Here is a 288,358-nt window from a genome sequence, read left to right on the forward strand (position 1 = left end):
TTTTTATATAGCTGATTCTTTATAGCTGATTCTTTAAAATTGTTTAAACTTTGGCCCCTGGACGATTATTGGGCCTCTCAAGGGGTTTATGGGTTGATGTAGGTTTATATCCTGTATACAAACAACTGTTAAGGGTCTTTTTTTAGAACTGCATTGCTAAATTTGATATGACTATAAAATCATCCTGTTAGAAAAGGGGCTTGATAAAAAATATAAGAAACAGTGGGCATGTTCACGAAAGTATCTAAGATTCGTCTTAAGACATGTCCTAAGACATATCTTAAGACAAATCTTATGACCAATCTGAGACATATCTTAGGATGTTTCTCGAATCTATCTCAGACGTGTCCTATTTAAGACATCTTAATTTCAGTTTGTATGTATCCTTACAAGAAAAACACTTTAAAACGATGATACAAAATACTGAATCTTATGACCAATCTGTGACATATCTTAGGATGTTTCTCGAATCTATCTCAGACGTGTCCTATTTAAGACATCTTAATTTCAGTTTGTATGTATCCTTACAAGAAAAACACTTTAAAACGATGATACAAAATACTGTTCTATACTTTGGAATGTATTTTGTCAATCAGAAAACATAATTTGGGTATCATAAATAGAGTAAATAAAATCGTCTTAATAAAGTATTTATATTTTCATATAAGTATTATATAAACTGTGCAGTGTGTTGAGCATTTGGTCGTTATTGATTTACGGTATAAGCATTGTAACGCAGCGGGGGAGGGGGTGTTAAAAGAATTATATATATATATATATATATATATATATATATATATATATATATATATATATATATATATATATATATATATATATATATATATATATATAATTTTCCCGTGTGTCTAATTCAACTTTACGAAAATCCTCGATCTTCATATTCTTCCCTTTCCCTTTCCCACCCGATCTTGTTAGAGAGAGAGAGAGAGAGAGAGAGAGAGAGAGAGAGAGAGAGAGAGAGAGAGAGAGCGAGTTCTTGTGAAATATTCACTACTTTATTGTTCTTTTGGATTTTTTATCTGCCTTAATCCAACAAATGTAAGTGATTGACTTCAATATTATGGAATTTTAACATGTAAATAAATACTTTTAGAAAAAGCTAATGTATGTAAATGAATGGTTCACACAGCAGTCAACATACACTTGTAAAAGCACGTGTACCTTGTTTATGTGTTTATATGATTAGCCAATGATATTGGTAATTGGTATTAAGTCGCGCCAGTCTTAAATCATCCGTTCGTCCAGTTCTGTCCAGTGCCTATTCATTACATTATACATGTTAAGCGAGTGAACCATAGCCATGTCATCAAGAAAAAGAAATCCTAACTTTTCCGAGGCTGAAATTCAAATCATTCTCAAAGAAGTGGAGAAATGCAAAGGGGTCTTGTTTTCGAAACTTTCGACGGTATCTCGAAATTTGCGCTCGCGATGTAGGTTTGGGTTTCTTCTTCTTATGCAGTTGTAATAGGCGACGACATTTTTGGGAGTTGATTTTAATCAACTTTCCTATGCAGTTACTCAGACAAACCGAAAGTGAAACAGTGTTTGGACCTCAGCACAAATCATTACTGCTGACAAGACTTAGTTCTTAAAAATAATTGATAAATTCGATGTAATGTATGCTAAAGCATTGTTTTTCAAGGAAACGTATTTATAAATACCTTGGAAATAGTCAGATTTTAAATGGTACGAACTATTTAAATATTTTTTGTAGTCGTATGTATTCCTACGCCAGAGTTCAATATAGTCTCGTTCAACTCGACGCTCGGCTTTCTCCGTAAATCCTCGTCGGAGATTTACGGTGTCAGCCGAGCGTTTGGTTGAACGAGACTAGAGTTCAATATTGCTTGGATCCATACAATTTTCGAGAAATATTTCTATTACTGATACATAATTTGATTAAATTAATTTTATCTTTAAATATTATTTAACATGATTCATAGGGGGGTTTCTCGACATTCTTGTCGAAAAAGTCCAAAAATTTATATTATAAAAATGTGCATAATTCAAATTAGAAACTTCATGTACTTGTCATGTCATGCAAAATAACATATAATTGATTTTAAAATAAATAAACATCGACAACATTAACTCCCATCAGTTCTTCAGTACTTTGATTACTAGTTATGACACCTGTTAGGATGTCTTAAAGTTAAGATATTTTTTAAGACATGTCCTAATATAGGACGGCTTCAAGAAATTCACTTAGGACTAAGACGGGTCCTAAGTGATGTCTGAGGCATATCTTAGTCTTAAGATAGCTTCGTGAACATGCCCACAGATTTTTTTGTATAGGATCTGCATGTAATATACCACATTGTCCAGATGTTTTGTATTATGCCTCCATGAAGCTGATTTTATCATGCCTATTGTTGCTCAGGTGAATGATGTGACCCATGGGCCTCTTGTTATCAGTGAACATCTAGCTACTTTTATTATTCTACAACCATTTAGTAAATATAGTTGTCTGATTTTGAGTCTGATTTTATGTAGTGAAATACTGTTTATGATGAAATGACAGAGGATAATTTTGCAATTTTTAAAAGTTCATGAAAATTGTTATACTTTTCAGATAACAACTGTTATAAGAGGAGAGTTTATTGGAGATGGATTTACATCTGCAAGGGATACTTGCATCAACTTTATAACCATAATTATAGATCAATCATTTATCTTACCTGTCTCATCTATTACGTGTTCAGGCAATCAGCAAGCCACTTTTACAGTAGAGAGTATTGGTAGCAGAGAAGTAGGAAATATGTGTAGTGACAACATGGTACTTTTGAACAATCAATACTGTGGTAAGTAAACTAGGAGTAGGTGCAGAAGAAACTTATATAAATTAATAATGAAGAGTACTTTATAAGTCCTGTCCATTATTTATAATTTTATAACAATGGGTTACCTTTTACCTCCTAACAAAAATTCAATATTAATTTAATACATTAGAAAAATTGTAGATTGAGTTTAAAAGTATTGTTATTACAGTAGTGTTTTATAAGATAAATTGTGTGAAAGAAAAATGGGTTTTTCCTACATAAATTGTGCTTCCCAAAACGGCAAAATTTCAGTTTCATTTTTTTAATTACCCGATTAAGATGTGTTTATTATGATTCCAAGCACTAGTATTCGATTATGTAGGTACATCAAATGTGTATCATCGTAACAACACATGTAATGTCTTGATTGATAAAAAAAAAATTATTTCATACATGTTAAATTAATAGTCATAATACCAAGTATCATTTAAGAAATGAACTCAATGTCTACCCAGGTTATACGAGTGTAACCTGGCTTGAGGCATTTAACGCTTTATAATTATAATCAGCGAAGCGGATTATAATAAGGTGTAAATTGCTCCAACCCAGGTTATACGAATAGAACTTTAGGTAGATATTGAGTTCATTCCTTATGATTTAAATTTTTGTAATTTACTGTACAAACTGAGGGTGCTTTACCTTTCAAAACGATATAAATCTCTTCAAAATTCAATTAAAACGTCAGGCAGATTAGTACTTTTTTGACGTTGGTGCATTGTGACGTGTCTTGTGACATGCTAACCAGGTAATACAAATTTAACTAAATGTTTCCATCCGCTGATGCCTAGGCTTAAAAACTAGCAATTTAATCTAGAAGACAAAATACAAATACTAACTGATGTTTTTTCATAATCATTGGTAAGTCGTACCTTGTACGATTGATTTTAAGCAACAAACCTTTGATGATCTACATGTCGAGACATGTGTACACTCTTCTCAGGATTGTTTTCTTGTCATTAACAGCAAGACAACATCTGCAGGTAGTTATCAGGTCCCGTAGTGTTTCCATGAAAGAGAATTAACAAACGAAATATTTGTTGTAAAACACAGGGAATGATTTTTAATTATGCTACTGTTAACCAAATTTTTATTTGCGTGCAAGAACCAGCAAGAAAATTATTTTGGATTCAAATCTTGAAGTCACAAATATCCCATTATTAGGAACTCAGGGAAATAAAATGGTAGCATGTTTTGTGCTGGTTTATAGTTTTCAGCGAATGAGTATTTTTTAAAATTAGTAAATTAATTGGATTACATATAAAATATCAGTTACTAGTAACCAATTTAGTATTCAATTTAGTAATCAATAATAAAGGCCTTTTCATCATATTTTTACTTTTAGTTATCAGATTTTATTTTTGATAGTGAAATGTCCACCAGGAAGATATTTCAATGGATCTAATTGTGTAATGTGTGCAGAAGGACAGTACCAGAATTTGACTGGGCAGTCATCTTGTAAATTTTGTGATGAAAATACTGTATCAAGTGCTGATAGAACAACATGTGTTGGTATGTCTATTTTGTGAACAAGTTTATTTAGAATTCGAATCATTATTCAAATGTACATGACTAATTTCCTGATTTGTTTCAAATTTCATGATTTACCATGCTTTTGTTTTATCATTAAATTTTGATTATTTAGGATCCGATGACAGTATCTGTACACCTGGCTACACAGGAGGGGATTGTTCAGTCATGGTGAGTATAAACACTTATAACCTTTTCAATTTAATGTTGAAAATCACTTTTGAGCAAATACAAAATTGTAACGTGTTATTAAAAGTGAATTTTTTTTAGGATCCATAAATAAATATTTGTTTAGGATCATAATGAATGAGGTCACGCCATACGGCAAAATTTTGTGTTATGTAACAATAACAATGTTATTTAACAATAAACCATATAATGTCGAATATTTTTTATAAATCTGGCCTAAACCCAAATAATATTGAGAACTCAAATTGAGTATTTTTATGATATTCTTTGTACCAAATAATGATGGGATATATCGTTTTGTTAAGCAGAAAGTAGTTTATTAAGGCAGATAGTCCTCGTTTAAATTTACTAAAAAAATATGACGTCGCCGGACGACACGAAGCACGGAGAACTGAAAACACTATGGATTAAACTAGGAAAACACAAAAGCAAGCTGAAATGCACGATGATGCAAATTGTCAGAGTGCTCAAATGTGATACGTTTTTTTTTTATTGAAGAATTTACATAAGATTCTTAAACAATAGTGGGTAAATTAGATGTCATTTGGTATAGAGCTTTTTTAAAATGCAAGATGATAGGCAAAAGAGACTATTATATAAGAATTGAGATACATGTAGATCATACGATGCTGTGTTAGGGTTCCTTGACACACAACAATTTTATTTGATGGATCAATAAAGAATATCTTTTTTAAATATGATTTTACAAAATAGAGACCAATATCGGCTTTCAATTATTTTATATAATTTTTTTTGTATTTTTTCAGTGAAATAAGAAAAATTGTTTTGACTGCAAATAGAGTAATTAGAGCTTAAAACTTGGTCGGTCTCAGTTGATGAGTAATTTATAGTAATGAATAAACACATGCTAAACATTATTTGGTCAAGCTTTTAATGCTTTAATTTTTTTTTAAAAATGTATAAAATTTAAAATTGTTATTCTTTTGAACGAAACAAGTGCATGAGGAGTAAGTAATTTTGTTTACATTTATATAAAGTTTACAGACTATATGACACACAGACGGTTGTGGTTTAACGCTAAAATAACGTAAATTACCTTGTTAACTTTCATTTAGGGCATTTTTGTCCGGCGATAAAAGCAGTTTGTTAGTGAAAATTTACATTTTAACTTTCTAGCTGTCATCATCTTTTAGTGTAGACTTCGTCAATTCCGGTTATCGATGTTTGCTAATTATATGTTTTGATTAATTAATTCACTATTGGGCATGTTTTTTTTATCATCATGTGATGTCTAAGGATTGGAAATTAATGTTCATTTGTTGATTATTTGCTAATATTCAGTCTTACTTGTGGAACTATATTTGTTTACCCTATCGTCGGTAGTTACGATATTCATGCGCAGATTTTATATAGAGAAACTAGAATAAACCAATGATTTTATGAAAAGTTCTGTTTATTAAATTACTTAATTCATTGCATATTTGTTGCCTAACAACTGATTTTTACATGGTTGCTATAATTATTTATCATTTGCTTTTGTACGGTAGCCATGTGTGGTAGAAATAATTTGTGTGGGAACTTCCCGTACAGGTCGCTGATTGGTTCATCGCTTGTATGGCCTTATTTCATGTTATGTAGCAGATAATATGAGGTTATATAAGCGCGCGAGTACTACGATACGACAGATTTCTGCTAGTTGTACGGCGGCAACATTTAGAAATGTACAAAAAGGTGAGATAGCTCTACCATGTAATTTATAGCCCAGTTAGAAATCTCCTACCACACTGGAAAACGTAAACTTGTGATTCTGAATTGTCAGCCGTATTTATATCAAATTATATTAGAAGAATCTGTTGATATTTGTGTGCCCTACACTGTTTACATCATTATGCCAGATTAATGTGTGACAATAAATGAGTATGACTGATCATTCATCTTGAGTATTATTGGACAAGGAGAAAAAGTGTAGTGGAGCCTGGTCAACTTTAATTTAGAAGTTATTAATCTATTAATCCATCCTGACAAGACGAGTTGTTGAGACAAACAATAGACGATTTATATACATGCTGAGGTTTCAGAAATACTAGCCAACCCACAGATGGCTTACAATATCAACAATCTTTTTAAAATTAAAGATATATGAAAAATAGTGACACTGTCAACGTATTTTTTTTACTGACCCTAGTATATTATTTGTATTTAATTATTTGATTTTGAATACAATTATATTATTGTTATTGAAATGAATTATGATACATTATATTCTATATAGATATAATGTTAATTCTTTATTGATTATTTGATTTTTAAAAAATAGTGATATCAAATATAGTATTCATCAATACTACTGTATTAAAATAATAGACTCGAATTTTTGGGCTTTAATACCAAGAAATCGGAAGAGCACTGTCTTTTATTTAATATATTTCAACATTATTGGTACTTAAAAATAACCAATTTGTTTTTATTTTTTCTCAATCAAGCTTTGGTAATAATAATCAAAGAAAATCCCTTTAAATATCTGGAAGTCATCTGGGCTTTTTGGATTTTACAATCTTCGGCATGCGCAATACATGTACATTCACGTTAAATCACAGGAGGCGCTTTAGTTTATATTTCCACAATATCACATTTGCATGGATAAACTCAGAAAGATATTACAAAAACATGTAAATTTTTATTGAAAATTTGTCGTAATTATATTCTGTTTATCAAAAGAAATACGGGAGATAACTCTCAGGGCATTTAATATGAAAAATTCCGAGAGTTCCGAATGTCAGCATGGTGTATAAATTCGAAGGTACATGTAGTAATCAAAGTACCGAAGTACTGACGGGAGTTGATTTAACGATTGTTATTATACCCGCACTTTCTAAAGGAAGTTCGGGTATATTGTTGTTACCCTGTTCCGTCCGTCCGTCCGTCTGTCTGTCCGTCCGTCCGTCCGTCTGTCACGTTTTACTTTCTCAAACTGCTCTAACATCTTATAAACCAGCAAACTGAACTCTTGGAGTTTGATTTGGGATATCATGTTGTTTTGTAAAAAGGTTTCAAAAATTCTATGTTAGTCCTGGGGGTCAAATAATTGGTAAAAATTGACTTTTTTCACAAAAAACCTTCTTCCTCGAACTCCTCCTACATTTTCAACAGTAGACAAATCATCTTTTGGAATATATTTGAGGGTATCCTATAGATGCGCAATAAGGTTTCGGAATTTTCAATTTTGTCCTGGGGGTCATTCAATGGCTAAAAAATGACGTTTTTTTTAAACAAAAAAACTGATTTCAAAAACGTCATTTTTTTTGGCAGTAGCCAAATGATCTTCTAGAATATGATTGGGGGTGTCATATTGAGGCGTGATCAGGTTCCAGAAATTTTTTTTTATTAAGGGGATCAGTGGGCAACAAAAAATGACGTTTTTTGGCAAAAAAAATATGGTTCCCAGAACTCCTCTTACAACTTTTGGAGTAGCTACGTCATCTCTTGGGATATAATTGGGGCTGTCCTATAGATGTGCAATAAGGTTTTAAAAATTTAAATTTCATCCAGGGAGTCAAATAGTAGCAGAAAATTGACGTTTATCACTTCAAAAAAACATAGATCCTTGGACTCCTTTTATAATTTAATGGATAGACACATCATATCTTGGGATATGATAGGAACTGTTCCATAGATGTGCATTACGGTTTTGAAAAATTAAATTTAACCCTGAGGCCCATTACCTACCAGTACATACCTTTTGATACCCTTTAAGGATCAAGAATATATATGGTTAAGGGGTGGGGATCTCAACCGTTTTCGAGATATTTGTGCACTTCCTGTTCAAGGGGGGTCATGACCACCCCCGGGACCCATGACCTATATACCGTTTGATGCCCCTTGACATAAGGAACAAGAATATATATGGTTTAAGGGTGGGGATCTCAACTGTTTTGAAGATATTAAGGGACTTGCTGTTTGAGGGGGTCAGGACCACCCACAGGGCCCATGACCTACATAACATTTGATGCCCCTTGACATCAGAAACATGAATATACATTGTATATGGTTTAGGGGTCATGATTATAACAGTTTCTGAGATATATGGTAATTTCAAATTCCTGGGGGGGGGGGGGTGGGGATGACCCCAGGGGTCAGATCTAATAAACCCTATATATTGCCAGTAACAGCCAATATATGATTATGAAAACCCTATATTATTATCTTTGTCCGTTTTCAAGTTACCATTTACAATAGAGTCTACGATTCTTCCTACAATGTTCAATGTTAGACCCCACACCCTTTTGACACCCCCGAAAAGTGGTTGTCTAACCCAAAATGAGAAAAATCAAACCAGGGTGCACAACTAGATATGCAGGCCTATCATATCCTAGAGTTTTGTACAATTCTTTTCAGCCATCTCTGAGAAAGAAGTTCAGAGCAGGAAAGAAGAAAAAGATGAAGAATAATAATACATGTATTAAGAACCGTACAAAAACAATAAGTCTCCAAATTTCATTCGGGAGACTTAATAATAAAGATTAAATAGAGATAGGATCATCAAACATCAATAATTTAAAGATAATTGACAATTTCTGATTCTAAGGGGGTCAGGATGACCCCTTAGGGTCATGACTTACATGCCATAATGATCTGATGCGCCTGCATGACCTAAGGAGGAATATTATCTTTGGATTAAGGTGGGGATCTCAATGGTTTTTATGATATTTAATAATTTCGGGAAGACCACTTGGGATCATGACCTACATACAATCTTAAATGCCTTGAACAAAGAAACAATAATATAATATGTACATGATATATGATTCAATTTAAGAACCCAGATATAGATCAATCATCTGTTTTGTAATACTTCCTATGTATATACAATGTATACATGTACATGTATTAGTTTGTGTTTTGTTCTATACTATACATGTTCATGACTGTAGTATGGCTTAGTCTTATTTTAAATTACATTAAAAAATTGTCAAATATATGACTTGAAACCCCCACTCTAAAACAAACTCAAATATAAACTGTTCCCCCCCCCCCCCTCCCCCCTTGTCGAATGATCTATTAAAATCAAAATATAATTTGGGTGTCTAAAAACTTTTATAAACTGGTAAAAATGTTATTCTTAAAAAAAATTATTTTACACCTTGCATAATTGACAAATGATCTATTGAGATATGATCAGAGGTCATATTTCTACCTTGTGATCAATAAGTAGTATTCATTGACAAGTTAAAATTAATAACAATAAATGATTCAAATTAATATTATAAATGTTTATACTCCACATTCACCCCCCCCCCCCCAATCTAACCTGGTTATAAAGATTCAGTCTTCTGAATACATTCTTACATGTGTACAGTAGCAAATTTTAAATCATTTCTTGATTGCTTTTTCTCTCGTGATTCACATTAACATTTTGGAAATTGCTTAATTCAATTTTTAAGATTTATAAACAAAATGTTATATGCATCATTTCCATGTGTATTCGCCTATTTGGGGCAATTGTAAAGTCTCCTAAACAAAGCAGTGACATCATTAGGCTAGGAATTACCCACATGGATCAAACACTACTGTATAACATATGAATAAGATAAAATACATTATTATCTCTAGTTCTAAAGATGTCAGGGTGTCTCCAAGGGGGCATAATCTATATACAATTTTACGTGCAATGACACAAAGAGCAAAAATAAATTATATGGTTTAGGGATGAGGATCTCAGATCTCAGAAGTTAACAAAATATACATTATATATCATTTCCTATTTCATAAAGGCAGGGGGGGGGGGGGGTTAAAGACAACACCTGGGGGTCATTAATGTACTTTACACCATTTGATGCATCATAATGACATTAGAAGATATTTTGTATTTTCCTGTTCCGTAGGGTCAGAACAGTCCCATAAGGTCATGACCTACATTGTATTTGATGCATTATAATACATTCAGAAAGAAATACTCCATCCTTCCTATTATAACTCATATAAAAATGATAAGTGTCTACACCTACTTACATGTAATACACACATTTAATAAGAAATTGTTTATACAGGGTCAATATGGGGTCAACTCAATAGTGCATGCAGTCTGACAAATGAAAAAATTAACTTTTGCAACTAAAATGACAGAAACTTTACAAATGCGATAGGATAGGTAACGATGATAAGCTTATTTTTAAAAATATTAAAAGATGATGATACAGTATGCTGTCAAAGGGAGATCACATTTAGAAAGTGAAAGTAGAACTTATATATGTATGCATAAACATATAACGTTATGCTGGCATCTCATTATATTCTGCTACTGCTACTACATGTATTATGCTTACCTAAATTGGTCAACATCCTAATGATAATCCAATTTAAACACAATAAGGAATTCCTTTAGCTGATCTTAACTAATCCTTTTCTGCATACGGAAAACACAGACATGTATGTATGGGTGTTGCTAAAACGCGGAACGGAAAACGGAACGGAATGGGAAATATCATCACGTTTAACGCTTAAAAAGGGTATAGACTGGCCAGAAACGATTTACTTTGTATCTTTTATTTATATCTAATGAATGATTATCAACATGTTGTTATCTTATTAATATTCATATGAATGTCTATCAATTATAGCATTGTATTCATTCGGCTTTAGTTGAGTACGAAACGGAAAAATCAAATGTATACGAATTGTGAAACATTAACATGATTAAACGAGCAAATTAGCTATAACTTTTTACTTATTTTTCTTATATGGTATTGCTGGCATATCAGCGTAACGTACGCAGTTAGTGAAAGCGTTTTATGCGTGTTTTGAGTATTTTTATATTTCAAATATGATGTACATGTATATACTTACATCAAAATTGAATTTTCGGTGTTCTAGACGATCTTTTATCATACAGATGGAAGGAAAAAAAACGTAAGACTGACGACATTAAAAATTAAAATACAGTAAACATTAAAATACCAGGCTCCGATTTCACAAAAAAAACTTAAGTCAAATCTCAGAGTTTTTTCTCAAATATTTGAGTTTTTTCTCAAATTTGAGAAATCTCAAATATCTGCGTTTCACAAACAAATCTAAGTCGTGTTTTTTACTCAATTTGAGAAAAAACTTAAGTTACCTCCATAGCAGACTTAAGTCAAATCTCAAATATGAATATGTCATTAACATCATTAATTCAGTATTTTATTGTCTGTAATGTTCATTTCTTAGATCTATTCCACTCAATAATCAGCGAATATGCAATGTTTCATGCAGGTTTGATAAAAAAAATTTCATTAAAAAATTATAATTTTGGCGGAGTTATCTCCCTTGACAAAAATGTAAACAAAGGGAACTAATTCATTTGTTTGTGTTAAATGGAATAACTGTGCAGTGATTCTATTTTCTAATGATTTTAAGGTAACCATAATGTATTCAATGTGGTCTTTTGTTTGTTATATAATATATAAGATCATGTAGATATGTCATCTATACTTAGCATAACAAAGTGTACATTTCATGACTTACGAACATTTTATGACTCTTGTTAATTTAATCCGATTTTCCTCTGTTGAAAACATAAGCAGACGATTGTTTTTAATGAGAATAACTTAAAAAAACAAGAAAAGTTATAAGGGGCCACTTGTGACAATGACAATTCTTGACTCAGATAAGTAAAAAATTTGACTCAGCTGAGAATTGACTAAGTTTGTTTTGTGAAACGCAATTTGAGAAAAATCTCAGCTGAGTAAATTCTCAGGATTTGAGATTAAACTTAGGTAAAAACTTAAGTTTGTTTTGTGAAATCGGAGCCAGTAAAATATACCCGGTAATTTGTGAAACTAGTAATTTGTGAAACTAGTATTTTTAGAAATGCAATTTTGTTTACGTTTGCATAACTATACAGTTGGTTATTTCAGCAGCTATATACGTATGAACCGAATAGAGAGCTCTAGACGTTGCCTGGTTTGATTTTCCGATTATATATTGGGACTATAGTCTGTCGATCCCAAAATATTCATGCAGCACATTTGGCACATTTGGAAGTCACTCAGAAGACCTTGCACAATTTTTCAACACTATCATCCGGGTCTGTTGAAATGCAAAACACCGTAGACTTCTTTATTTTTAGCCGTGTATTTATACCAGCTGATAAGCTAGAGAGGACGTTTTAAAGAAAGAATAATGAGAATGTTTAATGCTTCTAAAAGAGAATCGCTTGAACCCTAAGATATTAATAAATATATAGCAAAAAGTGAATCGAGGATATGTTGGGACAGAATATAGTGGTCAATGCATGTACTGTTAATTTTGAGGAAATAAATATTCTTGAATAAATAATCTAATATTGCTAATCTTTCAAAAAAAATTAAAAAGGTACATAAAGTATATCGTTTTAGCATGATTAACAAATCTATGAGGTAAATAACATTAGATCAGATTTTCCGTTTTCCCTTCCGTTCCGCTTTCCATTCCGTTTTCCGTTCCGCGTTTTAGCAACACACGTGAACCCATCTAATCGAAGAGCTGGGTAAAACTAGTACCCGCTAATGAGACATGCAGACCTGTGTTGTGTACGTAACTTCAGACAAAGATCATTCATTTGTAACATGCATGTATTTTTATGACCTATTCTTCAAATCCACTTGCACTATTTTATTAAGTAAATAACAGCTTTAAGGTGGTGCAGGATACCTGCATATTGTGATGTACATGTATACTTTCTATTGAGATAAACAATAAAGTATATTAAATATTGATTAAATATTTACCCCCCAAATAATGTTACCTAACATTGAAGCACAATGGGTTAGAGCGTTTACATGTCTGTAAGAGCACTGGGGTCCAAGGTGTATTTTTGGTAATTTTACAATTGATATAAATGAACTTTTCATGGGGAGGGGGGTGGTCTGGACCCCTCACTCCCACCCCTTCTCTAAATCTGTGCACACGATGATGTTCATGTAGGCACACAGAAGCAAATCTAAAACCGGCAACCGCCACGGGGAGGGGGTATAATTTAATTTTTAATTTTGTTTGTAATAATTATATAGACCATTATACTTTCTATAACATAAAATGTTAAGATTATTGATTAACTGAAAATTCACTGCAAACAGTTCTACCCCAAATTGCACATAAAGTGCTGCTCATGTCACGATGTGTATTATCATATGGGAAGGGATCTCATCTTTCAGTTATGAAAATTATAAATTTTAATTGTATTACCGGAGCTTGCATGTAACCTTCTTTTTTAATTAAACTGGTACAAAACAGTGTTATTTAGGGGCAAACACATGGTGCGGGTATTACTGTCTAATGACAGCATCTAGTTTATTTTAAAATCAACGATATGTCATTTTGCATGGCAAGTAAGTTCCTATAAGTATTAGAATTACGCACATTTTTATAATATGAATCCTACAGGAATATCGTGAAAATCAAATATCAATATATTAATCATGTTGTGTAATATTCAAGGAATTATTCCATCGAACTACGTATTTAGTAATCGAAATAGTTATGAGAAATTGTATAGATCCAAGCAAAATTGAACTATACTCTCGTTCAACCAGACTCTCAGCTGTATCCGTAAATCCCCGGCAAGCAAGAGAAACTCTATGCTTGTCGGAGATTTACGTAGACAGCCGAGCGTCTGGTTGAACGAGACTATGGGCGCGCTTGATTTTACCAAAAGGTGTACACTTTTGTAAATCAAGTGCAAAGGTGTAGCGTTTAGGTGTACACCGGGTGTACACTTTTCTACACCGAGTCAGGGACATGTGTTGTTGGACCAATATGGCGGACGAGTGTTATGATGGAAACTTGGAAAATGATTTTAAGTAATGTAACGGATTAGAAGTCGCATAAAAGTTGTCGTTTGTATGAAAGCCATAGACCAATCCATACTTTATAAAAGTTATGTCCATTGACCGCCATCTTTGGGGAAAAGCGCATATATTTCTCACAGTAGCCTTTGTGGATTATAGGGTTATAACTTCGTCATTTGACATTAAAAATCCGATGGGGCAACCCACACACCGAAAGAATAAATCGAATTCCAAGAGATTTCTTCAAAGGACGCCCAAATATTTGGTTGCTTAAAGAAGGGAAAAGTTGCTTTTCCCCTCTTGACCTTTGGTTTGACCCCGCAAAGGGGAACAATTTTTGCAAAGTGTGGATTGGACTATTAAATTTGAAATGTGTGTTTATTTTATTGCATTTATATCACAAAAAACCAATTAATTGTCGCAGAACAGCAGATTCTTTGTTAAAACTGCACCCTTTTCCGTCATATTCATTCTTAACTTCCCTACACCATGTACACTACACCATTGAAGTGGACTTGATAAACAATACAAACTTTTTACACCGGTGTACACCAAGTTAGGCTTAATCAAGCGCGCCCTATATTAAACTCTGGCGTAGAAATACATAAAATGTACGACTTCAAAATTTATCTAAATTGTTCGCACCATTTAAAATCTGACTATCTACAAGGTATCTATAAATGAGTTTCCTTGAAAAACAATGCTTTAAAAGAACTCATTACATCGAATTCATTGATTAGGACTAAATGTTGTCAGCGGTGTTGATTTGTGCTTAGGTCCAAACACTGTTTCACTTTCGGTTTGTCTGAGTGACTGCATAGGAGAGTTGATTAAAATCAACTCCCAAAAAACGTTAGTGAAAAAGTGTTGAATTCTTGGTTATGTAAATGCCAACAATGCGGTGTGTTGATGTATCTATTTCGTTAATGTCCGTTATCATATGCAATGTCAACCCGTGCACGCACGGGTCAAAGTCTAGTTTTGAATAAAATAATGACACATAATTTTTTTCTGTATTATATCATGATATAGGTCATTTACTATGATTTTGATATCAATGAAATAGAATAATGTTGTGCTGGGCATGTACTTTGCATAATTATTATGCTTCCTCTCAGTTTGTCAGTATATATTCAGTTCTTATCTTTTATAGGTTGCTGTTGTGTGTTCGGTAGCGCACTGGGCTTTTGTTATCAAGGCTAATGATTTAAGGGTCGAGAGTTCGATACCCTTGTTGGCACTCATACGATTATCTTATAAACAGTTGCCTTGCTCTATTCCTGCAAAGTATGCTAGCTGTAAATCAAATCTTAGTTTACTATGATAAGGTAAATGAATATTAAACATAAGATGAAAACTGACAAGAAGCATAATAATTGATAATAGTAGCCTCATTTGGTTGATGTTCTATATCGGTGAGCTTTGTTATCTTTGATAACTTATGTTTTATAAAAACAGTTATTTGTAAAATTGATATAGGAGCATAAACAGTACTTGATCAGTGAACTTCATATATTTCGTAAACTTGCCTTTGTAATTCAAATTCTAGTAATCTCTTACGCTTGACCAATTTTGAATTGTTTATAAACTGTAGGATGTAGTAATACTAAAGCTTATTGTGTTATTTTCAGACTGAAATAAATGAATGTGATGCTGAGCCGTGTATGCATGGAGGTAATTGTACAGATCGAGTCAATGACTTCCAGTGTACGTGTCCTGAAGGTTGGACAGGCAAGCGCTGTGAGATGATTTATGACGAGTGTACGGTCAACAACAAGTGTCCCAGCTCTTCACAGTGTCTCAACATCTTCCAAAAATCCTACTGCAAGTAAGGAGATCAAAAACTGCTAAACCATTTTTATATCCCCTTGAAATTAAGGCTCAATTAAGTGGGCTTTTATGAACACATTGTTTTATGCATTTGTCTGTCAGTCTGTCTGCCTATCAGTCCACTTGTATGTCAGTAAACTGGTACTTAGACTAAGGCTCAAAATGATTTTTTTTATCAAAAGTAGGTGTCTGTCGTTGTTGTTGCCGGTGTAATGAAGAATAATGACCCCCGTAGAATAATGACCGGGGTTCATTTTTCGACGTAGAATAATGACCCCCTTGCTGAAGAATAATTGGATTTTTCTGAAGAAAAATGACCCCCGTAGAAAAATGACCCCTGCTGTAAACTAGAATAGAAATTGGTTACTCCGTATATAACATACTACTTTGAAATTAATTGAATTTTCACTTAGTTCAACTGATTTTGAAGTTATAAACACCGAACTTTAAAATAAATCGCTGTATATAGTTTTTCATATCCGTAGCAAGCACACCCAACACACTCTTACATTGCCACAAATTGATTTTTAACAGTAACGTCACTTCTCTCGTCGACATATGGCGGGAAATGACGCAAATGGGGAAAAACAAATTCGTACACAATGAGGATATTATGTGATAATTAACGAACAATAATCATGAAAGAATAATTGTTGTAATAATATAAGCAATATTTATTGGTGGATGAATTGTCAATCGAAGAATGATACATGTATTTATTTTTATGGAAAAAGACTATTAGGAGGCAGGTAACGTAGGAATATAAATACTTCTTATTTACATTTCTTGGGGAAAGTGATTTTTAAAAAATCATTTTACGTTAGTTTTGTTTTCTTTTACGTAATGCATGAACATTGATATTCTTAACATTTGTTGTAATGTTGTACTTTTGATCATGAATAGACTTTATTCTTTTAGAGCAAATGTGTGAAGAGTACCTGACTATAGTAAATCTTTTTAAGAGACAATAAACACTGATCAATTATACAAGATAAGAAGAGATTGTTTCTAAAAGCGTCAAAAGGGGTTCGGGCTCATTTTGGGGTTCATATCCCCCTTGATTTTGATCACACGATCTTTACTGAATTCAAAGTTGTCAATGCTCATACAAACTATTGTTGCATTAATCATCTTGATATTAATCAAAGTATGCCGATGAAAATATATGTTCTGTTCGGGTACTCTCAGTACTTTGACGATTTTCCTTACTGGCCGTTAACTGCTACTGGCGTAATGGCTGCTGTCAGTGCCTGCTAACTTCAGCTTGGTTATACTGCCAAACAGTGGCGTAAACTTTTCATAATTTTGGTTTCATCATTAGATCTGGGTGATACTCTTGCATACCCAGAAGTTTGTAGTAGGGGAAAATCGTCAATGCAAGTATAATTCATGAACAATATCGAGTCTACTATTTCATCGCCAATGAACAGAATTTTGTTCTATAGTGTCTTGTATCTCAAAATAATTTTAATGTGTTGTCACTCGTAATAATGAGATACATATGGTGTTCCGACGGGGACAAATCGACCTTCGCACTTTTGCCATAGGGCGAAGATGAGAGATTGCGAAGTTGTAAGGCGAAAGTGCGAAGGGGAAGGAGCTAAAATGTGATGATGCGACGGTGAAGCGCAAATTAAAGATGCGAAGGCGAAAGTGCGAAGTTGCGAAGGCGAAGAAGCGATACTACTATGGCTCCTTCGCCTTTGCACTCTCGCCTTCGCACTCTCGCCTTCGCATCTTTTCGCTTTCGCCTTTTTTCTTAATTGTGGAGCTTTCTATCGTTTAAATGGTTCCGAGGAATATTTTGGAAATTTTATTTTATATATACAAACCATTTTATATCGTATAAAACTAATAAATATTGAATTCATTGCTTATAATTTAATTTTTCTACTCTTCATTGTAGATAAAAATGGTCATTTGACCTTTAAAATGACGTAGATGTACAAAATTCAAAGGTAACGTCAGGCGTATTGATACGTTTTTGACGTTAGTCTTACTATGACGTAGGTAACATTCTTTATACGATATAAAATAATTTTTTAGCCAACCAGAATTAAATTATTAGAAAATCACTAGGCCAGTTTCATGCAAACTTGTCACTAAGAATTGTTTAAAGAATAAATTCAATATATATTTGTTTTATACGATATAAAATGGTTTGGGGCAGTTTACGCTTTATAAACCGCGAAGCGGTTTTTAAAAAAGCGTAAACTTTCAAACTTTCGAATGAAAGTTCACGAAGCTGCACCGAGATTTGTTCAGTTCCAGTGAAATTTCGAGCGGAAGTAAATGTGTTCGGATAATATTCTCAAAATAATTAAGAACTGATCGTTTTTCATATCATATCCTACTTTGATTTTTGTTAAAACATGAAAAATTGTATGTTTTATTTCACCATCTAGCGGTTATTTAAATTAAACGATTATACTCAGAACAGAGTTTTCGTTTGTGTTCAACCACGTGTAGAGTAATTGAAAATATAAATATTAGGTTGTTTAATAAAATCGAAGCAATGCTTGATGCTTGTGGTGTGCAATACCGGTTTTTAAAAAAAAAATAATGGGTTTCTGTTTTGCATAAAACTTAGTATTTCGAGCCATTTTCAAGGAACATTCTGCATAAGATAGTTCCGTTTCACTATTGATGCTATTGCTAGGTCAGGCGCGGATCGATAAAAAACCTTAGGGGGGATCTCTATTAAACATGTAATTATGCATTGAATCATTATTTTTTGAAAGATGTGGTCTCATAACTGCAACGGTGCGTGCATACAAATTGAATAACGCGCGCTAGCGCGTTATGAAAATTTGTTTGCACACACCGTTGCAGTTATGAGACCACATCTTTCAAAAAATAATGATTCAATGCTTATATTTACATTTTTTAACATTTGTTCTCTTTCCACAAATATGATTTATTTTTAAAAATCTCGGGCTTATTCAACGTGTAATGCGCAATTAACGGAAGAGCCTTTGGAACAGCCGAATTATGGTGTCAAAAATAGTGCACAGCGTTTTAAATTCTAATAACACAATTTTATTTTTCATTCTGCAATTTGATGAATCTATTTTTGGTATACTAAGAAATTAATCAATTAAATTCATATAAATCTTTAACAAATATTTACATCCATGAAATATTAATCAGCCCAAGTATAATATCAGGTCGTGATCCGGTTTGAAGTCGGGAGGAGAGTCAGTCATGTTCTGAAGGAAGACTGAATGTATTCATACGCACCAAATTTGGTGATTGGGTCTTCTGTGTTATGCGTAAATATCACTCAAATCGATCACTGCAATTTAAAAGGGGGAAAGGAATTCGAAGTGAATGTAAATATATTGTTGCAACAGCAGAAAAAAACTATTTTTTTGTATTGTTATATTTATTTCTAGAACACATTTTATCCACCAATTAATGAAGATAAAGTTGAAAATCAACAAGCATTCTGAGAGATATTATTCCTAGCCGGTCAATATTAAAACAAATATTGATTGGTCAATATTTTTCGGACGAGCTAATATTACAATTATTGACTATTCGACTAAATAGAGTTTGAAGTGAGGAAATATTACTGAATAAAACAATGTAAAATATCATTTCAATTGTACGTACACATGAAAAAATGATAAGAATAAAAGAAATAAGGAATTATTTTTTTACTCAATGGGGTTGATCTTTACAGTCGGTGCGTGATGAAATCTATCTATTTATTGGGTTTGATCACGTGCCTGACTGTAATAATCAACCCATAAAAATCAAACAATGATTTTTCATTAATTAAGTTGAAGTTTTGCTGCTACCGTAAAACGCAGTTATTACGAATTTCACGAATTTTTAGGGAACAGCGTTTACTTCGCTATATTCGTGATTTTGTTATAACCATGTTCGTGTTCGTACTACGAGTTTAACTGTAATATGAAATTTAAATTGCATAGTTTTGATATTTAATCCATACATATGCAGTGTACTTAAAAATTATATAAGGCTTTTCATTTAGCAATGCTTTTTTAAACTTATTTGCCATTATCTACTGTATATCAAAGTATTAGGTTTAAAGAAATGTCTGTAAATGTGATAATTAAATGAAATACAAAAGGCAAAATTTTTACTAGATGTCCGAAAGGCACTTATGGAAAAGTTTGTGAGAACAGTCCGGACATTTGCCGTAATCTGAGACCCTGTTTGAATTCAGCAATTTGTGCAGCGGGTGTCAATGAAATGTCCAAATGTACCTGTCCAAATGGTGGTAAAATTTTCCTGCTTCTATTGTCATTGTATTATCAAATCAATGTAAAAAAAATATTGAATGAATTTTACTGTTGATTATATAATTTGGTTATTGATAAAAGAAAATTACCAGAGGTATAATTGTCAAACAAGAACAATTTTATTAACCCTCAATTTAATTCCAAAGAAATGATCATAAATCATTTATTTTTGTTCAATTCAACATCAAATTTAGTTATTCAAGACAAATGATCATTTAATTGGGACTACAAACCACTGTATGGTATAACATTTCTGTTATAATGAAAATACATGTATATCATTTCCTCATTCTTATATCTAAGACTTTCTTAAATGGATAGTAATACCCCATAGAATTAAATTGCTGAGCTTATAATGATTTTGTCTCATCAATAGTCTATCAGCCAACCAACCTGACAGTCCTCACTTTTGTCAGCATAGTTTGTTTTAAACAATTGTCACTGAACATAGATCCATAAATTAATTGAAAAATCGTGGTATCACTAATAAATGACCTCCTTATGAGCAATTTTGTAGATTTTATATATATGCCATACAAGCACGTGATTATGTTAAATACTTACAAATGGAATATTGAAGCTAAAAATTCTGTATATGTGTAAGTACAGATTGAATTTTTGAAAATAAACTTTTTTGAAAAAAAGTATTGTTGATTTAGTTTTCTTTCATGTTTGCAGACTATCGTGGTGTTGGATGTGAAACCATGGTTAATCATTGTGGTGACCCAAAGAAGTGTATGAATGGAGGAATATGCGTCAACTTGGCACCAGGATTTAGATGTGATTGTCCAACAGGTGAGGAAATTGTTAACCATTTACATACTTTACTTCTTATCCAACACTACAAAGTTGATTTTAACAAATCTTAGCAAAATGCAATCATATGTAATGGGAGTCTATATTTATTTAAATAAAGGACCATTAGCCTAGATGCACTTCAGTGGGAGATACTCAAAAGAATGAAAACATATAGGGTGTTATGAAAATCTTATTTTTAAGAACGAAATAGCATATAAAATCAAAATTTTAACTGAAGATTCCTGATATATAGTACTAGATTCTTCAAATCATGACTACCACTTTGGAGCCACCCCCAACCTCTCCCAGTGATTTTATGTTTGATAGGTTACTGTGGTAACAACTCCAGGTTTGCTGAACACGATTTTATGTTTAATAGGTTACTCTGGTGCTAACTGCAGCATAAATGTTAATGACTGTTCCAACAACTGTCCTAGTACCAGCACCTGCATTGATATGGTCAGCGCCCACTACTGCAGGTGTCCTCTTGGGAAGACAGGGGAGTCATGTGTAAAAGGTAAGGCAAGGCCTTTCATACTAAAAAAAACAAACTACTTATAAGTTGTTAGTGTGACAATGGATTGGCAACAAACTTTAATGTTTGTTTAAAATTCAGTGCTGTTGTAGATTCCTTATTGAACGCAAGGAATTAGTACTAGTATTCGCGTAAAATAGCCAGAAGCACTCCTCGCGGATTTTAAAATCTTGCTTTTATTTCAGAGAGTTTGAACTTGTCTATATAAAATAATATTAAAATACTGGTCCTCGCTTTTTTTCATTCTCTCGATTTGATTCAAAACAGCAGGACCGCGGAATTAAGTACTCGCGTAATATAAGGAATTTACAGTAGTTATTGATTTTTATTAAAGCTGAACACCGCTCGTAAATAGGCACCGTCCGCCATATTTCTCTTTCATCAACCCCTATATAAGGGGCATACCTCTAAACAGTTCAAAGTGCTTCGCTGTAGAGGTTTCACCTGTGTGGACGAACAGCTTGCCTCGCCGTGTTACTCGGTCGCGATGAAATTATCAAATTTTACGCATTTTTGTCAAGCCAGGAGAAAAGCAACATCAAATAAATTGGTCAGTGCATTATTTACAAACAAAATATGCACATACAATAAGAAAGAAATGCATAAAATCCAAAGACTACTCGTCGGCCACGAGTTTCAGGTGTGCAATCGGGTGTAACAAAATCGAAGGGTTTATATACAAGGTATCTGTGTGACGGTGCCTATTTACGAGCGGTGTTCAGCTTTAATAAACAAAGTTTAGTTTTGCCTTCCCTTCCAAGTATTTGAATAAAAAGAAGGACCAATAATGGCAGCCTGAAATAAACATCACCTTACGAACGTACAACGTGTATGTTTACTTTGTACAGATAATCATGTGAAACTTAGAATAAGGTTCAGTTTGATCCAAATGAAAGTAAAAACCCCTCAACTTCATGTCCTTTTGGCATCTTTTTTGGCATGAATCAAAACTATTACTTATTTTCAAGTACTAGGTTCTCTCAGTAAACATGAGCACAATGTTAAAGATACAAAATATTCCTATAAAAAACCTTACCTTTCAAAGACTAACAAAGACAGTAAAATATAATTAATAAGTAACCTCATACAAATATACAAATGACCGTTCTTCTATAAAAACAGCATAGCCAGCTAGGAATAAAACAGAAACAAAAACGATGCGAATCGTAAACAAAACTCTGGGAAACCTGTATCCGTCGCCAATGCTACATGATGCAAGAGGGATCTGACGGACCTCACATATTACGTATAACTTTATATATACATGTATCCCCTAGATAATAACAAAAGAAATTAAAAAAATTCTCCAACAAAGAAATATTTCAACGAAAAGTATTTTTTGGTCTTTGAGCAGAAGCGGCGGCTAGAAAATGATTTGCTCTACTTAATCGTAATGCATTCCTTACAATACATTGCCGCTCATTAGTCAATACCGGATCATAACAATTTGTAAACCATGACTACCTTGAATATAAGATGTTCCAGCTATACTGACGAAACGCGGGAAAATACAATTCTCAACATAGAACAGACATTCTTGTACATGATGCATTTGTACTTTAAGATTTGGATACCAATTACGACCTGTACTTTTACCTGACTAGTCAGGACGGCTATACGGCCCTGCCCTACCCCATCTACCTGAGTGGGAGCTCCTTCTCCCTCAGTGTCTGGGTCCGCTTCTACAAGTCCTCTCTCACAGGAACCTTCCTGACCATTTTCATTGCAAAGTAAGAATAACTACATATTCATTAGCGGTGTTCATCAGGATAAGCATGGACAAAGAATGGTGTTATATATGCAATTTTGCAATTGAGTTTAGATAGAAAACTATCAAATATATATTTCCCAATTTTTTTAAGTATCTGAAATTTTTCTAAGCTGTTTAGACTTGTTCATAGTTGAAACTTAATTTGTATGAGAATCACTATTCAACACAAGTACTTTCATTGGACTACTACAAGTCATTCGTTCTTAAACTAGGTGCACAGGGTGGTTATAATTATCGTGTGTTCCAAAAGATAGAGAGCATGACATTAGAAATATGATTTGAACATTTAACATTATTATTTTTTTTCTATAGGTCTGCCAACAGTCTGGCCGGTGTGACAAAGTTCCTGTCCCTGGACCACCAAGGCTTGGTCGTCTACGACAAGAACGGTCAGAATCCACAGAGGGCCGCCTACCAACAGCAGACGGTCACTGACGGACAGTGGAACTATGTGGTGGTGTCCTGGAACAAAGACGATGGGTTTGACTTGGTGGTCAATAGTCTGAGACAGAGTCAGATTTCCACCACCCCCTACACATCAATGATGGCCGAAAAGTAAGCGACTGTCGGCTCGATGTCTTCAAAATGCATTAAGAACAATTTGGGTGTAAATTTGTGTGCTAAATAATGTACATTTTGTACCATACTTTTCGTTGAATGCAAATTAAAATAAAACTGAAAATGTGCAGTTGGTACTAGCATGTTTTTTTTCTTTCAGTGTATGGGTCACTCTTGGTGCAGACTTCGACAGTACAATTTTGCCAAAGGCAAATAATGGTTTTCAAGGTCATATTAGCCAGCTTAATATTTACAACCGAGTACTGAGCTTTGATGATGAGATGCCTCAGCTAATCACTGATCCACAAAAGATATTCAATGGGTCCATTTTACGCTGGAATGAGTTTGTCTACTATCGCGGTGTGCAGCCTGTATATCCATCAAGTGTCCAGAAACCCTGCACGGGAGCAAACTGTCTAGCCTACAGTAAGTGGTCTGTATTTGTGGGTTGAGAGGGAAGTAAAACGTTGAGAAAAGGGCACTCAACTTATTTATGTTTAAATAAAGTACAATTCTTGTTACTTAGAAAATATGTTATTGTAAATTGATGAAGAATTTAGCTCATCGCGACAAAATGAATAGAAGCTAATGATGTATCCTTTGTATTTGCTTGGCAGTGGTGTCAGTGTCAGCGTCCGATTGAAGTTTTTTGAGCAGGTTTTATATCCAAGATATTATTGGTCCTTACTTAACCATCCTTGCATGGACGCAGCGTCCATACTCTGTTAATACTCAAATGCCAAACACTAAAGTGTAGAATATGAGCTTTGAATTTTAGATGCTTGAGAGGGTTAAGGTTTTTGGAGCAGATACCCTATGATGGTCATATCCAAGTTAATACTGGTCCTGTCTTCACCAACTTGCATGGATGGTGCACTTGGACATTTTCAAGTACTAAACAAACAATAATTCTGAGTCTTAGCCATAAGTTTTAAATGGTCAAATTTAAATTTTTACTGGTCCTTTCTTCACCAAAGTTCCAGGAATACTGCATTCTGTGAAACTTATGCACGTGACAATCTTGAATGCTTAATCTTAAGGTCAAGATCTAGTAAATGAAAGATGCCTACAGGTTTATGAAATTCAGAATATGATGCTTCGTAGCAATAACTTTGTTTGATAGGCCTACAATTTTTTGGTAAACACATTTTAAAAAATCATATTTTTAACCGCCAAGTTCTGTGTAATATGAAGGAAATAAGTAACAAATTTTGGGCTTTTGTCAATTTTTGACTAATAAAATATGTAAAATGAATGTAAAAAGCCTACAGTTTTCCCTCCCATTTAAAATGATGTAAAACGAATATAGATATCAGGATTACTTTTTCCATGATTTTAAATAAAAACTCCATTTTTACATAATTTCTTAAAAGCCGTAAAGTACGGGGGATAAGTTTAAGAAATCAATTATGACGTCATATTGGTTCTACCAAAAGGACACTTTGGGAATTATTTTCAAGATTTTGACCTTTACCAAAAGTATTGAATGCTGAAGGAGGTTTACAGGTTTGGGTAGCAGGTTTAAATGTTTGGAGCATGTGCACCTTGGTGCATTCAAGCTTGTACTTTACAAGCATGAATGCTTAATCTGAGCTATAACTTTCAGGTGTTAGAGAGGGGTAAGATTTAATTTTCTAAACAGGTACCTTTGATGACCATATCAAAGTTATTCCTGGTTCTGTCTTCCTCCAAATTGCATGGATGGTGCATTTTGTATTGCTCATGCGCTTGGCAGGTTTAAATGTGTGTTTTTGATGCTGAAGGAAGATAAAGATTTTGAGAATGTTGTGTAGATTCAAGTTTGTTCAAATCACGATCCCACGATGTAGGATGGTGCCACAATGGGAGGGGGGTGTCAAAATTTAACATGGGCAAATATTGAGAAAAATCTTTTAAAATTTTCAAAAGCTGTAAAAATTTAGTAAAAGCAACCTCATATAGTGTTGATTCAAGTTTGTCAATCACGATCTTCGTGGGTAGGGTGGGGCCACTATGCTTGGGGGAGGTGTCAAGTTTTTACATATGTATATAAAGAAAAAACAATCTTAAAATCAAGGTTGTCAAAATCATAATCTTTAGATTCTAAAGTATGGTTGAGCCACAATAAGGGGTCCAATTTTACATAGCAAAAATTTTGAATTATCTTCAAAACTCAAATGGTATGATAAGTGGTATTACTCTATGCAAGCATGTTGACATAAGTTTGCAGTGGGTCTATATGTTTACGATCTTCTTGAGAACTGGAGTGTTCAATTTGTGATATGATATCATTCTGTTACAAAAGGGGATAATATATGTATCTCGCAAGCTCGGTCAATATGTGTGTCTTTGGTCAACATCATTTAACATGGGTCCATATTACCACATACCGACCTACAATGAAGTCCATAGTTGTATAATAACAATAAACTAGATACGATCTCGTTACGAGTAACGAGTAGGTCTTCCGTTAGTTTTTTTAACGATATGGTTAAAATATCAATGAAATTTCAGAATTCCCCTCAACCACTCCCTTTCAGAAAATGTATACGATTGTCATTATCCTTTAAATGCTGAACAAAGAGTTTTGCTTTTTTCTCATACAGCACATCAAAGATGTAAGATTTTAGTCCATTAAATTCCTAATTACGTGTAATCAATCGATTTGGAAACGAGTTTTACAACCTAATATTGTTACGATCAATAACTTTGTTTCTATAATGCATTACAAAATCTGTATTGTTTTAAAGTTATCTGTAATAGAGTTTACGAGAGTCTTGGTCCCTAAATAAAGGGACCAGCCCCTATTTCTTGAGATCATTCGAAAGGTCTCACGAATAATAACATTTTTTGTTCTTACACTTATCTAGAATTGTTGTTCATTTTTCAGAAACAAATGATTGAATATTTTAGGGGCCAGCCCTCTAGATCCTTAATGGGGACAGACATTGGTGTTTTGATTAATGGAATCGATTAGACTCATCAATACAGATATTTTCTCTTCTACAATGCTTAACAAAATATGTCTCCTTCTCTAGATATATTGCGTCAAAGTTTAAGCCAGCCCCTTTTTCTTGATTTTGTTGGAAAGAACATTTGATTATCTACCACTTTTGTTATATATGTCTTAACAAAATATCAACTGAAAAAAGATAGAGATCAAAACGCTTAAAGAATTTGATTCAAAATTCGGACCCAATTTTCGAGCCTAGGCGAGCTCCAAGAAATGGCGCCACTGGTGTAAAGCAATATAATAGTGCACAACTTCAAACTATAGACTACTATCCTGAAAGTTTCATAGTCATATCTCTGATGGTTTCTGAGATCAACTCTGCACAAAATAGGTCGTAAAAATGTACAAAGAGGCCGATAAATCGGTACCGGAAGTGACGACAGCAAAAATTTCAAAAACATATAAAATTCAGATTACATCTCATCATCTGTGAATAAATGTTAGAATAGAATAGAAAAACAGGGTCTACATGCTAATGGCCAGATTCTATTTTGTTTCAGGGATAAGAGCTTTGTTCAACAAGTGTTTAGAAATTCGTCACCGTTCTTAAGATACATGGAAAAAAAGTTTTAGGGGCCAGTCCCTTATCTCCTTATTGAAGCCGCTGAACCAAATTTTGAAGGTTGCATTTTGTAAAGTACATCATTTTGAGCATCTTTTCCTTTCTGAGATATAGATGGTCATAGTTTATGGATTCTTGACCCCTAAATAAGCCTTATTACATAACACATGAATAAATCATTACATTACTTGGATACAAAACTTCAAGATTAACATATTTGCTTCTATAACGTATCACAAAATATCCCTAAGTAAAGGGCTATAGATGAAATCATAGAGCCCTTTGCATCCCTAATTTTAGGGGTCAGCCCTTTTTCTTGACATCAAATAAAAGGTCATTTAAATCTCAACACATTTTGTTCAACAACTGTTTAGATGTTCGTTAGCGTTCTTGAGATATATGGGAAAGAACGTTTTAGGGGCTGATCCCTTAACTCCTTATAGAGGCCGTTTAACGAAATTTTGAAAAATGCATATTATTTAGTACATCATTCTGAGTATCTTTTATTCTATACTGCATATCAAAATATTTTTCCTTTCTGAGATATTGGTGATCAAATTTCTGGAATTTTGGCCCCTAAAAACCCCCTTATTATGTAACTCATGAATTACTCATTACATTACTTGGATACATAACTGTAAGATAAACATATTTGCTTCTATAACCGTTCACAAAATATCCCTCAGTAAAGGGCTACAGCTGAAAGACTTTAGAGCCCTTTGGTCTCCTAATTTGAGGGGCCATCCCCTTTTTCTTGATATCAAATGAAAGGTCTTGTAAATATAAACTTTTATTGCTCTACATGTGTAAACAAAATATTTTTCAGAAAAGAAATAAACTAAGAAAACCATGAAAAAATGCGACGTTTGTTTAGTCTCAATTTTCGGGACCAGGCGAGCATTAACGCCTTTTGAGCATGGCAAATATGAATGCCAAATTGCACATCTACAATCTCTTGTCTACAATCCCTGAAAGTTTGAACTCAATATCTTTTACCGTTTAGGAGGAGATCCTTGGACAAGCCGACCCTCTGAAAATTGCTAAAACGTCATTTTCTCAAAAACGGAAATGACGTCATCAAAATAAAAAAATGTCTATTAAGTTCGGAGTAATATCTATTAGATCTGAAAGTTTCATGAAAATCAGGTCATCAATTTCCGAGAAATCGCCTGCACAAATTTTGTAAGAAAAAAAAATAGGGAAAAAGAAACCGAACGAAAACAATAAGGTCTTCCGTTGGAAAACGGATTACCTTAAGGTATCCCACTCCTCAATGTTGTTGTATCAAGATTTTCATGAGAAGTATATCATTGAAATCTATAGACAAAACAAACTTAAAAAATACAAAGATAATGGGGGATCAGTATCCATCCCTCTGAGTTATGGCCCATTTAATGTGACCTTTTTGCACCTAAAATGCAATTTTATCCTGATTAGGATTTGTTGTCAGTATTTTTGATTAAGCAAACTTATTTCTTCAAATATTGTTTTTAATTATGCAGAATGGTCACACTGAATAGAGGGATTACGAAAAAAAATTGTACAAAGCTGCATGAATTTTTGTGTGACCTTTTTGCACTTAAGATAGACAATTTCTATAATAGTTACAATTTGATTTGAAATAAAAACTTTTTGAATATCAAGAATTTTATAAGATTAATCCACTTTGCCTAAATATGTATTCAGTATCATTTTGACATAATATAACATGGGGGTCAGTGATGTCAAATTTTAGATATAGGGCTTCAAAGGTAAAATTCTCGCAAAATTTGGCTTAAAAAAATTCAGACATGTTCTATATATATGCATGATTTTATGCTTAACGGCTATCATATTCTCAAGATTTGATTTTGTACATGTCACACAGAACCTATAAAATATGTTACAAACCTATCAAATGTTAAAAATGTGAATAATGAATAAAGTATAATAAAAAGAAAAGTATAATAATTCATAAAATTGCTTGTTTCTGTCATTTTCGTCTAAAAAGCCTTCCGCACGAAAAAATAGTTCCCCAAAAAACTTGTTTGTTTCTGAAATTCAAATGGATTTTCTTTATGAATGTTGTGTAATTATGAAATAATAATCTATCTGTGATGATTAAATAAATAAAATCATATTCATTTTAAATATAATGATCATCTGCGCAATGAAATCAAAACATGAGGAGTGAGATACCTTAATAAGAAACAGTACGAAAACTATAAATATGAATATCTGCCTGTCCATTCAATGCCTTAATAATACTAACAATAAAATATCATATTGTATCAAACAATACAACAACGTGTCATTGTGATTTGTATTATATGAATAATTAACCAAATTATGTTAAAAGTATTTAATTACATTGATCAAATATTTTCTCGATTTGAAAAATGGTCATCAAATATTCATATTGTAGAAAAGAGCATGCCATTTTTATCATGATATAGATTATAAACAAAAAATTTCATGTTCTATGATAGTGGTGATCTCATAAAGGTGATGCCTCGTTTTGGTGAGCTCTGAAATCTTATGTTGTCTATGTTAATTGCTGCAATCTGATGGTTTTTGTCTTACCGTGTTTGATGATATTGGTTACTAATTAATTCAACAGAAAATGTTTTCATAGTTAAAACCATACATAGGATGAACTTTTTGCCATTCAGTCAAATGGGTGTTAACTGTAAGTTCTGGAAAGTTATTTGAATTGCATTTCAGTAACCTTTCAGTAACCTATCAATCACGTTTTAGTTGACTAAATGGCAGAGATGGTTGCTCTGTTAAATCATAATTGGAAATATTATGAAATATATTCTGTTACTTATCAGACAAGACATTTCCTACATTCAAGAAGTCATGTCCATATAACGTGTACATGGTGTCAGCAGACAGATTAACCACAGTGACCTGGACTGAACCCATCCCACAGGACGGTGCAGTTCAGCAGAGTACCTACAAATCAGGTACGCAGGAACTTTGAATACAATGAACATTCTGAGTAATAATGATATAGAAAGTTGGCTGGAGTACAGTGTTGATAAAGACCAAATCATGTCTTAAGATAATTATATAAACCAGCATTTTATCCATTATTGCGTTTGTTCAACACAAATTATAACCCTTAAGTTATTCATTATACATGGTATCCGTCTGCTTGTGTTCTATAGTTATCAGTACTAGTCCGCTTGTCTATCTGCCTGTCCATTCAATGACTTTGGTCTGAAGAATCCCCCTTTGGCCATAACTTTGCTATTTCTTCTCCAAAGGGGGGAGGGGGTATATATATGTTATCCTCTTGTGGTAAAATAGAGGAAGATTAATCTTGAAAAAGATATGATTTTTTTGCAGCTTTTTTAATGTAGTTTTCAAACCCATACACGTTAAAATACTGCCTCTAATGACAACCAAAAAATAATACCCTAAAAAGGTACCTGGAATATAAATTTCTAAGCAAAAGGTTAGAGTCAAAGCAAAGTCCTAAAAGGCCTTTTGAGATATTCACTATCTTGATTATTACATGATTAAGGGGCTAAAATAAGCAAATTGTAAGATTAAATCAACATATGCAATAACTTATATGTATGAAAAAAAGAAGATGAAAAAGACGATATAAGCATCACAGCTATAACTTGGAAACCAGTCGTTGGAAATCCAGTACTTGCATTTGTACATGTACGTTGATATAATTTGATGCAAAATTTAATGAGGTAGTGTGTGAAAAGGGGATCTACAGTATTTTATCAAAAGGGTTCATATTTTGTGGTATCAGCATTTTTATGAAACCAGTACTTTGAACGATTTAAATTGATATGAATAATATTTTTCTTGCAGAATGAACGGACAATTTTGTTTATGTATTACAGGAGACAAATTCTCTTGGGGAAAATATACCAACATGTATGCTATTCGTGATGCAGCCAATAGCTCAACATTTTGCTCCTTTAACATATATGTGATGCGTAAGTAAACAGTTTTAGTATGTTAAAGTAAAGTAAAAATTTTGATAAAGAATCTATGAAGGCGGCGTTCCAACTCAAGTGTTGAAAATTTGAAACAATTGTTGTTGATACAAGTTGTTGATGTGCACAATAGTTCCCGTTGAACAGACTGTTTATTGGTCTATCAATTAATTTTTAATGATTTTTTTTACAAACTGAAGGATACGTGTTCATTTCAATAATAATTTACTTAAAATTTGATGGGAAACCTTCTTGCAAATTACTACGTATGCATAAGTTTATTGGGTCTCTACTCAGCAATGTTTTGGTTAACGATTTACGCTGAAATTGATGTATAAAAATATTTGGTCGTCATATTATTTTCGATTGCTTATTAACTGCTAAATGTGTATTTATACCGGTCGAGAAAGTCACGGTCTCTTGCGGCATACAAGTTGCACTGACTTCTAAATGCATGAAGTAGTAATATGTTTGTTAAAAGGGAATAATATAAACTACAACCAATAAGAAAAAAACTGGTATACTTTTATTCGTTGGATAAATTACCAAGGTATCCGCATTGTTTTGCATAGCTAGAGCTGCCTAAGTCTCCTTCGTATGCACATCGAACACGTTTCGTTCATACAGATTGAAATTTTATAACGTCTGCTTCATAGTGTAGACCCCGGTCGCACGATACCAAACATAGTAAATGAGCGATAATAAATCGAAGCAAGTAACAACGTGTTGTCTTTGCTTTATTTCAGTTTCTTAAAAAACAATCCACTAGCACTCGATTAAAAACGTTCTACACTGACCGAAGATTTTTTTATATCTATGTGTGACGGGTTTTTAGTCTATTTTGTTTTAGTTTTAATTGGATATTTTTTACCAGTGCAGTTGCTATCATTTTTATTTTCATTTTTATGTCCGATGTTCAAGTGAATGAACTCCCTCAACGCGGTGATGCATGAATAGTATTTATGGCCTTATATAGCGGTGGGTAGCGATGATCGTAACAACAGATATCAAAAACTAATATGCCGATAGTCAGAGATAAATACATATTTATAAATTCATATTTGACTATCACTTAATCATATATATACCGATTAAGACTAAAATATTGTTAGTCGATTACTGAAATGTCATTAAGTAAATAAGATTGTAAACATCTTATTAATTGCAAGAAGAACAAGTTATAAATCTACATTTTGAAATCAAGTATTATACTGGAAATACATGACAGATTTCATTTTATTTATAAATTGCGAAAAAAGACATTTTGTAGATCAAGAACACAATATTAAGATTACTTCTAAATCGATATATATTTGAAATTCCATGGTTAACCGACATATTTTTCTCATAAAATGTTTAGATAAAGCTGTATCTGATGCACTTTAAAAACTAAAGAAATTTATAGTTGTTAACTCTTTTATTTTCATTTTGTAATTTACAGGACACATAAACATGTACCCCCATTTTGTTTAATCAATTTTTCCCACATATAATGATTTTTCAATTCCAATAATTTTTAAATGTTTATATGTTTTAAAATATAGTAGAAATCTTTGTTTTAAGAGATATTCCGTTGATTAAATTGATATTTAACAGTACATGCATGTGAGTACAATGCATGTACAAATACAATATTTTGAAGCCTAGAAAAGTTACATGTAAATATCGAAGTTTTAAGCTTCTATATATGCCGATAACTATATTGCCCTTTACTAATGCAATAGTAAAAACATATGGTCTATACAATAATTCTATAATTCTCCAATAAAGATAATTACGTCAATGCTCTCGAGTAAGGACCCACCTTAAAGTGCATATGTTGTGATATCTTAATTGGTCTTCATCGTAAAGTAATCGTAGAAATCGTATCAAATATCGTCAGATCTTGGGGTCAGCATGGCAATTGTGTTAATCGTAGACTAATTTTGAAGATCAAAAATTTTTGTAATCGTTATCATTGTGTCAGATTGTATTGCGCCGTTACCGAACGTGACAAATCCCATTTAATTGTGCTCCCTCATCGGGATCAATTTTGGACAAGACAATCATCACACTGTGTTAGGTTTCGTTGTATTTTCATTATTGGTCACGACGAGTAAGGCTTGTTGTGTCCAACTGCACATGATATGACACGCAGTTCATACGACCAGAAACAATTTTAAAAATACAGATGGCTAAAAGAGAGTGACTGCCATCAGATACAAGACTTTACACTTTAACTGAGATATGTTTGCGATCTCTTAAAATTCTTAAACGTACATGTGCTTTCGTCTGCTTCATATTTGGTGAGCTTTATTAGCCTGTCCACATCCAGCGATTCTACTGTATGCCACAGCCTCAAAACCACTGTCGCCTCCAAAATATCATTCACTGTATTAGTTTTCTGATGTTGAGCCCTAAGACACTTGAATCTATTTGCTATGAACCGAAGGGCATTTCCGCTAACTTTCGAATTTTCCTCTTGAGATTTAAAATCTCTCTTTTCTGCAGCTCCGTCTTCTAATGTATAGATTCTAAGGTAGTTTCTGAGTGCATTGTTGTCAGTTCCGAGCGGATGGGTTGTAGGTAGTCCTGAAGCTTTCACTTTCAGGCTATTAAACAAGTCAGATTCCCTAAATATATGAGCATCTGACGGATATGACACGCCACATTTACAAAAATGAGCTTAACATAGTTTACAGCTCATAAACTAGATTTATCGACTGTTATCTTTATCTTACAACCCATAAAGTTATTAACTATAGTTAATGGTTAATTAACTTAAGCTTTATTATGTAGAACCATATTAAACGGTTGTTAACTATAGTTAACGAATATTTTAACGTATACTTTAGGTTTATTTGTCTCTAAACAAACATTTACAATAGGTTTTGCTGAAAAATATCGATTCAAATCAGTAAAATATAATTCACATTCGTTAACTATAGTCTAAACTATGTTTTGCAATCGCAAAATGATTGTTTACCGTGTTGATTATAGTTTACACAACTGAAACATAGATTATTACATTAAGTATGGTTTACAGATGGTGTTTATTATAGTTTACTGTCCTTGAACTATTTACAACCAACTGGCCTAGTTTGTCGGCTGTAAAACTATGTTGGGCTCATTAGACGATGTATGTGTAATTTTTATGTATAATCAAAACTATTGACCGCACTAGCAGTATTCAATGTCCCAAGTCTCTTTCTCTTGTTTTTGAGTCGCTATATTGAATTCTGATAACTCGAACTTGTTTAAAAGTATTGGACTTTACAATCCAAAATGGCAGACATACAGCATCGACAATTAGTCATTTAGAACAAATTGTGACTGCTCAAATTTAATTTATTTAATTCTATATTTCAAATACTTTTAAAGTTTATACTTGCATAAACATTCAAGATACGTACCAGTGTATAGTTTTTATGAACGCTAATTCATTCAATCGTAAATTCTGAATGTAATGAATGTAACTATGTCCAATGAACATGCACAATGTTTGTTTGTGGATTTATTTTAATTGAAAGAGAGCTTGATTCAAAGATCATGTGTCTGAAATCCTTTTAACAGTAATCATCACTATGGTGGCCTGTTGAAAACAGTTTTGAATGTTTCAATGTTATTTTTTGTAGCTGAGCAGTGTGTGTATCCTGACCCCCCACATCTCGGTACAAGGACGTATGAGAGGGGCTACTACCCTTACTTTGGGTGCACCATTGGTTGCACTGATGCCAATCGGAGGATTGATCGGGACACTCCCAAAGTTTACACCTGTGGACCTTCAGGAGCTTGGAGCCCATCCAATAGAAATATTCCACTTCGTTTTCCATCTTGTGGATGTGAGTCATCTGATGAATAGCTTAAATACAAAATTAAAGTACAGAATGTACTTCTGGCAGTTCTTCCAAAATGATTAAAGTACGGTACCTAATTGTTTTAGCTGTTTTATTGGTTATTATATTGCATATGCTATCAACAGTAATTGTCCCTGGCGAGCTGTTTATTTGAATTGTTACTTCTACATTTTTCAAATACTTGCTATCAGCTTAAGAATAAAACTTCATACATGTATAACATAAATATACGTTAATAAATGTTCAGTGGTTCAGAGCCATGCGAGAAGGCGACTAATGATGGAAATTGCTTATCCCAACATTTCGGCTACCTTCTGTGACACCCTGGCTTTAAAACTGAGAGAAGCCTTAACCTCAGTTAATACTAGATGGTCCAATCAGATTTGTAGTCATCCCAACTGTAGTGACATGACTGTTGCTGTTAACTGTCTGACAACACCAACATCAGTAAAAATGATTATTCCTACATCCAAGTAAGTTGATATTGACCTAAGTTAAGTACCAGTTGTTCAAAAACCTAATTACAGTATCTTTATTAAAGATTCAATTTTTTAAAAGTGGTGTTATTTATAGACCGGTATTTTTAATATTTGTATGGCTTTCTTCAACTAACTTTACATTTATTTATCAGGTACAATGGTTACAGTGTTACTTTTGACATGCTTTTATCAGCCCCTATTTGTGTATCTTTGAAATTTTCATAAAACTGGGATTTAACTATTAGCCAAAATTGCAGCATAGTAATCATTGATCAGGTTTTGGATGAAAAATATATAAAATCAAAGGACATGTTAATAAAAACAGCAAGAAAACAACATTTAGGTAAAACAATAATGAATATTTTATTGTTTTTCTGTGTATTATTCTGTGTATTGTTTTCAGAATTGTATCAACCTTAATGACCGTTAAGTAGGGCCAGCTAGCTTGCAACTTTTGTTAAAAATATTGTCAAATTTGCAATCATATATATATATATATATATATATATATATATATATATATATATATATATATATATATATATATATGCTAAATCCTTATCACTGTAATCTATACAAATATAATTTGCATACTACTTAGTTTTAACACTATCATTACAGGGCCACACTAACTCGGTCAAGTCCTGCAGAGACTTTAAGTGTGGAGGAAATTCTGATAAGAAGTGTCTTGGAATCACGGCTTTTAGATATCTCAGTAAGAAGTCATGAAATTAGTGCATATTTTGTAAAAAAGCTCTTAATTGCAATAAGTGACGTCAAAAGTTTCAAGTCTTTCAGTTGTTGCTAAACACTCCACATCGTTTATGGTAACACTCATGTTTTATTTCCGACGTCTTCATTTTATTACGACTTTTAAAGGTTTCACAAAACGCGCTATAAAATCTTGAAAAGTTTTGTTATATCCAAAGTCATTAATAGCCTAATGAGGTCATTATAATTTAGATATGACGTCATTTATATCATCTGATATTTAACAAAATATGAATGATTTAAAGCAAAAACTTGGTACGTTTATGTTTTGTTTGCTTTACTCAAGTTCTATTTTAGCTTACTTGAGCTGAAGACTCAAATGAGCTTTTCTGATCACTATTTGTCTGGTGTCAGTTAGTCTGTCTGTCACTTTTCTCAAATACTATTTGGCTGGAAAAAAACTTGTGCGGGGGCATCATCAGGGAGTGTAAATTGAATTTAATTGCTATCAAAGAGTTTGCGTATAAATAAGGTTTATCAGTCAAAAACTAGCGCACGTTTTTGTGCGCAATAAATACACTTTTTTGCAATGGGTGGCACTGCAGTTCCAAGGTCGTCAATCCCGGTAGCTAATTTTTTTCCTGACTGGGAGTTACAGACCTGCATCTTTAATGGAGGGTCAAATTTTACATAGGAACACATAGAAACAATCAATTCGCCAAAAAAATTATCACTTGTCTGCTAGAAGCATCCTCAGGAAGAGTAATTTGTTTAAATTATGATCCCCAGGGGTACCGGTTGGGCGAGGAGGGTCGCGTTAAATTTTAACCTAGGAATATATCAAGAATAGTCTATTGAAATCTCTTCTAAAAATCAATCGCCTATAAAAGCTGTAACTTTGCTGAAAATATTCACAGAGGGGAGGATAAGTTTTACAGTTGTAATAAATTGGAATTTTTCGTAAAAACTCAAGTCATATATATTACCTGGTATTTCATAAATGCAAGCATCTTGACATTTTGTTGATCCTCAATTGCTTAGACTGTGGACCCTGGAAAACTTTGGGGCCAACACCAAAGGCTCAAAGTTTGATGAACATAAAGGTCTACAGATAATATATGGACAATTGCTTAACATCTTTTTGAGAACTGCAATGTTCAATATCTTTTTATACAAGATCTATTCTGCATTGGGAGAATTTTAGCAAATTCCATGTATTTTGACCTCCACCAGTGAGTCTGATGATTATAAAAACGAGTGATGATAAAATACATTTTACTTGTAGACAGAAATTCCCAATGGATCACCTAACCTGAACTTATTCAATATTGACTCAACAGAAAGTTGTCCTACCAGACAATCAGTGGTGGATGGCTATTGTGGTATGGTCTAACTTGTAACAACTTCTTTTAATTTTTTCTTCGTATTTAGCTCACCTGAACCGAAGGTTCAAGTGAGCCTTTCTGATCACCTGTTGTCCGTTCGTCTGTCTGTCCTTTTGTACACTTTTCACATTTTTTGACTTCTCTTAAACCACTGGGCCAAATTTAACCAACAATGGTACAAAGCATCCTTATGGGGGGTGGGGTGGTTTGGGGGGGGGGTGGTTCAAAATTTTTAAGATAAAGGGCGTTACCCTTTTTAAAAGGAGATAATTGCGAAACAGTGAGTATAGGATGTGTGTCTTTAAAAATATTCATGTCAAGAACCACTGCACCAGAAATGCCAATATTTTACAGTGAATATTCTAAATTTTTAAAATCGGGACCCCCGGACCAAAACTGTGGCCTCAAATGGGGTATGAAGTTTAACTTAGAAATACTAAGGAAAATGTTTAAAAATCTTCTTCTCAAGAACCACTGCACCGGAATTGCAAATATTTACACCAAAGGTTGTTTTATAGTAAAGATTCTACATTATAAAAATCGTGATCTTCGGACCAAAAGTGGGGCCCCAGGTGGGGTTCAAAGTTTAACTTAGAAATACGTTGGAAAAATGTTTAAAAATATTCTTCTCAAGAATCACTGCACCGGAAATGCCAATATTTAAACTAAAGTTTGTATATATAATGAATATTCTAAATTATAAAAACCATGATCTTCGGACCAAAATTGGGGCCCCAGGTGGGATACAAAGTTTAACATAGAAATACGTCCGAAAAATGTTTAAAAATCTTCTTCTCAAGAACCACTGCACCAGAAATGCCAATATTTAAACCAAAGTTGGTTTATATAGTGAATCAGACGAGGTTCAAAGTTTAACATAGAAATACGTCCGAAAAATGTTTAAAAATCTTCTTCTCAAGAACCACTGCACCAGAAATGCCAATATTTACCTAAAAGCTAGTATACATAATGAAAATACGGTGGCCCCGGACAAAAATGGGGTCCGAGGTGGGGTTCAAAGTTTAAAAAATATCGAAAAAATGTTTAAATATCTCTTCAGAACTACAATGCTTCAATTATGCAAGCATCCTTAAATAGTGTAGATTCTAAGTCAATAAAGCTGTGACCACTGGACTAACTACTGGGGCCAAGAGGGGTTCAAAGTTTAACAGAAAAATATATCATGGAAAATGTTTTAAATATTTCTTTTCGAGAACTACAAAGCTACAGTTGTGAGATTACTATGCAAGCATATACAACGAAATAGAATGTTACAAGGAACTGTTGTTAAGGTGAGCGATGTGGCCCATGGGTCTCTTGTTTCTTGATCATGTATCTTGTTTCTCTCTCTCTCTCTCTCTCTCTCTCTCTCTCATTTTTTCTCTTTTGTATGTTTCTGTAAATAAACTGTTTGTGACAGCTATTCAATGATTTTCTTCAGTCACCTGAGTCATTAAGATAACTGAATTTAATAACTGTGGCTCACATTTTAAACATTTTGATGTGAAGCATGCTGTATCTGTGTGAGAAAAATGAATATAGCCTAATTCAGAGAATACTAGGATAGTCATATGTTAAGCTAGATTTCTCCAGTCAAAATAGTAGTGTTCATGGTCCAAGTGTTAAGGGTTCTCGTGCTAGCTATATCTGGCATTTACAAGCACACAGTAAATCTGATGGTTAGACTACTTGTCAATCTAAGTTCCTTCATAGAGCTACAATTCTGCATTAATTTTAATTACAACGGATAATCCCCTTCACTACTACTTTGCAGACTTCAATATAGAAAAACCAATTTGGATATTATATTTCTTTGCTACTTTAATCAAGATGAACAATTTGGTATGTTTGGTAAGATTTTTCAAATCCATTAACAAATTTTTCAGATATCTCGGGTATTTTCAAGGACAAATGCAGACACTCAAGTGGCCATTAAAGCCTATTGGCCTCTTCTTTTTTATTTTCTTCATTTTTTTGTACAGTCAAGTGTGGTCCAGGAAATTTCTTCAATAGCAGTACCCTTGTTTGTGAGGATTGTCCAGTGGGAACTTACCAGGATCAGGATGACCAGACTTCCTGTACTCCATGTCCCCAGGGATCCACAACACAGACTGTAGCCAGTCCTAGCAGCTCAGACTGCAAACGTAAACCTAAGTCATTAAACAGTTAGCTAAGACATGAATATGGGGGCTTTTTTTGATAACACCAGATGTCATACAAATAACTTTCAAAGAAAAATAACAATGTTTCACCTTAAGGGTGTTATTTACTCAGGGTTTGAGTTCTCAAATTCCGATTGTTAAAAAGTTCAATGTAATGAGTAAAATTTGTTCTAAACACAAAAAGTATTTATGAAATTAATTATTATTGACAAAACATTCAATAGTTTTACTTTATTATGGAATTATGCTCAAGCAAAAATTGACTTTTAGCCAAACAGAGGAAATTCGGACTAAATTTTGCAGATTTTGTTTTCTGCTAAAAGTTTTTTGGCAGTAGTGTAATATTAAAAGTTAGGATTTTATATTTAAGTCTACGTAATTTTGCATATTTTCCGTTGGTTTTACCTCACTTATTCATTAAAATAATCTTATGGCACGAATAATAATAATATTGAAAAATGCTTAAAAACGATAAAAGACATCATATCTCAAAATTTTGATCATTGACCTCATATAAATTTTATTCCAACAGAATAAGGTCAATATAAGTAGTTCAATATCATAAATGTTTTTGTATTATCATCATTCAATTTTTTGTAATATTGAAACAAAAATGGATAGGGATTTGAAAACTAATAGAGGAAATTCGGACTGAATTATTTTTAAAAATTGATGCTGAAATCTTAATGTTGTGTACCTATTTGGTGCCACTACCATTCGTAAACTGTATCTTATTTTTTAAAGTGTTTAATTATTTGTAATATTTTCATAATTAAGAAAATTTCAATCGTAGTGTAAAATTTTATGGGATTTTTCTTGATTTTTCAATAAATATTCAATGGCCATTAACTCAAAAAGTAGGTCATTGACCTACTTTTCTGAAAGTGAAAAATAACAATACAAGGAAAGGTCTATAACACACAATAGATGGTTTATCATTATCATCAGTGGAATTTTTTTTCATTCTGAGTAAACGTCATCCTTAAATATTGATGAGTAGGGCCTAACTTTAAATAACAATATTGTTATATGCACATGAATGAACTAATTTTAAAAATTGCAATGAAACTACCAGAGGAAATGCAAAATGTAAACTGTCCTACAAGAGCAATGTTTTTCTTGGTACATAACAGGATAACAGGAGTAAAATATGAATTGTTTTTAAGTTCTTAAATGTGTTAAGTTTGAACTATTTATCTTATTTTAATTGAGTCTAACTTTTATGTAGCCATTTGTAGCCCTGGACACTATCAAACAGGATCTAGGTGTGATCCCTGTGGGGTGGGCTTCTACCAGAGCCAGTATGGAAAGTTCTACTGTGACCCATGTCCTGTGAATAGCACCACACAAGGCGACTCTTCGACTTCTGCGTCTCTGTGCGATGGTCAGTATACTCAAGATATACCAAGTCTACTGAGACAAAGTGAGATGTCAAGCATATTTAGCTCACCTAATAAGTTTCAATAAAGTGAGTTAAAGAAAAGAAAAAGTGATAAATGCTAAAGCAATCTTGATTCCATTTACTCCAGAGTCCATCCATTTATCTGATACGCCGGAGGAAGGGGGGGGGGGGCTGTATATTCAGGTTGTTAATTTCATAACCTAAAGGCAAAAGAACTTTTTATAAGGGTGGAATTTGTTGGTCAAATGGGGAAAGTGTCCAATATTCATTTCAAAATTGTTATTATGATTCCTAATATAAAAATAATAGATGAATAGATGATTTTTCTTATATTAACATTTTCCAATGTCTTTGCCTTTGATAAAACTACAAATCAAATTGTTTTATGCAAATGTAAAAAAAAATATTTGACACATGGCTTGAAATTGGCATATTCGAAACCATGATTTGTTTTTTTTAATGCATAATCTGCACAGTCACTACATGATGAAAAAAATGAGTAAATTGACATATTTTTTAAAAAAATAAATGAATCTTATTTAAAGTTTAATGAAAAAACAAGGAAATAGAAATCATTTTTTACATCTATAGGGTAATAAATATGAGTCTGTATATGATCATATCTATGATAAAGCCCTTTGGTAGACGTGATTACGTCACAAAGTGTATTTTTATACCCATAAAAGCCAAAAGAATTGAACCTGGTCTCCGTTTTTGTTTCGATTTCTACTGATATATTTCGATTATAGATCAACCTAAAATTAAAGCATACAATTTTTTATTCTTGTAGTTAGTAGTTCAGTGACGAATGAGCAGAGTGACCGTAGAGAAAATGAAACAATTACGGTTTATTATATCATTGGGTTTTCATGCACGGGAATAATCGTCATTCTTTTAGTCACCGTTGTCTGTATTTTAGTGAGGTAAGATTAGCTAGGGGTTTTTTACCCTCTTTGTCATTTATTTTATTTTAATTTATAACATTATTGTTACTATTAAAAAAATCATTTTTTAGAATTCTATTTGTAAATAAGTTCCACTTAACATATACATGTATAAGTTTGTTGTTATGTTTATTTATGACTTGTTAATCAAAGAAATTGATTCCTTTTTAGTTTTATGTTAAATTCATCATTTTTATGCTGTTAATTTTTAGGAGACATCTAAAACTGGTAAAGGAAATGCATTCTTCACATTATGTCAAAACCATTGACTCATCGACACTGCAACAAATTGATGCAAACTATGACACTCAATATCAAGAACTAGAAGAGAGTCATTACCACTACCTAACGCCTTGTAATGCAAATTCACAATTATAACCAAGATGTGTAAACCAGCTCCATGTACTTGACAGTGCAATGAGAATTTCAAAAGAGATTATTGTTAATGTTATAATTTGTATCAAAGTAAATCGTTCAAAAATAAGTACAAACTAGCTGAAGTTAAAAAATATTATAAATAACTGTGAATGAAAAAAATCATTAATAATTCATATTTGATGTACTTATAATTCTTGCATTATGTAAAGTCAACTATTTCACTAAGGAGCATGCCTGTATATCAAACAATTAATTAATAAACATGTTACGTGTGTCCGATCATAAGATATACCGGTACATACCCTAAACCAACTTTTATTGGAGTGAAATGAAAATTTGCAAGATTGTCAATCATAGTAGAATATTCCTCATAGCCAAACAGTCCTTTACTGTCTCTCATATCTACAACAAACAAACAAACTTGGATCTACACTAACTAAGATGCTTTCACACAAGTAACATATTTTCTGGCCAGTTAAATTTTGAGAAGAGGATTTTTATACATTTTTCTCTGTATGTTCCTTAGTAAATATTTGACCCTCAGTTGTGGCCCCCACTCAACCCCACGTGATCATGCTCTGAACAAACTTCAAATCTTCACTACCTGAGGTTGCTAATCCACAAGTTACATCTTTTTCTTGCAAAATGTTTTTAGAATATTTTTAAAATATAACAACTTGTTTGGAAGCATCCTCAAAAACTGTGGACTCAAGTTTGTTCAAATCAGTATCTCTGGCGTTAGAATGGGGCCACAAAGGTTGGGGTTGAATTTTTTCAAAGAAATAATTAGATGAAATATTTAAAAATCTTCTCAAAAACCATTTGGCTAAAAACATTTGTTACTTTAGTGAAAGTAACTTCATATAGTGTAGATTAAAGTTTGTCAAATCATGATCTTCAGGGATAGAGTGGGACCACAAGGGAGGGGTGGTCAAATTTTAACATAGGGAATATATAGAAAAAATCTTTTAAAATCTTCTTCTCAAAACCAATTAACCAGAAAAGCGTGACGTGTGTAAGCCATCTCAGAAAGTGAAGAAATTAGTTTTTCAAAAATCTGATCTTCGAGGATAGGGTGTGGCCACATTGGGGCGGAATTCCAATTTTACATAGAATTTTTTTTAAAATAATTGTTATAAACACACCATGTTATGATATATAGTATAACTTGTTTGCATGTATTTCGACATATTTTTTTATTCTTAATCGTTCAAATTGTGGTCCCAGGACAATCCTTGTGCCCCACAAGGGGTTCAAAGTTTGATGTAGGTTTACATGGTAAAGATTTTCTTGAGAACTGCAATGCTAAATATATGAGATGGCTATGAAAACACCGTGTTACAAAAGGGGTTCAATATTTGACACTAAAATATTTAGGGAAAAAATGAAAATCGTGTAGGATCTATTCTATTACATTGTCCAGATATTTTCTGATTTCGTTCTGGCTGTTGTTACTCAAATGAGTGTATGGTCTATGGGCCCCTTGTTGAGAAGATGATTTTTTAAAAGTACCAACACATTTTCATCAAGAGAAAGCGTCAATTTAACAGAAAACCTGGTTTTCTTTTGTGTGGACAGTATTTATAAACCATTTGTCAATTAAGAAATCGAAGTATGATGCGTTGATCTATTGTTCATATTTGTATAATTCAAACGTACATAACTTCCTATCTTAAAAAATGTAGGAGGAATTACTAGTGTTTGTCAAATGATGCACCCTGTGTACAATATTACGGAAACGAGATGTTTGTAAAATACTTATGCCCCCTTCCCTTGGAAACAAAGCAATATGCCCTCCCTTCTTCGAAGGGTGGCATAAAAAGTATCAAGTTCAATAGCTGGCATTTTTATAACAAAATAAGTAATATATATACAAATCGTGCATATACATATATGTACAATTTAACTACAAAATAAAAAAGGTCTTGTCTTGAAAACTGTAGGAAAAGTTATCCGAACATGGGGTACCCTTTATGCAACATTTTGTTATTAAATTACTAGTTCAACAGCTAATATTTTTCTCATGTTTTATCAATTATAATTAATATCCAAATAAAATGCACATTTCTAAAATATGAGCAATCGATTTGGAAAAGAAAAGTTTTCCATCTTGAAAAATGTAGGAGGAGTTGTCCGAACAATAAAAGTGTCCTATATGAATGTTATGCCAAAAAAATGACTAAAGTCAACAGCTGGGAGTTTTTGCATAAATTATCAAAAGTCAAAGTCCAAGTAATATGCACATCTCTGATATATTCATAATTGATCTGCAAAACAAAAAATTCTTATCTTGAAAACTAAAGGAGGATCATTTATCCGTACATAAGGGGTACCCTTTTGGCTATCGCCCACTCACCCATCCACCATTTTCACCATTTCGATAACCACATTTTCCTTCAAAAAACCCGGTTAATAATTCAAATTTGTCTCCCCTTTAAAGAGGATATGGCCCTTCGATTGAACAAATTTGAATCCCCTTCACTCAATAATTCTTTGTGCTAATTAAAATTGGTCCAGTGATTTGATGATGAAAATGTAAAGAGCTTACGGTAACAATGACGCCGACCATACAGACAAGGAACACATGTTGATCAGAAAGTTCACTTGACCTTGTTTGATTTCTTCAAATTATCAATTTCTATGTCAAATTTTAGCAAAAATTTCAGGAAAACTAGCATTTATGTTCTGGGCCCTATATTTCCAAAAATGGCATGTGACATAGGTCAAAAATAAATATATAAAACTTATATAGGTCCCCATCTTTATATCCAAAAAGTTTTCGGATGATTTACATTATTATTATTTCAGGTACAGTCGTTTAACCGGTAACGAACCAGTATGCGGTTTCGTCGTGCATGCGACTATTATTATCGGAATTCCAAATGTTTTTATTTTTTGTTTAAATCACGTTTCTTTGTCCTTCTAAATTGTAGTATCAAACTTCCGAAAATATAAAGGATGAATTACGGAGATAGTAATTTCAACACCCCCTCCATTTTCCTAGTTTCGAATACGTTTTCCAGTATCGAATCAATCGCCCTTAATCACTTCTGACCGAATATTTTGGGGCGGATTAATTTAAAAAATGCACTAGAGGTACATGTCAATAGACTTATTAACGAAGAAGGAAAAATAATTGTGGAAATATGTTATTTAAACAAATAATATGGTCGTTATTTTTATCGTACCGTTTTCCCGTCAAATTGAAACTGGGCTTGAATAGTTTTCATTTGCATTACTTTATGAAATTGAATATTCATGAAAACACTTTATAATAGTAATTAATGATAAGTAGTTGCCATTTGCCTTTGTTTTGCCCGTATATCTATCAATATATCCAGCCAAATAATACTTTTGTCGCAATGAACCGACACTAGGAAAACTACACGTGGTTCTATCTGAAGTCGTAATTTCATTCAGAGTTCAATTATTATTTGATATGATGCATAATCTCATTAAATGGATAACAATTACTAATTATCCACTAAAAAGGGTTCAATATTAAACTTATTTTCATAGTAAGGTTTAATTGTTTGCACACTTTCGTTTTCTCTGCCTTGCACTTCCGGCAGTTCATATCAAGGTCACCTTTTTAATTTGTAAATAATACGGTAAAAATCGTGCAAATGTCAAACAACTCCACACACTGATAGAATATTTATTTCTGTATTATAATTACCTAGCTTGGATTTTTTAAAACCTTAACTTCGTTTTTCACCCAATAATTTTTCTAAAAAATATTCGATACTGGCAAATATTCGTTACCGGTAAACCGACTGTACCAACCTCCTTAAACTTCATGGAACTTTTTTTCCATGCGTAAAGTTGTTGACGTCTTGTATAGAGAATGTGTTGTGTGCTGCACAATAACAATTTTTACAGAAAAAGTTGAGATTAACAAAAAACTTGGTAAAACATGTGATAAAAAGAAACCCTCATGCTTTGCGATGGTATATGATTTTTATCCAACTCGTTGTGTGTTTTCTATCCCCTCGCCAAGGCTCGGGGATAGAAAACGCACAACTCATTGGATAAAAATCATAAACCATCGCAAATCATGAGATCCTATATATAGTGTGTTTACTTAAAATAAACATTTACTGCATGGTATATTATATAAATAGTGCCTGTTTGGGAGGGTAACAGTTGAAATTGACACCCCGAGAAAACCATTGTCAACCGACGCGAAGCGGAGGTTGACAATGGTTTTCGAGGGGTGTCAATTTTAACTGTTATCCTCCCAAACAGGCACTATTTATTTTGTTATACTGAATGTCTTTTTTAAAATTTTTAAGAAAATTTTACTGCTTTTATATAGGAATAACGTGAATTCTACAGCGAACCGTACGCGCATAATTTTCGCGCATGTAATATTTTTTAATGTTACCCGTTGCCAAGTGCGTTGCTAACGCTGAGGGTAATAGTAAATATTATTAACTGCGTCTTAACCAATCAGATTTCAGTATTTAACATGAAAGTATAACAATCCTCTTTAAACAGTGATTAAATGCAACGTAGTTATCAAAGACGTAGTTTAAAAATCCAAAATATTTATACTTTAATGGGGTCATAGTTCTGCTGAAAGTGGATAAATAAATGTGTAACTCAAACCCGATCAATAAAATTTTTTGGGTGAATCCAGAGACCAAAATTCATATCAATATCAAAACTATTAAAGCTTAATTTATTGTCCATAATGGGATAAGGGTGGCTGAAATCAGTGTGATGAAGAATCAAATCAAAGCAACATGTTTCTAAATCCAAACTTGTTTATTTGTACATGCTCTTCAATAAGTATATAAAGCATACATGGCACTTGCATGGTAAAATATGTTCAGCAAATGTAAAGTAAACAATATGTGCAAAAAATAAATAAACCATCTTCCATTATCATTTGTTTAAAGCATGGCATAGTTAAGTCAATACTGCAACCGTTAGTTTGCTTATTCTACATCCAGTACAGTACATTACATGTTCATGTCAAGGTACATTATATGTATTTCAAAATTTTCTACATCAATAAAAACTAAAAGAAGAATACACATAATGATAATGGTATCCTATGATAAACATTAATATTTAGGATGTTCCCTTACAAAGGAACTTGCTATCAACCTTATTGAGTGATTGTTTCTGTATGTTAGTACCAGGTAATTCAAAGGTTGTCATCATAGGGAAATTGATAATTCAGTATCACTTCTGTGTGCTAAGGATTTTTTAATCAGCATTTCATATCTTTTAATTTGAGACCCTGGTTTCTCGTTTGTCACAAATAGTAATTTTTTGGAATCATTTATGAAATGTGGGGGCTCAATTTTCATGGACTTTGTGGGTACCCCTAATCCATGAATTAAGATTCTCATAAATTATATAACTCAAAGTATTCATTCTTATAATTACAGGCAAATCCCTGAAATAACAACCAAACAAACTTTTTGAAAAACTAATAACCCATGAAAATTGTCCCCCACAATTCAAATGACTCTACAGTGTGGATAGAAGCAAAGGGAGACAATGCACTCCTCTCCTATTTTATAAAAGAAAGGCTGTTCCTCACTATTTCATTAAGATGTATAAATGTAATTCTCAATTACATCTACAATATTCAAATGCAAATTTAGCACTACCTTTACAAAAATTACTTGCATTATATTCAATAAACACTTATTTAATATCACCTTTCTCTTTTTTTTAAATAAAAAGCAGGTTTATGGCTAGAAAATTATCACATACATGTATGAGGACTGATTTTATGTTCAGGTTAGCAAACATATACTGGTAAGTAATATCAAACTGTAATAAATGTAAATCTAGCTAGGTTTCACATCAGTGATTTTCCTCTAGCTATGATAATATTGTCTAAAGTGAAAATATTTTGTAAATTTGTAAAACTGAAATAAACAATATAGCAATATGAGCTGTAATTTAAAAAAAAATAATTTTGCAGCAAAATATGGTACATGTACATGTATACATTTAATGACTATATTTTTAACTTGCCAGTAATTCCTTCAGAAGTGATAAATCAAATTTTTTAACCAGAAAGGGGAAATTTCTGACCCATGGAATAAATAGCAAACCAAGTTTTGTAGATTTAGATCTAATGACAAATTTGGCTACAGTAGTATGGTAAATTATATTTCTTATATTTGGAATCTTCAATATGAAAATTGCAGCTCATATTGCCCTAAATCAAACCAAAATATACATACATCAAAACATTTACAATGATATTATTACAAGTAATATAGAATTTTAACCTCTGTTAAAATAAATTGATTCAAAAGATTAACATGATTGTATATTCCCCATTTTAAAAAAAGCATGTATACGAAAACAAGGAGCACAAATCCCTGAGCTCAATTTGTTTTAGGCTTAAGAGGCGTAGCATACCCAAATGAGTTCTTAATGCCCTCAATCATTCTTGGCACTGGCCATTCAAACTCATTTGGGACCACCCCATCACATTTAGATTCAAAGAAAGAGAACATGGGGAACCAGAAGCGCCTGCGCCCTTTGTCACGATCCATCAACGATCGATTGTTGGCCAGCGTGTGATAATACAAGAACAGTCGTGAGGTGAGGTAAAAAGCAACGAAAACATCGATGGAGTAATGTTCGTGTGCGGCTAGGATTAGAAACACCCCAAACATGTTAGCCATCCAGCTACAGGTGTGAAGGTAGTACAGTTTGCGTGGAGTGTCTGTCAAACAAAACGAATTTGGCAATTTAATATCAAAAATTATCTTTTTAACTAATTTCACTCTCTCTCTTTTTTCATAATTTTTTTAAAATGCAATTTTTTGTACTGGTAATACCATACAAAGTACAATGTATCAATATTCATTACTTTTCTCATATCCCTAAAACAGAAGACTGTAACATTTTTAAGAGAATGCATATATTAAAGATATTAACAAGATTGAAGAATGGAGAATTTTACTAGTAAGACATGGTAACCATGTTATGATTAACCAAGGCAACAAACATTTAAAAACTTTTTAAAATGCTGCTAGCACTGGTTTTAAAAGATCAACAATAAGATATCATTGCTGTAAAACAATATTCTAAACTTACCAATAATCCAAAAGGTGACCAAATATGTAATACTGCTACTGTTGTAAATTGGCATTTATCACAGCGATGCCTAGCCACAGGCAAAACAGTTTATAATACAGACTATTGCCTGGTACGTGTACTTATAAACATATCATGTGTCATGTTTGACTTACACTCAGTAATAAAGAAGTTGAGCATGGTGAGGATGACGGTGTGCCCACTAAACATGTAGTCCCCACAGGTCCTCACCCCAGTCGTGGTCATTCCCAGACCCGACCAGATCTCAAAGGCTCGCTTTAGCTTGGCCCAAATGTCTCCATATGACTGGAACAAATTTAGTAATATACAGTAACTATAGAAACAGATATTATAATGGGAATATATTTTCCTTGATTTGTAAAACCAACAAATCTGTGGGGATTTCTAATTTCATTGTTTCAAAAATGCACAATAAACATAAAAATAAACAGCAATCTTTTTGATAGATTAAGAAAATGAAGTACTTTAATTTAATTAACCAACGAAAAATATTTCTACTTTTACAGTGTTCAACTAATTTCAAAGTTGACCATCATTGTTACAATCCATTTCAATTGTGTTTTTCATTGTTGTTGATATAACTATGAGGGTGCGTCTTTTAACCCCAAGGAACCCCAAGGAACCCCAAGGAAACCCCAAGGAACCCCAAGGAACCTCAAGGATACCCCAAGGAACCCCAATGACAAAAATTAATAAATTTTAATACCCAAGGGGTCTTATTGGACTTCAAAGGTCACCTTTTAGAACCCCAAGGGTACCCCAAGGAACCCCAAGGAAACCCGTAAGAACCCCATGGAACCCAAATGATAAAGTTATTAACCAGTGATACCCCAGGGGTCTCATTCGAATCAAAGGCTCACCCCAAGGTACCCCAGTGATAGAAATTAATAACTATTTATACCCAAGGGGTCTCATTTGAATCCAAGGGTCACCTCGTAGTACCCCAAGGATACCCCAAGGAACCCCAAGTATACTCATTAGAACCCCAAGTAACCCCAATAATAGAAATTAGTAACTAGTGATACCCCAGGAGTTTCATTATACCCCTATACCCCCACAAATGAAGTTTAAGGGGGTATATTGGTTTCACCCTGTCCGTCCGTCTGTCCGTCTCTCTGTAGATGCAACTTCGTCCCCCCTATAGAATTTTTTACTACTGCATGGAACAGTCTGAAAATTTGTACATATGTTGATCACCATCTGAAGATGTGCACCTGTAATTTTTTTAGGATCAGACAAGATTTAATGATTTTATGACAGTTTTAATTTTCCTCATTCTATATATTGTTCACTGATGTTGAAAAGTAAGGGAGGTAATCCTTACAGATTTTATTAATTTATAGCATTAAAACACCCTAAAATATATTTATATAAAATACATTCAAATGGAGGTTTTTTGTCTTTATGCGTTAACTAGATTTATCTTTTATAAGTATTCTATCAACTGACAATGCAGAATTTTTGTTCGTCAATGATAAATTCTTAAGAGCTGGCTGAATTCATTTGTCCCAAGGGGGCCATTATCTGAGCCATGGTTAAGATGGAGCATGTGTGTATGGAAAATTGATAATCTGTAAAATGGGCAGTGGCTTTGGGGCTAATTTAAAAGGAAATAAATAATATCATTATTAAAATAAAGAAGTGAACTATTTTTAGAAGTTGTTTAAATTTATTAGTCATGCAAGTAAATTGATGAAAAGACCCTATAGGGAATCTAATTTAAATTAGATTTATTAGAATTACTGATATGATTGTAGTGTTTCTGCAATTTTAAAATTGTTTGTAATATTAAATTTTCTTTCTTACATATTTTTACATAGTATGGTAATTATGGTAATGTTTTGGGAGTTTATAAAATTTAAAAAGCCTGTCAAAGAAAATCATATATAAAGTCCTATGGGATCAATTTTCTGATATGGAGTTCCATTGTACCATAGGCCATAGCAGAAAGTGAGGAAAATTTGAAACAACTAACTGCATCTGTTAAGACTCTTATGAGAAAGATATTCAAAGTTTTATCAACAGAAGAGCATTGCTTGGCTACCGGTATTTCCATTTACTGCAAAGGGTGGCATTATTGTCATTTTGTTGGTTTTTCATTAAGGCTGTTTAAAATTAATTCTACGTTTAACGTAACCCGCGCGCGTAGGTTTCGGCGAAATCGTCGTTTTGAAAAAACAAACAAATCCGGATTTGAAAAAGTCGTTCCGGTTTGAGTTTTCATTTAGCGACTGAATTCTACATCCTGTATGAGAGAAAAACATGCTCAAAGACAGCATTGAGGTATTTAGTTTTCACAATACGAAGAACATGAGAGTCTATGCCACTAGCAAAGTAAAACAAGAGGCCCATGGGCCATATCGCTCACCTGAGGAACAATAGGTATGATAAAGTCAGCTTAATGGAGTCATAATACAAACAATCTGGACAATGTACAATAGTACATGTAGATCCTGTATAAATAAAATCCATTTTCCCCCCTTGGAACTCGGATAGCCCTGATTGCTGCCAATATTTACAAGAGCAGACTTTAATCACCGCTCCTGCACATATATAGGGACTCAACGTTACGCAGGCAGGGATGACCGCACACTTGCGCCAACAGCTCAACCTAACGCAAGCAGGGAGTGCCGTACACTTGCGCTAGAAAGACCTGAACACCAGCATGGATGACCATACATTAGTGCTCCGCCGCAACCACCACCAATACAAGCAGATATGACTGCACACTTGTATTAATGCGATACAGGGCAGGAATGGCGGAACACTTTGTATCAAAGGATAGAAAACACGTAGATTAGATAGAGCAAGGATGTTCTAACACTCAATCTATCCATACCTGTTCAAGTTTAACCCCAAACAGTCACTCATCGAATTGTAATAGACACTGTCCCTATATATCTGCCAACCTAAAATAATTCATAGTATCTAAAAATTGGAAATCAAAAATAAACAAACTAATCCGGCCTTACCCAAAACTTCTTATGCAGAACAACTTATATACATTGAATATTTATTATTGTATAAAAATAATCATCACAATAATTGGTTAACAGTGGATGCATTAATTAAAATAATCAAGAATCAATAAATCAAGGGCAATAACTCAATACAGTAATACAAAAAGATTCTAATGAATAAATAGCTGCCTGCTTCAATTTTATAGTCATATCACGTGTTGAGTATTGCAGTTCTCAAAAAGATCCTTTACAATTGTTTATATATGGGATATTTAGCTACATCAAACTCTGAACCTTCTTGTGAGGCCGAAGAATTGTCCTGGAGCCAAAGTTTTAACAATTATAAAGAATCATCTTGCTGATTAGTTTCTGAGAAGATTTTTAAAGATTTACTTTATATATTCCTATGTAAAACTTTAACACCCCCCCCCCATGTGGCCTCACACTACCCCCAGGGATCATGATTTTCACAACTTTGAATCTACACTACCTGAGGATGCTTCCACACAAGTTTCAGCTTTCCTGGCTGTTTAGTTTCTGAGCAGATGATTTTTAAAGATTTACTCTATATATTCCTATGTAAAACTTCGACCCCCCATTGTGGCCCCACTCTACCCCCGGGGGTCATGAATTTCACAACTTTGAATCTACACTACCTGAGGATGCTTCCACAACAGTTTCAGCTTTCCTGGCTGTTTAGTTTCTGAGAAGAAGATTTTTAAAGATTTACTCTATATATTCCTATGTAAAACTTCGACCCCCCATTGTGGCCCCACCCTACCCCCGGGGGTCATGAATTTCACAACGTTGAATCTACACTACCTGAGGATGCTTCCACACAAGTTTCAGCTTTCCTGGCTGTTTAGTTTCTGAGAAGAAGATTTTTAAAGATTTACTCTATATATTCCTATGTAAAACTTCGACCCCCCATTGTGGCCCCACCCTACCCCCGGGGGTCATGAATTTCACAACTTTGAATCTACACTACCTGAGGATGCTTCCACACAAGTTTCAGCTTTCCTGGCTTTCTGGTTCTTGAGAAGAAGATTTTTGAAAATTTCTCGAAATTTTTCATTAATTTCTAATTATCTCCCCTTGAAAACGGGTGTGGCCCTTAATTTTCACAACTTTGAATCCCCTTTGCCTAAGGATGATTTGTGCCAAGTTTGGTTGAAATTGGCCTAGTAGTTCTTGAGAAGATGTTGAAAATGTGAAAAGTTTACGGACGGACGGACGGACAGACGGACAGACAGACGACAGACAAAATGTGATCAGAATAGCTCACTTGAGCTTTCAGCTCAGGTGAGCTAAAAACCAACAATAATGGATCAGACAAACACATGATCGAAGTTGGCAGTAAAAATCTTATTCGAGATTGTTTAATGTCGGTTGTCAAGTCACAGAGCCTGAACCATGCTGAACCAACTTCCGCCCAAAAAGGCAAAAACGAGGTTTGTTGTATATATTTATTTATAAGTGATCCATCAACAGGTGAAATGACTACCCATCTCATTTAACAAAAACTCAGAAGGTGTACGGTTAAGTTATTTTTGCATTTTTTTTAAGATTTCTTACCACCGCTTTACTGAAAAGATATAAAAAGAGTTTTAAAAATTATACCTTTCTCCATAGACTTCAATATTAGCTCCAGATGTGATAAATTTTTTCCTTTTTAATTTTTGTTCAATTTCAAAGGTGAATGATCCAATAAAATCATACAAAGATTTCAGTGTTCGAACTACCAATATTTGGTTTTAAATATATAATAATTGTGGTTGTATATACCTTGAAGTGAAGCAATGCATTAAGTCAGCATAATATACTGATTTAGATAAGAGTTTTCACACGATAATGACTGCAAATCCCTTTCATTTGAAATGTATCTACATTTTTAATAACATGTTCAGGAATAATAATTCATTCTTTCACAATTTATAATAGGAAGAAACAAACAGGAGGCCCAACTAAAGTGGAAGAACGGAGAGAAGTGGAATACACTTGTAGGGTGGCAGTTATTTCAAGAACCCTGTCTTGAGTTCTTAGAAGTAGGTACAGTGAATCTTACAACACAACTCTGATAAGTTAAATTTTAAAATGTGTCATCGTGAAAATGTATGAAATAATATCATTATTTTGATTGTAGATAATCTGTGAATCACATGTGTTGTGCAACATTTTCCCTGAAAAGAAAAAGTTTTCCCTTTGGTTACTATGTTGATGTAAATCCACTGGATGTACCACTTGATGTGCTTGCAAGTCACTCCACTTCTCGTCCAGTATACATGATGTACCCACGGAAAGGATATAAACATAAATTACACAAAAGTATATGCTTTGAAAATGCAAAAATTAACATGGACTGAATCTTACCATATGTATTATATGACAGTGATGATGTATTGATAACTGAATGGGTGACTTTCAATAAATACACACCTGTTTGAAATTGTTGTTTGTTTATTTTTTTCCTCCCTCCCTCGTAGGTTTTAAATTTTCATGTTACGTTAAACGTAGAATTAATTTTAAACAGCCTAAAACAATTAAATAAAAAAAAATATCATCAGATACATTAATTTGTAAATATATTACTGTTATACATATGTATTTAAAGTGATAAGTACCCCAAAGAACCCAAATGAATCCCAAGTATACCAATGAGAACCCATTAAGGATACCCTTGAGAACCCCATAGATACCTCAAATAAAGTCAATGGTGGAAAGTAAATTTGATGACCAAGGCCGGTCTCATTAGAAATCAAAGGGTCACTCCTGATACCCCAAGGATACCCCAAGGATACCCCAATTATAAAAATTGATAACTATTGATACCCCAGGATACTCATTGGAGTCTCACTCAATTCTTTATTCGCTCAAGACCAGTTCACTGGTATTTGAGGTTCAAAATCATTATATACAAATGTACACGAATACAGTCAAGGATCACATGTACAGTAGAAGTAATAATGACAAAAAAAAGAAGTTAAAATCACAATACAATAGGTTGTTAAAGTTGGTTTCTGGAAGAACAGACTTTGAAAATTTTCTTAATAAATATTGACAAGTTTTTTAGTTTTTCTACATTAAAAGTATTCATGAGCTCGTTAAATTTTATAATATTTGGGTTTTCATAATATCTCTTGGGTAAAAACATTTTTCTGTCGTTTACAAAATATGTACATTCTAAAATATAATGAAATTCATCCCCAATACTATTAGAATCACACATTGTACATTTTCTTAAATGTTTTTCAATATTATGCCATCTACCTGTTTCAATGGGAAATCGATGATTACATGTTCGTAATTTTGTAAACGTGATCCGTAGATCTGTAGATAAAATCAACAAGTACTTTTCTAAATTGAGATTTGTTTTAAAAATTCTATAATTAATACATTTTGGTGAGTTATCTACAATACTTCTCCAATCTTGTACAAATTGATTTTGTAATATTTCTTTAACTGTTGACTTAAGCCAGTTATAACTACATATTGTTTGATTTTCCCATATATATGACAACCCGCACGAGTTGAGTATATCATGTATACATTTTATCCATGGATGTATAAAAGATCCATTTTTGTAACATCTATAAAAATAACAATAGATTACATTAGTGAGTTTACAATCGTGGGCTGTCAAAACTTTTGCCCAGTACATTATCATTTTAATTTTAACAAAGAGTGACAATGGATACCTTCCAGTTTCTCCATACACCATACAATTTGGAGTACTAGATTTAAGATTAAGAATAAATTTCAAAAATTTTAAATGTACCTTTTCAATAATATCTAAATTTTCGTAACCCCACACTTCGCACGAGTAAAGTAAAATTGGGTTAATGACCTTGTCAAATAGGTCTAACTGACAATTAATTGGTAGGCTAAAATAACGTATTTTACGTAAAACACCATACAATGCCTTTGACGCTTGTTCTACTAAATGTTTTTTAGCATTATTAAATTTTCCACTTCTTGATAAAACAATACCCAAATAGCAAAATGATTTTACGTTTTCAATAGTTACTCCTTTATACAAAAATTTACGCTTTGACATTGCACCTTTTGAAAAAATGAGGATTTTTGTTTTGGCTATATTGACATTAAGTTTCCATATATCACAATAATTTGCAAACACATCTAAAGCCTTTTGTAAATCAGGCGCAGATTCAGATATTAAGACAGTGTCATCGGCATAAAAAAGTAGACAGAGTTTCAACATAGCAAATAAATCATCCTGTATTTGAAGAGAAGGACAAGTAAAACCCTCTATCTGGTTTCTTAATAAATAATCTTCCAAATCGTTAATAAAAAGAGAAAATAAAAATGGTGACAAATTTTCTCCTTGTCTTAGGCCTAACAAAAAAATATGTTTGTTTACGGTTTCCCGACCGACCCTATATTTAATCGCCGACCCTAATTGTTTTTATCCATCGTTAGAAATCCGGAAGTCACGCGTGGGTACGTTTAACTTTTATATTCATCTTAATCGGTCAAGCGTTTGAAATTGAAATCGAAAGTGAAAAAAAAAACAAGGTGATTATATCTACGTCCACATGTTCTCTGCAGTTTGAAGAATGCGCACACATAAAGCAAATGCAGTTAATAACGGCATTGCCAAATAACATGACATTTACCCAGGTGTTCGATCTATAACATGGGGGAAATGAAAAGGTTCCCGATTTTGAAGTACGAGGCAAACAACATGGAGGCAGGATAGTTTTGACCACAGGAGTCGGCGATTTTATCAATTTCTTGAAAATAAATGAGAAACTGGCAAAATCCTACCAGTGAGCGTAGCGAGCGAAGCGACAGGATGGCAACGAGTTTTCTAGATTTTCTTTATTTCGCTAACCAACCGATATTAAACACCAGACATCCGTGGTGTTATCTTTCAATTTCTTGAATTTATTTCCCTAAAATTATCCTCAAAAATCATTTTAAATCCATTTTTGCACATCTCTATCATGGCCATGTTTGATGCTTGTGATGTGCAATATCATGTTTTTTTAAAAAAAAATAATGGGTGTCTGTTTTGTATAAAAACTTAGCATATCGAGCCATTTTCAAGGAACATTCTGCATAAAAATATATAGTCTGTTGCTCTACTGATACTATTACTAGGTCAGGCGCAAATCGAAAATTAATCCCCAGGGGAGTTCTCTACTTAGCATGTTAATTGTTGCAACAGCAGACATAAACTATTTTTTTTGTATTGTCTTATTTATTTCTAGAACACATTTTATCCACCAATTAATGAAGATAAAGTTTAAGATCAATAAACCTCTAGATTTTATATTTGATAACAAGTACCTAGATTCTATAAAATAGACTATAAATACGAGGCACGATTTTTACTACGAAACTGAAAGGGTCAAATAAAACCACGTGGTCTAAAATTTAAATGACAATAACATTCACAGGGGTGCATGTGGCAAACAAAAGTAAGCATGACACAATGGCAAAACAGTTTAGTATTTTCAGTTTACGAGGGTTGTTCGGAAATTATTGAGACATTTTCTCTTAATCTTTTAGGAAAAGAAATAAACCTTTGAAATTTCACCAAAATGTAAATCATAATAGAGTTTATCAATGTAAAACTTTTCTTTTCCATGGCATGAATAGATCATTTTTGGTAAGTGGATCAACGTGCCTGCGTCCAGTGACCCAGCGCAACCGCAAACTTTTCGCTTTTTCGTCATTTTAACGCTTCTCATTGCTCCTGTGTTTAAACACCTTACAAATGACCGGAAATAAGAATTATTTTTTATTTCTCATATTTTGTTTTGATTTCAAGATGTCATCATTTACATTTTCTCTCATTCTTGATTTTTATTTTGAGTTCTGTTTACCCTAAAATCAAATTACTGTGAATGTCTCCTGCTTGTTTTTATTTTAGAACTGTTAACAACAGTTAGTGTGTAAACAGTACTGGATATTTAGTCTATTTGTCTTAATTCTAGTTAAACAATCAGTGAAAAAATATGATAAACTGAAGCTCTGTATCCCTGGTTATCGTATAATTTTGGTTTAAGGAATTGCGTGGCCTTAAAGGTCTTCTGAGATTTCCACAAGTTTGATGTATATTCGCTGTGCCGTCTTGAGGTCATAATTCAATGTAATGTCGTTGTCATATTTTCTATTGCTTGGTAAATATGTTTGTACCATATCCGTATTTCACCTCGAAAATTAGTGAAACGTAATCAAAAGTTAGTCGCAAAATATAGCAAAACATATTTAACATGAACATATTTAATTTGATTTCTTTTAACATTAACTGTAATTCTACTGACACTTTGAAATTTTTTTAGTTTTTTAGTCTCCGAGATTATGCCTGCGCCAGGTACCCCGTTTTTCTACCGTCATAAACAAAATATTTAATTAACTTTCAATATTACTTTGTTTAATTATTTGTTTGGGATTCCTCAATGTTTATGCCAATTTTCGTAAAAATTTGTCACTTAGAAAGTGATATATTCGAGTTGTCTCAATAATTTCATGTATGTGACATTTCTGAAGTTGTGTAAAAAAAAAAAAAATTAAATAAAATAAAAAAAAAATCCTACCTACCGACCCTATTTTTTTTCAGCATGTAACAGTAAACAAACATATTTTTTTGTTTGGCCTTACACCTATGTTACACATAAAAAAAATCTGATAAATGTTGACCAATTTTTACCTTTGATTTAATACCCTTGTACATGTTAATAATAAATCTCAAACATTTTCCATCTATCCCACTTTTAAGAACTTTCGTCCATAGTCCATCTCGCCAAACTGTATCAAAAGCTTGTTTAAAATCAATGAAGGCACAGAATAGTTTCCTCTTATTGTTTAGTGCATATTTACAAAGAAAATCAATAACAAATATATTATCTGATGTACAATAACCCTTTCTAAAACCTGTTTGCGCTTCATTGATTAAGTGTGTTTCGTCAGCAAAGGTGTTTAAACGGTCACATATTATACTAGTAAAAAGTTTTCCTAAACAACTGAGTAATGTAATAGGTCTATAATTTTCAGGCTGACTCCTGTCGCCCTTGCCTTTGTAAATTGGCTTAATTATTCCTAATAGCCAATCGTCTGGGACTAGGCCACTATCAAAAACCAAATTGAAAAAGTTTACATATAAGGGTAAGAAGGTTTCCATTGTTGTCCAAAGGTCAACTATTGGTACCCCAAGGATACCTGTAGGAACCCCAATTGCAAGGTACCCAATTGATAGAATTTAATAACCACCCCAATGGTTGTACTGTAAAACATATTACTAATTAATACCCAATTATACCCAATTACTCAATGGAATATCACAAAAACATCTGGGCAACCCAAGGAACACTTGTGATACCCCAAATACATACTGGTATGATAAAAATAATGTTTCTCCAATATCTGTTCACTTTGGATGAATTTAACAATTAGTGTTGTCAAATTGGTTGAAAATCATAATCGAGTACCGTTAATTGGCAGAATTTGTTGTCTCTTACCAACTGATGATCAGCCAATATTGAATCAGTAACAAATTATATCAAATTCATGAAAATAAGGCACTAAATTTTATGTCACCACAAGGAAGTCTGCAATTCTTCCGGTGAACCATTCATATGAACACTTAATATGACAATGTTTCTTTGGTGAAATTTTCAAATGAAGTGGAGAAAGATATTGTTCAGTTACAAAGACCCAAACTTGTTTTACTATTGACATAGGGGGTGTTACCCTTATTGGAGTACTTTTGAGAAGTGATCATGGAAGTGTGGAGTGGGGCTATCTCCCCTTCCTGGGTACAACACAATGGATTGACCCATTATGCGTGCAGAATGTTCACCTGAGAGGCATCAAAATACCTGTTAATTGCAGGTAGACACCTGTTGTATATTGGTGGTAGCTCTTGGACAGGAATTAAAGGGCCAACATAACCCTTTACATGTATACACAATGGCTTCACCATCACTGTTGCAATATATTTACCTACACCTACATCTCCTTGTTTATTGGTAGACAACCCTTGTGAATTTTGGGTGTCTTCCCACTTTGCTATAATTCTGAAATTTTTATGGGTGACTGATTCCTTGGAGTTCCATAGGATATCAAGAGTTATAAAATTTATATAACCAATACATGTATAAGAGTTATCCCTAGAGTTCCTTGGGGTATCCGTGGGTTTTGTCTGAGATACCAATGAGTCCCTACGGGTATCAAGAATTTAAATTTGTATTATTAAGTTATCCTTTAAGTTCCTTGAGGTATCCTTGGGGTTCTGTGGTGTATGAAGAGTTATGAATTTGTATTTTTGGGGTATTCTTGGAGTTCTTTGGGATATCCCTGGGGTTCCCTGGGATTCTTAGAGGTGTATCTGGAATACCAATGAGTCCCCAGGGTTATCAAGAGTTTTAAATTTGTATTACAACGTATTACGGTATCCTTGGGGTTCTATGGAGTATCAAGATTTATAATTCTGTATTATTAGGGTATTCTTGGAGTTCCTTGGGATATCCCTGGGGTTCCCTGGGATTCTTAGAGGTGTATCTGGAATACCAATGAGTCCCCAGGGTTATCAAGAGTTTTTTACTTTTAAATTACAATGTATTAGGGTATCCTTGGGGTTCTATGGAGTATTAAGAGTTATGATTCTGTATTATAAGGGTATTCTTGGAGTTCCTTGGGATATCCATGGGGTTCCCTGGGATTCCTAGAGGTGTATCTGGAATACCAATGAGTCCTCAGGGTTAATAAGAGTTTTAAATTTGTATTATTAGGGTATCCTTGGGGTTCTATGGAGTATCAAGAGTTATGATTCTGTATTATTAGGGTATTCTTCGAGTTCCTTGGGATATCCCTGGGGTTCCCTGTGGTTCTTAGAGGTGTGTCTGGAATACCAGTGAGTCCCCAGGGGTACCAAGAGTTTAAAATTTGTATTATTAGGGTATCCTTGAGGTTCCTTGGGGTTCTATGGTGTATCAGGAGTTATAAATCTGTATTATTAGGTTATCTTTGGGGTTCCTTGGGGTATAATTGGGGTACCAAGGGTAAGGGGTGACCCTTGCACTCTAATGAGACCCCCTTGGGTATCAATAGTTATTTATTTCTGTCATTGGGGTTTCCTTGGGGTTTCCTTGGGGTTCCTTGGGGTTTCCTTGGGGTTCCTTGGGGTTCCTTGGGGTTAAAAGACGTGCCGTAACTATGATGTACGTTTGCAAATTTGATATGGAATAATTAAGTACAAACCTTCTTCTCACAAGCTAGATGTTCACTTGGCACTGAGAGAGAGGTGATCAGCATGCACACACTGCGCAGAAGAAAAAGGGTTCCCAGCAACGAAAACATTCTCCTCATCAAGATGAATCTAAGATGAAAAATCATTTAATACATTTCATGTACTTGAAATCAATGGGTTTAATTGCAATAGAAATCTGATAAATTCAGTAAATTCAGAAAGGTTAAAAATAAGATGAAAAGCAAATGCAAGTTTTAATTTCACAACGATTTAAATTTAAAATCAAACATGATGTTATAACACAGGCATATGTGATATCTGATGTGTTTACCTATGCTTATGGAAGAAAAGGGTAGTTATCCATACTGCACCCATACCCATTCCAATCAACTCGGCAGCGTGAAAGGCCCAGGGTATGAATGGCACATTGTCCAGGAAAATGTCGGGCAGTGGGGGGTACTTCTCTACATCGGGCACACGCTCGTGGACTATGACCATGATGAAGGCAGTGATCAGAAAGACAGTAAACACATATATAAAACTCAGAACAGTTTTCCAGATCTCAGGGTCTAGATGATGAGAATGGTGTATTTTCACTTTACGGGTAATGAAGTCCTGTGTCCCAGTAAATAGCTCATCCTCGGATGAGTTTTCGGTGCTGCCCAGTTCGTTACTCTCAGAACCCAAAACTTCACTGCGTAGGGCTGTAATATGAAACATTAACTTTTTTATGTCCCCTAGAACAGAGAGTTGCAGTGGGGGTTGTTTCAGATCTTTCTCTGTCATAGACAACAGAACCTGCCCGTCTATTTTGTGGGTATCGCAGAAAGTTTCCGCATATTGTGGAAATCCTTTATTTTTTATCCATTCTTTGACTTTCTGGCAGTTCCAATTCTTCACACTTGCTGTTTTCATTTTGGACCTCTAAAACATTAATTTATCTTAATAAATGTACAAAATAAATCAAAGAACTTTACTTGTTGCTTATTACTGTAATTTGGCTTTACATTCTTTTTAGAAATATGTTACTGATCATATTTAACAGTAGTTGTGCATGCATTAGCTTTTATATTTTCAGTACATATATGAACACATACATTACATTGTACATTGATATAATTATGAATTACAATTACATTATATAACAAAGTAACTCAATTGCTAGAAGGACATTGCTCTAATTGCTTTAACATTAACTTTCAAATAAACTGTAATGATAAAAAAATAATTATTATAATACTAAGTACCATCCTAACCAATATTGTAAGGTCTTGCATAATTTTGATTAGCTATACAGCATTACATGACAATTTAGATTAATAAAGACATACAGCATGTTTTAGCTATTTATGCATGCAAACTATACTTTGCTTTCAATTCAAATTAAACAAAAGTTGTTTATATGTGAGCTAATTAATAAATTAAACTGCCTGTACAAGTCTTAGTCTTTGTAAACACAAACGGCAATAGAAATTATATATATATAAATGAGATCTGCTTCGATTCAGTCTTAATTAATGCCATAGTAAATTAGCAGTCAAAACGCTTCAGTTTGGTTGCTAATCATGTGTTCCAATTATATTTTGTAACAAATTGTGCATGTGACTTTAACTTATAAGATAAATAAAATTTTAATTACATTGAATATATAAGTATACCTCTACTACATATATTAGGAATAGAATATACAATTTATTTGTACATTTGGCTTAGCCTTGCCTTCTATGGACTTTACCAACCCCACAAATTTCTGTAAACAGTCAGTAACAAATTAACCTATAATAAGTACAGTTGTTTTACCGGTAACGAATTAGTATGCGGTTTCATCGTGCATGCTACTATTATTATCAGAATTCCAAATGTTTTTATTTTTTGTTTAAATCACATTTCTTTGTCCTTCTAAAATGTAGTAGGGTGATTTCACCATGCATCGGACACCTTTGGATTTTTCCCCTTTGTTCACGCATCAAATATCGTCCAAATATAAATAAAACTTGTTTTAAAAGTTGCAGGTTTTCCCCTTGCTTAATTATTGGAGAAAAAATTGTGAAATTGTTAAAAATGTAGAAAATAAAGCAAATAAATGAAGTGTTGAACTATTTCACCATGGATCGGACAATATTTACCAAGCATCGGACAGCTATAGCAGTGCAGTAGAGATTAAAAATAACAACATTTTCTGGTTTTAATGCAAAAATACAAAGGTTCGGAAATATTAATTTATTCAATTGCAATTCATATTTCTTTTACAGGAAGTCCTCAAATCTACATATAGGAATTTAGACTAGTGCTTCTGTTTAAAGGAATATTTATCATAAGGGGTTAATTCTTTATCGTGCCAGCTCCTACAGGAACTTTGGACTAAAAAGGGCGTGTCCGTAAAACTCGATTTTTAAGTGGTTTGAGGAAAATGTTTGTATCAATTATTTTTTAAATTTTTATTTTACTTCACATTTAAAATATATCATAAGGAATGGGCACATAATCTCCTTATTATTAGAAGAAATCATGCAGTGAAAACTGTCCGATGCATGGTTAATTTGTGTCCGATCCATGGTGAAATGAACATATGGTGCAATAATGACCTTGACATTAATTGTTCAAATTTCTTGGACTTATTTTAATCAAATTTTGTTTCAAAACTTACTTCTTTCTAATTATTTTAGGCAGAGAGTGCATTTTCACTAATTCACAATCAAACGCACAACATTCAAATAATGCTTTATTGTAAAATCTCCGTAACTAAATTTTCAATAATGGCGTATTTGATGTCATTTTACGATGTCTATATTGCTATTTCTTTGACAATGTGACTGTCAAATTCTTAATAATGATAAAGTTCATTTGTTCTAATTCAGGGATATACGAAACAACACATGAGCGCATGCACATTTATTTGTATATTTATAAACAAAGTTGTCCGATCCAAGGTATGTGTCCGATGCATGGTTAAATCACCCTATCAAACTTCCGAAAATATAAGGGATGAATTACGGAGATAGTAATTTCAACACCCCCTCAATTTTCCTAGTTTCGAATTCGTTTTCCAGTAATAATGTGACAGTCAGACATGTTCAACTACCAGTATCAGATACTATACATAGTAGCTGAGTTGGTAGAGCACCTGATTAGCATGATTAGTGTTACATTTCGTGGGCCAGCCCCCCCTCTCTCTCTCTCTTTCTCCCTCTCTCTCTCTCTCTCTTACCGTTGAACTCGCCATTGTCGGTGGTTGTGCAAAGCAGTTATGATATAATAGACGACAGGGAGCTTAACGTCATGTTTATTTGCCACAAAGTTGGACTTTGTACATAATACTTAAAAGTTAACCACGTAGCTTCGCCGAAGCCTTCGGTCAGTCACATTGCATCCAAATCAAACAGGAAGTTGAGAAGATGGTACTAACTACCGAAACTGGTAACACGGAATTTGTACGGTTTTACCATCTCGTAAGAAGAATGTGCAATAAACAAAAGAGCTTCATTTGTGCCTATGGTTCTTTTGGCAGCACTACCGATATATACAGGCTTTCTACCATGTTCTACTATGTTTAGTCACAGACATAACTTTGGTTTAAATAGCATGTCATATATTTAGTTTTAATTTTAATTTAATTTTTTCTGAACGTTACTGGTTCAAACTAAAAGTCAGAGACATTGCTCAAATTGTCTTTTATTGAATTTGGGAAATGTTTTAGCACCTGGCACTCGTAACATAAAGAGTACATAAGTCTATAAAAGTTGTTTACTCAGGGCACGGGCCCTGGAAGTTATTGTAAATATATTGCATGTGCATGTATAAAAAAGTAAGGGTAGGACACTCTTTTTGGGGCGAAATCGGGTTTGACGAAGTCTGGGCGTTCCTCAAACGAAATTTCGCGATAAATTGTTCAAGTATACTTTACTTACGACATATGTATACATTCGTTCCGCTCCAATGCTGTTACGTCGAAGAAAAAGGTGTTTTTATACATCCAAGTGCCTAAGAATTTCGCTAGACTGGTTTACATCCGGTTTAATCGCAGTGAATCCAAAGGGAAATCGAAAGGTAAGTTCTGATTGGTCAATAATGAAATAAATTCTTTAATTTCTTCTCGATATTTGTCAATCTTCTTCATTATTCTCGCATTTCATTGTTGAAAGGTCAAACTACCCGGTATTTATATGCATAACTCCTTTCAAACATTTGATACATACTCACCATAAATTGTTATCAGTTTCGCCACCTTATTGACGAGCAGATTTATTTTATTATTAACCAATCAGAACTTATCTTTCGATTCACTGCGATTAAACCGGATGTAAACCAGTCTAGCGAAATTCTTAGGCACTTGGATGTATAAAAACACCTTTTTCTTCGACGTAACAGCATTGGCGCGGAACGAATGTATACATATGTCGTAAGTAAAGTATACTTGAACAATTTATCGCGAAATTTCGTTTGAGGAACGCCCAGACTTCGTCAAACCCGATTTCGCCCCAAAAAGAGTGTCCTACCCTTACTTTTTTATACATGCACATGCAATATATTTACAATAACTTCCAGGGCCCGTGACTCAGGGTTTGAGTTTTAAAATCCGGATTGTTAAAAAGTTTAATTTCATGAGTAAAATTTGTTTTAAATACAAAGAGTGTTTATGAAATGAATTATTATCGATATAACAATCGATATTTTTACTAAATTATGGAATTAGGCTCTGACAAGGTTTGACTTTTAGCAAAACAGAGGAAATTCGGAATAAATTTTTCAGATTTTGTTTTCCACAGAAATATTTTTGGTATATAGTACTATAATATTTAAAGTTAAGGTTTTATTTGTTAGTCAATATAATTTTGCATATTTTCTGTTGGTTTTATCTTGCTTTTTCGTTTAGATAATTGTATGGCACACACTACAAAAATATTGAAGAATGCTTAAAAAATTATAAAAGACACCATATATCTTATCATTGACCTCATATAAGTTTTATGCCAGCAGAGAAAGGTCGATATACTTAGTTTAAAACTTTTAATGTTTTAGCATTATCATCATTCAGTTTTTTATTATATTGAATCAAAAATGGGTTGTAATTTGAAAACTGATAGAGGAAATTCGGACTAGAATATCTATAAAAAATGTGAATGAAAACTTAATGCTTTGTATCTATTTAATGTCACAACCATTCATAAACTGTATTTCATTTGTTAAATAGTTAAGCAATTCCTATTATTTTCACAATTAAGAAAATCTCAATCATAGTGTAAAATTTTTATGGATTTTTCTTAAATTTTCAAAAAATATTCAATGGCCATTAACTCAAAAAGTAGGTAATTGACCTACGTTTTTGAAACTGAAGATTAACACTACCATGTAAGTTCTATAACACACAATAGTTGGTTTTTCATTATCATCAGTGGATTTTTTTTTTTCATAATTCTGAGTAAACGTCATCCTGAAGTAGGACTTATGTACATTCTGAGACTTAAGGACGTTGGGGCCTGCGATCAAAAGTCTTAAAGTTTTTTTTCTAAAGTATTTTTTAAAAATCTACACACATAGCTTAACCAAAATTCAAAACAAAATTTTTGGGTCTATATGCTTCATTTGGCGCTACGGTGTATTTAATATGACCTTTCTGCACTGAATGTGTAGATGGCACATAAATCGCTTTTCCCTCTATATTTTATTATTGGAATGAACTATGGCATCAAAAACAAAAAGAAACTATTTAAAATAAATAAAATAAAAATTATCATAAAGAAAAATGTTGCAATTTCTTCACCTTATTGATATTTTGACCTTTTTGCACTAATAAAATGCTGTTTTTATCCATTACCGATTCAACATGAAAAATTTTTATTTAAAAGTCTCAAACTTTTTCTCAAATTATGATAAACTTGTCAGAAAAATCTTCAAATTTCAGAAACTAAAACCAAAAGTATGGGTCTATTATGTAAAATTTGAGATATGGCATGAAATTGGGATTCTTTTTTTCCTGACTTTTATGAAATGTAAGTTAAATTTGCCAAAATGTGTCGATAGAAATATTGAAAAAATTGTCAAAATATGTTTTTCATAACGAAATGAAGATATCCTAATGCAAACTATCAGGAAATGTTTGCACTGAAAATAAGGAAGTTAAAGTGACGGTACTCTAAAGCAACTGAGTTATAAAAAATGTTCATTTTCTTCTTAAAAACCTTCCGCCACAAAATATAGTCCCATACTAAACTCTGTAAATATGTAATTTTTCCTTTACTTTTTTATTGAAAATAGTTTAATTAGCATTATAGAATATGAATTCATGAGTAGAATCAATATATGATGCATAATATCCAAAATAGAGGTGACCCAAAATGGCTACCAAAAAACAGAGGAACGAACCTCTTTAAGTCAGTAACTAGAAGAGTGTTTATCCAAAACTTAGGCGGCCGGTAGAGGTGACTTAAGTATGTCTTAAGTATTGTTTTAACATATTTAGAAGTTTTATTGTTAATTATTTCAATTCAGCATATGATTACAAAGTATTAAACACATTATGATATTTATACACAGAATCAATATATTAATATTCACCAATATAAAAATTTTGATTTGATTTATATAAATATTAACAGTGGTCGTAATGATCTGTAACATTTTCATAAACCAGTAGTATGCAAGTGGGCTGCTGAATAGGTTGTAAGCATGTAATAGTCGGTTTACAATTGAAAAGTAACAGCATATATAAACTCGCGAAACTTTAGCTGAAATTAAAAAAAAGGACGTTCGAAGACAGAAAAACCTTCAGCGATTTTAAAGACGACGATTGCCTCATTTCAGCATATCGACTTATTGAAGAACTACTTATGACCCTTCTTAAGTCAAAATCTTAGCATGCTTTATGTTACGGGCCCCTGCTTAGCGGCTTGTACCCGTATCCGTTTTTGATAATCTGTCACTCAATAGTCAATATATGCGGCATTCATCTGACAGAAATCTTTCGTATCTTGAGTATGACAAAGTAATAAGTGATCACTGATTGGGGTGTCCCCAGCCTAGTGAGAAGTGTTCACGAAGAAGAAAGCGTGCCCTGGTTCCTGAAGCCTACCAAAGTGTTTGCATATCGGAAGGCCTCCGGAGCTATGCCTGATCAGGCGTTCCCAGTGAGTTATGTTCACCGCTGGGGTGTCGCCAGCCTAGTGAGAAGTGTTCACTGACCAAGTGTACCCTGGTTTCCGAAGCTTTCCGAAATGCTTGCCTACTCGGAAGGCCTCGCGAGCTGTCGTAGCCTAGTGAGTAGTGTTCACCGATCGAGGTGTCCCTAGCCTAGTGAGTAGTGTTCACCGACCAAGTATACCCTGGTCCCCGAAACCGTCCGAAGAGCTTGCTCAATCAGAAAGCCTCGGGAGCTATGGTAGATCAGACTCCCTAGCCCAGTGAGTAGTGTTCACCAATCGTGGTGTCCCAGCCTAGTGAGTAGTGTTCACCGACCATGTGTACCCTGGTTCCCGAAGCTTTCCGAAAGGCTTACCTACTCGAAAGGCCTCGCGAGCTGTCGTAGCCAAGTGAGTAGTGTTCACCGACTATGTGTACCCTGGTTCCCGAAGCTTTCCGAAAGGCTTGCCTACTCGGAAGGCCTCGCGAGCTGTTGTAGCCCAGTGAGTAGTGTTCACCGATCGATGTGTCTCTAACCTAGTGAGTAGTGTTCACCGACCAAGTATACCCTGGTCCCCGAAACCTTCCGAAGAGCTTGCTCAATCGGAAGGCCTCGGGAGCTATGGTAGATCAGGCTCCATAGCCAAGTGAGTAGTGTTCACCAATCGTGGTGTCCCAGCCTAGTGAGTAGTGTTCACCGACCATGTATACCCTGGTCCCCGAAACCTTCCGAAGAGCTTGCTAAATCGGAAGGCCTCGGGAGCTATGGTAGATCAGGCTCCATAGCCAAGTGAGTAGTGTTCACCAATCGTGGTGTCCCAGCCTAGTGAGTAGTGTTCACCGACCATGTATACCCTGGTCCCCGAAACCTTCCGAAGAGCTTGCTAAATCGGAAGGCCTCGGGAGCTATGGTAGATCAGACTCCCTAGCCCAGTGAGTAGTGTTCACCAATCGTGGTGTCCCAGCCTAGTGAGTAGTGTTCACCGACCATGTGTACCCTGGTTCCCGAAGCTTTCCGAAATGCTTGCCTACTCGGAAGGCCTCGCGAGCTATCGTAACCAAGTGAGTAGTGATCACCGATCAAGCTGTCCCTTGCCTAGTGAGTAGTGTTTACCGACCAAGTACACCTTGGTCCCCGAAACCTTCCGAAGAGCTTGCTCAATCGGAAGGCCTCGGGAGCTATGGTAGATCAGGCTCCATAGCCCAGTAAGTAGTGTTCACCAATCGTGGTGTCCCAGCCTAGTGAGTAGTGTTCACCGACCATGTGTACCCTGTTTCCCGAAGCTTTCCGAAATGCTTGCTCAATCGGAAGGCCTCGCGAGCCGTCGTAGCCCAGTGAGTAGTGTTCACCGATCGAGGTGTCCCTAGCCTAGTGAGTAGTGTTCACTGACAAAGTATACCCTGGTCCCCGAAACCTTTCGAAGAGCTTGCTCAATTGGAAGGCCTTGCGAGCTATCGTAGCCCAGTAAGTAATGTTCACAGATCGAGGTGTCCCTAGCCTAGTGAGTAGTGTTCACCGACCAAGTACACCCTGGTCCACGAAGCCTTCCGAAGAGCTTGCTCAATCGGAAGGCCTCGGGAGCTATGGTAGAGGCTCCCTAGCCCAGTGAGTAGTGTTCACTGATCGAGGTGTCCCTAGCCTAGTGAGTAGTGTTCACCGACCATGCGTACCCTTGTTATCGAAGCATTCCGAACTGCTTGTCCAATCGGAAGGCCTCGGGAGCTATGCTAGAACAGGTGTCCCTAGCTCAGTGAGTAGTGTTCACCGATCGTTGTGTCCCCAGCGTAGTGATCGAGTAGTGTTCACTGACCACGTGTACCCGGTTTTCAATGAAGCCTTCCGAAGTGCCTGCCCAATTGGAAGGGCTCGGGAGCTATCCTAGATCTTGCTTTTCTAGCTACTGAGTAGTCGCAGGGTCTCCCCAGCCTGGTGAATATAATAGTCAGTGGCAAGAGTTGTGCATGCACGATTGGAAGGCATCAGAAACTAGGCTAGATCAGACCCTGAGATTATAAAACTTTCTTGAGTACAAACTTATGCTTCAAATTGTACTCGTGTTCCAAATCTTACTCAAGGTTTTCATTTTCATGCTCATACTCCGACCGAGTACAATACGGCGATTTTCCGAGTAAGCTATTGATATTACTCAAAGACATACTCAAAATACTAAATCTATGCAAAATGCTGTACAAACAAAATAGATCACATCTCGTATATTGTGTACTACAACTAAAATTATCTAAATTGCGTTTAGATTAATGGGTTTTGTAATGTACTTATAGGTTTACGTACACTTTACGATTTCATTGCAATAGCTCGACTTCCAAAAGAATCTCTACTAAGTCAAATAAGACCCCTATCCATCATTTTTAAAACCATGAATCAGTGTCTCTTTTTTTTATTTAATGATTCAGATGTGCTTACGGACTCATTCTTTGATTTTCAAGAATTGGGGTTAGTTATAAATCTAAAATTGGGGGGGGGGGGGGGGGCACTACATATAAGATATCCCTTTCTATTGATTTATTTTTAATTAACGCTTTGTAGTGATACATGCAGCAAAGGCCTTTGGAATGGGGTGGAGGGGGGGGGGAGGGTAGAATTAATTAGAGGTAATTATTCCAAATGGGATTTTAGGGGATTGAATGCTTTCTGTGTGACAACTATTTAACTTTTTCAGATTCATGGTACATTTTATATCTATAAATCAGCTTTTAAAAATCGTCTTTAGTTAAAAAAAATATTACTGTATCTGAGAGAGTTTCTTTTTGAGAAAATAGAGACAGAAAATTAGGGAGAAAAAGAAAGACAAACTGAGCGAAATAGAGAAAAGTAAAGTGACATCTGGCAAAAGTTATATAGCATTGTGAAACTTTGGAAACCATCAACATTGCATGAATACTAGTATATTCAAAGTTCTTATTATGAATCTATACCTTTGGAATCTCAAATAAATTGTCATCTTTATGTCTTTTGTTTTTAGTCCAATTTCTTTTGATTACAAAATGTAGTTTTCTAATAAATCGATCTATCATTTTTGCTGCTCTAAAGTTCAACACCATACGGTAAATATTAAGCCTTCGTACATGTAGTTCAGCAATGTCTGGCACATTGAAAAATTAATAATTTGATATGAATGTTTTTTAATTCTCTATTTTTAAGCAAACCGAATGCAATTGAGAATCATAGTTCTACAGAAACTGACAGGGCGGAAATCTACATGATCCAATTCTAACCAGTTTATCAATTGATCAAATCTTCAGCAAAAATCACTGAATGAAGGAAATAATCATGTGGATATAAAACTCAAATTCCCTTTATAGGAAAAATTGGTTACTGTATTTACATTGACAACAATTTAGTTACTTTTAATTATCTACTTTATCATCGGATTAATTTAACAACTTTTTAAGAAAGATAAACAGTATAATGCTATTTTGTATGATTCATTCGGACTACATGTATGAAGATAGCGACATTGCAGAAAAAAAATCAACACGATCCAGCTGGGCACTAACGGACGTGGGTTATGTATTTTTTTCTATAATCTCATTGTTGTTGCTCTGTTTGCGAAATAAAAAAAAAAAAACAAAAACAAAAAGCAAAAAAAAAAAACAACAACAACAAAAAAAACAAAAACACAAACCCCCACAAACCCCCCCCCCCCCAAAAAAAAAATCATTCTTTAAAAAAAGGTAGAATTAGTCCTATGTATAGTTATTTTAACATGTTTTAAAATTTCGGTACATTATTTTTACATATGTATCCTCAAGTTGTTATAATAGTTTTTTCTCATTTCAATCGCTTACGAACTATTTTGAATTTTAAATTCATATTTAAACGTATGTTCAACCTTCACCTAGCTAAATTTTATATAAATTTATTATTTTATTTGTAGCAATTATCTATATGTACTATCCACGTCTCGGCTTTCTTCTGGAAATTAAGGTCTCTCTTCATTGCGGTAATTAGATAGATCATATATTTACGGGCTGAATATTTATCATTGAAAAAAAATCTATGAGTACTATATAGTATTTATTCAATACAGATACTTTTCTTTAATTTTACATGATATCAAAATCGGGGTGAAGTTATTTTATAAGAATAATATGTATGATTACGGATATTCTGCGAGACTACCGGAAAAGAAGATTGTGACCTTCAGCGTGTGTTCCCGATCAAGAACGGTTGCATCTCACTTGACAGACTTGTAAGTACAAAGAAGGTATTTGCTGAAGCGCTGTTGATAGATCACGATTCATTGTTTAGTGCCCTGTTTCAGATAGACACTTTCTATAACTATAAAATACAGTAAAATACTTGATAATTTGACTTAAAATATATTGAATGCATGTCATTTAGTATTGACCCTGTGTCCTACCGAAATGCAAAGTAGGAATACATATACTTGTTTTTGTAAGAAATGTCAACAGAGACACAGTAATGTTTTAATATAATAATTATTTTGTAAACTCCTTCGACTGGTCTAATATTTAATGCTTGAAATACAGTCTTGCTAGTTGCTTAATCTTGATCAGGATGCCGACCCACCTTATCCTTGTCTTATCAAGGATATATGTTAATTAATATTCTGATGTAAAATTATTGTTTCATTTATTGGAGAAAGAGTTAACAGAGTTCTCAAATCATTTCTTCAATCGGCCTGCTCTTTCAATCAAGTCTCGAGATGCAACGTTACTGTAGAGCATTTTCTTGGCAAGCACATGATGTGGAAATTCCCTGGTTGTACTTTCACTTTTATGATTTGTGCTTGATTCTTTGTGTTCTTATATTACAAAACGGTATAACTGAGGAATGAGAAGTAAATACAAGATGATGTCATGGCATATGCCGCATATGAATTTGCATATAGGAAACGCATTAAGGATTGCTAGATCTATTCATTAATTCTTTCAAAATCATTATAGTCTGTCCCTAGATATTTATGCTGCATATTTGAACGGTTTTTAATAAAAATACACATACCTGTGACTGAAGTGCAATTAAAATCGATGAAAGGGAAAATTCCCAAGATAACTTCATTCACACATTATCATTTTTCCCTCGTAAAAATTCACAGGAACAAAAACAGATTTCCTACGGAGATTTATAATGGGGAATGTTGACATCTTTTCTCCATTCGGAAATACTCGTGACACCTCGCGCAATTTTTCGACGTTATCATCCGGGCGTCTTCATCTCCTTGGCAATGGAAAAACCTCGTAGACTTTTTATTTTTAGCCGTGTACTGATACCCGACAAGCTAGAGGGGGCGTTTCAAAGGGGAAATCTTGGGATTTTTTCATACTATTGAATGAACATCGTCTGAACCAAGAAGTATTTATAAATATTGAATAATTTAAGAAAATATGCGGCAAAAATATCTTGGGACAGACTATAGTTTAACCTTCAGTTAAATGTAATTTTCTTTTAAATGGTCAATATGGTACATAACTTGTCAAGTGAAAACACAAAAGTCAATATCACAAAATTAAGTTCATTCAAATAAGTCAAATTTTTTTAGGTCAGATGACCATAGGCATTAAAACCCAAATCTTTTACTCATCAGCATGTCAGCTTTTGTTTAAACAATATTTGGGACATCAGTTGACCCATACAAAAAGTCAACCATGGCAGATTAATAACTGCAATAGATTTTCAGGTCAAAGGTTAAATAGCTACATGTAGGTCACCATGTCCAAATGTATGCTAATACCAAATGTTTCCAACTTAAAATCAAGGGAAGTTGGCACGAAAATTTTTGTTTTTAAATAGTGCCAATAAAAGATACCAATACAAGAAAACAAACAAGATAAATGAATAGTTGAAGAATACATCAACTTACTTATCATTTATTTACATATTTACAGTTTACTAGTAACCGTTTTGAACACAAGATTCTTTCTCTCATACAAAGACATCACTAAATACCTGTGAGGTACTTCAAATACTGCTAAAACCTCATTTCTGTAAAATAAGTAATTCTCGCGTCATTTATGATTATATTATTTTATACATTTTAGACGCGATGGCTCCCCCAACATATGGTGATCTTGGAAAGGCAGCAAAAGATATCTTCAGCAAGGGATACAGTACGTAATGATGTATTTTTCATCGATGAAAAATTCTGACAAAATTGAAATGAAGAAACCTCTGTTTTTGTGTAAGTTTAGTACACAGCGCTAAAAGAATAATTGTGATGATGACTGTTTTCAGACTATGGAGAGTGGAAGCTGGAGGCAAAAACCAAGACAGACAGTGGGGTAGAATTTACCACAACAGGCAGTCACAGTGACAAAGGAATCATCAGTGGAAGCTTAGAAACCAAATACAAATATTCCGATTTAGGTATGTAACTGAATTTCAACAGTGTTGAAATTTATTGATATCATGTTTTATCTATGATTTTGATAGTTTTAGTCTTACTTGTGCTTGATGTTTTGTTGTTGTGTCTTACTTAGGTCTTACATTCAAGGAGAAATGGAATACCAGCAATGTGCTGTTTACAGAAATTGCCATTGAGGATCAGCTCGTGAAAGGATTGAAACTGGAATTCAACACATCCTTCGCTCCCCAAACTGGGTAAAGATATGGAACATTGCTATGCTTAGAAGTCCATTTATGCATCAATATGAAAGTGAAATTTAGAAAGAAAAAAAAAAATACCAAAAGTTGAATGAGATACACATTCAATATTGCAAAAACTGAATAGATATCTCATTTAAGTTGGTGCATTGGATAATTTATACCACTGTCCATCTCTTGTAACAAAGCTTAAACATGTTCATATCATTATGTTATTTACTTACAGAACCAAGAGTGGAAAAATCAAAACCAGCTACAAGATGGATTACTTGAATCTTGGTTGTGATGTTGACTTTGTGTTTGCTGGACCAACCATCAACGCAGCTGCTGTCTTAGGGTAATTAAAACTACCACAATTTCAGTTTCCTAGTTTATTCATAATGCCTATGCCATATTAAAGAATAAAAAGCAAATTATTTAAAATGATAATAAATACAAACCAAACTCTTTTTCCTTTATATAGCTACAAGGGCTGGCTCGGAGGTTATCAGATGTCCTTTGACACTTCCAAATCCAAGCTAACAAAGAATAACTTTGCAGTAGGTTATGAAGCCAGCGACTTTACCATTCACACCAATGTGTGAGTATAAAAGAAATCTCAAGACCACCGTTTTGTGTAATGAATGTCATTTATTGCTCCATAAAAATTGTACATGCATCGGTAATAGTCCTAGACTAATAGTCATATGTATCTGTAAATGGATGACAATCTGGGAATTTTAAATTTTATTCTAATTTTTTGTTTTAAAGCAATGACGGAGCAGAGTACTGTGGCTCCATCTACCACAAGATTAGGAAAGATCTTGAAGGAGGAGTGAAGCTCTCTTGGTCCTCAGCCAAGAGCACCGCCTTGGAACTGGGCACCAAGTACAAGATCGACAGTGATTCATCAGTCTCTGTAAGTCAAGTTTCGTGTAATTATGTATAAAACCAATGCAAATATGGAAGATTATGTCAGATGTTAATTTTATGATGCAATAAGAATACAAGTTAAAACAAGATTTAAAATTAGTGTATTGAGATCTGAGGAATTATTCTGTTATTTAAGAATATACAGATAGTTATTTATATTAATATATACACAATATACAGATTTTATTCGAGTTGCCGTATGTATTGTTTTGATCATTGTGACTTTATTTCAAACAGGCCAAGGTAGACAGCAACAGTCGAGTAGGATTAGGATATACAACTAAACTTAGAGATGGTACGTACGTTACACAGGGTGGGACAAAACATAATGATGTCAGATAGAAACTATCCTCCCTCTATTTAGGAATATTGTTGCAGGATTTCACTCTACTGTCTATGGATTTCCATTTATATGCCCATGATAAAGTGTGTTTGCCAGCAAGAGTCTAATGAATTGTACATCTAATGATCTTGATTGAATAATCATTGGACCAATCACTGTGTAACTAGGCTTTTGACATAAGGTTCCAGCAATTCTACCCCGACAAAATTTAAATCATTCAATCAAGAATAAGAGGCTGTTACACAGTTGCCTTGGGCATGCAACTCTATCAAGCTGTGTAACAAATCTTACTAATTTGTGCAATATCTCCATTAAAATTAATTACAAAATTAAACTTTGTAATTTTAAAAAATATATTGTATATACAATTTTTTTTCCAAAGTTATAACTATCCATGAAAATGTACCATGTTTCACATTATTGTGAATTTTTTTTTCTTTCGACACAGGAGTGAAGCTTACTCTGTCCGCCCTTGTAGACGGCAAGAACTTCAACGCCGGTGGACACCAGCTGGGTCTCGGTCTGGACTTCGAGGCCTGAGCACCGACTCGAGTGACTTTTGTTGACTTGTAAGATGTAACCCAGACATTCAGTGGGGAGAGTGAATTTCATCAGATCTAGGAGTGCTGTTTATTTTTCATTCATCATGTACAAAATACGATCTTGCAGAAATATTCTAAATGGTCGAGCTTATGTGTTTGTCAAAATACTTTTTAAAAAAAGGAGAAGTAAATCTGATTTGATGTCTTACTAATGTTTTTGGTTGTGTTTCTGTTTCGTTTTGATTTCTTCCTGGAAGATTAATCTAGAGGGTTATAAGATGGTGGGATTTCGTTGGAGATTTTTTTCTGTTATGTCTTGTCTGTGTTGCAAGATTGTCATGTGTAAAAGACCTATAGGCCAGGTTGAGAACTGGAGTTTTCTGGGCTCTATTACAAGTAGTCTTTAATAAAGTAGTATAATCGGACTATAATCTATTTATGTTGTGATAATTTACCAGTGACTGACTATCAGCTGTATTGTAAAGTATGTCATTTTATCAGCTAGTGAATTCTCTTGACTATTAAATCCACCAGTCGAAGTTCCGCCCATGTTATGAAGTTCATAACCATGTAAATATCAGAAGAAGACACCAGATGTATATTATTTGACTTGAACTCCGTGTAGATTATATTATTTATGTTCTTTGGGTGTCCAGGATTCTGGATTTCTAGAATCCACAGAAATACGCATGTTTTAGCCCTATGGTGTACTGTAGTACAATTAAAAGTAGCCTAATTCCATTTAATTACATTATCTTGTGTTTGTAAACCTCTCATTAAATCTTCTGTAATTGATGAAGTTTTCTCATTTATCTGCGATGAAGTAGGTATGCAGACGGTTTATATGGAACATACTCGGTAATCGGATTTTACACAAATTTGTTGGATATCAAGAATGTTCAGAATTGAATGCCTTCTTTTTCTATAACACAATGGATTCTTATGCATGATTGGACAATCTTGCAGTTACTGGGATATAATGAATATCTTTTTCTGATGAGAGTTCCATTTTTTTTTTTTACGTTTTCTTGCATCTTCTGGCCCCGCTGTCACCAACGTTTTAATTAAATATGTTCAACTCTCAGATCTTTATAAAAAGGCAAAAACTCGAGAGTCGAGACTGAGAATAAAGATGAGCAAAATTGGTTACGGCGGAATCGGGGAAAGAGAAAATAATTACCATTGATATGAAATTAAAAAATCGTAACAAGAAGCCTACGTTTCATATATAAATGATACAGCATAGGATGGATTCTTCCTTCATTATAATATTTATTTACACTAAGTAAGAAGGGAAAAAAAACGTTTTGGACAACGCTGAGAGTTTTTGTCCGCCAAAAAAGAGATCTTTCATTCTCATCGAGTCTTTTTGCTCACTGTATGATTCAGCATTATTTAAATGATAAAGATATTACTTATATATTAATGATATAGATTACTTCTTAGTATGTAATTACTTCCGAAACCATAGGTATTATAGGTAAAACAAAATAAAGAAATTATTGCAATTCTATTCCAAATATTTATACCCGGGTGATTTTAAAAATCATTACCAACGATTACAAATAAATCGGCAATTATTGTCATCACTAGAAGCAAATACTAAATTCAGAATAGAGTAATAAGTTATCTTGCAGGAATTTTTCATTACCAAATGCACGTGTGGCCTTCTGGTTTATCTATGAAGAACATGCATAATTTAGGTTTTCGGATGTTTTCATAAAAAAATTGGTCAACGTGTGATTTTTTTAATTAAAAAAAAAAGCTGACAGGTCCGACAATGGTTTGATTAAAATTTCATAGCAGTCTATTTTGTAGCAGTTGCAAGGAATGGGTCGTCCCTTTTCCTCGCTGGATCCACCCATACATTAATTATTCAAAATGTTCTACTCATCCCCTTGGTCACGTGACGAGTCATGTGATATGTTCTGATGTTTCGCCACGTATATTGACGTACAGCAAGGATTGTGCATAGCACACATTTTAGAGTGAGGCCTTACAAAGGGGGTAAAATGTCATGCCGTATGTAAACAGACGATAGGCGATATTAAGCGATGGAAGACGATTCGGAGGTTCAAGATGACCAACAGGAGGAGGACTGGTATCAAAATGGTAGGTGAGGCTACTATAGAACGCATAGGTGATTGATAAAAGCTAACTTATGATAATCAAAACATACACAGAACATGCACGTGTTATCAACTATTTTTTAACAATATAGTTCACTATCAATGCTGATACGGATATTACAGGGAATTAAATCGGTTAACTTTATCAGAAATTATTGATCAGTTTCGCAGAACGTGGCTGCGGTATGGATAATTTGGAAAAATCGATTGTATGAATCATGCTCCATCCATCAGTAGCAACCAGAATCATTCAAGACGGGGCCGAAAAAATCGCCAAACTGTTTCCGGCGGGTCGAGATATGCTCCAAATATCAGTATTTTAAGTAAAACAGATGTAGTTCTTCAATCTTCATGACTAGCAGACGTATACATTTACATATTGCTGCATCTGCTGGTCAGATCGATCAAGAAGCTATATTGTGCATATAGAAAATTAAGTGATGACATGTTTTTGCATACGTAATTGATGTCTGTAGTAGTTGAATACTTCTGGTACTAAGTTGTAAGTCATGTGTAACTCAGAATCACAATTTTCTGTAATATATACGTAATTAAGAACATCAGCCCAGACAGATTATTAAAAAATAACCGGTCAGTAGTTACTATAGTTACGTTAATAGTACCCAGTCGGGTCTGGAAAGTTTTACTGCTGTGTGGAGCAATAACTTTTTTGTACTATCTACAGACGATAGTATTAATTGATAATAGAATCGATGAAATTCTGACAAGAACTGAATTTTTATAATTTTAATAATTTAGTGTGTGCATGCCATTACAAATCAATGGCTGCATTATGAATGAATGGTGTCATTTTCCCACAGTGCACAATGAAATAGTTGGAAGGAATGCAGGGGCTCGTTTTACAAAGATTCGTAAGTCATAAGTCTTAAGTCTTAAATATTCCTAACTTACGACAAAGCGTAAGACCGTTTTATGAAACATATCCTATTTGCATGTCGTAACTCCTAAATCGCAACTTTCCTCGTAAGTCATAAAGGAACTCTTTAGCCTTAAAAGGTATGAAAGTAAACTTGGATACCGCGCGAACCAAGACGCGATGACGCGCAGACGGTATATTTCCGAAATGACAAGAAAAGAGAATTGGAGACAAGAAGAAATATCTGCCCTGGTTGAGGGTGTTAGCGACCGCCTCGAGGTGATAAAAGGAAAATTTTCCCCTTTTATTACCTCAGAGAAAAAAGCCAACGCATGGGAGGAAGTATTGGAAAGGTATATTATATTTTTTTCTGAAATCATATAACGTTATGTTAAAGATATAGCATAAGTAAATCTTATGTCTATATAAATAAAAAAATGTCATTTTGCATTAAAAGTTTTTAATATATATTTATATTTCCATCCCCTTACCCGATTTCATTTTCTTTTGAAGGGGAGGGATTGTGCCGAAATTTTTTAATTGAAAAGAAAAGATTTCATACATATAAAATTGCATTATACAAGTATAAATATTTTTCATATGTGAGAAATATGACAAAAAGTTAGATTCACTCTGTAATTGGTTGTGGCAATATTGATTTTTCATTAAAAAAATTAGATATCTTTGCTATATAGCCGTCGGCATTGTTTTGGAGTTTATAATTTCACTCTATAAATATCAACCAATCGAATCGGGGAAATCCCGTAAACCTCCTTCACACAAAAATGGTGGTTTGCGTAAAGTTGGATTGAATAGCGCTTTTGATGTGTTTTAAAACTGAAACCGATATGAAATGAATTTCCTGCATTTATGATACAGCGATTTATGATGGCTTCGAATACTTATGTCTTTAATGGATTACCGCGTGAATATTATCGGATCAGGAAAAAAGAGGTAAGTGTCGTAAGATGGTATCGTTCATATTTTAAAGCGTGCACATATTTTTTTTTCAGTGTAAATGCCTGCAGCTTTACACAGCGAGATGTCAAAAGTATAAAAAAGAAGTGGATAGACATTCAAAGCAAGACCAGAAAAAGAGAAGCAGAGAGGAGAAGAGAGCAGAAAAAGACTGGGGGAGGTCCACCTCCACTAAACTTGAAGCCATGGGAAGATAAGGTATATACATTTAATGAAGCACAGTTATATATTCGATTATTGTTTTTAATTTTAAGTTAGTGTTTTTATACATATCACATCCAATCAATTCATTGACCTATTTCTGGCAGCTAAAGACACACAAAGTGCAAGAGCAGCTGTAGGATGATGGTACAATCATGTAAATAAACAATGTGCAGCTGGTACATGTATGTTCAATAAATAGTGAATACATGTACAAGTGGCAATGAGTTGTATTTTAGAAAGGACACAAACAAAATTATTCATATATATCCACATGCATCAGTATTTATTTGCTTATTATTGGTAATTTATATTATATGTTTATTTTACTTATCAAAATGATGAGAAACTATAATACTGTGGAATCATCATTGTTTGTGGCTGACCAATGTTGGTGGGTTTTTTGGATAACCCTTGCCCACGAATTTTCATCTTCACAAACCTATACACACAATCATTTGTTTAATATTAATTTAGTAAATTTTGGCCACCTTCCAACATCCCCCCCTCCCCCCCCCCCCCCCCCCCCCCCCAAATAAAAATGATTCTACAGTATTTGAATTACAAATCTTTATATCGTAGATATACATGTAAATATTGTACGGATTAACAAATTTATTGTGTACATGATAAAAATATTGCTTATTACTCCTCATTGACTATATTGTAGATTGTTTCTATTCTCGATGATAGCATGGTGGTAGGGATAGAAGGTGGTTTTGACACCAGTGAGTGTGGAAGCAATGAGTTCCCTAAAGCCACATCTAATGGTATAACATGGTTTCATAAGTTTCTTTAAAATAATGAAAACAAAAGAAAACAAATGAATGAATAAACATTACTTAAAGTGTCATGTTAAAAGCAGCCTTATTAGGGCATGAGTAGCCTTTATAAAAGTACAGTGTGCTTACAATTTTTTTAAAAACTTAATATTAGATAAATATTTATTCAATATTGATACAATGTACTAATAATTCTTTGGGTTTATACTCAACATTTTTCATTAATCATTCTGGGCTTGCTCCTTTGTATTGTACACATTATAAATGGAGTTGTTACATCAATGATTAAAATAGATTGTTAAGATCGATGAGCTTGATAAATGATATTTAAAATGTTTTTATGGTAGCTACTTCCAAGTTCATATCAGCAGATGCCTCCAAAACCCAGGAACTAATTCCTGAGACTCCTCCTCCCTCATTTGCTGGAGGTAAGCAAAGTAAACATTTATTTATTTATAGCATTGTGTGTGTGTCTTTGTACGATTTCCTTAAAAATGCTTTCAGTGCGTCTTAAAATATTTTTTCTTTATCAAACATAAATATAAGTAATAAACAGCAATATTAAAAAGTTCACCAGGATATGAAGTTTGTTGGTACGTGATCAAATCTACTGAGCAACACTTCGGGCTCCACAGGATTTGATCATGTGACCAACCAACTTCATATCCTGGTAAACTTTTAAAATTGCTGTTTCTTTCTTAATTAAGCTTGAAAATATGCATCACTTAGAGTATATACACCTCATATAGAATTTACTGGCTATATTTAAATTAGATATCATTATGTGAATTAATAACTGTAAACATTTAAATCAAACAACTGCTCAGCCTGTGATTAAAACAGCAGTGTGATATTTGGTTTGTAACAAATGTGTTTTGAAATTATGAAGAAAAAAAAACAGTATGTAAAGGTATTATTATATTCCTTTAATTGATGGGTGATAGAACATGTGGGTCTCTGTCCATCATTCTTCTAATTGAAACAAGTCCCTGTAATAGGTACATGTACTAAAATGGCCATGTAGAATGGTGTACACCTGGAAAAAAAATAGCAATGATTTTTATTAAGATATATTATTAGTGAAATGTTCAATCAGTTTAAACATTATTAATTTAACTATTTATTTCCTAAAGATACCAGTATGCCAACTGGCTGTTCCACAAAGAGAAAAAGAAAGATCACTGTTGAGACAGCATGTACATCAGGTAGGGTAGGAGGGGGAGGGTGACTTGCATGTATTAAGGAGCGAAATGATGCCTTGTATGTATAGTTTGGTTTTTGTAAAGACATTTTGTACATCATTTTTTCATTGAAATATGAATAATATAATAAATGCTCTCAACTCCAGTCAATATTTGTATTATATTGTATAAAGAGTTCAACTATGGTACTATACAAATTATATATATTGAAACATTTCAAAATGTATTTCTTAGATAACTCCAAGGCAGAGCTACTGCTTAACATCCAAAGAGAGAAACTGGAGCTTAAAAAAAGTCTGCTCGAGGTAGAAAAGAAGAAGTTGGATGTGCTTAAAGAGATCTGTTTTGAATTGAAAAGAAAAAACTGTTGCTGTTCCTATTCTTTTCAAACTCTTGAGCCCTTAGTTGAACTTGAACCAGCATCTTGCTCAGTTTCACCAACTATCAGAGGTCTTGTTGTGAAAGAAATTTAATTTTGTCTGTGCAATGTAAATTAGCCTGTTTTATACCATGTAAAGAGCTTTTCTGATGAATGGTGCCTGTATGTCTGTCTCTCAATCTGTCTGTTTGTAAACTAAGCACATATTTTCCTTCTACTTTAGAACCCATTGGCAGTAAATATTATTATTGTATATTCTAAAATATTGAATTGAAGGGTCAACCTTTGTGAAAGGGAGATAATCATAAAACTTGGTTAACATTTAAATACCGGTAGGTGTCTTAAGATATTCTTCTCAAGAGTCACTGCACTAGCTATTCCGGTCTTAATAATATAGTGAAAATTATAAGAAAAAAATATGTAATGCCACATGATACACCAATTTAAAAATATTCCATAAGTGAGCAATGTGGCTCATTATTCTCTTGTTTTGCTTGTTAAATTTGTTGGGTGGGGGTATTTGTAAATCTTTATTTTTTTAAATTTTCTGATGTTATAGAGATCTTATGGTCATTTCAATAAGAGATGAAATAGATATTTTGTGATTTCATAGCATGGCAATTACTCTTGATTGTTTAATGACATTGCATTTTGAAATGGAAATTTGTTTAGTATCAAATCCAATGGTTAAAGTTACATTTGTGTTATACTTGTTTTGCTATTGTTTTCATCTTGTGTTTAACAGTCAAGTTATGATGACGTGATTACAATTATTTTTATAACCTTAATATATCTTGTTGTCTTTACTTGCAAGTATATTGAACTTACTATTTCAAAAGCGTTGAACCAGCCTCTTTCTGATCTGTTGAGCTACACCTGCACCGTTTGCTTGGAGATTGTTGATTTCCTCCTCACCCTGGTGCTGGATATCAAAGTCCACCTCTGGCATTGGCAGCCTGTCTTTGATACATTTGTTGTGAAGCTTGAAGCATGCTACTACAGTCTTCATGCACTTTTGGGTGGCAAAGGGTAATACACCCCCAGTTGGATGTAAGCATCTGAAAGAAATCAAGGATTTAATATTAGCACTATTTCTTTAGAGTACATGTATTTAATAAGATGAGTAATAATATTTTTCATTAAGATGAGTCGCAAGAACACTGTCATTTCACGTCATCTCACCTAAATCTTGACTTGAGCACACCAAATGCTCTCTCCACCACAACACGGGTTCTGCAGTGGGCGCTGTTGTAGTTCACTTCCTTTTGATTAGCCGGGATGTTAATTGGTGTCATCAAGTATGACTTCAAAGGATAGCCTAGAATGCAGTTATATTTATGTAGTATGTACTGACTAACTTTAGACATTCATGTGTAGAATGCTCAATTTACTTGCCATATTTCATTTACTTATAATTCATACCTGAATCTCCTAGAAGCCATCCATTGCACCCTTGGGCCAAGATGTGGTTCAGGTTTGAATTTTCAAACACAAAGCTATCGTGAACAGCACCAGGCCACTTGCAAACCAAATCTATGAATCTTAAAGAAGATGGGTGAATAAGATGGGGCAAAAGCCCATTGGTTCAATCATGTATTTACTATCAAATCCTTCTTTAATGATATGATACAGTTTTTGAAAAGCATAATTTTTAACATCTTTTAATCTTATATTGATAGTATCAGTCTTCAAAGTACAATAATATGAATAATGTTAACTATGGAACTTAATTGCTCTTTGAAATAATACCTTAGGGAAGCGTCAGAAACGGCCTGGACATTCAGAGCATGAAAACCCTTCCTACAAACGTAGCTTGGCTCGTTTTCGGAGGGAGCCTGAATTTTTATCAAAGTCCCATCCACTGCGCCCAGCACATTGGGAAATCGGGCCTTTGAAAAGAACTCTGTTTTTGTTCTTCGGATTTCTTCCTCAGATGTAGGAAAAGAGATATTTTGCAAGCGGTGGCAGAGGGAGGTCAGAACTCTGTCCATGGCAATGCAAACACTAGATTTCGAAATTCCATGTAAATCCCCACACTCCGAATAGAATATTCCTTTTGTGAGGCATCTTATTGTGACAAGAACCTGTCAATAAGACAACATATTCTTAACCACCATAACTTTTCATTAATTATTTACATTACATACACAAATTCCATATGAATAATGTTTGGGATAATATTGGGTTTGTGATTTTTTTAAGGAATGAATGTTAACATATCACTATTTAAAAAGTATAAATGTAAAAACTAGTGTACTCTATTACTCTAATATATATTTCATAGCTGGGTGGTGCCCAAAATAGATTGTTTAATGAAATAACAAATGAGTTAATGGTGTTTTTTTTTTTTCAAATTACAAACTAACACCTCTAAAACTCAATCTACCAAAAAAAAAATGATATTCATAAAAATTTATGAAAAAAGTTTTGTATAATAATTCAGTCCACTGATTTTATTGCATATTTTTGGAAATCAGAATTGCTCAACATCCAAGGAAATCTCTCTCTCTCTCTCTCTCTCTCTCTCTCTCTCTCTCTCTCTCTCTCTCTCTCTCTCTCTCTCTCTCTCTCTCTCTGGCAGATCTGGTAAAAACAGTAATGATTTTATTTTTTGACTTGTGAAGACTCTGGTGTTTTTTTCTATGTCAGGTGCTGGGGTCATGGGTAAAGTTGTACCATGTTGTTCCATGCATAGGCGTCGGAACCGGGGGGGGGGGGGGGGGGGGGGGGGGCTTACCCCCCCCCCTTCTTTTGCAAAGTTAGACCTAACCATTAGGGACATAGCATCATACACCATAGAGGGTTCAGCCCCCCCCCCCCCCCAAACTTTTTCTCGCAGCGAAGATAATTGTTCCTAAATTTACCTTGAAAGATTGAGAAGTTGGAAGCATAGGTATACCCCCCACGGATTAGCCGCCCCCCCCCCCCCCCCCCCCCCCCACGGATTAGGATTTTCATAATTTTGGGAATTAGGTTTTTTTTCCTCAATATTTCTGAGGATTATTCTAGCCCCCACTTTCAATTTCCTTCCGACGCCAGTGCCATGTGTATAATCGATGTCTAGCCGTTTCGGCCTTTTCCCTAAATTGACCTTAAATCTGTTCGGATCTTGCTAGTTTCGGCCCGACGTCGTTTCGGCCTATATATTTCTGGACGTTTCACTCTGGTTTTAATAGTTAATATTGGGCAGAACCATGACTTAGCATAGATCAAGACACGTTTATGTTGCGTTATTTTTTTTTGGAAAAGATAAGTAATTTATAATCGTAGAATACGAAGCTCGGCGTTTCACCATGACGCAAAAAGGGATTAAAATATCTAATCCATCACATTCACCGAGATTTTTTACATTTTATTTTATATGTATATGACCCATGAACCTCTAAACCTGAACATGAACCTATAAAAAAAATAGTGAAATCTGTTGGGAGGGGGGGGGGGTCCAAACAACGTCGCTGAATTCATCACTTCATTACCTCACTCATTCGAAGAAAGAACACATTTCATGGTATAGTATGTAATTGTACTCTGAAGGTTGGGTTATGTTGAAATAATTGTTTTTTCCAACGTGTGTTTAGACACGTGCGTGCATGTATTCATATTTATTTCGTGTTTGATCCGTGCCCGTGTGCTCAACGCCTATATATCTACAAGCACCGTTTTCGTGACGTAGCAATCAGGAAGTGACGTTATCAAATGTGGTGTAAATATTCGAAGTTGGAATGATTATGATGTGCGTTGTGTCAGATGATATTAAATGATAATGATACCTACTTGGATAACTGCAGGGATGGCCTTGCTTCTGTTGGTTGGTCTTTCTATGTCTTCTTTAACTAGATCAACGACTTCGTTTAAGTACCTTCTCGGAAGCCTGTACCTTTCTATAACCTCTCTGTCGTTTAAATAATCTAATGGATTGTTTCTATCTCTGAACACTCTTCTACCCCTTTCCTTTTCTCTTTCGTTGAGAACATCAAAAATAAGCAAAGACGCCATTTTTTATAATTTTATTATCCATAGCAACAACGATATATTTAGTGAATTGGACAAAACTTAGGACTTAGGGTAGCCTTCGGGTGGTCGTAGACTTACGGCCGAATTTCGTCGTAAGCCATAAGTCCCAAATCTTTGTAAAACGGCCTTAAACCCTAGGTGTGGTCTTACGACCAAATATATGACTTACGACCTTTTGTAAAACGGGCCCCTGGCCTTTACATGAACATTCCTTTCATATGATTCTTTAAAAGTTGACGAGTATTTCATGCAGGAAAAAAAACAATTTTTCTAAACACTTGAATTAAATTCAGTAGAATAGTTGGATGTGTGTCTTATTAATTATGATTTATTAATGTTGGGCGGTGGGTACCGAATCTGCCTTTCACTTGTATAATACTAGTATTTCGTGCCATGTAATTCGACATGAAAAATTTCACTATACAATATGTACGGTATATTGCATGTATCAGTCAAAATTTTCCCGGGAGTCTAACGCCATTTTGTGACTGTCTTTCATAATTGATTTGACATGATATTTATTTATTTTTTTTAAAGTTTGATTATTGATGATCTTGAAATAAAAATCACTTTTGAGTACACCACATTGGGACTTTAAGAACATGACAGCTTTTTTTCTACATTCATGTATACACATACCGGCGATTATATTTTAGTTGAATATTAGGCTTATAAAGGGCAGTTCGCTCTTGATGATTAGAAGGGAAAAAAAGTAAACGTGTTGGCAAATTAAAAGCGTAAATGCAGTATTTCATAAATGTGGAATTTCTACTTCAGATCTACAACTGGCTGCAGAGCTTGGAAAAGCCCTTCTTGAGAGGAACCGCGAATTAGAGGCGCAAATCATCCATCTCCAACAAATTAACAATGAACAAAACCTGGAAATTGAGGTACAACTATATTGCTTACTTGATTTTGGCCTTAATACTATGTAGCCTGTGGTATGTTAATTACTGGGTTATCGAGGTACATCTACGGGTATATTGCTTATTGGCCTTAATATCTTGTGGTATGTTATTGGGTGGTCTATTCAAAAGTTAGGACCCATTATGAAAGATTATTATTATCATGACGCGGTTACCATGAACATGAAGAATGTTTTAAGCAACTTTTCATTACTAAGATAATGGAGTCGTGCATGTTTATGATTGTATGTAATCCAGGTAATTGTCTTGGAGTGAACGTTAATTAGTTACAAGACCACGCAACAACACAACAAAACTATTCTGATGTGTAGAAGGCTAATAAGGATTACTTCCTTTTGGTCCAAGTTACGGAAAATTGGAATTCTACAAAAATGTCTTTTACTTAAAATTTAGAAAAATAGTATCCATATTTTCAGAATGAAAGTTTTACTTTTTGGTTACGTAAACAAGAAAGAATACCAGTATGCATAATTAAAAATAAATTAAAAGATTGCATCCTTTCTATCCATTATTCTCTCTATGAAGCTTCAACTTACAGAATTTGTATGTATTTTTCTGGTATAATGCAGTATATCACGCGGCAACTGGAGACTGTCAGGGACAGTAGTGAATCACGCATGCGTATTTACGAGGAGTTGGACAGGACGTCGCAGGACCTGGAGAAGACAAACCAGAGGCTGCTTATTGATGCCAAAACAGACAAGCAGCGGATAGAAAAGTCAGTACACAGAGGGGCAATGTAGTATACCAGGTTCACGATTCCTGAAGTGAAATGTATATAGGTCATACAACCCTTGTTTTGTATCATTTTTCAGATTGATGACTACCGTTTTGCAGTTGGAGGAAAAGTGTGACAATTTGGAAAAAAAGGTTGAAGATATGAAGGCCGAGGAGAAGCGTTTGAAACAGAAACAACAGAAGCAGGACAGCAGACGAGCTGTGAGTCTCGCGAGTCTCCGCGAGAAGGAGCGAGATCCTTATTTGAAGGATATCATGAACGAGGACTGTCACTGGACCTATAACAATCAGTTCAAGAAACTACCTCTGAACCCTTACGAACAGGAAATCAAAAATCTCCAAGAGGCTGTCAAACAGCTCAAAGCGCAGGCGCTAATTGATAAAAGGAAAAAGGAAGACTTGGAGACGGAAGTGTCTTTATTGTGGGAAGAAAATGCCGGTCTGGAAAAGAAAGTTAGATCTTTGGAGGACGATGTAAAAGAAAACGGTTATTTAAAGTTCGAGATCCAACGTCAAAAGTTGAATCTCGGTAAATACTGCAAAAAGTGTTCCAGTGATCTAGTTGAACTGAAAACTGCAATCGAAAAGGAGATAGAACCAGACGATCCGCAAGTTGGCGCGGGAAAACTGGTTCGTCTGGAAAGTGGAGGGAGCGTTTATGGAAGTACAGAATCTTTGAACAAAATAGTCCCCGATATACAAGAAGTGTCTCCGGTGGAAGATAATGATACCAGCAGTGTTTCTATTCTTGATGAACTGGAGACCCAATACAAGAAACTGTTCAAGAAGTACGAGGACCTTCAGAACAAGAGCAGCAGACGACCCGGAAGTTTTCACGAGAGCGAGACTTTCGACGAAGCTCTCCATAGACAGTTGGCCGTGTCTCACAAAGAGGTTCAGACATTGCTAAAGATGCAGAAATCCACGTCTACTGCAGAGGCGGCCACGTCTGCCGAACAAGAAACCAACCTGCCTCATTATAAATCCCTGTTCCGAGACATCTTCGCCACGCTAAAACAGACCCGTATCGACGAGTCTTCTGAGCAGCCCCTGACAAGTCCGCATTCCGCAGAATATAAACCGCTCAAGTAGCTATATTATTTTTAAAAGTCAAAATTCTAGTCATTCTGTGTATTGATAACTGCAGTATTTAATTATATTACGAAGATTTGAAAAAAAGAAGAAGGTTTTTTTGTTTCCTAAGTCGTTTAACAGTATTCAATTAGATCCCGAAGGTAAAAAAAAATCAGTCAATTTTGTTTTCGTTTCTAAAGTCGTTTACACTTTACAGCATTGATATTATATAATGTTAGTTCCTGTCGTATCAAAGAGTTATGTTATATATTAGTTTGAAATAATATTGTAAATTAGTGCAAAATAATGCAAAACTGTGTATGGTATACAATTAATAGCATTAGACAAAATGTTTATCAAACTATTCAATGTAGATCCGTGATTAGCTGTAGAACTATATAGCTCAATGGGAAACTCGGGTTAGTGGTCTGTCAATCCGAATTTCCTGAAAAGCTACAATTCTGCAGTTAATTGTGATTAGACATCTATTAAACTGCCATAAAAACGAGTGCAGCATATTTGTAGATGCCTGCTATTTATTCTTGTACAGTTCACAGCATTAGTGTTTTGTTTGTTTATGAGAGCACGTGCATCTCGATATTTTTATTTATTTATCGCGGAAATCACAGTGGTGTTCCAATGTGTTTTGTTATGTCTTTTTTTTTACTGCTTTTTTGTTGAAATATATACTCGTACAAGTGATATTGTTGTATTCTTCGGGTATTCATTTATACTGTTAAGGATTGGAAATTTCATATTTCCTGTCGAATACAATCAATTTATCTGTTGTTTTTGTACTGTATAATAAAGATGCAATTGATTAGTTGTCATTCATCAGTATTAATGACATATTTTTTCATATTTTCCAAATGAATTCCGGGGGGTAGTATTGATTTTGCACCGAGCACATTGTGTATCAGTATATCCTCACTTTTAAATATTCTATCGATTACATCTAATTCGAGTTTGCCGATGGGAAAATGGAGTTCGAGTTATCGACCTTATATTGGTGTAGCATGCACAATCCACTGCACTTTCCAAAAAAAATTATGACACCTTCGTTGGATGTTAAAATATTTTTTATATCTTATATGTACTAGTATTCTTGAAATCATCGTCGAGGTGAAATTTGAGATGAAATTGAACACTGTAACAATATAGTGTTAGCAACAATTTCGAGAGGATGGCATCCAATGCATCTTCGCTAGCCAAGGGTTTTCGGTCCACTCCACTCCCCGCGAAAACCCTTGGCTAGCGAAGATGCATCCCATTATGCAAGCTAGTTACAAGTAATATCTAAAATATTTATAATGAATATAAAAGTTTGTAGTTGGTCGTCTTTGTGTAAACATTTCTGTCTCGTTTTCCTTCAGTGGATTATTTATAGAAAGCGTTTTGTAACTTATTCATTCAACGTTTCTTGACCCTACCCCCAGTTAAGATAATATAAATAGAATGTGCGCGATTTTTTTTAAACGACCATGCAAATTAGAATTACACCAGATTATGATCAGTTTCACAAGTACACGAGCTGTGCAAACAGGGAGATTAAAGGATTAATTAAATCAAGCAGCACACAGTTCTAAATTCGGAACGAACAAAACAACCTTCATGAAAGACGTGAGATACAAGTACATTTCAATTCAGAATGGACACCGATATTGTGGAAAACGCCTTTAAACAGACTCTGCGTCCACAGGTAAAATACGTTTTCTCTCTCTCTCTCTCTCTCTCTCTCTCTCTCTCTCTCTCTCTCTCTCTCTCTCTCTCTCTCTCTCTCTCTCTGTTTCCTATCGACCAACTCGCAAGCGCAACTATATTTTGCTCAACCAATTCAAAGAAATTTCTATCGTAGATTTAATTTAAACAATATTTTATTCAGTTCAAATTGATTACGTCTGGGCTGCAGGAAAAATCCATCCCATAGTCCTCCTTCTGTTAAAGTACGGAATAATTCAAAGTTCAGTGTGTGTATGTGTGTGCTACGGTACCAAACGGAAATTCAATGCGTTTTTATTTCAATATTTAGCTCGCCTGAGTCACACATGCCGCATCAATAATATGTTCGCTGAAGCACCGTGGGTTTTAATTAGATTGAAAAAGATCCGTTGACTTTTTTTCTTTGTCAATAAATTTCCTCTAAAACGACAATAGAACTTATTATAATAAAAAAGTTGAAGTTTGATACAGTAAAACTCGGATTAAACGAAGTCCTAGGGAAAAGTAGACTTACTTATATAGCTATATCCGTTCCGTATAACGAATTTGTTATATTTAGTATATCGCATTTGTTATAAGTATACCGAATTCACTATATACATGGTTTCTTGTATAAAGCTACAATTTATGCTAATTGATGCATAAAATAAAATACTTTTTAAAAAATGGATTGTAAGTTAAAGAATATATGCGGAAATTAAGTGATTCAAACTTTAATTTCTATTGGTATCGCTCACTTTTAAGCCATAAAGAAATTCGTTATAACGTTGTTAATTTCTTTATTTTTCACCTCTACGTGATTCAAATCAGTTCGCTATATCCGTAAATTCGTTATATCCATAATCGTTGTAACCGTAAAAATATATTGTGCATGGATTTGTTAAAGATTTTGCCAGTAGGTCTATAAAACTTCGCTGTAAATATATCCGAGCTATTGCATTCTTTGATAATTGATTCTTATGAACATTTTATTCAAAAGTTGGGGGGTTTGAATTTAAATTCATACCCATCATGTCCATGGTTTTGTCATGAGTGTGTTCTAGGTCGAATAAACGTCATCATTGAAGCATCCAAGCAAGCGGAGATATCCGCCATAAAATTACGTGTTTACACATTTCAACGTTTTCTTATGTACATAAAATGTTGTCCTTTTTAGTAATTTTGCACTTGGCATTATGTAATTATCATATTCGCTTATTCAGATGAAATTGCATGTGGCATCCCCCCCCCCCCCGTCTACCTGATCAAATACTCCCCCCCCCCCCCCAACCCGATTTATATATGAAATATATCACCGACTACATTGCACTTTAAATCTTATTTCTTTAAAATTATGCCCATGCACGTTTCTTTGTGCTTAAGGAAACTTTAAAAATTTACCAGGTAGTTTTTTTTTTAAATGGAATCTTCAAGATTAGTGAAAGGACTTCCACCTGTCAAAAACTCAAGTACCATTGTCTGGGAATTATGGAAAACTTAAAGGACATGTCATGCATTCTACGTATCAAAGGCCTTCTCGTAAATGCAATGCACAGTTCAACAGAACAAAATGAGTACATGTAAATCACAATGATCATGAAATATATTCAATGGGAAAAAACTATAAACCCTGCAATTTTATTCAAACTCTCATTTTGTTCAGTATTTGCTGCCCGTGTCCCATTTTGTTGGGCTTTTTTTTTCTTGTTTTGTTCTAAAATATTTTCAATAAAAAAAAATAACAAATTATCTTCATTTTCAGGGAGAAACCGACACCGAGACTTATTACGACACAGATGGAGATGACCGAGGGTATGCGAGTTTGGACGAGTCCGCGGCCCGAGGGAAGCGTAAAGAAGATCCGGGTTACCTCAGCATGGATGAACTGCACCAGCCGCCTCCGAAGATCAGGAAAAGGCGGAAGATTAAAAATGCGGACGGCAAGCAAGAGGTAGCGTAGATCTATTAGAATTTTTTTTTCAACAAACATTTTTACTGGATTGTCATCAAAGAATGTTTTTATTTCAGACTGCATTTTAACAGACAAAACAAGAAATGGAAATTCTTTATGCAATCCAATTTAAAAAGAAAAAAAAAGGGAAAAGTCTTGTTTAGCATTCGTAAGAAAATTGAAATGGAATCGGAGACATTTAAATGGCGTAAAATGACTGGGATACCTGAACCCTCTCAAAGCATTATTTGTCGTAGAGACAGAAGGTGGCTTTCTAGAAAAAGAAAACAGTGTCATAAAATAGACTGGAATAGGTATTCATTAAAAGTGAAGCAATTAGCAGTTAAAATCACAAGGTGTAAAAGCGAGCCATCCATGAACGGAATGTAAATGAAGAACGAACAATGCGTGTGTATGAAAGAGAGAGAGAGGGACTTTTAAATGGGCCGTTCACGTTATAATTATGGTTAGAATCTCTAGGCAAATAAATTATTTAGTGATTTTTGTCTCCTGTTAATGTTTAGTTCCATCAATAATTGTATATATAATACACAAACGCTTAATCTGCAATGGATGCATTTGTATTCAGGTAAGGATTTGGATATTGCGGTAGAATTTATTCTTACAGATTATTCTGTAATTTGTTTTTATTTGTCTTTCCTTTTTTCTTTTTATCTGAATTATTATTTAATGATTTTATTTAAATTGGTTTTTGTTTTAAATAGAGATCTTGAGTGTTCTCGCCCTTTAGAAAAAACTTTCAGCGGTAAAAATATATCCACCTCGAAACTGAAACTATCTGTTAGTCAGTATATAACACTGCATGTATCGCTGTGATATTTATAACTTAGAGTTTGTTTATACATGTAAATACATGTATAAGCATACTGACTATATTTTGTAATCATTTGAAAGCGTTTTAAAGAAATTGAAAAATCTTTTTTTTTTTTATTTTTTAGGGTTGTGAACACGCGCGATTTTACATATGTTGGTCTCACTATTTCTGTCTCCGTATAGAGTTTTGTTAAGTGATTAATCTAGAACAAATTAAGGCTTGTTTGAATAATAGAAAAAGGAAAATCTACATAAGTGTTCGTATATCATTATTATATTATTATTTTTTATTCCAAGAGATAAAATCATCGAGCGAAATTCCGAGAGAAAAGTATTTAAAAAAATCACCGTCAATTTCTAAAATTATACATCCACAATGTTTTCTGTTCATATTTAGATCAAAGATTCGGATTATTTTTTTATTGCCAGAGAGAGAGTTGATTAGTGCCGATGAACGGAAGGGAAGATATTACACTGTAATCCCTTGAAATTTGAAATTCAACGTTATTGAGATTGATAGTTTAACTCGATTCAATTTTAATAAAATATGGGCATTGGATGCAGAACGAACTAAAAAAAAACCTGTGCAGTAGTATTTTTTATAAGTATATAGTTCATAGCATGGAAGAGAGAGAGAGAGAGAGAGAGAGAGAGAGAGAGAGAGAGAGAGAGAGAGAGATTTTATCAAGCGCCAAAGCAGATCTGGAGTGCCTCTCCAAAGGCGGGCCACCAAATTCGTTTAAAAAATAAACCCTATAAATTAAATATCTTTATGTCCGACTGCATCCCACCCCACCAGAACTGCAGCAATTGTCCCCAAATTACCGGGCAAATAGAACTTCCTATTTAATGCGCTATAAACAAGTCGCTAGTCGAGACGCTGTGTTATTATGTATGCTGTAACTAAAACCGGCGACATCAGCAAAACAATTAAACTGAATTGATCGAAGAGTTGTGTGAAGTTGTTGGTAACGGTATCGATTGGGGGGACTCTATCGCAATCTCTAGTACCAATGTTGACTTTCCGCGTGCGGACGTGATTGAGATAAACACAGACCAGTAGCAGACGGTACATACCCCACCAAAAAAAAACTGCTTCTCTCCTACCTCAGATGAGCACCATGCACTGACAGCAACGCCCCTTTTGTTGTTTGGAAATTTATTTTTCGAAATGCACCTTACGGTCACAAAAAAATCAAATGAAAGAGACAGTGGGATTTTAAAATTACTTTCTGTTCAGTCGACGAGAGGTAGCAAGATGGATCTGAAGGTAAGCTCCTTTTAAATCTGAATTTCTGTTACCTGTATATTTTTCGATTAAAAAAAACCCCTATTTCCCTTCCCTAAAATTGGATTTTTGTTACAAAATGGCGAATGTTTCACCTTATTTTTCTGTTTTTTGAACTGTTAATCTAATTCGTAATTATTGAATTTTTGGAAAATTGTTCAAATACAACATTACCGGTAATCTCTTTATCTCTTTTTTCACCTGTTAACGGTATATTTATGTACAAACCAGCAACCCTACAGCTTCAAAATATTTGAAAACTATAGCTGTTAATCGATGTTAATTAGTTCTTCCAGCTTCTGGCATCCGTTTTTATTCCATCGAATCTGTTAACAATCTTTTAAAGCAACAGCAAAAATAAACAGCATTGTTTATGGCTCATGTTTTGTTGGGTGGTGCATTTAAAATTTATATTGTAATATAATCAATTTTTTTAATTCAACAACTAATGGTAACTAATAGCAGTCTGTTCCTGGACATATAGAAATTCCTATCAAGCAAATATTGGCACTGAAGATCGGAGGTTTTCATTCGATTTACGGAGGACAAACGGTGATAAGTAGAAAAGCTTGTCTGTACGCTCAAAGGCGGTCAGCATTGCCCTGATCTACTGTGTATTGGTTTATATCAAAAAGCAAATACACGCGCGATAGAATAATTCCAAACAGTTAACTTTTCTCCTATCTAAATGTCAACTGTTGACAATCAAACGTCATTGTGAACGCTTCGATGAACTTTTTCAATCCCAAATTTCCGATAAGACATTCACTGGAATTTTAAAGTTAAGACCTGCATTTAATAATTTTCGATTGAGTATACTACCCTGAAAGCAATCACAGAAATACGACGCCGACGAGAGAGAGAGAGAGAGAGAGAGAGAGAGAGAGAGAGAGAGAGAGAAAAAGAGAGAGAAAGAAAGAAAGAAAGACAGAGATGCAAGGGTAGATAGAGGTTGCCCAATTCACAGAGTTTTTTCACCTCTTAAAATGTCAAACAAAACCTTTGTAATTTTCAGGTTTTGTTTCATCAGCAATTAATATATTCGTAAAATACTGTATGAGGTGATCAATTCGGTTGGGGGTGATCAAATCCAATAAAGTCCGAAGGGTTTTATGATAGATTTGATCACGCCCGACATTATGTGATCACCTCAAAATATTCTAAGAATTAACACTTATGTAATCCTTATGTAATCCTTGTGTAATTTTCACTAATTATTTAAATATTAAATTATTTGTTATTTTCATTTCGTTTAAAATTCAAACCCCGCTTGCGCCCCACATTGCGTCATTTGTAATGTATTGGATTATGTGTTACTTTGATCAGCAGTGTTACAGATCACGACAAAGACACCGCAAATTGTAAATATTAACGAATATTTTACATAAAAATCAGTAGGGCACATCTTTAAATTTTCATAGGAATAGAAGTTTTGTACAGATTCATGATGTTTTACTGCGTCCATTACCACACATTTATTCCAATATATTCATCAATAGAACCTATTTTGTTGTTATGACACCATTCTCGAATCATGATTCCATGCAGTTTATTCTTAATGTTGTATTCTCCAAAAATCGAAACCTCACCAACAAATAATGAGTTGTTTGTTAACGATCATTACTTATGACTTGCAATTCTGCCTTCAGTGAGATCTCCATTATAAAGTCCGCTATTCTGACTCCATCTAACTTTATTTGACGCAATTAGAGAGCTGGGCGCACACTGATACCACCAAAGTTGAGAATACCTCAGGAAAATGTCTTTCTTACTGCTTATAAAACGTCATTACATTTCGTTTGTACACTAAATAAATAGGCCAATTCACTGAACACTTTACACTATAAACCGCTGAATAAATATTGAAGAACTAGCACTTTGTTGTAAATGCTCAGGAAAGATTATAAAGCAATACACATTTAACGTCTAATCCCTTGATTGTGTCTATGGGGACAAAAGATGCGACAGCTTAGTGAACTGTCATGCCATGTCTTAATATCCGACACACCTATCCTAGTTCTGAGAGTTCTACCCTTCAAAAGAGATTCGAATTTTGGATGGGTTTTGCAGTTTTTCCCAACGAGGACCTTCTATATCAATGATTATTACGACCTCTCTTACTGACAGTTTTATTCCTATCTATTTCGCAGACGAGACCTGTGTTGGAGTGTCGGATGCCAACTCTGGTAACCAAGCCAGCGTTTCTTCTACCGTTTGACGACATGCCGAAACATAAGCGCCAAGCGCTGGGGTTGCAGATGTTGGAAGCCAGTCCTCCTCGCAGCCTGAAGGACCTCCGCAACATCATCGCAGCCGAGCTGAAACAAGTTGCGAAGAAACTTTCTCGTCTGGAAAGAGCTTATTATGGAGTTGGGAAAAGTATTCAAGACGAGGTCAACCGATATGTCAGTCCAATCAAAGTTGTGATGCGAATGTTGACAATTTTCGACTTTTCGTCAGGACGAGTGATCGAAGACGCCATCAAAGCAGGTCAGGATCCGAAAAGATACAAGGGCGATCCGAACAATATCGCTTTGCTCAAGGAAGTGCACGCAAAGATCAAGCAGTATGTGCCAGAAAAGTTCACAGAAATCTCTGACTATTGTCTTAAGATATTGTCTACGATAGAAAAGTACTGTGTTAGTTTCTACGACCCGGAGAAAGACGAGTATCTAGAAACCGCCGCTCACTACCAACAGCAGATAAATATGTGGAAGAGTACCATCAGAAACAATCTAGAAAAGGTTAAAAAGCTACAGAAAGACTTCCATGAAAGAATTATTCATTACACGATGTTCACGTCACCAGTTGTCACATTTTGTAAGAAAAATGAATGTGAACAGGTGCCCTTTCTCTTCCTTTTCGCAGACGCGTGTACCAATATTCGTGCCGCCATGGCAATCATGACGACATGGCTACAAGCAGACGAAAATTACCCCATTTTCTTACGCAATGATATTGATGACATGGAGAGGAACAAGGAGGAGAAAGTTCGGTGTATGCGCGACTCGAAGACTCGTTTTCATTCGGTGACGTATAAACTTAACCATGCTGAAATCGAACTCGATACCGCAAGATCGGAAATCGAGGGGTGGAAGGAAAAGGAAGAAGCTTTGCGGATAGAAAAAGACTACCTTTTCAACCTGCAGAGTGAGTTGCAACAAGAATGCGACTTTAAGGAATTTCGACGAGACGAACTCGCAAAAAACAAGGCTGACTTTAGTCCGGACGACTACAATGAAACTTACGACATGCTTACGGAAGAGATCCGCTATGTGCGGGACCGGATGCCGTTAGTTAAACGACAATTGGCAGCAGCCGAACATAAATTGGAGTGGATGTCCGAAAAAAAGCACGCGAGCAGAAAGATTGAAAAAGAAGTTAAACGCCTCAAACAAGAACTAAAGCAGGCAAAAGTAGAACGTCAGCAACGGGAGAGCGAGTTCACGGAGCTTGAAAATGCACTAGAAGTTGCGAGACGCATTCACCGGTACAAGACTAGCACAGACGCAGCCGAAAAGATTTATTTCTGCCTTCCCATGGGACCTAAGCAATCGCAGGTTCTTGGCTCTTTGGATGGTGAGTGTATGAATTAAAGCATGTTTTTAAATAACCAAGTGACAAGTCATCTCAATTTAAGAACTAACAAATCTCTCCTTTTTTTCAGACAAAATGACAAAGTCCATAGGAGTAGTCTGTCGTGAGATAGACCAAGACTGGATGCTTCTCTACAGAACGTTGCCATTTTACCCACAACGAGGTTCTGAAACGATCGAAAAAGACATTGCTTCCGTCAACATGGAAAGCGCAAGAGGGCCAAAAGAAGGACGGGCACTAGAAGCGTTGACCCGATGGCGACGTCATCATACGCGCGCTAAATTTGATGACCTCATTGAAGCTCTCAAGAAAATAAAGCGGCATGATATTGTGGCGGAAATCAACAAAGTGTTAAATCCGCCGAGATTAATGGAAGACGAAGAACAGGAGATCTACGTGCCTCCTAGTGTGGCGCCAGAGTTAGTTCCCTTTTACAAAGAATTGGAGAGATACGACCAACTCAGGAAAGCTCATAAAAATCGAAGGAAGTCTGTGACACAGCATAAAACCGCTCAAAAACAGAAGTCTTGACAAGTTTATTGGGCACTCGACGAATGCCATGGAGCACACTCATGACAGGATCAGACTGTTTATTTCGTTAAAATGAATTTTCTTGTTTATCATTATTTTTTTATATACCTTTCTTAGAAAAAAATAAAATAATTCTGCGTTATAGAGTTGTTATTTTGACGCTTTCTGAGTAGAATAAAGAACGAGGGAGAGAAAATTGAAAGATAAAATTTATTTTGCTATATGTGTGCCAATTTATTATTTTAAAAAAAACCCCAACATGTTATCAAGAGTGTTTTACCCTTATTGGATCGAAATAAATCTGCCATTTGAACGTTTCAGTGCCCCAGGTGTGTTTTGAATGTAAATATTTTTATAACGTAAATAAACATGAATATGATTTACGATATTATAAAAAATTCTTACGACAGGAATGTAAATATAGCAGTTTTTTTTTAAACCTTTCAATTCACAGGCACCCTAATTATGTCCCCAAAAACCACCGCTTTTAATTTACAAGCACCTTAACTGGTCCAAAGAACCCCCCTCCTCCCTCCTAAAACCATACAAGAGGCCCATGGGCCACACCGTTCACCTGAGCAATAACAGACATAATAAAATCAGCTTTATGGAGTCATGAACAAAATATCTGAACAATGTCGTATAATAGATCCTGTATAAACAAAAAAAAATCCCCTGCATATTCTTATGTTTATCATTTAGCCCCTTTGTAACGGGATGATTTTACAGCCATATCACATATTGAGCATTGCAGTTCTTGAGAAGATAATCAGATTTAAACAACTGTTTATATATGGATTATAAACCAACATCAAACATTAAACCCTTTGTGAGGTCCAAGAATTGTCCAGGGGCCAGGTCTAAACAACATCAAAGTATCAACAATATGTCAAAACCATATATAAATCATTTGAGTTTTTGTGAACAATTTAAATGTTTTCTTTTGTAAATTTTGACCCCCCCCCCCCCAAATTTTAATATAGACTATTTGAAGACTGAAATGACTAAAGTTAGAGCTTTTCTAGACAATTAGTGTTTTAGAAGATTTTCCCTATATTCCTATGTAAAGATTTGACACTCCACTCCAATTGTGGTCCCACCCTATCCCCAGGGATCATGATTTGAACAATTTGAATCTTCCCTACCTGAGGATGCTTCCACTCAAGTTGCAGCTTTTCTTCCAAATAGGTTTCTGAGAAGATTTTTAAAAGATTTTACTCTATATATTTGTGAAAATTCAACACCCCCCCCCCCCCACCTACTACTGTGGCCGCATCCTACCCTTAGGGATTTTATCCAACTTGAACCTACCCTTACCAAGAATGCTTTCACACAAGTTGCAGCTTTTCTTGTCGATCGGTTTCTGATCAGAAAAGCTCATTTGAGCTAAAAAAAATAATACCCCCCCCCCCCCCTCCGGACAAAAAAACAAAACAAAACAAAGTACGCATGACTCACATACATGTACAACAAAAATTATTTGTACCGGTTATAGACACCAACAATGCATCATGAAGTCCAAGCCTGTTGACGAGATTGGAGATTCATGCAAATACAGGAAACAATTAGCTTTGTATTTCAACTTCTTGCACAAGAAAAAAAACAACAATAAAATTGACTTTGGTGTTTTATTTACTGAGCTGAACTCGGACAAATTACACAGGGTAAAACAGACAGAAGACAAAGGATAATATTGTTAATTTAAACTTTTCAGCGCTCCACAAAATAACGATACAGGATGAATTGTCTCCCTTCTCAAGAATAGAACAGTGCATTATTTGATCACACCCAATGGTTAAATCCTAGCTTTCAATAGTACAACACTGATTTCTAGTACAAATATCTAAACCTAGATAAAAGTTAATAAGTTACTGATATTATGCAGAGTTTTGTATAATAGAAACTTGTTTTAAAAGATAACCTAACAGTAGTTATGAAATTCATTGAACGTCACAAAAATATTAAAAGCTGTTTATCATATCAGAATTAAAATGGCAAGAACAATGAAAAGGATTCCATTTTTTATACAACCGAGAAATAACATCCAAAAGCAAGCATCTTTAAAGCAGAAATTAAAAGGTACAGATACAGTCTTTCCTTTTGAATGTTCAGCCTTTTTGTTTTCTGTTAAAGGTATAGTATCAATTAAATAGTCTCATAACAATTTATACCTACACATTGTCATATTGCACTCTGGGTTTATTGCATGGTTTCCAGTAAAGTCTATTATATAGTTATATACATGTAATAATGACTTTTGTATAAGGAATGATGGGGATTTTATCTGAAAGCCATAGGGAGAGTGAACTAAACCTGCTACAACAACTAAAAATATCACAGTCAGCATTTGGAATAAAAATGTCTGCAGCCATTTTATCACTGCTACCTACTTGTTCACATTGTTTTATTTGTGTCAACAACCTATCCATTACAAGCATGGTCTACAAAATACCATATATGAATAATTCCAGCAAGCTCCCTTTTATACATAAACTTTTGTTAGCCAGCAAGGTGATTGAAGCATAAGACTAATCTACATGTCGGAGCTATAATATACTAATGGTTTGATTATTATGGAGGTCTACCTTATTATGATGATGTCTACACTAGACAGACTTTACACAGTCTACTTCATTATGACGATGTCTAGATGTCTACACTAGACAAGACAAGACAGACTGTAGACAGTCCTATAAGACAACGGGACTAGAACACAGCATTTTAATATCGTGAAAAAAATCCAATTCCTAAGGAACAGTAAATCTCTTTCAAACAATAAATACTAAAATATCAACAAGAGACATGGAAACAATGTCATTCATACACTGTACATGTATAGATGTATGTAATTTAACACATATATAATTTAATATTTCATCAATGGAATTTCGAACACATCCATCAAATTTCAAGACCCTCATAACCTTAAAACATCACCATGTTAAACAGATGAACAAAACTTCCACAAAATGCTGCTCCCCATTATGACCTCAGAAGCATTGACCTCTAACGGTCAAACTTTGTTCTGTGAAACAGCATCTGCTGCTTGCTGTGCCCGTAATATATTAAAGCAAGCCTGACACACCCGCACAGGTTTAAGGATTCGTAGGCGACGAATTTCTGTCTCATATCGACTGCATCTACAAAATGAGTATTATTCATAATAGAAACACATTCAATACTATCACATTTTTTTTTTCCAATAGTAAACAAAAAGAATAGATAAACAGAATTAAAATATTCGTTGCAAAAAATGTACATGTATTTATGTCAAAAATTGAAATTTTCAATACAGCATATTAATACATACTATATATGTTTATCTCATCAAGTATGAGACTCAATAACAATACAGTATATGTGTATTTATGCTTACTTTGAACAAAACACTTTCCCACAATTTCGGCAGTGGTGCTTGCGTTCGGAGAATGAGAACCTAATGGCGCAGGAATGGCACTTCTCTACACCATCGTCCTTTATCCAGTGATCCGCGACCACTCGACCTGGTTGATCAGTTACAGTCCAGTTGTACACTCGACCTTTGTCCTCGCCAACAAACACTGTACGGTGATCCCTGAACACATGAAAGGAAGAAAACCTCAATTGTCTTGCTTTATTCAAGATAAATATACAATACATGTACATGTATATAATATAAGAAATTTGTGAGTAAATTAATAAAGATGTGATTTGAAAATTCATATGTATCCTACATATATATCTAAAATATTGAGTTTATAAAGTAAAGAATTTAAGTGTGCAAAATATATATCCACCTTATAATACATGTATAGATAATTTTTCATAAATAAATCGCTATTATTCCTTTCCAAAATTATAAAGTTAAAGATCAAGTGATTTTTGTCCTCCAGCACATGTGCATGATAATATATACTGAATTTCAAACATGGTGAAAATCAAGCCTCCTGGAAGCCTTACTTTGAGACTGCTATGGCTGTGATGGCTGCTGGTTCTTTGTTATCGTCTCTTTCAAATGCAGTGTGCATGGTCAGTTTGCTCCTGAAAAGCAGCTGTCTTTGCCACTTAAATCCTAGAAAAAAAATCATGCATTTTTTTATCCCCAAAAATAAGAAATTTTACACACAGTGACAATTGGTTATTTTTTGGAATAACTAATGCCTAAATTTAATATAAATGACTAAAGAACAATGTACCACACATACTCAGTTTTGGTTCTTATTTTCTTGTTATAAAAGAAATATTTCCCAAAGTTTTTAGTGATTTTAATACAATTTTAACACATCCATATTCCATACAAATAAAACTACCATACCATCTCTCAGGCAATTCCTATGATTTCCCTTGTATTTCCTAAGCAGGTCCTCCACTGTTTTGGGAGCCCCGTGGACTTCAGAGTCCGTGATCACTTCAAAGTCTGTTGACATGGACTTGACCATGATATCATTCTCTTTCAGCGAGTCCTTCAGGTCGGGCTGGCTCTGACTTCGATCACTGATCCCCTTGATCAAATCCCCCTGCATGTCCAGATCCTCATCCGCCTCTATAGCTGTATCTATGGAGGGTTCCGAGGACTTGACTGACAGTCGGTCCTCACTGTTTAGACTGACAGAATCCTCATTGTGAGGAGTCACATTACTGACACTGCTGACTACACTGTCCTCATGCTCCAGCATAGCAGCATGGGTAGCAGCATGTGTTCCCATGTGACTCTCACTATCCACCGAGGAACCCAACTCCAACTCCTTGTTTTCCATTTTCAGATCTTTTAACGCCTTCAGACGATCCACAGCAGTCTGGATGTCCTTGAAAGCATCATTTTGATTGGTTGATTTTTGCTTGTTTTCTAATGGGCTCTTTTCCTCCACTTTGAGATTCCTTTTCTCCTCTTTTGGCACTTGAACATACTCTACAGACCACATCTAAATAATTCAAAGTTACATTTAATACACTTATTTACAAAAGAAAAAAAATCAAATGTTTAATTTATGGTATAATTGTAGGTACATGTAGTTCCTAATATTTAAAAAAAAAATTAATTTGAAATAATCCGAAGTAAAATAATTTCTACACACCCTGACTACTCCATCTTTACTTCCTGTTAAAATGACATTCTTGCTGTCCCACTCATACATCTGAAGTTAAAAAGCAATTAACATTAAGACATAATAAACAAAATCCACAACCATACAACCATTAAATGATATTGACTACAACTTTGGGAGGGTCCTCTGTGTTGATGGCCCCCCCTGTAGTTACGTGTACCTGTGACATGGCCAGACATAGGATCTGCTGGTTGTTCTGTGGGGGCGCGGTGTTGACACAGGCAATCTCCTCCCCATTGATGGACCACAGGTACAGGTACGTACCCGAGCAGGACGCAATGTCACCCTGTCACAAAGAAACCAAAAACGTTTATGTGAATATTTTGATGGGGAGGAATATTCTCTGTTTAGAGTATGTTTTTCCTTTTTAAAGCAATGTCACTTTGCAATAACTCATTTATTTGGCTTTAATTGTGAATAGATATAAATAATGCACAAAAAGTTCACAATTATAGGAATAAAAATTTCATAAAACAAAAGAACTGGTACTATACTTTGACAACATGAATATGCTGACCATATGTCATACATTTTGCAAAACATTATTGGGTATTTAAAATTAACAGAAATTATTCACCATAAATCTTCCCTAAAAAAATCAAATGTCAACCTTTAAAGCTATCAAACTAACAGTATCACCGAGTTAAAATCATCTGCATAAAGAATCTTACAGTGAGTTCATTGATGCAGACGGCTGCCACAGGTCCCGAGTGACCTCGTAACTGTCTGACAAACTGGAGGCGACTGAGGTCCCATATGATGCAGGTCCTATCCCTGGAGCCACTGACGATCATGTTATAACCCTGGCAGGATGCCAGACAGGTCACGGCCTCCGTGTGTCCATAAAGAGGCTGCTTCAGGGTCAGGCGCTTCTGTCGACTCTCCCAAACATTCACAACCTGTGGGGGAGAAAATTAATCAGTACTCAACAATCTGAATGTATCCTCACTCTACAAGAAATCTTTCAACAACAAGGTTTAAAATCATTTATTTCCTGTCCAAAAGGCTTCCAAGTTGAATAGATAAATGATTTTTATTACACTACATGACTCCATGCCTGAGTAATGATTAGAAATGCAAACTTGCATTGAAAACCTATATAGCAAATATGGTCTTTATGCTTTATAACTTTTAATGTGCAATGCATCCTTTTCTTTTAAAGAAGCTTATATTGTTTTTTTTAACACATGTATGGATTTTTTGATGGAAAAGAAGACAAGAAAAGTAAAATACAAGAACTAACACAACTTGTTCCTCCAGTGATGTAGGTTTTGGCATCAGGGCAGGTAGCACACAGAATTTCTCCATTATCCAGGCATTCATACACCTGAGATACCTGTAAAAGTCACAATTACACACTTCAGTTTTTACATGTACTGGTACTTATCAATCTTCATTCAAAAAACAAGCAAACATCAAAAGCTTAAGAGAGAGAGAGAGCAAGAGAGAGAGAGAGTGAGTGACCTTTTCAGAGTCATATGTCCCAATGCGAACACTTCTGTCTGAGAACCCCCAGGACAAGAATTTCTGGAATGTATTTGGAATGAGGACTTTGTTTTGTTCAACTGCCATGACAATGCGATCAGTAGCAATGATCTGTCCCACCGCACTTCGCACCTCTGCAACAGAAAATTCATCAATTTACCACCAGGAAACCCTTAAATTTATTAATTAATTAACAGATTTTCATTGTTATCAAAAACCTTTTTTTACATGAACAATGTGCACATCATACTTGTATTAATGAAAAGATTTTCATTCCATGTCACATGACTTGTTAGTTCACAAAAATAGTGCCACAAAAACACAAGTGTAAGGTTTAAAGATGAATCCAATGTTTTATTTCCTTCATATCTTTGGTTATTGTTTTTCAGAACCAAGCTCAAAAATGTATTTTCTTTCAAGGTGCAGTTTTAGTGAATTTGATTCTTTACAGTGTTAAAACTCATACAACAAAATTTTAAAATGAATTTTTTGAATAAAATGTAAAAAAATAAATAAATAAATAAATAAAAAAGGCGGCAAAAAAATCTTTTATATAAACAACCCCATAAATTCAGAACCTGTCTAACACAAAAAAAAGCCTGAAGCTTATATCAACCTAAGTTCTATTGTAATCTACAGATACATTGTGCAATGATTAATTGATTAATAAACATCTACCAATAATACCAAAACCTTGCAGTTTAGATGAGTACAATTGGTCAAATTCCTAAACAAACTTTACGAGGATACTTGGAACCATTCACACTTCATAGAAGGATTGAAGAGAGCAAATTACAGTATTGCAGTAAATATTCAAACTCTTTAAATATCTACAGGATAACGAAGTCTAACTGACCAACTGCATATTAAAGCAAGGAATCAAGCAAGACTATTGATTTTTTCTTTGGACAATAATAATCTATGACGATCATATTGGAATTCTTCAGACTGCCCTGTATATAAAGCCAATTAAGGGAACATTTGATCAATGCAAAATTTCCAATGCTTCCTCTGCACCACTTAATATTCTACCAAATAAAGTACAGAAACTACAAATCTAGACTGTTTCTGAGAAGAAGATTAGAAAGAACATATCTCATGGAAGTCCAAATAGACAGACCAATGACAGATGCCAAGTGCTGGCAAACAGCCAACTCTGGCTTTAGCCAGGTGAGCTAAAAAGAATAGTTCTGAAAACATGCATTAAACAAATAAAAGTAAAATCTTACTCATGTATAGCATATGATCTATGGGATTAAAAATCATCTGTGATTAGTATACGTACATGTTTGTTCAGTGTTTGTAGACTGAATTTTTAATTTAAATCATCATGGCAGAAAATAATACTTGAATGTGAATGAGGAAAAAATCCACTTTCATATTTTAAATTACTACAATAGTACCGTAACTAGATCTAGAGATTCATCAACCTTCTGTACTCTCATTTTCATGAATTCAAATTCATTTTAAAATATTGTAAACCATCTTTTATTCGCAACAAATTTATTTCTCAATTTACTATTGCTTATCTTTCTTTGCAGATAATGAAAGCTTGGTCAGCGGAAAGAAAAATTTGCTCGAACCCCATTATTGGGAACCAAGTGACATTTTTTTTCACTTGATTAAAAGTTGGTTTACAATACAAGAAATACAAATTATTTCAGCAAACCTTGCAGGAGACAAACTTTGACACATTTATATCAATCATAGTAATTAATCTCCCTGTGAGAGTTATCTCACTTATCAGGGGGATCAGTGTACCCTAACATCAAACATAACAAATATAGAGAACACATAAAACAGACCTTTAATGGCCTGTTTAGCTGGTCGGAGGTTGTCCACATTGTGGAAGAACAGCTTGTCTTGACTAGGTACCACTCCCATGGGTAGCGATTCATTGAGTCTCAGGGCCAGCCTCTTCTGGGGATGTGGCTTCTTAAAAAGCTGCAGATAAGAATAATTTCCATTTCCCATTTGAACACTGTACAACACTTGTGACTATTTTCTGTCCTAGATTGGACCTATAGGTTATGTCTTAAAATCAGGAAAACTTGAAAGGGGGGGGGGGGAATTATATTTTATCTAAGTAATGAAATTCAAATTACAAATTAAAATGCATCTGTTCAACACTCTTTTTTTACCATTCAATAAAAATTCTTAAATTTATGCAGAAAATCAGTACATTTACTTTGTTTTTTTCTACAACTAACCTGTTTTGGAATTTGACCAAAATTATTGATGAAGCCGATGGTAGCGTTTTTCTTGAGGGGGTCGTCAATGCTGTAGATGTCGACATTTCCCTCGTAGAACAGATGATGGAACACATTAACTGATTCCACGGCCGCCGGCCCTTGCTGTTTGTATCCAAAAATCAGATCTATCCACTCGTGCAGGTGTGCACTAACAAAGTCACTCTCCAAAGCCTAAAACACAGAAGTTATTTATGAATATTAACTTTTACAGTAATTGCAAACTGACATAATTGACATACTGAGGCTTTGTGTGAAAATGGATATTATAATAGAGTTCAATTGTTGTAAGATAAATAAAATACAGTTTCAAACAGAGTGAACATACGATAAAAATACCCGTAAAGAGGAACTTTATATTCAAGAGTTTAAGTCAAGTACTTCATGCAATACAACTGTGTGTACATGTAACTATATAGTATACAACTATTAAAAAGGTGATAATACCGGTAAACTATAAACACAACCTGACACTAGATCTGACCTACCTCTCTGTGTGCCCGAATAAATTCCCTTGGGTCGTCCTTGGCCCACGGAGGTAGCACTACATCATGCAAAGCAACCCCACTCTGCTTAACACCTATTAACAAGACCCAAAAAAATGCTAGAAAATGCAAGTACTTTACAATTGTTTTAATTTAGAAAAAAAACATATATTTCTAAACGTACAACTTTTTGAGCACATTTAATGTAAAGTATGGTGTACCTAAATCAAAATTATTGGAATTCTTCAGGAATTCAGGCAGATAGAAGAACTCAGGAATAAGTTCCTTAACATCGGCCATATTGTTTTTGGCTGCAGAGTACCAGTTTTCTCTCACACTGTGAAACATCCTGTCAGCTAGATCAAAATGCCCTCCCTTTAAAAGAAAACATTAACTTTAGTAATCACCTGGTAATTTTAAAAAAAATTTGCACACATAAACTGCTAAACCATGAATACCTCTCTGAAATGATAACTCTAAGTTTGAACTTTGAACTCACCTGGAGTGACAGGAAGTGCTGTGTGAATGGTTCCATTCTGACTAGATAGGAGGCTACGATCATAGCCGAGGAGTAGTGAGTACCGTAATGATATGGGGGTGTCTCTCCTAAACAAAAAAAACACGGAGAGGAATCAACTCAAAAAAGACATTTTGATCCTCATCATCAAGTCAAAATTTAATAACTACTAAAGTAATTTCAAACTTTCACAAAATTTGCTCTTTATTTTCAAAATTCAGCAGAAAATAATTTTTCAATTTCTAGTCTCAATAATTAATTAATAATTATTATTCTCAAACACTGAATCTTCCAATACAGTGCAGAACATGATTTCCCCTTCAGATAAACCACTTTACCTTGAGGGTCATCCCAATCCTGGTAGCGTTTCTTGAATTGCTGTAGTCGCCCAGGTGTTTGAGCACCCATGGGTTTACTTAGGTCCCTGAAAGTCTTTTCATCATACAGATCTAGTTCCTCCGAGTCATAATCAGCAACAATCCAAGGAAACACAGGGTACTGCATCAGATCATTGTAGGAGCGGCCAGCTAGGGTGTTCAGATGCATCAGGTATTGGAAATTGTTAATTTCTCCTCTCTAAAAAACAAGTTTTAAATTTAAGTTATTCTAATTTTTGTCAAAACCCTTTTTAGTGTATAAATTTTAAACGATTTTTGCATTACAGTACCAGTTATCTCTCCTCTTTTAAAAACATATTTTAATGCGATCATTTTTCTACAGCATCTTTTTAAGGACAATATCTGAATTACATCTAATTAATCTGAATTAAATTTTCATTCGCCTTACCTCCCATCTCTGTGTTACTGACTTCTCTCCCATCAGTGAACTGATTATACCGGTCCTAAAACAAGAATTTAATGAAACAAATAAGATAATGATATGACTTATAGATCTTTCCTATGAATTTTGGTTAACTTAATGATCTGTTATAACTACATTCTTCACTAGAAACATATCTTAACTTACAGAGATATAGTGGGAGCACATTAAAAATATTTGACAATTTACATGTAATTTAAAACTTACTTTATCTGCCAAAAACTGACTTTGAAAAATCAAGACTCCTTTTGACAAATTCTTATTAAACAGAAAAGAAAACAGCTGTACCCACCCTGCCTCTATTTTGGCCCCTTGTTTTTGTCCAGACACAGACTGGTGGGCACTGTCTGTCATTGCTGTGGCAACAGACATGAATCTGAAGCAAAAACAAAAGTTAACAAAAATATCCCATCAGCTTTATTTACATGTACTCTTAAGAGCAATGGAAAAGTTATTATCTGATACTCTGTGTGAATAACTTCAGCCTTACTTTGCAAACACTTTGTTTCTGAGCTTCCTGGGGAATGAGAGGAGATAGTTTCTGCCGTCTGCTGAGAAGACCTCCACAGCGATTGGCTGCAGGAGATACCGCCTCTTGTGGACCTCACGAATGTCCTCATACATAAACTTGCTGCACCTGGTAAAATTAAGAATGCTTCCTTTCAGCTGAGGCATTTTGATTTTTATCAATTTGGATTCATCCATAATTATTTTACACTACATTAATGAATTTTGTACATACAGTCGTTTTAGAGTTCCACTTCCTTTGGATGCCTTTGGAATGATTGGGTCATGCAAACTGTAAAGATGGAATTTATAATTTTATACATGTACATGTACATGCATTTAAATCAGGATCAAGAATTACTTGTATAAATTAGCATTACGAAGAATACTGACAACTCCTAAAAGATACAATATATTTCTGTAAAACAGAGTAGTTAATTCTTAAGTATGACCAAATTTTTTGCTACAAATCTAAATCTTATAATGAGTTTAACCTTCAACTTGACAATTTACCTTGAATTTTACATTATGTTATTTATTTTTTAGCTTAATTTATTATGGGTCATAAGGTATTAAGTCTTATTCATGTTATGTTAAAATGAGAAAATCAAGATACCAATATGTGTAAACTTATCAGAATTCAGTGAATAATAAAATCAGGGGCATTAGAAACAATGAGCTTACTCAGAAGGTAGACTGTCAATGTCTCGGATTTCTCGAGTCCTCAGCATGGTGAATCCGTCGATCACATAGAAGTGTTCCTTACCAAACAACAGAAGGCCCTCCGCTGTATCCAATCCTTGTATGCGCGCACACCGAAATATGTTTGTTATCTACATAGAAATGGGCACATACATGTATCATTCCACTTAATTCATTTATAATGCCATCAAAATTTCTCCATGGCATTATCATTGTACCTTATTTTCAAAATTTACAAAACTGTTCTATACAGTAACAGTGGAATAATCAGAATTCACAGTGGCTCAATTTATTAAATTTCCTGGGTCTAACCCTAACCCATGAATTTAACTTTGCATTGAATTATGCAGCACAATCTTAATTCCTTAATCAAGCAAGTTAATCCATAAAACAATGGATCCTTGAAAAATTGGCAATCCACGAAAACCGGCCCTTAAGAAATTTATATATCACATGTATTGGTAGTACTCATACACATGCACCGAGTCATTAATATTTCATACACATGTACATGTAACTTAAACAATTATACCTTTTCTCCCTCCCCCAGGATTCTGAGTATGGTCTGGTTATTGTCGGTTTTGGGCCCTGGGGATTCTGGCTGTCCCTCCCTGCCCTCCTCTACACGTAACTCCTCGCCCTGGTTTTCGGACTTCTCCACATCCGTCAGACTCTCTGGATAGGACTGGTCCTCAGACTCCTCATCCACATCCACCTGCCTCTGTTTGGAAGGTCTCCCCAGCAGCTTGGTCATCCTGGTGATGTCTGAAACTAATAAATCACAGATACATGTAGTACTGTAGAACCATCATTGTTCATGGGAGACCAATATTTGTGGCTTTTGTGGGTAGCCCTTGCCCACAAATTTAAATCCCCACAAAACATATATAAATGTTCAACAAGCATTTTTAATATTTCTTTAAATTATCTTAAACTTGCTACCAATGAAATTATGTATCCAAGAACCAGAAAAGTTTTTGCTACCCATGAACATTGCCCCCCCCATTAATAAATATGATTCCAAAGTAATAAATTATAACCAAGGTACAACAATTTTTGTCATCTCTTCCATTAAAAATGCCTGTTTTACCAACAGTTTTTGATGTTACAACTATGCTTAGTATTCAATTTTGATTCCAATTCATTACATAGCTACATTCAAGCATTGTTTTTTTAGTCATCACTTTTTGTAGGTACATATTAGTTTTTCAAATTTTGTTCTTAGAGAAGGAAAGTTACCATCTGGGAACTTTTCCTCCACGCTGTCTGTATCACTGGTGTCCTCCACCCCCCTCATGATGGGCAGGACATCCGGTTCCACCAGAGTCTGGGAGCGGAACCTCTCGAAGTACTCCTTACTGTCGTAGCTCATGGCGATCTTGTACTTCAAGGGCTATACAACAGAACAGTTTATAAAAAGATTGACGCTTCATCTCTTACCAAATGTGCATGATTAACAAGAAGAATCTAACACAAAGGAGTTACTGAGATACAGTTTATCAGTATTTGATAGTGAAGTTGAAGATAAGCAGGAAGTATCTGTAAAATTACACTGTCTTCCATGTCCGGTCTGTATGGATAGTGGGCATAGAACATGTCATTTGGTATCATCTTTTTCATCATTCGACTTGGGCCTGCAATACATAATGACCATACGTACATGTACATGCAAAATTTCTTCCTCAATAAATAAAAACCCACAGCAAAGTTCATAAAATCAACCAAATTACAAAATATCAAATTTATTTTTGATAATTATTATCTAACATTCCGTACCCTCTGTCATATCCAGCATCCACTTCCTGAGCCTGGACCCCACGGGAGGTCCCCACAGTCCCCTCTCCCTCAGTAGGTCAGTCTCCCTAAGGGTCCATTCCTCCAGCAGGTAACGCTCCATATGCTCCTGGGCCTGGAAAATAGAAAGATGGATGAAGATGACAGATGGAGACAAGATAGATGGACAAACAGGACAGTCTCTGTTGTACAGTGGAAGCATACATACATTTCATTTCTCTAATTCACAAAACCAGGCCATTTACCTTGAGATATTGCTGGTGCTGCAACTCAACCAGGTCTTTTACAATGGCAATATGGGAGAGAGTCCAAGAAATGAAGTCCTTTTGATTAAAAACAAAAAAACACATGAAACATGAGTCCATCTTATTTCTACACTTATTCTTTTGTTTTAAAATCAATATTTGATTTCTTGGGGAATTTGTTAATTATCTTTTTAATTGAATAGCAGGCCTACTCACTGTCATGTGAACATTGGAACATGGGGACACTTTCAGAGGCAGCTCTTTCTTTCCTTTTCTTGTGGCCAATCTAAGAACTCCACTTCCAACTTTTTGGAGAGTCTGTAATTATTATCATGGATGAATCACATGTCGAATAGAACATTGCAAAGCACAACAATGGGGAATGAAATTATATGATATTGTCTTTCCTTTGAATAATTTGCAACCACAAAATCTTTTTTTTTTCAATCTTCAAGATAACAGTCTTTATTTGATGACAGTAAATAAATAAATTTCAAAACATACACAATATATGGTACATGTATTTACTCTCTTTTGACAAAATTATATTCATGCACATGTCTAGACTGAAGCCAATTTTAAAATCAACCAACTAACCGACTGGATCTGTGTGGGGAATCTCTCAGCATAAGACGTCTGACATCTCCTCTCATTGTCCAAGTAGGCCACCCAGACTTTAGAAGCATACTCTTGTATCAACCCTCTGAAAAAGGCACAAAATGGTGACAATGTCAACACAAGTCAGTCAGAAAAGCAAAAGTTATAACTAACTAATAAAGGTGTCCTGCAAACCACAGGTACATAGGTGATTATTTTTGCCATGATGTTGGTAAAAATAGGCCGTAATACCTACCTTACAGAGAATATATCTGGTGAAGATATGGAGGTAGAACTGCTGTCAATGTTGTTCAGTTGAGTTTTAAAAACCTCCTCCAATGCCTGTTCAGAAACACGATCATCATAATGCATAACATACATTTGTTAAAAAACACAATCAAAATTTCAATATACATGTATATATAAAATCATATATAATGCACAGAGCATATAACTATTCAGCAAAATTTTTAAAATAAAACTTGGAGATCTTGAAGAACTCCTTTTCTTACAGGTTTTTTACAGGCATACAGTTCTTCCCACACTCGCTTGGCAGCCCTCACAACCAGCTGATGCCCCTCGTTGACACCTGACCCCTTCAGGTAATGGCTGTAGTTGGCCTCGAGGTCCCCATTCTCCTCCTCAGGAAAGGTCATGTGCCAGGTGGTCCTCAGGGCTTTCCCTCCATGCAGATTCTCCATGCTGTCAGAATGAATCAAAACATGTCAATCAAATACACAGTAACACAGTACATGTAGAGTACAAGTAGAAAAATACATGTATCAGGTATGTTTTTATGAAGAAAACTATGTAAATTCAGAGTACATTTACAATTATTACGATAGTCTAGTTTAATAGGACCTTATAGCATTAAACAGTCATTCCAAGTTCACATACAGTAAGACCTATCTATAATTACCGGTACTGCTTCGGGCAGAACATTTTGTAGGTCTGATTAAACAGTATAAGATATTATTGCTTTTGGAACTGATGTTGCAGTCAAAATAGACAGGTGTCAATTTAAACAGGGTTTTTTTTTGTATCACTGTACTTGTGAGAATTTAGAACAGATACCATGCATTTATGAAAGGAATTACATGTTTTAACAATGAAATAAAAATCACTTTTTTCTTTACACCTGTTCTCGATATATCCACAATAAAGCCTTAATTTATGTACCTTTTCTCTGGATCCTCCTCAGTCAGCTGAAGCAAGCAGTAGCACAGACAGACAAGGAACTCTGTGTCGTAGTTCTTGGGACCAAAGATGAGAGTCCTGTTGCTGGTCAGCTTATGTAGCGACTCTAGAACCATGGTCTGTCCCGACACCGTGTTGATGGGTCGTGATAATTGGTAAAGCACGGTCCGATTCAACGACTTGTATATCAAATCCAAGGATACTCCCGAAGCTATCAAAAATAGCAGTGCATTTGTACGAAGTACAGAAGCTAAAGAATATTCAAATTTTGAAATTATTTTTTTTTTTATAAAACATCATAAAACCAATGGTAGGTAAAGTTTATTGTGTACCTACATTTTTTCTTGGCCTGTGAAATGAGTTTACTGATGAAGTCAAACACTTCCTTTGTTTCTCTACTATATACTCCTACAATTTGAAAAATGAAAAAAAAATGTACATGCATAATGATTTTCAAGCTAATTCAATGCATTTTATTGATAAACAAGTTAAATGTCTTTCAATTGTCCATCTAAAATGGAAACATGTACATGTTCGGATTCAAAATCTCAAAGAACAATAACAAAATAAAAAGTCGAGTCATAAAAAATACACATACCTTGCCAAACTTTGTCGACAAGACGACTGGCAAAGTAGAAAACATTGTTGGCCATGTTGGAATAATTTCCGCCCGATGATATTGGCAGGGCTGCCTGGTCTCCTAGCAACACATCAGCGGCCAGCAGATGCTCCATGATAACTGTCAGAATATCCGTCTGGTATTCCCTTCTCTGTGACCTCGTGGCAGTCTCTGGGGAGGCCTATCAGGACACAAAACAATTTTTGAAGGATGCTGGGAATTATCTTTAAAACTTTAATCTAAATTTTTAACAATTTTTAAAAGCCAATAGATACCCTGGATTATTTTTTAATGACACAATTTTCATATTTCTTAAGACTGATCAAACCTCAGTTAACTTAATTGACATTTTGCTATAGTCACTGTAATAGTAATTTACCAGGAAATGAGATCTATCAGAAATCACTTCGATATGAACAGGACAAACTTATAAAGAAAAAATAGTTCTTTATTTACTCAATAGACATTTAGAGTATATTCATTGTTTTTTCTCTTTATAATGGAAAGATGAATTCTTCAAATTTTGAGGCTTACATCTAGAACAACATCCAATGTGATGGAGGATTTGGAGGAGACGTGGTGAGAGAAGCTGTCCACCACGATGGTCCGGATAAAGTCTACCACGTACTTCCGCGCGGGGTGTCCGGTCAGCAGACCTGTCAGAAAAGTCAGCATCAAACCGTCAAGTATCAAAAAAACATTGTACATGTACCTGTATTATCTTAATTTTACTCAACACAGATGTGGAGCTATGGTCTGAACTTATTCTAAATGTTATTGAAAAATTATTAAACGTTTTTCTCTTAACAATATTTGTTTATTTTTTCATTAAGTCTAAAATTTAATGTCATTGACAATGATTTTTACCTGTACACACAATGACAAGAACATTTATTGGGGGCTGACACCCCAAGGAAAATTTCTACATTTGAGAAGGCATCTAAATAACTGCAGTTGCTTACATTAAAATCATTAAGTGCATTGTATACATATGTATTATCAAAGCAACATAAGCACTGACTTACTTGGCAGATCCTTCTCTGGAGTGCGAACTTTGACAAAGCTCTCTGATTCAGGGAATGGCTGAATCAAAATAAAGCACGGGTATAGGATTCAAATATAATGTATTTAGTTTAAAATCATGCTTGATATGTAACACACTGTATACACTATATTTAAAGTTCAGTTAATAAGCAATCATGTTAAAAGTCAACTCATAGTTTGCATTAAAAATGAAGTAAGATCCAAATACAGAAAGCACTGCTTTTTCTTATATGCAATGTAAATGCGCTTTAAGCACATGTTCATGTACCAGGGATAAAAACTATTAGATTATCTGTATATATTTATCTACAGAATACTTGATGGTCTTCTTCATGAAATTGACACAATGATCTGTAACTTATTGAAATACGGGTATGGGCATATTTCTATACACAAAATACATATAATTCAAAATATAAATTTGAAATCAAGAACATGTACATGTATCAACTTGATGTGCTCATATTCGGAAATGTGTTTTGTACTGATTAAAAGCAAACCAAATTGGCTAAATGTGATAAACTGTTTTCAAAGACCTGCTTACTTTAAACTCCTCAGTTGGTGTGGTGACATCGTGGTCCACAATATTGTATGGAAATAGGGTGGCGGCCAGACTGCTGATGAACTCTGGGGTGGAGGACAGATGGACAAAGTCCGGCTGGTTGTGGTACAGGAACAGAAAGAACTGCATCAGGGTGACCGGGTACTCCTGTATCCAGGCCCCACCCACCTCCTCCTGGTCCTGAGTAAATATAGTAAACTCGGGTCAGCGCAAGATTTATAACATGTCATCAATGTGACTCAGTGGTTACGTAGAAAATTAATATATATACATATGTTAAATTGACAGTCTTTAGACTTTAACATCTGCTCTTCTGCAATGCCTTTTCAAAGTTCAATTCCAATTAGAATGGTAAAATTTACAGATTAAGTTCAGGTTCAGACCAGACAAGGAACAGGAAATAATTGAATCGAATGTTTCACAAGAATAAGACTAGATGATCATTATCAAATTCTTAACTTTGCTCTCTGGGAACTACTTGGCATGACATAACAAATGTATATTCGGAAAGCTAGACACAAAGAACATGTCTAAAAAAAATCATTGTAGGTCAAGAGCATATGCTACCTGAATACAAAATGCACAAAGCAATTATCAGTAGATAAGATTGTACATTGTACCTGAAGGGAACATGGCTGGTTTGAATAAACATGATCCAACTATTGACTTATTTGCGTGAATCATTGATTGATCCTGTGCACTGACTGACCTGATTGAGCATGCTCCTGATCATGCTCAGTATGACCATGGCTGCCTCGGGACACAGGTCTGCATGCCTCTCTTTAGCCGCAATGGAGACAGGCTTACTGGCCGGTACCCCGAAAATCACAGTCCACACCTTGTCCAGATTTAGCTAAAGTTTAAACAACAATGGACTTGTTTAAAAGAGAAAAATTCTGAGATTTGAACAGTGATTTCTTCATCAAAACTGAAACATATCGAAAATAAAATTGGAGTTCAATCAAAAGAATCAGAGATATGAAACACTAATGATGATTATACAATACATGTATGCAACAAGGCCTGACTAAACAGAATCACTTCTTTTCCAGAATGTACAGATTTTAAGACTAAACATAGTCAGAACAATTGAAAATTCAATTTCAGAAATCAATTTACAGACAGAATGGATATTGACATGGATTACAATTAAGTCAATTAAGGCAGCTTTCTGTACCTTAATGAAGTTACATTGTAATTCGATATTTATCTGTACTTTGGTCCTTAGTTTGTCTTACCTCTACATCAATAGGTAGTTTGTCTACATGCTGCCCCAGTAACAGGGCCATCATCAGGAAGTAGACCTCTGGGATGTTACTGTGCTTAGGCAGCAGCCATTGCAGCTCTGTGAACCCCGGGACCTTACACACCTCCTGGTTCAGCTCTCGCTTCTGACCAGTGTTCTTCGTGCTGATGTTCAAACCTGCAATTATTAAGCGCAATAGTATAAATCCTCATTATATTTTCCTTAATGCTTTTGCCTCTTAAATGGTACATATGTACATGAATGTAATGTAAGCAATTTTAGGATTCGAAATGAGAACAAATTTCTTTTGCATTTTTGAATGTAGGAGATATTCAAATTTAAGCAATGTCAGCATCCTTACTTATTATGCCAACCAGAGATAAACTTCGATCCAGTCAATGCTGGTTGAATGAAAAATGTACGGATTTGTGAATGCATGCAAGCTCCATTCATTGCAACTTATTGAACTGCATAACCTTTGCCTGAATTTACTCCCTGTTCAGGTAATAGAGGATTTAGCCCCACTGTACAGTACCCACTAACCTAACATGACTCCAACGTGCTGCTTTAGGACTGGTTCAGTGTTACTAAGCCAGCCCCCTCCTGGAGCCCCTTCCCTGAACTTCTGCATGGAGGCTGGGTTGTGTAGGATGGTCAGCAGTACTTTCAGGGCACAAATAACTGTGCTTCGGTGGACATGGGGCTGGATAAAGAGCAGCAGCCAATCAAAGCCTAGCACCTTCTGAATCTCTTCCAACACACTGCAAAAAATAAATACAGTAACATAGTACCATTCATACAGTACCGATCAGACCCAACCTAACAGAAAGTAAACTCCAACTAAACCCTGGGTTTACACTCTGGGTTTACTAGAGTGAACCCAGAGTAAACCCCAAGTAAACCCAGAGTGGGCACAGAGAGTAAACCCTGATCAGAAGTATACCCTGAAAGCAGATGCTACATGTGTATTTGGAATATACAAGAGGCAGGAATTACAGGCAGTAGGATGGTAAGGTAAAAGATGGGTCTGCTTCACACATAGTTGAGTCCAAAAGCAATTCTCGAGTAAACCCAAAGTAAACCTAAAGTAAACCCCGAGTAAACCCAAAGTAAACCCCGAGTGGACCCAAATTTTCAACAAGTAAACCCAAAGTAAACCCGGTGTTTAGTTGGGGTTTACTCTGGTGTTAAGTTGGGTCTGATTGGTACTGTACATACAGTACTGGTAGTTACTGATTGCAAGGAACTGCATCATCATGAATTCTAAAAGTCGTCGAAATTTTTTCCAAAGAATCTTATATCAAAGATGTCTTTTATTTAAAACCTGATATATGTAATGTTCAAATGTGAATCCACCCTCCCCCAAAAACCCCCTCATACATAAAAGTATTTCTCATTACATTTTAGAAATTTTCATGTAAAGGGTCAAATACATGTAATGTAACATATAGACGTGAATTCACAGGTTTTACATAAACATGAAAAAGTATTATGATAGTACTTACACATTGCTTCCAGAAGATGGATCTTTCAATAATTCCAGTATAATTTCTAAACAGACGTTCCTCATCTTGATTTTGTAAACAGAGGCACCAGTGTCACCATCTAAAGTACATGTACATTTAAGGGTGTTGTTTACTCAGGGTTTGAGTTCTCGAATTCGGATTGTTATAAAGTTCAATGTCATGAGTAACATTTGTTCTAAACACAAAAAGTATCTGTGAAATGAATGATTATTAACATAACATTCGATATTTCTACTATATTATAGAATAATGCCAAAACAAAAATAGACTTTTAGCCAAACAGAGGAAATTCGGACTAGATTTTATTTTCTGCTAAAACATTTTTGGAAGTACTCAAATATTTAAAGTTAAGATTTTATATTTTAGTCTATATAATTTTGCATATTTTCTGGTAGTTTTACATCATTTATTCATTATAATAACAATATGGCATAAATTTGAAAAATATTGAAATATGCTTAAAAACAAGAGAAGACACCATATCTCAAAAGTTTGATCATTGACCTCATATAAATTTTATACCAGCAGAGAAAGGTCAATATAAGTAGTTTAATACAATAAATGTTTTTGTATTATCATCATTCAATTTTTTGTAAAATTGGATCAAAAATGGGTAGGAATTTGAAAAGTGATAGAGGAAATTCGGACTGGAATATTTATAAAAATTGTGAAAGAAACCTTAATGCTTTGTATGTATTTAGCGTCACTGCTATTCATAAATTGTATTTCATTTTCAAAAGTATTGAGCAGTTTGTATTATTTTCACAATTAAGAAAATCTCAATCATAGTGTAAAATTTTAAGTGATTTTCCTTTAATTTTCCAAAAATATACAATGGCCATTAACTCAAAAAGTAGGTCATTGACCTACTTTTTAGAAAATGAAAAATAACACTACAATAAAAGGTCTATAACACACAATAGTTGGTTTTTCATTATCATCAGTGGAATTTTTTTTCATTCTGAGTAAACGTCATCCTTAAGATCAGCTTTAAACAACAAGAATATCGACAAACATGCATACAATATTTGCTGGCCATTAGACACATAAATTTCACAGAAATCCATCCCACCATGATTTACAGAGGCTTGGTGATCAACAAACTATCTATCAGATCTTTCTTTTTTATACTGTAGATTCCTTACTTTACGCGAGTACTTAACTCTGCGATCCTGTCGTTTTGTATCAAATCGCGAACGGGGTGTTTTTATCCTTATCTCATATAGTTCTCAACTCTCATAAAATAAAAAACAGATTTTTAGAATCTGCAAGGGGTGACCTGATTTTACACGGATATTAATTCCTCGCTTTTAATTAGGAATCTACAGTATATTATTTTAAAAGTTATACTACATGTTTTGTTCAGTAGAAAAAAATCCTAACACTTCAGCTTTTATATTTCAATATTTTCCTATATCTTTATACATAACTCTTCTTCCTAAGGAGATTGATAAAGTTTAAAAATGGCAACAACAATCCAGCCCTCTTAAGCCTCTAATTATACCCAGACACTGACCGGCGTCCTCAGTGGGGCTGATGCCGTTGACCACCACCTGCTTCTCCGAGGCTGACATGGAGGGCAAGGTAGATACAATAAACTGTCCCACTCTGAAACAGGATATATTTTGGTAAAACAAGAATATGATTATTATTGAGCTTTATCAATACCAAACATTTATCTAAAAGATTTTTTGCAAGCAGTGAAAATTTTTCAAACCAAAAAATGTGGAATTCAAGTTATACTTCACAAATATCAAAAGCATACATACATGTTTATATATACATGTGCATACAGTTAATTGGGTATGACTTAATTATACAAATACCAAAACAAAGGAAGGAGTTGTTCATCATCTCCCTCCTCCTTTACTCAATGGTCATTACCCCTTATCCTCTTCTTTCTAAAGGTGCTTTCAGAGATACCATACTTACTTCAGCATAGACACAGGATCTGGGGTTCCCTGCAGGAGAACTGTGATGACACTGGAGATGGTCCTGATGGTGGCGGGGGTCAACTGATTGTCCTTCAGGATGTGGAGCAACCGACCCACCATTCCAAGGTCACGCATCAGCTGGAAGTTATTGCTCTGATCACTGCAATAAAGATTTACCTACCGTAAGTAATATTTCAATTCTGAAAAATCTTAAATTTTATTACCGGTCATAATAAAATTTCAATTCCATATAAACACGACTGTTAACAATACAGAGCAACAAGAGGGTGTTTGATCGAGAACTTTAGTCCAATTATCAAATTAGAATTATTCATTAATTGTTTAGTAAGTACTCCTCCTACTCTACCCCACTCCTAATCAACAAAAAAAAATTAGATAAAACATGTTTAATACAGTGTAATTTACCTGGAGTCAGTTAGAAGCTCAAAGAAATGCTCATATAAAGATCTCTGAAGATCAAAAGGAGCATGGTGCCAGACCTGCAAAAACAATATAATCAATAGTTCAACCCTCATAACCATACAGAGTAAAATGTAAAATATCCCCAGTTTGAAGGACAAGAAATCATGAGGCCATACCTCCAGGTCACACAGGAAATCCTGAAAGGCCTTTTTGTTTGGAATGACGGAGCTTTCCTTGCCACTGTCGATGGTCCCAATCAGTGAGAATGTCAGGTGTAAAATGTGACTGTTCAACAGGTTCTGTTTCTTCTTGTAGAGCATTGCTAGGAGCTACAAAAGTGGAAAAAACAATAATTATATAATTATGGTATTAAACATTCAGACCTATATCAGAAGAAATTTCATTCTTTCCTTCTCTGTATCATTTAATTCTTGGGTACACATTAAGAAAAGCATCATTTTTTGCCTTCATGTACATGTATAACTTTAACAATGATAACTGTCATATAAATTTGTATATATACCTGATAGCCACTGATTCTCTCCATGTCCTTCAGGATGGACTTGTTGCTCTTGACAACACAGACCAGCGCTTTCACAGCAGCATACAACTCCTCCACATCTGTAGCCATGGCAACCAGCCCAAGCAAAGCTGAAGCACCTCCAATGTTTTCTAGCATTTTGGCAACTGGCCGAGGGCAGAAGGTCCGAACACCTGTGAAAGGCAGAATAACATTTTCAATTGTAAAGGACAAGGAACAATTTTTATTCAGTACATAAATTTTAAAACATGCATGTAACTTGCTGTGACTCTGTGATCTTTGAGTTATCACATTCTTATCACTTAAGAAATGTTTAAGTTTTTACAGAGTTAAATTATTTAACTATCACAAAATCAACATGGCATTACATTTTACAGATTCACAATTCTAGGGCTTCAATAACTTTAAAGTGCAATGGTAAATAACTCATTTAAAAACAAGAGGCCCATGGGCCACATCGCTCACCTGAGGAACAATAGGTATGAAAAAATCAGCTTAATGGAGTCATAATACAAACTATCTGGACAATGTACAATAATACATATAGATCCCGTATCAATAAAATCCATTTTCCCCTGGATATTCTTATGTTTATAATCATTAGTCCCTTTTTTAACAGGACGATTTTATAGTCATATCATATGTTGAGTATTGCAGTTCTCAAAAAGATCCTTAACAATTGTTTATATATGGGATATAAACGTACATAAACTCTGAACCTTCTTGTGAGGCCAAAGAATTGTCCTGGGGCCAAAGTCTTAACAATTATAAAGAATCATCTGGCTGATTAGTTTCTGAGAAGAAGATTTTTAAAGATTTACCATATATATTCCTTTGTTAAACTTTGAACCCCTATTGTGGCCCCATCCTACCCCTGGGGATCATGATTTTCACAACTTTGAATTTACACTACCTGAGGACGCTTCCACACAAGTTTAAGCTTTCCTAGCTGATTAGTTTCTGAGAAGAAGATTTTTAAAGATTTACCATATATATTCCTATGTAAAACTTTGACCTTCCATTGTGGCCCCACCCTACCCCCGGGGGTCATGATTTTCACAACTATGAATCTACACTACCTGATGATGCTTCCACACAAGTGTCAGCTTTACTGGCTGATTAGTTTCTGAGAAAAAGATTTTTAAAGATTTACTCTAAATATTCCTATGTAAAACTTCGATCCCCCATTGTGGCCCCACCCTACCCCCGGGGGTCATGATTTTCACAACTTTGAATCTACACTACCTGAGGATGCTTCCACACAAGTGTCAGCTTTCCTGGCTGATTAATTTCTGAGAAGAAGATTTTTAAAGATTTACTCTATATATTCCTATGTAATAAAACTTCGACACCTCATTGTGGCCCCACCCTACCCCTGGGGATCATGAATTTCACAACTATGAATTTACACTACCTGAGGATGCTTCCACACAAGTTTCAGCTTTCCTGGCTGATTAGTTTCTGAAAGGAAGATTTTTAAAGATTTTCTTTATATATTCCTATGTTAAACTTCGACACCCCATTGTGGCCCAACCCTACCCCCGGGGGTCATGATTTTCACAACTGTGAATTTACACTACCTGAGGATGCTTCCACACAAGTGTCAGCTTTCCTGGTCTTATGGTTCATGAGAAGAAGATTTTTAAAGATTTACTCTATATATTCCTATGTTAAATTTCGACCCCCAATTGTGGCCCCACCCTACCCCCGGGGGTCATGATTTTCACAAATTAGAATTTACACTACCTGAGGATGCTTCCACACAAGTTTCAGCTTTCCTGGTCTTATGGTTCAGGAGTAGAATTTTTTAAAGATTTACTCTATATATTCCTATGTAAAACTTTGACCCCCCATTGTGGCCCCACCCTACCCTCGAGGGTCATGATTTTCACAAATTAGAATTTACACTACCTGAGAATGCTTCCACACAAGTTTCAGCTTTCCTGGTCTTATGGTTCATGAGAAGAAGATTTTCAAAGATTTACTCTGTATATTCCTATGTAAAACTTCGACCCCCCCATTGTGGCCCCACCCTACCCCCGGGGGTCATGATTTTCACAAATTAGAATCTACACTACCAGATGATGCTTCCACACAAGTTTCAGCTTTCCTGGTCTTATGGTTCAGGAGTAGAAGATTTTTAAAGATTTACTCTATATATTCCTATGTGAAACTTTGACCCCCCATTGTGGCCCCACCCTACCCTCGAGGGTCATGATTTTCACAAATTAGAATTTACACTACCTGAGAATGCTTCCACACAAGTTTCAGCTTTCCTGGTCTTATGGTTCATGAGAAGAAGATTTTTCAAGATTTACCCTATATATTCCTATGTTAAATTTCGACCCCCCATTGTGGCCCCACCCTACCCTCGGGGGTCATGATTTTCACAAATTAGAATTTACACTACCTGAGGATGCTTCCACACAAGTTTCAGCTTTCCTGGTCTTATGGTTCATGAGAAGAAGATTTTCAAAGATTTACTCTGTATATTCCTATGTAAAACTTCGACCCCCCATTGTGGCCCCACCCTACCCCCGGGGGTCATGATTTTCACAAATTAGAATCTACACTACCAGATGATGCTTCCACACAAGTTTCAGCTTTCCTGGTCTTATGGTTCATGAGAAGAAGATTTTTGAAAATTTCTCGAAAATTTTCATAAATTCCTAATTATCTCCCTTTGCAAAAGGGCGTGATCCTTAATTTTCACAAATTTAAATCCCCTTAGGCTAAGGATGCTTTGTGCCAAGTTTGGTTGAAATTGGCCCAGTGGTTCTTGAGAAGATGTTGAAAATGTGAAAAGTTTACAGACAGACGGACAGACGGACAGACGGACGGACAGACAGACAGACAGACGGACGACAGACAAAATGTGATCAGAATAGCTCACTTGAGCTTTCAGCTCGGTGAGCTAAAAAGCTCTTTAAGAATTAATTCCTTATTGTTTATTTGCTATTTATGAAATTTAAGGCAGCTTATTCAGATCACTGAAGCTGTGAAAATTTGCCTCCAGCTTCCTCTTATCAAAAGCCCTTCAAGGTGCATACTCTTCTTCCTTCTAATGGAACATCTAACACATAATATGCAAGTCAATGAGTCATGTATCTTTAGAATCCAGGTTTTGTAATGTCTGCTTACCAAGGTATCCTATGAGTATTGCACCGAGACTCCTGGCTGGTCCATTCAGATGACCCGCTGAGTTATGAATGATTCTAATGGGAGTAGCATTATCATGGGCAGACATTGCCAACTACAAAAAGAAAATTCACAAAACATTACTATTCAACAGTAGGAAATACATGTAGCATGTATGCACAGAAGTGTAAGCCCTAAACTTAAAACTGGAGAGCACAGAACAGGATCCTATAGAAAACTGAAATGAGATGAACACTGAAAGAGCTTTAGACATAGGAGAATCCTTGTCTAGTTTCAGGTATTGGATACTGTAAATTCCTAATTAAACGCGAGGAATTAATATCCGCGTAAAATCGTGAGAAGCCTGTCTCGCAAATTCTACATGTAAACTACATGAAATATGATAAAATTTCAGTTTTCGCAATTTTATGTTCTTGTGATTTGATAGAAAATCGTTGAATCACGGAATTAAGTACTCGCGTATAATAAGGAATCTATAGTACTACAATATAGCTGCTCTCTTGTCCCAGTGACCTACTGACCTGCTTGGCTATTGACTTGCTGTCCACTTTGCTGTAGTTTTTCCTGATCAATAGGACAGTCATCTGAGACACAGCATGAGCGTGGATCCCAAACACCAGCTTCTCTTCTGCTGCCAGGGCATTGGATATCTCCATGTCCTCTGTATATTGTAATGAACACAGTTATATGTATTGATGAGATAACTAATTCTACTTAAAATTTAACATTAAAATGCTCCACTAAACCAATCACTGTGGTCAGTGTCTTTAAACATTGATAGTAAAGCCTGCTCAAGATATCCATTTGACTTAATGCAGGGATCTAAATCTAAATTTAAATAAATGCACTGCTTTCTGGAAAATTTCTGTCTTGATGATAAGTGTCTGGTTATAAGTGCACTGAATTTTTCATAAACACCAGTATGAACTGACGCATCATTGGGCACTGCCAATCTATTAGACTCTTTTTGGTTTAAAAAAATTTGACTAATTATATACAAGTTATTGTTCTTCTTAAACATTAGTGGGAATCTGTTCTACAAAACCACTCTTACCGATACACGTCGACTGAAAACTTCCAACATAGACGGGTCCCAGCTTATATAGACAACTAATAGCAGAGCCAGATATAACGTCCTCCATCAGGTGGCAGGGCCCCTGTCTCCAGGTGAGGCGAGAGTTCCGTCGCAGCTGTGGGGGACTGCCGATATAGGCGTACACTGAGGTAAAGGCGGTCGGACTAGCGGTACCACCACCACCCAGATTGGGAGAAATGTAGTGCAGCTAAGAAAGAGAAGCAGACTACTCACTACAGTTGGACAAAAATCAAAAAAGGCCAAACTACTCGAGTTGGAATGTAACTAAAGAAATGATACTACTGCGAAGTCTTCAATTATAGATATTCAAGCGAATAAAAAATATGTTTAAATTGCAGCTTATTACTTTTATGTAAAGTACTCTAGGACAAATAAATCTCATTCTATCCCTTCTATTTATTATATATTCATGTAAATGTACATATACACATACTGTAAAAATGATTATTTAATTTACATGTAAATTTTGTAAGCATTGTTATAACCTTAACCTATCTATAAAAGAATAATTTTCTACCACGATAGTGTCAATTAGCAAACTAATCATGAAATTTGCTACACTTCTGCCAGTTTCCATTACCAGTAACATATAAATTACAGTAAAATATTACCTTTTGAGTATTAACCAACTCAGCATCCACATAGAGACTAACACTGCTGTTCTTCATTATTCCAGCTCTGTGGAAAATCAACACTAGGTGGTGCCACTGTCCTTCCTGTGTCAGCTCTGGACACCAGAATCGCACACAGTTGTCATTTAAAATGGGCTCAGGCTCTTGATCAAGACCAGTCACTAGGAAAAGATATTGATATAGTTAAAGAAAATTTTTTTAAAGTCCTTAGACAACTAAGGTTACATACATTTGTATTCTGAGATTCAAAAAAAATCATTTAAAAAATCTCTCTAAAGCACAATCTTTTATTCATCAAGCTTCTGAGGAAAATTATTTCTTAATTCTTAATTTCAAAGTCAAAACATGCACCAGTACCTGCATTTGGTAGTTGAGTTTCTTGAGTGGACACAATAAGGGATCTCTCCTTCGATGTCAGAGTTACGGACAAACAAACAAGGTTTTCATCTCTACCCTGCAGATTTCGAACAATGGTCAGCAGACGGACTGGGTGGGCATCAGCAATCACACTGAACTTATCCACACAAAACCAGGTGGAAAAAGTCATGCCTGATTGAGGTGGAAAGATCCGCTCTCCTAAAATACACATAAAATTCTTTTCAAGAACAATACATTTTCATTCATACATCCTGAAAACACATTGGACAAACATACTTTTCCTTTCCCCATAACTACAGACAAGTTAGAGTACAGTGAATGTAATGATTAAGAAATTTTCCATAAGAGGCTTATACAATATATACCGGTCCCTATTCCTCCAATGACTGTAGAATCAACCCCTACAACCCCACTGACAACAGAGGGTGTGGGAGGTCCCTGGGGGGCAATGCTTGGAAGGTACAAACAGCCGAAACCCTCAGTGGTCATTTCAAACTCCACAAAAGCTGGCGTGACTGCAGACCCATTTATCCTGGCATCCTTAGGCGTGGTCATTGACACCAGACATTTCACCCGTGTCAATGGAACTGCCTCCCCTGCTGTTTTGAGTTTGTTTTCCACCTGGAGTGGAGTCTTCCTCTCATCAATGCTGGAGGCTCTGCTGATAGGCCAGCTCTGAGTCCAGGATGTCTCCATTGACTTGGGACCATCAACCTTCTCATCTATGGAGCGGCAGTTGAGGGGAGAACCAAGCCGCAAGAAGTCCCTAAAATAAAGATTATCTTCATACATGTAATTACAATTTGACTTGCTACACAGATTTTTTTTTTGTAAATTATACATTTGCAATTTTTTTGTCTTTAAAGCTTTAAGATTAATATGAATTTTTTTTTATAAATTCTTTTTAGATGAACAATGCTGAGTTTGAAAACAAAAAGGTTATCTTTTTGAAAGAGCATACACGTTTATACAACAGATAACAGAAAAAGTGACAACATGTAAAATAGAACTGATTAATGACCTCAAATCCCTGGGGGTCAGTGCTTGTGCTGCCAGTCTCTCAAACATGGCCCTGAAGGGAGGGTGGAGTGGGTGGGTGTCGTCCGCTAGAGCCACATATCCCAGGGTCAGGAGCTGGTGGGGCATCCCTGCGTCACACATTATCTGCTGGTTCCTCTCTGTGTACAGGATCCCCTTCAGCAGCTCAGCAATGTAGCTCTGGACGCCTAATGATTTCTGAGGAAAAAACAAGCTAACACTGTGAATCTACTTCATGTACATGTACAATAGACAGATTTCCTTTTGTTCATTTTTATAGAGAAAATGGTTATGAAGCTTTACATGTAATGTAGACTGTTTCCATAATACATCACAGTTTTGCTCTTTGATCGTAATAATTAACTAATAACATGTACAGGTGATGTCAATAACAGTAACATGCATATCATTTAGACATCATTTTTCTAATATCATAGACTCATACTTACTATGAGTTGACCCTCTAACTCCGCAGCTGGTAACAGGTGCAGAATGGACATGACGGCCCCCGGGTGTACAATAATCAGGTCACACTGAATGTTCACTGAGAATGTGATGCTCCCCGTGCTCGCACGCTTGAGCGACAGTGAGCGAGATTTCTCCTCCTCCTGAACCATGGTGAATCTCTTCAGAGCTGGTGAGTCGGTCTGAACTTGGAGACAAGCTGACGGTCTGAAATAAAACCACATTAAATAAATTTATAATAAATTTCATTTCAAACTATGTAAATCTGTACATGCAAGTATTTCCATTTTAGTCTTTAAATATCATCATAAAAACAAATCTGAGTAAATTCCATTAAGAATATTAAGAAAAACAATGATACATTTAACAATTTTCACAATATAGTTGGTTTTTTTCCATAGAAATACACAACAATGAACATGTATCTGTACCTGTCAAATGTGTCCAGCACCATATTGTATAGAAACTTGATCAGAATAGCAGCTGACTGTAACACCAGTGGGAGTTTCTCATCAAACCTACAAGTAGTAAAAACAATAACAATGGTAAACATAATCCACAGGGTAATTGTTAATCTGACACAGCATCAGTGTGTCCTACACCCTCTAAACAGTTGTAGAATATTGCATATACAAATACATGTACAGAAAAACTGCATTGCCTTATTTTGTTACACGTAAATGGTAAAAGTCTACATGTAGTAATAAAGGAAAGAAGCAATTGTTGATGTAGAAATATTTAATATAATCTCACTGGTTTTCCGGACTCTTCCAAAAGAACTCCTCCCACACAACTCTGTTTATATCAACTTCAGCATCCAGTGACTGTTCTTGAACAATGGTATCATTTTCCTGGATATTTGTGTCAAATAGAGGCTGGATATCCACAGCATCCGAAAAACATCCAAGCAGACGGACAGCTTCAGTAAGACTGTCATATTGCACCTGAATGGACAAGAAAACAATTAATGCCAATAATTATAATCAATTATAATAATACACTGTATTGTAGAGTTTTGGTTCTTATCTTTGAATACATGTAGGTCAAAATATGTGTTTTGACACTTCCCCTCCTCCTGTATCTTTTGTCATGTGAATTTGTGTGAATAGTGTTTATAAAATGATTATAATGTCATATGTGATCTAGAAGAGTTGAATCTTATATTTAAGGGTTGGTAGAAACTCACTTGTTATTTATGCATTATTCATATTGTTATAAATTGTTACCGTGTTTCAGAACAGAGGAAATTCGAAATCATATTATGTTATACGTTTACAGCCTATGTGTTTGTTTTTAAAAGGCTATTTAGTACTTACGGAGCTGTAATATCATTATCTATTTGTATCTTTATCCTCTTGATTCTGTAGTTCCTCTTTATTGAGTATTTCACTTGTTTTTCTTGCACATGTATGCATTTCTGTTTTGCTTTTCCGAAGTTGACCTCTACTTCCGGGTCAAACTTCCTATTTTAGAGTTCACCCTCATAAATATTCATACCCGGTGAATTCCATTGAAATTGACATCGTAAGTAAACAAAATCGTATTTTTATATTGATACTTGATATGTTGAATGAAAAGTAGTGTTTAAAAAGTTTGACTTTAATTGTTTGTGATTTTTATTCATAGAACTATGTTATTTGGGATGTATTCCGTTTACTGTTATCAAAATCTGTCTTTAGTAGACGAATTTTAGAAGTGATAAGGTTTAACGGATATGAACGGGGTATATATAGCGCGAATCCGTTAATTTTAGTTAGTCTGCAATTTTGGGGGTTTTAAGATGTAAGTAATTTATCTCATTGGAAATTTAATTGGGTTTAAGAGATTAGGTTTTGATCATATATTTCCATAATTTGGAAATCAGATCAATTAATTTTAAGTTAATTAGTGAATTATAATTAATTAAGGTCACATTTTCAGATTAATATCTGAATCAGACCTTATTAACTTCTTTTGTGGGAATTTTTATCAGTGCTTATATTTTAATAAAGCAGGATAGGTAATTTTAGTTAGGCCTAAGTCACATATTCAGAATTTTTCTGAATCAGACTATTTAACATTGAAGTTGTTGTAAATTTACTGGAGTTATTTGGGTATTTCAGTGAATAAAAAGGGCAGGAATTTTATTAATGTTGTTTCGAGGAGGCTATCTATTTATTTATTTTCTGTCTTGTAAGAAATAGTTGGTGTATCAATAAACTGTGAAACTTTACAGCAGACTCTTTATTTCATTTACTTATATTTGGGGTTGGGTACTTGCCAGTAAAAGTACCTGGTGTCAGAAGAATAAATCAAACCAAAGTGTAGCGTTAGCACGTTACATATTTTTGGTGTCAGAAGTGGGATTCTATAACATTTTAATTAGGATCCAGTGAAACGGACTCACGGACACAATGTATGAGACAAGAGCACACAAGAGAAGGATAAACAACTTTGAAACAGGTGACAATTTAGAATCGAGTGATGTAGACCCTCAAATGGATGGGGAGTCAGCTGATGAGATATTGGTAAAACGAAATATAGGAAACAGTCCAAAGATGGTAATGACAGAAACAAGAAATACAGCTTGTACATCAAACAGTAATGGTCCACCTACTCAACAACCCTCCTTTGTCAGTAACTCCAATACATTTAGGGTCAGCTCAAACTCCCACAGAGGGGCAAGTGCAGAGACTGACTATAGTAGTCAAGATGAGGTGAGATTCGTAGTTCCGTCTGTAAGGAACACCCCTACCTCTACTCGTGTAAGATCTCCACTTCACAGTTCACGGCCACCATTCTATCGAGCAGAGTCAGAGAATGACGAGGCAGCTGTTGGAAGACACATGGAAAAAGCAGGGATTGTAGGTACATTCAAAGCTCTCATTGAGGAAGTGACGACCACCATGACAGAGATGAGGTCAATGGTACAAAAGCTCAATGGAAAAATTAGTACCGGTAAGAAAACACCTGATATATTAGTTACTGGTTCTACGCACCATTCCCGTACCACAAACTCAAGAGTAAAGCGTCAGTTGACCTCTAGTACATGTAGTAAACTTACAAGGGAGGTAAGTACAGACTCCTCGTCCACTGAAGATGATGCTGATGGAAGCTGTGTTTCAACAGGAAACACCTCCAGCCTAATAAAAAACGGAAGGTATAGTAAAACCTTTGGGGCCAAGTTACCCCCCTTTACAGGCACGGAGCCATGGAAAGTGTGGCACAACAGGTTCGAGTCAGTTGCTAATCTCAATAGATGGGACGAACATGAAAAACTACAACAACTATTACCAAGGATTCAAGGTAAGGCTGCGGAGTTTGTTTATGGTCAACTGAAACCAGCAGTAACATCTCAATATAAAACTCTGGTCCAGGAGATGAGGGAGAGGTTTGACGTCATTGAAACAACTAAAGCATATGTGACACAATTTTCTCGTCGTAATCAAAACCTCAGAGAATCTGCAGAGGAATACGCAGCGGAACTTAAGCGGCTCTATGACAGGGCATATCCAAAGCGAGGAGCAGAGACGAGGCAAGAAGATCTGCTGAGGAGATTTTTGATGGGGCTGCATAACAACAATGCTCGGATGCATGTTGAGTTGAACAAGGAGCCAAACACTATTGAGGAGGCAGTCCACCATGTAGTACATTACTTTGAGGCTGCTCGAAATACCAACATCCAGAATCACCAAGAAGAAGACCGTGATAGGTACCAGAGGACAAGACAAGTAAAACCAAACAAAGATCACACCGAAAATGGCCATGACGTCGGAAAGAAAGCAAACAATGAGGAGACTGCACGACAAGGAGGAAAGAAAAATGAAAAACCTGACCAAACTGAACAGCCAAAGGAGGCAGAGATGATTTGCATTAGCAAACAAGACTTGGAAGGAATGCTCAAAGACATGTTGGCTGATTTGAAAGGGATAGAGCATAATTCAAACAACAATAGCCAGTTCTCAGGTAAGCCTACCGGTACTAACAATGAGAATAAAAGGAGAATAGTTTGTTTTACCTGCCAGGAGCCTGGCCATATTTCCAGGAACTGTTCGCAGCGGAGGAACAGGAGCACGAATGAAAGACACAGAGGATTTCCACCAACAACATTAGACAATCGTACCACTTACAACACCAATGCGAGAGAATTCATTCCCAGACAGTCACAGTTAAACTGCAGCGGGTCGGCTCAGTAGGCCATGAGCAGACCCCAGGTGACGAAGAGGGCCTATCTAAATTAACAAGTGAATCACGTAACAACGAGAACAATAATTTATTTGAAAGTACAGGTAATGACTTAAGTTCAGGTGAGACTGAGGTGATCGACTCAGGGACCCAAGGTCACTCCATGGGACATAATGAAGAGGAAGCCATTATGCGGAAGATGGGGGATGAAGTGGGTCAGGGAAAAGGGGTCAAGGATCACATGGGGGGAGGCTTTGATATTACAGATGCAGGTGAGGTGAAGGACTCAATGACCCAAGACCTTTCCATGGGCCATAATGCAGAGGAAGTCATTATGACAGAGATGGGGGATGAAGTGGGTCACAGTGAAGGGGTCCAAGGACTAGTGTCTGATGATAACACCTGTAGGAAAAGAGTGACAGAGCCAGCGAACCTCGTTCAAGCTGACTGATATTCAATTGGTAGACAGCAACCAAAAGCTGATGGTATTTACTTGAACGGCACACTTGAGGATATCACGATATTCTTCACAATAGACACAGGGGCAGTGAAGTCAGTGATTTCGAAGAGGATTTATGACAAAATCCCAACTCTGCAAAGACCAGCATTAGAAAAGTCCTCAATGTTAACAACTGTAAATGGAGATCCACTTGTAGAATTTGGAAAGGCTCTTTTCAAGATCAAACTTAGCAATGTTGAATTGAGTTTTGAGTTCATTGTTGCAGATATCCAAGATGACGGATTGATTGGAATAGATTTTTTGATGTACAATGATATAGGGGAGGCAGAGATCAACCTGAAAGCCAGCTCTTTAGAATTAGGGCATGAAAGGATACCAATCATCAGAGTTGGATCACCCTTATTGGTGCGCAAGGTTCTATTGGCAGACAACTACCGTATTCCTCCGCTGAGTGAGAAAGTGGTTGATGCATATGTACAACGTATTGGAGAGGGAGATAAGTCATCTCAATTTTTAATAGAACCAAGCCGCAATTTTTTGGAGAAAAATTCAGTAATGCTCGCGAACTGTTTGATTGACACAAAAGAAGAGGTAACAAATAAGGTAAGGGTATTAAATCCATTCTCTAGTGTTGTGCAACTTTATCAGGATACTTGTATTGGCTTTGCTGAGGAAATAGAAGGGGAGGTAATCCTGATACCAGAACAGGGAGATGATGCTAATGAGTCAACCCTTCGCCAGGTCAATACTATGGAGACCCCTTGTATAGTCCCAGAACATTTACAAGACATATTTAACCAGGCCTCTGAAGGCAAGAGCTCAGAAGAAATAGAACTGATAAGGAAAGTGTTATGCAAATTTTCAGATATTTTTTCCAGATCTGACTCTGATTTAGGACTAACTGACCTTGTCAAGCATTCTATAGATACCGGAAACACTAAACCAATCAAGCAACCTCCAAGGAGAGTTCCCTTAGCCTATGCAGAGGAAGAAAGAAAAATTATATCTCAAATGGAGGAAAATGGTATAATCAGAAAATCTAGATCCCCCTGGGCAAGTCCTCTCTGTTTGGTGGTGAAGAAAAACGGAAAGATAAGACCTTGCGTTGACTACAGGAAATTAAATGCAGTCACAAATCCAGATGCTTTCCCACTGCCAAGAGTACAAGATTGTTTAGATGCTGTTGCTGGAGCCAAGTATTTTTCCACATTTGACCTTACTTCTGGCTACCATCAAGTACCTATGGAAGAAAGCAGCATCCCAAAGACTGCCTTTGTGACCAAGTATGGCTTGTACGAGTTTCTTTCAATGCCGTTTGGACTTTCATGTGCACCCGCAACATTCCAAAGACTGATGGAATTGGTACTTCAGGGTCTTCAATGGAATATCTGCCTTATCTACTTAGATGATGTAGTAGTATTCGGATCATCTGTAGAAGAGCACATGGAAAGAGTATCACAAGTCTTTGAATGTATCAGGCAAGCAAAATTAAAACTTAAGCCAGAAAAATGTCAGTTGCTACAAAAGGAAGTTACTTTTCTTGGGCATGTAATAAATGAATTGGGAATTTCACCTAATCCTGAAAATGTTGAAAAACTGGTACAGATGAAAGTTCCTAGGAATGTACGGGAAGTAAGGGGATTCTTGGGGTTGGGTAATTACTACAGGAAATTTATTGCAGGTTTTTCCCAAATAGCAAAACCCCTGGTTGACTTGACCCGCAAAAACGCCAAATTTGATTGGACAGAAGAGTGTGAGCAGTCCTTTAATCAATTAAAATGTGCATTGACTGGAGCTGATATAATGGCCTACCCAAAAGACCAAGGGAGATTCATATTGGATACTGACGCCAGTGATTATGCCATCGGGGCAGTACTCAGCCAAGAACAAGATGGACAGGAAAAGGTTGTAGCTTATGGAAGCCACACTTTAGGAAAATCAGAGCGGAATTATTGTGTTACAGATAAAGAGTTGCTGGCTGTGAGATATTTCATTGAGTACTATAAACAATATCTACTAGGAAGAGAGTTTATTGTCAGGACCGACCACCAGGCTTTGGTTTGGCTATTTAGTCTCAAAGAACCGAAGGGGCGTATTGCACGTTGGATAGAGATATTATCCCAGTACAATTTTAGCATCCAGTACCGGCCAGGTAAAAAGCATGGGAATGCTGATTCCCTGTCTCGAATGTGTATAAATCCTAGGCAATGTACTTGTGAAAATAATGAGATTGACAATCTGGAGACACTCCCTTTAAAGTGTGGACCATGCAGTAAATGCAGGAAAAAGACTAAGGAGATGATGAGCCAGTTGTTAAAGGACCAGCCTGAACAAGAAATCACAGAATGTAAGAAGTCAACTCCTGGAGTATCAACTGACTTGATTAGAATGATCACAACTAGATCAAGGGGAAATAACCCAGCTCCGCTGTCAGGTGAAATCAATGTGACTGAGCTGCAGCAAAATGATCCTGATATAAAAATTGTTTACCAGTGGGTAACACAGAATCAGAGGATAAGTCATGCAGAGGTAAGCAAATTAAGTCCTGCTATCCGTCATTACTGGCACCTTTGGAACTCCCTTTGTATTGTGGATAATGTTTTATGTAAGAAATTCTATCGACGATGTGATAGTGATGAACACTTGCAAATCATAGTGCCCCAGTCCTTAAGAGGAACCATTCTTAAACACATGCATGATAGTTTAATGGGTGGGCACCTGGGAGTCAACAAAACCTACAATAAGTTGAAACAAAGGTTTTATTGGTATGAGGCAAAAGAAGATGTTCTAATTTGGGTAAGAAAGTGTGACACATGTGGACAGAACAAATCAGAACAAAGAACCCCTCGAGCTAGATTGGGAGAAAACCAAGTAGGAGGACCAATGGACCGCTTGGCTACAGATTTACTAGGACCCCTTCCTGAGACACCTCGTGGAAATAAATATGTCCTAGTGATCACAGATCATTTCACTAAGTGGGTCGAAGCCATAGCTGTTCCGGACCAAACAGCCCAGACATGTGCACACTATCTGTTGCAAGTAGTCTGTCAATTTGGATGTCCCCTTTCAATTCTCTCAGACCAAGGTAGGTGTTTTGAAAGTCATTTATTTCAGGAATTTTGTCATTTACTGGAAACAAAGAAGTCAAGAACAAGCCCACGGAACCCAAGGTGCAACGGCTTGGCCGAGAGGTTCAACCGGACACTAGTACAGATGATGAAATCTTATTTAAAAGGAGAGCAGACAGATTGGGACAAAAATCTACATTTTATTACAGCAGCCTATAGAGCAACGCCACAGGACTCAACAGGGCTAACTCCAAATCTTCTTATGCTAGGGAGAGAGACCAGATTACCAGCGGATTTAGCATTAGGAAACACAACTTCAGGAGGAATATTGTTCAATTATGGGGACTACGTTGAAAGCTTGAGACAACGCATGTGTAAAGCTCATGAAATTGCGAGGAAACATTTGAGCAAAGCTGCACAACATCAGAGGGAAACTTATGACATAAAAACATGGCAACATTGTTATGATGAAGGACAATTGGTTTGGTACTTAAATGAGAACAGAAGGATAGGAGTATGTCAGAAACTACAACCAACTTATCTCGGTCCGTTTGTAATTACGCGGAAATTTAACGATTTGATATTCAACATTCACTTGGGTCCGAACGAGTCTCGCGTTGTTCACCATAACAAGCTGAAGAAGTATGAAGGAGAAGACAAACCAGAATGGGTGAAGAAGTTATTAAAGAAGCTGAAGATACCATGTCGATTTTAAGTCACAATACTGATGATTGTACAGTCTCCTCAAAACAGAAGTTTTATAAAGATAGATATCAGGGCAGATTTGAGGGTTTTATATGGTTGGGGGGTGGCTCTTTAGAATTTATTAAGTTTCTTATTATTTGTGTGTGTACTTTACCAACAGATGGCAGATTTGGAGAAAGAAATCCTTAGACGAGGAAGGGCCTACCAATGTCTTCTGTGTGACCAGTATCAGGGAGAGAAGAGACATGTGATACCGCACATCTACAAGTACCACATCCCCCTTGACAGTGCGCCCTTCTACTGTAGCCTCTGCCATTTTATAGCAACAGAGAGGAAGAAACTAGTCGATCATGTAACACACTATGCGAAGCATACTGAGGCTGCAAAGGGTCTGGCAGATAATGGGAGGAGCTACTTACATGAAAATAAAGATCCCATACTATTGGTGGAGGGAAATCACTTTGCAAAGATGGGAAGGAAGGAGTCTCATGATCTGTGGGCCAGCCGGTTAAGACGGACAACTGTCGTCCCCGACTTAGCATCCCCACCAAGGAATACCCCTCCATCATACCCTGTGGTCGATGTCGAGCCAGCTAAGGATGTCCTGAATACACCAGAGCCCCTGTTAGCTACTGAGTCCATAGGAGCAGCTGCCATTCCTATAATAGATGACTTCCTCAGCTGTGAACCAAATCTTGATTTTCTTGACAAGATTTTAGGGTATGATTCCCCCCCAAAGTCTGCAGGCCACTTGCGCATCCATGGAGGAATAGGTGCTGGAAAGGGGAAAGGAAAAGAGGAAAAGAGAGAAGAGAGGAAAGAGGAAAATGTAGAGAAGGGAGGTGAGGCAAAGATTATTGAAGGAAACAAAGGTGAGAAAAGAGACCAGAAGAAGAGAAAGAGGCGAGATTCCAGCAGTAGCAGCAGCTCTGACAGTGGCACAAGTGACAGCGAGAGTGAGGAGGAGGAAGATCAAGTAAAAGAAAAGAAAGATTCACAACAGTCACAGTTAAAGGAAACCCTGATAAAGAAGGTAGATACCATGAACAATCACCTATTTATGATACATGATGTATTGCATCACATGATGGGGGAGATGAAGCGCCAAACAACAATACTACAAGAAATGAAGGATACTAGACAATTGGACAAAGAAGAACCTGTCAACAAGAGAAGGTCAAGATCACCAAGACCAAGGGAACCAGTACCAAACAGACCAAGGACACCACCCAGGAGATGGACACCTCCTAGGCGAAGAGGATGGAGAAAGTGAAGGACTATTTATTTGAATGAATTATTTACTTATAGTTGTATTTAAATTTTGATTTTGTGTATTTGAATTTTATTAAGTTTCCGTGAGGACACTGGAAACTTAAGAGGGGGATAATGTAGAGTTTTGGTTCTTATCTTTGAATACATGTAGGTCAAAATATGTGTTTTGACACTTCCCCTCCTCCTGTATCTTTTGTCATGTGAATTTGTGTGAATAGTGTTTATAAAATGATTATAATGTCATATGTGATCTAGAAGAGTTGAATCTTATATTTAAGGGTTGGTAGAAACTCACTTGTTATTTATGCATTATTCATATTGTTATAAATTGTTACCGTGTTTCAGAACAGAGGAAATTCGAAATCATATTATGTTATACGTTTACAGCCTATGTGTTTGTTTTTAAAAGGCTATTTAGTACTTACGGAGCTGTAATATCATTATCTATTTGTATCTTTATCCTCTTGATTCTGTAGTTCCTCTTTATTGAGTATTTCACTTGTTTTTCTTGCACATGTATGCATTTCTGTTTTGCTTTTCCGAAGTTGACCTCTACTTCCGGGTCAAACTTCCTATTTTAGAGTTCACCCTCATAAATATTCATACCCGGTGAATTCCATTGAAATTGACATCGTAAGTAAACAAAATCGTATTTTTATATTGATACTTGATATGTTGAATGAAAAGTAGTGTTTAAAAAGTTTAACTTTAATTGTTTGTGATTTTTATTCATAGAACTATGTTATTTGGGATGTATTCCGTTTACTGTTATCAAAATCTGTCTTTAGTAGACGAATTTTAGAAGTGATAAGGTTTAACGGATATGAACGGGGTATATATAGCGCGAATCCGTTAATTTTAGTTAGTCTGCAATTTTGGGGGTTTTAAGATGTAAGTAATTTATCTCATTGGAAATTTAATTGGGTTTAAGAGATTAGGTTTTGATCATATATTTCCATAATTTGGAAATCAGATCAATTAATTTTAAGTTAATTAGTGAATTATAATTAATTAAGGTCACATTTTCAGATTAATATCTGAATCAGACCTTATTAACTTCTTTTGTGGGAATTTTTATCAGTGCTTATATTTTAATAAAGCAGGATAGGTAATTTTAGTTAGGCCTAAGTCACATATTCAGAATTTTTCTGAATCAGACTATTTAACATTAAAGTTGTTGTAAATTTACTGGAGTTATTTGGGTATTTCAGTGAATAAAAAGGGCAGGAATTTAATTAATGTTGTTTCGAGGAGGCTATCTATTTATTTATTTTCTGTCTTGTAAGAAATAGTTGGTGTATCAATAAACTGTGAAACTTTACAGCAGACTCTTTATTTCATTTACTTATATTTGGGGTTGGGTACTTGCCAGTAAAAGTACCTGGTGTCAGAAGAATAAATCAAACCAAAGTGTAGCGTTAGCACGTTACAGTATATTGACCTTTTGTAAATAGACATCATAATAATTTCAAATCTGCATCAAATGAAAGAACATGTATGAAAAGGATGATTTGATTTATTCTAATTATTTAAAATTTTACCTGTGTCTCAAAGAATTTGGCATTAGCTGGTTCATATCTCATGGCTACTGTCAGGGTACTAAACACCGTCTTCAGCATGCCCAAAATAGCAGATCTTTCCACTGAAAGATCACACATCAATGATCTCTAGTTTTATTTTCTGCATGTAAATTCTGTGCAACTGTCTTGAATACAATGACAGCATTTGCAACAATCTGATTTTTCAAAATAGCTACATTATCAACGCTTTATTAACACACCTGAATCCCAAGGCAGTTTGGGAGGATCTAAGAGACAGCCCTCCATTGAGAGCAGAAGAGACATCACATAGACAAATCCATTGACTTTTCTGAACACAGTTCTGGACCTATGGCTTTCTCTGAGTACTGAGAGCAGGGCCTGAAAAACACATTGATGACTTCTTACTCCTCAGAGGTGGATCTTAATTCAATACAAGCATATAACTGGTACATGTAATTGTTATGCAACTATGTTGTATAATCATTATGAATTACATTTATATCCTATCATAAGGTCATCATGACATAGTACCATAACTGAATAATAAATTAATAAATAATATATCTTTAAAAGCACCATCACATAAATGTACATCTATAGGCTGTGTTTAGTTTTCAAAATTGATATTTGACTTAAACTTGCATGTAGTTAACTTTTTAAAAGAGGTAGATATTGAGCCTGGCCATGGGTATGTGAGTTTTGTTATGAGTAGAGGTTGATATAAAGAATGACTTTGAGTATATGTTATATTAAGAGGAAGATCTTGAGTCTGACCTTGAGTATGTGAATTTTGTTATGAGGTACACATGTAGATATCAAGGCTCATTTCGAATATGTGAATTTTGTTATGAGGTAGATATCGAGGCTGACCTTCAATATGTGAATTTTTTTATGAGGTACAGTGTAGATATCAAGGTTGACATTGAGTATGTGAGTTTTGTTACGAGGTAGATGTCAGGCCTGACCTTGAGTAACCAAGTTTTGTTAAGAGTCAGATATCAAACCTGACCATGTGTATGTGAGTTCTGTCAAGAGTTATATAATGAGCCTGACATTGAGTGAGTTTTGTCAAAAGTTAGATAATGAGCCTGACCTTGAGTATGTGAGTTTTGAGTTGTAGAGACCGGACGGGGGAGGTGTGCATGAGTCCCAGCAGTGTGGCCATGTCGTCATCCCCCTGGGGGGACAGGATCAGCTGTTGTATGATGCTGAGGGCCTGCTGCCTGCAGTCTGGGTGCTGAACCATAGCGTGGACACAGCGGGCTCCCCCACATTCCCGGAACACATCTGTAAAACATCAAGAATTAACTTAAAACCAGCTGAACAGTTATAATTACAAGTAATTGTACTAACAGGTACACTGTACATGTATATGTGTTGATTTCATAAATCAGAAAAATACTAAGTAACACATTTTTACAACCTTTTTATGATAGCAAATAGTGTTTACATCTACTTGTTGAAATGATAAACAAGCAATAGGTCACAAAACTGTATTTTTAGACATTATATAATACTCTTTTAAAATTAACTAAGAAGTTATCAAGATCTAACATTCGACTGACGTCCCTAGTCAATTTTACAGAAGACTCACTAGCATTGCTGTGGTTGGATGAGAGGAGTAGAGTCAGACAGTCCATCACTAGACACCCTATCTCCCTCTGTTCCTGTGAAATTGGTTTCATTTCCGATTCTGCGATAAACAACAGCAGATACAGTTCTACTGTATGGACAAATTGTTACTTTCTCACCATTAAAAATATTTTTTCTTCATTTCATAAACATGTATAACATATATAGTTTCACATCTACCACTTTTTTAAAGCCACATAAAAACAACCTTCCATGACTGTTATTATGATAATTAATTTACCTTCGTTTGGCTCAAACAGAGCAGCGTATCTACGGAGACAAGTAACAATGACCTCTAACATTCCGACTTCTCGGAAAACGTCTTTGAACAAGGGATGGAACTGGAGAATTCGATGAAGGGTCTTGAAACAAAGCACTGTACAAGAAGCTGAACTAAGATAATAAAGAAAAATAAATATTTAATAAGCGAATCACCTTCATGGAGCAAAATCGAATTCCTGTGAAAGGTACATTTTGGCAAAGTGCCCATCACCCTTATTACATGTATATTTTCAAAACTTACATACATGTACTATTTAAGAAATGTTATTTCAGAACAGTACAAAACTTACTGGTTAGATTTGATGAGAATACTGATACTGATCAACTCTTTGTATGGAACGAAGTTCAGGTCAAAAATAACAAACTCCAAGATCTCGAAGAACTTTTCCTACAAAAAAGAAACATGTCGTCAAAATTTTAAAAACATATCAAATATGCGAACAATATCTCCATTTTTTTTTTTTAATATGTATGTAAATCAGTTAAAATTTTGGATTCAAACATGTATCATATTAAGATTATCATAGAACATTCATCAATTTTCAATTGTTCTGAATTAAATTCATACTTAAGCAGATAAGCAAATCTATTTAGATCATATAAAGCACATGTATGGGAGCTAGTACTACTCTGCCTTGGTCATGTAAAGCATGTGTATCAGAGAACTATGTAGGTCATGTACATGACATGTATAGGGGTACGTGTCCACTTCTGTCTCCTTACCTGTACATCATCAGGTTTGGTGTAGATTTTCTCGGAGAACTGGGACAGGGTGTTCTGTGGTTCCAGGATGAAGTAGTTGGCATTGTCCTGGTGGTAGATACTACTGATGACGTCCAAAATGACTGTACACAACACACTGGTGCTGGCCTATAACCATGCAGCATTATAAATAACCATCAGCATGTTTACATTTACCATAAAATCAAGACACAAATTATTAACTGTAATAGGAACACTTTCTTAATATAAGTCAGAATTTATTTGTAAATTTAATATCTCAGAGGAAGATTCTGATTGCTACAGTTGTTGGTGTGGTTTTCATCATTATATTGATACATGTAAATACAGCAAAAGCTGTGATGCAATGTTACCTTTAGAAAAACTGACTGTAATACTTGAAATGCTTGGATGTTTCTGACACTCACACCTACAATCATATAAAAGCACTACAGTGTCTGGCTTTTGTAATGTCACTCTGTATTAAACATGTTTTATCAAAGTCCAAGTACATATACATATGTATTTACAATTAACTTCCCTTTCCACAATTTAGTAGAGATAAATTATAAGGGTATGCCATCAACATTTGTTACATTTACACATACATGTATGTCATCCTTATACAGCAACTTACAAATACACAAAGTTATATACAGCTAAATACTATTCTTTTCCATAAGCTTGTAAGAAACAATTGAAAAGATTGCCTTGGACCTTTTACCTGCTGCACATATGACAAACATGAATTTATAATGTTAACAGACGATGATCATCTAAGAGTTGATTACATAAAGATACTGTATATTAAAGTAGAGTTGCAAATTTCAACCCTTCATACACTTTTTTTCCAATGTTCATAATTCACATTAACCATGATGTCCAACTAGGTAAATATGCTGATACATGTACACATAAGAGCTTGCCAGACAGGACATGTATACTAAACAGACAGAGACATGTACATTGTATATACATGTACATCATGCATTGTTCCCAGTTTAGTCACCCTGTTACCAAAAATACTTAAAAAAGTGATAACTCAACTGGAACTGGGGCTTGCATTAACTTGCATTTCTGTAGAAAATACAAAAGAAAGACTGCATGAACAGACTTTGAGAGCTTATTCTTTTATCTTTGTAACTCACATGGCTACAAACTTGTTTCATAATTTTAAGCCCCAAAAATGACAATTTTAACTGCATCCTGCTAGTTCAAAGAAAAATACACTTACATGTAGGTGTTAAAAAAGGGAGTAAATATTGGAGCAATTATAAACAGTCAAGAAAAAAAAACATCTATAGAGTTAAAAAGAGCACCTGTAAATATCTGAGCAACTGTCAAAATGTCTACTGACCTTTGCCCACAGGCTGTGGAACTGTGAAGCCCGGCATTTTGAAGAGGGAGCTGGAGCAGGCCTGGCTTGGCTTGATCTCCGAGTGGCCCGAGGTGGTCAGTGTGCCCATTAACAGCACCAGGTTCCTGAGGGCCTGCTGAGACTCCTCTCCATCATCCCTCTCCAATCTGTTTGATACATGGTAGCATAATTTATACAATGAAGATTAGTGTACACAGATGAACTGAAGTAAGCACGGAGATAAACTGAAGCTGGCCTTTACAAAACTTACAGCAATGGATATGGGCTAAAAAGAAACCAATTTTGGGGAAACATCAGGAATCTTGGAAATTAATGTTACTGAGACCAGATCTCAGCAATGGGATACATGGGCAAAGGGGCAGATAGGGGATGACGTGGGGGATGGGGTAAAAGTCTTGCAAGTAGATCAAGACTCTTAATTTGTCTCTTTATTTTTTTAGGCCAATTGCAAAAATATGAATTATACAAGTTTGATGCTATGTTTGCCTCACCTCAATAAAAAGTCTGAGAGGAACACGTAGCCCTGGCAGGTCTTGAAGTCGTCCAGGAGGACGTGGGAGACCTCACTGGAGTCCTTCAGGAAACAGAACACCGTCACAAACATGTCCACCAGCTCCAGGGGGGACAACTCCTGAATCCTCTGCATGTTCTCAATACAGTGTCGCACACAGCCCTTATCTAAAGCAATGGAGTAAAAGAATAGATTTTGATGTACCGGTAGCTAGGATCCAATCTTTGGAAGATTTACATGTAATTACCTTCTTAATCTTTTCAAATTATAAGTACCGGTACAGTGTATATCAATGAAGTCTTCTAATATACATTTATCAATGATCAGTTTTGCCTTAAGCTAAACTGATGCTTTAGGTTTTGTTTGTTTTTTTAATCAAAAAGTCACTTGTTGACTTCAAAATTTTACTGCTTGGCATATGTTCTTAGACAGTCTGTAACACATCAAAACTGGTAAGAAATAATAAAGTTCAAAACAATACAAAATGAAATATACATGTACAAAGCTCCATGTTTATGAATATTTTCAAAAAATAAAATCAAAACAGATTAAAATTGTAGTTCAACAAATTTTAAACCTTACCATGTATGTATCTGACAACGGTGGGAGTCAGTCCATGTCTTGAGAGTGTCATCAGTATTTCTGCCGCACACTTCCTCCATATTGCATTATGGGGTGGGCACCAGCTGGTGATGGCACTAAACAGCAGACTAAGGTCGTCTTTCCGCGCCAGTTCCTCCGCCGGAGATGTGTGCTTGCATAAGTGAACCAAAATCTGAAAAAACCAAAAATCAAATCCAGTAAGATCATAGGGACAAAAAGCAAGCAAGAAATAAGGGTTTTAATCTACATGTGCCCATGAACCTTTATATGTTAATATAACAGTTTGATTTAAACTACCCGGCACATGTTGAAATCTTACAAAAACCTTTATTACTTCACAGCCATTCTCCAGAAATGGTTCCAATTATGATATAATGTTGTCGCCAGCATTCATCACAAAATTATTATTTGCCGTTTAATGTATTTGGCTGATACTTTTCTCAGGAGATATCTACAGTAAAAATTACAAATTTTGATACCAAACAATATGCATTTGAAGTGTCAAATGATGTCAAATTATTTCAATAAAAAATCGGTTTGTGTATTTTTCAGCATGTCGCACGTGAATATTTCAATTTTACTACAATACTAAATAGCATTACGGTGATGAAAGAGACAATTAAAACTCATTTTTTATTTCAGGATCACATAGCGTGTTTTGTCAGTAAACACCTGTTGATAAAAATCTTTTCTTTCTTTTTTTCCCCCCCGATTTATATATTGTCGCTGAAACAGTCCTGATTTCCGTAACACGTGTTTGACTTAAAAGTAAGCGATGATATTCAAAACAATATCTATTGATATTATAGTAATTGAATGTCATAGGCATATTAAAAGAAAAATATATACAATTTACAGTCGAAAATCTATGTGATTTTTTCATCATCGATTATAAAATTGAAAATTGAGTTTGACGCATTTCAAGGCCTGACTTCCGTAACGCCATTTTCAACTAAATTCATGGCATTTGAAAAACTTATTCATGATGCCTTTGGAGAACACAGTGTTCCAAAGCTATCTATCATCATCTGTAGAAAAATAATGTAATAGCATGGTACAGTGAGAGGAAAATTTACTAAAACCCCTGACCAGCGTAACGTATGACATCCGTAACAGTATTTTCAATCAGTGATATATGGCTCGATTTTCCATCGATAATAATTTGGATTGTTCAGCGAAACAGAACATGAGTTTAGAAAGTAAAGGAACTTTGATATTCTTAACTGAAGCAATTAATATTTTGATACAAAGTGCATTTTTAAGAAAAATATGATGAGAGTGTACTAAACTATCGAAAAATTATGAATCATTATGTGTGGTTTATCTGTTTTAGTTTATTTTTATTTGCAAGAGATATATCAGTTGCAGATTAAAACCAATTCACCTAAGACAATTTATCATTTGACAATATTTTCTAAATATTTGCTGCAGCGTTACGGATATCAGGGGGAAAAACAGATTTGGCATCTGTTCATTCCAGTGCTTCTTATGTATATTTTCCACGACGGATAATCTATTCTTATGTTTTAAAATCAACAAAGTGGTCATTTTTTATGTAATATTAGCATAATATGCTATTTAAAGTTTACTCTATTGAAATATAGTGCATCAAGCTTATTGTTTTCTACAACATGTGATTTGATAAAAAAAAATATCAGGTGACCAAAATATATTTGGCTTTTCAACGTTGTATTAATATGCATGCATGTTTATATCGAAATGGTATTATTCCCGGATCAGAATATTTGATAAATACTCTGTTCATGATTTTTTTTAAAACATGATTAGTTACGGATGTCAGTATTTTAAAGAACTAATACCCGAAACTAAAACTAGTAAGAGTTTATATATACTTGCGAAAAACAGACCTTATTTAGTTGACTTATTAGTAACAATACATATACATATGTATATATATGCATTAATGCATTAAATGCGTATATACATTAATGCAAAGCAGGCAAACATGGAGAAACATAAGTGAAAATCCGAAAAAGGTGAGATGTGGATTCAGTCAACCCATATTTAAAGGGGATAAGACCCCACTTCCTCCACATAAAAAAGGAAGTTTAGGAAGATATAACCTTTAAATTTCATGACTATTTAAAACATCATAGGAGTAGATATTTGTGAAATGATAATTTCTGACATCCGTAACGAACCATCCAAGCTTTTTATCAAATATAAAAAGACAACTGATTTATATGTTTAACTTTTTACCGGTATATTTCATAATTGTGTTTGGGACATCAATCAGAGCATGCAATTTTAATACAATTAGGTATTTCACTATTTTAGACAGATATTTCATGTCAACATTTTTAAATCTATGTAACGTTGATTACATACTAATTAAAGGAAAGAAATTTTATAAAAAGCGTGATTATTAAGTTAAAAATGTATTTTCTACAATGAATAACCTGTATTTGATTTTTATTCTCTAATATTTGGTTGTAAAATGTATTGGAAAAAATAATTCTCCATGAAAAAGGTCATTTGCTAACTTCCGTAACTTTGGGTCATTATCTTTAAAAATCCTTCTGACATCAATTTGTGATGTACAATTTCTCAACATCTCTATATTAATGTTCTGTTGTTTCAATATTTTAATTAAAATCATTGAACATATGAAATTGTTCCTAGTTTACATTTGAATTTGAATGAAAGATGATGCATTATTTTCTTTTTTATTATTGAAAATAAAGATTTTCTTAAAATAAAGATATTTTTGAAAATATGTTCCCCTTAAATTTAAATTCTTCATGATTCTGTCAAATATGTCATTCGTATTCAATATGATATCAAACAAAGTGGCTAGTGATGTTTACTGTTATTGTACAGGCCGAGGAATAGTTGCATTAATTCACTTCTGACTTCCGTAACAGGGTTTTTAATATGGTCTTCAAAATCAAATATTTCGTGAACGAAGAAATTTTGGTGAGTCAAATTTCACAATTATATCGGCGAATAGTTGTACTTCAATATTATTACAATTAAAACACGAATATCAAAAGTTCATTTTTCACTGAAAGCAATCCCATATTTGGAACCATTTCTGGAGAATGGCTGTTCAGTCAAAATCTCAATATTTTTTATCTATATGTATATTTTTTATGGTATTGTCTCAACAGCCTGACTCAAACCAGAGAGTTCACATTAATGAAATTCAATTTCTGTATATATGTAACATGCTATTTGTTTGGCTTTGAGAATTATCATATACATGTAAGACTTCTTAGTCTTAGTCTATGAAACTATGACTTGCTCCTGAAACGTGTCAATCAACATGAATTGTGAACAATTAAGAGCACAAACCTGTACATGGTAAAAGAATATTAAATTTAAATTTTACAGCCAAAATATTGCTTATAAACTAGATTAAAACAATTCATGATTTTATTTATTAATGGTTCATAGTTCATATATTGAGGGTAAACTGTTCCAACCTGACTTGAATTTGTAAATAAGTAAATTCAAGCTTTTGAATTTTTTCTTCAAATGAATCAGTAATGAACACTGTAAAGCAAAAATAACATAAAAGAGCATACCTGAACCCAAATTTTTTGCAGCAATGCCCGCCTCTCCTCAGCAGTAAATTCTGAGTTCGGATTACATTTGTCTGGGTCCTCGATTTCGGGCAGATCAAAGAACAGGTAGAGACACTTGACGAGGGTAGAGGGGAGGGAGGCAGCGGTCATACAGTCGATCAGGGCCTGGTTCCCACAGGACAACAGATTGAGGGCGGTCAGCAACATCCAGCCATTGCCGGTGGTCTCTGACGAGTCCATCTCCAGGAAAGTGACTATGGCACAGCTGGCTGCTTCTGTAAAAATAGCCATTTTTCTTAACTTAAGAAATGAGTTTGATGATTTTTTTGTTTTGATTGATCAATGTAATAGAAGAAAAATTGACTATAAAATTTTACATGTGCATGTGCATTGCTGGTAAATACGGGTATATAATATAATGTTATCCTTTACCGACCTGTGCTTTGGTTTGATGCCCTTCTTCGTATCTCTGTGACCATCAGTTTTGAAAGATGACTACAGAATTGTAAGACATCCCCAAACTTCTCAGTCATTTCACTGGCTGGTACCTCACCAAATACCTACAAATGTCAATATTTACAATATGTATGTGGTATACATATTATCAATGGCCAGAACAGTTTCCCCCTCCTCTTTTATAGTGTGGACTCAATGCATTTTAACTAACAAGAAACTATAGTTCTGAATGAAAATAAAAAACAATAACAGTGACAATATTTAAATTATTTTCAATGATGTAAGTTGCAGAAAAATATTTGGTAAATGATTGAGAGGACATGAAATAATTGCACAAGCAGGATGCCAATTTGATAACAGATTTTGAATTATTATTTTTATGAAAGAATTTGTAATTTTTTATTTTGCAATACACAATTATCATACAAAAATTTGCTGATATGCAAATAAAACATCATTGGAATAATAAATTCCCAATAACTGTGTTCATTACATTCAACAATAGCTGTAAAAGCTGTAAAGGTTTGTTATACTTCTTCAATAATATATTTTAATTTCCATTAACCCCCTTACCCCCCCCCCCAAAAAAAAATAACCCAACACTCATCCCCCAATAATAACTACCCAGCAGAGGTACTGTGAGCAAGCTCACATATGATCCCCCCCCCCCCCCCCCCAATGACTTGCCCAAATGACCTTGGGTCTAAATCTTTGTGTGAAGTAGGAACTTCCAATGTTTCTCCATAAGAAAGATATAGACCAGACTTTTCCTTCCAGTGACCTTGAACTTGACCCTATGGGAGAGGGATGGGGGAGGGGGTAAAAAAAAAGAAGAAAAAAAATGTGTAACAATACACATCTTGTAAACAAAGACAGGGTACCTTGACAAAGAGAGGGATCATGTTGTAAAGCTTGTATTCCTGCTCCTCCTGAGTGGCCTTTCGGGTTGGATGTCTGAATTCTGCGAACAGCTTCCTGAGGTGGGTCAGTCCCAGCGCATGGTCTCTCTGATCAGCTGAGGAGCGCCCCATAGTCCCAAGTTTCTTGATGTAGTTCATCTATAAAATCACAGAAAATATAGATACCCTATATTATTTGCTATACCAACATTTGTCATCTATTGATTATTTTGAAAGTAAAAAGTGAGCAAGCTCTAAGAAATACCCTACTTTAGCAAATTACTTGACATTGCTACACTAACACATAACAGTGATGAATGGTGATGCATGCATTAAATTCAGCAAAGAGGCTTAATTAAAATTTTTTTTTGGAAATACAGTAAAACACGCTTATAACGAAGTCCCAGGGACGGCTAATTTAACTTCGCTATAAGCGTAATTCGTTATATCCGTCAAGTTTACAACATGAAATGGAGACTTGGGGAATGGAATTCACTTCGCTGTAAGCGTCAATTCATTATAAGCGTGTTCGCTATAACCGTGTTTTACTGTAATGGAATCAGGATTTCCTGCAAATGTTTAATTCTATCAACTACAAGTTTCATGAAATTCTTTTGAGGGGTTTGAAAGGAGTTGTGATAAAACAAGAATGCTCAGGGCTGATGCAAGACAAGTTATGTTCGAAGGTATAAAAGGAGTTTGACTTACAAACTGTTTTATAAGCTAGTACCAGTATATTTCGTTTAACTTGCATGATCAAACAAAGGCATATAAAATCCCCTTACCCCTCCCAAAATTTGAATTGAATTTGAATGCTGTAAACAATTCATGCATGCATTATAATTCATATCCTTCTTAAACATAAAGTTTTATGAATTTCTCTGTGGTGGTTTAAGGGCAGGGAGGGGGGTTGACAAAAACAGGAGTGATGGATTAACTGACTGACTACTGGTAACTTACAGAAGGGCCAATTTCTTGCATAAGTTAAAATATAAAAAGCATCAAGATGTTCAAACCATCAAAAGTACTGAACAAAAATAGGACAAGTTCCAACTAGCTTGCTGCAGGTTTGAAATCATCTATAGTATTGTTGTTAGAGACTATCTATAGTATTGTAGTTAGAGACTATCACACCTTTACAAAAAGGACATCAGTGTGGGTACCATTCAATCCGGATGTTCCTACTACGGATCATTTCCTTTGCATGGCAGGTAATCTACAAGAAGAGGAAACATTATTCATTTTTATTCATAAACATACCACTGAGATCCTTAATATCAACAGGAAATATAATTAAAAATTGCTATTTATTATCCTAAACTAGTACATTTTACTTGAAATTAGAGTGTCATTATATTGTTTCCTTATACACATTACATGTATATATATACATGTATATATGTAAAACTTATCTAAACTTTTTCTCCAAATGAATTTTATACTGGTAAGGAAGGATGGGGGGTTTTCTAATAAAATACATTTTTAGTATTTATAAGTCTGGGAGTCTTCAGGCTAGACTTTACATTAAAGTTGAAACATATTTCATGGACAAATAGAAAGCATTTTTGAACTTTTATTGTCATGGAAAAGAAAAACACATATCTTAGAACTGATATTTGAAGTAAATTTTTAAAAAATAAGAATGGCAACCTAAAAAGATGTCCTAATATCCTTGCTTTAAGTGTGTATTAAGTGTTATTATTTTATCTTGTCTAATCAATCAATTTTGAATAATAGTTAACATGCATAATCAATTATACCCTGTACATTGCAATCACAGTAATATCCTAAAACATGTAATAGCAATAAAATTAAAAGTCCCTAATGAAATTATACATTTGTTTAATACAGTTTATTCTTTAGAACATGTCTTATAAATTTTAAGCATTTCAAAACAGATCTAAATAGTAAAGTATGCTCTGAAAGATTATATTTTCCTTGGAGCCTTAATTGTTTTGTTTTAAACAGGAATTGTTTTTTAATGCATCTGCACATGTGTACACTAGCTACTTCATTGAAGTTAAACAATTCAAACCTTGTATTAAAGTCATCTCAAACTAAACTTCTTCTGTATCCATTGTAAACATGGAGGGACCTTAATTAAAATTTCCTAATTAATGCATTAAGAACTTCAGCAATAGCGACCGCAGCACAGGCAAGCACAAGCAGCACAGGCTAGCACAGTAAGCAATGTGAGCTCTACATGTAACAACAACTCCTGGACAAAAAGAAAATTCGAATTACTGCTCCCTTTGACCTACTGATTTTTTTTTTGTCATTAGAATCATACCCACAAATTCCATGTAAATAGCATATGGCTTCCAATTTCCCATTCTCATGAGAACAAGGAAAACTGTATTTTAAGAACTTCATGCACCACAAAGATAAACAAGAGATGTTTGTGAAACACCTATGCCCCCCTCCCTTGGAAATATCCACAAAGAAAATGAACATAATTAAACTGCAAACATTTGGAATTTTTCTAAGTCCAAGGGGCATAACTCTGTCGGAAATTGCTCTATCATATCCAAAATCAAACTTGACCTAGATATTATTTAGATTAACCTGTATACTAAATTTCAAATTAATATGTGCACCCTCTGCGAAGAAAATGAGCGGAAACTGCAAATAACTCAAATTTTTCTAAGTCCAAGGGCCATAACTCTGTCAAAAATTGCTCAATTGTACCTAATATCGAAATTGACAGAGATATTATCATGATAAACCTGTATACCAAATTTCATTTCAATATGTTTATCCTGTGCGAAGAAAATGAGCGGAAACTGCAAATAACTCAAATTTTTCTAAGTCCAAGGGCCATAACTGTGTCGAAAATTGCTCAATCGTACCCAATATCAAAATTGACCTAGACATTATCATGATAAACCTTTATACCAAATTTCATTTGAATATGTTCATCCTTTGCAAAGAAAATGAACGGAAACTGTTGGTGGACCGACCGACCGACAGACAGCAGCAAAGCAATATGCCCTCCCTTCTTCGAAGGGGGGCATAATAAAACATTCTAATGCTCATAGTTTATTCTCCGAGAAGTTTTTAAAAACTCAGACGACACCAAATCTACAATGCCAAAGTAAACTCTGGTGCCCCAATAATTTTAAACAAGTTAGAGGAAAGAACGCTGCATTGAACACTTTATCAAATCTATATATGAATCCTTCAATGACAATGGCATTCAAAGATGCAACTAAATGATTAACCATGTTTTCTTCATTGTTTTTTTTTTTCAGAAGAAAAAATTGTATTTTGTTTATTGAATTCTGCACCCAATTAGTTAAACCACCCTAATTTGTGAATATGTAATGATCATGATGATACATATACACTTAATTTCTGGGTGTATTTAATGATATGCTGCGCTCACAGCAATATAGTCTCACTGTAGAATGTATATAGTAAATGAAAACTGCAATACCTTAATAATTTGCACTTGAATTAATGGACAAAACAGCATGTTAAAATAAAGTTATCAGGTTTTTTTCCACGAATGACTATTTATTTGGCTACATAGAGAAATCTTGTCGTTCAGACAAACTAACATTTTGGCCATTAAATTTTGCTATATGGAGAATAGCTTACATTCCTTCTTAACTTCATAAGCAAATTATATTGTACACAAGGAAGGCCTACATTTCAAGTATTACTCATTTCTATGAAACAACAATTACAGATATTGAGATATAAATGAACTGAAGAAGAGAAATGCCAAACGGTTTCTGATTCACCTCTCTTATTTTACAAAGGACACTCTTTCAAATAAATCTAGTTTACTTTTGGGCTTAGAAGCACATTTATAATCCAACAGATAGTAAATCTCAGACACTTAAAAGAATATACGACACTAGGTTCACACCCCATCTTTTAAGTCAGAAAATCAATAGAGCAAATTATAATATTTGGCAAACGTGACAAATTTTGCCACCAATTTGCAGTATTCCTATACAATCATTACAGCAAATAAGACAATTATATATCGCAAAACTACCTTCATTAATGTTTTTTCACATTTTCAGTTTATATTAGCAGAATTAAGTGTTTCCAGTTCAGCCATATTTTCTCTTTTACTTCCGTGCATCTCATTTTCGATTTCATCATAGATGGCGCTTCTTCTTTCGATTTGGAACGGGAAGGGGGGGGGTGAAAGAGTGGGGATGTGTGGGTTTTGTTTTGACCAATTCGATGAAAATTGTTTAAGGGATCGATGTTAATATGATTTAAAGGCTTACAAATTATTTGAATTGTGAAGTAGAGATAAATGAATTTATTTTACATACAACAGATAAATTCAGAACTCAGACACGTAGTTTTTTGTTGTTGTTTTTTTTGGTGGGGGCGGGGGGGGGGGGGGCAAGGGCAAGTCATTGTCCGGAGTCCGCATAGATGGGAGGGAAATCAGAGGATCGTATGAACTGGTCGTAGTTTGCGACGATGGGATGGGGGGTTTTGACCAAACTAAATGGTATCCCCCCCCCTTTTTTTTTAATTCTTGATCTTCCGACTTGCTCAGCGTCAGCGTCTTTGGCCAGTGGTTTAAAACGAACAAAACCTTTGCAAATGTACATAATTATATACATGTATAAGTGATAAATCGCCCCATTTCCCATTGCAATCACTGAACATGTAAATTAACCCTTTCACCAAGTTTAATGAGATAACTTCAGTTACATATAGGTAAATATACTTAAGCATATATTATATACGATTATGCCTATCTGTCATTAATCATAAAAATATAAACACGCGTTCACATAAAATTATTGAAACTGAGATGTTATCTTACCTAAATGATAATTCACTAAAGGCATCTATTGAAACGATATGGAGGCCTCAAGTTTTTAAACCCACCCATTTACTCACGAATGGAACGAAAAAAAAAACAAACTATATAATTATGCTTTACTATCGTTGATTTTTCAATTTCTATAAAACCTATACCTTATTCCCACGCCTAGCCAAAAACCCCACAAACAGATCCACCCATCTAAATGCCGCATAATTAAGATGTGGGGTAGGGAACTTAGAACCCCCCCCCCCCCCCCCCCCGTCATAAACAATCGCACACTCATTTCTCTCTCTCTCTCTCTCTCTCTCTCTCTCTCTCTCTCTCTCTCTCTCTCTCTCTCTCTCTCTCTCTCTCTCTCTCTCTCTCTCTCTCTCTCTCTCTCTGAAGCTTTTTCATGCATTTGTCATTTGTTCAGCCCGCAACACTTTAAAAATTCTTCCGACGAAATGATATACATGCAATCATAGAATTTCCTCACTGGTCGATGATATTTATGAAATGAAATGGGGTTACAATATAAGAGTGATCTTAAACGCGCGTGCATGGAAGAGTCAGGTGTACAAATCATGTGTCCTAAATATTTTGATGACGGATACTTTAGACCACTAGTAAAATAATCAAGATTGATAAATATTGCCACTCTTTGATAAGTCTCTTTGATTGTGCAATAAACTCAGCAAATTGTGGGAAAATAACGGGTGTGGAGCTACTAAGGGTGGTTCCCTGTATCACGATCTCAACCCCCTATATATATAAAGAAAGAATTTTTGGTGAATTTTGTTTTGTATCTCAAATCGACACCATGAACCCACTGTTGTTTTTACTGATTGGTATAGGTGAGTATATCTTGGTAATATCATTTAGGAATTATAATTTTCTTCCCCAGAACTATGGCTTAAAAATAAGTTTAAGGTCAAAATTATTAACTCCGAGGCAATGGCCGATATAAAAACTCTATGCTTGTAATTTTTTTTTAACTATAAAAAATTTTTAATGTGCACATTTATTTTTTGTGAAACAGCATTTTTACAGAGTAATTTTAAGCAAATGGAAGTTTATATATAATGCTTCTGGAAATACAAAAAATAAGATATTAACCATTTAAGTTAAAATAATGAATTAAGCTAGAGGTGCCTTGGCGTTCTCTTCATTAAGATTACTTAAAGCTTCGTAAACCTTAATACATGTACACATGATGTAATCGTATTATGTTGTTATTGTTAAACGTCTCTCTCTCTCTCTCTCTCTCTCTCTCTCTCTCTCTCTCTCTCTCTCTCTCTCTCTCTCTCTCTCTTAATAATTCTCTAAATCTAATCAGCATGGATTACCCATCATAGATTTCTATTTCGATTTTGAATTGTACTCTTTGAAAAGGACAGTTTCTTGTAGGTTCATTTGGTATACTTCGTAACCCCTTAGGGTATTCGACTGAATAAAGAGATATTCGAACACACTTTTAAACAAACCACTCTTCAGTTTTCATCACGTAGCGATCAATATCTCAGTGACACAGCGCAGCTCCAATTTCCCACTGACCCATTGCTCACAGCAACAATCGACCTACAGAAAATCCAATCATTAACTCTGGTATCCATGACACGAAATTTCGGTGTTTTTTTTTTTATTTAATGAAACTGTACTTTATAACTTTAACAACGTTCCCGATGGGCCAGGCATTTCAGTACTTAGTGACGAATAGACTTACTGTCTCGTATAGTCTAACAGTGCCTGAATAATCACCGTTCACGTTTTGTCCCCCGAATCGCTTAGTTTGGTCTTCAATTTACCCATGCATTAGTCAACATAGTATTTTGCACGAATATCTTTTTTTTCCTGCTTAGTCATATGTCAACAGGTAAATTTGATGCTAGATTGCGAACTATATATGCTATCACCAGTTGAAAGTGGACGCTGCGCTAGTATACTAGTATACTACGTGGTATATTGTATAAACAACAAGATTTAAGGCGAATCCACTTAACTTATAAATTATTGAAACAAGTAAATTACGATATTTGCTAGTGAAACGTATAAAAACAAAAAACATCTTTTTAATTTTAATGTCTGGTACTAACCATTATACCCCGATTTTTTATTAAAAAGAAAAATATGGCCTTTTTTTATGGAAATAAATGAAATGTGCTCTCCGTTCTAGAAGTCCCATCCGTGGGATGGGCATAGTCACGATTTTGGTCAAAATTTAATTTTTCAGTTTTTTTTATGTTTACAATGCTTCAGTAAGGCATTTCTTAAAACAATATGAGCTGCAATTTTCATGTTGAATTTTTTTTTTACGAAAATGTTATTTTCTGCTAAAATGACATAAAATATTATGGCTTGTAAATTTCTGTTAGCTTTATTTTTTGTGGGAAAAGCCGCTAAGAAGCCTGAATTGAAGCAAAATTGAATTATTGTCATCCTGTACAAAAATTGATTTGCTATATATTCCATAGAAGAGAAATCTTTCTTCTGACAAAAATAAATGATTTTTTTAAAATATCATTTATCATAAAAAAAAATTCAAAAAAATACAGCTCATATTGCCTTAAAGTCAACCAAAATTTGAGTATCAGTCCTCGAGTTATTAGCGAGATTCAGAGCTCGCAATTCTTTGTTACAGTATGTGAAGAAATCTCAGGCCATGCTTTTGTTTTGATTTTGAATGTTGAAAAGATAATTCCAGGTTTAGACGTAACAAACTCTAGAAACTATTTATGTATGATCAAAATGAATTAGTAGAAAGGAAAACAGCTTGAAAAAGAACTTTAACCGGTATATTGAACCAGTGTAAACACCAAAGTACTGAAGTACTGACGGGAGTTGATTTTATCGATTGTTATTTTTTTTAAAATCAACGATATGTTATTTTGCATGGCAAGTAAATTCCTATAAATATTTGAATTAGGCACATTTTTATAATATGAATCCTAGAGGAATTTCGTGAAAATCCAATATCAATCATGTTGTGTAATATTCAAAGAATTATTCCATCAAACTACGTATTAGGAATCCAAATACTTATGAGAAATTATATGGATCCAAACAAAATTTAACTCTACGTCGTTCAACCAGACTCTCAACTGTATCCGTTAATCTCCGACAAGCAAGAGAGACTCTATGCTTGTCGAAGATTTACTGAGACAGCCGAGCGTCTGGTTGAACGAGACTATATTGAACTCTGGCTTAGGAACACATAAAATGTACGACTTCAAAAAATATCTAAATTGTTGGTACCATTTAAAATCTGACTATTTACAAGGTATCTATAAATGAGTTTCCTTGAAAAACAATGCTTAAGAACTTATTACATCGAATTTATTGATTAGAACTAAATGTTGTCAGCGGAGTTGATTTGTGCGTAGATCCAAACACTGCTTCACTTTCGGTTTGCCTGAATAACTGCATAGGAGAGTTGATTAAAATCAACTCACAAAAAACTACACACGAACCCTGTTTACATTACAAAGAATTGTGAGCTCTGTATCTTGCTTAAAACTCTACGACTGACACTCAAATTTTGGTTTATCATTAGAAATTACTTACTATATAAACATTGTAAATAACAAAAACATTAGAAAAATAAAACTGACCAAACTTGTGACCATACTCCTTTAACAAAAACATTTGTTGTAATTTTGTTTGTCTTTTTTGATTTTTAAATGCATACCATAATTATAAGTAATCATTATTTATATTATAGACTATACTCTTTTTTCGTAAAATTCCTGTATGTTGCTAAATCTCAAACATGATCTCAAAGATTGTAATAACTACATATTTTTCCTCATAATTATTATGGGAAAAAAACCAAAGATCTCGTATTAGGAAAAATATACTGGTCAAATGCACACATTTTTTAATGAAGATGGTTAATCAATTACGAAAGCAAAATAGTACCAAATATATTAAAAAAGATACCTATCTCGTAACCAGGAGGAAAAAAAAATAAATTACAGATTAATTTTGACCCATGAAAGAGAAAACAGTTCATTATTATGCCAATATATCCTATTATTTCGAGAGAAGATAATTTTATAATATTGCTACATAGACTCAACTTTAAATTAAAAGGAGTTAAAATGTTCCATTAAAACTGACAATTATCAGAGTGTTCGAATAAAATAGTGAGAACGATTAGCCCAGATAAAGGGTCCAAAGGACAATGAAAATGCAAAAAAGGAGAGAGAATTTAAGCGCAGCTTTGCACGGATTTTTTAATCCGATGAAAAATATAATCCTATACCACTGACCGCGTAAACCATATGCGTACATACATGAAAATTCTCTAAAAATACCGGTAATATGTAATGTTTGCGAATTAAAACTTAAATACATGTATATTTATAACAACTAAATTGTTTTTTGTGTGCAAAGACTATCCTGTTTGTTAGCCACTGCGAACTCATGATTTTGTATTTCTTGCACCGAAAGGAGAATGAACTTGTACCCCCCTTCTTTGTATACACATCTTCTATCTACTACATTATTAAAATGATAGACTCGAATTTTTTAACTTTAATACCAAGAAATCGGAAGATTACTGTCTTTTGTTTTATATATTTTTAACATCATTGGTACTTGGAGATTACCAATCTTTTTTTAATTTTTTCTCAATCAGGCTTCGCTAATTACTAATCAACGAAAATTCCTTTAAAAAATCCCGAAATCGTCTGAATTTTTCGGATTTTACAATCTTGCGCATGTGCATTACATTCACGCTAAATCACGAGATGCTCTTTAGTTTATGTTTCCACAATATCACATTTGCATCGATAAACTAAAAAACGATGATACAAACACGTGTAAATTTTCATTAAAAATTTGCTATATAACTCGTTAATTAGATAGCGTGTCACGTGGTACAGTGACGTCACATGCGACCTTCTTCGAACAGCTGATGGTAAACAAATATGTAGGATTAGCATTATCTCCTTTTAATTTTGACATTTATTCACCATGTACGTTGTTTTTTTACACGCTGACTAAATAAAAAGAATCTTGTTATACAGTCGTACATGTTTGAGCCACCAGTACGGATAAAAAACGATGATATTGCCGAAGAAGAGACGATGAAGTCGGCAATGGCGATCAGATTGATCGACGTGTAAACATTGTAAACACAAAATGGTTGAAGCTCAAATAAATCGGTTAAAGGTGTTTATTTATTAAAATCTACAACAGTCTTGTTTTTTGGCGTTCCTAACGACTCAAAATGTTCATTATTGTAAAACTGTGGTGCACAAGAAGTTTGTTTCTTCGGCAGTAACTGGTCACAACTTTCTAATGTTGTTTACTCTGGATTATAAAAGCAGGCAAGAACGTTTTCCTTAATTATTGTTTATTTCTGTAAGATCCCATCTCCGTATTTTTTTTATCCATTTACGTATAAATGTATATCAACAAACTTTGTCTATTTCTCGCATAAACATTCAATCTCGACAACTCGATCCTTGACTTCTCCCACAAAAAAATAAAACTCACAGAAATCTCACCTACCGTACTAAAATGATATTAATATGATTTCTGCAGAGGTGAGCTACATGTTTGAATGAAGAAATTATTTTAAAAAACCGATGCATACATGAACGTATAGTTTAACAATAACAATGAGAAAACAGCTAATGAAGCGAGGCGGTATCCAAAATGGCGTCCCCTCTCGTTATTTTTCTCCCATGAACTTGCGTTTTGTACACAGGCCCCTGTTCATAAACTTCAATTTTTTCTTCTTGAAAAATGAATACGATTTATTTATAAAACTATGATTACAAAAATATACCATATAATTAATGATATATATGTATTGAATCCTCTCGTCGACAGATACACCACTATTTGTCGCAAGATTTCCGCATACTTTCGTAAGGGAAACTTAAAAAAACAACAGTCCAAATCCCCATTTCCGACGACTAGAACACCCACAGGAGGCACAAAACACCATCATGTCCCGTTATCGGCAATTTAATAGGTGATAATTAGTTTAATTGTCGTTTAAATCTAATCGAATTACAAAGATGGCTGACAGCACCTTCTCGCTCGAGGTCGCATATGACGTCACACATCATGGCGGGTAGATCGAGAGAAAAAATATGCATATCGCGACATTTGAATTTCATCGCTTTCAAACTCACGAATTAGGCAGAATATTTTATGAAAACGTTTATAAACTTCATTTCTAATGAATATAGAATTATTTTATTTAAAAAATTCCGAAAATTGAAAATCATGCGATATGTCCTTTAATGAAAGAAAATACGGGAAATAACTAACTCAGTGCGTTTAATCAATCGGAACATCGCTCGGCCTTTTCCGTCAAGTCGAGAAATCTCGACTTGACGGAAAAGGCCAGCGATCTTCCGATTGTGCGTTTTATATGTAAAAATTTCGAGAGTTCTGAATGTCAACATGGTGTGCAAATTTGATGTATCTATTTCGTAAATGCTCAACATAATATGCAATGTCAACCCGTGTACGCACGGGTCAAAGTCTAGTTATTCTATTAAATCTATTCAACCATCCATCATCTTATATATACAACATTTTGATCGTTATAAGCTTCAGGAATTGTTCTTTGTTTTGCAGTTTGACCCAACGAGTCACCCCCCCCCCCCTCGATTAAAACATCTTGTTAAAGTTACTTATTAAGCATGAGATACGTGATGGTTTCGCGCCTTGCGTACAAACGCATCTTCGCATTTTAACACGGCAAATAATTCATGCATAAATTTTGCCTATTGAACCATAAATCACAATTTTTCGATAGAAAAAAAAATATTACAGAAATCTTATAATAGAAATAACATTAAACAACTTGTTACTACAATGAATATAAATAACAAAATGTTTGTAACATGGGCTATACCACACCGACATATCAAGTTCCATTGCGATTTTGCGTCAAGTAATTTTACTGAGCCGAGAGAGAGATAGAGAGAAGAGGGGGAACCGCCAGGACTTTATCCTAACAATAAAATCAATGAAATATGATAAAACCAACCAAATGCTTTGATTAAAAATCGTTTTACAGCTTCCGGTCTGCCCAGACACCCGCAGAATCGGATCGTGAACGGCGTGGACTCTGGACGAGGGGAGTGGCCGTGGCAGGCCTCCCTCCACTACGAGACAAGCCGAGGCTCCTTCTCTCACATCTGTGGTGGATCCCTGATAAACAACAACTGGGTAGTCACCGCCGCACACTGCGTCGAATTCGAGTATTGTGTTCCTTTTTTCATACTTCTCTCATAATACTGTAATAAAAAAATATAATCTAATTGAGAAAAGCTATTTTCTAACATTTGTTCTTTCCTCAATGAATGGACTTTTTGTAGAAGTAATTTTTGTTCTTCTGTCAATCGACTATTAGTAGTTTTACTATCTATCTCTCTTTTTTGTCTCTCATGGCATGGCTGTAATTACAATTCGCTTCAGCAATAACATGAACAAGTTCCGAATTGTCCTCGGAGAACACATTCAGAGTCAGGACCACGGATCAGAACAAACCATCAACGTAGCAGAGATTATCATGGTAGTTTAACTTATTTATACCTCCACCTACACCCCATCAGACCAGATTACTTACTAGTATATATTCATCCTGGTGAGAGAGAGAGAGAGAGAGAGAGAGAGAGAGAGAGAGAGAGAGAGTTTATGACGGAAGTTTAATAAGTTCTTTTGGAATCCGGTTATCGATCTTTTCTCGTTATTACGAGATAATTAACTCGTAATAACGAGATCTTTTCTCGTAATTACGAGATAAAAATATTTTTTATGTGGTCCTATTCGTCGTTCGTAGATTATCATTATATATGAAACATTTAGAAATAACTGTCACCTTTGCAAATGTGAGGTTGAATGCTTAAAACTCAACATTTTTATCTGAAAGATAAACATGGCGGCATGATCAATCTACACACAAGGTACTCATATAATCACATGCAGTTTCCTGGTACATATATGTTACATAAAAAAGTATACTTGCGATATTATTTTGTCCCTATACAGTCGATGATGTTGATACACGGACTTATCATGTTTCTGATATTATTCGAAACTTTTTAAACACCCCCTTTCTCCCCCCCCCCCCCAAAAAAAAAAACAAGAAAAAGAACAAAACCCAAGCATGATTGCATGATTAATCAAGGGTGGGGGAAAGGAGGTAAACTAAACAGCAAGCACCTCTGTACGTGAGTAAAACGCCACGAATCTACTATTTATTTAACACTATGCAAATATTTTTTCTTTACATACTAAAAACGATGTATTTGCGTGGACCCTATGGAGGGTAATCGTGTTAAAAAATCCAGACATGTAAACTTGTAAATCCGAATATGCAATCGTGTTGATGTGTGAGCCTGGGCATGATTATGTGTAATTCTGATCGTGTAACCTATAAAACTCGGGCATATTTGGGGCCCGCTTGCCTTATATGCAATTGAATAGTGAACTGCGTTCTATAGAACGCAGTTCGCAATTCAAAATTTAGTGCGATTGAATAGTGAACTGCGTTCTATCTAGTTCGCAATTCAAAATTATAAATTCATACTTGGGGCCCGCTTGCCTTATATGCAACTGAATAGTGATCTGCGTTCTATCTAGAACGCAGTTCGCAATTCAAAATTTAGAATTCATACTTGGGGCCCGCTTGCCTTATATGCAATTGAATAGTGAACTGCGTTCTATAGAACGCAGTTCGCAATTCAAAATTTAGTGCGATTGAATAGTGAACTGCGTTCTATCTAGAACGCAGTTCGCAATTCAAAATTTAGAAGTCATATTTGGGGCCCGCTTGCCTTATATGCAATTGAATAGTGAACTGCGTTCTATAGAACGCAGTTCGCAATTCAAAATTTAGTGCGATTGAAATTCAAATTGTTGAATAGCGAACTGCGTTTTATCTAGAACGCAGTTCGCAATTCAAAATTTAGTGTGATTGAATAGTGAACTGCGTTCTATCTAGAACGCAGTTCGCAATTCAAAATTAAGAATTTATACTTGGGGCCCGCTTGCCTTATATGCAATTGAATAGTGAACTGCGTTCTATCTAGAACGCAGTTCGCAATTCAAAATTTAGAATTCATACTTGGGGCCCGCTTGCCTTATATGCAATTGAATAGTGAACTGCGTTCTATCTAGAACGCAGTTCGCGATTCAAAATCTAGAAGTTCGCAATTCATTTTTGGGGCCCGAAATTTTCAGGGGCATCTACTAGTGGTATTTCATTACCACTGTGAAATTTGGTGATGCAGTAATCTTTATTTTTTGAGATTTGTATGGTGTCCGGATAGGGCCATTTGCATTAGCGCGACATCGCGTTCAGATAAACGAGACATTGCGCTAACACATGTACACAACACACCGTCGCGCTAACGCAACTTTGCACAACACGCCGTCGCGCTAACACAACTTTGCTTAACACGCCGTCGCGCTAACGCAACTTTGCAAGTTTCACAGTCTAGTAGGAAGTCGTGTCCGGAAATATTAGACTGCGCATGCTGAAATATGCATGCACGCAAGCATGGATAAAAAATAAATAAAATGTACTTTGAAATATATATATTATTTTCATTTATTATCAGTGCATATGAATAAAAATATAGTTACTAGTGTGTCACTAGATAAGGATATGAATTTCGTGGATCATTGTTTAGTTGATCCACGAAATTAAATATTCATTGAAGTGCAATTTTAATTAACATTTTGTATTGATAGGTTCATTGGCCACTAATTTACGTATACTTGATATTGTGATTTTCACTTTATCCACGAAAATTGATGCCCTTGAATATTAATGAAACCACAGTATTCAATTGCATATAAGCCCGATTCTCAGAAACTATAGATAACTGAATCACCATATTTTCACAGTGGTAGTGAAATACCACTAGTAGATGCCCCCGAAAAATTCAGGTCCCAAATATGAATTCTAAATTTTGAATTGCGAATTGCTTTCTAGATAGAACGCAGTTCACTATTCAATTGCATATAAGCCCGATTCTTAAACATAGGTAATAACAGATTACAAAGCTCACCGAGACGAGGGATTACCTTTTTGAGGAATCACCTTTATGAGACCACCTTTATCATATTATTTGAAAATCATAGTTAATGATCTTGGATATACATGGATACTGTTTTGACAAAATATTGTATAACAATATCATATAATAAAAATTGTATAATAATCATATGTTCATTTCATAGGGTATTATATGATACAATGTTTATCAATACGATAATATAAAATACTATATTGCATTCTATGATACCAGTACAATATATATCATATATTACAATAAAATACTGTAATAAATAATGATGAAATATGATATTGTAACATATGATATGACATTGAATCTTGTTGTACATTATTGTATTTGATGACATAATACAATATAATAATATATTATGATATTGATATGATATGACACATTATAATAATATATGATACAATATCATATCACATAATGCATCACAATATTATACTGTATGATATTATAGCATGATATTGCATTGTATGATATTGAATCATATTTGATACAATGTAGGATATTGTATCATATGATACAATAAAATTAGCTACAACATTGTATCATATCAGTTGATACAATATCATGTGATATAGTACTATATCATATCATATGATACTATATTATGTTGCAATATCATATGAAATAGCATGTGATACAATATAATATATGTGATATTATACAATATCATATTATACAATATTGTATCATTATAAACAATACTATACATAACAATATCACAATACAATATCATATCATAATGTACAAAAGAAATTGATACAATATCATATCGTATGATATGATATGATATATATTATACAATATCATATCATATGATACTATATTATGTTGCAATATCATATGAAATAGCATGTGATAAAATATAATATATGTGATATTATACAATATCATATTATACAATATTGTATCATAATAAACAATACTATACATAACAATATCACAATACAATATCATATCATAATGTACAAAAAAAAATTGATACAAAATCATATCGTATCATATAATTTTTTACAATATAATATATGATATAATATTGTATCAATTAAAACAATAGTGTATTATATCATACAATACTATATCATAGGAATCATATTATATCATTTAACAACGAACACATCTATCAAGCAGGTTTTAGATAGGATAATTTTTTTTAGCATCCTTGATAATGGAGATATGCATCTGAAGCTACCTCTGCAGTTCATTAATATTATAGTTAAATCAACTATGCAAGCTATTATCTATAAAATATGTGAACTGTTCCAAAAAAACAAAACTCATCCAGCATCCGAAACATACGCCTCAGATTCAGCATTCAAGCCTGCCAGGTGCATCAGTATCATAAGACGTATCATCCATGCAAGTTTTATGAAGTTAGGACCAGTAATAACTAAGATATAATCAGGCTTGGGGTAATGCTAAATGTAATGGTAATGCATTGCAATGCATTACATATTTTCAAAGTAATGCTAGTAATGTGTAGTGCCCTCTGATGATTATATCATATAATCATCAGAGGGCACCTGCTCCAAAAACTTTAACAAACTCTTAAAACCTTAACCTCCTTCAGCATCCGAAACCTATGGCTCAGATTCAGCATTCATGCCTGTCAGGTGCATCAGTATTATAAGACGCACCATCCATATAAGTTTGGTGAAGTTAAGACCAGTGATAACTAAGTTATAATCATCAAAGGGCACCTGGTCCAAAAACTTTAACCAGCTCTAAAAACCTTAACCTCATCCAGCATCCGAAACCTATGGCTCAGATTCGGCATTCCTTCCTGTCAGAGGCATCAGTATCATACGACACACCATCTATGCAAGTTTGGTGAAGTTTGGACCAGTACTAACTAAGATATAATCATCAAAGGGCACCTGCTCCAAAAACTTTAACCAGCTCTAAAAACGTTAACCTCATCCAGCATCTGAAACCTGTGGCTCAGATTCAGCATTCAAGCCTGCCAGGTATATCAGTATCATAAGACGCACCATCTATGCAAATTTAGTGAAGTTAGGACCAGTAATAACAAAGATATAATCATCAAAGGGCACCTGCTCCAAAAACTTTAACCAGCTCTAAAAACCTTAACCTCATCCAGCATCTGAAACCTAAGGCTCAGATTCAGCATTAAAGCATGTCTGATGCATTAGTAACATAAGATGCAATATCCATGCAAGTTTGGTAAAGTTAGGACCAGTAGTAACCTATAAATTGCTATCAAAGGGCACCTGCACCAAAAACTTTAACTTGCTCCAAAAACCTTAACCTCCTCCAGCATCTGAAACTCATGGCCCTGATTCAGCATTCAGGTCTTTCAAGTCCATGAGTAGGTCAAGATGCATCATCCATGCAAGTTTGGTGAAGATAGGACAAGTAATAACTTAGACACAGGACCTGCAACAAAAACTTTAACCAGGTTCGGACGCCGACGCCGACGGTATAGCATAAGCTCCCCCCGACTTCGTTTCGGTGAGCTAAAAACGCAGTTCACTATTCAATTGCATATAAGGCAAGCGGGCCCCAAGTATGAATTCTAAATTTTGAATTGCGAACTGCATTCTAGATAGAACGCAGTTCACTATTCAATTGCATATAAGGCAAGCGGGCCCCAAATATGAATTCTAAATTTTGAATTGCGAACTGCGTTCTAGATAGAACGCAGTTCACTATTCAATCGCACTAAATTTTGAATTGCGGACTGCGTTCTATAGAACGCAGTTCACTATTCAATTGCGAACTGCGTTCTAAAAACCGATTGCCAGCTCCCTGTCTAAAAATACAGATGGACGATCTTTGAGCTACAGTGCCTCCAATAGTAAAACTTCAATTTACGGTGCATAAAAAATATGCGCTAGTTTTTTTTAATTATTATTGAAGATTGTGTTATTATTTATCTTTCACTTACACAACAACAAAAAGTATAAATACATGTAAAGTAACATAAATTTTTCCGCGAAAAATTACCAAATCCTTGCAGGTCGTTTATTCTAACTACATGTAATTCAGAAAAATAACAAGAGTAAAAATGGGGTACTCTATATACAATGTTTTTCCCCAAAAATGACTAAGTTCAACAGCTGATATTTTTATAAATTATCAGAAATCAAAATCCTAGCAATTTGCATACTTCTGATATATATGTATAAATGATCTGCAAAATCTTGAAAACTGTTCGAGGAGTTATCGGCACAATAAGGGTACCTTTTTGACAGCCACTCGCCAGTCTGCAATTTTTACTATTTCAATAATCGGAAACCCGGTTAAAAATTCACTCTCAAAATTCTTAGAATTCAGAAGCAATGGAGTTACATGGGACCTCACGGCGGTCTTCGAACCCCATGCCGCTCAAAATATATTTACCCCCTTAGGGAATTTTTTGATCCGTCTCATTTCTAGAAAAGAGTACGCATTTACTTATATTCCAGTTTAAATTACATGTCAATTTTTTTAGAGATATAAGATATTAGGCATTGCCTTTTATAATACCATGAGAATTATATTACGTTATACGGAAATTAGCGCATTCGTCACATCGGCAACGATTTTTTTTCTACATGAACATCTTCCTGTTTGTTCCAGTTTCAATCATACCACAATTTTTTTTTCTTTTCTAAAAATAATACCCGTGTTTTCGATAGAAAAGGTGTCGTTCATTAAAAGCTTATTGCAACAGTTTAGCTGAATATTATGTTTATTTTTCTTTGATTCCGGTCCGGCGGTTACGGCATGCCTTTTCCCGCAGCAAGGCAGTTGCCATATAAGGTCATGTCAAAATTCGACAAACTTGTAGACGTTACATTTGTCAATTTGTATCATGTCAGATGTGCTATTGCCGAGCCCGAAGTTACAAACGCAGAAACTACGGATTGAAAGTGTGCAAAGTTGAAGGTTTAATTAACTAATGTAAACAATAAAGTTGCAAAATGTGCATCATGCGAAGGAACTGAGTCAAATCTTACACGTGTTTATGCCCGAGTTTTATAGGTTACACGATCAGAATTACACATATTCATGCTCAGGCTCACACATCAACACGATTGCATATTCGGATTTACAAGTTTACATGTCTGGATTTTTGAACACGATTACCCTCCATAGGACCCTGCGCATGAGCTAGCCTGGTTCCTGTACGTAATGGGTAGCTCAGGGAACCAGGCTAGCACGCGTTTATCTGAATCGGGATCGGGATTCCATGCCATATGCACACATAAGTTCAAAGGCGCTGTAAATGTAAAGTTATCGGTAAACAGTACAGAAACAAAGAATTTCTTCGAAAGAACTCATCAGCATGTGATATGAACTGTCAGTATTATGAAATAAGTTGATGTTATGCTGAAACTACAAAAGGCATCAAATAGCATAATTTGCAATGTTTTGTTGTTTTCCGAATACACATGTAGCTTAACTTTACTTTTATAGTAGGCGAGGCTAGAGTACTTCCCGATTAAATTTTTTTTAAGCATTTAAGTATGATTGAATAATTATGTGACTGTATATAATAGATGATTGAATAATTATGTCACTGTATAAAAGTTAATATCTCAAGAAAAATGCATTAAAATATGAAATTAATTTACACAAAGCTGTCACTGCATAGCTAACAAAGTAGTGTGAAGCGTAATGTATGCGCAAATAGTAGAACTCGCCGAATGCTTGATACTTTACATGCAATCTTCATTGATATAGATCATAATTATTTTAGAAGTATGAACCCTTTAAATTCTGAGATGAAAAGTCAGGGCTATACAACGTACAAATTTAGTGATTAAAAGTAGGCGGCTAGAGTCGGTGGAATATCTGATAATCTTAAGGCTTTCACGTTTTCGTTGGAAACACATGCATATGGTCCACGTATTGCAGTCCTTTTTTAAAGGACAGCAACTTGTTTTGTTTATTGACAGCACGAGCAATACAATGGGGCAGGAAGCGGAATACCAAACGACATTGCGCTTATCCGTCTGGAAGAACCCGCAGACACATCTCGAGGGGAAATTGGAACGGTAGCTGTGCCTAGCTCCTCCAATCAGGAGTTTACTGCCCGAGACACGTGCTTCATCAGTGGCTGGGGGAAAACTAGTGGTAAATATGAAATCGCCGTCATTATTTGTGATAAACGAAGATGTTATTGCTCCATATTCAAATTTCCCAGTGTCTGTCTGTGATAGCACCACAAATCGATTTTGTAATGTATAGTCTGATCCATTTCATCAATGACTTTTTTTTTTAACATTTTGATCTTAAAATTGCTGAAAATAATATAAGTAATTTGATTTTGAGAAAATTGAATACGGTCGTGCGTGATCAAATCTATCGTAAAGCCCTTCGGGCTTTAATGGATTTGATCACCCCCACCGGATTTGATTACGCACCTAATAATATTCAAAGATTGGTTCCTTGTTCTTTAAGTATGGTATCACTATGGAATAGAACCGGTAATGCGATGAGGAATATTGCAAAACACGATTTCTTGTATACACATCAAACGTTCCATTTGTTAAACAATCTTACCTTGCAAAACGTCCTTAGTTATTTTTAGAAGTTTAGACCCATTTTAACAAGAGCTTGGACTTTGGGTAGTTGTGACAATCGGCAATGTGACGTAGGCCTGTCTATTTTATTGCTGGCCACTCAGCCATGTCTCTTTGAAATCAACAAGATTTGTCTGGCTTTTTAACGAAGACTACGCAATCGGTGTACTAGTATATTTCGCTTGAAACCAGCGTCATTTTAACTTGTTTTGACCCAAGAAATAGATAGTTACATCCTGCTGAAAGTCCAAGGCTTTGTTAAAATGGTTCTATAACATTTTCTGAACAGAGGTAACATAAGGCATAAAAAGGTACAAAACAAGTGCATTATGGAATCGAAATAGCAATGGTACGAAATCTAGGGCACACTGAGAATCTTGCGAAAAATAATCCATAATCTTATTTCAAAAATTCATAATATTTTCACAACACATTTCACAAAAGGATGTTTAATATATCCCTTAATTACAGCCGACGGTGGTGTAGCAGACGTTTTGCAGCACGTGCAGATTAACGTTTTGACCAATTCTGACTGCAGTTGGCGATGGCTTTTCCAGAGCATTCTTTCCACGCACATTTGTGTAGGTGGCGGGACTGAATCTGCGTGTAATGTAAGTACATTGTATAAAATACTATTGATCTTCGACCGAGAACTAATGTTCAAAATTTGTTTTTAGGTAATTTATTTTTTTCTTATTTTTATTTTTTTCTGTCTTGGCATCTAGGGTGACTCCGGTGGCCCTCTTGTTTGCCAGAAGAACGGTGAGTGGGTCTTGGCGGGTGTGACGTCATGGGGTTCCTCCAACTGTCAGAACATGCCCAATGTGTACACCCGCGTGTCCAAGTACTTGTCTTGGATGGACACAAAGATGGCAAACTGAACAAATGGGTCACATTGAAAAAAATATCTTTGTCACATTCTGAAATAAACAAAAATAAAAAACCGAACAAGTCGAGTTTTCCCTCCTTATTTCCTCAAGATACGAATTCGATCTACACAGGAATTCAAGTTAGATTAGTCGAATTGATTTCATTGGTTTTGAGTTTACAAACTTATAATTACGTGCCTAAGGTCTGTCTTAAGGCCAAGGGAACGCTTAAAAATAAAATTGAAAGAGTGATGTATTTCTGTCTTTAGTCGACATATTGCCAAGTTTTTAACTAAAAGCTAAGTTAAATGACAAATCCTGAGTTATTTATTCCCACAAAAGTTGTGGTTATTTTTGTTTTCTTTGATGTATTTTGTGACATGTAAAATTTACCTGTCAAGATAGAGCAACAGTTCTGTGTACCAATTTCCGAATAAGGACCGGCCTTTCAGCGGGCCTGGACAGCAAAAATAAAATTAATGAGACGTTTAAGCAAACCCAAGTACGGTAAAAACGGCAAAATGTTTTTGGCCATTTTGCTTCATACGTCACTTTTGTACTTTAGAGAATTGAAAAAAAAAATCAATTAACATTTCCGATTTTAAAAGAAAATTTCTTTAAATTTATTATATTTTCCTGCATATTTTATATTTAATAAATATAAACAAAAATTAGTGATTTTGGATTGCGAAACATATTTCAAGATTCTGGATTGATTTATGTTTTAATTCGAAATTATATTTCGTCTGGTATTTCAAGGACAATCGTCTGTGTCACCAACCACTAACCTAATTTACAATTCACCGAACGTGCTTTCTAGCATGTTTGAAAGTCGAACATATCGCAAACTTGTGACAGAATTTTATGGACTTAAAAACGTAAGAAGCATGCACATGGCATGTAACAGTGAACAGGGATCCATGAAAAAGAAACACGTGAATTAAAGTATTCACGTGCAAGAGCTTTTTGATCTTACAAAAACAATGACGCAATCATTAAAATACTATTGCTATTGCGTGCACTTTTAGTCGGCTGCATGAAATTGACTCTGACTCTCCAGAAGAAAACACGAATAGCATGAGATCAAAACAAAGTAATTCACCATAACCAATGCATTGATTTAATTAATAACTGAGACGGCCTTTTATACGTTTCTCTAAATTCATCTCAGAACCATGCTTTGAAATAGAAAAAAAATAGTTTTCGTCATCAATTAAAATTAAGGTGGAATAACACATCATCACAAAATGGCTGGCCTCTGATCGAAATTATATTTCGTTTTATCAAAAAGATTTTATTGATGATAATATACAACTTACTCCATAGCTGTGTGGATAAAGTGTCGGGATTGTGATCCGTACATTCCGAGTTCGATTCCCGCAGGGGCTTTTGTTATTTCTCACTGACTTGAAGTTTTTAGATATTTTTTTATCCCCAAAATTTACTCATTAGTTATATACCTTAAAATTCCTACGTTGCTTTTTATGTAAGTTACACACAGAAACTGGCAATCTTTTACATTTTTGGCTTGAAATACCTAAATCTATATACAATGTTCCTTTAATTCTTTTTTTAATTCATTTCAGAAATACAATGCAATATAATTATGTATATTTAATGTCGGTGAACGAAACTAGCCCAAATTTCCCCTGTTTAGCTACAGACCTTTTTTTTGTTTGTTTTGTTGTTTAAAATAATTTTTTAAATGATAAAAATATTAAATGGTATGTTAATGAATTTAGAACAACATCTTTAAAATGAAGTATAATGCTAGCGCTGTACTTATCAATTAATATTATCTGCGCCATTTCTGTAGTGTATGTCTAAAACTTAGTGTAAAGTTCGGACATGCACTATTCTCTGGTTGTCCTATGTATAAAGATCGGTCTTAGGATTATCAAAACAGATGGGAGTTTAAAGAAACCGTTATTTTGTGTGTGGAATATTAATTAAAGATAGTTTGGGAGTCTCAAGACAGATCTTATTCATAAACTGGTCCCTGCTTTGCACGAACGTTTCGCGATCAAACCTTCCAACCGTTCAAAACTCGGAAATACAGCTCACATATTAAGTTCCAGCGCAACCAGTCAATATTGTGTTTGTTGGTCCTAAATACATAGCAAAGGAATTTATTCATTTTTATTCTTTTTGTAGTGTTTACGGCTATATTTGTGCCTTTGATCTATTTTCGGACCGCCATAGATCTACCTGTCAAGGATCACGCCCCGCTCCCACGATACCTGTTTCAGAGCCAGACCACAGACCTTATTTATGGCCAGGTTAGCGTGGTACATATTATCACAGAGAGCGCGTTGGTCATAATGACGACTTTCGGTTTTCTTTTCGTTGTATAGACCGATTTTAGTATATAGTTTGACAATAATGTGCTAATATTGAGGGGTCAAAGTATTTATTATAATTTCGTTATTAAATTGAACAGAAATAAAATCATATGTTTTAAAAATGCTCTTTATTTATAGGACAAAGTATAATTCTCAAATTCAATATAATAATTTTGTTCGCTGTGTATAAAAATATCGCTTGCCATATCCATTTAATGAGAGTTTGCGCTCAGACATTTTAGCAAGTAATATTGCCATTATTACAGTTTTTACTGTTCACGTTAATGTGCCCTTTGAATCAGAAACAAACGTTGATGATACCAGTTTTAGCAGTTAAAGCTTAGATTGAAACCGAGATATATATAACACTAAAATAAAAGAACATGATACAGTGGCACATAGCAGCGAATTTTTTACTCCCTTTGTAAATACGTCACACTTAGCTTGAAATAAATCAAAAAGAGAGAGTCTATTCAAACTTTACACGAATTTAATAAATAATTATTAATGGAACATAGATAAAAGAATTGTCCATGACATTTGTTGTAAATTTACAAAATATACTGTAAAACAATTACAGAATAAGAAAAATACGACAATGAAGTATCTGACACTTGAACTTTAGAAACAGTTGTATGACCTTGACATTTATTGTGCAAAGTATGTACGGCCGTCTCCAAAGAGCGGATTTTAATGTGAACCTTTAAAGGGACTTGGACACGATTTGAGCTCAAAATTTTAAATTTCATTTTTCCATTTTTAATGTTTAGAATGGATGATATGGGAATTTTTAATCCTTTGTCAAAATTTGAATGTCAGATATTGAGTTACAAGCAAGATACAGAGTTAGGAATTATTTGTTTTGTAAACAAAGCTCGAGCCTTGTTATTGTTTAAATATGTGTTTTTTGGTATATTAAGTTTCAATCAAATGTTGCTTCTTCTATATATTGGTAATATATTTTATAAACACATTGAATAGGTTTGCCTTGTTTTCCACGAGCATAAATTATGTCAAAGAAATGGTAATTCCATACTTTACATTATTTGTAAACAAATATAAAACTCGAGCTTTGTTTACATAACAATGAGTTTTTACCTCTGTATCTCCCTTATAACATAAATTCTAACATTCAAATTTTGGTCAGTCATACCAAATGTGCAAGTAAACCATTTTATATTTAAAAAATTAAAATTTTGTTCTCAAATCGTGTTCAAGTCCCTTTAAGGGTCATTAGAAATCGCATATGGTTAAATCGTACATGTTTGTAGACGAAACACTAGACACACTCATAATGTTGATCCTGACCGTCTGATGTCAAACATGTTTTGCTTTTCCCGTTACTGTAACAAAGCAAATACATGAATATGAATTGTAACATTTATTAATTTTGTAATAGGTCTTCTTTTCGTGTTTATTTATTACAAGATATCCATAGACAGTGTATTTCAGAGGTGCCTGGCGAGGCGGCATGACTGACAAAGTTTGGAGGACAAAAAAAACCAACTTCGACGTTTCTTCAAATACTACATGTACCATTTGACTTGAAATATTTTACAATTTACGACAAAAAGCCCAACACTTAAAAAACCCATAAAAACCCCAAACACCCCATACCTTATCTGAATCATAAACATGTACATTGAAATAATGTTAGGCAACCGACGACAAGTAAATAATTGCAGCTAATTCCTACAGACAGCAATGGCATGCTTTATTATGAGATTTACAGACCTTTGTATTCTTAGACCTTATGTCAAGGCCAAACTTTAACCCTCTGGCGAGATCCCAGAATAACACCGAAATCAATTTTAGGGCAGTCGTTCAAATGGAGCAAGTACAAACCTCTGATGTGAGAACCTAGGCCCGCTGGAATTTAGGGATTAAACACGTTAAGATTCTGAGCGATTACCTTAATTTACGATCAAAACAATACCGTGTATTGATTTGAGGATTATAAATACACGGCCGTGAAGGAACTGAGAACAAGATCATATACAAAGTGTTGACAGGGGTGAAAAATGGGTCTGAAACTTCTAAAGAGGCGTAACAATAAAAATTTCGCTGCCCATGTGCTTCCTATCCTTGAGTTAATTACTTCCGCTCTTTTGACTTTTCCCTTTCGGCCCTTATAGTGCAAAAAGAGCATTTTAAGCAGCTTTTGTACATGAGTATAAATTATGTCTTCCTACCAATGGTATTGAACTATGCACGTGGATCCTGCCTGAAAAACTGATCATGCTATGATCAATAACATTTCAATTTAAATTTATTCGAGTACATGTATACCAGCACTTTATGAAGAGACGATTCGAACATGTTGTTTATCTGGAATTTTATGTAAAGAGGCAGAGTAGTCAACAAAGTTCCGATGAGATTAAATTTACCCTATGATAAATATTTACGAAAGCTTTAAAAGTTGAATATTTTCTATATATTTATACAAAGAAGATAAATTTAGTCTTAAATGGTCGCGTTATCCAGCCATCTTGAAGAATTCTTTACGCATTTGATTAATAATCAAACCGAATAAGGTCTCAACAGTTTTATTTTTTGTTGTTGCTGGTCCCAACAGAAGCAAAACAACAAAACAATATCATTTCATTCTTTTGGGAATCTGTAATCAGGAATCTGCATTTTTTCTGTCCAAAAATCAAATTGGGGCCATTTAGTAAACAAAATTGTAAAGTTGTAACTGAACCCAAAATTGGCTAAAACGATCATCCAATTTCTTTTCCACTTTCATTTATTGAGAGGTTGTGGGTGTACATTAGGTGCAATTAAAATGAATAAATGTACGATTTCCTTATCCCTTATCTGAAGTTTACTATTCAGCCATATGAATAACCACTTTTTTTTTTGTTCGATTCATTAAATTGTAAAAATTACAGGGTCTATAATGAAAACAAAACACCTTCATGATGAGAATATTCAATATGGTAACTTGGGTGTGCATTTATAGCGAGCGCAGCTCGCCGGCGCGCAGCGCCGGCGAGCGAAGCGAGCTCTAGGAACCAGTGTGCGCGGGAAAAAGAACGAGCTAAACCTACAGTTCATCAAACAAAATTTTTTGTCTACGTCCCATAATGCTCTCTAATGTTTTCACCCGTGGTGCTATGCCAAAAATGGCCGACTTTTAACTCGTAATTTACAGTGACTTAAAGTTTGAAGACACGTTTTGAGTACCGCATATGCTTTGGCGAGACTCAAAAGATTTAATACATGCTTCCATACCTCCGTATTGAGTCGAGAAACGTAAACAAAGACGAACAAAGTCATGGATGACGTAACAGTGCACTCGCGCTATATTTCCCGCGATAAATTTAGAGGTGGATCAAACATCCTGTAATGCGTGTACTAGCTATTTCAGTATAGACTGCGATACCTGCCTCATTGACATATGATTTGTTTTTAATTTTTTTTTTAATATGGAGATTTTATGTATATATATTAGCAAGAGCCATACTTTACTGTCACATCGATCCATTTTTAAGCTAATTGTGTATGCATGAGTAGGGAGGAAATAAACAATAGGACATTTTGAACTAAATAAAAAGGAATAAAATGAAAAAATAAACAGTTAAAAAAATTATGTAGATATTGCATATAGTCAGACCATTAAATTTAAAAGTGGGAAATTACACACTTACAAACAGGTACGGGCTCTCTCTCTCTCTCTCTCTCTCTCTCTCTCTCTCTCTCTCTCTCTCTCTCTCTCTCTCTCTCTGGGAAGGGGGTTGCGCTGTATGTATCATAACCATTAAAATTAGTACCTTAGGCATACTTATTGTAGAGCAATACTCTCTCAAAAATTCTTTGACGTTCGTTGATACCTAAATAAAACTAAGTTGACAATGATGCAAGGTATGTGAAATTCTTGCTGTGCTCGCCAGAACGGTAGCACCGTAAAACATATTATTTGTTTGATAGACACGATGAAGTTGAGACGAATTGTGTTTTCTTGATCGCTGTACACAGGTTTATTGTCAGACTCGGTTAGGTTCCCGTTTTGAACACAAGCGTCATGTGACAACAAACAATTCACTTGTTGCACTAATTTTTTAATTTAAAATATCTATCATATATATTTGTTACATGCTATGAACTCCGAGAACAATTTTAAAGGGAATGTTCAAGTGGGTTTTTTGTGTGTAATTGTAATATTTATGATCTAACTGTTCATTATATTAAATGCATACCAATTATTTACAGCATGAATTTTAATCGAACACTACATGTTAAGAGAGAATTTAGGAAAAGGTAATTCATATTAAAGTTTTAAAAGGATACAAATAAAAAAAACCCAAGATAACACATATCAATTATAAATGTCACTTTTCTATTCTCATATTCAGTATTAGCTACTTCAGAGTCCCCCCACCCCCGAACCAAAAACTTCACAAATTATAAACCACTGTTCGTGCGAAAATTTCTTACGTCTGAAAAGACGTGATTTATTGTACCAAGGTCGAATACATGTATCACATAAATGGACAATGACTCAATAAATTAGATGTAAAACAAATGAACTGAGATCGTAGTTGAACAAGTGGGCTGCAAACGAATTAATATCATACAAAAAAGATATACTATAGTCTATAGTATGCTTACACTATGTACATATGTGATGAATAGCAATTTTGCACGTACGCTGCAGATTGAACCAAGAATCTGGACCTCATTGACATGGTTTCAATATACAAGTCAATATTACACCATAGACCTCTATAAATGAGTTTTAATTGTCTATGTTCTGGCGTTAAGTGGAGCTTTCCCAAGCAAGACCACGCGTTGTTGATGTATCGAACGTACTGTAGTTGGTACATGTGGAAAGAATATATAGGAATTTCGTTGTTTCGAGATGTTTTGTTTAGAATGTACTGATTAACAGAACTACGATAACACTTACATTCAGACGATGATCTAGTTTTGAACGGACGAGAATCAATTTAATACTATATATTAACATTTACAACGGTCTTTGTCTGTGATAACATTATTACGAATTAATTTTGAAGCCCAATAATTTCATGAAAGAAGAACGACACAAAATAGGTGTGTCTTACCATAACCGAAAAAACGGTATTGGCTGCGCCGCGTAGTAATACATAGCATGTGCTACATGAAAAAATAGTCGTTTTAAAATCATGTTTTAAAGTGTTTAACTTGGAAATAATATAAATATAAGTAATAAGGAAGCATTCTTTGAATATTTTGAGGTTGTAATTTCGGTCGAGCGTGGTCAAATCTATCATAAATCCCAAAGGGCTTAATTGGATTTGATCACGCCCCGACCAAAACTATCACATCATAATACTCAAAGAATGATTCCTTATTCCTTAAGAAAGTATTTGCCTTGAAATTTAAGTGCACAATTGTAAGATACAATTAGATTGTTAATAGGATTGTTAAATACAGGGTTTTTTTTTGGATAAAATGCATGTTTCTATACCAAGTATGTCTATTTTTTTTTTTTTTTACCAATTAATGATAAATATGCATTAAAAGCAAAGGCAAATGATCTTATAAATATAACAAAACCAAAGAGGTAGCTACTAGGGACCTGAAAATTACGATGAGTTAAAAATGGAAAATATGACAAAGATAATAAATAGACAAACACATAACAAATGAAAATGACAATGTTAATACAGTCATACACAGTGCCTTATAAATGTTAAAATACATACACTGTATATTTTAAAAATGTGTTACTATAGTTAAACATTGCTTTTTGTTAAACCCTATTCCATGTTCCCGAACACCGCTACACCATTTTAGGACATGCAAGCAATGGCAGTTTAAGTATGTTTGAAAATGTGCAAAAATAAAATGGAGCAGAAAGATCATCAAAAAAGAATGGGAAAAAACCCCTGATATTTCACTTGATGCTATAGATAAAGATACTATATAAGATATTTACAACTAGATGGGTGATACTAGGCATGTGCATTAAATACCTTTATGTTATACTTGTTGGAGTTTTAAAGAAGGAGATACGTCTTGATCATAAATATTAAATAAGGTGAGTTAGCTGAACCTGAGCTCGATTTAATACTTTATGCTCAGTAATCAAAAATTTAATTTCTTTTTGTAATGAATTAACCTTTTAGATATAATTGTGTGTACATGTTACGCAGATCGTTTCAAATGACCAAGAACTGCCTTTCTTAAAATCATATATAAAGTGAAAATTCTCTAAGACATTTTTATGAAAAAAATAATATAATGCACTACAAGTCTTTTGAGATGGTTTTTGAAATCCATCGATAAAATTTGCTGACATCCGTATAAATTCCAAACTTTCGTTTCTGCCCACAACCTTCACCATAACTAGTTACGCCATTCACATACCACTTCCGGTTAGTAGAACGACGTGACGACGGGCAAAGCAATGGTCCACCGCTGTCGCCTGTACAAGAGTCTTTTTTACCCTTTGAGTAGCCTGCGCACAGCTGAGATTTCGTCAGTCTAAAGGAAAACGCCTTTTTGCATTTCTTTTTCTTCACTATGGGCACTTGCACTTCATGGAGCACTTTATTGTTCTGAGGGGCTGTGATGTTCATTTTACCCCAACCAATGGTGCTGCATAGTGTTCCCGGTTTGATTCGGTATTTTTTCCCTTTTTTGGGTAAACAGGCATATCCTGTTACATTAGACAAACGTACAGCGTTTGATAGTTTTAGTAGAGCTATGTCATTAGCAATTAATTTATAGTCAAACTTTGGATGGGGTATGTACCGACTAACTCTGATGTCTTGTTCTGTTCCTTCATGCATCCGTGTGTCATGTTCACCGACACGCACGAGCACTTTGCGCCTTCGTCCATTCTTTAAGATACAATGGGCCGCTGTTAACACCCAATGAGGCGAAATCAGAGTTCCTCCGCAAGAATGTCGTTTCTTTTTCGTCAATATTTCTACCTGCATAGAAAATTACATTAACTCCTGAAAGGTTTCCTTATTATATATCATATGAAATTTTATACTTATACATATTTTGTCTCAGGTTCTAATTACCTACATTTTTTCCTTACATTCGATAAATACCTAGGTGTTCAAGTTATAATCTTTTAAAAAACTAAAAAGGTCCAAATTCTGTTTTGAAACGATTCTCTTTTCTCGCCAGTTTGAAGGACAGGGCTTAATAATCCTCTCCGAGGATTTTGCAATGCAAAAGACATGGAGCACCCAGATGAAAATGTTAAAAATGTGTATATCTTGCTCCGAAAGGTTCCGAATGCATCAAGATATTGTATTTTACAATTTAAAAAAAATTACTTTTAATATTGTCAGTTCTCAGGGTAAATAGAGGAGGGGGGTGTGTGTAATATAATTACTAGTAATAAGAAATGTTAGACTTTTTTTCCTTATATCGATTTCAATTTACTCTTTACCAGTTGGCATGTGTAATTATTAAAAAAAATGTTACGGGACCTACAACAGTAAAATTTTTGTTTCACGTCATAAAAATGACAGACTACCTGCCAGGGCCAGCTGTTAGGAATACTCTCGTGTCCACCGACAATCCGTGGACGCCTCGTATTGGGTCTTTTCCCACAAACTTGACGTAAATCTTTTAAATTCTTCAAACCCTTAAGGCGGTCTGAAATGAATATGGAATATGTGGGTTATTCATAAATTAATAATATGTTTATAAATGAACTTGCAAAGATAAGATATATGTGATAGAATTTAATAATATCGCAACCTTTTTTGGATTTGTTTGAATGCACTTGGAGTGACATTATCCTTTTGCAATCAGAGGTGTTCGCGCATGATCTCTCTTCCTGCAAGAAACCTCCGGTACATATCTCAGTTTTGCACTTCCGACGTCGTCTCCTTTTGCAATCACTATTACAAGAGCTCCAAGCAGACCACGAATGAAAGAATATATCATATAAACGATCCTCGATTCTTCTATTACGATCACTCGAATTCATGATTATTAGTTTATGGTTCAAGCACTTATGGCTTTGGTTGGTGCATGCCCGTTTATCTTCTAAGCTTGATTTTCCGCAGACGTCTTTTTTACGACACTTGCGCTTGCGCTTTTGAATGCATTTCTTGTTGCATCTTGACCAAGTTGTCCATTCGGTGTAGAAGTTGCAAAATATTTTCTCCGGGAAAAGAGAGGGGTCGATCACGTTTGTAAGTGTCCCACTTGTGGCATTGAACCCTACTGCAATGTCGGCTGTTGCTGTGCAATTTTCTGTAGCCTGTAACGATAAGAAAGTGGCAAAGCAATAATTCTCGTGGCGACAAATCAATGTTTAATAGTCGCAATGGAATCAAAATTGTCTGTAAAAAGAGATTGAGGGGAAAATGCACATATTGAGGTCAGAAAAAATGAGCTATTTTTGTCCATTTTTTAAGAAATTACAAGATATATATGCACGTCGATTATTTTGAACGATTTTTATAAAACTTAAATACTTACTACAAACACGAGAAAAAAAAGGAGAAATTAACGTACAACTAATATTTTACTCAAACTTGTTTTAAATATATAATTATCTCTTTATAAAAAAAAAATTTCTTTCCCTAATAAAGACATATACTATTTAAAGGTTCTTTTTTCCACTTTCAAAAACTTCTAGCCGCTAAAGTGTAAGCTACACCGGTAGTTCTATATCTTACACCGTTCAATAGGGTTAGGGTTAAAACTGCTGATTGTCGCAAAGTGTAACGTACTCGTTTAATTAAGAACACCATTCGGTTTTTCTTAGTATATGCATGCAGCATAGAGATCGTCGTACAAGAACTTGTTTTATTTATCCAATCATATACTTCTGTCTAGTAAACGTTTTGAAACATTCCTTCTCTATTGGATTCAAATATTATCCTAGATTTGAAAAAAAGTAGGATAGGCTGGATTGCTCTAATCTATATATGCATCTCATTTTCATGAGTTTCTAAAAATATCAATCATTCAGACTGATTACATTTAAATCCATTCACAATTTTAATATGATAACACGACTTTTATCGTCTCTGTCCAGAGGATAAAGACTCGGTGATGGGAACCCGATTTTTCCCGGATACGCTTTATCGTTATCTGACGTGGACATTTTGAATAGAGCTCGTGGCCACGTTGTTCTATAGCTTTGACTTTTTTAATCAGAAGACATGTTTACATTACTGACTAAGAGATTATATGTAACAAACTTGGCAAGTTGACTCTGAAAAACCTAAAAAAAAAAAAAAAACCAACCCAACAACATTTATCTGTGAATGAAAATTGAAATAAAAACCCTGTATCTTTTTAGAGTGTTCGATGAAGATTCCATGTATAACTGAATTAATTAAATACCCCCATGGCTATATCAACATAAAACCTCAATGATTTGTATAATAGGCTCACGATCTTCAACCGTTGAACTGTTTATATAAATAGTGAATAGATATCAATGATTGGGGATCTCTTTTGTACAATAACGGGATGTTGTTTCATTTAAATAATCCAACACGTTTTAATTTTTTGGTTTTTTAATCACCCACGTCTCGGTCATATGTTTTTTATTTTACCATTTTTTTATACGTTCGTGACATCTGTTTTAGTTAGCACTTCCTAATCGATATTGATATTTATCAATGAAAGATTGCAGTGAAGCAACTAAAATTTTGAAATAATTGATATTAAGAGTACATGTATACCGAAGACTTTTTATAAGAATGTTGAGTGAAATCTTTCATAATAAACGTTTAAATTGCTATGATAGGGATATATATGAAAGCTGATTAATTGTTTACACTTCTTTTTTAAAAGTTCTGTATATGTTGCATCATTCCTATATATATATATATATATATATATATATATATATATATATATATATATATATATATATATATATATATATATATATATATATATATATATATATATATATATATAAATTTCAATTTTGTTTAAATTATCAGTAGAGTATCAGTTAACAAGTAAAGAGACGTTTTCCCCCCAAAAACAAACAGCTAAATTTTTTCTTAGACTTTTGCAGTTAAAACAGTGTAATTTGGCGAACGCCATTTAATATCGCCTAAAATTAAAAAGGTAGTAAATTCATTCCCTACAAGCATCTTGGTCCGATTTTTTTGCTATTTTAGTGTGAAATAATTTTCCATAAAAATCAATTATCCTTATAAAGTTGTATAGACCTTTACCTATTTACACCAGCAGAATCGGTCTCCTTCTAAACATAGAAATATTTAAAGAATTAAAACTGATTTCTTCACGGGAACACGAAAAGGCCTTCAAAAAATCAAACAAAGCAAATACATCATAGGTGCGTTATTAAGGTGGTATGGGACATATGTCGATATTATTGTGGATAAAAGTATATTATAATTAAAATACTTTCATCGATTTAGAATTTTCAAATTCAAATTTTGAACCAAAATATACGTTTTAAAAATTTTTGCAAAGGTAAAATCCCCAGCGGGATTCGAACTCATGACTTACAGTTTCGTTGCAAAATCTTTAAGCCACTGCGCTATGCTGTTATGTAATAGTTTTGGGAAAGAAAATATTTATAACATTACATTTGATTTTATTGTTTATTTCGATAAATAATACATCACAACCTGTGGTGTCCCATACCACCATAAAACACGGTAACTATTTGGTATCGTCCCCAAATTGATTGGGTTGTTTCAACCCGCATAATAAGAATCGATTTTAAACAGAACAATCTTTAGATGGACTAGTGAAAAAAAATGTACACAGGTTTTTTTTTTAATTTGCCAAACACTTTTGAAATCTTATTTCCTATATCTAATGCGAATCCCATAGTCGTAGTACAATCATATTAGTCGCGACGTCGGGAGTTAGTTTTGATAAGGAGTGAAACAACAAAGTAACCGGTTTTGTAAAAATTTGTTTTGTAAGCAAATTTTGTATATCATATTCCCAATTAAAATGCTGATTAACTGACCGGAAAATCTTCTACAATGTCTATCTTTATGCACATAGTTAGCAAAACCATCGTTAAAATTCGTTCATAAAATGTAAAATCGGACCAAGCAGCTTAAAGCACAATGCAATCGCAAAAAAAATCAACCTGTTATGAAAGAGACCTTTAGGATAACGATAATTTTTTATTTTATTTTTGCATGACTTTTTTTTATTCCTATTTTTTCTCTAGTGCAATTTGTCCCATGTAAAAAATATACATATATAGGCTAGTAATTTGCTTTGAAAGAAACGCATAACGTTCTTTGAATAATTATACAAATATATGTGTTAATTAAATTAGTACTGAAATATAGTAACTAAAGATATCAGTTTCATTACGTTACAATATCTTTTTGTCAAGGGTGGGTAGGAGGGGGCGGCGGAAATACAATGGTGTGTCTCAAAAGGGACTAAAATTACAATGCATTGACAACGACGATGTGTGTTTTCCCCCTAAGCAATTCTTTTGCTTATTTCATATGGAACCATGATGAGGCAATGGATACAGGCTAATTGTACCGTGGTGTAACAACCTGTACTCATTGTAAGCTCCCCCCATTGACGTCATCGTCACGAACAGGACGCACTGGGATATTAGTAAAATTAAATAACTCGTGTATCATATTTCTTCTGATCACGAGTTGTCAAACGATAAGAAACTGAAAAGATTCGCAAAACCCGATAGCTAATGTTAATAAAAAAAATTGAAAAGAATTTTGTTTAAAAAAAGAAAATAGCAGCCAGTAATCCGCACTCGCTCGATGTAGAAACTTGAGAAAAACACATTCCAGGATATTTGTTTATTATGAGTAGAATACGTAATTTACCCAAAAGAAATAATTCAGTTGATAATATGTCATAATAACGGTTTACTATCAAAGATAAAAGTAATCACCACATGTTATAATGCCCCAATCTTCCGACCTCGAATTTATATTTAGCGGAAAGAGATGAAAACATATGGTCCAAAATAGAACAATTTTCCTGAAATGTTCTCTAAAGTATTTCAGAGTCATGTCAAAAAGCGATACACGGTCTCGGCCCGTATAGATGTACAATCGGTTAACACCTAACATAATTTCGCAGTTTAATTGTCTTGATATTGATTTCATCGATGTTGAGGGACGTCTTTCAGATTCTAAATCGAACGCAGCAGTTGAAAAACCGAGTCATAAAAGATCAGCGACGCTATTAACACAATTCCACCAACAATCTATCCGGTGCAGCTCAGATTTTTTTTTTCTGTGGTTGGAGGGATTTGGCTCCCAGAAAAACTGAATATTTTTCAGGCATCAAATTGAACTTGGAAGTTCATACAAAAGTGCTGTGTTTTTTAAAACTGTTTTCATGTACCATTTAATTATTATGTTAGTCATTGACGTTGGTTTAATGTCGTATTGCATATATCGACTATATCATGATTAAAAAAAAAATATGTTAAGACGTCATTGGACTTACAAGTACTACGTTGATGGTAGTCGACTCGAACAGTAACCAACCTATATCATATAACTAGACCTGTCATAGACTGATGGTCTATGGTTTATGTTTTTTAAAATGTTTTGCTAAATACTGGATATACTGTTCTAATGCCGCATACATGTACGTATGAAAGTTGCCATTTAGACCATCTAGACCATATCTGGTTTATCGTAGCGCACAACAAATTAGTGAAACAAGGCTTTAAAAGAGATTAATAGTCGTTCCATTTTTAGACTGGATCGATCTCCTCAAAAAGAAGCGTTCTGTTTATAGATATACGAAGATACTCAAATTTAAAAGCTAAAATTTATGGAATTTTTTTTTATACTAAATAATAGTTTATAGCCTAAATAATCATATCTAAAAATTAATTAAAAGTAGATCTGGTGGGAAAACTGTTAACCACCAAGCATCCTTACTATTTGAAGAAAAAACAAGAGAAAAGCTGTCAATGTGACAGCAAACCGGGTTTTCTTTTATGTGAACTGTATCCATAATCCTATCAACACGTATCCAGTGAAATGGAGTACCCTATATGCAACATTTTGCCAAAAAATGACTAAGTTCAAAAGCTGGTATTTTTTTCATAAATTATCGGAAATCAAAACCCTAGCAATATGCACACCTCTGATATATGTACAATTGATCTGCAAAAGAACAACTTCCTATCTTGAGAACTGTAGGAGGAGTTATCCGTACAATGAGGGTACCCTATATGCAATATTTTGCCAAAAAATGACTAAGTTCAAAAGCTGGTATTTTTTTCATAAATTATCAGAAATCAAAATCCAAGCAATATGCACACCTCTGATATATGAACAATTGATCTGCAAAAGAACAACTTCCTACCTTAAAAACTGTAGGAGGAGTTATCCGTACAATGAGGGTACCCTATATGCAATATTTTGCCAAAAAATGACTAAGTTCAAAAGCTGGTATTTTTTTCATAAATTATCAGAAATCTAAATCCTAGCAATATGCACACCTCTGATATATGTACAATTGATCTGCAAAAGAACAACTTCCTATCTTGAGAACTGTAGGAGGAGTTATCCGTACAATGAGGGTACCCTATATGCAATATTTTGCCAAAAAATGACTAAGTTCAAAAGCTGGTATTTTTTTCATAAATTATCAGAAATCAAAATCCAAGCAATATGCACACCTCTGATATATGAACAATTGATCTGCAAAAGAACAACTTCCTACCTTAAAAACTGTAGGAGGAGTTATCCGTACAATGAGGGTACCCTATATGCAATATTTTGCCAAAAAATGACTAAGTTCAAAAGCTGGTATTTTTTTCATAAATTATCAGAAATCTAAATCCTAGCAATATGCACACCTCTGATATATGTACAATTGATCTGCAAAAGAACAACTTCCTATCTTGAAAACTGTAGGAGGAGTTATCCGTACAATGAGGGTACCCTTTTGGCAGCCGCCCGCCCGCCCGCCCGCCCGCCATTTTCACCATTTTAATAACCGGATTTTTCCGTTGGAAAACCCGGTTAAAAACCCATGTGATTTACCTTTATCAATTTTTATATATATGCTTAACTTTGATATGAAATGAAATAATTCAACTGCAATAAACTAATAAATGCAATCGCTTCTCACCGCTGCGACCCAAGTTCGAACCCCGAGATCGACAGAGGTTGTATATGTGATAGGGTATGGTGTCGCCCGCTTTGACACGTGGGTTCTCCCGGGTACTCCCGCCTTTCTCCCACATCAAAGACCCCGTCGCGCTAACATCCGAGAGAGATATTTACATAAGTTGTAGAATTTGTTAATCAATGGTTGTAAAATAAAGAAAGTTCAGGTTCAAGTTCAAAACTAATCAACAACCAATCAAATTTATCAATATTAATCGATTCCACAATAAGTTATACTTCTAATATACGCTCTGATATTTTTGCCCTTTCTAATTTTTGTTGCATTGATTTTTTTTGGCCGCGTGCTTGAGAAACCCCTTTACATTTACATTCTAAATTCACTTGTTAATAAAGTTTTCGGGAAAATAATCACAAAATTAAAAAAAAGCTATTACATGACTCAGTTATATGTAAAATGATATTTATTGTACACGCAAAATGTTGCATGAGAAGGAAAACATGCTGAATAATGTATCAAAACAAACCACAAATTATAGCCATTCATAACTGCTAGGGATTTGAAACCTTTCTGAATACCCCCCCCCCAAAAAAAAAAAGAAAATAAAATTTTGTTTCTATAGAAGATATACATCCGTATTTTTTGTTTTTTGTTTTTTTTACCGTAGCTTGGTGTTAGGCCGTCGCCAAATAATGCCTTAGAATATCACTAATTTTAAATATCGATATCTAAAACCCCAACATGCAACAATGAATTAAGGATTCTTACGATTTATTCCATAAGAATAAGCTCTTACAACTAGTGAAAAAAAAATCTTCCCGAAAGCACTTATAGTATTTACTACACGGGTTATTACTCAAAAACACCCAAGAGGTCATTCGGGTCTTAACTGACGTCATAGAAGTCCCATGTTGCATATTCATTTTACGGTTTATTTGCTGCATTACAGGCACGTAGCATCGTTTTTGAAAGTGGGGGGGCCAGACCCATCCAAAAAATCTTGACAAGCAAAAAAAGGGAAATTTAAAGTTTTCCAAAAATCTTCAAAATCCTAATCCGTGGGGGGGGGGGGGGGGGGGGGGGGGGGGGGGGTAGACTCAGCTCAAAAAAAAAAAAAATCTTCCCTACCAAAATTTTGTTCCCTCCAAATCATGAAATTCCTAATCCGTGGGGGGGGGGGTAACTTCAATTTGACGACTCATTTCCTAATTTTCATACCAATTTTTTACTAACTTCCAAAAAAGTGGGGGGGCCAACTCCATTATAATTCATTTTTTTATATGTAAATTTTAAAAAATTTGCTGCTGCGAGAAAAAGTGGGGGGGCCAGGCCCCCCCTGGCCCCCCCTGATGCTACGTGCCTGCATTATGAATGGTGTCGTTGAAAACTAGACTTAACAAGGAAATACCAGAAATTCTCAACGTATCAGAAAGGCCATTAGGAAGTTATTACATGGATTTTTGAAAGGGTCAATTACTTCTAATTCTCGGTAAACCTTGCTTATCCCATCTTCAAATTCGTTATCTTAAATCCTTTAATCTACTAGTCTAGTATTCATTTTTAGCAAAGCGGTAATATAAAGTACATTAACACTCTTTAAAAGAAATAAAAGGAATTAAAACGTGTCAAGTATATTGGCGAAGATCTGAACCATTTTTTTTTCAGTGTACACATCTTGATAAAGTACTTTATAGTACATTTTTGGGGACTAGACTCTTGTACATCAGTTATAAGAATAAGGTCGCTGATAAAAATATTCACCAATAAAAAAAAGCCCCCGATGCAAAAAAGCAGAGTTGACAGGCCGCGTTCAATAGATCACAGAAATAGAAATCAATAGTTTAATCTATATGTAAACAATGCAACAGCATTACTCCATAGATGTTATGATGTATTGTTTTAACAATGGCCCGCTAAGTCTCCACAGTAAAATTTGTGGGAGTGATTAAAGCGGGGGTGTCGAGTTTCCGTCTGAACCGGGTTTTGTTAATGAAATGATTTCTAAGGCTTCCTGTCCCATAAAGTATAGTGTGCAATTGGTAATTTTCACTTCATAACTAGTTTTTCCCCTCCACCCTTTTTCCTCTCCATGGCCGTCAGCATATAAATCACTGCTTATAGAATTAAGGTCAACCACTAGTTTTGAAATGTGCATGCTCTCAATGTGCTACGATTAATGTTCCGAGATAAATTGTAATTGCAAAAAGGGGATCAAATATTCTTGAAACCAAACAGCATTGACCTAATTTATATGTTTCCAGTGTTTAATATATAGTCAAAAAAATATGGAGAGAAGTTGAGTGCTCTCGTTCTCAACTTTTCAGTTATCGTTTAAACTATAAAACTAAGATGTCTTTTTACAAATTGCCTGATCCATCTGTGAAAAGGTTGGTATAACGGAAGTTTTCAATATTGACCTGTTTTGTAAAGGTGGGCATATTTCGAGTTTAACACCTGATATTTATTACTCCCACAAGTGAAATGACCGAAGCAGGAAATTTAATGACACAAATTTTTATGTCATTACACGTGCATTCTTCTCATTTAATTACGCAACTGTCTCGAAAACATCTGTGACAAACTCTTGCTAAGGTAAATTGTTTTTTTACAAAATGACCCCGATTTTTAAAAAAAAAATCGAATTGACTTACTTTTATTGAAATAAAGTGTCTGGTGAAAAACAAAAACAACCCCTCCCAACAATTTGTTTAATTTTTGAAATTTATAGCAAATGTCACGATCGAGTAATGAATCTGGGTTCGATGGACATGTTATAAACTTTTTGTTTTTTAAAGTTGACGGAATGTTCAATTAAAATAAAATGAACAACTTCTCATGCTATTGAAGATTTTTGTGTTTGTTTTTTTTTTTTAATTCAATCTCCCATTTTCCCTGGTTAATTTCATAATAATTATATTTTTCTTTTTTTTTTGTTTACCATTACATTTGACCACATATATCTGACTCAATTTTCATATTGTATACGAACCAGCAAAGTCTTGTGTAAATGATTCCCCCCTTTACGTGTCCTGAGCAAAGTTCATATATCTAAATATAACCCATATCTGAATACCTACTTAGAAGAATAATTGGTAAGTGAGACATTGCATTCAATATAACAGGTGTTGGCATACAGAAATACGAAACGAATCTGCAGAGAATTCAAAGAATTACACCTTGGATTTTATTAAAGGTAAACATTAATTTTGTTAACTATGCAATTAATGAAGCTTAATTACTTAACACTGTATTAAGAAAATATAGTTACAATGCCAATAACAAGCATTGAAATGAAATGAATATCGGCATGAGAAAAAAAAGTTTTTTCATGTAGACTAACATTTCCGTTAGGTATTTCATCATGCAGCGATGTTTATTTCTCAAAGGTTTTGGGGGTTAGAAATATAGAAAAAAAGTAGTTCGACCTTGCACGAAAAGTGATGGCCATTTTTTTCGTAAAACGTACACTAATGTTCCTTCAGTACTAATCATTGTTGACATCAGAGGAGAGATAGAGAGAGTTACAATAGGAAAAGAGAACAACACGCAAGGAAAGCATAGGTACTTACCATGCACAGAAGGGGGACTTGTAAAAGCGCAGCAATCACGACTGGTCGGAAGTCCATATTCCGTTAAGAAAAACTACCGCAAGACTACGTTTTCTCTCTCTGTGGTGCTGTATTTTATATGGAATACTTAGGTAGGCGACTTATTATAACCAAAGGTCGATTCTTTGTCACCCGTAGATCACTCGCCAAGTAGCCCAGGCGTTCAGGAGCCGGCTATTTATAACCTCTTTACTCTCTCTCTCTTTCCCTCCCTCCCTTTCTCCTTCTCTCTCTCTGTACGGTTTGAAGAATAAAAAAGCTTATTTTTTGACAAGCATCAATACTATTAATATGACGTCTGGTTACACTAGATGAAATTGTTATCCGCCGTTGGTAATCTGTTGATCAATTTTATAAATAACGCCGTAATGATAAGCTGATTTCTTTACCGCTAGTTATATTTGTTTCTTTAACATAAAATGACAAAAAGTTGTCGTATAATTGTCTCATTTATCGTTGACTGTTCCACGGCGGTGGCGGCGATCGCGGGCGGACGCTCAGGCCGCCAGATACTACATAGATCATGAATTCAACAACATAAAGATACATTGTTATCGAATAAATCACATCTTTAATTCAATTTCGTCTTCATAAATTAGAATTTCTTACAGCCAGAACAAAAAAAAAAAGATTGGGAAAAACAACAGTTTAGTTTAGAAGAAAATTTACTACTATTTAGAGAAGGTTGTTATAATAAATGCGTACATGCGGAACTTTGCATTCATTCTGGGGCCAATTAGTTGGTGTAGAGGTCAAGGTTTGAACATTTTCATTCTACATTGTATTGTAAGAAACATCACAGATTGTAGGATTGCACTTTCTAAGGAACCATATAATAAATTAATATAATACCAAGTGCAAAATTTAAAAATTGTACCATGTAAGCTTATTATATGTGTTTCGTCAGTAGATAATCCCTTTACATTCTAATGCAGAATCTTGGCCCTCTTCTGGGACCTAATTATTGAACCGGGGTCAACTTAAATCGACACTTCATAAAGTAACCTTTTGTGAATATTGGCATTTCTGGTGGAGTGATACTTGAGAGGGTTTATATTTAATTAAAGGCCCATAGTCCACATCGCTCACTAGAGAAAAAAGTATATTTCTATCTAGATTTACACTTGTCAATTAAATACATCACAATGTCATGCACATATTATCAGTATTTATCTCAAAATCAATCCTGGAAATAACTCAACTCCTATAAAAAAAACAAGCAGAAAAAATGCACAAAAAGCCCCAATTAACACAAGCAAATAAACAAAAACAAGTATACAAAGAATTAATTTTGCAGATAATTGTTTTACTCAATACACGTATTTATATTTACAATTAAAAAATGTCTCCTTGCCCTTTATCCAAAAAACCTAAGAACTATTGATGATGTTTCTTGTTGACTGTGGATTCCCTCTATGTACCCTTCTGAAATAAATGCGAATTGGTCTTTAGAGGATTACCAAACAAGAGGCTTTGAGATGAAAACTGTCATCTTACAAATGTATTTATTACCTAATCAAAGGGATTTTGTTGTTTTATTACAAATTAAATATTTGCGTCTATTTTGAACTGCCGGTCAATAGACTTCGATCTATTGGACCGCCAGTCAATAGACTGCGATCTATTGGACCGGCAACATTTTCAGAACGCGGGTATGTTAATGTTACATCCTTTCGATAGTTCTCAGGGAATGTACATTCCTTTTCATAGACGCTGTTTTTAGTACTTGGTGAAACCAAATACAATGGAGTATCAAATAATCAACAATTTTAAAGCTTTATATATAAGGTAAAAGACTATTTAAATCTAATGGGTTGAAGACTCCCCCTTCTTTGTGTAAACTAATATTAAATTGAGATGTTATAATGCATGCAACAGGTTTTGTGCATGTAAAAGATGAAACAAAATCTGAGTATATTGCATAATGGCACGAAAACCATCTGCAATATGCAAATTGTAAACCCCGAAAACTAAAAAAGGAATTAGGTAATAAAACAATTATTTAATGCTTGAACAGTCAATAGAACAGAATGTTTTCCCTTGGTGCAGGGAAAGCTCAGTATGATCTATTGTCCTCGGCCGTTGGCCTCGGGCAATAGATCATACTGAGCTGTTCCCTGCACCTCGAGAAAAATATTCTGGTCTATTGACTGCTCAAGCATTAAATAATTGTATAATAGTATTATCCAAATTCAAACAAGTAATATCTTCTAAAAACGACCGATTTTTAGTCATCAAAGTTTATAGTTATTGTCTAGTACCATAAAAAGGATAGAGACCATGCAGTTTCCAAAAGTAACATGATGTATGCTTAAAATATAATTTTTTAAAATTTGTATTTGTTGATTGTATAAGATTTGATAAATGGGGCGATTTTTTTTCTTTCAAAGTGAAAACACACTGTATTTTACTATGGTGCGCAAAATACTGCGCAGTGATAACCCAAGTCAGTCTCCTTAAGGAATAATTTGTTGGACAATCTGAAGCATTCTGATGACTTAATTGTAGGTTTCAATTAGTTTGAATATTACTCGGTACCCTACCCATCACATGAGCATTTAATTAGTCATCATTAACCAAAGGTCAAATCGTATTTGACAACTGTCATGCCCAGAGCTCATCCAATGCTCATCATGTCTTAAATATCAGGTGTTAGTTCGTGTATTGTCCTTACCCCTAGTCAAAACCTCTTAAATAGTGGGAAAAAATGTACTAGCCGAGCAGTCACCTTCTATATCTTTTCAAACAAGCATTTTGAGAGTATTGCATAAGCAATGCGCATCCCCTATCGGTAACCCTTTGTATTGAGAATGTTAAGATTTTATGACCTTGTGTATTATATATTCCACCACAGATCAGAAATTTTAATCTCGCATAGTATGACATTGTGAAAAATAATTATAACACATGCAGCAAACAATATCGAAAATCCATTTAAAAACTGCCGATAAAATATACAACACAATAATTGACACTATTTTACAGAACTTATTTGTTTGTTAGAAATGATAAAAGTAACGATACAAGTAACGATATTATTACTGAACACATACGGGTAACGTTTATTCAGTACACATCGAACCCGGTCGTTAAAAAATAGAATGTAAGAAAATTACTTTCTCGATAATATGTCGACCAGACGCAACAAAAGTATAAACCTGATCTAATGTTTGACATTTTGAAGCTGTTCAACGAGTTTCATATTATTCTTCAAAAGCATAAAGAAAAAAAAGTGTGTAAAACCTAAGTGGGGACAGACAGACAGACGGACTGACCGACGCGAAAGAGAGCTTAAGTACCCTCCAGTAGGGGACTAATATGAGCTCCAATGCATTTTTTCTTTGCTTATACTATAAGCGGGGGATAAATCTTGAAACATATAACCGACTTTTTATATTCTCGCTCAAGCTCGAGTTGGACAGATGCAGTAATTCGTGATAAGCTGTTTTATTGCAAGAGAACATGTATCGATAATCCATCACAAATGTCTTATTTATTGTCTGGAAATACTAAATGGTGTTTGCGTTTCAACCTTGATTCTATATTAAGACGGTAATGTTAAAACGATACTCTGCAAGTCCAGATTTATCAAGCAATGTGTCAACTCAACTTTATTTTTGGTAGTTAATGAAAAATTTATATCACTTGTAAACAAAACTAGCAACAGAAATCCATTCGACAGTTTTCATTCTGCTGCAATATCTTGCCAAATACAAGAACATAACTAGTTTTTATACCTATTTCGTCATTTTTTCATAGGTCGTGTCCTTAAGATAAGATGTGTACGAAATTAAAAATGCTTGCTGTTTCAATATTTTGTTTTAACATTTTCTGAAAATTTATCTGAGTTCTAAATTTCCTAGCAACCCGATACACGAAGGAGTCTTCATATTTTCGGTAAACTATGAGGTAGAAAATGGTTTATAATTTTTGAGAGTACAATACTGTAGGTTTAAATCGTAAACCTATTTCAAATATAATCACCTTGTCGTCTTTTATTTTATAAAACAACCACCTAGTAATTAAAATAAATGACAAAGTGTGTAATGTAATGATGAATAAGATATATCGCTTGTGTTTCAGGTATTGACGTTTTGATAATAGGTTGACAATGAAAGCGCTTTTAAAATTCTAATACGTGGTCATCTTAATTAATTTGGATAAGCATGCAGTTTGCCATTCCCAACTCATCATCCCTGTTGAATTATTTTTGGTCGCTGCAACTAAATCTGCAAGAGAATTGTTTGCTTTGTTGCAAGTGTTGGCAAACTTTAAACAATGTCAGGCAAACGAGAAAGAGGAAAAAAATCTAAAAATGTTTTATAGTGAGCCAAGTAAACGAACGTCAAGTATTTAAAGTTTCTGACATTTTCATATACAAAGATCGAACTGTAGGCGCACTAAAGGCTATAACGAAAGCAATTCAACAACCGTGAAAGTGCGTGTGTTGGAATACAGTTCAGTGTATGTGCTGTTCATAGAGGATAGGTGGAATGACTATACTACGTATTGCAAGACACGCGATTTCCGAGTACCGACACTTTATCAAGAATCATGTAGTACCAAACATAGACATTGTCAAACAAGTAACATTGATGCAGTCATAAATTGTAGCCTGGGAAAAATTACTTACCTATGTAATTCATCTTCTGAGATAAGTTAATGTACGTGTTTGGTGATCGTGGATTTGCTAAGAGTTTTGCCAGTCGTAGCTCCCGTGGCTGATCGCAACGTTAAAAACCGCATTGAAATGATTAAGAGTGTAACGTAAGACAAACGCACGTTTGACGTGCCAGTCGTAAGTGTCACGTACAATTTTGTTTGGAGCCGGGTTGCCACTCGCAATGTACAATGCCCGTGGGAACTGTACTTCTGTCTTACGATTGCCATGCACCAGACATACGTTTGTCTTGCGAACGGCAGTTATAACATCCGCGACGTAGGTCACTTGCAAATAACGGTACCGGCGTCTTTTTGTACCTCACGACAGCTGCACGGGTATTAATCAGTTTTCACATGAAATAAATATTTTTTTCTTTAGTCATCTTCTGAAATAAATCTACCGTAAACAAGTGAATATTGAACTCTAATAAAAAGACGACTATTTTTTCTGCATTTGGAGTTTGATAATTAAACTAATTAAACTGGCCGACACATATGAAGAATGTTTTGAAAACATCATTTATCTTTCGTATCTAATACCATTAAAGGTTGAAAAAATTCTCTGAAAGAAGTCTCGTAAAAACCTAATTTCACCGAAGTAATTATAAAATAATAATTTTCCTGGACAATGTTCTGTCTTTGAATGCTGTTACATTTTAGCTCACTATTTGTTTAACTTATCTTCGAAAAAGCTCTGATTAAACTTCCTACTGAATCAAATTACAATGTAGTATATAGGTATTATTATATCACTTTGCTGCTGTCTGTCGGTCGGTCGGTCCACCAACAGTTTCCGTTCATTTTCTTCGCATAGGATAAACATATTGAAATGAAATTTGGTATACAAGTGTATCATGATATTATCTAGGTCAAGATCGATACTGGGTACGATCGAGCAATTTTCAACAGAGTTATTGCCCTTGGACGTAGAAAAATTCCAGTTATTTATAGTTTCCGCTCATTTTCTTTGCAGAGGATGAACATATTGAAATGAAATTTAGTATACAGTTTTATCATGATAATATCTAGGTCAATTTATATTGGGTATGATAGAGCAATTTTCAACAGAGTTATGCCCTTTGGACTTAGAAAAATTTGTCTGTCGTCTTCGAGCACTAGCCGAACACTCTTCCGTAACGCATTTGCATGGCTCATAGAACATTGGCGAGTAAATGATCAGAAAGTGGAAATGGAAGAGTTATGGGATGAAAAAAATAATGCACTCATAGAGAACTGGTCGTATGGGCGGTCGTATGGGCGGTCTACGCGGGGATTTTAATGAAAATCCTGCGAGACACGCAAAAGCATCTTACGATTTTAGAAGGACGTACGCATCACGTAAGCACGCACGGTAGCTGTTAGACATGCACAACAATCACCGTGGTTTCCTTGCGAGATCTGAAAACGTACGCTGCACTTGCGCTTCACGCAAGGAACCCGTAAGATGACTGTATGATTTGAATTGCACGAATGACGTAAGGAGGTCTCAATTGTCCCTTCCGTTATGCGCACAAAGACTGCAAGTCGCATATGCTGACCATCAACTTATAAATTGAACGCACAGTAAACGTACGTCACAATTACGTCATGCACACACTAATTGTTTGTGGGGCGTGCAAATTATCCGTAAACAAGATTTAATGTGGTATGGGACACTTTCATGTTGTGACGTATTATTTATTGAAATAAACAATAAAACCAAGTGTAATTATATAAGTAGTTTCTTTCCTAATTTTGTCACCTATCAGCGTTGTGCAGTGGTTTAGAGGGTTTACTGCGAATCTGTAAGTCATGAGATCGAATCCCGCTGTTTTTTTAAAAGCTATTTTTTGGTTATAAATTGTAAAATTTGAATATTCTAAACCGGTGAAAGTATTTCAATTATAATTTACTTTAATCCACATGAATATCGAGATATGTCCCATACCACGTTAAAAAATGATTATTAAAAAACACCAAAAGGATAAGAGAATCAGCAGTTCTACAATTCATGAAAATCAAATCAAAGATTCTAGTATTTAATCCTCTCTACAAACCAAAATCAAACAAACAAATGCGTTCTTTTTGTCAAAAAGATGATAGGCCAAGAAGAAGAAGAGGACAAGAAGAAACTGGGTATTAAAGTAGATATTAGAAGTAGTGGAAGTAGTGAAAAGGCACAGGATTTCCCGATCACTTCGACCTGCAAGCGTAATAAGATAGAATCATATACATTTTTGGAGTAAGGAGTGGAAAAATGATCTTTACGCGCAGAACGATATTTTTTATAGATTACAAACCAACAGCACAAAAAACTCCAAAACATCCTACGGGAGGAAGTTGTTTTCGTGAGAATGGTAATATTTGTTTGTATAAACAAAGTACTTTCTCCATTTTGAAAAAAAAAAATTGATTATCATCTCATATGGCCATTAACACTTTATAAAAATGTTTTCATTATTGTATCAAAATCAGAATATCAGAAAAGACTTTGATTTTGATTTTTAAAATATGCATGAAATGTAAATGGTGTCACTCTTCTAATAAAAACATATGTAAAAGCAAATAAATTCGATTGTACTTTCAATTGAAAGTTTCATCAAAGTGTTTTCTCTCTCGAAGATATTGTAAAGTATAACCAATAGTTGACAAAATTGTAAAATCATTTTAAGATATTACATTGGCCAGAAAAATTATCAGCTGATAATCACTTCGCTAAAATTAGATTTTTGCACATACTTTCCTTTAGATTTAAGAAAAGTTTTCAATATTTCATGAAATTAGACATGAAAGATAAATTATATTTTCAAAACATTCTTCATTTGTCTCGAACAGTTTAGCTAGTCTAATCACCAATGAAGTAATTGCATAATAATAATCTTCTTTTTCTACGAGTTCTTTTGATGTGTCAACATTTACTTGCTTTCAATATATACATATTTCAGTACATGTCTAGATAAAAATGTTCTTTAAAGTGAAAACTAACAATTGTCCGTGCGGCTGTCGTGGGGCACAGAAAGACGTCGGTAGATTGACTTGCAGGTAACCTACGACGCGAATGTTATTACTGCCGTTTGCATGGCGAACGTACGTTTGGTGCACGACAATCGTAAGACGGAAGTACAGTTCCTACGGGCAACGCATGTTGCGAGTGGTAAACCGTCTTTAAAGAAAATGGTACGTGACACCTACGACTGGCACGCCAAACGTCCGTTTGTCTTACTTTGCACTCTCAATCACTTAAATACGATTTTTAACGGTGTGGTCAACCACGAGAGCCTCGACTGGCAAAACCAGTAGCACACGCACGATCACCAAACACGTACGGCCAGTTGTGACTGAGGCTTTTGACCAGTTGTGACTGAGGGTTAAATTAGGCTGCAGATATATTTCTTAGAATTGGCTGTATATTTGTAGAGAGGACAGAGTTCAGAGTTCAGGTACATGTACCTTATTCAATCAAGTAATGGCAAAATACCCACACCAGGCAAAGGAACGGTTCTATCTTTCCTTAATATGCCTGATACTTCCTATAAAGGAAAAAATAAAGCTCGAGAGATATAAATATTTCGATTCGCAATTAATAAAATCGGAGCCTACAGTATCCGGAAAGAAATTGATTCGATATTTAAAGATGAGAAAATCTGACAACACATGGAAGGAAATATTTGATCTGTTATGAAAATAAACAAATTGTAAACTTCCCACCCTGCATACTTTAAGAGTACTTGCATTTTGCGACCAAGTAATTTATCCTAAAATTTTATACTCCTTTTGTAACTCCTAATTTTTAGTGGTCATGGTGATTACAAATTTAAAACAATTTCAGATAGCTTAAAACACAATTTAGAAAGTTGTAGATAAAAAATTCTTCAAAACTAGAACGGGAAATTTATTAACATCTTGCTTTAACTTTACTCAAATTATTCTATGAAATGCAAAAGGCTCTTCAATAATAATACTGATGGAAAGACGTCGACATTAGATCAAATATGTCACATATTTTAAACATTCGATTCAGATGAGCTAATTAAAACTACATGTATTTTTATAGGCAAAACCCAATACTATAAACTGTCCAGAATTTTTGCTTCCATCACTTTTCGCTTGATATTTCATTAATAGTAATCATAAATAAATTTGTGCTCAAACCACGTTCATCCACTAATATGAAAAATGTCCAGATTATCTGGTTTGAAACGCCCCCTCTACAGCTACAGATTTCAATTCACAACCCAAAAAAGAAAGTCTTCGGGGATATTTGCATTGCATCAGCCATGAAATAGCCCGGATGATAACGGTGAAAAGTAGTGTAAGGTATTCCGAGTGAGTTCCGAATGGCGAAAAGATGACATATTTAAGGTCTTCCGTTTCCAACGGAAGACCTTATTGTTTTTCTTAGGATTCTTTTTCCCTATTAATATTATTATTTTTTTTTTCTTACTGATTTTGTGCACGCGATTTCTAGGAAACGGCTCAACCGATTTACGTTAAAATTTCAGATCTGATAGGTATTGATCTGAACCTTGTTGGAAATTTTTTTGTTGATGACGTCACTTCCTGTCTTGAGATATCGTGAATTTATCAGTTTTTATAGGGGTATTTTGTACGGAGAACTCCTATTTTACCATTTAAGATATGATGTTGAACTTTTCAGGGCTGATAAACAAAAGACTGAAATAGTGTCTAATGGTCATTAACCATCTTTATATCAAAGAGCGCCGAAGCTCGCCTGAGCTTGAAAATTAAGATCAAAAAGGCGTCGTGATTTTTCTTGGTTTTCTTTGAATATCTCTTTTCTTGAAAGCATTTTGTTAAAACATATAGAACAAAAAAACTTAATTAAATCAAGAGCTTTCATTTGAAATCAAGAAAAAGGGGCTGGCCCTTCAAATAAGGGGCTGAAGGGGCTCTAAAGTCTTTTAATGATAACTTTTTACCGTGAAATATTTTGTGATGCATTATTGAAGCAATTATGTTTATTCTAACGTTATTTACCTATACATGGCAATCATTTACTCGTATGTTACGTAATTAGGGTTTTTAAGGGGCCAGAAGTCCAAAACTTTGATGCTCAATATCTCAAAATGAAGAAACATTTGTATAAGCAATATTGAACAAAAGATGCTCAAAATATTGAGCTTAACAATCTGAAACCATAATTTCCTTGTTGTGTGGTCCCTAAAAGTAGTTACAGGGTCGGCCCCTAAAACGACCCTCTCAAGATATCTCGAGAACGGTACAAAATTTGTAAACACTTTTTGAACAAAAAGTGTTTGAATTGACAAGGGCTTTCATTTGAGATCAAGAAAAGGGGGCTGGCCCTTCAAATAAGGGGCTGAGGGGGCTCTAAAGTTTTTTAATGATTACTTTTTACTGTTAAATACTTTGTGATACGTTATAGAAGCAATTATGTTCATTCTAAGGTTATTTACCTATACATGGCAATCATTTACTCTTATGTTACGTAATTAGGGATTTTAAGGAGCCAGAAGACTAAAACTTTAATGCTCAATATCTAAATATGGAAGGACAACTTTGGAAAGCAATATTGAACAGAAGATGCTCAAAATATTGAGCTTTACAATGTACAACCATATATTGTTTGTTATCTGGATCCTAAAAGGAGTTTTAGGACCGGATATCAAAACAATTTTCCCCATATATCTCAAAAACGGTAACCAATTTCTAAACACTTATTAGTGGTACAGAAAAATACCTTTTGACTAAAATGAATGAAAAGGAGCTTATCCCTCAAATAAGGGACACCAATGAGATAGACAGTTGTTCACCCAATACTCATAGATCCCGCTTCCTTTTCCGGATACGTTTCGTTGGCGAAGATCAAGAGTAAGGTCATTCCATATTCTAAAAATCGGACGGAAGACCTCCTCGTTGCTCGCAACGAGATCGTGTCTAGTTTTATATTATAATTCTCTTAGATTATAAATCTTAAATAAAACTATTGTCTTGGCATTTTGTAGTAAAACACCACTCCTCTATTCTAGTCAATTGCAGGTGGATGGTTATCAACCAACAAAAAAACAAAAACATACGAAGACGAAAAGACCCCGAGGAGATCATTGAAGCAAGACATTTTTAGAACCATTGTAACAAGAGCTTGGACATTGGGAGGTTATGTTCAGCAGCAATGTGACTTATGCTTGTGTAGCCCACTCAGCTATGACTCTTTGAAATACACAAGATTTGTCTGGCTTTTAAGCTAAGACTACGCAATCTATGTTTATTTCACGTGAAATCAGCGTCAATTTCAACTTGTTTTGATGCAAGAAATAGATATCATAGTTACATCATACCTAAAGTCCGGGGTCTTGTTAAAATGGTTCTAATTCTAATGGACACTGACACAGACACAGAGATGGATACCAGACATTATAGCAAAAACGTCAACTTGACCACCTTAAGTGCTGATTTGGATAGAGAGGACAAACATAAGAGATTAAATTAACTCTATAATCGAATGTCTTATATGCTTTAATACCTGTTATTTCGTCGTTTTTGCCCACACTCTCATATCCCTATTTCTAATATTTTATTCATTCAAATTTCAAAAACAAGATTAAATAATCATTATTTTTTGCCCCAAACAATAGAAGCTATGAAAAAATTATATATATTTTTGCGTTAATATCAATTATCCAAAATGGTACCTTGTCTCTACGAAGGTGGCTAAATGACTCAGATAACCTGAAAATATCGGAGCGATATTATAATGACTATTTCCAATAACAGAAGACGGTGCTATAAGTAGGCCGCTCAAATTACAAGTCTGCTATGAATAAAAAAAAGAAGTTCTGAATATGATAAATGGATCCCCTTCAGCTAGAACGATAATAAAAGGCAAATCGGTAAACCATTGTAAAATCTAAACCTCAGTAAGTTGGAGACATGTGGCGTAAATAATCGTACGAGATGGGGTTGATAATGAATTATAACTCGATAATAACAATTACTTGCGATTATTACGACATGCAGCCCGTCGGACAAAAACAAATGCCACACCAAATATTTTGACTGAGAATGTCCCTTGAAAAAAATCCTGTTTATTATGGGATTAAAAGGAAGGTGATAAACTGGTAATTTTATCCCTCCTTTTAAATACGGTTGAAAATGAAAGCATTATATTCTCTTCTGGTCTTCAGGTTGTATAACAGAATGTGATTTTGCAAAATGTTTTTACATCTTGTAATCAATTTTAAGTGAATTAGAGTCACTGACCTTCAGAAGGCCAAAAAAAAAAAAATTATTATAGTTGAACGTAATGTTGGGCTTTACCATCCCATTTAAAAATCAATTTACCTCGTATTTCATAAGCAATCCCAATATTTCCGAAAAACAAGAGGCCCATGGGCCACATCGCTTACCTGAACAACAGTGAACTATTTATCAAAAGCTCACCGTGACCTTAAAATCAGAGGATATGAAGATATGAGGATACTTATGAGAGGTTATCTATGCTGTGTGATTTAATATCTGCTTTATCGAACGAGTTGAATTGGTGAATATATCTGCAAGACTTTTTCAAGAAGTTGAATTAAGCAAATATAAAAGCACACAATTAAAATTGTTCTATCGATCTCATACTATTTGATTTATATTATAAAGCTTTTGAGACAGCCCCTTCAATGACGTGTCGACACGAATTATTAAGGTCTTCCGTTTCCAACGGAAGACCTTTTTGTTATTCTTCGGATTCTTTTTCTTCTTCTTTTTTTTTCTTAACACTTTTTGTGCACGCGATATCTCAGAAATGGCTCGACCGATTTGCACGAAATGACTTACTAACTATGTTCTGAACCTTATCGGAAATTCTTTTGGTTGATGACGTCATTTCCGTTCTTGAGATATTTGCATTTAAAGGATTTTTAGGGGGTTGGATTGTCCAAGCGTGTTCTCATAAACTACAAACGATATCGATTTCAAAATTTCAGGGATGACAGATAAAAGATTGTTTATATGCACGAAAGCATTCATTTTTGTCTAGCACAAGAAACGCCGGAGCTCCGTAGGGCTCAAAAATTGAGATCAAAAAGTGTTGTAATTTTGCTTGTTTTTTTTTTAGTTTATCTCTTTTCTTAATTGAAGGAAATGCAAGTATTTAAAAAAAACAACGTAAGAGAACTTGTAATAAGCATGACAGGAAAGCATTAATACTCAACTCCTATTTCCAGATCATGTTTTGTTATCGAAAATTAAAGTGATGACGTCATATCACCTTCTGAAAATCGGACGGAAGACCTCCTCGTTGCTCGCAACGAGATCGTGTCTAGTTTTTTTTACTAACCTCATTGATAAGCAAGGTTATGTTACACGGTTATTGTGACCTTGCACAATACAATTTAGAACGTCATTTTAGAGATAAATATAGTTGATTTAATGTTAAATTTTCTATAATCACTTAAATGGAAAAACCGAAGACTTGAATAGTTAAGTTTTTTAACATGCACAAAGTTGCGTATTCTCGTTAATTAGAATTTATCCTAACGAGGAACAATTGTTCATGTTTTATTCAACAAATTCCTTCATTCGAAGTAAAATTATTTATCTAGGATGCTTACTTGTGGTTAAATAAAAGTCTTGGGAAAATATTAATTCAGTAAGTTTTGGGGTATACAAACGCAACCAAAGCATTCTATTTTCATCGTATCGTCAGGATTATGTAGCCTTAAGGCCTAACTCCTTGATAGCTAATATCATTTGCAGTTTAATTAACTACACATCTACATGATGTCCTACATTTTTCGAATTTAAATATTCGACAAAATCCAATTTTAATCAATTTTTGATAGTTTGGTAGTTGAAATAGTGATGTAAAATACTAGTAAACAGGAAAATTTTCTAAAACTTAAGCGTTAAAGCGAGGGGTTGAGTCAAAAATAGTTCTAAGTATTTGCTTATGCATCACCCGTTTGAAAGAGCACACGTTTTTCACCCGAGTAGTATACACCACATGAAATAAATAGTGATAGCACTAAACTTAGCATTGTATTTTTTCATGAAAAGAATTTTATACATTTCCATAAATTATACCATGTTGAACCCCTTCTGGGGCCCCAGAATCAGTCTAATATCAATCTATAATATGTTGTACTTTGAATTTCGCTTGGGGCCACAGTATTGGTTTGGGTCACGGTTTAAACAATTTAGAATCCTCACTACATATACAAGCTCTGGTATAAATTTTGGCCAAACCGGAGCAGGGTTTTTTGAAAATATTTTTAAGACATAAATTATACCGTTTTGTCATTGTTTCGTGATTTTCTCCTTTTTGAAAAGGGGTTTCACCTTTACTTCAACAATTATGAATTCCCTTACAATATGGATCCTTTGCACGAAGGTTGGTTATATATGGCCCAGTGCATCTAGAAAACAAATGAAAAGAAGAGGAAAATGCCACCTTTTAAGGACGTCGTTTACTCAGGGTTTGAGTTCTCAAATTCGGATTCTTCCAAAGTTCAATGCCATACGTAAAATTTGATTTAAACAAAAAATTATTTATGAAATGAATTGTTATTGACATGACGTTTGATATTTTTAATATATTATGGAATTAGGCTCAAACAAAGTTGTGCTTTTTTGCAAAACAGAGGAAATTCGGATTATATTTTTCAGTAAAATATTTTTGCTAGTACTATATTATTGAAAGTCAAGATTTTATTTGTTAGTTAACACAATTTTGCATATTTTTGGTGCTATCTTTCTTTTTCATTTAGATAATTGAATGGAACATACTACAAAAATATTAAAAAATGCTTAAAATCGATTAAATACACCATATCTCAAAATTTTGATCATTTACCTCATATAAATTTTATGTAATCAGATTAAGGTCAATATACTTAGTTTAATAGTATAAATGTTTTAGTATTATCATCATTCAATTTTTTGTAAAATTGAATAAAAAATGGGTTGGAATTTAAACACTGATAGAGGAAATTAGGACAGGAATATTTATAGAAAATGGTGTCTTTGCCATTCAAAAACTTTATTCCGTTTTTAAAAGAGTTTAGCAATTTGTATCATTTTCACAATTTGGAAAATATCAGTCTTAGTGTAAAATTTTATGGATTTTCCTTAAATTTTCAAAAAATATTCAATGGACATGAATTCAAAAAGTAGGTCACTGACCTACTTTTTTGAAAGTGAAAAATAACACTACCATGAAATGTATATAACACATAATAGATGGTTTTTCATTATCATCAGTAGAATTTTTTTTTTAATTCTGAGTAAACGTCATCCTTAACAAAACGTCACCAAGAAATACCAGTAAATTGCACGAAAAACAGTTCAAAACACAATCCTCAATAAAGTGTTATAAAATAAAACCCTTTTCATTTTACAAAAAAAATCTTCAATAAAACATGACTAGTCACAAAACAAAGTCACGATCATTGACCAAATGTCGACGAGTTTCGAAATAAAATTCAGAAAAATCTGACAATGTCTACAAGATTAGTGTGGGTGCGAATAGCACTCTGAAACGATATTGATGTGGGTTATCTATTATTTTGGCTTTGCGATAAGAAAATAACTTAATTGGGGTGTCTTTATTATGGTTTATATTAGTAAGACATAAAAAATTACGAAAAGTTTATCCGTTGGTGTGACATTTATAACTGGCCGTGTACCGTTAGCAGACAGTTATGCAAATATCGACATTAACAGATCAGCAGGACATGTCTTTTTGTTCGATTGTTACTGCAAGATAAAATTAGAGTCATGATAAAATCGTTTCGCTTTCGTGACAGAAAGATACCACTGGAATTATTCGAAGGCCGGCTTCTTTGAGAATTTGAATTGCTTGATGGGTATGAATCATTGGATTAAAGTTGAAACGGATGTGATAAATTTTGGACCGTACATTTATCAAAACCTGGAGTGATGGTTTTCAAGATGCACCTGCTATGTATTTATCAAAGTGACATTCATTATCCGTATGCATTAGATGCAGTTGAACAGATAATATTATAATAATAGTGCATCTAAAAATGCTGACACTTTTCAAACGTCTGCACACCTGTTTTCAAAGCAATTTCAATTCATACAGCTGAACTTTTACCGAGCAAATTATAAAAAAGCGATTTCAGTTTACGGTGGTATGAGACTTCTGTTGACATTAATATGGATTAAATTACATTATAATTGAAATACTTTCATCAGTTTAGAATTTTCAAAACAAAACAAAAACAATAAAAAAAAATTCAGTTTGGAAATGTAAAAATTCTAAAACCCCAGCGGGATTCGAACTCATGACATACATATCTGTACTGAACCTTCTTACCACTGCGCTACGCTGTTAGATGACAGTTTTTGGAAGAAACTTGTTGTGAAATTGTACTTGATTGTATTGTTTATTTCGATAAATAATACATCACAACATAGAGAGGTGTTCCATACCGCTTAAAGGGACATGGTCACGATTTTGGTCAAAAATTATTTTTTCGATTTAAGTGTTTACAATGCTTCAGTAAGGCATTTTAAAAAGGTAACCAAAATTTGAGTGTCATTTGTTGAGTTATAAGCGAATAACAGAGTTTCAATTCTTCGCTATGTAAACAAAGCTTTTGTTTACATTTTAAATGTTGAAGTGAATATCCTAGTTTTAAACAAAAAATGAATGTGATAATCGTTAGGAACTGTTAAGAGGATGGACAAAACAGTTTAAAAAAGATTTTTACTGGTATATTGAACCTATGTAAACAAAAACAGGGTACGAGCCTTGTTTACATGACGAAGAATTGCGAGCCCTGTATCTTGCCTAAGACTCAACGACTGGCACCCAAATTTCATTTGATCATTAGGAATGCATTCATAAAGCATTGTTGATAATAAAAAGGGAAAAATAAAATTTGACCAAAATTGTGACCATGCCCCTTTAAGGTTTTTAGCCATCTAATAAGTGGAGTAACTGTTACTGGGATTTGTAACAGGTCCCACATTATACGGGCAAGCGTCTTCTGCACATTAAGCAAAACCCTTTAGCAATAAACCATATCAACTTTCAACGTAACTTACAAAATACATTAGCATGAGTGATAGGAAATTAATTCAGTTATAATTCATTACGAACCATCGTTTATAAAACGCATTATTTAGTTAATTAGATTGATTAAGATTAAACTAATGAACAATATCCTTCATACTAGTTAAACAATTTCTAAGGTACAACAGAATTGAAGAAGTTTTACTATACGAATTCAAAATGAAGATCACACAATACAACATTTGTAATAAATTAATATTCATATCACAAATACAATACAAAAATAAAATTATACATGAATAAAAAAAATAAAACAGCACAAATTAAAAAAAAACTATACAATACAATGCAAATGGAAATGAAATAATAAGTGGAGTAACCATGAAGATAATTCTTTTCTTCGCAGATACTAGTAGCTAAATCTGTAAAAGTAAATAAAGAAATCAAATAAAATTGGTATACAATAAAGTTAACATCCATTGTTCAAAACAAGATCATGGAAGTAATTGAGAAGAAGCGGGGAAACATAATTATGCTTATTGCCTCTGCTTACATGTATATTGTTATTGTTTCGCTTCCGTCCGGTAGCTGTAACTTGAAGCGTTCGGATGCAGCCTTTCAAAAGCAGACTCGGGGCGTCAACCGTTAAAAGAGAACGACGTGCAAACATGTTTTTACTGTACATGTTTGTTGTTGGTAGCAATTGTATTATAAATAACTTTTATAGGAGACCTGAAAAAAATGAAATTTTGCGCATCCTTAAAGAGTAGCAAACTTACCGTCCTCCTGAAATTATTTTTCGTTTTCATTGCAATTGATTAGATGGCGGTGGGCTTAGCTGGTACTACATTCAGCGTAAGGATTCAAACGAGAAAAACCAAAGCGTCAGGAATAACGAACAAAGATCCACATTTGAAAGCTCTGATATCGATATATTGTGTATGAGCCAATATATCAACTAAAAGACGCTGAATATCAACGCTAAACAACTAGGCTAAAGAGATGTCTGGTCTCCAGAGAGATCAAATTTTCTATTTTAAACGTTAAATGCAAAGAGAAATACAAACACAAGGTTTAACTGTAATGCAAACTATTCAGGTTAAAATACTTAGTCGACACGCAAAATAAATATAATTACCAACACAGTAACATATTCGTTGAAACTATGCTCTAGAAAAAGAATTTCGATTATCTTTAAAAGTGCGGCGTGGATTTATTGATGTAACAACGACTTAAAAGGGACCCAGATATAAAAACATTAATGAGAAATAGTTTGATGGTGACATCTTGATTTCATGGGTTTCTATATTTGAATTCTAGGTCGGTATTTCCTTTGGGGTAGCTGTTATCAAAGTTCCCCGTGTTCTGTCTCACAATTCACAAATAGGCAGGATTTCTGTTCATTCATGAGTTTATCGCTCTTCGTAACTTACACTTATGTTCCAACACCGATTTGCGAGCATTATAAATTGTGTAAATCAATACCTTTTGACATTTCTTTTATACATATAACTTCCGATTAGTAACAAAATTCAATTACATTTTAAACAAAAATAACACAAACGTATTATTCGCAGAGAATGTACGTGATCAGTCATCGCGATACTGATTATACAGCTTAATTTTCTTCCATGGTGAAAAATCTTGGAATCAATCTTGATAAAAGAAATTCTTGGATTTAAAGACATGGGAGAGTTGCAAAACAACAGGGACACCCACGGACCAAGTATCCCCCACTAAGAGTGCCTAAGTACAACAGCTCTAGGAAAATTGCCCTCTAAAAATACATTTCGAATGCATCTTCATGTTTGTTAATAAATGTTTAAACGTTTATGGTTTTAGGAAAATGGTTTTTTCTTTTAAATAACGATCTAGGTCGCGTTGATTTTCTGTTCGCTTATAGATTGATCGTTTGTCTTGCAAGTAAAGACCGCGCAAATTTAGATTATAGATATTTGCAAAGTTGACACAAGGATTAACATAATCGTCCTAAGGTTTGATATTTGATTTATTATCAATGCAAAGTAGAAATTTAAGTTTTCGTGTTTTAAAAATGCATTGAATTTAAAATACATGTCATATTAAGTAATATTGATGACCATCCAAAGTCCATGGACAACAGCGTTTTGTTCTTTAATATGGCATCATATCTATATATATTTATACTTTTAAATCAATAAATTATCCGATAAAATTTTAATGTGGGTGTATTTCAACGGCCGTTAACATAGAAAAAATACCAAGAAAACACGGCTAGAGAGTATTTCAAAATACCCCCACAAGTGGGGTCGGTCCTCTGGACAGAGCAGCCGGTGTAATGAAGAATAATGACCCCCGTAGAATAATGACCGGGGGTCATTTTTCGACGTAGAATAATGACCCCCCTAGCTGAAGAATAATTGGATTTTTCTGAAGAAAAAAGACCCAGGGGTTATTTTTCTTCATGTTAAACATGAAGAAAAATGACCCCCATAGAAAAATGACACCCCCCCCCCCCGTAAACATGAATAGAAATTGGTTACACCGTATCCAAGATATGACTTTGAAATTACTTAATTTTTCACTCTGTTCAACTGATTTTGAACTTATAAACACCGAAATTGTAGATAAATCGCTGTACATAGTTTTTCATATCCGTAGCAGGCACACAGAAAACACTCCTACATTGCCACAAATTTATTGTTAACAGTTACGTTACTTTTCTCATTGACATACGGCGGGAAATGACGCAAATAACGACAGATTCATATATAATGAGGATATTGTGTGATAATTAACGAACGATAATCATGAAAGAATAATTGTTGTAATAATATAAGCAATATTCACTGGTGAATGAATTGTCAATTTTAGAATGATACATGTATATATCTTTATGTAAAAAGACTAAGGGGACAAGTAACGTAAGAATATGAATTCTTCTTATTTACATTTCTTGAGGAAAGTGATTTTTAAAAAATCATTTTGCGTTAGTTTTGTTTTCTTCTACGTGATACATGAACATCAATATTCTAAACATTTGTTGTAATGTTGTATTTGTGGTCAAGAATATACTTTTAATTATTCTTTTAGAGCAAATGTGTGAAGAGTACCTGACTATAGTAAATCTTAATACATAATAAACACTGATCGATTATAATAAGAAAAGACTGTTTCTAAAAGCCTTGATAAGAGGTTAGGGCCCATGTTAGGAGTTTATATCCCCCTTGATTTTGATCACACGATCTTTATTGTATCCAAAGTTACCAATGCCCATGCAAACTATTGATGCAATAATCATCTTGATATTTAAACTTACCTAAGTACGCCGACGATAAAGTAAAATATATTTTCTGTACGAGTACTCTCAGTACTTTGACGATTTTCCTTATTGGCCGTTAACCTCTACTGGCGTAATGGTTGCTGTCAGTGCCTACTAACTTCAGCTTGGTTATAATGCCTAACAGTGGAGTAAACTTTTCATGATTTTGGTTTCATCATTAATTCCGCGTGATGCACTTGCATACCCAGCAGTTTGTAATAGTGGAAATCCTCAAAGCAAGTATAATTCGTGAACAATAGGAAGAAGATAAAAGATGCGACGGCGAAGCGCGAAGATGCGAAGACGAAAGTGCTAAGTTGCGAAGGCGAAGAAGTGATACTACTATCGCTTCTTCGCCTTTGCAACTTCGCACTCTCGCCTTCGAATCTTCGCGCTTTCGCCTTTTTAGCTCACCGAGACGAAGTCAAGGGGAGCTTATGTTATACTTCCGGCGTTGGCGTCCGTAGCTGGTTAAAGTTGTTGGTGCAGGTCCTGTATCTAAGCTATTATTTGTCCTATCTTCACCAAACTTGCTAACTTCATCTAACCTGAATGGATGGTGAGTCTTATGATACAGATGCACCTGACAGACATGGATGCTGAATCAGAGCCATAGGTTGGGGATGCTTGAGGAGGTAAACGTTTTAATTACTGGTGCCCTCTGATGATGATATTTTAGTTATAACTGGTCCTAAGTTCACCAAACTTGCATGGATGGTGTGTCTTATGATACTGATGCACATGACAGGCTTGAATGCTGAATCTGAGCCATAGGTTTATGATGCTTGTTGAGGTTTAGTTTTTCGGAACAGGTCACGTTTTATAGATGATAGCTTGCATAGTTGATTTAACTATGTTATAAATGAAAGGAAGAGGTTGCTTCAGAAGCAGAGCCTGATTTCCATTATCAATGATGCTAAAGAAATCCCCTACCTCACTCAAACCTGCTTGATAAATAGATGTGGTTGTTGTTAAATGATATAACATGATTACTATGATATATTTTTGTATATGAAACACCATTGTTAAATAGGATACAATATAATACCATATGTTATATTGTAAAACGTTATATGATACGATAATATATTGTATCTATTTTTATGATATGATATTGTATCATGATATTGTTCTGTATAGTATTGTATATTATGATACAATATTTCATAATATTATATTGTTTTATTAATTTATTTAATCATATGATACTATTACATATGATATTGCAATATCTAATATTACATCCTATGATATAATATTGTATATCTAATGAATTGTATCATACAGTATTTTATAATATGATATTGGTTTCTGTAATATAGAATTATATCAAATGAAATTGTATATATGATACTGTAATATTATAAAATATCTTATCATACGATATTGTATAATTTGGTATTGGTTTATATGATATATTTTCATATCACATGAAATTTTATTTTATAATGTTGATATATATATTATTGTATCATATGTTACAATATGTATAATAAAATTGTATTAAATACTATATTATTTTATCCCATGATATTGTATCATTTGATATGATACAATGTTGTATCAAATTATATTGTTTCATATAATACAATATCATATTATTTATCAAATATGATACAGTATCATACAATATGATATTATACTATACTATACAATATAATAACACATGTTTCAATGTTATGATGTTTTATTGCAATATGATATTGTTTCATATAATACTAGATTGTATTATGTTTTATGATATTGTATTATTTGATCAAATACAATAATGTATAACACAATACAATGTCATATCATACGTTACAATATCATATCTCACAATTTTTGCCCGGTATTTTATGGTATTATATGATATATATTGTAAGTATGGTAGGACGCAATTTTGAATTTTATATTTTGTTTTGATTAACATATGCTCATGTGATTATCATACATTTTTTTAACAGATGATATACGATAATGTGTCAAAACAAAATCCATGAATATCCAAGATCATAAAGGATGGTTTTCATATAATATGATAAAGGTGGTCTCATAAAGGTGATGCCTCATAAAGGTGATGCCTCGTCTCGATGAGCTTTGTAATCATTGATTACCTATGTTTTATAATTGCGGAGCACTCTATCGTTGAAGGGTTCCGAGGCATATTTTGGATTTTTTTTTTTTTATAAAATTAATAAAATTAAATTATTCAGGGGGATAGGGTCCAGACCCCCTCTCCCCTTTTACTGCGTGAAATTATTAATATTGAATTTTCCCGGGGGACGGAGCCCCTCTCCCCTTTCAAGATCCATGCATGAGCAAGGAGTGTCGCATAATGAAATTAGATTGTTACTGTGTTTGGTCCACGGTAAACAGACGGCTGGTAAGTGACAGGAATATGGAAGTGCATACATGTATGTACACATTATGGTGGACATTAAATTTTGTGTGGAGAATATAATGATAAACATATATGTCACATTAAAATATTTATAAACATTCATAGTAAGCGCGATGGCCTAGCGCATGCGTACCAATAATAGCCTGGATTCATTGAAAAACCGTGGCAAGTACGGTGCCTGCATTAAATTTTATGTAATCGACCGAGACTTGCTGAATGCAATCAAAAAAGGCGAAGGCGAAAGTGCGAAGATGCGAAGGCCAGAGTGCGAAGTTAGTAGTATCGCTCCTTCGCCTTAGCACCTCCGCACCTTCGCACTTTAGGCATCACATCTTCGCGCTTCGTCGTCGCATCTTCGCACTTTTGCTCCTTCGCCTTCACACTATCGTTTTGCAACTTCGCATCTTCGCCCTATATTAAAGTCGGAGAGGCCCTATCGGAACACCATATTAGATATATATTAATGTAATTGTTAAAATGACAACTATATCCCGATGCAATACGTCAATGTCTTGTTATAACGGAAGGATTTTTATTTTCTAAGCTATATACCCCTTCTTTCACTTTAAGTTTATTTGAATATGAATTATAATTTCTGTTACTTTCTGTAAACTGCAGCAGTAAAAATTACAATAGTGTAAAGATTATTTCACAAATACTAAAAAATATGCTGAAAAACTTTAATCTACAAGGGGGTCATTACTACAGAGGTCACTTTTCTTCCAATTTATAAAAATAAAGGTAACAATACTGATCCATCAAACTATAGACCAATCACACTTATAAGCTGTCTTGGGAAATTATTTACTTTCTATCATTAATGAAAGATTGACTGAGTATGCAAATAGAGTAGAACTTTTTTTTAGAAAATCAAGCTGGATTTCGTAAAGATTACTCCACTATTGATCACATTTTTTCGTTATAATCTTTGTAAAAATACTTATTAGATCTGCCATCCAAATATCACAAATCTTTTTGTATATTTAGAACAAGTAATGCTAAATTGCCTAGAGAACGAGGTAGATGGTACGATATACCTCGTGAAAACCGTATATGTACCATATGTAACTGTATTGGGATAGGAGATGACAATCATTATTTATTTCATTGTACAGATGTAACAATTAAAGATAAGAGAGTTTTATACATACCTTCATACTTCTACACACAACCAAATGTTTACAAATTTCAACAACTCTTTAATACTAGTAATAAAAAATTGTTGATTAATCTGTGTAAATTCATTAAAGTTATAATTGAGAGAGTTAGCTCTCTAGGTTAATTTTTTATCATACTTTTTTCCCTTTTTCATTTTTTTCACTTTTGTATTGTCACTCCAATGCATGCAATGTAAGTATTATATGTATTATTGTTCAAAATTTTTTTTGTGACTTTTCTCAACAATGTAATTTATGCAGTTCAGAGAATAAAGAAATTGTCATTGTCATTGTCATGTGGAGTGTGCTCATTTTTATGAAAATGACACTTATTCTTCGGGCTTCAGTTCAGTTCAGTTTATTTTCACTCAACACCATATAATGGTACAAAAGGTACATAAGAAGAACAAACATATTTACATATATACAATATAGTTGCAAGGGAAATTTTGACCGGGGGGTCATTATTCTACGTCGAAAAATGACCCCCGGTCATTATTCTACGGGGGTCATTATTCTTCATTACACCGGCAATTGTCCTCGGGACAGAGCAGCCGCCAATTGAAACATTTTGCTGAAACCTCGGAACAGCCAAAATTAAACACGTTAAAAGTATAGAAAGAATGGGATATAGATGAAATATTTACAGGTTTACAAGTGGCACTAACAGTTTTTAGGACAGTATTTTTAAATGCATATGGAAGACGAGGCAAGAAATAGAAGACCATGCATTGTTACGTTATCTAGTATTGTTGTATATGACGCTAGAATGAATGAAAGACGTCTTACGCTAAGAGAAGCTGCGTTTATATTTGTGTGATTTGGGAAATCGAAAATTTTCTGTAAACCTAACATACAAAAACTTATGAAAGAGAAGTGTCTATTCAGTGTGGATTCCAACACTTTTATTACAATTTGCGACGCACTATTAAGTAATTCTCTTTGTACCAAATGAAACAATTATTTATCTTATTTCTATGGATGAGTGGTATCTTACGACTTAGTAAGAAAGTTGAAAACCTAGGAAATGTTGATTTTAACACACCTAGACATTATCCCTATATTCATGGTACATTGTGCATGAAGCTTTTGAAAATTAAACTGCTATGTTTTGATGCTGCATTGTTTCTCCATTGGAATTTCAATTGTTCAAACTCGATGGAATTAGAATTTTGCAATTTTATTTAACTGAAATAACATTCGTACAATATTATCTACAATCGACAAAAAATAGTTTTACAATCTATATAGTTACACGAGGAACTACGTGGAAAAGTACAGAAAAATGATGACCACAACGTTGCAAATTAAATTATGACGGACTTTGTACTACATCCTAGGTACATAATATCGATAGCATTCGTATAACAATGTACTGTGCTTTAATATAATTATAATTCATTTCATTACCAATCTGTATATCAAAATATTGTCGTTGCCGTATCATCAAAAAACAGTTACGTTTGAATATTTAAATATCAAATCATAAAAATAAAACAATCTCTACCGGATTAAGTAATTTAATGAGGAGGCTGGGTGGTCAACAAAATTAATCATGAGAATTTTAAAAATAATTTGTTAAGCTGTACACTATAATTATCAAGTAAAGATACATTCCATTTATTTCAACTGTACAATTTTAATACAGAGCTCTTCATATTAGGGAGATATATAAGGTAGTCTGAAAATGGCCATGGCAGTCCAGCCATCATTTCCTTATCATAAAATTCATAACTATACCTAACAGTAATTGTAAAGTCGAATTTTTGTTGCTTTAATACATCAGACATTCGTCTTTCATGATTTCTTTCTTTGTCACTTTCATGATTATGATTTCTTTGTTGATAGCATTGTTCATGATGGGATTATTTAGCAATTCTCTTCTCTCTTTTCTTGGGTTAAACAGTGCGTCTAAAGTTAAAAATATTCTTAGCCAATTGTGTTCCTGAATGGCTCCATGTAACTGAAAAATTCCCAGAAAACATTAACTCTAATCAATCAATCCGTTTTGAACTGAAAGATGGTTTTATAATGCATAGGACTGCTTAGCTATAATGCAAAACAGATTAAAATTGTTCACCATTGTTAAAAGCTTCGTTTATGCTATTCATGGATTAAATTGGTCTTTTCGAAGAAAGTACATTGGCCCCAGAGAGAGGCCCCGTTTCCCAACTGACTTTTATTACAATGTTTGTAAACAAACCATTTATTTTCGCCTGATAACACGTTGTTTCAACATTTCTTCCATCAAACCGAATATGACATTGAACAAGTCGACATTTATAGCCGATACAACTGCACAAAAGTAAACGAAGCGCGAGATGTAGAGAATAAGGCAAAGGTCGCTTATTGTAGAATTCGGTTATCATAACCAAATATTGAACCATATTTGCTCTTTTGTTTATCTAATGTTCCAGGAATTAGCTCTCTTCCTTTCAGTCGGAATTCTTATCTTTGAGAATGTTTGTTTTCATCATTATGTCATAGCAATCAATGTAAAACAGTATTCCGTGTAATCAAAGTGTTGACAATATAAGGTAGAAATCTGACCTCACAATTTTTGCCAAAATCGTCTCAAGACCTACTTATTCAACCTTCTTCTAGCATAGTGTAAAATGTAATTTGTAAATTTTTTATCGCCAATATGTTACTTTTAAATTTTTACTAATAATTGTGTTGCTATTTATACAAAATACATTTCTGTTACAGAAAGACACAGAAAATTCTCACCGGTAACTTAAAGTAAAGTCTGAAGTAATATCATGAAAGAATAGTGTCTGAGAATAATCTTTTAAAACGAAAATTTGCAACACTTAAAGGACTTTTAAAATGTTATTTTTAAACTTTGTATAATGTTTAATACTAAGATTGTCATGATCCCATTATTATAATGAAAATTTAACCGTGGGTTTTAGATTATTTAAGGTGTAAGAATATTTGAAAGAGGTGAAAATTCATAAAATTTCGCCTTTAACCTTAGACTCTTGATATGCACTTGAACTTTAATAATCATAAAATTTGTAAGTTTTACATTGACGTGTTATGGTTATGTTAAAATTTCATGTCATTTTTATGAAAGGAACACAAGTTACACAATCTTAAATCAATTGAACACTATTGAAATGTAGGGTTCGAAATTATAAAAAAGACATTGTACCTCGATTTTTTCGGCCCTGAATAAATGAAGGGTATGACGTTAACTTTTCTTTAAGGTAATGGAATAAAATTTAATTCAACAAATTTTTGAACCATTATTTTGGGTATTTGAGAAATAGTTCAATTAATTTATTTCAGAAACGTATTTTTTGTTAAATAGAGACCACTGAATCTCGTATTGCCCTGCATTCCGTCCAAAAATTACCTGTAGCTCTCCAAAAAATGTCTACTCATTGGACAACTAAAAATGATACCGCGGACAGCTGCAGATGTCAATCACACAGAAATACAATAAAAGACAAAAGAGACACACATATTTGGTTTCTCCAAATCTATGAAAATTTATCAGAAATTCGGCGGCAAAACGGCAAAGGATATCTTGAAAATTGCACAAAGATTCTAATCCCATGATTTTCACCGTCAAAAGGACCTTTTCTTGTTATTTCTGTCGTTTCTTTAGAATAGTACAAGGAAGTTAAACATACATAGTTCAACTTCTCTCATTGGATAAAATCAGAGTTGATCCTTGCGTAGAAATCAGCCGTCATAACGTATACTTTTGAAACAAAGTTTTTTTTTTTCGATTCGTTTACTCCTTAGATCTGAAAATACCCCGATAATGGAAGGTTTCTTAATTTCTTCCTATTTCGTCGAGATAACATCTATCGATCACTGGAGATCAAGCTGATGGAAATAATAAACAAACCCTCATATAATGATAAATGAAATCTTTGTCGACTTTTCTAAATATTCCTAAAAAGTATCTCAATTCACAGAAAATACCCAACTATACCTGCTTACTAAATTTCGAACAAATGACTTCTGTCTACGGTTATCTTCGATAACAAAGACTATGCTCTTTATGTAAAGCTATTGATGATATATTACATTCTGTTTTACAATGTAATTTGAAAATGAACTTCTAACACCGTGCTTGAAAATTGTTCCTTGTTGAATCCCAAATTACTTGATTAATACTGAAGTATGTTTGCTGTTTGCACGTTTAAAAAATCAATTACTGTTATTTAGAAAAGTTTTACATCTAAAGTAAATTGCTATTCGCCGATTGAACGTATACACTATATTATTTTTATTTATGGAAAAGAGTGATCTAGCCCACATACCTACCCTCAAATATTACTTGACACTGGAACGCATAATAAATATTAACAAGGTGCGCATTAAATACGGGGGGCATGGGGGTCAAATAAAGGGACGTTACTTACGAAAAGTATTGAAATCAAAACTTCCCTCGAATTTACACTTTTATATCAAACACGAAAGCTCAAAAGGGAAAGATTCAGCCAAAAATATTTACATTTTCCAGTATCTTTGCCTGTGATAACACTTAGTCTACGTATCGATTTTGTAATATATAACCATACGTCATAGTCAAAAAGGAACACTTTCAAGAAAAGTCATAAAAGGAAAAATGAAATTTATGGTAATATGTTCATATTGTGTTCTAAAAACCCTCAATGTTTCTTAAGAATGTGTTCAGCAGTCTAAAAGCATTTGCTCTGACAAAAAATAGGACCGACGGAATGACAGACAAACCTACTGACCGGCTCGTGAAAAACAACCCCCGACAACTTATAAAATAGTATTCCTTGTACCTTTCTTCTGACTTTGCATATTTGCATGTAATTTTTTTAAAAAAATTTATATTAGATACATTTTAGCTTGTCCTAAACAATGTATACGTTATAAAGCCGTTTACTGCAACAGATAACATCATTAAACCGGATAATTGAATAAAGCATCGGCGCTGGGAAGCAGTTTTTTGTTTATTCGCAACAACTGGATTCTACTCTGTGGTCATCAATCATAGTGTTTTTTGAGTGACTTCATGTCGACTTACATTGTACTTATTGCGAAGTTATGAAGTCAAGTTAATACTTTGTAAAATATGACTGGAGTTGTTTCTCTTTGTAAGGATTCTAAAAGACTCAGTATAGCCTTCAATTTTACTATATCGTAAGTTTCCGTTTCCATCACTGTTGATAATCATAGATACCACTCACACTAATTAAGTTACATTAAATAAGTGTAACTTTTTTCTCTTTTGATACGCCCCCCTCTAACACTTCATTACACAACTCTATGGAGAGTTTGTCCTGCAAGCGACAAAAAGGTACCCGGATGATAATGTTGAAAAATTCTGTGAGGGATTTCGAAATATTCTGAATGAACAAATGATGTCATATTTTTCTCATTATATCCCCCCCCCCCCCAAGAAAACCAAAAAAAACAAAAACAAAAACAGAAACGTATTATCATTCCTGTAAATTTCTCAAGGCATAAAGTTAAGGAGGAAATCGTAGAATTTGTTTTTAATCTACAAGTTTGTGTTTACATATTAAGAAAATCAACACAAAATGTTGGAAACAATTGTCGATTACTAGTAAGAACAAAAAAGAATTAAAAAATGAAAAAAGGGAGATTATCGAGTACCGGACAGGCTTTGGCATTAGTGTTACTTGCTTGCAATGTAACAGGTGTTGTTAAAAATAACTAGAGGTACTGTGAGCAAGCTCACAATTGATACCCCCCGCTAAGAAAAAAATCATAACGCACGTATTTTTGCTATTATAGAAAATATTGGATGAATCTATTTTACTGTCTATTTTCTATAAATAACAACTGCTCTATTTTTTAAAACTGTTAATGCTAATAGGAGTAAACAAACCAATTTCCATCCTTTAATTCCATTTTATTTTAAGTTAACTGTTAATGCACGAGGACATTTGCATCCTTCAGTTAACAACCATGACTCGAATCAAACGAAATCCACATGTCAAGCAGCCATTTATATTCAAGCATTTTGAATTATTGGTATACTGAGCCCGATGTTTTTCCAATTTTTTTCCCACATATCCCCCCCCCCCAAAAAAAAAATTAATTCATCGGGGCAGGCCATTTTGAGAGAGGCGGGAATGAAAATCTAAAAATAATTTTATGTGGCCTGAGAAGAGCAAGCTTTGTGTCAAATTTTAGCTTCTAATATTTCCATTAATACAAGACATGACACAGACAGAAATTAACATTTTTGAAACAATGACATTGAACTTCCTCAATTGACCTTGGTTCAAGATCATGACACACCTTTTGGTCATAAGCAGTATTTGTGTGAAGTTAGAACATTCAATGCTTCTCAATAAGAAAGATATGGACCGGACACGAATTTTGCACTTTTTCTGACAGTGAACTTGACCTTGCCCTTATGTCAAGGTCATGACACACCCTCAGGTCATAAGCAAACTTTGTGTGAAGTAAGAACTTTCAATGTTTCTCCATAAGAAAGATATGGACCGGACACGAATTTTGCATTTTTTCTGCCAGTGACCTTGACTGAATGACCTTGGGTCAAGGTCATGAAACACCCTTAGATCATAAGCAATCTTTGTGTTAAGAAAAAAACTTCCAATGTTTCTCTATAAGAAAGATATGGACCGGACACGAATTTTGCACTTTTTCTGACAGTGACCTTGCCCTAATGACCTTGGGTCAAGGTCATGAAACACCCTTAGATCATAAGCAATATTTGTGTGAAGTAAGAACTTCCAATGTTTCTCCATAAGAAAGATATGGACCGGACACGATTGCACAGACAGACGGACGGACGGACAAGGTGATTCCTATATACCCCCCCCCCCAAACTTTGTTTGCGGGGGGTATAATTAATCTGTAAATCTCTAGTGAAAATACATAAAACATAAAAAAAGCTCTGCTGCAATGGGAAATAATTTTGGATTGAAAAATACTGGCAATCATCAAACAACCATACAGTACATTCTGAGAATAAAGAATTTCCTTACGCAAAATTATAAAAAAAAAAAAGGTCAAAGGAATTGGAAATAATTCATATTAAGTTATATATTTACATCCATCAGGTGTTTTTCCTCTTGTTGCCAAAAATAAATATGTAATTCATACAAAACCAACATGACAGTTGTACATGTAAAGTGCGTGTGCCGTTTTACTATGATTTTATATAGCTAGTTGCAGTATGATGTTTACATCGTTTATTGGTGTCTTATTAGTCCCCTACCGGTTTCACCGGAGGGGACTATAGCTTTCCTCTGCGTCCGTCAGTCCGTCTGTCTGTCCCACTTCAGTTTTTCACACTTTTTTTCTTTATGCATTTGAGGAATAATATGACACTTACTGAACAGCTTCAAAATGTCAAACTACAGATCAAGTTTACACTTTTGTAGCGTCTGATTGACATATTTTCGAGAAAATTTATTTTTTATATTCCAATTTTTTAATGTTCGGGTTCGTTATCGGGTTCGGTGTGTATTGAATAAACGAGGCCAGTATGTAGCCAGTAATAATATCGTGCGTTACTTGTACCATTCCTTTTCCTGGACCATTTCTTTTATCATTTCTAACAAACAAATAAATTCTGTAAAATAGTGTCAAGGATTGTGTTGTAAATTTAATCGGCATGTTTTTTTTGCATTATTATTACAATCGGGTTCGTTGTCCGGTTGGGCTGGTTAACTGTTTGGTTTGATTCGGGGTACAGAAGACGGTAAGAAATGATATTGTGCATAACAGTGCATTGTTTTCACAAATTTTTACCAGCGAATACAGAATAGACTTGGCGAAATTACAGGAGGTGAAATAAAGAGTATTATTTTACCTATTTTGTATTTAATTTCTATATCAACTTTATAGTTTTAATTTCCTCTGTTCTTTTATCTCTAATTAAAGCATGCCATCTCGTTTACAATAGCTCTGAAATAGTTGTGTGCTTGGGAGCTTTCATAGAATAATACAAACCGGTAGGAGACGTGTATTGCTTATGCAATACTCTCAGAATGCTTGTTGTTTTTGTGTCGACTTTGATTTGGATATTTCTTGTTCATTCAAAATAAGTGTAAGTTACGAATTTCACATAACGGCACATTCAGAGTTGCGTTGACTTCCAGGAAGTTTAAGTTACCATGGTTTCCCCACACTTATATGCAGAATTAGCTGTTCCTTCTTTGTACCATTTTGAACGTCAATAGTAATTATACCCGGTTATTTACGAAACTTCTCTTTGACAAGTGATTTAACGTTAATGCTGAACACCGCTCGTAAATACGCACTGTCCGCCATATTTCTCTCACTACCGTTATCCCTACAACACCTTGAATAAAGTATTTTGCTGTAGAGATCTCACCTGTGTGGACGTACAATTTGCCTCGCCGTGTTACTCGGTCGCGATGAAATTTTCAAGTTTTACGCACTTTTTTCAAGCCAGGAGAATACTAACATCAATTAAACTGGTCAAAATATAAATTACAACTGAATATGTACATAAAATAAGAATAAAGTGCACACATTCCAAAGACCACGAAATGAATACTACACTTCAGCCACGAGTTTCAGGTGTGCAATCGGGTGTAACGAAATCGAAGGGTTTATATACCTAGTATCTGTGTGACAGTGCCTATTTACGAACGGTGTTCAGCTTCAAAACATAAACCCTTCGATTTCGTTACACCCGATTGCACACCTGAGACTCGTGGCCGACATGTAGTGTTCCTTTCGTTGTTTTTGGATTTTGCATTTAATCTGCATTTTATTCTTATTTTATGTGCATATTCTGTTAGTAAATCTTTATACTTTCATCGCGACCGTGTAACACGGCAAGGCAAGATGTACGGCCACACACAGCGAAATACTTTGAACTGTTAAGAGGTCTGTGGCTCTTATATAGCGGTTTTAGGGAAAACGGAGCTGAGGGAGAAATATGGCGGACAGTGCCTATTTACGAGCGATGTTCAGTTTTGAGCGACAGATAAAAAAAATATATCCACAGTTTTACATGAACACTGTGCCAGATAATTATGCCAGTGGCAAGGTGGCAATTTTGCACCCCTTAAGATGCAGTTACGTAAAAAACAATAATACCAAATGATAGGCCATTGTCTAGAGAGTATATAACAACGTTTTTAGTGTCTCACCTGACTGATGAGATATTTACCTTAAGAAAAATGATATCACTAGGAAAATATTAATTTTCATAGGAGAAATAATTTTCCTACAGGAAATAATGAACTTTTTGTAATTTAAGTAGGAATTTGATTCAGACAGGTAATTTTCCTATATGATATAAGATTTCCTATCGGATTTTAAATGCTCTTTCTGAATTTTTTTTTCGTTGAGGATGTAAATTCATGGGGAAGGGCTTCCCACGAATACCAAGAAATTTGAGCAATCACGAATTCTGATGATTCCACAGTATTATCTGTAGTTTCCGGTCTGAAAAAATTCGGATGGACGACAGTATGACTGTCGTCCATCCGAATTTTTTCATACCGGGAGCTACAGTCCTGCAGCTAGTTTTTTAGGTATTTTTTTCCTGTGGAAGGAATGAATGATTTAACTTGAAAATTGTATTTCACTGAAATTTAATTTTAGCTGTCTTTAACTTTTTTCAAGATTTGTTTTGTATAACCAAGATTTCATGGAATTGATAATTTACACTTGTAAATATGGGTAAAATGTTATATTAATCTTCAATTTAATTGTAAGCTATCTTTTCCAAGATTTTGTACAAACTGGGATTTGATAGCTTATGTTAACCCCTTCGCGATAACTTTGGTAGCTTACTGCTCTCTCGCAGATCAAATTGATTTTGGGTGAGTTCACCATGCATCGGACATATTCCTTGGATCGGACACCGGGAGTTAAAATTCACAATTTACGCATTCCTTGTGATTATCTTAAATGCATAATAAAATTAAAAAATATAACAAACAATTCTCCGACGACCACTTAAAATCCGAGCTTTACGGAAAGAGCATTTTAAATACAAAAAATCCGGTAGTTGATGGTACGATTAATAACCCTCGCTAATATTTACAATAATTTTATTCTTATGTAATACATGGGTTTAGAGTTATCGTTCTTTTTTCCTTACTCCCCTTGTGTTACAGGAATACTAAGCGCAATTTTTGAATGCTGTGTTGCAGATGATTTGTAGTTGAATACATGTATTCATTAATTAACGGTACATCAATTACAACAACGTGTTGGTGATTGTTGGTGATTTGAATTGGCGATATTGTTGGTGCACGTGTTGGCGATTGGTACAGATTGGTGATGTGGTGAATAAGAAATGTCATTAAATAGCGCTTATTTCGACTTGGTAAACAAATCATACCTGCTAACCATAACTAAGTTATTCATATATTTCCCCATGCTGTTTTATTATCGATGGCATCCCATACCAAACGTAATTTCTCGTAAAATAGTTTTCCATGCACCGCATAAACATTGGTAGCTCTGAACTTCCGGTTATGGGAGTTTGGTAAAAGTCACCAAAGTCAGTGACGTAGTTTTGGGTACTACGTCACTATTTACATTGGTGACAAGTAAGAGTATATATAGCAGGCGGATCTAACAGAGAGGGAGAGAACGAGCGGAAGGCTACAGAGAGTAAGCAGTAACCAGCAGAACTGAACAAAATGTAAGTTTGGGAAACAGTTATACAGACACCAAACATTTACGGAATATTAATTACTAAATCTATATACGTACGTTGGGTGCCAGTCGACATCCCCCACCCCCTTTTTTTTAAAATACACCCGTGTTATATTTATTTGCTGCTTTAATCATTTACCAACCAAGAGTTCCAAGAGATATACCAGTTCATATTTATAATTATATTGCTGTTTGATCACAATTAAATTTCTATAACTTTTAAACCGTGTTTTACTTGATCCTCGGGCACGTTACAATTTTTGGTGGCAGCGGTGGGATCCTGAAAGAAAGACAATAGGGCCCAGCGATCGAACTTCACGTTTCGTACTCAAAAATAAAATCAATCAATCAATCAACTCACTTTTTATTGTCGAATAATAATAATAATTGTGACCAAGTAGACACGAAAGACATTTCCATATTTATTGAATGAAAAAGGTGGCAGGATAACAATCTGCAATATAAACAAGAACACAATAAGTAATACAATAGCTATATACAAGGTACATATACCTTCGTAAGTGAACACAATTATGTGATAAATTGTACAATAAACATTCATTTTCACAAGAAACAAGTTTCAGTTAAGAATTTCTTGTCAAGTGTGCAACTAAAATAAACGGTCATCACCTGTCTAATTGAACCTACTCATGACAACATTACATTGCATCTACATGTATTAACAGCACTATACATGTTCCGGTAGATCAAAAGATACATAGGTGGAACAACATCCTAAACCAGGTCTTTTACAAGAAGTTTACTGAATCAAAACATTATGACTAGATCTATGTTCCATACATTTGCACAAATGATGGGTTACTTAATGATGTGCACACACATGTACAAAATATCATATTACAAATTCAATTGTGAACACTGATGCCTTCAAATACATCTCGATGATATGGGAACCTAAAACTAGGTCAAATGAGTGCAAATATGCAAAATACGTATTAAAGTAACAACATGCAACTGATACACAAATCAGAATAGACCTACTCTACAAATCTATGCAATAACTATCATACTTCAAATATCATGACCATAAACTCGAGAAAATAACACGGGTGTAATACTGTTGTGTACACGTGATCGACCGTGAATATAGACTGCATGTTTACATTAACAGATTAAATATATAAAAATAGTGTTGCAGTAAGTTATGTATGAATAACAATAATAACTAAACAATATTACTTATTAGGTTTGATACTGACTGTTTAAAGAAATTTGTGGGGTCGGTAAAGTCCATAGAAGGCGAGGCTCCGCCTCGCCTTCTATGGACTTTACCGACCCCACAAATTTCTTTAAACAGTCAGTAACAAACCTAATAAGTGTTTTGTTTTGTCGAGGACCTAAAGTTTGATATGTAAACAAACGATTGTGTCGAAAATCAGTTCAAATAACGTTACATCCGCCATGTTGCGCTATAAATTTTGACGCTTGCCTTTTAAAGAAATTTGTAAGGCAGCCACGTGACGCGTTTCATCCAATGACGTCGCGACATTCTAGTCCGAGGCAAAACAACATGTAATGTATTACCTATAAATTCAGCAAATATATCTGTTGAAGAACAATAGTTGTGCCAGCGTTCTTTTTTACCGCTTTTTCCGGCGTATAATAGAAAACAAAACCGGAGCTACAGAAATAGGAAGAAATCCGGAATACATTCCAATATTATAAAAATATGTGACTCGCACACATTATTAAAAAAAAACCAAAAAAAAAACCAAAAAAAAAACCCAAACATCAATAGCCCAACGTAAAACATGACAGACTCTCCAGAATTAGAGGTACAGTTTGATTCCAGAGTTGATGACTGGCAACTGCAGCATGATGAACAAATTTCAAAATCTGACATTCATGTGGGTCAAGGGGATGTTACTGATGAGCATGAAGGTGACTACGTTGATAGATTAATGGCTCCTTTTTCACCTGTCACTTGCAGACGCCCACCTTCCTTGAAACCAGAAATATATGATGGCACCGATGATTGGGATGAGTACCAGTGTCATTTCCAGGTATGCGCTGAGCTTGGAAACTGGAATGAAAGAGAAAAAGTTCTTGCTTTATCTGCTAGTCTAAGAGGTGCAGCACGCACATTTCTTATGAGTTTAACAGCATCAGAAAGACAGAATTACGATCTGCTTGTAATGAAATTAAGCCAGAGGTTTGGTAGTCTAAGACAACAAAATAGATGGCTTGCATGATTTGAATCTAGGAAAAGGCAGTCTGGGGAATCTATAGCGGCACTGGGGGATGATCTTAGGCAAATGGCTCAAAGGTCGTATGTTGGCCTAGGCTCGGTAGCTCAGGAGGCTTTGGCCTTAAACCAACTATACAAGACAATCACGCTAGAAATGAAATGCAGGTGCATTGACAGGAACTGCAAAACAGTATCAGATGCAGTAGACATAATTGAGAGGTTCGAGCGAATACTGGGGGATCAAACCCTGAAGAAGCCCAATATCCGAGCAGTTACCCAGGAAACTACATCAGCAATACGGGACAATGAAATTCAGAAAATGTTTAATGAGTTGATCGAAAGAATCAAAAAACTAGAAAAGAATAAAACCTCAAACGACAGATCATGTTTCTTATGTAAGCAGCCAGACCATTTCTATAGGGACTGCCCAAGGAATAGAAGGGGTCCAAACATGAGAAATGACCACAGATATCTGCCTCCTCCTCAAAGAGCATACCAAGTACCAAGATATCAGGAAGGTTCCCAGGGAAACGGGGCTTGTGGTGGATAGACAAGAGCATGCTGATGTGCGACTGGGATTATCTAGCAAAAGCTTAGGTATATGGGATAACGGGTTTTATGTAGAAGGGTCTATTGGGGGTAAAGTGGTTACATTCCTAGTTGACAGTGGGTCTACATCAACACTGATTTCAGCCAAGCTTCATCAATCTCTCCAGACCAAAGACTTTCCACTGAGTGCGGTATCACGTAGCCTGATGGATGTGAATGGCAACAATCTGACGATCCATGGAAGTATGGATCTAGGTATAAAGTTGAAAGAGGACACGTACATGATCCCAGCCCTTGTGTGTGACATTTCACAAGATGCTATTTTAGGTCAAGATTTCTTATTGGGATATGTTCACAAAATTGACTTTCAAAATCTACAAATATCCATAGGTAATGATACAATAGACTGTTGGACAGGAGGTCAAGCTGCAATGGTCTGCAGAGTGCACGTTAGTGAGGCCGTCACAATTCCTGCCTGTTCTCAAATGATGATTCCAGTTGACATCCCAAATGCTCATCGTCTTTCCAACACAGCCCTTATGGAACCATCCATCAAATTGATGGAGAAGAAAGGCATAACATTAACTCCTGGAGTTATTGACTCTAAATCAAACTGTCATGCAGCAAATATTGTAAATTATTGTAATGAAGAAATAAAGTTGTATCCAAACACTAATCTTGGTACTTGTAGATCTTTGGTAGAGGAAATTCAGGAGACTCAGAGATGTGCAATAATAAAGGAACCAGAAAAGGATGGCAAGGAATTTCCAAAACATCTGGAAGATCTGTTCTGTAGGAGTTCTGGGCACTTGACAGAGGTAGAAAAGAAGAGCTGAAAGATTTACTATGGCAGTACCAGGATGTCTTTTCAAGAATAATCAAGATTTTGGCAGAACTCATAGAGTAGAGCATAGGATCGAAACGGGATTTGCAGCCCCTATCAGAACTCAACCTCGGAGGCTTCCCATAGGTAAAAAGAAAACAGAACAAGAGGAAGTTCAGAAAATGCTGGACAATGGTATAATCGAGCCATCTCGGAGTGCTTGGTCCAGTGCAATAGTCCTTGTCCCAAAGAAAGATGGTTCAACAAGATTTTGCGTGGACTACAGGAAACTGAATGATGTGACTATAAAGGATGCCTACCCTCTCCCTCGAGTGGATGATTGTTTGGATGCCTTGGATAACTCCAAGTGGTTTAGCTCCATGGACCTCAACTCAGGATTCTGGCAGATAGGAATGGCAGAGGAGCATAAGGAAAAGACTGCCTTCTCTACAAGTCTTGGCCTTTTCCATTTTAAAGTAATGCCTTTTGGCCTGTGCAATAGTCCTAGTAATCTCAGTCGGCTCCCAGAAGATGTGTTGCGGGGACTACAATGGGAGGAATGCTTGCTATATATGGACGACATTATTGTGCCTGGACCATCTTTTACTGAGTGTCTTAAAAGATTAGAGCATATTTTTCAAAGATTAAAGAATGCTAATCTAAAGTTAAAACCATCAAAATGCAATTTATTTCAGAAATTAGTGAAGTTTCTTGGTCATGTTGTGTCTTTTAAGGGTGTTCACACAGATCCAGACAAAACAGAAGCAGTAAGAATTTGGCCAGTGCCAAATTAAAGACAGTCAAAGAAGTGAGATCCTTTTTAGGTCTTTGTTCCTATTATAGGCGATTTGTTTCAGGTTTTGCTAACATTGCCAGGCCCCTTCATAAACTATGTGAGAAAAACTCTACTTGGAATAAGGACTGTCAAAAGGCATTCAATTCCCTTAAAAACTCTCTGATGTCATCTCCTCTTCTTGCATATCCTCTTCCTGGAAAATCCTTCATCCTTGACACAGATGCCTCAAATCTAGCAACAGGTGCCGTCTTATCACAGGAACAAAATGGTCAGGAACATGTCATCGCCTATAGGAGTAAAAGTATGAACAAGTATGAGCAGTCATATTGTGTAACTTGGAAAGAACTTTTAGCAGTTGGCAATGCTCTTAAACATTTTCATTCATATCTGTATGGCCAAGAAGTAATTCTTCGTACTGACAACTCAGCAGTAAGTTGGGTCAAGAATTTAAAGAACCCTACGGGACAATTAGCACGGTGGCTCCAAGAATTAGGTAATTACAATCCCACCATTACTCACCGTCCTGGTAGGAAGCATACCAATGCTGATGCTTTGTCTAGGCATCCTTGCAAGGTTTGTGCAAGACAGGATAAGGATGTATGTACAGGAACAAACACCTACCCATAACAAAAGTGATATAATTGTAAGAGTAGTTACTAGAGGACAAGCAGCTCAGGAGCTTCAGAATTCAGGATTTCGAGAATTGCAGTCACAGTTAGATGGGTGGAATCCAGCAGATATCAGGCAAAAACAGTTGGAAGATCCTAATGTTGGTCCAATTTTAGTTGCAAAAGAGGAAGGTTCCAGACCTCCTTGGCAAACTATATTCAACAAGTCTGCCAGCCTAAAAACATTATGGCGACAGTGGGACAGATTAAGTATTGTGTCTTGCATTCTCTACCGTAGATGGGAAGATGATGATTGTATTTCATCCTGGAATCAGTTGATTGTTCCCAATTTATTGCAGCAAGAAGTTCTTCATTATCATCATGATATTCCCTCTGCTGGACATCTTGGAACTGAAAAGACAATAGAGAGGCTCAAGCAAGGATTTTACTGGCCATCAATGAAAGATTGTGTAATAGATTACTGTCTGTCTTGTGACAATTGTGCAAAAGAAAAATCATGCCCCACTTGGCTCGTACCATGTTGGAGAACCAATGGAAAGAGTTGCTGTTGATATCCTTGGTCCCTTACCATTAACTCGAAAAGGAAACAAGTATGTTCTAGTTATGTTCTAGTTATGGTAGACTGTTTTACAAAATGGACAGAGGCAGTTGCCCTTCCAGACCAAGAAGCAACTACTATTGCTAGAGCATTTGTTGATACAATTGTTTGTCATTTTGGAGCCCCTTTACAAATCCATTCCGACCAGGGTAGAAATTTTGAATCTAAACTCTTCCACGAAATGTGCAGTCTTTTTCAAATTCAGAAAACAAGAACAACAAGTTATCATCCACAATCAAATGGGAATGTCGAAAGATTTAACAGAACCTTGGGTGATATGATATCAACATTCTGTCACAAAAATCAAGATCAATGGGATGTCTTCCTTCCGCAAGTATTAATGGCTTACCGTTCATCAGTACATTCTAGCACTGGGCAAACGCCAAATGCAATGATGCTAGGTCGGGAAATTACCATTCCTCTCAGAGCTGTTATACCAGAACCTGTGAATAGCAATGCTGGTGATGTGGATGGAGAAAATTATGTTACAACCCTGAAAAAGAAACTACACCAAATTCATAAACTGAGGAGGGAGAATTTAAAGCGAAGCACATTGTACCAAAAGAAACATTGACATTGGAGAAAAGAAAAAGTGTTACAAAGAAGGACAGGCAGTAAGGCTTCATGATACTTCAAGAAAAGTGGGGGTATGCCAGAGGTTATCCTACAGATGGAAAGGACCATATGTAGTCATGAAGAAAATTGACGATTCAACATATCTGATAAAACGGTCAAGGAACGGCCATGTAGCGGTCTGCTGCTGATATGATTTTCTGCTGCGTCAGGTGGCTGGTTCTTCTGACGTCGCGCTCTAGATCCGATGCAGCAATCCTGGTTTTGACAATGTCAGCCTCTCTCTGAAGAAGGGGGACCAGCAGGTAGAAGGACAATGATAGACCTCTTGCCTTAGAGTTAATTCTGTTGTGCCAACCTGTAAAAGATAACATTAATTATAAGAAATGAATAATCATATCGATTCATACTCCATGTTTACTCATTACATACTAATGTCAAATCAAATATCTTGTATACGCGAAATTCTCTTTATTTTAATTACCTTCTACGTCGTTGTTCGTTCTGATGGCGAACTGGTAGACACTCCAGAAGCGGATGGGGAAAACTGGATTTTGGATCCACTGGTCCCTGACGTTACTGCGTGAGTGGCTGGAGGTTGGCGAGGGCTCGTTCCTCCATCACTCGGAAGACATCCTCAACGTGATTCCATGGGAGGAATGGCAATGTCAGGAGCTGCTAAATGAAGCTGTGAGCACCTTGATAATTCATATTGACGTAATTGGTTGTACAAATAATTATATGAACTAATTGTGGTGTGATTTCAGAGAATAATTAGCATGGTCTTCGAATTATCGCTGGTATTTTTGTTCTATTAATTATAACATTAATTAATCTGTTAATTGAATATATTGTGCCATATACAGACACTTAAAAAATATTTTTTAAAAAAAAACCCTTAAGTATATTTATTTCGTAAATACTTCACATTTACATGTATATGTTTCATAAAGATTAAGAATGTATTCGAACGCTTTTCCGAGGGAGGTGCGAAACATCGAGGTGCGAACCGTCTCAGCGCGAAACAGAATAGGTGCGAACCATCTCAGCGCGAAACATGTATAGGTGCGAAACATCCCGTACCCGTAAATCTCAGGTGAGGGAGGGGCTTAATTATTGGAGGTGTGAAAGCCTCCGGGGCTTGCAGTCTACCTGTGGTCGTGAACGTTGCTAATCGTTATACACAGGAAGCAAATTAATACACAGGAAATAAAGAATTGGTCAGAATTGGTCTTAGTTTAAATATCTTATTGTTCTAATGACCATACGAAGCGATTTTATACGGAAATGGTATGTGTCGTCCGAATTTTCTCTAAGCCCACGTGTGTAAAGCACAATTGAAAAAATGCAGTAAATTAATTCTGCTATAAATGTATAACTCAGTAAACTGTGTTTAGCACTTGACATTGTTTAAAAAGTTTATTTTAACAACTATAATAGTATAAGAAAACCATACGATCAGTAAGAATGTGGAATGTAAAGACAGTCATTATACGTCGACAATTAATGGAGTTCGTTTTCCATGGAGTGACGTTTACATACACCAACTTCTTACCAGTAAATATAGCTTTAGTAGCATATTGTACGTTTGTTGTAAAAAGAAAATTTTATATGTTTTGGAACTGTCCATGCATTTTCGTGGAATTTATTAGGTCACACACATTCAACATAATTCAAATATAAATTGTGCGTATTTTTAATCACTGAATAATTATTTTTCATAATCAATTTTAATACTGGTAATGTTTAAAAATCAATTTTCAATTCCCCCCTTTAATACATGACGGAAGATATCAAAGATAACGTTGTTAATTGCTAGTAAACAGAAATCCGCGGACCTGGCAAGATCACGCTCGGACAATCACGTCAATCAAACTGGGTGCTATTGTTTCAAACTTGATTGACAAGCGGCATCATTTTGAAGTTTGTACAGGTAAAAAAGGGGACGTTTGTAAAATGTTCGGCCTTTAAACACACTGGTGCATATTATTGATGACTATGACCAGTCCCAATATTTAAAAAAAAAACCAAAAAAAAAAAATATAAAAAAATTAACCAGAATAAAATATTTGTGACTGATAAAGTGAACTGATGCAAAACATATAATTGCTATCAACCCCCGTTGTCCAATGTGACAGAAACAGGTGTACACAATCTGTCAATCAGTACATGATTTCTTGTATGTTTATGATCAAAATCAATGTAAATGTAATGTGGGGGGGCGGGGCGGGAATGTTTAGGTGAGTGTTAGTCCCCAACTTAAACACTTTCCCATCGTTGTGTATACACACACATGAGGGTTGGCATTGATAATTAACGAGGCCGGGTCTAATTTGTTCTGCCCTAGATTTTTGGATGAAACTTTTTACATGAATTTCTACTGATATAATTATTATTTTAAGATAAAAAAATAAGACATTTACCACACCGTTTGTTTAGGGGGTCATCTCAAAGTGTGTTAATCTTTAACATAGGACCCTATGGGATTTTGCTTGAAATGTATCAATTTTGCATATTTTTTACATTTTTTCAAAACTTCTGCCCTAGGGATTTCTTTTTCTGTTCTACATATTAAAGTTATTGCTAAAAGGCATCTAATGGTCCAATAAAAAAAACCTTTTACCTCCTGGTTTGTTCCAGGGGTCTTATCAAAGTTGATTTTTGTATGTCCAATTTCCCAGATTCGTCAGATAATGGCTATTTTTTATTTGACAAAAGCGGAAAAGGTGATCTAAATAGTATTATTAAAACATTCAGACATATTTAAGTAATAAAAAATTTATAACATCACATATTAAGGGTCATTGATATAAAATACATGGTTACTGTCTGAAATATATGAATTTAGTTATATTTAGGCGGGTTAAGAAAACGTGACAGAAGGCTAGGCCTTTCGACCCGAGCCCAAATATAGCTTATACTTCGAGATATTTATGTTTATACCACAATATAACATTATTTTTACGCATCAAACGAGATATTTTCAACAATTTTCGCTGAATATCTGCAGTTGAAACTATCACGCCATGGCGTCAACCTAGCAAAAAGATGACGTCACAATACAAATGAAACGCTGCGCGAAAGCGTGCGTACTCGTTCTGTACTCGGTCTCGTTAATTAACACACCTGTTACATTCACACCTTTTGTATATGTCTGGTACCCAGGATATTGACAGTTACATAACAAGCTTACTTGTAGCACACAGACCTCTACACACATCGTTGGATTTATTTGTCTTTTCATAAACTTGAACTTATTTATTTAGATAGTCAATATTTGATACAAACGATTTAGATTAAAACTCGAATTAATGTTTTTAAATGAAATATACAATCTATAACATTGTTGTGAAATTTAGGAACGAATGATACAATTATAGTAATCATAAAGTATTATACATGCATAATCCTATATAGAAAATATAGTTGATTTTAAATAATATACATCGGGATTTTAACAAATTTACTGTGTTCTAGTTGTTACAGTTTAAATAAAATAATAGCATGAAACATTCATAAGAAAGGACGTTAGCCATGTGGAAATTATGAATTTTCATTTATCCGTAATTTCCACATGTTTCTAGCTCTAGCCACGTGGAGGCCTCCTTGTTGTAAAGCCATAATTTCAGTAAAATTTGTAGAAAAAAAATGCCAAAACAAAAAACCAAATTGAATTGAATACATAAATCAAATCATTGTGCCTCATTTATTTACTATGAAAAATATAAGAATTTTTTGGAAATGAAGCTTTTGAATATTGAATGTGAATTCAAATTAAATATTTTTATCTTGAAACTGATGAAAAAAAAGCAGAAACCAAAAATTAAAATAAATTTCCGATTTATTTATCTTATAATATCATCATATGAAAAGATGTAGAACTCCTAGCCACAAATTTTGTGTTCCCAGGTCTTACGGCGTGGACGTGGTTCTACTAAAGGACAATTTAAAAAAAAAAAAAAGTAAACATTATAAATTAAATATAAAAGAAAAACCCCTCCAATTCAACTTCTTAATTCACTCAGTCCCGTTTAAGCGGGAGAGAAATAAAGAAAATGACACCAAAAAAAATCCCCAAAATTCTCCTATCTTAAATTATAACTCCAAAAAGATCATTTCTTTATTCACTCGGTCCTGTCTAAGCGGAAGAGAAATAAAGAAAATGACCCCAAAAAAACCCAAAAATCTTTTCCTACCCTTAAGGTCATTTCAAGGTCAGCCGTCATACTAAATCTTAGGGCGCTTGTTCATTGACAGAGTTTAAGTATTTCTTATACGTTTGACTTGTCTCGGTTTTTTAGCCAGCCGAGAAGAAGTAGGTATTTCTAGCAGGCCATCTGAAGACTCGACCGTGTTTACACGAGGCCTAAATTTTATGAATTAATTGAAGAATTTCTTTCGACGGTCACTATCCATCCTTAGCCAAAACTCATGAGTGACCCTAAGAATTTTTGCTCTGTCTGCTAATTCAAGATTTCCTCTACCATGAAGGGCACCACGGATTTCCAAAAGCTGGCTCTCATGGATATTTTGGAGGCGTTCTACCAGTTCTGGAACTTTTGAAATGCTCCAGTCCCCCAACTCTTTAATTTTATGATTCATTGATTCACAGTTGTTATTTTTCCAGTCTGGTGGGATAATTGAATTTTTAAGTTGTGGGAGGAAAATCTTTTCTCTAATTGTTGGAATAAGTTTTTCTTCTAAATACTTAATACTAAGTCATTAAATTGTTCGAAAATTTCTTTCTCTTTTTCTAAAAATTCCATTCGCGAACCAGAGTAAAGTAAACCATTTGGGCCAAATACCGCAGAAATAACCTGACTTCTATTTTTTTCAGAAATGTTTTGGTTAAGCATGTTTCTTTGAGCATTTTCTTTTAAATGTCTAGTACATAAAATGTGCTCAGAATTTGGAAAGATAGTTTTGACTGCATTAACCATAGCTTGTTCCTCATCAGTGCCAAATACAATTTTTTCAACAGGAAATTGAAAGCCTAAAGCTGATCTTGTTTTCGAGAAAAATTCACAGTATGTTGAGAACTGTCCATCCCAATGGATGCAAACAGGCCCAAGCATAACTGGGGAGGCTTAGGAACCTTTTCTTATCAAATTTTGATAAACCAGAGTTGTGAGAAAACAAGGCCCTAGATTGAATGTCCTGTCGATGCCAATCACACTGTCATTTGTCATGCAATTTCTCATGTCTTCAATTTGTTCGTCAGTGTAACATACAATATTTGGTGGTTTGCTGTCAATTATTGGCAACTACGCAGCGGATATAAGAATTTTGTTGCAGGGATGTTCAAAATTGTTTGAATGTCATCTGCCATATTATTTGAATTCGAATTTGGTGGTCTCTGTTTTTTATTTTGGTTATACTTTGAATTTTGAATGACTTAGGTCCAAACATTTTCGGTATCAATTTTCTCCAGATCTTTGGCAATTGCTGATGGTTTTTTGCCATGCTTAATCCCTTCTAAAATAGCAGATTTTTGAGCCAAAGTTGTACGAATATATGGTTGATTTGTTTTTTTTTTGAATTTCCATGAATCTGTTCCCCTTGGTAATTGCCAATATATTTAAATAGACACATCATATGTAGGTCATTGCGTTTTGGCACATTCTGGAAACAACTAGCCCTCCTTTGAAATTGTTTGTCTTTTCTGTGTTTTGAATGATACCGCGAAAGGATAACAACAGAATTTACATCTAGCTGAGGGTCTAGTAGAACTAAATTACCCTTCTCTTTCTTGAAGAACTGATTTTGTTTTTTGTGAAAATATTCAAAATTTCCAGTATTTGTAGCCAAATAGTGATGATTTTTAAATGAGGGCTTGTTCCATGCTCCGCAATCATCTACAAATGTTCTGGTTTTTGATGTCATGTCAGAGTCAGTAACAAAATAAACATTTTCTTTTTTACCACAAGGTATAGATTTCAAATTTTCTCCAATAGTTGTGTCCAAAAGAATTTTTAAAGAGTTGTCAAAGTCAGTAAATTTCCCATTTAAATTATTTGTATGTTTAATGTCCAAAATTTGATAAGCAGAGTCATTGATTCTGTCCTCATGACCAGTTTTTGTTAAAGAAATTTCATCAGTCAATTCCTCGTCTTGTCCAACATGTTCAATGTCTGAACCATTGTCATTGTCATCTGCTTAGGTAGCAGAAAATATTTTGTCAAACTTATGATTAGCATAAGAATGGTCTATCATGAAATGTCATAAGTAATGTCTGTTGAATGTGCTTCTGGCTCTTGTAAAGAAAGGTCACTGTCAAGAGGGGGGAGTTCATTATTTTCTGGTCTATGGCCAAAAGCAGAGTCTGAGATCAGGTCTCTTAAAGAAGATTGGGAGTCCACCAGGTCAAAATTTATAGGGAGTGAATCGTCATTACCTCCTGCATCTAGAGATGAGTTACAACTGGGAGCTCTAGTTAGTGGAGTGCTTGACATCTTTGATGAAGCGGATAGTGGTGGAAATTCAGCCTCATCAGAAATATCAAGAACATAATTTTTCATAAAGCTAGCCTCTTTCAGAAGTAGAACAAAATGATTTGGAGTCCAAATACCATTTCCTGTAAAGGGATTGACACTGGACCATAAAATGCATATAGGATTTGAATCCTTTTTGGAGTTCCTTGGTTTAAAAGTACGATTAAGAATGCCAATTGAGTTGTCACATGATGTTGTCCTATCACTTTTAATATTCATTAATTCTTAATTTCCTCTCATTTAACAAGTTAATTTTTGAAAGCTTTATAACAATTTATCATTTGATCTCTGATTAAATAATAAGACTTGTTTTGCTTGTGGTTCCCTCATAATTGAATAATCTTTCCTAATTACATAATAATTGGTTAATACACAGGGCGAAAAACCATCTTTAAGCAAGTCCTTAAAGGTGGCTTAAAGGTGACTTAAAGGAGCTTAAAGGCTATACAACCTTTAAGCCGCCTTTAATTCACCTTTAAGCAAGTGCTTATAGGTCCTTAATGTCCAAACTTCTTTAAGCTACCTTTAAGCCACCTTTAAGCATCTTTAAGTGGCATTTACGCTCTCTTTACACTGCCTTTACACTGTCTTTAAGTGGCCTTTAAGTCAATATTGATCAAGCTGAACAATAAAAACATATATTAAATGCAAAAGCTCTTTTATAGAAATGGGAGGGGGTCATCCGAGTGATTATATAATTTCCAAGGAAGGGGGGGGGGGGGGGGTTCCAGGCGGTTTTAATCGTCGCTCCATTAAACATAGATCGCTATCATCAGCACCGCTCCGATGGACACAGATTGCCGTTATAAAATTCTTTATAATTTTTGGGGGGTTTCAAAATTATTGTAGGGATGAGCGCAGTCTCTGTATCTTAATATGTGCATAAAACTAATTAAAGTATGTTTGTTTCCTATTATAAATTAATCGGTGAAAAAAATCTCAAAATCTCTCTCTCTCTCTCTCTCTCAGTTCATCTGGTAATTAAACAAAATAAAGATAATGAACCAAAAATGCATGATTTAATTTGTTAATCGGTTTAAGGTTTGTATATTTTTTTTTCAATTTTCATTATTTCTAACTCTAGATCTGCTAGATACATGTTAAAGATGAAAAGACTCTCAACTGCCTTTGTTATATCGGGCAGGATATTACTGCTTTATTTGTCTAGACATAGTTTTGTTCGTTTGTGTATATCTAATTAGAGTCTATTGTTTGTCCAACTTAAGAAAACCCCTGAAACTAACACAGAATATACAAGATATACACAACAGTTGTGTCGTGTGCCCAGGTGCATGTTTGTGTATATCTAATTAAAGTCTATTGTTTGTCCAACTTAAAGAAAACCCCTGGAACTAACACAGAATATACAAGATATACACAACAGGTGTGTCTTGTGCCCAGGTGCACGTCAGGATTTCTAAAGGCGTTGAATCTTAGTATGTACGAGTATACGATAAGTCTAGTGAATAAAAGTTAATTAACATTTGTAATTCATTTTCAAAGTATTATTTCCTAGCTCTGGGTTTTAAATATGTTACGTCTACAAATTAACGATACATGTATGTAAGAGTAAAATCTTGAGGCTAATTAATTAATGTACCGGTGATCATAAATAGGGGTTGATTATTTAAATATATGTATAAGGGTAAATATGTCAAATATACCCGGCCTGGCACATCATACAATTGTATGTACAAGTCATTTGCAATTGCCACATGCAGTAAATACGTCACCGGTAATTGGTAATTTTGTTTGTTTTTGATAGTTTAAAAATCATGTACATACAATTACATGTAAATATTTAAACATATTGGAACGGCGCCGCGATCATGAAAACCGGGAAATTGCGGGAAATTGAACAAATACCCTAATAGTATCAATGCATTTAATAAAAGAAATGATTTCATTTTCTTTCTTACATTTGTATAGCTATAAATTAGATGAATTACGTTTATCTACTCGGTTTAAATTTATTAACTAAGAAAGCCTACTATAGTGAACCTAACGGTTTCCATTTAGGTATAATATATTTTTGTTCACTGAAGACCAAGTTCCGTATTTCATTCTAAATACATGCCTGCATGTAATTTATAAATTAGATATAATTGATTGTTACAAATGATTGGTTTGTCAAAATCTTTTCAAGTAAACACATTCAATACAGTGATTCAATATCCACTGATATATAGGATATAAAAACGCTTCGTAATATGTAAGTTGCCGTGGCTCAGAGGATGTGTGGTGATGCTAGTAAACTAAGGGTCCCGGGTTCAATTCTCACCGAGGCCGTTTTTTTGGTTTTTTTTTTCATTTTTCTTTCTAGAACAAAAACCGTTTTAATACCTTTTCTTTCATAAAGTTAATACATTTTGTTGGAAATTAAGCACAATATTGAATTAAAATTTTTTTAATGGCTTAAAGGTGGCTTAAAGAAGTTTGGACATTAAGGACCTATAAGTTGTCCTTAAAGGTGGCTTAAAGGTGGCTTAAAGATAGTCTTTAAGCTGCCTTTAAGCCATCTTTACGCTTTCTTTAAGCCACCTTTAAGCAATACATATAGCTTAAAGGTAGCTTAAAGGTGGCTTAAAGATCGTCTTTAAGCTACCTTTAAACACCTTTAAGCTATCTTTAAGGAGGACTTAAAGATGGTCATTCATCCTGTGATAGGTCTTTAAAGTGTGGTTCTTGATTTATCAACATGGTAATTAAAAAATATAAGTTATTCCTCCTTTGTTGATTCATAATGTAATTTAATTATTCTTTTCTGTGACAGCCACCCCCACAACCAATTGAAGAGCTTCATAATTAGGTATTTCTGGCAAGTTGCATAATAATGTTTGTTTTAGCAAGTAGCAATACAGGTAACTCTGTCAACACACTAATAAGGCTTTTATCTCTAATTTGAATGCCAAGCATGGTGCTTTTGATCTAATCTGAGGCCAATTTGGAGGGTGTTAAATGGAGATTGTCTGTGGAATAGAATTCAGTCTTCTTTGACAGCTCAATTGAGTAGTTGCTCTGCATTGCGATATTTTTCATCACTGTATTTTAAACTTTCTGGTGCTAAAGTAAAATTTTGAGCCAGGTTTAGAAGTTTTGAATTGAATATCTTTGATTGTGCTATTAATAAACATGCCTTCACTTTCAGCCCCAGTTGTCATTGCTTGTCACGCCCAGGCTAAGTATTTTTCGCAGTATTTATCTCATACTAATGTTGATGTTCTCTCTTTTTCAGGGTTTCAGATTTCACAGATGTTTGAGAAGATACAGCATACCAGACCAGACTACATGGTAATGGTTCTTCATGTAGGTGCCAACGACCTGTCCAATGGTTCCACCGTTCCGGCTATGCTCGAGATGTACCAGGACCTGACAGGCAGGATTTGCGAGATCACCCCCAGGGCCCACATTCTTCTCTCTTGTGTCCTCCCTCGAGCTGAGAACCGTTTCCCTAAGGCAACAATTCACCACCAGTTCCTTGATGTAGTGAACCACAAGGCGCACCACCTTAACCGTACACTGGCTAGGATCTCCATCACCAAACCTCAACTCCATTACGTGGGTCATCCATCCTTTATGAGACGAAGAAAAATCCAACGCCACCTCCTGAGCCGCGATGGACTGCACCTGAGTCGGAATGGTACGAGGACTGTAGTTCAGGACATCGAGGATGCTCTTCATCACTTGCTCTCCTATCTCACTTCCTCTAATTCTCTCGTTCCTTTGCCATCTTCCTCCCCTGTTGTTCTCAGCCAGCCTCTGCTTCCCCTCATCCATCTTCTATTACTTTACCTCTTTCACCATACAGGAGTGCCCTTCTTACGCCAACCATGAAGAGAACCAGTACCATAGAGACTTGTGATGGTGAAGAATGGCCAGCTTTTTCATCTCCTGTTATGACTGCTACTCAACAGAGTTCCACTTTGCCTGTGTTATCATCTGTCTCTGTCGCTCTCCTGTCTCATCTTCTCCATTGTCTATCTCTGCCTCCTCTGTCTCTGCCTGTCCCTCTCCTGTGTCTTCTTCTCCATCGTCTGTCTCTGCCTCACCTGTCTCTGCCTGTCCCTCTCCTGTCTCATCTTCTGCCTTGGCCTCTTCTGTGTCTCCCTGTCACTTTCCTGTTTCATCTTCTGCCTCTTCTGTCTCTGCCTCCTCTGTCTCTGCCTGTCCCTCTCCTGTCTCATCTTCTCCATCTTCTGTCTCTGCCTCCTCTGTCTCTGCCTGTCCCTCTCCTGTGTCTTCTTCTCCATCGTCTGTCTCTGCCTCCTCTGTCTCTGCCTGTCCCTCTCCTGTCTCATCTCCATCCTCTGCCTCGGCCTCTTCTGTGTCTGCCTGTCACATCTTCTGCCTCTTCTGTCTCTGCCTCCTCTGTCTCTGCCTGTCCCTCTCCTGTGTTTTCTTTCCATCGTCTGTCTCTGCCTCCTCTGTCTCTGCCTGTCCCTCTCCTGTCTCATCTCCATCCTCTGCCTCGGCCTCTTCTGTGTCTGCCTGTCACATCTTCTGCCTCTTCTGTCTCTGCCTGTCCATCTCCTGTCTCATCTTCTCCATCTTCTGTCTCTGCCTGTGCCTCTCCTGACTCATCTTCTCCATTCTGTCTCTGCCTCCTCTGTCTCCGCCTGCAACTCTCCTGTCTCATCCTCTGCCTCGTCTCCTCTGTGCCTGCCAGTCACTCTCCTGTCTCATCTTCTGCATCCTCTGTCTCGGCCTCCTCTGTCTGCTTGTTGCTCTCCTGTGTCTTCTTCTTCATCCTCTGTCTCGTCCTCCTCTCTGTCTGCCTGCCGCTCTCCTGGCTCATCTTCTCTCTCGGCCTCCTCTGTCTCTGCCTGTTGCTCTCCTGTCTCCTTGTCATCTTCCAGTAAATTTTCTTCGGCATCCTCCTGTTCCCCCATTCATTTTAAAGGGGCAAACCATATTCTTTCTATTTTCTATCCTTGTCTTCTAACCTATCAAAATCTCACTTTTCAAAGTTCTGAACATTTGTATCAGTATTTAAAGGCTGTGGAGCATTCTGATTTTTATTTGGCAGATCTCATTCGGGCAGCTCCAACAGCCTTACAAAGTAAATTACTCTCCAAGCGTGTCAAAACCACTTCTCGTTGGTTCTCAATCAAACAAAAAATAATGCTTCAAGTTTTGGCCCTAAAATACAAACAGTGTGCTAAGTTTCGAATTTACCTTCTTAGCATAAAGTCTAGGATGCTGATACACAATGTAGCAGACTTATTCTGGGGCAGTGGTTGGAATGGTCAGGGTCAAAACATTCAAGGGAAGCTCATAATGCAATTTCGATCAAATGTGATGAATCCAACCAGTGCAACAAAAACCACTTCTGTTACATTCTGTAAAACATCTTCCCCTCCTGCACCTCCTCAGCTCTCCAAACCTAATGCACTCCTTCTCCTTCTCATCAGCTCTCTGAACCTGCTGCACAATGTACATCATCTCCTTCTTCTTCTCCTCCTCAGCCCTCTGAACCCACTGCACTCTGTTCACCATCTCCTTCTTCTTCTTCTCCTCATCAGCTCTCTGAACCTGCTGCACAATGTACATTATCTCCTTCTTTTCCTCCTCAGCCCTCTGAACCCACTGCACTATGTACAACATCTCCTTCTTCTTCTCCTCCTCATCAGCTTTCTGAACCTGCTGCACAATGTACATCATCTCCTCCTTCTTCTCCTCCTCATCAGCTCTCTGAACCTGCTGCACAATGTACATCATCTCCTTCTTCTTTTCGTCCTCATCAGCTCTCTGAACCTGCTGCACAATGTACATTATCTCCTTCTTCTCATCAGCTCTCTGAACCTGCTGCACAATGTACATCATCTCCTTCTTCTTCTCCTCTTCATCAGCCCTCTGAACCCACTGCACTCTGTTCACCATCTCCTTCTTCTCCTCCTCCTCGGACTAACCAGAAATTAAAAGAGCGCGTCGCATTATTTGGGCTTAGCTTCATAAAACATTTGGAAGACAGTATTTTAGAAGGTTCATTTCATTTAAACATGCCAAATCATTTTGTCCACTTTTATAGCAAGAAGCAAGGAACTACAAGTTCTCTTATTCACAGTGAAATTCTAGGTACAGTTAAAATTTTAGGCCTACAAAAGTTTTTCTATAAGGGGAAAATGACATAAATTTAAATTCAGCAAATGTGGTGTCTAGAATACAAAACATTTTAGAAGTTCTCTTAGAAATAAAATCTGTTGATTGAAATTATATATATTGGAAGTCTTTTTCAGCGACTAGATACTATGCAACAACCGATGTTCAACTCGTTAGTGGATAAAATAAATCTTCGGCTACGAAAATGTTATTCAAATTCAACAAACATTATTTTTGGAATTTAAGGGGATTGGTCAAACCCAAAAAGCACATTTGGCTAAATGATGGAATTCATCTAAATAAAGAAGCAACAAGAACTTATTTATTACAAATTCGCTTGGCTGTCAATTGTAAAAAGCCCCGAAATTCTAAGTACATGTAATTTCCTTCAAAAGGCCTGTACTATTTCATTTTTAAATTAAATGACCATGCTTTTAAATAATTACATCTGAAACAGCATTATAATGGTATGGTCACATGCCACTGTAAATTTTATTTTAACAATCATTCAACGAAGTGAAGAATGAGTTAAGAAAATAATTTTAGGTTGTTTTGGACTTTTTTACTTACACCTAAGAGAAAACAAAAAATTCAAAATTATGGCTCTACAACAAGGAGGCCTCCCCGTGGCTAGAGCTGGAAACATATAGAAATTATTCATGTAAATAATTTCTATATGGCTAACGTCCTTGATTACCAACCTGCTATCAATTTACGTGCAAATCATTATTGACAAAAACACATCTGTTGTACACTGGTAAGTAACAGGGCCAAATGCAGTTGTTCAAATTTGCCTTCATTTTTAATCCTTAAATCAGCATAAGAGCAAAATTATCATAATTGAAAATGTTATAAGAATATTTTCATGTATAATATTTCATCAAACTCAAAATCTACCAAATGAATTCAAATGCTCTTAAACAGTCAGTTCTAAAAACCTTTTATTATGTGAAAGTTGTTGTCTATCTTTGTAGCGCAGTGGGTATAACTTCAGTCTACTAACCCACCGCCCCCCCCCCCCCCTCCTCCTCCTCGGTTTCAAGTCAAATACATGATTAAATTTCACATATCTTTCAGGAATACAAAAATGATCATGCAGACTTCTAGTAAGTTGTACCGGTATTACAATTTTTTCCAAAGGGAGTGATCGAAGGATCCTTAAGATAAAACAAATGTTAAAGCACACATAGCTCCTGTTCATATCTTGGCTGAGATCATTCCTGTAGATGCTGCAATCATATGTTAACTTGAATTTGAACAACTAGATTCAGGAACCATTTGCAACTAGTCAGTCAATTGTGATGTTTGTATTTTATCACATTTTTTAATGGTGGATATCATATTCTTTTAATAAATTTTTGATATTATACCTTGTATTCTTACCCAAAATGACGTCACAATTTAACATTATGTAGCCATAAGTTTAGTCGTGGAATAATGAAGAATAAAATAGTACAAATTTAATAAAATGCTGAAGGGAAACTCTCTGATAAATTCTTTTTAAACGAACGAATGGGCTGTGGAATCATTTTAAACCTTTGTAGAAAAGTAATTTTATTGCGAATGTTGATTGGTGCAAATAATTAATTGCCAACTTGATATATTTAAATAAGGGTTTATTTATTAAAAAATTTTATGGGAAGATCAAAGTTGTATCATGTAACATAATACATCTGAAACATCATGGATCTTCATTCATTATGAAATATATACAAGACCTATTAATCACTATAATTGCTTTTACATGTTCAAGATGTTGTACACAACTAATTAACTTATATATTAAAAATAATATATCATTTGAAATTAACATACTTATAAGTATAAGATCCTATAAGTTGGCTTTGATCCATATTTTTACGACGATCATTAAACTTGGTAAGACAATGCAATGAACAAGAAAAAGTCCTGCCAATTTTCTCGAAAAAACGTTAGCCAAGAGTTATCTCTCCTTGATATCTACGACAATTATTTTTTTCGATTTTATGTTGACAAATTGGTATAAAGCCAGATTTTTAATATTAAAATTGTTTATCTAGTTGATTAAAATAATATTTCAAAGACAATGGTTTAAAGTAAGGGCATAGATACAAGGAGGGCATGCAGATTTTCTCGGCAGGCGTAGGATTTCTTCGTACGACTTATCCTGCTTTTCGCATTTTTTAATGATTTTGTGTTAATTTCCTCCTATAAACTCAGATTTTTTATATCATGATCATTAGTTTAGCTGGTTGAATTGAAATACCCAAGAACAAATTAAAATAATCTATTTGTAAAACGGCAGGCGTATGGTTTTCTCTCGGCGGGCGTCGGAGACGCCTGCCACGAGTTATCTCTCTTTACATACCAACACGGATTTATACGAGTTCTTAGATGACAAACGAGTTTAAAGCCAAGCTTGTATTTGCATGATCACTGATATAGTTACCTTAGGTAAAATATAAAAGAATTTTTTTAAAACCCCATTAAATAAGTGGCAGGCGTGCATATTTTCTCGGCAGGCGTACGAAATCTATGTACGAGTTAACCTGCTGTCAGGTAATTCGCATATTTTTATTAATGTTGATCTAATTAATCATCATAAAATATTTTTTTTTATGCCAGGACCTTTAATTTGGTTTAGAGAAACTAAATACAGAAGAAATTGAAAATTTAATTCATTCTGTAAACGGCAGGCGTGCGGGTTTTCTCTCGGCAGGCGTGTTTTCCTCGGCAGGCGTGTTTTAGTATGACCCCTTACAAATCACGTTTACATCATTGTTTAAAAAGCGCTTGAAAGGTCTATATATATAATGGCATATATTAGAGCGCTTGACCGACGAAGAATAAATGGAGGCGAAAAAAATTCCGATCCTAATTATCGATGTGCAAAATTTAATTAAAAAATTTCTATCGATTGAATTTGGGAAAAATGTTAATAAATTTGGGAAAAATTCGATACTTTTTGCTAAGGGAAAGGGCCGATATTCGGACCCAAATTTAGTGTAGAAAAATCACTGACTGTTTCAAATATCATTAACACTTATGTTTCAGTCTTGCATGAAATCTTCTTTGACGGCATTCTTAAGGAAAAGGGTATTCCAAGTCAGATAAAGTGCAGACGCTTGAAGCCCCAGTCCTTTGAAGAGTTCGTTTGAAGAATAGCTATGGATGCTACCGAGACTATTCAAGATGTGCCATCTGACATAAACTCGCAGTCCCTGTCCTACAGTAGTTATAAGAGCAGACAACCTGTCAAGGCAGGCACAAGTGTAACTCCCAATTGTGCACTTGTGTTCTCATCTAACTTGCACCCTGGATCAACTTCAGATGCAGCCATCGTTGATCACTGTAGAGTGTTGCAACAGCTAAAAGCAGGAGATCTCATATTAGCTGATAAGGGTTTGACAAATCCTTCTGGTGTCTTTTTGAATATTCCACCATTTCTATCACACAAAGCATACTTTACGAAGGAGGAGGCAAGCTACAAGATAGAAAAAGCCAGGATTCTATTTGAGAGAGAAAATGAGCGCATCAAAAATTATGAAATTCTTCTTAATCACATTCCTGCTCAATATCGACACGTCTACTTAAATATTCCAGTTATGCTGTTGTCTCGTAAACCTTCAGGCACCACCTTTTAAAGGGACTTGGACACGATTTGATTCAAAATTTTTAAATTTTATTTTTCCATTTTCAATGTTTATACTGATTAATATAGAAGATTTTAATGCTATGTCAAAATTTGAAAGTCAAATATCAAGTTATAAGCAAGATACAGAGTTCATAATTCTTTGTTTTGTAAACAAAGCTCGAATATTGTCATTTTTTTAAATATGTGTTGTATTGGTGCAAGTTTCAATCAAATGTATCTTTCTTTTGTTGACACTGGTATTTATGAAGATATTGAATTAGTTTTAATTGTTTTTTTACATGTCATTTTGTCTAAGAAATGGTTAATCTCTACATTACATATTTTGTAAACAACTATAAGACTCGAGCTTTGTTTACATAACAACCAATTCTTACCTCCGGTATCTTGCTTGTAACTTGACTTTAACATTCAATATTTTGGTCAATCATTTAAAATGCACCAGTAAACCATTTTATACATAAAAAATAAAAATAAAATATTTGATCTCAAATCGTGTCCAAGTCCCTTTAAGGAAATTGCAGATAAATACGAAATTTAAATTATGCTGTTAAAAATATTAGAAATGTTTCAACTTGACAAGAAGTATTCTTTTATTTACAGAATTAATAACTAAGAATGCTCATCATATGATCTTATAGGATCAGTGAAATAACTAACCTGATTTACTTCCAAAAACACCATGAAATAAAAGTTTAGTGTCTTGGCAGAAATGTTTGGGGCCCACATCTTGTCTTTTACAATTCTTACAATCTGCATGTCTGTGGTTGTCCATATCACTAAATCACACTCCGTACCAGTCAGGTAAAGCTGACCCTGGATTTGATTCCAGTAATCATGTGTTGTCTTTATCGAAAAACTTCCATTGTTATCAACTGAAAATACACACATATAGATATACATAAAGGTAAATGTAATTTTAGTCAAAGATAAAGAAGTGTGGTATTAACATGTACGTCGGGCTCGGGGCCATTTATCAATACAGCTCAATACAGCTGAGCACTGATCATCGCCTTTATACCCTTGCTCTGCATCCGTACAGACGTGTTTCTTGGGACTGGGAAACTGTGCCATCTACCGCTGACCTTTTGGTAGGCTTAAGCGTAGATAAATTTTGACAAATATAACAGAAGTTTATCAAATTAAGAATTTTTATTATATTTGTCTTACATTTATTACTTTCATACTGGTTTTGGTGTTGTTGATTTAGTTCATTACATCTTAATTCAATCAGCAACTTATGCCATTATATAAACATTATCATGCATTCTTTCGTTAATTTATTATGTGATGCAAAAAAGGGCCGTCACAGCACTTTTTGGTACAAGAACCTGGTCCCTCTCAATTGGGAAAAAATCATCGACATTTTTGTCAAATTGGGAAAAATTTAATTCACATATTGATTATTATCCTCCCCAACTAAAAAAGGCAGAACGTATTTAATCATGAAAGCCATTTATTACGTTCTATATTACATTATTCGCATTTTAAGTGGTGGAGCAGAGAGACTAACAGCAAGCCAGATTGATAAATCTATTAAATAAATCAAGGGAAACTGCAATTCATATTTTAATGATGTAAAAAGTCTGTTGTCTTTTGACCAAATCTCGAGAGCATACCTACAGAAACCCACACGCCTTTATAAAATGCCTTGGTTTTTGTATTTTTCACTAGGTAAAACGTAGTCTCGCCAAACAAAAGTGTGCTCTCTGGATTATCTTCGCCATCAGAAAAGATCTAGAAAAGTGTAGAATGTTGACATGACATTACCTGTACTTTGTACGACGTGTCCCTCATAGAGGCCTGCACACAGGCATTAATGACGCGCAGTTCGTCAACAACAAATCGCAGAACTCTCCCGCTCTCCACCGCAGCCTCTCTCTTCCTTGTCAACTTAATATGTCCCTTAACGTAATTCACCCCAACACAAAACCGAGAACGCCATTTTCAACCATGTACCGGAGTCTTTCATGCGAATTCTCGCTAGTCACGTGACGAGACTTAGACACTATATTGTAACTGATTCCAAACTTAAAAAATTGACAATATTTAAAACACATGCAATGAAACAATAAAAGCGGTATGAAATGATTTTATTTCTTTGTAGCAACTTTAAACTCAAACATAAATAGTCCATATCATACAATCACTAGCGTATCTATCTAACGCACGCTGTTAGTATTAATAATTAAAGTAATTAACTTGAGCATGTATATTATCAATTTTATTACTCTCAAAACAAGTAAAACCACAGACTTAACTAAATAGATCTTTGACAATACTTTGAAAGTAGATTCAGATTCAACTTGCAATAAGGAATTTTTGCGAAATGTTGGACATAACTGGGGTTTAGAGTGGCTCCTTTTACTGAATTATTTAATTAATATATTTTTTTTGTTTCAGTCAATAAAAAGGTGTTTTAAAATGTATTATTATTCTAATTTTCCATTGCCGAATAAATTAGAAACAATACATACGATTCATTAGTCGCAACAACGTCGAAGTCAGAATCTCGCTCCGAGTCGCTCTCAATCGAAGATTCTGACGATGACAGGGGTTGTTCTGGTCGTCGATGTGGCTCAAACTGATAACGCTGAACTGTAACTATGCATTTGGTTTATCCATATAAATATGCATATATCTATATAAACATTGTCATATATACATACTGGTATTCAATGGAATATGTATATATATGCAGGCGCAGATGCAAAATTTATAATGATAACAATTCTTGTTAAATCATAACAACAATACAAATGACAAATAAATAATGACAATCACAGTTCACGCAATGATCCACAAGACAATTTGGTGCAAACTGTTCATGCACAATATATAAAACACTGTCGGAACTGTATAATCTGATACATCGGAAATAATGTCACTGAATTGGCGTGAACTCGAGGCGAAGAGAAGAAAAAATGGAAAGCGGTGGATGACAGTCTCGCACAAGGTCAAAGTAAATATGAAAAATGCAATCACATTATGACCATATAGAATAAATATAAATATGTTTAAATCAGACAAGCATAAAATGTTGGATAATAATACTCTCGAGAGACAGATCTGTAAAACGAATGTAAATAATTTCACATAAAGGCACAAGAAATGAAGTTCAAGATGATGGACAGGAAAATTTGCAAAGATGAAAAAACTAAAACAAATGGTAAGATTTATGATGACAAAAATTTAAAACACACTACTCTTTTGAAATTTTGTATGGTTCCAATGCAGCCTTCTGACTTCATTTGTATTTCTAACTCCCGTCTGCCCTTTCAAACATCTCCAATTGTTCATCCAGAGAAAAAAAGATGTCCCCACGCTCACTCCTCTTGATACTAGCAATCTCATTCCTCAACCTCCTGCTCTCTCTTTCGAACTCTCCCCTCAACTCTCCTACACAGAAGCTCACTCCTCTCATTTAACCTTGCAATCGCCACATCTATTAGCTTTACCAATCTCTCAATTTCAACATTAAAATTCACAATTAAATGTTACAAAACCTTTTCATCAGCAGGGATTGAATCAGATGAAGATGATAATGACACAGAATCCTCGTTCTGGGCGGCGTTTGAAGTACGTACGTCAAGGACTGGTGGATGCAAGGGAACAACGGACGATCCGAACGCAATAGCACAAATTTGGGACAATGCCGCAGAGGATATAATAGATGACACAGCGGTGGATGGCAGCAATGATGACGCGATCGATCGAAGATGGCCAGAGTAGTGAAATGACGGATGATGATAAAACGATGGCAGATGAAATGAATAAGGAAACTGCAGTAGATGTCTGGCAAGAAAAACCAGATTTCACTTTGAAATGTCTTATGACGGAAGCGGAACTGGTTTCAGGGTGCTGATGGACGACTCTGGGAACACTTATTACAACGAAGATGGGACACAAATTTCAAATTGCCAGGATTATTGTAGTTGTTGTTAGGCTGGATTTTACGTTTACACAGCTGAAGAGGATTATCTAACGAGTATTGATTCAAATGATGGATGGATCTGAGAAGGTAACCCATATCGGCTTTATCTTGCAAAATAGAACAATATAAAATGATGCAATTTAGTTTCCTGGAGTATCTTGTGATAAAAGAGGTAAAGCCACAGGACACAACCTGATAGATTATTCCAGAGTGAAACACAAAAGGACAGGGTGATGACACATGAGATGCTCCTAAAAATCCTCATTTTCAACCATTAGACCCAGGATATCGGTATCCATCAGTGATGACTTGATCAAAGAATGATGAAGACAAGATAAAACGATTGTGACGAAAAGATCAAACGATTTATTGAAGCTTAAGTTTGTTTAAGCGTGGTTTATTTCTTAAGAATAGTGTTAATTCATATTCATCCATTATCAACCTTTATATTTTACTACAGCTTTGTACGTAATTATCATGTCTAAAATATTGCAACTGTATCTGCTATCAAGCACTATGACTTGATTACTTATGTAATGGGCAGATGGCCGGGATAAATGCCCCCTAGCCATCGGTCCAGTCACGTGACTTCTTATCTCGGATGGTTCTTGGACAGCTACAGCACCAGCTATTATCAATTCCTTACAATCTTGCGGATTTAATCTATTTGACAACCCATCGACGATTTTTATGTTTGGAAACTAATTCTCTGAATAATTATATTCAAGAAGACGTGAACATTTTGTGTAAAATTTACATTCTGTGTTCCGGAGATCGAACAATTTCTTGTGTAGTGAATCTTGTGACGATGGCACCAAAACGTTCAACGAAGAGACAAAAAACAACGGGTAATGCTCTGGATATGAGTAATTATCTTAATTGGCCGGCATCGACTCTGCGAGAAAAACTCACGGAAGCTAACATCAACGCCTCCCCGAGTTTTCCCCTCTCGGTACTTCGTAAACTTTACGCTGATAACATTATCGATTCCAACGCTGATTCCAGTTCCAGTTCGTTAAATCAACAAACTTCTGTTCAAGATACAGAGAACGTGCCCTCAACAGTGTTATTTCGTCTGAAAGCATCAATTCCAATAACCTTGCGACTAGCAGCGACGCTCCGACCCGTGCGACTTCACCAAGTACGACCTGTCTAAACACAACCGGATCCGAATCTCCCATTGTTGTACAATCTCTGATGAATACTGTTCAAAGTCTTCAAACGATGGTCAGCAGTTTAGCAACTATGGTATCAGCGAAGGAATCCAATCCAACCGCCCAATACAGCCTTCAGAATTATTACCAATCGACAGAGACGACTTGCTCACCTTCTACTTCGAGGAAATTCGGAACAAATCCCGAAGATCTACCCCAAATGGACCTCATTTCCCCTTCGTTAAGGAAAAACATAGTCGAAGGTAAGGATGTCAACCTCGCCTCTCTTCTCATTCCTTATTTCGAAGTTCGGCCATCTGAGAAAGAAAAAGAAAAAGATGACTACAGACTCAAACGAAATTTAACCATTTCTGAATTTCTGACATCTTTCGGCAAATACAAAAGGGTCATGAGCCATGCCTTTCCGAACCGACGAGAAGAATTAGACATGTACGAGGCAAACATAATAGACATATTAAACGTGTACGGCGATAGATTTTACGAATATCATAAGCTCTTCTCTCTGAAGAGTGCAAGTGCCCTCGCTATCCACAAGATCAAGGTTGACTGGTCAGCAAGAGACAGGGACCTTATACAACTCATTGCATCCAGAGCTCGATCCTGCAGCATATGTTCTGAAGTGTCCCATGATACGAAGTTCTGCCCCTCATTTCAGAAGTCCGAAGTCACTCCATTCATGGCAGAAAAAGAACTTCATTCAATGGTCAAGAGATCTGCAACAATTTTAATTCTTCAAGACGCTGCAACCGTAGCAACTGTCCCTATCAACACGTTTGTACCCTATGCAAAGGCAAAGACCACTCAGCCGTCACATGCACCCAATCAAACAAAACCAAACCCCAAAACTCAACTCAGCCCTCCAGCACCCAAAAAGAAGATAAGTGACTATATGATCTAAAAGTGTCTCAATCTCTTATAAACTTTCAACAGTTAATACTCGAACTTAAAAACCATGAAAACTCAGAATTTGTCTCCTATATCTTGGACGGATTCACATTCGGTTTTGATACAAAAGTCAAAAAGTTAAATCTCAAAATTCAAGAATGCAAGAACTTATTATCTGCCCAACAGAACAAATCAGCAGTTGATGAACTTCTTTCTTCCGAAATCAAAAAAGGCTTCCTCTCCGGTCCATACCAGACAGCCCCTTTCCAACAGTATAGAGTTTCCCCTCTGGGAATAGCCGAAAGGAAATACTCAAAAAAGAAAAGACTCATCGTAGACCTCTCAGCTCCACACAACAATGACGCGCACCCAAGCATCAATGACTTAATAGATAAGGACGAATGCTCATTATCCTACGTCAGCATTGATGATGCCATCAAATGTATAAAGAAATTTGGAAAGGATGCATTGATGTGCAAAACGGACATATCCGACGCCTTCAAGCTCATTCCTATTCTACCATCTCAGTACCACCTGTTTTGTGTTAAATGGAGAAATCAATACTATTTCTATACTAGACTGGCTTTTGGGTGCCGTTCCAGCCCAAAAATTTTTGATCAGTTTTCTCAAGCAATTTGTTGGATTGCTGAAAATAACTATGGAATAGAGTGTATTCTTCATCTACTCGACGACTTTCTCACTATAGACCGTCCAGATTTCCCGGCAGACCGTACAATGGCTGTTCTTACCATGTTATTCATAAGCTCAACGTTCCCCTTGCAAAAACAAAACCATGGGTCCAGACACCGTCATGGAATACCTTGGAATTATCCTGGATTCACATCAGATGCAAGCACGTCTACCTATGGACAAAATACTTAGAATATGGGAAATGCTCGAATCCTTCAGCAATAAGAAAAGTTGTACCAAACGCGAGCTATTGCAACTCCTAGGGCACCTTAACTTTGCGTCACGTGTTATAATACCAGGAAGATCTTTCGTTTCCTACTTACTGAGCCTTGCATCATCAGTCCGCGAATTACATCACCATGTTCATCTTAACGCTGAATGTCGAGAGGACATTCTTATGTGGAAGTTATTCTTAGAACAATGGAATGGAGTTTCCTTCTTCTACGACATTGAAAGGACACCCGCCGACAGCATGCAACTATACACAGACGCATCATCAACAGTTGGATTTGGTGGTTTCTTTCAAGGACAGTGGTTCTGCGACAAATGGTCAGAAGATTTACCAAAGGAAGAAGATAAAGAAATTTCCATGGCCTTCAGAGAATTGTATCCCATTGTGATCGCTTCACTCCTATGGGGTCACCTTTGGACATCTAAACGCATTTTGTTTTATTGTGACAACGAAGCCACAGTAAAAATCATACACAAAGGACGCTCAAAATCACTTTCTATTATGAAGTTAATGAGACAATTGACCTGGTGTTCTGCTAAATTCAATTTTTGCATCTATTCAAAACATCTTCCCGGAAAAACTAATCTCATAGCTGATGCTTTGTCTCGTTTTCAGATGGCCAAATTCAGATGCCTAGCTCCCACTGCAGACAGCCAATCTCAGCCCTGCCCTCCCATGGAGAAAGTTCTTTGGAAACTTCCAGTAGGATAAGTGCACTAATGTCAAGCTCAGTTTCATCTTCAACTCAAAGTGTCTACCATTCAGGACACCAGACATACACCAAGTTCACTCAAATGAACAATTATTCTCTAGTTGCCACCGAAGATACTCTCATGCATTTTGCGACCTACAGTACCGTCAACGCGGATCCCGTATTTTCCGCGCACCCCCGCGGTCCAAATTGCAACGCGGTTTAAACACCTGTCTCAGGTAAAAACCGCGTGCCCCCGCGGTTCAATCACCCATAATGACAACACCCCCGCGGTTTGAACGATCGATTACAGGTGTTAAAAAGTATCGAAAAGGAACACGAGTTATCTCCCTCGATTAAAAAAATATAATATGCATTAAACATAAATATAAGTTAACAAATGCATAAAGATAATCATGATCCTTTTATAGAAAATCACATAGTTTGAAGGTAAATATTTCTTTTTTTATAGTTGCTGTTTATTTGGTAATACTGGGGTAATATTTGAATTCTAATCATTTAAAGCTGTTATCTGTACAATCTAAGGTAAAATGAGCCATGCCCGCAGGTGGTTAAAAAATCATGCTTTACTAACTTATTGATATATCGATATACGATTAAATTAAATTTTAAAATCTAACCCCAAAAATGTAAAATTAATAAGACTTTTTTACTTAAATTAAATATTTTACTTTATAAATATTCAGGTATGTATATTTTTATTTTCAATATCATTTTATCCTATGAAACCGTTAAAAATTCATTCAAAATTTAAAAGTGGCTTAATCGCTTATATTACGGAAAATCACGACTTTATAATTGCTGTAGCAAGCGTCATTGTTTTGATAAAAAAAATTATAATTTGTTCGGAAAATTGATTTCAACCAGCTCTGTAGACCGACTAGTTGTAGCCTCATAAAAACAATTGCTCACAATTAAATGTTCAAAGAAAAATCAGTTCTCCTAATTAAAACACAAAGGAAAAAGGTACTCATCATTAAGATTGTATGATTCTTCACATCGCACGGGTTTTATTCAGTTTTAAACTAAGTGTTGCCCTGAAAGATACAGTGTATATACACGTATATTCTGTGATTTTCATAAAACAATGGCTAGGCGTTCTGGTGTGCGTGAAGATAGACATTTCTTTACAAGAAATGGAATGAGGTTGTTACATCACAAAACAATGGGAAGTTGTACATGTTATTAAATGCATACATCTCGAGTTACTTTTAAAAAAACTCAAATACCAACTATTTATGTACACATTTCCTTCATTGTGTATATTAATTATAAGTCGCGATCATTTCCTGTGTATAGTGATTAACAAACCTAGGGTAGAAAGCCACATGCTCAAGGGGTTTTCACACCTATTCAAGACAAAAGAAAATCTCCAAATTGCGTACGGCTTCGTCTAACCGTACACCTATCTTACAGAGTAGGCTTCTTGATTGAGTGTCGCCGATCTTGATTTTATCTACGATCTTTATGTGTGTGAGTGAGAGAGAGACTGAGACAGAGAGAGAGAGAGGGTAATGCTCTTTAGCCCCCCCACCCCCCCCCCCCCCACCCCCACGACGCGACTGCATTAAATTGAAATATACTAATATAAAATTTTTCTAAGTTTGGTATTCATAAAAGACATTGTGATTGAATCCAATATGCAGTTTCAGTCTGAGCCCACGTGCTTCACCTGTCAATCAAATCAGCCCGCGAGCAGCACCACGTGCTTCTTCCTTGATAAAGGAAAACAGTTTCGTTCTATTAGTCTTCGGGGAAAAAAGAAGTTTGTCTAACAATAAAGTAGTTAACACTGTTTATGGTGTTTAGTTTAATGCTTGACACTGTGTTTGTGAAGTTTAGTTCGTATACAACGTTATTTAAACACTGTTAAAAAGAAAACTAATTCTCTCTCTCTCTCTTTTCGGGGGAAGAGACATGTTAAACACCTTTTACAGTTTAAGAAGGCAGTAAAATGAAACAATTATTTATTGTCACTGTTAAATAAATTGTTTGATATACGGGTAGAATTCCTGGATGTCACTTGTTGCAAGGAATATCCACCTGCCTCATACCCGTGTATTCTGTGCGTTCAAGCGAAGAGTGATTTCCTGTCAGTGCGATGGTTTCACACCTTTGTGTAAAACAATTGAGACAAATACAGTTAACTTTGACAGTCATTAAACGTTGGAAAGGGGGTACAAAAAACGTTATAATTCGCTACAGATACGACATATGTGTAGTAGCTTCATATTCAACACACATCAAATGATATCAATATCTTTTTATATTTTAAGGGTAAAGTAAAATTTTTCATATTTTGCCGTTGATCGTATGGTATACGTACACCGCGTAGCGTGTGCTTGTCAAGGACTAGGTTAATTGTCTTGAGTATCGACAGCCTCTCTCTCTCTCTCTCTCTCTCTCTCTCTCTCTCTCTCTCTCTCTCTCTCTCTCTCTTGTTATTACTGTTAGTAAAATTGTTTGAAAAACAAATGAAATTCCTGATGGTCACTCGTTACACGGATTATCCACCTGTCTCATATGTACATGTACCAGTGTATTCTGTGCATATAAGCGTAGAGTGATTTCCTGTCAATGCGATGGTTTCACACCTTTATGTTAAACAATTGGGACTAAAGTCAAGTACAATTTACATTCATTAAAACGTTGAAGAGGTGGAGGGGCGGTTACGAAAAACGGTATTCGCAGCTGATACTACATGTACATTTGTGTTGTAGCTTCATATTGAACTCACATAAAATTATGTCAATATAATTTAGTATTTTTAGGGTTGAGTAAAATTTTCATATCATGCCGTTGACCGTAGGTAAACGTTCTCCGTGTAGCATGTGCCTGTCACGGACTAGATTAATTGTCTTGAGCATCGAGAGAGTGCCGTACAACGAGCTACAAACTGATATGGATTAAAACATTTTTGTAGTCGGAAATGTTTAAAATCATTAAAAAATCGAAAAATAATATTTTATACTTCTAACCCTCTCCGTCATGTAGATTACATTATAAAAATGACTAAATATTTTTGAAATAATAGGTATATCAACAGTTACATGAAAATTATTACGGGTGCAGATGATTCTTTAATTAAATATCTCTAAAATAATCGATAAGGAGTTTTGAAAACGTGCATTTAAAATACGTAATCATTTTAATGTGTGAAATGAAAACAATACATCAGACATGGCTAGTATAGAATGACTCTCAGTGTTAGGTGGCCATCTTATTGTCTAATAGCATACAGGTAAAAATCTCCGATCACCTTGTACAACGGTAGGCCACACCGCCGCGGTTTAAACATGGCTGCAGCGAGGACCGCGATGAATTAACCGCGATGGTGTAACGCGGAAAGGATTAAATAACCGCGGGGGGAGCGCGGTCAAATACGGGATCCGCGTTGACGGTACTGTACTGCCTCGATTCTTTGAACTTGTCTTATCACACCATAAAGTTATACCTGTGTGGAATTCGTTACTACCACTTATTACAAGGTATTCCTAACCCTTTCACCCTTGAAGACAAATTACCTAGATTGCAAATGCTTCTCAAGGGAATTAAACGACAACAAAAGCCTCACCGACCAAGCAGAAAACCCATCACCACCGAAATTTTACACGATATGGTAAAATCACTTCAACACGGAATTTTTACACATTATTCCGATATTCTGATGTCTACAGTGTGCGTAGTGGCGTTTTTTGGATTCCTCAGATGTGCGGAGTTCACCTGTAAATCATCATTTGACCCCGAATGCAACCTGTGTTTCAGTGATCTCGCTATGCATGATAACCATGCAGTTCTTACCTTGAAACAATCGAAAACCGATCCATTTCGTAAAGGAATCGACATCAAATTATTCCGTACCAAAAGTACAGTGTGTCCAATTCAACAATTGTCAACATATTTATCCATGAGGAATTCAACCTTTGCTTGCAAATCTAACGACCCATTGTTCATCATGGAAAACGGTAATGCTCTGACCAGATCTCGATTCCTTGAAATGCCCAAACAGCTCCTACATTGTGCGGGACATTCAGAAAGTGGTATTACCGGTCACTCCTTCCGTATAGGTGCTGCCACGTCCGCAGCCAAGGCACGCATCGAAGACCACCTCATCAAATCAATGGGTCGTTGGTCTTCAGACTCGTACTTAAGATACATCAGAACAGCCGATTCTACGATTCAACACGCCCAGCTATCCATGCTTCATTCGCAGTGACTTCGTTAACATGCAAACTTGAACTTAATTCCGAAACCCTTTGCGAAGTTTCATTTATTTCTTTATTCTACTGCTAAGACTCACATCCATGTAAATAGATTCTATGCATTGTTTACATGTACACATAACCATGTCTCTTATTATTCTTCATCGTTTCATTTAACTTTACAATATGTGCGTAATTCATGTGTTAACCTGTATTACCATGGCATAATTTCACACTTTATGGGGTACTCAGTCACTCATGCTTCATTCCTGAGTTTTGGCCCTAATATTTCATATTTTCCCCATTAAGTATTCATTTGCTAATTGCAATATAATTACTTGTATCATTTTAATTGCTTGTACAATTCAGTCCGTCTCAGTATTCTCGTACTGACGAAGTTCTACCTCGTAGATCTTCCAACCTTTGTCACATGCCCTGCAGGGTTCAACAACTATCGTTGTGGCGATGTCACACACATCGGGTAGCTTCTACCACGTGGATGCTTCAACCCAGCAGGTTCTTCTCTCTTAGGTGAGTGACTGAGCCAGTTTTTACTCCAGTATGTGTTGATAAGCTTGTATATATATTATTTGTAGATTTGTAGATGTTTTCTATATAAAATGTTTCTTTCTTAAACTATATCTTTTTATTCTTGAGAAATAAATTGAAGCTTAAGTTTGTTTAAGCGTGGTTTATTTCTTAAGAATAGTGTTAATTCATATTCATCCATTATCAACCTTTATATTTTACTACAGCTTTGTACGTAATTATCATGTCTAAAATATTGCAACTGTATCTGCTATCAAGCACTATGAATTGATTACTTATGTAATGGGCAGATGGCCGGGATAAATGCCCCCTAGCCATCGGTCCAGTCACGTGACTTCTTATCTCGGATGGTTCTTGGACAGCTACAGCACCAGCTATCCACCACCATCCCCGCCACTCACCTTTATCTTACTTTGCCATGGTAATGCCAAAAAGAGCCGGCTCAGTCAATTTATTTGCCCTAATATTTCATATTTTTCCCCATTAAGTATTCATTTGCTAATTGCAATATAATTACTTGTATCATTTTAATTGCTTGTACAATTCAGTCCGTCTCAGTATTCTCGTACTGACGAAGTTCTACCTCGTAGATCTTCCAACCTTTGTCACATGCCCTGCAGGGTTCAAAAACTATCGTTGTGGCGATGTCACACACATCGGGTAGCTTCTACCACGTGGATGCTTCAACCCAGCAGGCTCTTCTTTCTTAAGTGAGTGACTGAGCCAGTTTTTACTCCAGTATGTGTTGATAAGCTTGTATATATATTATTTGTAGATTTGTAGATGTTTTCTATATAAAATGTTTCTTTCTTAAACTATATCTTTTTATTCTTGAGAAATAAAATTTATTTTAAAACAATGTCTGATCACTCCATGCGTGAATACAATATCACATACAAGAGTATATATCTAACTATTAACGCTTAGAATAACTAATTTGCTCTTTAAAAATTGAGTTCTATGGGTGAGTGTATGAATTCACATCTTTTATGAATTGTATAAGTGATGTCTCAGAGACTTAACTCTCAATTTGTGTATTGTAGTATAACAAGTTATAAGGATGAAGAATATGAAATGAACATGCCATGATAAAATGATATTAGTATAATAACAATTAACTGAAACTAAATACAATTCACATGCAAGTGCCTACTTATGCCCAAAATACCCCCGAAGTAAAGTCTTATAGGTTAAGCGCTTCTGCTTTCATGTTGTTGGGGCCCATGAACTAGTTGTAAATTGACAGTCCATCTTTGGTATGATATTGCTTGTACAGCACGCCTTTACAAGGTGTCATTAATGACTTTATTCAGGACTTTTATTGACAATATTTTTGATATCAAGGACGTTCATTCTTCTTGACCGATTTCATGACTTCTTTTTAAGTGACGACTACATTTTGATGTTGCCCCATGTAATCCAAAATTAGCAAGAGGTTAAGTGCATTGTAGTTGACCTTGTGGTAACTCCCTGGAATTGCAGACTTTAAGGCCCCAAGACGTTTAGGCCCAATGGTAAGATGTTTAGGCCCAAAGATGTTGTTTATGCAGACTTTTAGGCCCCAAGACGTTTAGGCCCAAGGTAAGATGTTTAGGCCCAAAGATGTTGTTTATAATCATAACTATTAATTGAAACACTACTGCTTTTAAGCATTTTTACGCCATGAAATGCATTTTTCTTAAATTTGCAGTGAATTAACAAACATTACGTAAACATGACGTTGCATACATAATGTACGAACGCTTGAATATACTTAATTTACTAGAACAATATGCTCTACACTTTCATGCACACGCTATCATCAAGTTTGGTTATATCTCCGTGCTTAAAGCCGAACACCGCTCGTACATAGGCACCGTCACAGAGATACCTAGTATAATAAACCCTTCGATTCCGTTACACCCGACAGCACACCTGAAACTCGTGGCCGACGTGTAGTATTCCTTCCGTGGTTTATCGATTTTATGCATTTATTTCTTATACTATGTGCATATTCTGTTTGTAAATAATGCGTTGACCAGCTTATTTGATGTTAATATATTTCTGGCTTGAAAAAAGTGCGTAAAATTGATAATTTCATCGCGATTGAGTAACACAGCGAGGCGAAATGTAAGTCCACACAGGTGAGACCTCTACGCAAAGTATACTAGCGGAAAAAAACTGTGCATTATAAAACTTAATATAATTTTTCTATATCTATTGATTATATTTATAAAATTTAAACAATCGATAATGGTAATGTTTTTGACAATATCGAATGGTAACCGTCCGGGTGCACGGACTTTTTCATGGTTAGTGAGCACCTGTTGTGTATCGAAGAAGTTGTACGCACGAGTTTTACGGGCCAATACTGTTTGCAATAAGAACTGTAAAGGATTTGTTTAAACTTTTTTTGTTAAGGAAATCACATTAGTTTCAACAAAATTTACCCTTATGTCATGCCACGACTCATCGTGCTGTTGGGATGCTGCAAGCTGGAATGGCACAAAATACTGTAGCAAGACACTTTGGAGTTCATCGGAACACCATCCAGTCATTATGGAGACGTTTTCAACAATCTATATGGCAACACTCAGGGTCGACCGCGCTCTGGGCGACCTCGTGTGACGTTACGTCAACAGGACAACCACATTAAACTTGTGCATCTGAGAAATCGTTTCCAGACAGCAAGTTTGACTGCCCGTAACATTCCAGGGTTTCGACCAATTAGTCCAAGAACTGTGCGTAATCGTCTGCGCGAGCAAAACATCAGACCAAGACGTCCAGCGGTGCACCCAGTACTGCTTCAACGTCATCGTATCGCCAGACTAGCGTGGTGCACACGACATCTGCGATTCAGAATACAGGACTGGGCCAATATTCTGTTCACTGATGAATCCACATTTCATTTGGATAGCAGTGACGGCCGTTGTAGGGTGTATCGTCTCGTTGGGGAGCGTTACCAGGACCCTTGTGTTGTGCAACGTCGACAATTTGGTGGAGGTAGCGTTATGGTGTGGGGTGGAATATCAGCACGTGGAAAGACCCCTATACAAATTGTCAATGGAAATCTCACCGGCGTACGCTATTGAGATGAAATTATTCAGCGTCATGTGATATCCTTCACACAGAGACATCAAAATCACATCACTCTGCAGCAAGACAACGCAAGGCCACACGTTACACATATAGTCAGGGCACTTGTTTGTTCAACAGAATGTCGATGTCTTGCCTTGGCCAGCTGTTTCCCCCGATTTGTCGCCGATCGAGCACGTGTGGGATGAAATGGAAAGACGTTTACGCCGTTTACCAAATCAGCCAATGACATTGGCTGATTTAGGCCAGGCTTTAACCAACATCTGGAACAACATCCCACAAGCATTTCTGAACACTTTAGTGGCATCAATGAGGCGTCGCCGTCAAGCATGCGGGAACGCAAATAGTGGTCACACGCGTTATTAATTTTGTTTCAAATAAAAGTGACTTTCGAGTGTGCTGAAATTGACTTTATTCGACGTTTACATTAATGTGTTATGAGATGTTACGAGTACATGTGTTAACAGTATTACAAAAAATAAAATTTGTTCATTGTATTTTTTAAATGTTTTTTCATTATATTAAATAATGCACAGTTTCTTTTTTCCGCTAGTATACTTTGAACTATTTAGAGGTCATATAGGGATTGTAGGGACAGCAGTGATGAAAGAGAAATATGGCGGACAGTGCCTATTAACGAGCGGTGTTCAGCTTTAAAGGGGCTTGGTCACGATTTTGTTCTAATTTTTCTTTTAATGTTTAATTACTTACAATGCTTAAGAAATGCACTTCTAATGAAAAATTAAAATTTGAGAGTCATTCGTAGAGTTATAAGCAAGGCTCACAATTCTTTGTCGTGTAAACAAGGTTCGTGCCCTATTTCAATATGCAGTAAAAAATCCTTTTCCCAGCTTATTTGTCTATCTTTTTATTTATTTTAAGCATAGATAAACAGTTCATAACGTTTAACACATTCGTTTTATTAGCTCACCCGAGCTGAAAGCTCAAGTGAGCTATTCTGATCACATTTTGTCCGTCGTCCGTCTGTCCGTCCGTCTGTCTGTCCGTCTGTAAACTTTTTACATTTTGAACTTCTTTTCTAAAACCGCGTATCCAATTTCAACCAAATTTGGCACAAAGCATCCTTATGGGAGGGCGAATATATATTGCAGAAATAAAAGTCCGATCTGTTTTCAAAGCGGAGAAAACCTTGAAACTGAAGAAAAAAGGGGGGGGGTGCATTTTTAAAAATCTTCTTCTCAAGAACTACCGAGTCCAATTCAACGTAGTTTAGCATAAATTATCCTTATGGGAAGGAAAATATAAATTGCAAAAATTAAGTGATAATTCTGTTTCAAATCTGAGTTATTACGAAAATAATAATAAAGGAACGGCGTGTTTCAATCAGTTTAATAGCTTCGGGCTCGGCATACGGTAAAATGGGTAGGCAAGACTTGGCCTGAGCAAAACAAAAGATTGGCAGGTATTAATCTGCCAATCTCATTAAAATTTCGGGATATTTGACGGACCAGTATATTTGTATTCGCTATAAATATTGCTGCAAAAAATTGCGTATTTGAAATTGACGATTGCCGATCTGCCCCGGCTTTTATTTTGCCAAGGCCCGGGTTTGCATACCTATTTTACCACGACTCGTATTCCATACTTCTAAAACGAGGTTCTTTGTTTGAAGCAGCCATGACATTATACGAAAAAGGGTCGATCTGACTTTGATGAATTTGCTTGCTATGCAACAGTTTGCGTATGAAGGGAAATTTTTGAAACATGCAAAATATAATGGTGCCGATTTTGTGAAGTAAATTAAGGCTAAATATTTCAATGCGTTGACAGTTTTCACACATGACGTTAGTGTTAGCTTGTTCTGATTTTCGTTTCGTTTTCATCATTTATGTATTGTAACCTGGGGTCTATCGTCTGTATTTCGTGATTTTTACGCATCAAATCAAACAGAGACTTCGGTAAATCAGTGAACTGTTTACCTGCGCAAATTAAGCAAAATCTGGTGTATCAAAAAAGTACTGAAATACAATTCATTCTATCGGTAATTCGGCATTATCTTTTGCGTACTGGTAGATTAATGCAATAGGTTTTGTTGAGATGCTCGGCATTTTCTCGAGTTTATTCAGTTTAAATAGAGTTTGATATCGCTGACGGAAATATGTAGGTATATACATGTATATATCTGATTCATTTCGAAAAAATAAATTGTGTTCTTTATTTGTTATAGGTCATGTTTCTTGTGTTTAATTGTCACAATTTCTATTTACTTACCATATTTGAGTGTTAAGCTTCGAATTGTAAGCAAGATACAGAGATTTGCTCAAAATTCTATATTTGTACACAGATCTTAAAAACTAGAGATTAAAAAGTAAAAAATTGGTCAATATTTATTAGGAAAATTTTCAAAGTCTGTTCTTCCAAAAACCAACTTTAACAACTTATTGTATTGTAAACTTGACCTTTTTTCGTCATAATTACTCCTACTGTACATGTGATCCTTGACTGTGTATGTGTTCATTGGTATAAACTGATTTTGAACCTCAAATACCAGTGAAATGGTCTTGAGTGAATAAAAGAATTGAAAATCTTAGGCCATTCTTTTTTTCCATTTTAAATGCTGAATAGGAAATACCAAGTTAAAAATCTTAAGCTGAATGTAATAAACTCAAGTGAACAAAATATGATTCAAACCTAAGCGAACTGTGAGCTCTGTATCTTGTTTAAAATTCTACGATTGACGCTGAAATTTTGGTTGAACATTAGAAATTCTATATGAATTAGAGTATGTTAAATACTTGTACAAACAAAATAAAAGAATGGTATTCTGTATATACCTACTCTCTGGGGCCCCCTCCTTATACAATAAATAATGTGAAATCTACATCAATTTTGATAGTTTTTCAGACACGAGTAAATAAAAACGACGTCTTTAAAACAGTTTCCATAGTTCTGACACATTTCTGTTGCGGGGATAAAGTAATTATCGCTATTCCTAATAAAAAATCACAGCGGAAATTATCCTGGATCCGGTTGTATCAATATTTAATGGTTTATTAAAGCATTATTAAACTCCATATATTTAATGAGTCATTATTTTCCGTTGTATCAAAGTTTTAATGAACGAATCGGTTCATTAAAACTTCATTAAATTCTCACATTTTAATGATGCCAATAGGGCTTCATTAACGCTTAATAACGCTAAGTAACAATGGCGGCCAACGTGATGTTTCATCAATTAGGGCGAAGAAGAGCCGACAGAGTTTTTCGCAAACGTTTTTCTATTGACAATATGTGTGACGAGGAAATTCGGAGGAGATATCGCTTCAGTAAAGAATCCATAAAGCAAATTGTGGATATGATTGACCCAATCATCGGCCCCAAAACGAAGAGATCACAATCTCTCTCTACAGAGTTTCAGGTACACCACTGACAAATAAAACTTACTTTGCCATAAGCCTCTGCATATACTGTTTGTCAATGGCCTCTGTCAAGCAACAACAAGGGCTAGCTCCCATTTGTTTAACTTGATTACGTCACATATGTCGTCATTTTGGTGGCGGATCCTATAAATTTTTATAGCTGAAGAACATTGCTTTAACTTGTCACACAAAAAGTGGAACTGTGCATTTTTTTTCAAATATTCCTACTTGTCTTTATCAATTTACGCTTTGGTTTTGTTTACACTTTGATTTTGTTTACAAAAAAAGTGACACCCGAATTATTAGAGTTATCCACCTTTGTATAAATGATCAAAATGACAGATGCTAAGAACGAAGATTTGCCGGTTTTTTATTAAGCCTACCGTTTATATAATTAATTTAGGAATAGGAAATCATTCTTTGAGTATTATGAGGTGATAATTTTGGTCGGGGCGTGATCAAATCCAATAAAGGGCTTTATTGATCACGCCCCCACCAAAATTATCACCTCATAATACTAAAAGAATGATTCAGTTCCTAATTAATACTTATATAAGGAATAAGGAATCATTCTTTGAGAATTATGAGGTGATAATTTCGGTCGGGGCGTGATCAAAACCAATAAAGCCCGAAGGGCTTTACGATAGATTTGATCACACTCCGACCGAAATTTTATTTCAATAATGAGTCTGGTTTCACTTACCAGTGGATTGCGTTTCAAACCCAGACAACCCATTAAATGTAGGCGAGTCTTTGTAGAGATCAACGATCTTCTCACTCACTACCGATAGTGGTTTGGCGCAAGGGCCACCACCCGTCTTTCTCTGGGACAGTTTGTTGCTACTGAACTCTTTTTTTGCAGTCTGGTGCATATTTGTCCACTTTGTTTTTATTTCTTTAATCGATCGATTTGCAATTCCTAAAGCATTAATCTGTGACGTGATATTTTCCCATACTTTCTTCTTCTTTTCGTTAGTGATCGTATTTGTAAACTTGCTGTTAATTGTGTCGATATTTTTTCAACCAAGTCAGCAAGTAGCTGAATCTCGCTAGTCACCCATTCTCAATAAAGGTGTGCAATGGAAATTTTAGATATGAAAAAATAAAATTATTGAACTCATTGGCTATTGTTATTAATTCTTAATTGGTAGTTTTTTGTGATTCCGAGTTCATCAATCTTTTCACGTAAATATTTGCCATTCTTTTACTATGCTACAGAAAATAAAGACATTTAAATCGATAAAATTTGCTCGAAAAATGTACGTTACCTTAGGAAGACTTACCTTTTGTGAACATTATTCTAACTATTTTTATCATATTATGTTTATAATTAATTTTTAGTAATGATTGATATTTTTAGTTTATTAAAAATTAAACACAATTAGAAATATCAGTTTAACTTTCTTTTCCCAACAATGAAAAGAATCTGATTTTTTTTATGTTTAATATTTCGTCATCTTTACTTTAAAACGTATAACAATCGAAGCTTTTGTATATTTATGCGAAAGCATGAATGATAAACAACGCCTTTTTCTGGTAAGTAAAGAAAAACATAAAAAAGTATTAACCTTTTTACTATTACATATATCGACATTGTTTTCAAGAAATATTCGACCAAAAGGCGCATGTCAAAAGTAACGAACATTTCAAAATTTCGGCTTTATCCGAAACTTTGTAGAGTAAATACCCAGAATGCATATGAACATAACACAGAGAATAATTTGTCATATTTGATAATTTTAATGAAATCAAGAAGTATAAAATAAACATTAACCTACTTTGAAAATTGTAACGTACGTTAACAAAGAAACAAATAAGCAACATTTTATAATGTTTAAGATCAATAATCGTGCTTAAACTTTAAATGAATGGTAGCATATGCTTTTAATGATTCTGAACAATGATAGTTTGGTATAAACAATCACTTAATGCACATATTTAACGTGCTATGTAACGTACATTTCACACAATATCATTGAAACAAATTCAGAATTTTTTCCTTGTCTTCAGGAAGAAGTTTCAGCATTCTTTTAGATTTTCCTGTGTACACTGGTTCTGTGACTTTACAAATAACATCTGTAACCGGTATCCAAAGGATGTTTTCTCTTGCTGGCCACTGGAAAAGTTGCTTTTTTCTCTCCATGAAAGTCACCTCTACTTCGTCGGAATCGTCGATTTGTAGAATCTTTGCTATATACCAGGTTCTATCGTACTTTGCAGCAACATATTCTCCATCAATAAGATCAATCTTGCGTTCATTTGTAGTTGGTGGTTGTTCCATTACCTTATCAGCTTCTTCCGCTAATTTGTCATCCTCTCCTGTGTTTATTTTAAGGTTATTGGTTCGGTTATTCAAGCTTTGTACTTTCCAACCATGGTCAAAGTTTGGATTATCACCCAAAAAACATTGGTCACAGTGGCAACTCACCTCATTCCAAGCTACAATGGAATTTCCTTTTCCAATTACAGCATGGACTTTGAATGTACCTTGAAGAGGCTTAACATTTCTCGCGGACAGAATATTTGCAGCTGATTTACACTCGTCTGAGGATACAAAAAGAAATTTGATTCCTTTTAAGTTGGATTCAACAGCCAATTTAAAAAAATCATCAGCGTGTTGGATAACTGTTCTACCACTGCGCACCGCTTCATCAGCCATCCTCTTGGTGGTTCCTCCGAGACCATCACATGGCCCCTTGCCATGCCCGGCTTCGAAGTAGTTCCAGCGTGCTTGTACTCCGAATATTTCCTTGTGGTTAGCAATAGTGAAAAAAACCTGTTTGTTACGATATTGGCTGGTTGGCCCATCAGTCCAATAGTGAATCATTTCAACATCTTCATCTATTTCTTTGAGCTTTGGGATCATCTTCTCCAATATTCCGTGTACAGTTATTGCCGAATGGCTCAGTTCATCTGAAACAACAACAAAACTTTGATGTTCCAATTTCATGTCAGTGTTCATAAAGTAAACCACAATCGGATGAAGTGTTACAGAAGTCATATTCCAATATGCAGATTGGATTTCCTCATTCGATTTGCAAGAATAGTTTTCCGCAAAATCCATCTGTACAATGAAATGATGCTTTGGCAGTTTATCCTTTAGACTTTTTATTTCCTGATATTGTCTTCTAACTCTAAAAACGTGACTTTCAAATTCTTTTAATTGTGCTTGAAAACTTTCTATGAACAATTTTTTTTCAGCATTAAGTTCTACAATTCTTGTAACATTTTTTGTCTTTCCCTTCTCTGTGACTTCGATTCTTTTCCACTGACTGTATTTAACATCATCTGGTAGCTTGTCTTGGAGATTGGGTTGATCAGTTTGCTTCATAAATGATTCAGGATTCAATGGTACTTGGATCCCGTTACTTTTCAGACACCGAAGCAGTAACGCCATATTTTGATGTTTTGTACATAAGCAGCAGCTTCTAGATATCATACTCGTGTTAAGTATGTGTTTGGGTCTCATTCTGCAAAATGTAGCCAGGGAAAGTTCTACATTGGGATGAACTTCTGATGCAAATTGGATAAGTAATCTGTGAGTACTTGGGTTTGTATCTTTTCGCCTGATTCTATCTTCTTCGCATCTGCTTTGCCTGGTTGTGCTCTGCTATTGTCATTCCTTTCAAGAAAAGAAACTACATCTTTTTTATATCTCTCTTGAACTCTTCTTCTTGATTTCCTTCCTATATCTATTCATTTCTTTACAGTATGCCCAAGTTTGTTTCTATTCATCCCCGTTTTGCGTCCTAACCACTTCAGTTTTCTTGTATCTTTTAAGTGTGTTTCCAGATGCAATAGCTTGTAACATTTGCTTCTTCACAGTTGATGAACCAGCTTTCAAATTAGCCTCCTTAATTTCACAGAGCAGAGCATTGCCTAAGAAAAGCTTTCTTTTCACTGCTTTTCCTCTGTTCGAAGATATACCTGCCTCTCTCAAATCTCTGTCTGTTTTACTTCTTGGTGTTTGAGGTGACACACCTCCTTGCTTCTGTTTTTGCAATCGCTCATTTCTCTTTTGCAGCTTTCTTATCTTTTTTTTCATTTCATTATTTTTTGCCTTAAGGTGATTTATTTCTCGATGAGCTTTTGAGACCGCTCTACTGATCCTTTTTCTATCTGATCCTTTCTTTGAACTGCTGAAATTCATTCTTACAATCAATTGCCTCTCTTCTCCTGTGGCCGTCAAATTACTCTCATAACCACTTGTCTCTCCTATATTGTCTTCTTCTGCTTGCAAAACCTCTGTTTTTCTTTTTTCACGATGTTTCTTTACTCGCTCTGCATTCTGTTTGTTTCTTCGTTTTCTTTCCTTGGTTGACAACTCTGCTGAGGGAACAATATTTCATTCTCCTTGTTCTCTCCTTTCGGAGGTAACTTTCACCCTCCTTGGCCTTCTTCCTTTCTCTGTACCCCTTCTGTATTTCTGCTCGACTCAATGGCATCGTTCTATTGAAATAATTCAACAAGTTAAATTTAATAAATTGTCAATTTCAATGGAAAAATGTACGTTAACGCATTGGTGAAATGTACGTTACTAATATAAACAGACAGTGTTTTAAAAATCTACGGCCAATTAGACAGTGTAACCATTTCAGATCACGTTTTTATTGTGTTCGAACATTATGAAAATTACAAATATTGTATATGACTCCTATAAATCAATTTTGTTGTAACTGATAAGTACTCATATTTATTTCAACCGACACACTTTTTCAATACTTATTTTTTAATAATTAAATAATAAATTTTTTCATGCTTTGGTGTATAATTGCAAGCGTTGATAATCAATTGTGCCCCATTTCAACCAAACACAACAAAAACAACGTTAGAAAAACATTTAAGCATCAAGATTCAATCATATCAATATCTTGAAATGTACGTTACATATTGTATCGTACATTACCCCGACTGATCTTCCATACCGCTCAACTCTTCAATCATTTATCGAGTTTTGGATCAATGCTTATTTATTCTGAAAACATGCATGAGTGTTTATCATTTGTGTACTGCAATGTAAATCGCTCAGGACATCTTCAAAAGCAGGGTATAAATGGAGAAAATAACTCACCTCTTTAAAATGAAATTTTCTATTTCAAAACATAACGCACTCTCTGTCGTCTGCTTCTGAAAACGATATGGAAGCTTCGTTCTGCCAAAAAAGCGGTTTTTAGGATGTTTTAGGATGTTTGGTAACGTACGTTTCGGTAACGTACATTTAATGTAAGTGATTTTTTTTTGTAAATGAGTTGCATAATGTATTTGTAATGGCTGTGGACCCACTATTTATTACAAAAACTAATAGCAAAAATAGCAAAACATCCAAAATGTTTTCAAATTCATTGTATAAAGAAAATTATATGATCTAGTACATTACATTCTTATCCATACGTTTAAGACTTTTAAACTTTTCTTCGATATCTTATTTTTATTCTGACTCCGTGAATAATTATATGCTAAATTTACACTTTAGTTTTTCTTTTTAAGTACAATATAATACAAATTTCTGTTTCAAAACGGTTTGGAACTGAAAAAGTTTTCATTTCTATTGACGTAATTGCAAAGAAAGACGTCAAAACTGAAACTTGCGACAACATATTTTACTCTGTCTTTTTCAGGAAAAATGCAACAAGATTAGTTCTAAATAACTTTTTACGATAAAACAGAAGTTCTGCAAACACATATGTAAAGGAATAGAGTCAACACCAACTAACTAACAATGTTTTAGTACATATTAGACAGGGAACTAGTCGTTGCGACAGTAACGTACGTGTCATTTTTTTTAACATTATCCCTAAATTTATTGTTTGACATTGGTGAGGGAAAGGCAAACATGTTTTGATTTTACTTCTAGGCCTTAAGTTAAGTTAAACAGAATCAAATATTTTTAGAAATATACACATTTTAAAGCACAAGTGGCGACCGTAACTGCACACCTTTATTGAGAATGGTGTAGTATCAAAATTTTTCCCCGTTTCTACTTAACTTTATGGGTAATATTTAAAGAATAAGAAAGCTTTAATGACTCATTAATATTTTAATGCTGCATTAACTAACAAACCTTTAATAACGGTTTTGTACAACAACCTTTAATGTGTTTATTAACTAATGATTTGTTTAGAATTTAATGATTCATTAGGCTTAATAACACATTAAATTTAATGAACCGTTGATACAACCGGCTCCTGGTTTGTACGCAAAGTAAATAACAGTCATTTAATTATAATGGAGAAGACAAATAAGATTTTTGAATGTATTTAATTTGAGGAATTGAGCACATTGAGGTACAATTTTCTTCTTCACATTTATACTTGTAGGATTTTTAAAATAAAAAACAATAACTATTATATTTTTTTTAAAAATACAATAACTAGTAAGTAGTTGATGAAAAAAATGTACCTATATGCTCTCATATATTTTGATCGCTTTACAAAGTGGGGGGGGGGGGGGGCAGAACTAAAATATAGGGAATTGGAAGTTAACAACTTAATAGTGTACCCCTACCAAATGTTTAGTTTTATATCTTGCGTAGGATTTTCTTATTCTGGTAAAAAATAAGTATTTCATGAAGGTTCAATGTCAAAGATTACGTGTATGCAAAAATAAGTGTAAAATTCGAATTCTTTACAATATTTATTTTTTGTTATTCTACCGATGGACCATATGGTACAATATCTTTTTAACGCCCATTGTTGCTTAGGTGAACGATGTGGCCCCATGGGCCTCTTGTGTTTAAAACAAATTTTTACTTCAACGTTCAAAATGTAAACAAACACATTGTTTACATAGCGAAGAATTTCAAGCTCTGTAACTCGCTAATAACTAGACAAACGACACTCAAATTTCGGTTGCCTATTAAAAATGCCCTTCTAAAGCATTGTAAATAATAATATCGGAAAAGTAATTTTAGACAAAAATCGTGACCATGCCCATTTAATCAGGTAATAATACCCTGATCAACTCATGCATTGTACGATCACTACGAAAAAAAACCCCGAACAATTGAATGTTGTATAAGGGTAAGCAATACCTTCTATTCTTATGCCTTCTGGCATTCTCAATATGACATTGAATTTCCATTCTTAGTTTATCACGACAGAGCCTACTTCACAGCCGAGTGATTTCCTAAAGAATATTCATCTCGCTATTGTCTTATACCATATCGAAGACCCCATACCTTTCTTATTATTAGGCGACAGAGACGGTATGAAGTCATTCGAATCAAATGCCATATTTATTTCATGCCATGCACATGGTGTGAATACTGTTTCAATTAACGTTCCCGTCACGGGTTGCTTTTTGAAAGTTAAAAAGTAGCTTATTTTAACAAAGATAGTAAATTAATCCTTATTCATTCATTTGTTTTCAATTTTCCAGACATCCTCTGCAATTTGAACTAATTTTTTGTGTACACAATGTCGGACGATGTACCCTCCACTTCGAAAGGTCGTCCATTTCAAAATGATGACATAATGCAATTATTCGCATATAAAAAGGAGGACATTCTTTGGGTTTGAAATTGACAAAAATAAAAATGTGGCAGATGAAACTGAAGAGCAAGTATTTCCAAAGATGTGTATGCAAACAATGACTCAGTGCGCACAAGTATACAAACCGGAAATCCTAAATGCACAAGACAAAGAAAACCGGGACAGTCTAAAACCGGAAAAAACCCTTAAAAACAAAAAATAAATAAACTATGTTGCAAAATAAAATGGATGAAATGTTAACAAAGTAATAGAAACAGCTAATATAGCTATTAGAAAATTATTGAGAGCTCACAAGGAGTTTTGTTGACAGAAATGACAAGTGCAATGACAAAAATATGTCAAATGCAAATGACCAAAGCATGTCAATTTCAATGACCAAGATATGTCATATGAAATTGAAAATGAAAACAATGTGTTTTTTTTTAATGAGAACAAGACTTTGAATTAAACAATGATGATCATGATGAAGATTTCTTCAAAGAATTACAAAAATCTTTGAGGATGATGAAAAAATTAGGGACAAAACCACGAAAATATTTCAAAAATGGTTAAATCTATCACAAGGAAAAAAGCAGACGTTAAAACAATCATCAAAGAATTAAAAAATTCTCTCAACTTGAAAAGAGTTATCGCCACCAGTGGAAAATTCTGAAATTTGGCAATTTTTTGACACATATATTAATTCCAGAGATATGGGTCTACCAACTGTCAAAAGATAATTAGGGTATAATAATGTACCAATTTGTCGTACAACAGAGGAAATGAAAAATAAGAATCCAGCTGACATCAAAACGCATAAAAAATCCAAACCAGATTCCTTGACGGTGCTTCTGAATACCTACTTTGAAATTTTAATAAACCGCAGAATTTTAATAAAGCCCCATACTGATAAAAGATATCATCAATAATGCAACTAAAATGAAAATATTGGCGACAATCATTTGTTCGAAGATGTAGGAAAAGGTCTGAAAGACATCCAAGATGCTCAAAAAATGAATAGAAATTATTTTTCTAAAAACTCAGTCAGAGGATCGAATGAGGGGATTCAACAAACCTAAAATGAATTAAGCACAAAGGGGCACAAGTTTCAGATCAAGAGAATCAGAATTCCAAATGAGGGTTCGAGGAGCAGGATCGAGCTACAACCAGACCCAAACCAAGTTCAAAAGAAATTTCAGGAGAACCTTTTAGAGGTTAGTAATTTCTAGCAGAAAAATTTAAAAAATCAAATGAAAATTGGTAAAACTCTGGCATAGATATTTCTATATCCAAAAACATTTTTTTCAGAGGAGCATCATGGTCGACTGCCTTCCTATCGGGAGTCACCCTAAAGGACATTTAATCTACGGCAAACTGGTCCTCAGCTTCCCATTTTCACCGGTTTTATAACAGAAACATTAAGAGTCGGAGTCAGTTTTTTGTCAGCAGTTCTATACAGTAAGGATTCCTGAATTATTTTGTGTGATTATCAATGATTTAGATGAAAAAAAAAATTGTTACGAGTTTTATATAATTTGTAATTTTGCTTGAAAAATTGAACAATGAAGTAAACAATTGTAAATTGTTTGTAAAAAATATGATTGTGTTTTTGCTGTTTTTCTTTTTTTCATAAAAATATTTACGTTCGATCTTATTTCCTAATGATATTTCCTGCGGAAATTTGCATGATTCGGATTACAATTGTCTTCTTTAAATTTTACAGTATGTAAATTTTATAACATTTATTGAGAGGCTTTAAAGAAATTCAATGTCAATTTGAGAATGGCAGAAGGCATAAGAATTAGAATGTTCCCCTTATTTAAGCATCTCTGATGTATGGAACGCCAAATAAACATATATTCAAATATTTGTACCTATCTTCAAATAATTGTACCTATCTTCAATTAATTGTACCTATCTTCATTTGAAGATAGGTACAATAGAATTACTGTTGTGCAGGATAAGGGACAAAGGGACTAAAAGGAAGTCTGACGGCTTCGAGAGTTGACTTTCTCGTATCTATTTTATTATGAATATATATTTTGGTATTCGTAACATAATATACATTTCAATATAAATTAATTGCATCATAAGTGTTCTTTCCCGACCCTAAATTATCTCTCAATAAATGTCAAAAATAATGCTAAGCTGTAAAAGAGAACACGTTCGAAAGGAACGTTTATATGGTATAGGACAATAACCAGGTGAATTTTCTTTAGGAAATCAACGGGGTGTGAAGTAGTATCTATCGTGATAAACTAAGAATAAAAAAAATTGAATGTCAACTATCTAAACCTTGAGACTTCCTATTAGAATGCCCCTTATCCTGCACATCTGAGATGCTTGGATAAGGGAGACATTATAATATTTGGAAAAAATAATATCTTGCTGTTATTTTAATTATTGGAATTGTACAATTCACGAATCTATTCTTATAAATAAAGACATTTTGGCAATAAACTCAAACATGCCTGCACCAGAGTAACTGCTTACACCTTTGGTATTTCATCACGAGACATATGATGTCCGTAAGCTATAATTTAATTCAACCTGATAAGTAGTTTTTTTAAGAAAAAATAATTAAAAACATACTGTCATTTTCGATAAACCAGCCCGAATTAGCAAAAATAAGAGTAAGGTGGTGGACACGCTTTGGCGGATCCAAGTCAGTGATAGTTTGTAACGGTATATACATGCATTAAAATGATATTGAATAATTACGTAAGGGTGAATATATATATCGGGAACTTATTTATAGTATGACATAGAAATTAAGATTTGACAAATGTTGATTAAATAAAATGAGCCAATTCGTTTTTGGAATGTGCAAATTTAGTTTTGATAGGAAGAACTTTCTAGAACGGGGTAACTAAGAACGTGGGTTGACTAATTGTCACAATGGCGGAAAAAGTAGGACAAGTTTATTATGCATCTGGCAGGCTCCTTGGATAATGAACTTTGGCTTAAAATGTGCCTGCATTCGCGTTTGAAGATTACATTATATTTTTACACCACTGTTGTTATCGGTTGTTATCTTACCTTTCATTCTACAACTATCTATTCAGCTTGCTGTATCATTCCCGATTGATTCTTTCCATTTTTCCTTCTGACAAATAGGATATTCTTTGCCTCACTGTACAGTTCCAAAAAATGTTTTTATACTTAAAATACCTGAATTACATTTTCTATGTTGCCATAGATCACACTGGTCATACTGTATAGCTTCCTTTAATGGACAAATGGCACTCTAGGAAGATGTCTACGAAAATGCAAGGATATAAAGAGTGTAAATAAATATCAATGCAATACAAAAAACAGAAAAGTAGAACTAGAATGCAATAAATTTAACAAATTAATATCATATAAGGTACTAGTGACAGACATAATCCTGGTATACACTCTGGAGAGCGAATAATATTTGACGTTGACTTTTTTGTTATTATTTAATATTCTGATCCATTTCATGATTAAAACAATCAAAAACATACAAATATTGTCTTTGTTCCGTTCAGGCAAAAATAGTAATGGAGTTTACTGCGGAATAAACCATAACATGATACTTGTGTTTTCATGTTTTTATACTTATTAGTAATACATGTAGAATATAGTTATTCTGACATTTTTTAAACCAACTACAAATAATTAAATTTGATATTATAAAAATATTTCATATATAAATAAAAGAATATTATGATTCTGTGTATAAGGACCGTTGGGTTTTGAGGTTCTTATACTTTTCTTCGTAGTAAAAGATACAAGGCTATTGGATAATTTGTTTTGCAAGAACACTGACAGAATTAGATTATATCTATTTGCACTAATCAGCTTCCTAAAAACGGCGAGAACGCATTTAAACTTCAGGCATGTTTAAGGTCAGACGACACGTTCCTTGAGAATCTTTTTTGTATCTCCTCGTAATAAAGAGTTCCAATAAAAAATATTAATTTTATAATTATTTTAAAAATTATCAAAATTTACTTAAACTTGGTTATATGTGTACATGGTCGAGTGGTTAGAACCGTGGCCGTTCACTGACAGAAGCGTGTAGGTTCTAGAGGTCGTGAGTTCAAAGCCCCGCCCCGGCGGAGATATAGTTATAATTTAGTGAATTTCGCTGTGCTGTAGATGTATTTATTTTTATATCAGCAATGCAAGTGTATTTTCAAGAAGATTATTTAGGAAACTGCATACTCTAGTATTTTGCAGAAATTCCTGGTAAGGTACCCTAATTTTTTGCAAGTAAGCTTGTAAAAATAGTAGTAAACCATTAACAAATTCCTGGGAAAAGTTATCTAAAATTGAGGAACGTGTCGTCTGACCTTAAATTTATATATTCATTAATGATTCATATTTATACCCTTATATTTCAGATGTATATTTTTATTCTTAATTGAAAAATATACGTTGAATCTAACTTATGACCAACGTGCAGTACGAAAAGAAAATGAAACAAAATAAAAAATTTATTAAACTTTATTATGTTGTAATTTTTATTGGATGTCATCGTCATCAGAAGTTCAGACGAAAGCCGATTTTCCGTATGGGTTGGAATGTCTGGACCGTTTGCCTCTGGAGGACTTCGATGAAAAAAGACTTCTTTCCTTAAAGTCCTTCGGGTGGGAGACTTTGTCAGTGCGTATCCTCTTGACTGTTGAAAAAATGTTTCAAAAAATTGAATAAATTATATATATATATATATATATATATATATATATATATATATATATATATATATATATATTGATTCTTAATTAGAAGCATTATAAAAAGAATATAAAAATAAATGTATATTAAATATTGTTCTTATTTACTATAATAATTTGTGCTGAAGATAGTCCAGCAACCTCGGATGCTCCAGATGGTTCAGATGCAGTACTCCTAGGGGGGTCAGAGTCTGGATGTAATGGAGGCAGTTGAATGTTTAGAGGCAGAACATGGTGGCTGTTGGATGTCGTCATCTGTTGAAATGACGATTGTATTCCATCTTCCTGTACTCTATAAATCTGATGAAAAACATTGTAAATGCTGTTTTTAAAATAATTCTTATAAAAAAATTCTTTCGTTTATACATTTCTTTTTCAAAATGGTTCATACTTTTCCTTCTTCCACTTTTTCGTTTCACCTTTTACATTTTTGACATTTGCTATGAAATGGATAAAATTAGTAAAAATAATAATTTCTTTATATACATTATAGTGATATGTACCTGGTACATTCACATTCACAGGCCTTCCCTCGTAAAAAGTGGGAGCTGAGGATTCTAGACAGAAGAAGAAAAAATAAAAATCAGTATGATTTCATATTGAAAATATTTGTTATATTATGAAGTGAAATTTATCATTTCTGTTTCATTTCCAGCGCTTGTTTCAGTTTTATTTTATTATCTACTTCGTCCAACCAAGAACCTAGCCTTTCATCGAAGACCTTGTCTACGCTTGACTTCTCACGAGTTGTCTTTCCTGAGGACAGCTTCCTTTTTTCAATGGTGACACGAGAAGTTAGAATGGAATAGGAGAACAACTCCTCTGAAAATATATCCCTTCGATAGGATGCTATACTCTCAAAGTCTATGTTTCTGCAATAGAAGAAAATACATGACTAAAACACAAAAAGAGATAAATATAAACTTTAAAAAATGTGCATCTCACATGTATAAAACCTGGATGAATTTCCCAATTATCAAAATGAGAATTTGCAGTTGGGATACTCTCCCAGGTGTTAAAGAGTGACGTTGGATATGTGTATGCTGCAGGTCCAGTCAAAGTTAATAATGAAAGGAGAAAATTAAAGAATGCCTGGTAAACATATCCCTTGTCCGATGAACGCATAATAATTTCTGCAAAGTACCCTTCAAATTGTTTTATCTTTGTTCCTGTCAGTTCCCTACAATGGTCTTTGGCAAGTTTCCAAGCACCTTCGATACAATTGGTATGCACTTCCACGATATCCTGTGTTTTGGTGTTCCCATAGGTCTTCCTAAAGGAATACTTCTGAAGAACAGTAAAGTGGTCGTAACCCACTTCTTTTAACTTGCAGTACGCTGGCCATCCGTCACTGTATATCGTAGCACCCTTCTCGACATGATGTTCTATGATGGGAAGGAGGGTTTCTTCGGTACGATCAGAAACTGGGTATATAAAGAGTGTTGCTTTCTAGCTCCATCATGACGAAGGTCCATAACTAAAGATATTAAAATTTAAATTGTGATATTGTTTTATTGTACTCTGAAATACAAAGTTGCTTTTCACATGTATATAAGGCAAATAATTTGATTTTGCAGTTTCTTTTGAATTTGCATGCATTTTTCATTTCTTTCTCTTAAAGTTCAATTTTCATCTATGAGAGACTCGCCAATGTCTATGACCCCCTGCAGTTTCTTAAATCTAAAATTCCTTAAAAAATATCTCTAACAAAACTTCCCCAATTATCCGTTGTGCTGCCGTAGGACATTCCCGAGAATCTGTCACATTGGGCAAGGCTACACTTGTCTTAAACAACTCTTAATGAATAACATAATGTCTTGAGTTAGCAAATTGCTTTTTTCAAATAAAGAATATGTCCAAGAAGCCCTTGGGTGGTATTTGTTCCTCGAACATCGGTAAATGCTGCCACCAGGAGCCCTAGTCATTATCTTAGGAGACTTGTGTCTAACGCAATCTTCGTAAGGGCAGGGGTAGGTAGTTGCCAATAAACCAATAGTTTTGCACCATTGCTGAACTTCTACTTTGGTCTGGTGAAGCGCGTGAAAAAATTATTATAAGGGTTAGCGAAATCTTTCGGCTGAATTTCTAAAATGTCATCACTCTTTCGGTCTCAAAAGCTTCCACCACTTCTCCTTGATGACATGGTGTCAGGATAGGTAACTGTGTTAAATATTGCAAGTATTTATCAGGGTAAGGGGTGGTACTTATCAAAATAAAGTTTAGTACAGGGTCTTGAAACTGAAAAAAAAACCCAGATGTATAATATGAACTATTAAAAATCTGGCATATCAAAAGGAGTAGGGGTTGGACTATATAAAATTATATTATATTATTATTATACATTATAAAAAATTACATGACGAATTGCTCTTATTACAATTTAGGGCTTCTTAAATGGTTTGAATACAGGGGTGAAACGGACTACAACTGTAAATAAACCAGCATTTTGAAAACTGTTCACTCATTTAAAATTTATATCGATTCCAACACGCTGAGCTTTACTTTTTTACTCAAAATCAAGCCCTTAAAGAAAAAAACTAATCTGTAAATAGAAAGCATGCAATGGTATATAATTTTTATTTTCCCCTATTTTTCATATTTCTTTTGTCTCGCGGAAGATACTCCCTTCTCCCATCAATGTATTTGTACTCCCTCTGGCTTACATTCCAAGAATTTAGTTTTGCTTGTTTACATGCAATTTAGCCCTTAAAAAACCGAACTAATATGTAAATAAAAAGTATGCAATTCTATATATTTTTATTTTTCCATATTTTTCATTTTCTTTGACCTCGTGGAAAATACCGCCTTCTTCTCCCATCAAGGTATTGATATTCCCTCCCCTCTGGCTTACATTGCAAGCTTTTAGTTTTACTAGTTTACTTGCAATCCAACCCTTATAAAAAGTAACTAATCTGTAAATGAAAAGCATGCAATTGTATATAACTTTTCTCAAATCCACATTTTCTCTGGTCTCGCGGAAGATACCGCCTTCTTCTCCTATCAAGGTATTGATATTCCCTCTGGCTTACATTTAAAGCATATAGGTTATAATTTCTACCGGCGTTGAACAGTCTTAAATATCGAAATTATATATTGTTTTAGGCTGTGTTAATTAATATAAACTTGAAAACATTTTATATTATGTATATGACTAACCTGAATATTGCCCGAAAATAATTTAAAGCTGCACTGTCTCGCGCCAGGTTCTTTAATGAAATCCATTGGTAATGCGTTCTTTTGAATTTTGTCGGCTGAATTAAAAATAAGATTTTGTAAATAAAATAAACAAGTTTAACTTGAAAAGATAAATAAACAAAACAAATCAATATTCTCTTTCCCCCTTTCACGCCACTCTCATTTCAAAATAACTTTAAAAAATAATAATTCAATTAAATCAAATGAACAATAAAACTCTTGTTGAAAAATTATTCAGAAAATGTTAAAGTTCAATAATTCAAAAACATCGTAAAATTACATGTACTCTAAATTTCAGCTCTGTATATATAAATATTAGACTGAAACAACAGTCACTTGAACCCACCGATAACCTCACTCTGAAAAGAAACTTAGTCACGTGGTTCACTCCTTCAATCACACCACGCACCCGAGACTCTCCTGCGCCCTCCTCAAACTGTCTGTCCCTCGTGTACCAATATCCAGACTGCAAGCCCTAGACTCACAGGTCTCTCGCTAACACTCTACAACAACTTCACAGACTTATAACGTCCAGCTCATCGCAGCGTACATCCCCGGCATTTGTCTGTCGCCACATGACCATCCATAGGGAAATTCACTTGTAGCGCCCCCAGTCTGTAGTACAGGAATTTGCACCAAACACCCTTAGCACTGAAAATACCACACTGTGACTGATTAATTAAGCCTCGATGAATATACAAACATACATGTACGACCTTTTGTACTAATAACTAAATTACCAGCGAAATTTACAAAAGAACATAAAAAAAAACCTTCCCGACTAGGAAAACATGTGCCCGCCTAACAAAATCCCAAATTAAATGGCTATCCGTTCCTCTACCAGTATTATCTAACTGGGTATATTCACCATACATAAAATCAGGAGATGTAAACCGTGGCACCCGGCTGATGTCGTTACCGGACCCTCTACTTACCACTACACCCAAACCGGTCTCTTCCTTTAAATACTGACTCTAAAAATAGCACACTCACCCGACACCCGTACTCACATACGGTAACCCATTCATGACAGAAATATCGAAGAGCACAAATATAAACACCATTATATACAAAACTGAATTAACTTTATTACAATTACAACATTCAAAAACAGTCTATTTACGAAACAAAAAGTACTAATTAAAATGGGCTCCCAGTGGTTTGATATATGATCAGAGTGAATAACAGTATTTGGTTTGATGATACTTTGCTCATGTAACGGTCAGAACTGAAGTAGAACCGAGAACGATATAGGGTTGAATCAGGATTGGAGTAAGAACTAGATAGAGTGACAAATGCTAAAACTGGTATTAATTTCATTCAACAATTAACTATATAGCATTGAAATGGTGACCATCTCAAAGGGCACCACTTATATAATGGACAATAGGATGAGAAGCATTTCAGAGAATTTTTCTTTGACCTTGACCTATAACTTAGAAATTTTCAGCTGGCATAAACTTTTAATTCAATCGCATTACCCCTTACATACGGCATTTTTGTTCAACTTGAGCAAGATTTAGCAAATGGGAAATAATCTACAGTCTTAAACTGATTATAAAGTGATCTGCTATGACTTTCACATTCACTTGGTTCAAATTATAAACTCATTGTACACCATTAACCCAAAGCTCTGTTCATGTGAAGTAGGCGCCAAATAGGGCCAAGTGGAGAGTATAGATAGGCTCTAAAAAGAATTTTGCGTTATCCAGTACGACCTTGACACTTGACCTACAAACAAAATTCAAGGTCACTGCTCTGTGAGTGAAGTATATACCAGATTGGACCAAAGGCAGATAAGATAAGCTCCGGACATTAATTTTTCATATTATTCTGCAACGACCTTCACATTTGACCTTGAAACTTGGTTCAAGGTCACTGCACACCTTTGATCAAAAGCTCTGCTAATGCAAAGTGTGAGCAAAAAATGGTTTGTAGAGATTATGTGGAGAGTAAGTGATGCTCTGAAATAAAGAATTGTCGCGTGATCAAATATGACCTTGACCTACAAAATACCTTTAAGATCACTGCACTACCTCTGACCAAAGGCACACTGTGAGAAAAGTTTGAGCGTGATTGGATCAAGGGGAGATAAGATATGCTCCGGACAAGAATTTTTTAAAATAATTCTGCTATGACCTTCAGCTTTGACCTAGAAACATGGTTCAATGTCACTGCACACCATTCACCCAAAACTAAATAAAGAGTTTTTGTAAATATTTCATACATAAAACATGCTTAAAATATTTACAGGTTCATGTTCACTATAAGGTTCAAATTTAATGACTTGTACAAGATTGCTGTTGCACTTGTAGTTCTGAAAGTAAGGTTGGTCCCGTAACATTTACACGCTAATGGCGGAGTTGACACTCTCTGTTATTTATGTCTCTGATTTTCGGAGTATGATTTTTAATGAAAGGAACGGTTGTATCGTAATTCGTGTAGGTGATGCACGATATTACACAAAAAAGTAGTACAATTGTAAGTGGCGAACGGATTTATTTTTACCTATTAATTTTGCATGAATCGCAAATAAAGAAAATCGTGTCAGATAAGTCGGTCTTAAAAATCAAAATGGCGACCGTGACAAATCTTTTTTATTGTCAAAGTTCTTGGAATCTTATTGTAAAAAAATATTTCTAACGTCAGGTGCCTGTGTTTGTTATCGGTATACACTTTTTTTACTGATTTTGTTAATTCAGCAGTTTTCGGGGTTTTCATAAAACTTTTATTACGGATACCGTCCGACTTGTGGATTTTCCCTTGGATCACAAAATTGAATAAATCTAATGATTAATATTATCTTCTTTGATATAGTTGTTTGATTTTCCCGGTTAGTTGTAATTTTTATAATTTTTCCTTGGGGTCTTATTTTACATAATATACCGTTGTGTCAATTTTCTACAATTATGAAGGCCGGGATTGAGTAAAATTTAGACAAAGTATCAGACAATTGCAAAAAAGCCAAATTAATATAGATTGTAACAACTTATTCAAACTCATAAATTCATATTCGAGGAAATCCAGGACAATTACAAATTCAAACTTTCAAGACCCCGTCTTTCAGTACTCTCAGTACTTTGATTTTTTTCATGGCAGTCGGTTTACAGAATTGAAAAAACCCACATTGCAACATTTTTTAAACATAAAATAGGAAAATGTCGAGGGACTTTATAATTTCGCGGGATTTGACAATATGCCAAAATGCACAACATTCATAATTCTTAAGACTGGTCCCTTGACAATTTTTGGGCCCCACAAAGGGTTCAAAGCTTGATGAAGGTTTTTATGTTTAAGATCGTATTGAGGACTGCAATGCCCAATATGTGATATGGCTATGAAATCATCCTATTACAAAGGGGACTCAATATTTAACATAAAGAATAAATTAAATATTTTTCTACATGATTATTATACTACATTGTCCATATAGTTTGTATAATGACTCCATAAAGATGATTTTATAATTGCTCACGTGAGTAATGTGGCCCATGTACCTCTTGTTATGTTTTTGTGATTGAGCAACAAATTTGTTGCCGAGAATATTGGAATAGTAACTTTAATGAAGATGTTTGAAATTATTGCAGGGTTATGAAGAAGATTTGGGTTATGATGCAAGTTTTGTGAAATGCATCATAAAAAAATATAAAGCTTAATTATTATGATATGATATGCTTCACGGAGCATGTCAGATTTTTTTTCTATATTTTGTAAGCATTTTTCTTAAATAAAAACACTGTACCGTTTTACCGCATAAAAATGCACGATATTTCATATGACGTCAAAAAACTTATGAAAGTTTCAATTTGAAGAATATTTGACCGTTTTATCGCCGAATATGGACGACCGACGCTTTAAAATTGGTTCAACAAACAAACGTTAACGTCAAAGGACTACTTGGAGCACCGGGCCGTCATTAAAATTTGTGTGCAAGCAGAACATCTCCAAT

At 34.7% G+C, this 288,358-nt stretch overlaps 12 protein-coding genes, 1 long non-coding RNA gene and 2 pseudogenes across 15 annotated transcripts; 8 read left to right on the plus strand and 7 right to left on the minus strand.

Moving 5' to 3' along the window:
- Nucleotides 1-21,605: 21,605 nt before the first annotated feature.
- On the plus strand, nucleotides 21,606-43,322 carry LOC128164723 (uncharacterized). Its single transcript, XM_052828717.1, has 14 exons — nucleotides 21,606-21,739; nucleotides 23,322-23,487; nucleotides 23,841-24,083; nucleotides 24,247-24,512; nucleotides 30,454-30,588; nucleotides 31,489-31,584; nucleotides 35,199-35,405; nucleotides 35,668-35,893; nucleotides 36,521-36,614; nucleotides 37,896-37,992; nucleotides 39,978-40,139; nucleotides 41,386-41,541; nucleotides 42,350-42,482; nucleotides 42,716-43,322. The coding sequence occupies exons 1-14, from the start codon at nucleotides 21,679-21,681 to the stop codon at nucleotides 42,879-42,881; spliced, it is 2,208 nt and encodes a 735-aa protein (XP_052684677.1). The 5' UTR covers nucleotides 21,606-21,678; the 3' UTR covers nucleotides 42,882-43,322.
- Nucleotides 43,323-47,638: 4,316 nt separating this feature from the next.
- LOC128164726 (sphingomyelin synthase-related protein 1-like) lies at nucleotides 47,639-65,550 on the minus strand. The gene is made up of 5 exons (XM_052828722.1): nucleotides 65,362-65,550; nucleotides 62,485-63,077; nucleotides 62,165-62,282; nucleotides 50,114-50,264; nucleotides 47,639-49,584 (listed from the first exon to the last, which is right to left on the minus strand). Exons 1-5 carry the CDS (start codon nucleotides 65,374-65,376, stop codon nucleotides 49,241-49,243), a joined length of 1,221 nt encoding a protein of 406 aa, XP_052684682.1. The 5' UTR covers nucleotides 65,377-65,550; the 3' UTR covers nucleotides 47,639-49,240.
- Nucleotides 54,253-55,443, plus strand: LOC128164733 (uncharacterized). The gene is made up of 3 exons (XR_008240982.1): nucleotides 54,253-54,390; nucleotides 54,881-54,984; nucleotides 55,083-55,443. It is a non-coding gene; the product is annotated as an uncharacterized LOC128164733 (long non-coding RNA).
- Nucleotides 65,551-73,348: 7,798 nt separating the features above from the next.
- LOC128164728 (voltage-dependent anion-selective channel protein 2-like) lies at nucleotides 73,349-77,863 on the plus strand. The gene is made up of 9 exons (XM_052828724.1): nucleotides 73,349-73,483; nucleotides 75,297-75,365; nucleotides 75,490-75,621; nucleotides 75,735-75,855; nucleotides 76,085-76,195; nucleotides 76,322-76,438; nucleotides 76,609-76,756; nucleotides 77,008-77,065; nucleotides 77,562-77,863. The coding sequence occupies exons 2-9, from the start codon at nucleotides 75,302-75,304 to the stop codon at nucleotides 77,651-77,653; spliced, it is 843 nt and encodes a 280-aa protein (XP_052684684.1). The 5' UTR covers nucleotides 73,349-73,483; nucleotides 75,297-75,301; the 3' UTR covers nucleotides 77,654-77,863.
- A 1,726-nt stretch (nucleotides 77,864-79,589) lies between these two features.
- Nucleotides 79,590-91,776, plus strand: LOC128164725 (cerebellar degeneration-related protein 2-like). The gene is made up of 4 exons (XM_052828721.1): nucleotides 79,590-79,767; nucleotides 88,995-89,107; nucleotides 89,713-89,861; nucleotides 89,959-91,776. The coding sequence occupies exons 1-4, from the start codon at nucleotides 79,710-79,712 to the stop codon at nucleotides 90,971-90,973; spliced, it is 1,335 nt and encodes a 444-aa protein (XP_052684681.1). The 5' UTR covers nucleotides 79,590-79,709; the 3' UTR covers nucleotides 90,974-91,776.
- On the plus strand, nucleotides 80,644-84,978 carry LOC128164729 (uncharacterized). Its single transcript, XM_052828725.1, has 5 exons — nucleotides 80,644-81,837; nucleotides 82,511-82,610; nucleotides 82,970-83,050; nucleotides 83,756-83,827; nucleotides 84,059-84,978. Exons 1-5 carry the CDS (start codon nucleotides 81,532-81,534, stop codon nucleotides 84,295-84,297), a joined length of 798 nt encoding a protein of 265 aa, XP_052684685.1. The 5' UTR covers nucleotides 80,644-81,531; the 3' UTR covers nucleotides 84,298-84,978.
- LOC128164727 (putative nuclease HARBI1) lies at nucleotides 83,064-88,402 on the minus strand. The gene is made up of 6 exons (XM_052828723.1): nucleotides 87,978-88,402; nucleotides 85,953-86,287; nucleotides 85,626-85,744; nucleotides 85,386-85,521; nucleotides 85,032-85,261; nucleotides 83,064-83,658 (listed from the first exon to the last, which is right to left on the minus strand). The coding sequence occupies exons 1-5, from the start codon at nucleotides 88,197-88,199 to the stop codon at nucleotides 85,036-85,038; spliced, it is 1,038 nt and encodes a 345-aa protein (XP_052684683.1). The 5' UTR covers nucleotides 88,200-88,402; the 3' UTR covers nucleotides 83,064-83,658; nucleotides 85,032-85,035.
- A 721-nt stretch (nucleotides 91,777-92,497) lies between the features above and the next one.
- Nucleotides 92,498-100,996, plus strand: LOC128164724 (uncharacterized). Of its 2 annotated transcripts, XM_052828719.1 has the most exons (4): nucleotides 92,498-92,654; nucleotides 94,416-94,604; nucleotides 98,877-100,305; nucleotides 100,394-100,996. In XM_052828719.1, exons 1-4 carry the CDS (start codon nucleotides 92,604-92,606, stop codon nucleotides 100,852-100,854), a joined length of 2,130 nt encoding a protein of 709 aa, XP_052684679.1. In that variant the 5' UTR covers nucleotides 92,498-92,603; the 3' UTR covers nucleotides 100,855-100,996. The 2 variants fall into 2 exon arrangements, with proteins under 2 accessions (XP_052684679.1, XP_052684680.1); XM_052828720.1 differs by lacking the exons at nucleotides 92,498-92,654; nucleotides 94,416-94,604 and adding an exon at nucleotides 96,256-96,708.
- A 1,472-nt stretch (nucleotides 100,997-102,468) lies between these two features.
- Nucleotides 102,469-156,541, minus strand: LOC128164722 (WD repeat and FYVE domain-containing protein 3-like). Of its 2 annotated transcripts, XM_052828715.1 has the most exons (71): nucleotides 156,444-156,541; nucleotides 153,572-153,653; nucleotides 152,420-152,596; nucleotides 151,519-151,642; nucleotides 151,083-151,357; nucleotides 147,514-147,706; nucleotides 146,912-147,098; nucleotides 146,400-146,566; nucleotides 145,417-145,472; nucleotides 145,046-145,192; nucleotides 144,613-144,710; nucleotides 144,282-144,433; nucleotides 144,003-144,101; nucleotides 143,502-143,695; nucleotides 142,648-142,786; nucleotides 142,409-142,509; nucleotides 131,952-132,142; nucleotides 131,630-131,716; nucleotides 131,183-131,405; nucleotides 130,717-130,931; nucleotides 130,061-130,461; nucleotides 129,675-129,893; nucleotides 129,297-129,478; nucleotides 128,644-128,872; nucleotides 128,111-128,250; nucleotides 127,572-127,683; nucleotides 124,413-124,603; nucleotides 124,066-124,218; nucleotides 123,893-123,966; nucleotides 123,465-123,626; nucleotides 123,049-123,140; nucleotides 121,512-121,611; nucleotides 120,550-120,767; nucleotides 119,999-120,183; nucleotides 119,470-119,613; nucleotides 118,743-118,940; nucleotides 118,180-118,237; nucleotides 117,689-117,810; nucleotides 117,134-117,335; nucleotides 116,872-116,943; nucleotides 116,518-116,746; nucleotides 115,851-116,040; nucleotides 115,595-115,680; nucleotides 115,339-115,444; nucleotides 114,958-115,059; nucleotides 114,742-114,819; nucleotides 114,479-114,611; nucleotides 114,254-114,336; nucleotides 113,942-114,095; nucleotides 113,235-113,473; nucleotides 112,685-112,833; nucleotides 112,236-112,292; nucleotides 111,984-112,130; nucleotides 111,786-111,869; nucleotides 111,461-111,515; nucleotides 111,013-111,250; nucleotides 110,657-110,763; nucleotides 110,379-110,532; nucleotides 110,161-110,252; nucleotides 109,634-109,846; nucleotides 109,229-109,367; nucleotides 108,653-108,670; nucleotides 107,403-107,557; nucleotides 107,182-107,274; nucleotides 106,610-106,837; nucleotides 106,099-106,224; nucleotides 105,909-105,968; nucleotides 105,149-105,755; nucleotides 104,794-104,905; nucleotides 104,231-104,428; nucleotides 102,469-103,994 (listed from the first exon to the last, which is right to left on the minus strand). In XM_052828715.1, the coding sequence occupies exons 3-71, from the start codon at nucleotides 152,594-152,596 to the stop codon at nucleotides 103,868-103,870; spliced, it is 10,638 nt and encodes a 3,545-aa protein (XP_052684675.1). In that variant the 5' UTR covers nucleotides 153,572-153,653; nucleotides 156,444-156,541; the 3' UTR covers nucleotides 102,469-103,867. The 2 variants fall into 2 exon arrangements, with proteins under 2 accessions (XP_052684675.1, XP_052684676.1); XM_052828716.1 differs by lacking the exon at nucleotides 108,653-108,670.
- A 1,401-nt stretch (nucleotides 156,542-157,942) lies between these two features.
- Nucleotides 157,943-173,768, plus strand: LOC128164731 (elastase-1-like). Its single transcript, XM_052828726.1, has 6 exons — nucleotides 157,943-158,077; nucleotides 164,266-164,449; nucleotides 164,667-164,763; nucleotides 172,186-172,363; nucleotides 173,284-173,423; nucleotides 173,538-173,768. The coding sequence occupies exons 1-6, from the start codon at nucleotides 158,044-158,046 to the stop codon at nucleotides 173,691-173,693; spliced, it is 789 nt and encodes a 262-aa protein (XP_052684686.1). The 5' UTR covers nucleotides 157,943-158,043; the 3' UTR covers nucleotides 173,694-173,768.
- A 7,114-nt stretch (nucleotides 173,769-180,882) lies between these two features.
- On the minus strand, nucleotides 180,883-193,834 carry LOC128164446 (chymotrypsinogen B-like). The gene is made up of 4 exons (XM_052828257.1): nucleotides 193,645-193,834; nucleotides 183,734-184,241; nucleotides 183,507-183,628; nucleotides 180,883-182,946 (listed from the first exon to the last, which is right to left on the minus strand). The coding sequence occupies exons 1-4, from the start codon at nucleotides 193,699-193,701 to the stop codon at nucleotides 182,257-182,259; spliced, it is 1,377 nt and encodes a 458-aa protein (XP_052684217.1). The 5' UTR covers nucleotides 193,702-193,834; the 3' UTR covers nucleotides 180,883-182,256.
- Nucleotides 193,835-245,276: 51,442 nt separating this feature from the next.
- LOC128165086 (trichohyalin-like) lies at nucleotides 245,277-251,282 on the minus strand. The gene is made up of 3 exons (XM_052829298.1): nucleotides 251,192-251,282; nucleotides 250,869-251,083; nucleotides 245,277-246,382 (listed from the first exon to the last, which is right to left on the minus strand). Exons 1-3 carry the CDS (start codon nucleotides 251,280-251,282, stop codon nucleotides 245,768-245,770), a joined length of 921 nt encoding a protein of 306 aa, XP_052685258.1. The 3' UTR covers nucleotides 245,277-245,767.
- Nucleotides 251,283-254,676: 3,394 nt separating this feature from the next.
- LOC128168113 (uncharacterized) lies at nucleotides 254,677-262,152 on the plus strand (annotated as a pseudogene).
- Nucleotides 262,153-270,720: 8,568 nt separating this feature from the next.
- LOC128165088 (uncharacterized) lies at nucleotides 270,721-273,487 on the minus strand. The gene is made up of 2 exons (XM_052829299.1): nucleotides 273,319-273,487; nucleotides 270,721-272,555 (listed from the first exon to the last, which is right to left on the minus strand). The coding sequence occupies exons 1-2, from the start codon at nucleotides 273,485-273,487 to the stop codon at nucleotides 271,015-271,017; spliced, it is 1,710 nt and encodes a 569-aa protein (XP_052685259.1). The 3' UTR covers nucleotides 270,721-271,014.
- Nucleotides 273,488-281,848: 8,361 nt separating this feature from the next.
- Nucleotides 281,849-283,139, minus strand: LOC128165089 (uncharacterized; annotated as a pseudogene).
- Nucleotides 283,140-288,358: the final 5,219 nt, after the last annotated feature.

Source organism: Crassostrea angulata, chromosome 10 (genome assembly GCF_025612915.1).
Source record: "Crassostrea angulata isolate pt1a10 chromosome 10, ASM2561291v2, whole genome shotgun sequence".
NCBI classification, from domain to species: domain Eukaryota; kingdom Metazoa; phylum Mollusca; class Bivalvia; order Ostreida; family Ostreidae; genus Magallana; species Magallana angulata.

Coding starts and splice junctions, on each gene's coding strand:
- LOC128164723 (XM_052828717.1), top strand. CDS start 21,679: ATGGTCAGCGCCCACTACTGCAGGTGTCCTCTTGGGAAGACAGGGGAG. Junction 24,513..30,453: donor AGCAAACTGTCTAGCCTACA/GTAAGTGGTCTG, acceptor GTTACTTATCAG/ACAAGACATTTCCTACATTC. Junction 30,589..31,488: donor GCAGAGTACCTACAAATCAG/GTACGCAGGAAC, acceptor TATGTATTACAG/GAGACAAATTCTCTTGGGGA.
- LOC128164726 (XM_052828722.1), bottom strand. Junction 62,283..62,484: donor CTTTTCTTCCATAAGCATAG/GTAAACACATCA, acceptor TTTTCATCTTAG/ATTCATCTTGATGAGGAGAA. Junction 49,585..50,113: donor CAACTTCTTTATTACTGAGT/GTAAGTCAAACA, acceptor TTTGTTTGACAG/ACACTCCACGCAAACTGTAC.
- LOC128164728 (XM_052828724.1), top strand. CDS start 75,302: ATGGCTCCCCCAACATATGGTGATCTTGGAAAGGCAGCAAAAGATATC. Junction 75,622..75,734: donor ATACAAATATTCCGATTTAG/GTATGTAACTGA, acceptor TGTCTTACTTAG/GTCTTACATTCAAGGAGAAA. Junction 75,856..76,084: donor TCCTTCGCTCCCCAAACTGG/GTAAAGATATGG, acceptor ATTTACTTACAG/AACCAAGAGTGGAAAAATCA.
- LOC128164725 (XM_052828721.1), top strand. CDS start 79,710: ATGGAAGACGATTCGGAGGTTCAAGATGACCAACAGGAGGAGGACTGG. Junction 89,108..89,712: donor AACAAAACCTGGAAATTGAG/GTACAACTATAT, acceptor GGTATAATGCAG/TATATCACGCGGCAACTGGA. Junction 89,862..89,958: donor GACAAGCAGCGGATAGAAAA/GTCAGTACACAG, acceptor ATCATTTTTCAG/ATTGATGACTACCGTTTTGC.
- LOC128164729 (XM_052828725.1), top strand. CDS start 81,532: ATGATACAGCGATTTATGATGGCTTCGAATACTTATGTCTTTAATGGA. Junction 82,611..82,969: donor CCCTAAAGCCACATCTAATG/GTATAACATGGT, acceptor TTTTTATGGTAG/CTACTTCCAAGTTCATATCA. Junction 83,051..83,755: donor TCCTCCCTCATTTGCTGGAG/GTAAGCAAAGTA, acceptor TATTTCCTAAAG/ATACCAGTATGCCAACTGGC.
- LOC128164727 (XM_052828723.1), bottom strand. CDS start 88,199: ATGGCGTCTTTGCTTATTTTTGATGTTCTCAACGAAAGAGAAAAGGAA. Junction 85,745..85,952: donor GTTTCTGACGCTTCCCTAAG/GTATTATTTCAA, acceptor ATCTTCTTTAAG/ATTCATAGATTTGGTTTGCA. Junction 85,522..85,625: donor ATGGCTTCTAGGAGATTCAG/GTATGAATTATA, acceptor ACTGCATTCTAG/GCTATCCTTTGAAGTCATAC.
- LOC128164724 (XM_052828719.1), top strand. CDS start 92,604: ATGGACACCGATATTGTGGAAAACGCCTTTAAACAGACTCTGCGTCCA. Junction 92,655..94,415: donor AACAGACTCTGCGTCCACAG/GTAAAATACGTT, acceptor CTTCATTTTCAG/GGAGAAACCGACACCGAGAC. Junction 94,605..98,876: donor ATGCGGACGGCAAGCAAGAG/GTAGCGTAGATC, acceptor TCTATTTCGCAG/ACGAGACCTGTGTTGGAGTG.
- LOC128164722 (XM_052828715.1), bottom strand. CDS start 152,596: ATGAACTACATCAAGAAACTTGGGACTATGGGGCGCTCCTCAGCTGAT. Junction 114,337..114,478: donor GATGCTGGATATGACAGAGG/GTACGGAATGTT, acceptor TATGTATTGCAG/GCCCAAGTCGAATGATGAAA. Junction 105,756..105,908: donor GTAAAGATGGAGTAGTCAGG/GTGTGTAGAAAT, acceptor TGAATTATTTAG/ATGTGGTCTGTAGAGTATGT.
- LOC128164731 (XM_052828726.1), top strand. CDS start 158,044: ATGAACCCACTGTTGTTTTTACTGATTGGTATAG. Junction 164,450..164,666: donor GCACACTGCGTCGAATTCGA/GTATTGTGTTCC, acceptor AATTCGCTTCAG/CAATAACATGAACAAGTTCC. Junction 173,424..173,537: donor GGACTGAATCTGCGTGTAAT/GTAAGTACATTG, acceptor CTTGGCATCTAG/GGTGACTCCGGTGGCCCTCT.
- LOC128164446 (XM_052828257.1), bottom strand. CDS start 193,701: ATGGACTTCCGACCAGTCGTGATTGCTGCGCTTTTACAAGTCCCCCTT. Junction 184,242..193,644: donor AAGTCCCCCTTCTGTGCATG/GTAAGTACCTAT, acceptor TTATCGTTACAG/GCTACAGAAAATTGCACAGC. Junction 183,629..183,733: donor TTCAAACAAATCCAAAAAAG/GTTGCGATATTA, acceptor TATTCATTTCAG/ACCGCCTTAAGGGTTTGAAG.
- LOC128165086 (XM_052829298.1), bottom strand. CDS start 251,282: ATGGCACAGTTTCCCAGTCCCAAGAAACACGTCTGTACGGATGCAGAG. Junction 251,084..251,191: donor GTGCTCAGCTGTATTGAGCT/GTATTGATAAAT, acceptor GTGTATTTTCAG/TTGATAACAATGGAAGTTTT. Junction 246,383..250,868: donor TGTTTTTGGAAGTAAATCAG/GTTAGTTATTTC, acceptor ATTTCTGGTTAG/TCCGAGGAGGAGGAGAAGAA.
- LOC128165088 (XM_052829299.1), bottom strand. CDS start 273,487: ATGCCATTGAGTCGAGCAGAAATACAGAAGGGGTACAGAGAAAGGAAG. Junction 272,556..273,318: donor ACAAACAGAATGCAGAGCGA/GTAAAGAAACAT, acceptor AATTTGCATCAG/AAGTTCATCCCAATGTAGAA.